At 38.9% G+C, this 288,358-nt stretch overlaps 1 protein-coding gene, 1 long non-coding RNA gene and 1 pseudogene across 12 annotated transcripts; 1 reads left to right on the top strand and 2 right to left on the bottom strand.

Annotated features, from left to right (window-relative positions):
- The first annotated feature begins 54,305 nt into the window (after positions 1-54,305).
- LOC134479688 (uncharacterized) lies at positions 54,306-57,637 on the top strand. The gene is made up of 3 exons (XR_010053303.1): positions 54,306-54,701; positions 55,852-56,135; positions 57,492-57,637. It is a non-coding gene; the product is annotated as an uncharacterized LOC134479688 (long non-coding RNA).
- A 15,568-nt stretch (positions 57,638-73,205) lies between these two features.
- Kcnc2 (potassium voltage-gated channel subfamily C member 2) lies at positions 73,206-257,144 on the bottom strand. Of its 11 annotated transcripts, none has more exons than XM_039078413.2 (6): positions 256,870-257,144; positions 255,039-255,744; positions 82,910-83,837; positions 82,416-82,519; positions 80,771-80,935; positions 73,206-75,489 (listed from the first exon to the last, which is right to left on the bottom strand). In XM_039078413.2, exons 2-5 carry the CDS (start codon positions 255,723-255,725, stop codon positions 80,816-80,818), a joined length of 1,839 nt encoding a protein of 612 aa, XP_038934341.1. In that variant the 5' UTR covers positions 255,726-255,744; positions 256,870-257,144; the 3' UTR covers positions 73,206-75,489; positions 80,771-80,815.
- Positions 257,145-282,052: 24,908 nt separating this feature from the next.
- The window catches only part of Rpl27a-ps2 (ribosomal protein L27a, pseudogene 2), a 32,278-nt pseudogene continuing 25,972 nt past the window's right edge, over positions 282,053-288,358 (bottom strand).

Genomic DNA, 288,358 nt, shown 5'->3' with positions numbered 1-288,358 from the left:
GTATTCAAAAACTATTTTTAACTTTAAGACACAGTGGTATAAAGTAAAATAACTATAGCTATAGCTTTGAGCACTGCCACCTTAACAAAAATGTACTGTGTAAACCTGATATAAGAGAAGCTAGGTTTGCTGAAGAGAAGAGAAGCAGGTAAGAAAAGTGGCAAGGCTTGCAAAGATAATAAGGCTCTCAGAATCAAGCTGGCTCACAACTCTAGTTCAACGCTCCTAACAACAAGTGCAGTCATCTCTCCCTTCAATCCTTCATTTTCTATCCCAAGCATGCTTTTTCTCAGTATTAGGAGATTAAACACAAAACCAATACTAGGTAAAGACAAAGACATTCAGTAAAAATCCTAGACAGCTAGTTTTATTGCATCATCCCTTAATCTATTATAATAACGTAAGTCCATCTTGCTTTTTTTTTTACAGTTCCTCAAAGATGTCCCTTTCTACTCCCCATCATTGAGATTTATTGGTATCATTTCATTTACCAACTGCCATTTTCATTTTACATTAGAGCAGATGTTCAGTCTGGCATCATCCCCAGATGAAATCAATGTGCATAGTGTTATTGCTTCTTGATTCATTTCAAAACATTTTCCTGTCTACAAGTAGAAAGACAGTTTAAGGTTCTGATGGCACAATTCAATGAGGCTGTTTGCATCACGTGCAGTTCATTGGTTGCTTCATGCTAATCTTTAAAAGTCGGCTTCCTGAAGTTCAAAACTGAGAAGTGATCATTAAGAACCCAAGAATTTAATGAAAATAAAGGTACAACATACCCAAACTTATGGGACACAAGGAAAGCTGTGCTAAGAGGAAAACTCATAGCGCTGAGGGCCTGCAGAAAGAAACAGGAAAGAGCATATGTCAGCAGCTTGACAGCACACCTAAAAGCTCTAGAACAAAAAGAAGCAAATACACCCAGGAGGAGTAGAAGGCAGGAAATAATCAAACTCAGAGCTGAAATCAACCAAGTAGAAACAAAAACCATAGAAAGAATCAACAGAACCAAAAGTTGGTTCTTTGAGAAAATCAACAAGATAGATAAACCCTTAGCCAGACTAACGAGAGGACACAGAGAGTGCGTCCAAATTAACAAAATCAGAAATGAAAAGGGAGACATAACAACAGATTCAGAGGAAATTCAAAAAACCATCAGATCTTACTATAAAAACCTATATTCAACAAAACTTGAAAATCTTCAGGAAATGTACAATTTCCTAGACAGATACCAGGTACCGAAGTTAAATCAGGAACAGATAAACCAGTTAAACAACCCCATAACTCCTAAGGAAATAGAAGCAGTCATTAAAGGTCTCCCAACCAAAAAGAGCCCAGGTCCAGACGGGTTTAGTGCAGAATTCTATCAAACCTTCATAGAAGACCTCATACCAATATTATCCAAACTATTCCACAAAATTGAAACAGATGGATCACTACCGAATACCTTGTACGAAGCCACAATTACTCTTATACCTAAACCACACAAAGACACAACAAAGAAAGAGAACTTCAGACCAATTTCCCTTATGAATATCGACGCAAAAATACTCAACAAAATTCTGGCAAACCGAATCCAAGAGCACATCAAAATAATCATCCACCATGACCAAGTAGGCTTCATCCCAGGCATGCAGGGATGGTTTAATATATGGAAAACCATCAACGTGATCCATTATATAAACAAACTGAAAGAACAAAACCACATGATCATTTCATTAGACGCTGAGAAAGCATTTGACAAAATTCAACACCCCTTCATGATAAAAGTCCTGGAAAGAATAGGAATTCAAGGCCCATACCTGAACATAGTAAAAGCCATATACAGCAAACCAGTTGCTAACATTAAACTAAATGGAGAGAAACTTGAAGCAATCCCACTAAAATCAGGGACTAGACAAGGCTGCCCACTCTCTCCCTACTTATTCAATATAGTTCTTGAAGTTCTAGCCAGAGCAATCAGACAACAAAAGGAGGTCAAGGGGATACAGATCGGAAAAGAAGAAGTCAAAGTATCACATTTGCAGATGACATGATAGTATATTTAAGTGATCCCAAAAGTTCCACCAGAGAACTACTAAAGCTGATAAACAACTTCAGCAAAGTGGCTGGGTATAAAATTAACTCAAATAAATCAGTTGCCTTCCTCTATACAAAAGAGAAACAAGCCGAGAAAGAAATTAGGGAAACGACACCCTTCATAATAGACCCAAATAATATAAAGTACCTCGGTGTGACTTTAACAAAGCAAGTAAAATATCTGTACAATAAGAACTCCAAGACACTGAAGAAGGAAATTGAAGAAGACCTCAGAAGATGGAAAGATCTCCCATGCTCATGGATTGGCAGGATTAATATAGTAAAAATGGCCATTTTACCAAAAGCAATCTACAGATTCAATGCAATCCCCATCAAAATACCAATCCAATTCTTCAAAGAGTTAGACAGAACAACTTGCAAATTCATCTGGAATAACAAAAAACCCAGGATAGCTAAAGCTATCATCAACAATGAAAGGACTTCAGGGGGAATCACTATCCCTGAACTCAAGCAGTATTACAGAGCAATAGTGATAAAAACTGCATGGTATTGGTACAGAGACAGACAGATAGACCAATGGAATAGAATTGAAGACCCAGAAATGAACCCACACACCTATGGTCACTTGATTTTTGACAAAGGAGCCAAAACCATCCAATGGAAAAAAGATAGCATTTTCAGCAAATGGTGCTGGTTCAACTGGAGGTCAACATGTAGAAGAATGCAGATCGACCCATGCTTATCACCCTGTACAAAGCTTAAGTCCAAGTAGGTCAAGGACCTCCACATCAAACCAGACACACTCAAACTAATAGAAGAAAAACTAGGGAAGCATCTGGAACACATGGGCACTGGAAAAAATTTCCTAAACAAAACACCAATGGCTTACGCTCTAAGATCAAGAATCGACAAATGGGATCTCATAAAACTGCAAAGCTTCTGTAAGGCAAAGGACACTGTGGTTAGGACAAAACGGCAACCAACAGATTGGGAAAAGATCTTTACCAATCCTACCACAGATAGAGGCCTTATATCCAAAATATACAAAGAACTCAAGAAGTTAGACCGCAGGGAAACAAATAACCCTATTAAAAAATGGGGTTCAGAGCTAAACAAAGAATTCACAGCTGAGGAATGCCAAATGGCTGAGAAACACCTAAAGAAATGTTCAACATCTTTAGTCACAAGGGAAATGCAAATCAAAACAACCCTGAGATTTCACCTCACACCAGTGAGAATGGCTATGATCAAAAACTCAGGGGACAACAGATGCTGGCGAGGATGTGGAGAAAGAGGAACACTCCTCCATTGTTGGTGGGATTGCAAACTGGTACAACCATTCTGGAAATCAGTCTGGAGGATCCTCAGAAAATTGGACATTGAACTGCCTGAGGATCCAGCTATACCTCTCTTGGGCATATACCCAAAAGATGCCCCAACATATAAAAAAGACACGTGCTCCACTATGTTCATTGCAGCCTTATTTATAATAGCCAGAAGCTGGAAAGAACCCAGATGCCCTTCAACAGAGGAATGGATACAGAATATGTGGTACATCTACACAATGGAATATTACTCAGCTATCAAAAACAACGACTTTATGAAATTCGTAGGCAAATGGTTGGAACTGGAAAACATCATCCTGAGTGAGCTAACCCAATCACAGAAAGACATACATGGTATGCACTCATTGATAAGTGGCTATTAGCCCAAATGCTTGAATTACCCTAGATGCCTAGAACAAATGAAACTCAGGACGGATGATCAAAATGTGAATGCTTCACTCCTTCTTTAAAAGGGGAACAAGAATACCCTTGGCAGGGAAGAGAGAGGCAAAGATTAAAACAGAGACTGAAGGAACACCCATTCAGAGCCTACCCCACATGTGGCCCATACATATACAGCCACCCAATTAGACAAGATGGATGAAGCAAAGAAGTGCAGACCGACAGGAGCCGGATGTAGATCGCTCCTGAGAGACACAGCCAGAATACAGCAAATACAGAGGCCAATGCCAGCAGCAAACCACTGAACTGAGAATAGGACCCCCGTTGAAGGAATCAGAGAAAGAACTGGAAGATCTTGAAGGGGCTCGAGACCCCATATGTACAACAATGCTAAGGAACCAGAGTTTCCAGGGACTAAGCCACTACCTAAAGACTATACATGGACTGACTCTGGACTCTGACCTCATAGGTAGCAATGAATATCCTAGTAAGAGCACCAGTGGAAGGGGAAGCCCTGGGTCCTGCTAAGACTGAACCCCCAGTGAACTAGACTGTTGGGGGGAGGGCGGCAATGGGGGGAGGGTTGGGAGGAGAACACCCATAAGGAAGGGGAGGGGGGAGGGGGATGTTTGCCCAGATGCCGGGAAAGGGAATAACACTCGAAATGCATATAAGAAATACTCAAGTTAATAAAAAAAAAAAAAGAACCCAAGACTTAAACCATAGTTGGTACTCAATGTTGGCCAGAAGTAGGAAAGCCACAGGGAAATGACAAAATAGTTCACTATGACTCCTCCTGACTATCTGTTCTGTTACTTTGCACCACTCTCAGGTAGGAAATGGGAATTTTCTTAGCAACACCTTCAAATGATTTCCATCACTCTTGGAAAAATTATTTTAAAGCTATTGAAGATGAGTAATTTCCAAATAGTTCCACATTATGTTTTTACATAAGAAATTTTTACAATTGCTCCAAGTAAACTTAGTGTAATACATATTATTTGTTTAATACTTTTATCAAGCATGATACAGAACTTGCTATGGAAGTTTGAGGTCCTAAATTCCTCCCCGCAGTACCTATGTAAAAGAATAGGAATAGATGCACACGTCTGTAATCCGTGCACTGCAGGGTTGAGATATGACAGATCTCCAGATCTGCCTGGCCATCCAGCCTTGGTAAAACAGTGAGTGAGCTTCTTTCCAGTGTAGTGAGAAACCTTACACAAGGCAGTGAGGCAGAGAACAATAGAGGAGACCACCTGTCCTCTTCCTCTGAATTCGACAGGCACACACTTATGTGGTTGCAACAGACATGTATCTCTCTCTCTCTCTCTCTCTCTCTCTCTCTCTCTCTCTCTCTCTCTCTCAAGAGAGAGAGAGAGGAAGAGAGACAGAGACAGAGACAGACAAATAGACACAGAGACAAACAGATATCAAATAAATGAAGTTTTAATTTATAATGAAATATGCAATGTATGGTTTCTAGCTGGCACCGAACCATAATATGTATAGGAGAGAGTGAAGATTCCCAACGCAAAGGACCAGTAAATATCTTCAACAAAATCATAGAAGAAGGGGTTGGGAATTTAGCTCAGTGGTAGAGCACTTGCCTAGCAACCGCAAGGCCCTGGGTTCAGTCCCTAGCTCCAAAGAAAAAGAAAAAAAGGAAAAAAATCATAGAAGAAAACTAACCTAACTTAAAGAAAGAGATGCCCATAAACATACAAGAAGACTACAGTACTCCACATAGATTGTAGCAGAAAAGAAACTCCTCCAACCACATAATAGTCACAATACCAAATGCACAAAACAAAGAAAGATTATTAAAAGAAGTACGGGAAAAAGGTCAAGTAACATATAAAGGCAGACCTATCAGAATCACACCAGACTTTTCGCCAGAAAATATGAAGGCCAGAAGATCCTGGACTGATGTCATACAGACCCTAAGAGAACACAAATGCCAGCCCAGGTTACTGTATCTAGCAAAACTCTTAATTAACATAGATGGAAAAATCAAGATATTCCATGACAAAACCAAATTTACACAATATATCCCTACAAATCCAGCCCTACAGAGGATAATAAATGGTAAATCCCAACACAAGGAGGCAAGCTACACCCTAGAAAAAGCAAGAAACTAAAGGTTTTGCTACAAAACAAAGAGAAGACAAGCACACAAACATAATCTCACCTCCAAATATGAAGATAACAGAAAGCAATGATCACTATTCCTTAATATCTCTCAGCATCAATGGACTCAATTCCCCAATAAAAAGACACAGATTAACAAACTGGATATATAATGAGGACCCAGCATTATGCTGCCTACAGGAAACACACCTCAGAGACAAAGGCATACACTACCTCAGAGTAAAAGGCTGGAAAACAATTTTCCAAGCAAATGGTCTGAAGAAGCAAGCTGGATTAGACATTCTAATATCAAATAAAATCGATTTTTCAACCAAAAGTCATCAAAAAAGATAAGGAAGGACACTTCATATTCATCAAAGGAAAAATCGACCAAGATGAACTCTCAATCCTAAATATCTATGCTCCAAATACAAGGGCACCTGTATACATAAAAGAAACCTTACTAAAGCTCAAAGCACACATTGCACCTCACACAATAAAAATAGGAGTTTTCAACACCCCACTCTCATCAATGGACAGGTCATGGAAAATGAAATTAAACAGAGACATAGACAGACTAACAGAAGTTATGAACCAAATGGACTTAACAGATATTTATAGAACATTCTATCCTTAAAAAAAAAAAGGATATACCTTCTTCTCACCAACTCATGGTACTTTCTCCAAAATTGACCATATAATCAGGCACAAAACAAGCTTCAACAGATACAGAAAGATAGAAATAATCCCATGTGTCCTATCAGATCACCATGGGCTAAAGCTGTTCTTCAATAACAAAAAGGGAAGAAAGCCCACATATACGTGGAAATTGAACAATGCTCTACTCAATGATAACTTGGTCAAGGAAGAAATAAAGAAAGAAATTAAAGACTTTTCAGAATTTAATGAAAATGAAGGTACAACACACCTAAACTTATGGGACACAATGAAAACTGTGCTAAGAGGAAAACTCTTAGCTCTGAGTGCCTGCAGAAAGAAACAGGAGAAAGCATATATCAGCAGCTTGACAGCACACCTAAAAGCTCTAGAACAAAAAGAAGCAAATACACCCAGGAGGAGTAGAAGGCAGGAAATAATCAAACTCAGAATGGAAATCAACCAAGTAGAAACAAAAAGGACTATACAAAGGATCAACAGAACCAAAAGCTGGTTCTTTGAGAAAATCAACAAGATAGATAAACCCTTAGACAGACTAACCAGAGGACACAGAGAATGTGTCCAAATTAACAAAATCAGAAATGAAAAGGGAAACACAATCAGAGAAAATTCAAACAAACATCAGATCCTACTACAAAAGCCTATATTCAATAAAATTTGAAGATCTGGAGGACATGGACAATTTCCAAGACAGATATAAGGTACCAAAGTTAAATGAGGAACAAATAAACCATGTAAACAATCCCATAACTCCTAAAGAAATAGAAGCAGTCATTAAAGGTCTCCCAACCAAAAAGAGCCCAGGTCCAGATGGGTTCAGTGCAGAATTCTATCAGAACTTCATAGAAGACCTCATACCAATACTATCCAAAATCTTCCACAAAATTGATACAAATGGAGCACTACCGAATTCCTTCTATGAAGCCACAATTACTCTTATACCTAAACCACACAAAGACCCAACAAAGAAAGAGAACTTCAGACCAATTTCCCTTATGAATATCGATGCAAAAATACTCAATAAAATTCTGGCAAACCGAATCCAAGAGCACATCAAAACAACATCCATCATCATTAAGTAGGTTTCATCCCAGGTATGCAGGAATGGTTTAATATAGGGAAAACCAACAAAGTAATCCACTATATAAAAAAACTGAAAGATAAAAACCACATGATCATTTCATTGGATGCTGAGAAAGCATTTGACAAAATTCAACACCCCTTCATGATAAAAGTCCTGGAAAGATCAGGAATTCAAGGCCCATAACCTAAACATAATAAAAGCCATACACAGCAAGCTGGTAGCTAATATTAAACTAAATAGACAGAAACTTGAAGCAACCCCACTAAAATCAGGAACTAGACAAGGCTGCCCACTCTCTCCCTACTTATTCAATATAGTTCTCAAAGTCCTAGTCAGAGCAATCAGACAACAAAAGGAGATCAAAGGGATTCAGATTGGAAAGGCAGAAGTCAAAATATCACTCTTTGCAGATGATATGATAGTATATTTAAATGATCCCAAAAGTTCCACCAGAAAACTACTAAACCTGATAAACACCTTCAGCAAAGTGGCTGGGTATAAAATTAACTCAAATAAATCAGTAGCCTTCCTCTCCACAAAAGAGAAACAAACCGAGCAAGAAATTAGGGAAACAGCACCCTTCATAATAGTCCCACATAATATAAAATACCTTGGTGTGACTTTAACCAAGCAAGTGAAAGATCTGTATAAGAACTTCAAGCCTCTGAAGAAAGAAATTGAAGATCTCAGAAGATGAAAAGGTGTCCCATGCTCATGAATTGGCAGGATTAATATAGTAAAAATGACCACTTTACCGAAAGCAATCGACAAATTAGATGCAATCCCCATCAAAATTCCAATCCAATTCTTCAAAGAGTTAGACAGAACAATTTGCAAATTCATCTGGAATAACAAAAAACCCAGGATAGCTAAAGCTATCCTCAACAATAAAAGGACTTCAGGGGGAATCACTATCCCTGAACTCAAGCAGTATTACAGAGTGATTGTTACAAAGACAGACAGATAGACCAGTGGAATAGAATTGAAGACCCAGAAATGAACCCACACACCTATGGTCACTTGATTTTTGACAAAGGAGCCAAAACCATCCAATGGAAAAAAGATAGCATTTTCAGCAAATGGTGCTGGTTCAACTGGAGGTCAACATGTAGAAGAATGCAGATCAATCCACGCTTATCACCCTGTACAAAGCTAAAGTCCAAGTGGATCAAGGACCTCCACATCAAACCAGATACACTCAAACTAATGGAAGAAAAAGTTGGGAAGAATCTTGAACACATGGGCACTGGAGAAAATTTCCTGAACAAAACACCAATGGCTTATTCTCTAAGATGAAGAATTGAAATATGGGATCTCATAAAATTGCAAAGCTACTGTAAGGCAAAGGACACTGTTGTTAGGACAAAACGGCAACCAACAGATTGGGAAAAGATCTTTACCAATCCTACAACTGATAGAGGGCTTATATCCAAAATATACAAATAACTCACAAAGTTAGACAGCAGGGAGAAAAAATAACCCTATCAAAAATGGGGTTCAGAGCCAAACAAAGAATTCACAGCTGAGGAATGCCAAAGGGCTGAGAAGCACCTAAAGAAATGTTCAACATCTTTAATCATAAGGGAAATGCAAATCAAAACAACCCTGAGATTTCACCTCACACCAGTCACAATGGCTAAGATCAAAAACTCAGGTGACAACAAATGCTGGCGAGGATGTAGAGAAAGAGGAACACTCCTCCATTGTTGGTGGGATTGCAGACTGGTACAACCATTCTGGAAATCAGTCTAGAGGTTCCTCAGAAAATTGGACATTGAACTACCTGAATTGAATATACCTCTCTTGCGCATATACCCAAAAGATGTGCCCAACGTATAACAAAGACACATGCCCCACTATGTTCATAGCAGCCTTATTTATAATAGCCAGAAGCTGGAAAGAACCCAGATGCCCTTCAACAGAGGAATGGATACAGAAAATGTGGTACATCTACACAATGGAATATTACTCAGCTATCAGAAACAATGACTTTATGAAATTCGTAGGCAAATGGTTGGAACTGGAAAATATCATCCTGAGTGAGCTAACCCAATCACAGAAAAACACACATGGTATGCACTCATTGATAAGTGGCTATTAGCCCAAATGCTTGAATTACCCTAGATGCCTAGAACAAATGAAACTCAAGACGGATGATCAAAATGTGAATGCTTCACTCCTTCTTTAAAAGGGGAACAAGAATACCCTTGGCAGGGAAGAGAGAGGCAAAGATTAAAACAGAAACTGAAGGAACACCCATTCAGAGCCTGCCCCACATGTGGCCCATACATATACAGCCATCCAATTAGACAAGATGGATGAAGCAAATAAGTGCAGACAGACAGGAACCACATGTAGATCTCTCCTGAGAGACACAGCCAGAATAAGGCAAATACATAGGTGAATGCCAGCACAAACCACTGAATTGAGAATGGGGCCCTCATTGAAGGAATCAGAGAAAGGACTGAAAGGGACTTGAGACTCCATATGAACAACAATATCAACCAACCAGAGCTTCCAGGGACTAAGCCACTACCCAAAGACTATACATGGACTGACCCTGGGCTCCAACTGCATAAGTAGCAGTGTATAACCTAGTAAGGGCACCAGTGGAAGGGGAAGCCCTTGGTCCTGCCAAGGCTGGAACCCCCAGTGAACAGGATTCTTGGGGGAAGGGTGGTAATGGGAGGAGGATTGGAAGGGGAACACCCATATAGAAGGGGATGGAAAGGGGTTAGGGAGATGTTGGCCTGGAAACCTTGAAAGGGAGTAATGTTTGAAATGTAAATACGAAATACCCAATTTAATAAAGATGGAAAAAATATGCAATATATATATGTTGGCTTAAATTTATCTCATGAGTATTTTATTTTAACTTTACCATTTATTTAGAATCTATTGACCAAATAATTTGATTCTGCCACAAAGTCTCTGGCTGTCTTAGCTTCTATAGCAAAATCGCATAAAAATTCTAATTTTAGGTGGCAAGTAAATCCTCAAAGTGAGTGACTTTCCTAAACACATAAAAGAAAAAGCATGTGAAGCATGTCCACATATACCAGTCATCCCCATACTTGGTCAGCTGAGGCAGGAGGATTGCTGTGAGTTTGAGGCCAATCTACCCAGCATGGTGAGTTTCAGGCTGTTGAGACAACTTTTAAAAATGTGCCTGGGGATATGGTTCAGCAGTTTACACACTTTACACACTTGTGGAATAAATATGAGGGCTAGAGATAATATCTTCAGTATCTGCCTTATAGCCAGGTGGGCATAGCAGCCATTCTGCAATCTCAGCATCCTATAGGCAGACACAGTGCATCCCAGTAACTAGCTTGCTAGCTAGACAGGCTGAATTCCTGAGCTCTGAGGTGCCAGCAGGTGACATTTCCTCAGTGTAAGCACAGAGCATGATCAAGGAAGACAATAGTGTCAACACTAGTCCTCTATGTGTATATACAAACACATATGTGCACTCAAACACAAGAACAAGTATACACATACACATAGAGAAAAATAAAATGGAGAAAGAGAACAGTTATGCTTCCAGTCACAGAAAAATCCCTTTATATTCTAATGAGGTGTTTCTTACTTTGCTCCTTCTGTTTGCATGTAGATTGAACTGTTAGAAAATTCCGTGGATGGACTTTTACACATTTTGTGAATATATTATAACATACCTAAAATAAATTTGAGCAGTCCTTGTGCCAAATAATATGTGATGTCAGAAGGGAATGAGGGAGCTGCTTCTGAAGGGACAGATGCAAGTGACTAAGACAGGAGAGGAGGTGATTCACTTGTTCATCATATTGATTTGAATTCTTGGAGGACAAAGATCTTAAGTCTGAAGGAGAAATGCAAAGGGTTTCCGCAGATGGATACTTCTAAATCTCTAAAGCAACTCTAGATGATGGTGAGAGTACAAAGGAGGTTGCCCTATCTGAAAACAACCTCAGCTTCTGTCTTGGAGATTTCCAAGTTCCTGAGACATCTTGACTCTTCTCATAGAGCAGAGTGTTTGTAAAGGCAAGGAAGTAGTCAAGTAGAATCAGGTGAGTCTAATTTGAACATGAGCCCTTGTTTTGATGGCTTATTGACTCTGAAGAAGTCATTGAAATTCTCCAAGCTTGGATTACCTACATAAGGTAGTGTTTATTGAGAACTATACACAGGTATCAGAGGTATGCGTTGGAGGTTCAAGCCCCAAGCACTGTAATTTCCTCAGATTCTTGTTCCATGGCTTACTAAACATATACCTGTGAAGCATGTAGTCATTCCAGAAGGTTCTGGTGATATGTAGTACATTATGTTTCTGTGTAGTAAACCACTAAACATATGTCTTAGAATACACTAAAATAATTTATGTACATAAATTATGTAATTTATGTATTGGCAAGCACTTTCGTAGGAACATAAATTTCATCTTGAAAAAAATAGTATTTTGTCTTAGCCAAATAACCTTGGGCATCCCATTTAACTTCTCTGAACTTTGCTTTTCTTTATTTTTTGTGAGCTATGAATGGAAATCCTATCTCAATTATTTCATGGAATTATAAAATAGAAATAAAATAAGGAAAGCAATATCTATTTTACTATCTAGGGATAAACTGTTCATAGGCAGAAGTTAAATGTGTTTCATAAGCAATAGATTGCTTTCCTAACATAAAATGGGAATTGTTAGGTGGGAATTCATTAATTTATTTATATACCCACATAAATTTGCTTCATATGTGCACTCTAGTATAGGCAACTGAGATACAAAATACTCAGTCTTCTAATTTCAAGATATATATGGTCCAGCAAAAGTTATAAACTTGACTCCTTGTGGTCCACAGATGTATTTTGTTTACCAATATGGTTTGAATTTTAAGACATTAATATACTCTTATTACTCACATGATTACCTTCTTTCTATTATTCTATTTCTTAAAAAGTGTTCGGTTAGCATATAAAGTAATAGATTTCATCATCGTGTCTTTATATTCACTGTGGTGACTTGAATGAGAATTGTTCTCATAAGTTCATATGCTTCAATCCTTGATTACCAGTTGGTAGAATTGTTTGGGGAGATTAACAGGAGTGGAGGAAGTGTGTCATTGGGGATAGGATCTGAGGTTTCGAAAACTCATACCATTACCAGGTAGCTCCCTCTGCTGCATGCTTGTGAATCATACCTAAACTCTCAGTTCTGCTCCAGTTCCATGTCTATGGGTTTGCTACCATGATCTCTGCCATGATAGTCATGGACTCTCTCTGAGACTTAAAGCTCCAAATAAACCATTTCTTTCATAAGTTGCCTTGGCCATGCTATCTCATCACAGCAATAGACAAATACCTAAGACACATGTGTGTCATTATTCTTTGTTCTCATTCCCTCCCTTACTGCCCTCTGTCCACTCTCTCCTCACCATGGCTGGATCCTTTCCCCCTCCTATATTTCCCCTTTATAGTTTCCCCTTTTTAAAAATTATCTTTAATCTTGTTTTACAGTGTAGTCTTTATCCCCCTCCTGGTCTGCCCTCCAACTGTTCCACATTCCATTCCATTCTTCCTGCCCCGCCCCCAATCTCCAAGAGGATGTCCCCACACTCCACCCACCCCACACTCACCCCACACCCACACCCACCACACCAAAACTCCCCACTCTCTGGAACTTTCAGTCTCTTGAGGGTTGGGTACTTCTCTCATTGAGGCCAGACCAGGCAGTCCTCTGCTGTATATGTGTTGGGGGTCTCATATCAGCTAGTGTATGATGCCTGGTTGGTGGCTCAATGTCTGAGAGACCTTAGCAGTCCAGGTTGTTGAGACTGCTGGTCTTCCTTTGGGGTCATCCTCCTCCTCAGCTTCTTCCAGCCTTTCCCTAATTGAACAACAGGGATCCTCAGCTTCTGTTCATTGGTTGGGTATAAGTATCTGCCACTGTCTCTGTCAGCTTCTTGTTGGGCCTCTCAGAAGGAAGCCATGCTAGGCTCCGTCTGTGAGCATACCATAGCATTAGTAATAGTGTCAGGCCTTGGAGCCTCCCCTTGAGCTGGATCCTAATTTGGGGCAGCCACTGGACCTCCTTTCCCTCAGTCTCTTCTCCATTTTGTTCCTGCAGTTCTTTCAGACAGGAACAATTCTGGGTCAGAGTTTTTGACAACCCCATCTCTCCACTTGATACCCTGTCTTTCTACTGGAGGTGGACTTTACAAGTTCCCTCTCCTGACTGTCGGACATTTCATCCAAGGTCCCTCCCTCTGAGTCCTAGTATCCCTCATCTCCCAGGTCTCTGGTACATTCTAGAGGGTTCCTCCACCCCCTACCTCCCAAGGTTCTTACATATATATTAACCTGTTTACTCAAACATAGTATGTGAACCTGCTTCAAAAGGTTGCACACATAGGTATACCTCCCCTTAGCCAAATTAATTTTCTATTATCCAGAAGCACTTTTTGCTGCAGCTTGACTCCAAGACTGCATTCAAGAGCCCCTTAAACCTGCAGGAACAACAGTCAAGCATGAAATTATTTGAATATTTTTTCCATGTTGGTTGTTTATTTTTTTTGTCCAGAACAAACCAAGGTTGTTCAGCATTTGACATTGAATTGTCACATAAATACAAATGTATTGGGCAGCACTCAAAGCTGTTCTGGGACACGCATGTGGTCATTTGTGCCCGTCAAACTTTCTTTGTTAGATTCTAAGTCTGGTGAAGCCATTCAAGATGGCACACTTTTCTCAGATCCTTCCAGGCCCTGAGCTTTCCCCAGACTTAACAGTGTGCCTGAAGTCTCCAGCAGGTTACACTTGTACTTGTTGGTTTCTCCTTTTTAACATTATCCTAACACTCCTCATGTCTATACCACTTACTAGGGAAAGGAACCATGTACAGGTCAGCCTCTTTCTAAAACCATATTGCTTATTTTGGTTTAACATCAGAAATTAGGTCTCAAATTTCCCTGCTTCCAGACCTTCTCCCAATGAAATCTTAGTGCAATAAGCTGATAAATAAGTGATGTATGACTGACAAAGCTTAGTCAGATAGATAAGTATTTGTATGTGTGATAGTTAAGTATAATATATATTTATGTAAATATAAACATACATAAAAATTAAAGGTCCTTGTAATCTTCAGAATCAAGTAAAGAAAGACTGCTATCTCCCCTTCACCTTGAAAAGTCAACACACCAAAAGAGTAAGAAACAAGTAATCAGAAAACCCTATGTGCTAAAATTCTTTGCTAGGAATCGATTTATTCTCAACAGCTAGAAAAAGAGCACTGTCTACAGAGACATACGGTGCATATCATCTTCTGCTGTCCTTGATTTTCAATGTAAGTGAACATTTTGGGGGCTATGTCTCTACTTTGTAGAATTATATTTTAAGTGTCTCTGCAAATAACATCTCTGGTACAAAACTAAAGAAGGAGAAAGATCACTATCTTTGTGGCCACAAATAGCACTTATCTAGGCAGCTCCTACAACATTGCAGAGTACTACACTGATGCACAAACATTTAGGATGACATCCATGAGCTCTCCGCTACTGCACCTTACTTACCTCCTCCTGTCACAATAATGGTCATAGATGCTAAACCTCTGAAATTGTAAATCCCAACAGTTAAATCTTCTATGCATTGTCTTGGTTATGGTGCCTGATCACAACAATAGAAAAGCATTTTCTTTTATCTTCATATTTTATGCCGTGACGATTTGCCTGTTTATCTACATTCATTTTTCTTTCATTGCCTTTAATGTAACACTACATGCTAGCCAGGCATTCCCAAATGACTTATAAATAAAAAGTAAATATTCTGGTTGTTTGTAAACAAATGTTCTATAGTGATATTCTATATGTAAATGAAAGAGTAACAAACAAACAATGAGTAGAAATGAAAAAAGATGAGACTTTAAATATTAAAATCAATGTTCATTATTTCTCTGCCAGTAATATCTACATGCCTTTGGTTATATGTGTGAATGCTTTTGTGTTTATTTTTGTGGCTCAAATACTGAGATGATGGTAACAATCCACCACCTTTTAACTTTAAATGAAAGGATGGAACATTTTAAGGAAAGTTGTTTTTCAAACAGTTAAGTATTACAAAAATGCTCACAGGCATCTGGGGATGTAGCTCATTGCCAAGGACTTTTCCTCTATGCAGGAGACACGAGGCTTAATCTTCAGCACTACAGATCATGACCATAGTATAAACACCAAGTATGAGTAGCAATCATAAATCACTTATATTTATCACTATTTACTCTTTGCTATCTATAAAATAAGAAGCATAGAATTAAGTCAAGAACCTACCTAGGCCCCATGTTAGTAAAAACATAGGAATACTAGAGAATTTAAAAAGTGAACATTAAAAAAAATTGAACCTAAGTCCACAACCAAAAGAATATTTCCTTGCGGTGAAAGCAGCAGATGAGATGAAATGATACAATTGTTACTGTTTTAATTATGACATGAATATTCAATCAGGGTCCAAATTTCAGACAGTTTATCCAAACATAAATAGAGCAATGACAAAAGAGCTAAGCATTTGGCAGCATTCAAATCAAGTAGATAGGAAGCCAACATTCATTTGAGCTCCCAGGCTTTGATGGGCTACTCATTAGAACACTTGGTTAATCAAAAAGAAAGAAAACACACAAAGGAAATACTTCTAAAGATTCGTTTCTACTTTTACTTAAGTGTGTATGTGTGTCTCTGCGTATGTATTCCGTGTGTGTGCAGGTACCTGTGGAGAACAGAAGGGGCATCTGACTCACTGGAGATGGATGACAAATGTTTGAGAGTGATTCAATGTGGGTGGCTGGAACTCCACCCAGGTCATTTGGACAAGCACGAAGTGTTCCAACCACTGGGTAATCTCTGAAACCCCAGGAGTATCTTCGTGTTTGTTAAGGAAATACAATGCAGAAATGAAAAGTACCAGTAATTAAAATATAGATATAGCTATAGATAAAGGTATAGATATGGATATGGATATAGATATAGATATCGATATATAAAATCTCTGCAGGACAAACCAAATGCAAATTCAGTATTTGGCTATGCAATCATGCAATCACGGTCTCAAGAATCTTTTAACCTTTATTAACCACCCTCTTGCCATTTAGGCTAGGACTTATGGACTTTAAAGTCAGATCAAAGATGGCAATGTAGGCCATGTTGGAAATAAGAATTTCATTTATTTTTATTGTGTCCTTGTCACTAGTAAGATTACTGTTTACTAGGTGAGAAATGAGGATGAGACATATTCAAGGCTACATAATTAAAGCTGTCACAGTCACATACCAAAAAATTGTTGACATTTGTCTACTAAATTGGGTGTTTAGTTATCTGTTTCTACTGGAGAAAATTTCCTGAAAAAGTACTAAGTTGAAGTATGATTCAAGTTAGAAGCTAGGTGGTGGGGAAGATGAAATCAGGGAACAATCAAGCATAAGCAAGCACAGACCCCCTGGATGGCCAGTAAGCCTAGATGCAGAGATCAAGAAGATGGGAGGAAAATAAAGATGCAAAGATAAGTTTCAAAGGACTTACTTGTAGACTTTATCAAATAGTTTGTTCCTATGAGAAGATACTTTTGAATTTTTTAAGGTAAGAAGTAGCGTCTTTCCTTACATTTTGTAAACACTGGGCTACAGTAGGGAGACGAGATTTAATACTGTAATTTAGGCACGAGGAGAATTAGTTGCATAGGACTTCATCAGGGAAGAGAATAAAAGTAAGACTAACTCAATGATAATGGAAATGGAGAGACTGAGTGGGGAACTATTTACAAAGTACAGTTAATTAAAAGTGTGAAACTGTAGGGGGAAATAGAAGTGTGGCGTCATAAGTGGTCTGTGGATGTGTTTGTGGGAAATACATTTGTAATGGTGTGTGTGTGTGTGTGTGTGTGTGTGTGTGTGTGTGTGTGTGTGTGAATGCATATTCCTGTGCATGCACTAATGAAGCCAAAGGAATGGAAGTCACAGGAGGAAATTAGATGACCTCACCTACCACACTGTGTACTGTGTTTCATGAGGAACAACATTTCTCACTGGACCTAGTGCTGCTACTCCAAACTTTCATGCTCATATTTGCTCCTAAGCAGTTTGATCCACCATGATAGTGGCTGTAGTACCCAGTGTGATAAACACTGGAAAAGAATTAGTTTAGAGTCGTAATGATGAACTCAGGGATGTTGACTCATGAGTATTCTGACATTACCCAAATATAGGTATCAAGGCTATAGGTGAGACAATGTTCTGGATTTCAGAAATTTCAAGACTATAGATACAAATTTTTATGTGTGTGATTTGAATACATTCAGTAACAGAATTGTGTTGCACATCCATACATAACTTGGTAATTCTTGGCCATATTTTAAAAATTTTCTCAAAAGTGCTTTTTTGTATGTGTATGAATGCATTCATGAAGAAAGCAAGAATTGTTAATAACTGGAGTTACACTGGATTAATATGACACCCTAACAAACAGACTTGGTAACTCTGGTGGCTTGAATGACAATTGCCCCCATAGGCTTACACATTTTAATAATGAGTCATCAAGAAATGCATCTGGTTGAAAAGGATTAGAAAGATTAGGCAGTTAGAGTACATGTGGTCTTGTTTGACGAAGTGTGCCACTGGAGGTGGGCTCTGAAGTTTCAGAAACCCAGTGTCTCTCTTTCTTTGTGCCTGCTACCTGCAGATCAGGATGTAACATTCTCATCCTGAGCATTTTACCAGTGCCAAATTATATGCTTTCCACCATGATCACAGACTAATCCTGTAAAACTAGATGCAAGTCTTCAAAGAAATGCTTTCTTTTATAAGGATTACCTTGGTCATGGCAATGCAAAAGAATAGTAGCTAAGATAGTAACAGTAATGTTATTAAAAGAGTGTTGAAATATGAACAGTGCACACTAGCTAAACGTGAGTATTCAAAATCAAAGAAGAGATGGCCAAGTGATTTATGGTCCCAATGAGGTCTGTTATAAAAGCAGCTGCAGTAGAATATAAGTTGAGGGGGGCAGGGATGTGCCTTCATGACTGATCAAAGCTAGGATAAAAACCAATGGCAGCAGGGTGGGGGGGTGGAAAGGAAGTTCATTGGCTATGAGGTGAAGGAGACGAGCTTGCCTGATGAAGAATGGGATCTCAAATTAGTAATGAAGAGGAAAACAAAGAGCAGCAGAAATAAGAAGAGAAGACATTCATGTACTACTTCCTTAAGCAAAAAAATAAAGCAATGAATCATGAGATATGTTGTTCCAAGAGATAGAAAGAGATGATCACAATATGCCCCATTCAATTCCTTAGGTTCTGGATATCAACTGATTATTCTTCAGATCCCAGCATCTTTGAATATGTCCCATTCCAGCTAATTTTACTTCATTTCTCCAGTTAACACAGACACATGCATGCATGCGTGCACATGCACACACACACACACACACACACACACACACACACACTCACACACACACACCCCTAAAACAGAACAGAGAAAAATTCTTATTTTGACACTTTTAATCATGAAGAAGCAAAGAAGTCAGTCACAGGATGCTTTCTAGTAGGCTCTTGGACAGAGAAAGGAAGTGTAATTAAGATGTTGAATAATTTAGTGACGTATATTCTCCAGAGCATATCTACTTTTACTGCTGTTGCTATTTCCAGAACCTATTTTCCAGCCAGTGATTTTTTCATGAGTTGCGATATTCATTTGAAACCTGAATCATTCTCTGAGATTCAACTCTCAAATGGAAAGTAGGGCTTTTCCCTCCACCTGGCACTCACTTGAAAGAACTAGAGCTGCTGTGTCAACTGCTTTTAAGAATTATGGAGGCCAAGGCAAAGGACACACTTAAGAATGATGTAATCGTTTTATAAAAAGGCACTAGTTACCTGACTTACCCTGTAAAAGTCTCAATGCTAATGTATAAGTCCCAGAGGAAAGCACTGTTTGATACACAAAATAACCTTGCTAACAATTTCTAATAAGCACCATGTGATGGTAAAATGACTCATTTGGTAGAATCTAAAATAATGTAACTGCACATTGAATGTGAAGCAAAATATTTACAAACAAAATTCTAATTTGGAAAATTCTGCTAATTAACTTATAATTTGCTTTTAATGTTGTTTTAATGTATTTGAAATCCAGTTCCTATTCATTCCTAATAGTATACTGTCTACTGGCTCTACAATTGCCGTTAGTTTTAAAACACTTTTACTCGCTCCCTGTGTGTCTGCAGGCTCAACATCATCTTCATTGCTTACTTAGAATTATCATTTTCTGCACTGTCTTCTCTCAGTTAGATTTTACATTACTGGGACAAAACACCTGACAAAATCAACGTAACACAAAGCCTTAAGGTTGACAGTACAGTCCTTGTGGTAGGGAGGTCTTGGTGGCCAAAGCATGATGTAACTCCTTACATGGCCTCTGCAGGAAGCACACAGGATTGAACAATGCTACTCTGCTCTTTCTGTCCCTTTTATTCGAGGCAGGACCATTGCCCATGTAATGGTGTCCATTATATTCTGGGAAGAGTGAACCTCTTAGTTAAGCCTTTCTGGAAACGACGCCATGGACATAGCCAGAGATGCCATTCCACGGTGATTCTAAATACAGTCAGATCTACAGTGAAAATTAACCACCACACTCTTGTATTCACAAAATTAAGTAAAAAAAAATGTTTATTTTCATCTCATCCTTGAGTTCCAGTCTGTGATAAGCAGAGTAACTGCCTTCTCCATACAAAACTGTATGACACCCGCGGATCCCGGCCCGCAGCAGCTCTCTGCTCCCAGACCCTGTGGGAGAGAGACCTCACCGCCTGGTCAGGTGGGCACTCCTGAGGCTGCAGAGCGGAAGAGACCACCAACACTGCCCACCCCTGCCCACATCCCTGGCCCAAGAGGAAACTGTATAAGCCCTCTGGGTTCCCATGGGGGAGGGCCCAGGAGTGGCAGGACCCCTGCGCCTGAGACACCGCCAGAACCTGAAGGAACAGACTGGATAAACAGTTCTCTGCACCCAAATCCCATGGGAGGGAGAGCTAAACCTTCAGAGAGGCAGACAAGCCTGGGAAACCAGAAGAGACTGCACTCTGCACACATTACTGATTCCAAAGAAACACCAAACGCCATCTGGAACCCTGGTGCACTGAAGCTCCCAGAAACGGCGGCACAGATATTCCTGGTTGCTGCCGCCGCAAAGAGCTCGTGGGCAGCACCCCGCGAGCAAACTTGAGCCTCGGGACCACAGATAGGACCAACTTTTCTGCTGCAAGTGACCTGCTGGTGAACTCAAGACACAGGCCCACAGGAACAGCTGAAGACCTGTAGAGAGGAAAAACTACACGCCCGAAAGCAGAACACTCTGTCCCCATAACAGGCTGAAAGAAAACAGGAAAACAGGTCTACAGCACTCCTGACACACAGGCTTATAGGACAGTCTAGCCACTGTCAGAAATAGCAGAACAAAGTAACACTAGAGATAATCTGATGGCGAGAGGCAAGCGCAGGAACCCAAGCAACAGAAACCAAGACTACATGGCATCATCGGAGCCCAATTCTCCCATCAAAACAAACATGGAATATCCAAACACACCAGAAAAGCAAGATCAAAATCATATTTGATCATAATGCTGGAGGACTTCAAGAAAGACGTGAAGAACTCCCTTAGAGAAACACAGGAAAACATTAATAAACAAGTAGAAGCATACAGAGAGGAACGGCAAAAATGCCTGAAAGAATTGCAGGAAAACATAAATAAACAAGTAGAAGCCCATAGAGAGGAGATACAAAAATCCCTGAAAGAATTCCAGGAAAACACAATCAAACAGGTGAAGGAATTAAAAATGGAAATAGAAGCAATAAAGAAAGCACAAAGGGAGAAAACCCTGGATATAGAAAACCAAAAGAAGAGACAAGGAGCTGTAGATACAAGCTTCACCAACAGAATACAAGAGATGGAAGAGAGAATCTCAGGAGCAGAAGATTCCATAGAAATCATTGACTCAACGGTCAAAGATAATGTAAAGCGGAAAAAGCTACTGGTCCAAAACATACAGGAAATCCAGGACTCAATGAGAAGATCAAACCTAAGGATAATAGGTATAGAAGAGAGTGAAAACTCCCAGCTCAAAGGACCAGTAAATATCTTCAAGAAAATCATAGAAGAAAACTTCCCTAACCTAAAAAAAGAGATACCCATAGGCATATAAGAAGCCTACAGAACTCCAAATAGATTGGACCAGAAAAGAAACACCTCCCATCACATAATAGTCAAAACACCAAACGCACAAAATAAAGAAAGAATATTAAAAGCAGTAAGGAAAAACGTTCAAGTAACATATAAAGGCAGACCTATCAGAATCACACCAGACTTTTCGCCAGAAACTATGAAGGCCAGAAGATCTTGGACTGATGTCATACAGACCCTAAGAGAACACAAATGCCAGCCCAGGTTACTGTATCCTGCAAAACTCTCAATTAACATAGATGGAGAAACCAAGATATTCCATGACAAAACCAAATTTACACAATATCTTTCTACAAATCCAGCATTACAAAGGATAATAAATGGTAAAGCCCAACATAAGGAGGCAAGCTATACCCTAGAAGAAGCATGAAACTAATCGTCTTGGCAACAAAACAAAGAGAAGAAAAGCACACAAACATAACCTCACATCCAAATATGAATATAACAGGAAGCAATAATCACTTTTCCTTAATATCTCTCAACATCAATGGCCTCAACTCCCCAATAAAAAGACATAGATTAACAAACTGGATACGCAATGAGGACCCTGCATTCTGCTGCCAACAGGAAACACACCTCAGAGACAAAGACAGACACTACGTCAGAGTGAAAGGCTGGAAAACAACTTTCCAAGCAAATGGTCGGAAGAAGCAAGCTGGAGTAGCCATTCTAATATCAGATAAAATCAATTTTCAACTAAAAGTCATCAAAAACGATAAGGAAGGACACTTCATATTCATCCAAGGAAAAATCCACCAAGATGAACTCTCAACCCTAAATATCTATGCCCCAAGTACAAGGGCACCTACATACGTAAAAGAAACCTTACTAAAGCTCAAAACACACATTGCACCTCACACAATAATAGTAGGAGATTTCAACACCCCACTCTCATCAATGGACAGATCATGGAAACAGAATTTAAACAGAGCTGTAGACAGACTAAGAGAAGTCATGAACCAAATGGACTTAACGGATATTTATAGAATATTCTATCCTAAAGCAAAAGGATATAGCTTCTTCTCACCTCCTCTTGGTACTTTCTCCAAAATTGACCATATAATTGGTCAAAAAACGGGCCTCAACAGGTACAGAAACATAGAAATAATCCCATGCGTGCTATCGGACCACCACGGCCTAAAACTGGTCTTCAATAACAATAAGGGAAGAATGCCCACATATACGTGGAAACTGAACAATGCTCTACTCAATGATAACCTGGTCAGGAATAAATAAAGAAAGAAATTAAAGACTTTTTAGAATTTAATGAAAATGAAGGTACAACATACCCAAACTTATGGGACACAATGAAAACTGTGCTAAGAGGAAAACTCATACCGCTGAGTGCCTGCAGAAAGAAACAGGAAAGAGCATATGTCAGCAGCTTGACAGCACACCTAAAAGCTATAGAACAAAAAGAAGTAAATACACCCAGGAGGAGTAGAAGGCAGGAAATAATCAAACTCAGAGCTGAAATCAACCAAGTAGAAACAAAAAGGACCATAGAAAGAATCAACAGAACCAAAAGTTGGTTCTTTGAGAAAATCAACAAGATAGATAAATCCTTAGCCAGACTAAGGAGAGGACGCAGAGAGTGTGTCCAAATTAACAAAATCAGAAATGAAAAGGGAGACATAACTACAGATTCAGAGGAAATTCAAAAAATCATCAGATCTTACTATAAAAACCTATATTCAACAAAACTTGAAAATCTACAGGAAATGGACAATTTCCTAGACAGATACCAGGTACCGAAGTTAAATCAGGAACAGATAAACCAGTTAAACAACCCCATAACTCCTAAGGAAATAGAAGCAGTCATTAAAGGTCTCACAACCAAAAAGAGCCCAGGTCCAGACGGGTTTAGTGCAGAATTCTATCAAACCTTCATAGAAGACCTCATACCAATATTATCCAAACTATTCCACAAAATTGAAACAGATGGATAACTACCGAACTCCTTCTATGAAGCCACACTTACTCTTATACCTAAACCACACAAAGACCCAACAAAGAAAGAGAACTTCAGACCAATTTCCCTTATGAATATCGATGCAAAAATACTCAATAAAATTCTGGCAAACCGAATCCAAGAGCACATCAAAACAATCATCCACCATGATCAAGTAGGTTCATCCCAGGCATGCAGGGATGGTTTAATATACGGAAAACCATCATCATGATCCATTATATAAACAAACTCAAAGAACAAAACCACATGATCATTTCATTAGATGCTGAGAAAGCATTTGACAAAATTCAACACCCCTTCATGATAAAAGTCCTGGAAAGAATAGGAATTCAAGGCCCATACCTAAACATAGTAAAAGCCATATACAGCAAACCAGTTGCTAATATTAAACTAAATGGAGAGAAACTTGAAGCAATCCCACTAAAATCAGGGACTAGACAAGGCTTCCCACTCTCTCCCTACTTATTCAATATAGTTCTTGAAGTTCTAGCCAGAGCAATCAGACAACAAAAGGAGGTCAAGGGGATACAGATCAGAAAAGAAGTCAAAATATCACTATTTGCAGATGATATGATAGTATATTTAAGTGATCCCAAAAGTTCCACCAGAGAACTACTAAAGCTGATAGACAACTTCAGCAAAGTGGCTGGGTATAAAATTAACTCAAATAAATCAGTAGCCTTCCTCTACACAAAAGAGAAACAAGCCGAGAAAGAAATTAGGGAAACGACACCCTTCATAATAGACCCAAATAATATAAAGTACCTCAGTGTGACTTTAACCAAGCAAGTAAAAGATTTGTACAATAAGAACTTCAAGACTCTGAAGAAAGAAATTGAAGAAGACCTCAGAAGATGGAAAGATCTCCCATGCTCATGGATTGGCAGGATTAATATAGTAAAAATGGCCATTTTACCAAAAGCAATCTACAGATTCAATGCAATCCCCATCAAAATACCAATCCAATTCTTCAAAGAGTTAGACAGAACAATTTGCAAATTCATCTGGAATAACAAAAAAACCAAGGATAGCTAAAACTATCCTCAACAATAAAAGGACTTCAGGGGGAATCACTATCCCTGAACTCAAGCAGTATTACAGAGCAATAGTGATAAAAACTGCATGGTATTGGTACAGAGACAGACAGATAGACCAATGGAATAGAATTGAAGATCCAGAAATGAACCCACACACCTATGGGCACTTGATTTTTGACAAAGGAGCCAAAACCATCCAATGGAAAAAAGATAGCATTTTCAGTAAATGGTACTGGTCAACTGGAGGTCAACAAGTAGAAGAATGCAGATCGATCCATGCTTATCACCCTGTACAAAGCTTAAGTCCAAGTAGATCAAGGACCTCCACATCAAACCAGACACACTCAAACTAATAGAAGAAAAACTAGGGAAGCATCTGGAACACATGGGCACTGGAAAAAATTTCCTGAACAAAACACCAATGGCTTATGCTCTAAGATCAAGAATCGACAAATGGGATCTCATAAAGCTGCAAAGCTTCTGTAAGGCAAAGGACACTGTGGTTAGGACAAATCGGCAACCAACAGATTGGGAAAAGATCTTCACCAATCCTACAACAGATAGAGGCCTTATATTCAAAATATACAAAGAACTCAAGAAGTTAGACCGCAGGGAGACAAATAACCCTATTAAAAAATGGGGTTCAGAGCTAAACAAAGAATTCACAGCTGAGGAATGCCGAATGGCTGAGAAACACCTAAAGAAATGTTCAACATCTTTAGTCATAAGGGAAATGCAAATCAAAACAACCCTGAGATTTCACCTCACACCAGTGAGAATGGCTAAGATCAAAAACTCAGGTGACAGCAGATGCTGGCGAGGATGCAGAGAAAGAGGAACACTCCTCCATTGTTGGTGGGGTTGCAGACTGGTACAACCATTCTGGAAATCAGTCTGGAGGATCCTCAGAAAATTGGACATTGAACTGCCTGAGGATCCAGCTATACCTCTCTTGGGCATATATCCAAAAGATGCCCCAACATATAAAATGACACGTGCTCCACTATGTTCATCGCAGCCTTATTTATAATAGCCAGAAGCTGCAAAGAATCCAGATGCCCTTCAACAGAGGAATGGATACAGAAAATATGGTACATCTACACAATGGAATATTACTCAGCTATCAAAAACAATGACTTTATGAAATTCGTAGGCAAATGTTTGGAACTGGAAAATATCATCCTGAGTGAGCTAACCCAATCACAGAAAAACACACATGGTATGCACTCATTGATAAGTGGCTATTAGCCCAAATGCTTCAATTACCATAGAGGCCTAGAACAAATGAAACTCAAGACGGATGATCAAAATGTGAATGCTTCACTCCTTCTTTAAAAGGGGAACAAGAATATGCTTGGCAGGGAAGAGAGAGGCAAAGATTAAAACAGAGACTGAAGGAACACCCATTCAGCTCCTGCCCCACATGTGGCCCATACATATACAGCCACCCAATTAGACAAGATGGATGAAGCAAAGAAGTGCAGGCTGACAGTTACCGGATGTAGATCTCTCCTGAGAGACACAGCCAGAATACAGCAAATACAGAGGCGAATGCCAGCAGCAAACCACTGAACTGAGAATAGGACCCCTGTTGAAGGAATCAGAGAAAGAACTGGAAGAGCTTGAAGGGGCTCGAGACCCCATATGTACAACAATGCCAAACAACCAGAGCTTCCAGGGACTAAGCCACTACCTAAAGACTATACATGGACTGACCCTGGACTCTGACCTCATAGGTAGCAATGAATATCCTAGTAAGAGCACCAGTGGAAGGGGAAGCCCTGGGTCCTGCTAAGACTGAACCCCCAGTGAAGTAGACTGTTGGGGGGAGGGCGGCAACGTGGAGAGGGTGGGGAGGGGAACACCCATAAGGAAGGGGAAGGGGGAGGGTGATGTTTGCCCGGAAACCGGGAAAGGGAATAACACTCGAAATGTATATAAGAAATACTCAAGTTAATAAAAAAAATAAGAATGAGCTCACTTCTACCTTGTGAGCCCTGGGGATCAACCACCTCAGGCACTTGGGCACGTAGCAAGTGCCTTCACCTTCTTGCTGGCCCACCATTGCACTTACAAGAGATGTACAGATGTTATAATACACATCTGTATACTTTTGTACCTCTATCTTTTTTAATTCCTTTGCTTTTATGTAAAATAGTCTATCAAGAGTGGAATTGGTTAATCGGGGGCTCACTTGCATCTTTATAATATATAGTTTGAGATGACTTCCTTAAAAAGTTTGTCTTGGGTTGGGGATTTAGCTCAGTGGTAGAGCGCTTGCTTAGGAAGCGCAAGGCCCTGGGTTCGGTCCCCAGCTCCGAAAAAAAAGAACCAAAAAAAAAAAAAAGTTTGTCTTAATGTCTCCCTTGACTAGTCAAATATGAAAAGATAGCTTTTGCTTTTGTTTTTATTTTTATTCTTTTGCCTCCACTGACGATTATGGTACTTAAAAGGTAAACATTTGTTACCTGTCATGAAAATTTATTTCTCAGGATGAGTTCTATTGGTTTGATAAATTAAAGTGTTAATCATTTACTTTAAAAAAAACTGTATGACAATCCTAATATAGAGAGTTGCTACAATTGGCAAAGGAGAATTAAGTAGGAAAATGATTAACATCTCATGATCTGAGCATAAAGATTGTCCCAGATATATTATTGGGTCCAATATAATCAAAAGAGTAAAAGAAGCAAATGAGGGTATAGCTGTTAAATATTTATAATGTTCTGAGTATAGAGGAAGATCTTCAAGCTAAATACTGTAAGTGGCTTCTAGAAGATGAACAACACTAGAATAGTTTCTCTTTTGGACTCCTTAGAAGAATAACAGTTTGTAATATCTTGAACTTAAATTATCAATGCACACTCAGAGACTTTGAGATTCAGAATGGTAATACCATTTATGAGTATTAGCAGAAGCCAATACAATTGTTGGAATTAATCACACCAGTCATAGAATGTCAGTGGGCATGCTTTGAAATTGTGTCCACTGACAATTTGTGTTTCAGGATCCTCATCTTCAGCATCCGCATGCTCCAGTGGTCTACCCATGACAGTGAGTAACTTTGTTAGTGAAACCCACAGCGCTTAATTTTCTGTGTAATGATTATATTTTCACATTGCTTTGTGGCAACATCATAACTTTAAAGATGTAAAACTTCTTTGGAAATTATAGCGGTCTTCTGAGAGACTTACCAGAAGAATCAGTTTCCTCCACTTCTACCCATAACGTCACTATGCTCTGTGATCTGTGTGCTGCTGCCTTCCCCTCCACCCAGATTTCCTTCTCTCATGGTTTGCCAGGTACCTTTGTACTTTTATTAGTGGCCCACTTCTATTTCTAGGATGCATGCCAGGGCTGTAATATGCCTTATTTTTGCTGCTGCATATTAAAACAATTCATGAAGTATCTTTTTTCCATTGTGTACCCTGAATAATTACAAATAAATGAGCAAAATTCTCATGTACACATGACCAATATCAAACAATACTATCTGAATTTTTTTATTAAGCCTTCTTAACTAGTAGTTCATCTGGCGAAACAAAATGTTATACAAGCTAGAGGAAGTAAACATTTGATTTATAATATACTTCTACAACACAAAGTTGACTTGTGAATCACTCAAATTAATATAGCTTGCCGTTGTCACATATGAAAGTATTTTTTCTAAAAGTGATGGGAAAGACACAAATAGACTATTGCTCTTTACACTTTGTTACAGGTTTAAAATGGGAGAAAATGGTGAAATATTTCAGTATCCTTCAAGAATGTTGATTGCTTGGATTTCTTACCATTTATTTCTGAGAAAATAGAAAGATTTTGTGCTCAGAGATGGTTACTCAGGAATAAATGAATACCAACTGGGTTGTATAATAACTTAAGAAACACAGACATAGTGAATTTTTTATATCTTTTTGCAAAGCTGTAGGCTTTACTATAGCAAAACCTTGTGATATCTTCAAACAGAATCCTCGAGTATGAAAAATGTCTAGGGTTTGATGGGTCAGCTGTAGTAAGGTAGAGATGGACCCCAGCATTGCCCACAGGGCCCTTGGTGTTTTCCTTATCCTTTACAGGTCTATACTCAGGTAAAACTGGAATGGTTTTACTGTAGAAAAGAATTTCAAGGAGAGTCAATGTGAAACATAATTTAGTAAAGGAGATTTGAAAACAAAATTATGTGTGTATGTTTGTGCACATAAGTGTAGGTGCTCAAAGAGTCAAGAAGAGTGTGTTAGATCCATGGTGCTAGAACTACAGGAGTTTGTAAGCTACCTGATATGGGACCTCTAGGAGAACAGTAAGCGCTCTTAACCAGTGAACCATCTCTCCATCTCCTAAACAGAGAATGTTAATGTAGTTTTAAGTGCAGGGTTTAAAAATAAAGAGAAAGTAAGATCACACTTGGAGCATAAGCATAGCCTTCTCAAGGAACTGTCACATTAATTGCCCTAGCAACGGTCATGTTGGTGACTTTCAAGTCATCCTGGAGGTGTCATGCATGGGATTGTAATCTGATAAAAATAAAACTGTGGTCTTGGGGGCTGCAAAAGGAGGTTAATTAGGTCATGTTATTTATTGTAAATATTATTTCTCAGGTGATTACAAGAAAACTGCTGACTGAAAGCTCGAAAGGAGAACAGACATAGATGCTAAGCTTTAAGCATGATTCTTCATTATATTAAAGTTCTTATTTGAAAATGTTCTTTATATGAAGTAGATGTCTCTGTGTAGATAAACTTCATAGAAAATATTAACTATGCTAAAATTCTTTAGTCTCAGTTGGCTAAATGCCTCAACCACATATAAGAGTTCAGGGTGTCTTTCTATCCCATATCCACCATTTTGAAACAGAATTCTCACACTATTATTGAAAAAGGCAAACTAAAAATAGTAATCACAAAATGACAATTATTCATTAATTGCCAACAATTAATAAATTGCTCCTTATATTAATGGTGAATCAGAAAGGGGACAGGATAGGAAAAAGTCCCTCTCAGAAAACTATGATATTTAAGAAAATAAATGCAGATTAAATTGAAAAACAAAGCTTAGGGAAAAAGGAAAAGATTAAAAAATCTCAATGTTTTCTTCTCATGTTTTTTTTTCTTTCTGGATATTCAAGAAAATTGTGTCAGCTTTCTTTTATTTAAGGAAAACAGCTACCACTTCCAAAAGTTAGATAGGACTGTTTTAAAATAAGGTCACCAGCTTTTAATTCCATTGAGTAAACAAGGCACTACTTTATTTCCAGTAGTCTCTTTACCATAGCTAAGCATGAGAGGGAATAAATAGAGAAAGGAAAGCAAAAGCACAAAGAAACACATCTAAATATTACAGCAGAATACAAGTAGATTGTAGCAGAACACGAAGGTCTGGCATCATTACACATGGAGAGATAACTCCATTGTGCCCAGATAAATGCTTGAACAGGAATATGCAATGGCCAGTTTTCTCAACTGAACTTCCTTGTAAAACAAAATCTTTTCTACCTGGCTTATAAAAAACGCACACACAAATAAGCCTCACATTGTTTCTGGACAATGTTTTTGTGTCATTAAGTGATGCATGACACTTTAAATGAAGAACTTTGTGGAAATAAACACTTTATCTCGATAGCATAGCATCTTGGTAGTCAGTTCCTAAGTGTTTTCATGAAGCCTGCGTACATCATGCAAACTAGTCCAACCTGTATAGTCATCAAAAAGTTCTTAGTGCAGCATGAGCTGTGAATAAAACTCTATGGACCTCTTGTAAGAAAATCCAGCTTCCCAAATTTTTATTCACATGACAGAATGGCCACTAAATCTGCAAAGTTAGAATCACCTTATTTTAGAGTTTAAGCGGTCTGTGTAGGGTGTGCATGTTGGCATCTGAAAACAAGCTTGGGTATTAGTGTTCTCCTTCCAAGTCGTTTGAGATGGTGTCCGTCTTCAGTTGTCCACTGCTTTGAGCACTAGACTAGCTGGCTAGTAGGCTTCGTGGATTCCCTTCTTTTTCTTCCATGTCACCTTGGGAGCACATCTGGCCTGGTTACTGAAGAGGGTTCTGGAATTCAAGCTCAGATTCCAATGCTTACATGACATGTGCGTTACGCACAGAGCAATCTTCCCACCCTAGAAATTTAAATAATCTTCATCACTAGAATATTAGGTTATGTTTAAAAGGTCATGTACTTGAAAAAATGCAACGCTTAATATATTGTACACGATATGAAATGGATTTGACCGGGTACTTGTTTAACTATAAGGTTATGATAATTTGCATTCTGGCACATCTATACATTTTCCATGGTCTTTAAGCCAGAAAATATTAAAGGAGTGATAAGACAATGAAGAATAGTGTTCACCTAAATTCCTGTCACTAAGTGATAAATAAGAAAACTGCTACTTCAGTTAATGTTGCTCCAACAACGTAAACCAGAAAGGAGCCTTGAATACCTCCTTTAAATATTTTATATCTTCCCTATGCTCCAGCCTACTCTTTGCCTGAACAAAAATTTGGGATGCTATTTAGTCTGTTGATTGTGATACTAAAGTCATCAATATGGGAGATCAAGTCCTTGATGATTTCCCAAATAAGCCAACTAGAAAATTGCTTTCATTGTCTTTTTAAAATTACAAAAGAGTTAAGTAATCTAAAGTATCAATCTTGTAAACAGAGAAAAGCAGCTCTCTAATCTACATTGTTTGCTGATATCTCCTGGGCACTGTTTGAAAGGAGCATCTGTGAAAGAGTGAGCAAAAGATAAACACTCTGCCTCACTATTCTTAGATCTTTGGACACCCATATCCCAATGTAGATTCATGCTATTTTATGTCAATGATATGTGTAACTGACTTAAAACTACATTTATAAAATAATGGGGGTTTAGGTAACTAGATGTAATGCACATGCCTGTATCTCTCAGTGCTTAGAACTTTGAGGCAGGAGAAATGCACCGGAGGTCAGCCTGGGTTGCAGTAAAATATTAACTAGCTAAAAAGTGCAACTGATTTTCAGTATAGTGCACACCTTTCACGTTCACACTTAGGAGACAGAGGGAGGTGGTGGATCTCTGTGAGTTTGAAACCAGCTTGGTCTCCATAGGGAATTCTGGGCAAGCCAGAGCTCCATAGTTAGAACTGTTGCAAAGACAAAGCCAAAGAAAATACACACATACACAAATATACACATATGGTGTACGTGTAATCATTTCTAATTTTTTTAAAAAATTCTCCCTTTCAACATGTGTCAGGTTTGAATTGTAATGTGCATAGTAACTAAATTACTAAGTCATATTTAACTGTTTCTGTATTTTACCTTTAAGGCATTTTTTATTTCAAAAGTAGTACCTTTAAATTTTCTTTAGCGTACTGTGAATACAAAATAAAATTTACATTTATACCTGCCATTCTCTCTATACAGCAATTGTTCCATGACAGAAAAGCAGAAGAGCCAATTCTTTAGTGGCTACTGCTTTTCTAAACAAAGTGACGTTGCGCAAAGCATCGACTTCACAATGTGTTCTGTCTCAGAATAAAGATAAAAGAACGTGAGAAAAATCCCAACTTGAAAACTGATCCTTTGAAAAATATGGGACTAGAAATAAGTATTTTTATTATTGAATTTAATGCACAAAGTATAGCACTGTGCAAAACCACCTCATTCGGGGCTGGGGATTTAGCTCAGTGGTAGAGCCCTTACCTAGGAAGCGCAAGGCCCTGGGTTCGGTCCCCAGCTCCGGAAAAAAAAAAAAAGAACCAAAAAAAAAAAACCACCTCATTCATATTTTAGTATTTATAACATAATTGGCCACCGCACATAGATAACACAGAGAGAGCTTGGACTGCTTCATTCATTGTTTCAAAACTTGAGTTCATTTATCGTTCTCTCTCTCTCTCTCTCTCTCTCTCTCTCTCTCTCTCTCTCTCTCTTGCTATGTCACAAGGGTAGAAGTCAGGAGTTCACCATATTGGTCCTACGGATGGAACTGACATCAGCAGACTTGGCAGCCAGGTCCTCACACCCCTGCACCATCCATTCCTCCTCTTCTACCATGGATATCAGCCAGCCTTGGCATATCAAGTTACAGTAAGACTACGTGCATCTTCTCCTATTGAGACTAGAAGGGACAGCCCAGTAGATGGAAAGGGTCCCAAAGGTAGGCAACAGAGTCAGAGACATCCCCTGCTCTCACTGGTAGGAGTCCCACATGAAGACCAAGCTGAACAAGTGTTCCATATAGGCAGAGGGCCTATAGCAGCCCCATGCATGCTCCCTGGTTGGCAGTTCAGTGTCTTGGAACCTCTATGGGGCCAGGATGGATGCTTTTGTAGGTTTTCCTGTGATATCTCTGACCTTTCAATCCTTCTTATACCCATCTTTCACAGAATTCCCCAAACTTTGTCTATGATCGGCTGTGAGTGTCTCCATGTGTTTCTATCAGTTGCTAGATGAAGTCTGTCTGATGATAGTCATAGTAGGCTCCTGTCCATAAGTGTAGTAGAATATCTCTAACACTGTTGGGGTTGGGAGGCTTGCTCTCACAGCATGGGTCTCAAGGTGGACCAGTCCTGGCTTAGCTATTCCCTCAATTCCTAGTCCATCTTTGCCCCTCATATCTTATGAACAGGAAAAGTTGTAGGTTGAAGGTTTTGTGGCGCATTTGTATCCCAAACCCTCTATGTAAAGTCTCACCTGATTACAAGAGATGGCCAATTCAGGCTCCATATCCCACATTGCTAAGATTCTTAGCTAGGGTGTCTGTTATAGATTCCTGGGAGTTTCTAATGCCCTAGGTTTCTCCATCATTCTTTGCATTCAAGAAACACACTTCAACATTAAAGATAAACATTAAATCAGAGTAAATAGTTGGCAAAAGATTTTCCAGTAAATTGGACTCAAAAATCAGGTTGGTATAATCATTCTAATATCTAACAAAATAGACTTTCAGCAAAATTAATCAAAAGAAATGCAGAAAGGACACTTCATACTCACTGAAGGAAAATAAATCATACTAGGGACTTAACAACACACCTAAGAGCTCTAGAACAGAAAGAAGCAAACACACCCGAAAGGAGTAGACAGGAGAAATAATCAAACTCAGGCTGAAAGAGACAAAGAGAACAATACAAAGAATCAACGAAACCATGAGTTTGTTCTTTGAGAAATCAACAAGATAGACAAACCCATAAGCAAATAAACTAAGCAGCAGAGAGAGAATATCCAAATTAACAAAATCAGAAATGAAAAGTGGAACATAATAACAAACACAAAGGAAATCCAAATCATTAGGTCCTACGTCAAAAACCTACATACCACAAAATTGGAAAATCTAAATAAAATGAATAATTTTCTTAATAAATACACCTTACCAAAGCTAAATCAAGATCAGAACAACAATCTAAATCAGCCTATAACCTCTAAGGAAATAGAAGTAGTCATTAAAAGTGTCTTAAACAATGAAAGCCAAGGGCCAGATGGTTTTAGCACAAAATTTTGCCAGACATTCAAAGAAGATCTAATACCAATACTCCTTAGACAAAATAGAAATAGAAGGAACATTGACAAATTCATTTTATGAGGTTACAGTCACCCTGATACCTAAAGCACAAAGATTCAACTATGAAAGAAAATTTTAGACCAATTTTCCTGATTAACATTGATTAAAAACATTTAATAAAATATTCACAAACTGAATCCAAGAACATATCAAAACAATCATCTACCATGATCAAGTAGACTTTATCACAGAGATGCAGGAATAGTTCATCATACAAAAACTCATCAATGTAATCTATCAAATAAACAAACTGAAAGGAAAAAACACATGATCATCATCTCATTATATGCTGGAAAGACTGAAAAAAATTCAACATACATTGAACGTAAAAGCCTTGAAGAGATCAGTGTTACAAGACACATACTTAAATGCAATAAAGACAAATCAGAAATCTGATAGCTAATTAAATTAAATGGAGAAAGGCCTAAAGCAAATCCACTAGAATCAGGGACAAGACAAGGCTCTCCACTCTCTCCCTATCTATTCAATATAGTACTGAAGTTTTGGCTAGAGCAATAAGACAATGAAAGGAGATCAAGAGGGTATAAATTAGAAATGAGGAAGTAAAAATAAACTTTATTTGAAGATGCTATGATAGTATACTTAAGTGACCCCAAAACTCTACCAGAGAATTACTGCAGCTGATAAACATCTTCAGTGAAGTGACTGAATACAAAATGAACTTTAAAAAAATCAGTAGCCCTCTTATATACAAATGATAAACAGGCTAAGAAAGAGATTAGAAAAACAACACCCTTTAAAAAGAGCTACGAATAATATCTTGACATAACTCTAAGCAAGCAAATTTAAGTCATATGTGACAAGAATTTCAAGTTTTTGAAGAAATTGAAGAGGATACCAGATGAAAAGATATTCCATGCTCATGGATCAGGAGGATTAGTGTAGTAAAAATGATCATCATATCAAAAGCAATTCACAGCAATTTTCATCAAAAGTCAAACACAATTCTTTACAGACATTGAAGGAATAATACTCAACTTTACATGGAAAAAAATGACCCAGGATAGCTAAAACATTCTGTACAGTAAAAGAACTTCTGGAGGTATCCATTCCTGACCTCAAGCTGTGCTACAGTACAATAATGATAAAATTCACATGGTACGGACATTAAAACATACAAATTGATCAGTGGAATTGAATTCAAGACTCAGAAGTAAATCTGCACACCTATGGACATTTGATTTTTAACAAAGAAGCCAAAATTATACAATGGAAAAACAGAATCTCCAACAAACGGCACTGTTCTAACTGGATGTCAACATATAGAAGATATAGGGTCTAGATCTATATCCATCACTCTGCCCGAAATGCAAGTCCAAGCTGATCAAAAACCTGACTATAAAACCAAACACCCTAAATCTAATAGAAGAAAAAGTGGGAATAGCCTTGAATGCATTGGCACAGGAGACCATTTTTTGAACAGAACATCAATACCTCAGGTTCTAAAATCAACAATTAATAATTGCAACCTCATTAAATTGAAAAGCTTCTGTAAGGCAAAGAACACCATTAAAAGGGTAAGACAGCAGCCTGCAGAGTGATAAAAGATTTTCATCAACCCCACATCTAACAGAAGGCTGATATCCAAAATATGTAAAGAATTCAAGAAACTGGATATCAATAATGCAAACCATACAGTAAAAATGAGGTACAGACACTAGCAAAGAATTCTCAACAGGGAAATCTCTACTAGTCAAGAAACTCTTAAAGAAAAATTCACCTTCCGTAGCCATCAGTGAAATGTAAATCAAAATGTCTCCGATTCCACCTTATTCACACCATTATGACTAAGAGCAAAAGCACAAGCAACAGCTCCTGCTGTGAAGGCTGTGGAGCAAGGGGAAAGAACGCTCCACCACTGCTGCTGGGAGAGCAAGCTTGTAGCGTCCTTTTGGAAATCAGCTTAGTGAATCCTCAGAAAACTGGGAACAGATCTACCTCAAGACCCAGCTACACCACTCTTGGGCATATACCTAAAGGATGCTCCAACACCCCACAAGGAGACTTGCTTCACTATGTTCATAGCAGCATTATTCATAATAGCCAGACATTGAAAATAACCTAGAGGCTCCTAAACTGAAGAATGGAGGAAGAAAACATGGTACATTTACACAGTGGAGTCTTACTCAGCTGTTAAAAATGACGACATCGTGAAATTGGCAGGCAAATGCATGGAAATAGAAACAATCGTCCCAAGTGAGGTGTCCCAGACTGAGAAAGGCAAATACAGTATGTACTCACTTATAAGCCAGTGTTAGCCATAATGTAATGATAACCAAGCTGTATACAATCCGTACACTCCCCATTAAAGGTAAGGATAAGGAGAGCTTGGGGGAGCAGGGAATGTGTGAATCTCACTGAAAAGGGGAAGTAGAGTAATCATCCTGGGGTAAACAGGGGGAAGGGAGTGGATGGAGGTAGAGGTGGGGATGGGGACAGAGAGTCAGGTGGGAGGATAGAGGAAGAGAGTACTGGGAGAGATAAGCTGGAACTGGAGGAGGCGCTGTCAACTCTGGAATGACCTGGAAGTCTAAGTCTTAAATGGACTCTTTGATTTGCTTTTCAGTGTAGTTCATTCATATTTTAAAAATTATTAAATATGAATACAAAAGCTTCAAAATTAAATAATTTCATTCTTTACAATATCAGAGTGCTTTAAATTAGTATTTATAATTTTTAAAAGTAAATAATTATAATTTACAATTATAACTATAATTAAAATATCATATTTATAGTATTCTGGAAAGGTGCTTTAAATCTGTTTTATACAGATTTATTCATTCACAACTCTGAAATCTGAAATGTCCTGTTCAGGAGAGCTTTGCACAATAGAATATAGTCTCAGTGCACATTTTGTACTTATGCCAATGATGTCCAGAACTGAAGTATATATATAGTAATTGGGCCAGGTAAGCGGTATTTTTAAAGCTGGCTGAATATTATTTTTAAGTCAGTTATTTTGATATGCTATTTTGTTGTTTTTCCCTGCTGAAGTTATTACTCAATTCTGAGATAATTGTCAGGGAGTTATTTTGATCTGGTTTGTGATGATTGGTTTAAGGGCATAGAAAAAGAAGAAAACTTCACCCCTAATACTTACCTTATCTAAAGCTATCACTCTTTTTCTAATACTAGTGAGACTTTCTCAGGTAGGTATAGTGTAAGAGACTAGAAGAAACAGGTAGCTCTCATTAGAGAAGGGAATTAGAATAGATGTTTACAGATGTGTGGGAGGCATTTGGGATGGGAAGATTTAATGGGTAACGAAAAAGGAGAGCAGAAGTGAGAGGGTTTGGGAAGAGACAGCAAAAATTAGTGGGCATTTAAGAGGGTAGAATGGAGAATTGAGACATAATATAGTAGAATATATATAGAATACATAGAATATATATATTCTACTGTATATATGAAGGAAATGTAATTAAATCACCAAATCATGGGGGAGACAGACCTAACTGGTCATTTCTTGTCATCTTGTCACCAAGCAAAACTTCCAGTACTGAGTTTGGGTTACATCTAAACGACTTATTGGCCAGAGAACCCCAAACAACCCAAGTTGTTGCCAAGACAGTAGGTTGCTCTCTATAAACTGACATTGTAGAAGACCGCCCCTACATAGTTCATTGAAAATGGGGATGTCAAACTGGTACCTATATAGTGCTTCTGCCCTAATTTCTAGTATCTTTGTTACAGATGTCACTCTCCATAATGTCTGGCTGTGGGTCTCTATATTTGTGTGTATCTGCTGGAGGAGAAAACTTCTCTTATGGGATGTCTCTATCAAAGTCCTCCACTTGGAGCTCAGCAAACCTTATGCAAGTGGAGGTTGAAAGAAGGTAAAAGCCAAAGGGGATGATGGACACCAAGAACATGAGACCCTCTAAATCAACCTGATTAAAGCTCATATGAACTCTAAGAAAATGAAGCAGTATTCACAGGTACTCACCATGTCCTCAGTGTATATATTATAGGTCTCAGTTTACTTTTTATGGGGTTTCTGAATGAGTGAATGAGTAGGTTTCTGACTCTTGTGCCTTTTCTTCAGCATTTCTCCTTCTGTTTGTTCATCCTGTTCAACTCGGATGTGTTAGTTTTTGTTGAGTTTTGTTTTATTATATCAGATTTATTTTATTATTATCTCTTAGAAGCCTGCTTATTTTCTAATAAGAGACAAAAAAGGGATGGATCCAGATAGGAGGAGACATGAGGAGGAGCTAGGAGGAGTAAAGAGAGGAAAAGCTATACCTAGGATATATTATTTGAGGGGGAAAGTCTTATTTTCAATGAAAAGAAAAATAAATAAACAAAATGCACACACACACGTGTGTGTGTGTGTGTGTGTGTGTGTGTGTGTGTGTGTGTGTGTGTGTCCAGATATTGCCTTGTTTAATTTTCTATTGCTCTGGTAAAACACCATAACCAAGGTAAGAAACAGAAGGAATTTAGGAATTATAACTCTGGAAAGATAGGAGTCCATTACCACCATGTCAGGGGCATAGCTAAGCAGACATGACACTGGAGCTGCAGCTGAAAGTTCACATTTTAATCCAAAAACAGTAAGCTGAGAGCATATCAGAAATGGTAGGAGTATTTTGAAATCTCATGAAGGCTTCTAGCGACACGCCTTCTCCACCAAGGACATACTTTCTAATCCTTCCAAACCAGTTCCACCAACTGGGAATCAAGTATTGAAATATATGAACATGGGATGATTCGCATTCAAACTACTATTTTTCATTCCTGTCCCCCATATACTTGTGGCCATATCATTATGCAAAATAAGGTTAGTCTAAATTTGAACCCCCCCTAGATGGGAACTAATGCAAAGAAGTATTTGTTCTCATAGCCAGATATTACTCAAAGATTGAAAGACCTTGAAAACCTCAGTCCTAAATTGAATGTCTTCATCAAATCACTCCCCACCCCCTTCATTACTTAGAGAACCCAATGGAAGTAGAGTTCAGAGGAGTGTAAGAGCCAAAGGGGACGGAGAACACAAGGAAGGAAATCCTTCTAAATCAACCTGATCAAAGTCAAGACTTCTATAAACTTACAGAGAATGTAGCAGAAAGCACGGGGACTGCACACTTCACCAGAGGTCCTTTGCACTCACATTATGGCTTTCAACTTACTAATTTATGGGATTCCTGAGTGTGCTAACCAGTGAGTCTCACTGTTCTGTGTTCTGTTGGGCTCATTACCTTTTATTGTACTGTCTTGTTCAACTTCAATGTGCTAGTTTTGTTTTATCTCACATTTCTTTTGTTTTTTTTTTTAAATCCTTTTAAACTTTTCCTCACCAAAAATATCTTCAGAAAATATTAATTTATGCATGTCTATACCTGTCAATATATAAAAGCCATCTTCCTTGTGGCCCTGTGTACTAAAGGCTTTCCATGGAGATCTCTGACCCAGCCAGTCCAGGTGCCAGGGTTCAGGTGAAGGGGAGAGAACGCAAGCAGGAGAAGGAATTTATTCCTTCTGGAAAGGATCCTTATAAAAGTCATGGGGTGGGTCAGGGTCTGACAGTAGATACTTCCTATTGGCTTGGTCTGAGAGCTTGGGGATACCTTATCGACATATGGTAGAGCTTGGGGTGCTGCTCTTATGTGACTGATAACTACAAACCTCTCTACAGGGAGGTTGCTATGGGGGGGGTAAGCTACATGAGAGGGACCTGGTGCCCAGGAACAGATGAAACACCAATGGTCCCTTGAGGGTCACTAGGGTTTGTTACCTTAGCTCAACCAGGAACCAGACTGCCTTTCACAGTCCACCGCCCTATACTTCCTAATTTTACAACCTAAATTTTCTTTGAAAATCTATATATGTGTGGAATATAATTATTCACTACCAACTTGCCCCTTTTCATTTTTATTGGATATTTCTTTATTAACATTTCAAATGTTATTCCCTTTCCCAGTTTCCTGTCCATAAGCCCCCTATTCCCCCCCTCCCCTTCTTCTATAAAGGTGTTCCACACCCAACCACCCCACTTCCCGCCCCCTGACATTCCCTTACACTGGAGGTCAAACATTAGCAGGACAAAGGGCTTCTCCTTCCTTTGGTGACCAACAAGGCCATCCTTTGCTACATGTGCAACTGGAGCCATGGGTCCGACCATGTATAATCTTTGGGTAGTGGTTTAGTCCCTGGGAGCTCTGATTGGTTAGCATTGTTGTTCTTATGGGGTTGTAAGTCCTTTCAGATCTTTCAATCCTTTCTCTAATTCCTACAACTGGGATCCCATTCTCAGTTCAATGGTTTGCTGCTAGAATTTGCCTCTGTATTTGACATGCTCCGAATGCATCTCTCAGGAGACATCTATATCCGGTTCCTGTCAGCATGCATTTCTTAGCTTCATCAATCTTATCTAGTTTTGGTGGCTATGTATATATTGGCCACATGGGGGGCAGGATCTGAATGACCATTCCTTCAGTCTCTGCTCCAAACTTTTAATATTTTTGTTCTACCTTTTACCAAAGAGTGAAGCGTCTGCACTTTGGTCAACTTTGAACTTCATGTGGTCTGTGGATTGTATCTTGAGTAATTCGAGCTTTTGAGCTAATATCCAATTATAAGGGAGTGCATACCATGTGTCTTTTTCTGTGATTGGGAACCTCACTCAGGATGATATTTTCTAGTTCAGTCTATTTGCCTTTGAATTTCATAAAGTCATTGTTTTTTATTGCTAAGTAGTACTCCATTGTGTAGATGCGCCACATTTTTTTAATCCATTCCTCTGTTGAAAGGCATCTGGGTTCTTTCCAGCTTCTGGCTATTATAAATAAGGCTGCTATGAACATAGTGGAGCATGTGTCTTGGTTATATGTTGGGGCATCTTTTGGGTGTATGCCCAGGAGTGGTATAGCTGGGTCCTCAGGTAGTGGAATGTCCAATTTTCCGAGGAACATCTAGACTAATTTCCAGAGTAGTTGTACCAGTTTGCAATCCCACCAACAATGGAGGAGTGTTCCTTCTTCTCCACATCCTCTCCAGTATCTGTTGTCACATGAGTTTATGATCTTAGCCATTTTGACTGGTGTGAGATGGATTTGCATTTCCCTGATGACTAACGATGTTGAACATTTCTTTAGGTGCTTCTCAGTCTTTCGCTATTCCTCAGCTGAGAATTCCTTGCTTAGCTATGTACCCCATTTTTAATAGGGTTATTTGGCTCTCTGGAGTCTAACTTCTTGAGTTCTTTGTATATTTTGTGTATTAACCTCTATCAGATGTAGGACTGGTAAAGATCTTTTCCCAATCTGTTAGTTGACGATTTGTCCTAATAACAGTGTCCTTTGTCTTACAGTAGTTTTGCAATTTTATGAGGTCCTATTTCTCTATTCTTGATCTTAGAGAACAAGCCATTGGGGTTTTGTTCAGGAAATTTTCCCCAGTGCTCATGTGATCGAGACTCTTCCCCACTTTTTATTTTATTGGTTTGAGTGTACCTGAAGATCCTTGATCCACTTGGACTCAAGCTTTGTACAGGGCAATACGAATTTGTCAATTTGCATTCTTCTACATGCTGAACTCCAGTCGAATCAGCACCATTTGTTGAAAATGCTCCTTTTTTCATTGGATGGTTTAGCTCCATTGTCAAAGATCAAGTGACCATAGGTATGTAGGATCATTTCTGGATCTTCAATTCTATTCCACTGATTTACTTGCCTGTCTCTGTACCAATACTGTTTTTTCACTATTGCCTTGTAATACTGCCTGATGACAGGGATGGTGATTCCCACAGAAGTTCTTTTGTTGTTGAGTATACTTTTCACTATCTTGGGTTTTTTGTTATCCCAAATCAATTTGCAAATTGTTCTTTCTATCTCTATAAAGAATTGAGTAGGAATTTTGATGGGGATTGCATTGAATCTGTAGGTTGCTTTTGGCAAAATGGTCATCTTTACTATATTAATTCTGACAATCCATGAACATGGAAGATCCTCCCATCTTCTGAGATCTTCCTCAATTTCTTTCTTCAGAGACTTGACGTTCTTGTCATACAGATCGTTCACTTGCTTAGTTAAAGTCACACCAAGATATTCTATATTATTTGGGAGTATTGTGAAGGTTGTCATTTCCCTAATTTCTTTCTCAGCCTGTTTATCCTTTGAGTAGAAGAAGGCTACTCATTTGTTTGTGTTAATTTTATACCCAGCCACTTTGCTGAAGTTGTATATCAGGCTTAGTAGTTCTATGGTGGAACTTTTGGAATCACTTAAGTATACTATCATATCATCTGCAAATAATGATATTTTGACTTCTTCCTTTCCAATATTTATCCCTCTGACCTCCTTTTGTTGTCTGATTGTTCTGGGTAGGACTTTGAGAACTATATTGAATAAGTAGGGAGAAAGTAGGCAGCCTTGTCTAGTCCCTGATTTTAGTGAGATTGCTTCAAGTTTCTCTACATTACTTTAATGTTAGCTGCTGGTTTGCTGTATATGGCTTTTACTGTGTATAGATATGGGGCTTGAATTCCTGATCTTTCCAGGACTTTTATCATGAAGGGGTGTTGCATTTTTTTCAAATGCTTTCTCAGCATTTAATGAAATGATCATGTGGTTTTTCTTTTTTTTTTTTTGAGTTTGTTTATATAATCAATTACATTGATGGATTTCCATATATTAAACCATCCCTGCATCCCTGGGATAAAGCCTACTTGCTCATAAAGGATGATTGTTTTAATGTGTACTTGGATTCAGTTTGAAAGAATTTTATTGAGTATTTTTGTTTTGATATTTATAAAGGAAATTTGTCTGAAGTTCTCTTTCTCTGTTGGGTCATTGTGTAGTTTAGGAATAAGCGTAATTGTGGCTTCATAGAAAGAATTGGGTAGTGCTCTGTCTGTTTCTATTTTGTAGAATAGTTTGGACAGTATTGGTATGAGGTCTTTTATGAAGGTCTGATAGAATTCTGTACTGTACCCATCTGGTCCTGGGTTCTTTTTGGTTGAGAGAATTTTAACAACTGCTTCAATTTCTTAAGGACTTCTGGGATTGGTTAGGATCAGGATCTGATCTTGATTTAACTTCGGTACCTGGTATTTGTCCATTTCCTCCAGATTTTCCAGATTTATTGAACATAGGCTTTTGTAGGAAGATCTGATGATTTTTTTAATTTCCACAGATTCTGTTGTAGTGTCTCCCTTTTCATATCTGATTTTGTTAATTTGGACACACTCTCTGTGCCCTCTGGTTAGTCTGGCTAAATGTTTATCTATCTTGTTGATTTTCTCAAAGGACCAGCTCCTGGTTTTGTTGGTTTTTTGTATATTCCTTTTTGTTTCTACTTGGTTGATATCAGTGCTGAGTCTGATTATTTCCTGCCTTATACTCCTCTTGGGTGTGTTTGTTTCTTTTTGTTCTTTTAGGTGTGCTGTCATACTGCTAATGTATGCTCTCTCTTGTTTCTTTTTGGAGGTACTCAGAACTATGATTTTTTTTCCTCTTAGCACTGCTTCATTGTGTCCCATAAATTTGGGAATGTTGTGCCTTCATTTTCATTAAATTCTAAAAAATCTTTAATTTCTTTCTTTATTCCTTTCTTGACCAAGTTATCATTGTGTAGAGTATTGTTCAACTTCCATGTATAAGTGGACTTTCTGTCATTTTTGCTGTTATTGAAGACCAGCCTTAGTCCATGGTGATCTGATAGGATGCGTGGAATTTTTTTAATCTTCTTGTATCTGTTGAGGTCTGTTTTGTGATTGATTATATGGTTAATTTTGGAGACGGTACTGTGAGGTGCTGAGAAGAAAGTATATTCTTTTGTTTTAGGATGAAATACTCTATAAATATCTCTTTAGTACATTGGGTTCATAACTTCTGTTAGTTTCGCTATGTCTCTGTTTAATTTCTGTTTCTATGATCTGTCCATTAATGAGAGTGGGGCTTTGAATTCTCCTACTATTATTGTGTGAAGTGCAATGCATGCTTTGAGTTTTAGTAAGGTTTCTTTTATGAATTTAGGTGCCCTTGTACTAGGAGCATAGATCTGTAGGATCTACAATTACTAACTGTACTCAGTGTAGCAAAGGTTTAGAACTATTCTTTGTAGTTTAGAGAAAAAAACATTAAATATACAACTGAAAACATTAGCTATCTCTTACCTAGTATCCACTAGTAACCAATTGTTCAATAAAAAAGAATAGGGCTTCACTGGCCTCTCCTTAGTCTATACAATTGGCTGATGACAGACAGCATTCTGCAGACCCAGCACAACAAAAATTGTTGTGAGATCATGAGTGTATTATATGCTAAAATAGAATTTCATAGCCCTTCTTTGTATCTTCCTGCTTTTTCTTTCAATCCCTTCATCTTAAACTACATTTTCCTATCTTTACCTACAACCTTTTCCTCCCAATTTCATATGCCCTTGCTTTAAACTCACCAAGTCTATCCAGTGCTGTGTTTGTGGGTGTAAAATAGTCTAACTGATCATGAATAGTCTCTTAGCAGATACTGAAGTAAACTCTACCTTTTAAGACCCATCAATTGCCAATAACTTATCAGCTAGGGGTATGATTTCATGAACTCCCACCCCTTATTTGCTGGAATTTTGTCAGGCTAGATCTTGTAAAAGTCTTGATATATATTTACAGCCACTATGAATTCATGTGACCAATGGCCCTGTCATAAACAGCAAATACTCTTCCCCAATGATCGCTGAGTGTTAAGATAAAGAGTATGATGTATGATGTGTGTGTATACATATATATATATATGTATATATATATATATATATATATATATATATATGCTATTTAAAGTGGAACACCTCACAATCTCTTCTTCCATACACATTGCCCAGTTGTGGAAATCTCTATTGATCAACATCTATATAGAAAAGATGTTAGATTTGACTCTTTAGATGGATGTATGTATTTCAAAATTGAGTCATAGAAATCAGAAAAACAGTAAAGAATCTCAGAAAGGGACAGTGGCTAGAGAACAGCAGTCCTAGAAATCAGTTTATCAGACAGAAATCTCAGGCACTTCCTTTTGAGTCTATGGCAAGGCAACTAGAGAGGCTCCCAAAATAATACAAATTATTGTCATTCCTCTTGTGTGCCAACCAGAACTCTGATGAGATCCTTCCTATTGCTTAATGCAACAAACACCATTGTTATATAATTTAGAGAAAACACGCTGGATCTGAGCTGGAAAGTTCCTCAGCACTGGTTAGCTTTCATAATGCCAGTTGGTGCTTTGTAGCTTTGTGGGCAAGACACGGCATCAATGCTCTTGTGTCGAGATAAGCTCTACCAGCTACTATGCAATTCTAACCAAGATATGTCTGTGACTGCAATAGTGGCATGACTATATGGTAGCAACCAACCATTCTTAGCTTAGATTCAAGACTGACTCCATAAGAGAGAATACAAGGACATGCTATAAATCTAGTCAAAATCCCATACCTTGGAGGTCATAGGCCATATGAGAGAAACCTAACCGCTGTTGTTTAGCTAACTGTATTATAAATATTTGTTTTACCTCCATTGTTGTATTTAGTTTTTCTGTAAGAAGCATTTTAATGACTATTTTATTACAGATATTTATTTTCTTGTATGGCTTTTCATTATAGAACGATGACTTAGTCATCATGAAGTGTTCAACAGCTCATTTTTGTATTTTTTACTTTATTTTTCTAGGTTTTTAGTTTCTGAGCCCTTAGATTTGTCTAACATAAATAATTTGTAACCTATATTATGTTATATGGATAAAAAATTCATATACATGTATGTTGTGTAAAAGAAAACACACACACATACACACACACGTGCACACACACACACACACACACACACACACACACCGCTATCTTGCATTTTTCCCTTAACACTTAAGTTCTATTCGTGCTCTGCTGTTTTGCAGTATTCCACAATTACTTTTCCATTGACTTAGAAATGAAAAGTTAGATTGCATCCATCACTGACACCAACATAAGTATCGAAGTGAAATCCTTGATACCCTTCCACCATGGTATACCTGAGTTTTTCTTACCATTCTCTAATGGACATGATCACGCAATTTCCATCCACTAAGTGCGATAAGCCCGAGCTTTGAAACCGCTCTGTTCATGCGCTTTTCTACATTATGCTGAGAACTGCCATCAAATCCATCAATGAATCAAAATAAATGAAATTGTCCTTTGACTTTAACTTTCCAATGAAGTTGTGAGAGTCCCTTCATTTACTTTACCATTCTTATTTGCCTTTCTGTAAATTCACTTTCCTGACTAATATCCAGTAGAGGTTCCTAAATGTGTATTGTCATATTTCCTAGAAAACTGAGTTTCAGAATTTAAAAGTGACCCTTTGTAGCCTTCAGGGAAGGAGTCTTTTGTTAAACCCGACTCTCATTTTAAATCATATCCTCATATATTTTCACACTGCTAGTTGACAGTTTCTTTTGCCTGTTGAAAAATTTCACTTTGAAATTATGTAAAAATTTTGTCTGTGTTGAATACAGTTTGAATTGGATTATAACCATGACATCTTCTTTATAAGTTGAGCTAATTTTCCCAATTCAGTGCCCTCTTAACATTTTTCTATGTAAATTTGAATCTATTTCTGAATTTCCAATTCATGCCTTTGGTCTATGTGTGTGTGTGTGTGTGTGTGTGTGTGTGTGTGTGTGTGTGTGTATATACATACATATATGATATATGTGTGTGTATGTATGCACATATATGTATATGGGTATGTATTTGTATATATGATGTATATGTTTATGTATATATGTATATACATATATATACATACATGCATAATACATTTTACATCTAGATCATATATATACTATACATGTACATATACATGTACACACACATATACATATATACATTCATATCCACACATACATACATAATATGTTGTATATTCAGAGTGTATCCTACTCTTGGTAGTCTCTGTTTTGCTCCTTCTCTTCAAAACTGGCATGTTATCAACGCTAAATGGAAACTGACCTTACTGCCATGGTCCTTGTAGGTAGAGTCTTTTGTAGGTTATTAGAACATAAGAGTCAGGCTTTTAACTACTGAAATTCATAGTTTAAAAAGGCTACACTTCTAGCATGTGAGAACTGAGCATGACTAAATGGGACCCAGCAAATGGGTCTTCACCAGATACAGATTCTTACCACTTTGATCTTGAAATTCTGAACATCCAAATCTGCAAAACAAAAATCTACTATTTTGGTCCATTCATTGCAAGGTATTCTGTCTTAGAAGTCCAAAAGCACTAAGATATATTTAAAGATAAGTACTGTTTTATACCAGTTTTAACATAGACCTAAAGTATTAAAAACTTTTCTTGTGGTCTCTTGAGATCAGGCTATGCCATACTCATAATTACTAAATATTGTATTAAATAATGTAGGCATTTATTTATTCATTCATTTGTTTATTTATTGGTTTGGTTTTGTTAAATTTGTTTTTGGTTATCAGCCTTCCTTTCCCTGGGAGACTTCGTTTTACAAGCACCTTTTAACTAGATTTCTCTGAATGAAACCAGAAACTACAGCATTTTTCAGGGACCAATCATTCATTCCTGGGCACAGAATGGGATTCAGTCACCCTATAGGTTTATTGGACGGATTGTAACTGTGTATGTGTCCTCTGTGAACATATTAAAATCACATCATGGAAAAGAGGATCAAGAACTTATCAGACATAACAGATAAGGAAAGGGTATAACTCTTTTACCTGGACTCCAAGAGTGACACTTCACAATGAGATAGTATGGTCTCACACCAACCTATCATCTGAAACCCTGTTTGTGGGACAAGGTCTAAGAACATGCCACATGTGTCTGGGACATCAGTCTGACTCAAGCCCCTACTGTGGACACAACCTATTCAACTGCCTTCTAGACCACGTGTTCTTTCACTTCAACCTAACTCACTTCCTGCCTCGGGTCCATCTCCAGTTCTCTGCCCAATTCAGCTTCAAACCTCTCACCTAAGCTTTTACAGCATCTCTCCCTCAAACTTGAATCCAGCAGCTCCAGCAGAAGATCCTCCTGGCCTGGTTCCTTACCTTATATAGACGTCCTCTCAGCTGACTTCTGAAGTCCCTTGAACTCTGTTGCAGCCATTTTTTATTAGATATTTTATTTATTTACATTTCGAATGTTCTCCCCTTTCCCGGTTTTCCCTCTGCAAACCCCCGTCCCATCCCCCCTCCCCTTGCTGCTATGTGGGTGCCCACCCACCCACCTACCCACTTCCGCCTTCCCGCCTTTTAAACTTGTATTCGTCTGTAAACTGTATGTGTGCGTGTAGGTATATTTATTGTGTACTGTGTGTCACAAGAGTTAACATTACTATTTATGAGGCAATAAACAAGCTGTCTTTTGCCCTGGCAAAGCAACCAAGATAGGATTATATGACAAGTCAGTCTCACTGAAAGGACTGGATTCTGAATGTCTATTTTTATTCAGTAGGTTATAATGTTGTAAAAGGATTCAAATGTGTTTCACTATGTTCCTGTACTGTTGAACTCATGACAGTCAGATATGAGTTTGGAACTAATTTGTGTAGCATTATACACATGTTTATAATAAGTCCATTTCACCATGGTTAGATTTGCATTCTGAGAATGAAGGAATTTGTATTTATTGATGTGTTTGATAGAATTTAAAATTTCCCGTAATTTCACTACATCGTTTTGGATTAATTAATTCCTAACTCATACTAAAACTTTTATTACTTCTACCCAGTTTATCATTAGGTTGAAGACTTGCAGTGTATTCTGTTGTTGTTATTTGACTTTTGATAGTATTTTAGGGGATTTGGGGGGGGGATTTATCAGAGCAAGCAAAAAACATTTTTCTTCTATTTGTTACATTCTCATTTCTCCTTCTCTTCTTTTAAAACTGGCTAGGGCAGAATATTCAGAACTGCAGTGTCAAGGCACATACATACCTAGTGACATCAATCATGGAACGTGTTCTATTTATTTCTGGATATCCTGCCTTTGTTACTGTAGCTTTTAGGACCTACAGAACTTTCCCACTATAGCTTCCTATATTTAAAAGCAAATCATAACAAGGTATTAATTTTATCACAACTTTTTCATATAATAGTAAGGTTACAGATTTTATATCAATCTAGAGAATGATCAGCTTTCTGATACCGGACAATAATCATATCCTTGTAGTCAGCTTCCATTGATCATGGTGAAACATTTTTAAAAGTTTTTCTTTTTTCCACATTTGCACGCCACAGTCTAAACAAGCATATGATTCTTTTATTTATTAATTTTGCTTGTGCTTTCTTTTCTTCCATTTCAAATCAAAGTCGCATTAATTTCAGAGAAAATGATTGGAAAACTTCCATTCTATCTCTCTATTCTGTACCAGTTCCTTGACAGTTTGCACGGACTTATCAATCAAAGCCATTTGGTCGGGCCTTTTCTTTGCAGAGCTAGAGCGCACGCTAATCACCGCCGAGCTTCCTTAGCAGGTTAGAGCCTCTTCACCTTTCTATTTTATACTGCATGAGTTTTGATATTCTACACATAAATTTTCTGACATTCTACGCACTTCTACTAGATTTTTAAGTTTTGTTCTCACATACCTACTAATGTTATGCCTTTTATAGATTAGAATCATAGAATCATGATAGTATCAGAAGTCCTTTATTTTCCTTCTGGATTTTCTGTATCTCAGAACTGTATGAGTTTCTGTGAACAGTTACCTGAAAATTGTCTATTAGTCATTTCAACAGACTAGATGTTCTTTGATTCATTAGCTCTTATTTTGTTGTTTTGGTTGATTCTGTCCTAGTTGATTTCTTCCTTATTTTGACTGGATTTCCCTTGCATTCTCTCCGTCTCTCCATCACCTAGCTTTTTGGAATGTGTGCTTGCCTTGATGGTTTTCTTTTTACTCTTTCTTCTGTGGTTAATGTACTCAATGGTATCGGTAGCCGTGCAGAGTTTGTATTCATACACGTTTTGGTACACAGTGCTTTCACTGCTATACAGTTTTAAATATTTTGTTTGTCTTATGTTCTTATATTATTATATCCTTATGTCCAGATATATGGGACTTAGATGATTTCATTTCATTGTGAGCATCTTTTCATCTTAGAAGTCAGTTTCGGATATTGTTGGTCTATTTGTTGAAAACAGGCTACTCCCTGCTCTAAGTTACTTCCTGATGTATAAAACAGTAGTTGTTCAGGCTGCGCTTAGCCCTGTAAGGTTCCCATTTTCACACAGTTTCTGATTTCATTTTGAGATAGAAGGAAGCCTGCGCCCCCGGGTAGAGTTACAATATCCCTCATCTGATCATCACTGCCCATACTGCGCTGAGGTAGATGACATATTTTGGGAACTAGAAAAGGTGCCACCCTGTAAGTTCATCAGGATGAGTTGACAATGAGAGACACATGACAGTTTTAAAATGTCAGGGAAAACTCAAAAACTTCCTGATGCACTAAAACAAGAGAAGGGTGTAACTCCCTCGGTTTGACTCCATAAACTGATGAACACACGGCACCAGGATGGCCAAGACCCAGTGATCTGACACCCGGTGTGTTTCCCAAACAGAGAAGTCTCACCTGCTCTCTGGGTCTCCTGTGAGCTTGGTCCCTGCTGTGGAGGCCTGAACAACTGCCCACCTACACACCTAGACACCTAGACACCTGGCCATTTAACCTCTTCGTTACTTAGCCTCCTCATCACCTAGCCACCTAACCACCTAACCACCTAACCACCTAACCACCTAGCCACCTAACCACCTAACCACCTAGCCACCTAACCACCTAACCACCTAACCACCTAGCCACCTAGCCACCTAACCACCTAACCACCTAACCACCTAACCACCTAACCACCTAGCCACTTAGCCACTTCGCTACTTGTCAGTACTGAACAGGACATCCTTCTTAGGACGGAGTTCTGTGTCTTGCTTTCTATTGTGACTCTCCTAGCTAGAGAGCAACAGCCTCTTCCCCGAGGCTGGTTTGACTTCCTATCAATCAATAGAGACCCCATTAACAGTTCGATCAGGATACTTGTGAAACTCTAATGTATTCTATTTTGAGGTAATGCCTGCAGGTGTCAGACAAGGACATGAACCAGTCAAACAGATAAGAATGAAGACCCGATTAGATTGACTTCATCAACCTGGATCAGACTCTGGGAAGTCTAATAACAGGTGGTTTATTCCCAGTGCTTAAGCCCAGTATAATTTGGGGGGAAAAGCTCTCTAGTGTAATACAATCCCTGTTGTATAAGAGTAATTACATCAAAACGCAGGGTAGTGTCATTTCTTCCAAGAAGATGACTTCTAGAGATAGGCTGTCTATGGTAGCTTAAGGGCCTGGCTTTGCTCTCACAGATAGCAGGTGTTTCAGCTATTAACCACCTCTAGTCCTTAAGGGAGCATCGAGGAGCCTCTGGCTATAAAGTCATTTACATTACTAACTACTTCTGGTCCTCTTCTGGAAGCTTGGGGGAATCCCGTTGGATATAAGGAGCATTTACAAATATCTGACCTTGCTTGTTGGAATTTGGCATGGCCTGGTCTAACAGATAACACAGAATTTCAGACTGTTAATTCTTTCCAATTCCCAGCTTTCTGGATTAAAGAACAGGTTTTTATTGGAAAGACAATCCTGCATGCTTCACATTCCTGGTTTCCCTGGAGATCTGTGGGTGAAAGGATCTTCATGAACAGTTCCCAACCCTTTTAAATTTAAATCTATTCTGTAAACCATGTGCATGTGTGTAGGAATATATTTACTGTGTGCTATATGATATGGGAGTTAATATTAGTAATTAAGATTGGAATGACACACATTGGTTCATGTTTTAAGCTTTTCATCTTAGCACTGGGGAGGCAGAGGCAGCTGGATCTCTGAGAGCTCCAGGCCAGCCAGGGCTCTATAATCTCAGAAGGGAAAGAGGAGGGGAGCAATAAAAACAAATACATTCACCTTGGCCAGATTGCAAAATAGGCAGGATTTATCTGGCAGCATTCTGGCTGGCATTGACTCCACTGAGCCTTGTGGGTTTATTTTCATTCAATAAACTCTGACACCGGTGAGAGACACACATAAGCTTGTCTACGTTCATGACACTGTTAACTCGTAAAGCATCCTTTGCATTCCAAGCTGTGTTGGTTTCTGTGCCTGGATTTGAACAGTGTCTATAAATCAGAGCTCATCCTCTCTCAGGTGTTCTTCATTGATCATTTCTCTAAGCCAAGTTTACCATTTGTCTCACAAATGCTAAAACCATCTTTAAGTGAGTTTTCCTGTCGTTAAAATTGCTAACCCTGCTTCCTTTTGATTCACGCCGTCCTGAAATGGCTTTATTTCTATTTTCTTCTATTGCGGCTCCCCGTACCTCATTCATTAGTGCAAGTTCAGACTTTTCTTTTAGAGTTTTATTTTGTACTGACAATCATTATGTAAGGATCTATTTTTTATTATACATTTCTGTCATCACTTTAATTTTCCTCCATTTATATTGTTCGCTGAACATATCTCTTTCTGTTGTGAATGTAACACATGCTAAATTTATTTTTACCTACAGGTTATTCTCAGTTTCTGCTATGAGTCAGAAACGCATGCACATGTTATTTGCTTCTGTAAGTTTCTTCATCTGACAGCACCCATCTCGTCTTCTAGAACTGAGGGATGTATTCATTTATTTTGAAACTCTCTCTAAACTCTCATGAACTTCTATTAGTTCATGGGCTCATTATTTGAATGTATGTCTACTTTTGAATTCTTTCATAAAGAAAAGTAAACAAGTAGGGGGCATATAAATTGATAATTGTACATCTATATAGCATGTCGGTTTGTAGAGAGACTTAATTTGTACATTTGTTTTACTTAGACACTGTGACTTTCAGTTTCATATGCAGCAGTCCCCTGTGACTCATTTTCTGGCATTTGTCAGCAAGTACATCCTCCAAGAATTCGTGGGGGGAAAGGCTTGCATGTGCACAGGGGAGGTGAGTGGGGGGAGCATCTTTGGAGGATTAAGTCTTGAGGCACTACCCTAACAATATTTAAAATCCCACTCCTGTATTTAAGTGGCAGATAATCTGGAGAACTAATACTAATCTTCCTTCAAAATTTTACCAAGATACTTCACAGTTTCCCTGTATTGCAACTCTGTAGTTTTCCAGCATTGCTAACTTCATAGTTTTCCTGCATAGCTACTCCAGGTCAAACTCACCATTAGTCTGGTACTCTGTTGATAGAGGAATACTCTCCCTCTCTGGAAGGGCAACTCTTTGTTTTTGTTTGAAACTCTGGGCTATTTCAGTCCAATCTGTTTATTTCTGTTTGTGAGCAAGAATAGTCATCACTCAGATATATATTTCTGTCCCTTAAGATTCTTAGAAAATCTCATTAACGTTGAAAATTCTATTTCACTGTTGCAATCTCTTATCTCTTCCTCTTTCCTTCTCCATTTCTTTTCTGTTTGTTTGGGTATTTTGTGGGTGTTTGTGATGTTGGGAATGGAATTGAGAGCCTTGAACAGGCTAGTCAAAAGCTGTTCCCAGGAACTGCATCTACAGCCTTCCTTTTCATTGTGATACAATGGAAGAAAACCATTGACCTCATCTTTCAAATTATTGAATTTCAGTTCTACTCACTGTGCTGCACAAAGTTTCCATTTTCTCCTTCCCACCCCATTTTCACATACTGTTTTTGAACAAGGGTTCGGGAGCAGGCTAAACAAGCATTCCCTAGCTCCCTCTTGTGCTCTCTCTCTCTCTCTCTCTCTCTCTCTCTCTCTCTCTCTCTCTCTCTCTCCCTCCCTCCCTCCTTCCCTCCCTCCCTCTTCCCTTCCTCCCTTCCCCTCTCTCCCTCTCTCTGTCTTTGTTCTGTTTTGTTTTTGTTTTTTTGTTGTGATCTTGAGATAAAGTCTATCAACAAGTTGCTCAGATTTTACTTAAGCTTTCTCTGTAGCTAAGCTGACCTTGCAATTCTCTTGCCTCAGCCTCCTAAATAGCTGGGATCACAGGCATGGGCTGCTAAACTGGTCATTCCTGCCCAACAGAGCACCCCTCCCTGCCTCCTTCCTCTCTTTGCCTCCTCTCCTCTCCTGCTTTCACTTTCCCTTCCCTCTCTTCTCTTCCTCTACCCTTTCCCCCGTCAGGTCTCAGTGGATATGTTCCTGGCTCTGCCCCATCAAGAGGAGGGTCTGAAGGTGAAAGGAAAATAGCAAACAGAGATGGTAATGTTTTGAGGCTACCTGTGTTCTGCTTTATAGTGTTTCTATTCAGCAAGACCTGTGTCCTTTTGTCATGGGATGATGACGATTGATGCGGCTGGTTTTGTTTCTCTTTTGTAAGGATCTTCAAGGGGAAGGGGAAAGCTTCTAAGTAGACCCTTTCTTGCCTCCATTAGACATTCCATCCATGACCTCTCTCGTTAGTTTACCCTGGCAGCATAACAAGAAAGATCTATTTTCTGGTGTGTCTCTTAGAAAACCCCAGAATCCTCTCTGTTTCTGCTGCCTCCTAAGCCATGAGAGTCTTTGAAAAGGAAATAACAATTCTGATAAACACATAAACAGGTCCAAAATTCCAGCAGAGAAGAGGGGTTTTGAGTTTGTATGACTCTCGGTTTTGCTTTTGAATTTTTATGATAGGGAGTTAATGTGAAAACAACTTTAAAATGTTATAAAAATAAATATATAAAAGACAGCATAAAGAAATTGCCCTGTCATTAAATATTTTCATTAATGCAATGCTTTGTTTTTAAAAAATCATTGAATGCTAACTAAATGAATTGTAGTAAGCATAAGGAAGAATAAGAAGGAGGAGGAGAAGGAGAAGGAGAAGGAGAAGGAGAAGGAGAAGGAGAAGGAACACGCTATGACAGACTTTCCACTAGGATTTTAGAGCACAGAACAGACTCAACTTGAGACTTAAATTTATTTTTACCTCTTCTCCCCCACCCCCCACAGCAGATGCTAAAGGGACTCTCAGACTCACTTTTCCACTTCACAGTTGTTGGTATTTCCTCAAACTTCACAGAGAAACAGCACTGCTGCCGGGGCCGGATGGACCTAAGCATGTGTTAAGGTCCATGCGTCACTTCCTGCCTGTTCAGTACTCTGGTGGTGATGCACACAGTGATGATCACAAAGATAATGACGAGGATGGATCTCAGAAGAGCTTTTCAGGGATGACAATGACATTTCCGTAGTCCTGCTTTCATGAGACTAAACTGCTTGCTACCCTGAAATGATCTGACTCCCAGATGAGTGATATGTACTGATGTGTCTTGTTGCTTAGTGTAACGAGAATGAAAGCCACAACAGCCTGTTGTTCACCACCTAGGGGTGCATTTCACATTTGTTTTCCTTTCTCCTTCTCCAGCGTTGTACATGGGGCATGACTTACCCAAGAACCCAGATCATCTGCTTCCAGGAGCTCAGCCTTTACCTAAGACCGGTGCAGTCACTTTCTGAGCAGAGTCAAGCCTTAGATAACAAAGGAATGTGTCAATTACACTCCATCCTCTATTTTCAGTCCCCTCCTTCTGCTTCCCGGCCTCTCAGGGGATGCCTTCAGAGGACAACTTCCTTTGAAAGGTTGAGTTCCTGATTTTACCATTCACAATCTCAGCAAACCTGACCCGTGTTCTGCTTTCACAGTGCGTGGTAGGTGACTTCCTGGCTAATTGGATTTGAGAGGAGTTTTAATGGATAATGAGTTATTTTGCCTGTCCTCTTGAAGGGTATTCAAATAATTATCAGCAACCTACAAGGCTTAACTCAAGGGAATGAAATATGTGGTAATTTCCAGTCTCGTGGCAAGGGTAGGGGAGAAATGTCTTTGAATCACAGTGTGTGGGAGTGGCATGATTCTGGTTTAAGATGAGCTGAATCACAGGGTGTGGGCAGCCCTGCCTACACTGCCCACTGACAGGTTACAAAGCTCTGTGAGTGGCAACCTCAAGATACAGGTATTTAGAGGCTTAAGACTCAATCACCAAAGAACCACTGCAAACATGCCCCCCCCACACACACAAATTCTGCCTATATTCCTTATACATCAGAGTTAAGAAGTTCAGTTTTATTGGGAATGTTTTAAAGAGATTTTTAGCAATTTTATTTGTTTTTTGCTACGTATTTCATATTACATGAAAATAATGAGGTCAACTAATTGGATAACTAGTTACAGTTTCAAAGATTTGTTTTGTTTTGTTTTGTTTTGTTTTGTTTTTCTTACAATAGCCTACAAAGCCTCACCTGGTCTAGACCCGAGATCATCCCTCTTCATCTCCTTTAGTTCCCAACCCCCAGTCAAGCTGTGTTATCTTCATCCCCTTCCCCTTGACCTAAAGCCTTCCTCCAGATCTGTTTCACAGTAAACCATTTCCCAAATGCTCCATAAAGCATAGTGCTCGCACATCAATCCCTTGTTCCTGTCTGTCTGTCTCTGTTTATTTTTGAATCAAGGTTTCACACAGCCCAGGCTGACATTAAGTCGCTATGCAGTGACTTAGCAGTCCTGAATTTTTTATCATGATCTTCTACTTCCAGAGAGCTCCCATTACAGATGTGAGCCACCTCAGCTGCTTTATCTAGTGCTAGGTATGGACTAGGTAGGGACACGCATAGGAGACAAAGCACTGTACCACCGAATTCACATCCACAGCCCTTCTTTATTTACCGTTTACCCAAAATCATCTAAATATATTTTATATCTTTCTCCAGTACAGCATAAATTTCAGTCAGAAAAAAAAATTATTACGCTCACTGAAGCTGTGTGGTTCTTAAAATTAGTAAAGTTTAGCAATTATTTGCTAGTGAATGAATCGACAAACCTTATGTATATTATGCAAGAAACCTTATAATTATGAAACAGTGTTAAACAAGTGGGAACAACAAACTTTGAAATGTCTTAAAGCACATAATGTGTTGTATAAACGAAAGGTAGTGTCTCCCAGTGATTGCTGGGATTAGTGACTACAGTGTTGTAAACTGTCCTGTAGAGCTGGGATGTTTTTGCAGGTATCAAAGCCAGCGCATGACCCAGGATAACTCTGTTCCTCAGCTATAACTTCACTTCTGGAGCTTGACCTTTTCATCATTACAATAATGCCTATCTGAGAATATTTATATGTAAAAGAATGCCAATAAAATCAATACACAAATAAGCAACCATGTGAAAGAATTTCTTTCATTCCTTACTATCCATCAGGAACTATCAGTTGATTATTCTTTATGGCTAAAATTGTAGGTTATAAATGCTATTTTTAGAATGGCTTATACAGTTGGATGGCAAATGCAATTTGGGTTTCAGCACCATGAGTCAAATATATCAAATTTACTGTCCTGTTCTGTTTTACATATCATTGTCATTGAGGCGAGAGAACCGGCTATAGTTGTTATTTGAACAAATTGTTCTGTTTTACCCCTAAATTCTAGGATGTTACCAGGGTCTCATCAAGGTGAGAAAGAGAAAGTTCTTTGGCCTTTTATTCTCACCGATGGCTAAAGTTTGCTGTTATTTTGATTTAATATTTTTTTACCTGGGGGGGAGGACAGTGAGAAGAATTACAGAAGGTCCACTTTTAACCCTATTGTGGTTGGTTTTCTTCCAACCTAAGAGGTTGTGGACACTGGGCTTTCAGTGTACCTGCTTCTTCTGTAGGTGCTTGAATTAACATGTGGTTCAGTCTAGGTGATGAGTTGTAGAACATTGCTTTTCACCATGGTCATTTAGTCATTCTGATTCATGGACTAACTATTACAGGCTGGAACTATAAATGCCATAATGAAAACAAAGAATTAATCCAACAGGGGCAGCTTATGTCGTTAATAGCTGAAGCAATGCTGAACACCTACTTCTTCCACTGACTGGAGCCAGAAAAATGAAGAAGAGTGACTGGGTTGGCCAGTTCTACTAGCCAATAGGAACGTAATGGGGAAAGCACCTTAAGAGAGGAAAGGCTTATTTTGGCTCATGGTTTCAGAAGTTTCAGGCCATAATCACTTGGCGCTATTGTTTCTGGATTGTGGTAAGGTATAGAAAAGCTTCTCACCTCGTTACTTAGTAGAAGAGAGAGGAAAGAGACAGAGAGATATAGAGACAGAAGCAGAAAAACAGAAAGAGACAGAGACAGAAAGAAACTGTCCATGGACAAAATACAGCCTTTGAAATCAAGTTACCCGAATGTGCTTGTTCCAAGCAGTTTACACCAACTCCTGCTAGACTGTGAGGTTGTGAGTCCACTTATGATTAGGTCATTGATAATATAAAACTCATCATCATCCAATGGCCACCAAGTTGCCATGTCTTTTAACACTACACGCCTTCAATACAAAGAGTTCTCAGGAGACACATTAGATTAAAAGCAGAGCAAGTGTTTTAGAGTTCTGTCTTCTATTGGAACACCTCTCTAACTGAAACACCAACCTGGTAATGTGACCTTCTGGTGTGGTCGCCTTCCTGCTTAAAACTGTACACCACGCAGCTACTTCCTTTAGTAGCCTCCTTCCTTTGGTAATGCTGTTTCCTGAGTGTCATGATCAAGTGGATGTGGCTGGATGTGGTATTAGTTCAGTTTGATTGCTATAAAGAAACACCTCAGTTATGTTGGTAGTGCCTATACAAAGGACATATGCTTGTCATAGTTCTGAATGCATTGGTGTCCAGAATCAAAATGCTAACTTTTGTAGTTGATGCTTTGAGGCGATATCCCCACACGACAGAACAGAGAAGGCAATTCTCTTTACCCTTTTATGAAGGGTCGTTTGTAAGTTACTTGTACTTTTGATTTCATCCCTTTGAAAACTATTCCTTACCAAAAGTCTCATGTTACTGGAAATTTTCAACATACAAATTTAATGGTGGACAAACATTCATAACACAGGATGTGATTCCTGTAATTATCATCATCCCTTAAATATCTTTCTCCTTCTCAGTCCTAGAAAGGTTTCCCCATCCCTAAAGAAGGTAAATCCAGTCTTTCTTCTTCAAGCATTTTATTTACCCTTAATTCCTTTAGAAAGAGCCAATAAATTTACTTAAAATGGCTTTCAAATCCTAAATCGAGATCTTCCTTAAGGTAATATATAGAAAATGAAGTCCTGGAGAGAGTAGATGGCGATATCTGAAACATTTCCATAGTAACTAGCCAAGTTCGCCTATTTCTCTAGAAATATGTATTTCACTGTCAGTCGAAAATAAAATTTTAATTCTGGTGTCTGTGTCAGGTACTATCAGCCAATCAAATGAAAAAAAGAAACGATGCATTTATGATTGTGATAGGAATAAACAAAATCCCACATTTCAATGTTAAGATGTACTTCAAAGGATAACCATAGGCAAAACTGAAATTTAGTTTGGGAACAGATTTTACCAGAGAATGGAAAGCAAAGTCTCATTTGAATTCTATGTGAGCCACTTGAAGCTTCTCTCAGTCCAGAGACTGTGCACTATTTGCATGTAAAGTACAAATGTTCTAAAGAAACCTTTTCCTTTGTCCAGAAACACGTGAGACATATTTGTAAAGAAAAAAAATTATAAATGCTGGCTTGTTTACTCCTTGCAAAGTAACATCACTAAGTCCGACTGCCAGAACTCAAAGCGTATTATGACCTCCATTTATTCTACATTCTCAAGCTTCTGGACACTCCCTGCTTCATTTCTAAACTTGTGTTCTTAATTCCCTTGCTGCTTTCAACTAGCTCTCCTTCCTTGTCAGTGTGGAAGTAACCCACACAGCAATCCTGTGTCCCTTCTGCTTCATACCCATACTCTGCCTTCTTTGGCAACGTCACTCAACCAGATGACTTTAAAGCTGTGCACTATGCTAACAGTATCGAAGTGCGTGTTTCCAACAGAGATATCCCAGCTAGTCCGCTGGCTCGTGTGTCTCCCATCTGGGTATTTAAAGGGGATGTTTGTATATGCTTCAGAAATACAGCAATATTATCAACTTTTTAAATAACTAAACATATTCGGTCAATTTCTATTCAGTTTTAGAATATATATTTATCCCTGCCCTTAGGACTTAGTCAGCCAACAACAAAGGATATGTGAAAATATGCTCATGTTGATAAGAGAATGAGTTTAAAAGAAAGTGGATTATTTTTAAACACATTTGTAAATGTTTGCAGAAACTCATTCTAAAATGTTGCTCCGTGGCATACACTACAAATAAAATAAATTAAAAGGAAAAATTACCAGTGGCTAAGCTATAAGAAGTGGGTGTTAAAAAAATCTATGGTAACATAACAATTATTACAGAAGTTCACATTTGCTGAGCAGAATCGCTGAGCAGATTACTAAATTTATTATTTACATCATCTTATCTAGAACACATGCCAAATTATAAGGTACAAGTTTTACCATCATACCAATTTTTGTAAAATCTATAGTTCAAACTGCTTTCCTAAAATCACCTCACTACTAAAGAACAGGAGCAAAATCTCAACTTAAATTTACTTTGACTCTAAAACCCAATTTCTGTGCCGTGGTTAAGGCTACAAGACATAGCAATTACCTGAGTTATCTAGAGGAGGAGGCACTAGTGGGAACCAGGAATGTGATTTCTGGCCTTAGGAACTAACTCTGTCATTAGTATAGATAATTGTTAAAGAAATATATGCGATGTCTTTAAAATAGTAGCCATGCAATCAGTGGCAAAATGAATTACATTGCACTATTAATGGATGAAAGAGACCAATCAAATATAAGAGTGGATCAAGAGATCAAAAGACGACAGAAAATCTGTTTATTACATTCAAGACATTTCATTAGGTCCTGGAGATGAGGAGAAAAAAAGGAAAGAATGAAATAAAAATTGAGTTCATATTTGATCCTAAATAGGTAAAGAGATAAGTCATCAAATGCTTTGGATAGGTAAAAAGTTTGTGGACTTTTTTTTCCTTCTGAGGTTTATAAATGAACAACCAGGGGACAACACAGCAAGATATAAATTTCAGAAAAATCAAGCTGAGTAACTAACCACTCAGCTTGACAATTCTTATTAAACAACTTCTGTGACCCTGGAAGAATGCCAGCCAGGGCGGTGTGGTAAGAAATGCCTTCTGAGGGAAGGGAGAGGGCAGCAGAAATATTACAAAACAGAAAGCAACTTATTTTGAGTGATTTTTTTTTCACACGAAGTTTATATTGTTGAAGGTTCCTAAGGATCTACTTCAGACTAAAGTGGCTTTTCAATTGGTTCGAATTCCTCCCCATCCCTGTTCAGTCTCTGAACATCCTGAAAGCTGATCATTCAAGATTTTCCACAACTCATGTCTGTCAGTGAACTGTCAAAAACGTTGCATCCAATCAGCTAATCCGACAGGGAAGATTTTTGTCAAGATAATTGCAATAAAATCCAAAATACAGCACAAGTCAGGCCCAGTGTCACTCTCTCTTTGTGTTGTCTGATGATCAATACATAAAAACTTTTAGCTACCTCCTCAGCACCATGTCTGTCAGCCTGCATGCTTCCCACCATAAGGGTGATGGCTTAAAACTCTACCCACAAGCTAATGTCATCCTTATAAGTGTGGCTGCGGTCACGGTGTCTCTTTGCAGCAATAGAAACCTTAACTAAGACACTGACCAGTCTCCAAAGATTCTCTAATGTTTCCTCACCACCTCATCCCAGGACTTACATCTCTCCCACTTCTCCTTCTAATAGTCTACATCCCCAGTAATGTCACTCCCTGTAGGGGTCGTTTTCATTCCAACCACCACAGTCAATTTCAGTAACTTGTTTGTTTTGTTTTGGTTTTTGTTGTTGTTGTTGTTGTTGTTGTTGTTGTTTTATTATTGACGCTCTGCAGTTGACTCCTGTCTTTGCAAAGAAATGGGAAGAATAGAGCTCTAAACTTCTAAATACCAACATTTAACGATTACTCTCAGTCTGTTCAGGAAAAAGAAACCTGAGTGGGAAAGCTAGAAACACACTGGACAAAGATGTCTTTCCTAAAATGCAGTAAAAAGAATGATCTAATACTCACAGCCAACCTCTGGACTGAGCCTGGGGACCCCAGTGGAAGAGTTAGAGGAAGGACTGAAGGAACTGAAGAGGATTGAAACCCTATAGGAAGAACAATATCAACTAACTGGACCACATAGAGCTCCCAGGGACTGAACCACCAACCAAAGAGTATACATGGAGGGATCCATGGCTCCGGATATGTAGCAGAGGATAGCCTTATCTAGTATCAGTGGCATCAGCCCTTGGCTCTGTGGAAGCTAGATTATAGGGCACAGGGCTGTGAAAAGTACCCTGATTCCTGGTCGAGATAGGTCGAATCCTCAGGGAACCCTAAAAGGGTCGGCAGGAGCATTCCCAGCCTCCAAGTAGATTAGGCCCTTCATAGCTACAGCCCCCCCATAACCCCTGTAGAGAGGTTTAAGACAGATCAGTCATGTAAGGCAACACCCCAAGCCCCTCCTCCACAGGTGAGGACATGATCACTGGTCACATAGACTCAAGACAGATCATACATAGAAGCAAGACCACACCCCCAAATATGTAGATGAGGTCTCCCCAAGCTCTCAGGCCAAACCAATAAGAAGTAACTGCTAGCAGACACTGACCCATCCAAAAACTGTATTTAAAGAATCATGTTCAGAAGGATAAAAGGTGTGCAGGAACTATTCCATAGTCTGAGAGCTTCTGTCATAAGAGCTGTAACACTGCTGCCTGGGGAAGAGACCTGCTCTTCTGAAATTGCCCCCAGAAGCCCACTGCACTCCTCCCTGGCTATTCAGTCTCCTGCTGGCTCAGCCTGGCTGGAGCAACCAAAGTAGCACTGGCAGAAAGGAGCAGCACCCCCAGCAGAGGCAGCAGAAGCAGTCCCCCCTCCCTGCCTGAGTTCGCTTCCCTTTGCCCGAACCTAGCTGTACCAGAGATCACTGTGGAGAGCCCCAGGCATGCAGCCCCACACTGGATGACCCAGGAAGGGGATGATAGACGTGTATGGAGGGAGTTGGTTGGGTGGGTTGGGGAACACCCTTCCTCTTAGAGGCAAAGGGCAGGGGATTTATGGAGAGGAGACCTGGAAGGGGGACAACATTTGAAATGTATATAAATAAAATAATTAATTTTTTTAAAAAGGAAGAAAAGAAAAAGATGTCAAAAGCCTATAGTTGGTAGAAGTCCATGATTCTCTCAAGGTGAGAAGAAGAGTGTGGCCATCTTTATGACACCTAGCATTTAGTAACCCAGTGTTCTTGCTAACATTTGTCCTCGTGTAACAGTGTCATAGTTGATCTGGTTGAGATGAAGGATATTGTGAAGGGTTGAGTGCCCTGTGTCTTTAGGGAAGGAAGGATATATCTAGGGATGCCTTCTAAGTGTTAAGTCTGTCTTCTCTTCCCACATGTACAAAAACTCTGACTCAGTCTTTAACTGTGTACCTCAGTAATGCTTAGACATTCGTTTGGTACCCAGGGGAGCTTTCATCAAAGGGAATTAGTCTTTCCCCAGCCTTATTATGTGACCACTCAGTGATATGCATAGGATCATTGGTTCTAAATCATAAGCAAATAGATATAAAAATAAGGACACACAATTTTGGGAAATTAATAGTATTCACATGGGTGTGATAAAGAGTATTAAAAATTAACTCAGACAAATGAACCTTTTAAAAGTTGATGCACACAATTTATCACCAACACAGTGCCAAAAGGAATGCTTTCGGGTTCAGAAAGAGGCTATCAGAGAAGCATCTCTATAGTGCTAAGGGAAACAAAACGAATCATTTGATTGGTTAAATGGAAATGCCAAGCTTTCAGATCATTAAAGTCCACTTAGAGATTAGTGGTCCTGACTAAACTTTGGTTTTTTTGTTTGTTTTGTTTTTTGTTTTTTTGTCTGTTTGTTTGTTTTCCTGTAATAATATAATTCACACCCGGTTCAGCTTTGGTTTGCCCACATAAGAAACCAAGTCTGTGACAATGTCTTGTTCTTCTATTAAATGAGGTACAATCTATGTAAACATATTTTATGTAGAAATAGCAGTTATATTTTAAATGTTTAGAGTTGATCTTGAAAGCATTCAGAATGTAAATGTAAAAAAAATTACATGCAAAGAGTAAGTTTCTTTGTTAAAACCAATGAGAGTAGTAAAGTGTTTAGGAGAAATTTATCTACATTTGCAATGTTAGGAATGTAAAATAAGCAAACAAATACATGTATAATACATAAATTATAAATAAATAAAATGCTGCTCTTTTCTCCTGTCTCTCTGTTATGTATTAAACCATTTCCCATGGGGGAAAAACCATCCCTAGTCTTTCAATACTGAATTTATTCTGAGGTGGCTTACTAGAGAGAACTGTAGAATTATTGTTTTATTTTCTCACTAGCGTTGTTTACCTCCCACTAAATGATGTAGCTTCAGGCCATGTTGTGTCTGCTGCTTAAGTCTGCCGTTTTTCTCCCTTTCTGTATACTCCCATATCCCAACTCTCACTCAAGCATAGACTTCCAAACTCTAACTGCTGGATTACATTTTTAGACTTTTAAATCTAGACCTCATTGGTCAATCACTGCGCATACATATACAGTACGCAGCCTGTGATGTGACACTTGACCATACACATAAAAGTGCTCAAAGCAAAAGAATTTTTTTAATTCTAATCGAGCTAAGAAAGTACCTGTGATAAAATTAATTATAGGAATTGCTAACAAAATACATTGATATTACTAAATCTCTTAAGTATAATTTTAATTTTTTTCATATTCTTTTAAATTAGTTCTGTTCTTAGAGTAGTTTTCAGAGGTAACAAAGAGAGCTGAACTTAAAAAACAGAAGGGAAACATGGTTTTTGAATGGAAAATAATGAAGTTATGGTTTTTCTTATTAATTTCTATTATCATTTTATTATGTATTGATTTTAAAGAGACTATTTTGAAAGAGAAAGCATCTGATTGCAGCTAATAAGCTAATATATTTACAGCTTCAACTCAAAGTGTCATGGTTTAAGAAGTTGGCCCACATTCATTGTCCCACAGAAGACAATGAATTAGAGGGAGCTCTAGTTGTGCAGTTCTGGTAAGGGACTAGTTTTTAAAATAGCTTTGCTGTCTGGAGATGTAGGTCAGTGGTAGAATAGACAGTGGCAGAATAGTGGTTTCATATACAGAAAGCCTTAAGTTCATTCTTGGGCATCACACATGCACCCATAAGGGTATTACACGAACACCCTCAAGGCATTTGGTCAAGAGATATATATGCACATAAAACGGCACATAAAAGTAAGTACACCCTTATTCATAATTTCTAACACTTGGAATCAACCTATTCCAGGAGATACCAAATGACAGTATTCACCAGTCAAAGTAGGAGTTTATGGGAGTCGGGCAATTGACATTTTTGGCACAGGTCTGCCTTCCAATGGTCCCTGGGGGATTCTCATCATTCAGATAGATATAATCAGCAGTTAACAGAATCCCTGCGTTTATTTCATGACACATAGAGTGGGAACTATTGTGGTGAGAAAAATCAAGCAGAAGCCATTGAACTGTTAATAAAACAAGCGGCTAGGCTCAGTGTCTGAATAAAATATTATATTAAAATAATATCATAAATAGTATATATTTCATATGTGTATACATGTATGTACATACATGTATATGTGAAACAACAATAAGAAGATGCCATCGATTTGAAAATTAACAAGGGAATGTACATGGGAGAGTTTGGAGGAAGAAAAAGAGGGAACTATGTAATTGTATTATAACTTCAAATTTTTAAAACATAAAAGTATATGGAATATTCTTACAATATTTCCATTCAATTAGCCTATTTTATTCTATGCAAAAATGGGTTTTGGAAAATGACAATTAAAGTCTTATAAATGTAATCAGGTTGGAATTATTATAATTGAAGCTACTCTTTCAGATTTGTTTTTCTTTGTGTTTGAACGAACATTTCTGGAATTTAACTGTTTTCTGACAAATGTCCACCCATGGTCCCACTAACATCAGTTCTCTTTTACCTGGCAAGGCCAGCAATGTGCCTTCACCTCAGATGAGTCACAGACTCCAAAATTTTTACCATAACTTTGTCATAAACTTAATTCGTTTTCTTTTCTTTAAGATATCACTTCTGTTCTTAAAGTCAATAGTATTATTCAGATTTGACCTAGTAAGCAAGTAGCTACTACCTTGGAGTTATTGCTAAAACAATTCTTAGTAGCAAATAGGAAAATTATCCAACAAAACTTAAGTCAATTCTAGAGGTTTGTGGTAAGGATATTTCTTCCAAGGTGAAGTAGATCTTATTATATTTTCTCCCCTCCCCTACAAAGAAAAATGAGTTATGGCACCAAATAAATCTCTCTGGATTTTAGAGGCAACATAAAACTTATGTGGGCATCTAATTCTTCTCCATTTGCTGCATGATCCATAACCTGGCTAGCTTTATTTGAGACCTAGTGAAAAGGATGTCATGCCAGAGCAGGTCCAGATTATTGTGCAAGCTATGAGGACAGATAGGTTATATAACAGAATGGACATGATTGAGCTTGTTAGTGACCTTTAAGGATGCTTTTTGGAAACTAGCAGTAACCATAGACAAATCATAACAAGAACTTCTGGTGTTAGGGAGTAAAATGTGCCAGGGTATACAGATAAGTATGTGTTTTCCTTTAAATAAATCAATCTTAGCCTGTTTTGCAGTATACAGAAACTAAGCACTCACCACATACCATATTTTGATAGTTAATTTCTAATGTCAACTTGATTAGATTTGAAATAATCTCAGAGACACACCTCTGGATATGTCTTGAGATTTCTCTCAGACACATTTTCAGAAAAAAATTTCAATGAAGAAGGAAGACCTACCCTGGATGTAATAAGGGTATGTGTGTCTTGTCAAACACAAATATATCTATGGCAAAATGTAAATCTGTCACAGTGAATTAGGACACAAACCTATATACTCCAAACTAAATAAAAGACAGAGGAGCGCCAGCAGTCACCTCTCTGTTTCCTGACTGTTGATGCAATCGACTTTACATGTCCTCCCCATGCCCTCTCTACCATAAGAAACTATCTTCTCAAACAATGTGCTGAAATAAACCCATTATTCCCTGAATTAGTTTTGATGGGCATTCTGTAAGAGGAATAAATGAAGTAGCTAATATAGCCACCTTATTATTATATAACATTGCCTGCCTCCAAACATTGCTGACACACCATGCTATTAATTAGGGAATGCGTTGGACTTCACTAATAAATGAAGTTGGTGTATAAAATGTTGGATCAACAGTCACTGAAAGCCAAGTAGCAGATGCAGTAGCACACATGTTAATGAGCTGCCATGACGCATTTGTCCCCTAACGATATGTATGATAAGGTCTCTACTGTTAGTTTGTAAAGAACAATTTGGCATGGTTTATTGAAGGTTCAGCATCATGGATTGGCACAGCCTGAGAGTGGACAGTTGTGGCACTGAGCCACCTTTTCTAGGACTTCTCTTAAATGCAACAATGAATGAACATCATCTTCTCCATGGGCACACAATGCACAGTGAGTGATATTGCCTTTTTCCTTTCTTCGAAACAACTGCAGGCAATCAGGTAATGGTATGGTGATATAGGGTGTGTAATAAACAACTTCACAAGACTGTAACAGACTTTGGACTAACGTGTTTGGAAAACTTGTGGCAAGGAAATTGGTAGACATCTTTAAGAGTACATTATACATTTTGGACAAGGAGAACTGCAGATAATTGTTCCCGGTATAAATGCTCAGTAACCATAGAAGGAAAATAGTTTTGTTATCAGTTCTCAGAATGACCCATTATGTCAATAGTGGTCTTTTTGCCCAGCTACTAATGCCATAGACCAAAGGGACTAAGAACAAAATTTCTATGCTGGTATTTGGCTATAAGTCAGCAAGTTCAACAAGGCAAAGTTCTACTCATCAAGACTGACCTAGGAACAGCCATGGTTGCAGGCTCAATCTTCCAGGAGCAGAGACCAAAACTTAGTTGCTAATGTAGTAACATTTCTCCAGGGAGGATGCTCAGACAGCTACCTGGTGGTGAGTAGACTGGACAAATCTCATCATCGTTACTGCAGTATTTTTTTACTGAAAACATACAGGCAATCTCACTATGGATTTACCATTTTTGAATACAGTGCTCTTACTTAAACCACCTCTGTGAACTGACAGAAAGTCTGCCTATGGGCTTGTGCCACAGAACTCACTGGTCTCGCCATGACTACAAACATCAGAAGCAACTGTGATATGATGGTTATGAATGACATTTTGGGTGTTCATTCATAGCATCATTGGAGTACAGGTCTTGCAGAGGGCTCTATATCCTCTGAAACTACACAGATAAAGCAGGTCCTGTTTTATCTCGGGACCATGATTCATAGATGCAAGAGTCAAGGAGAAGAAAGGTGGGTAGCATCACTCATTCACAGTACTAGTGCCCCAAGAGAAAATTCTGTATTTTCTTGTCTCCTTTTATGTTCTGCTTGAGGAAACATCATATGTCTATGGAAGCCCCCAGATTCCTGGACTATTGTTCAATCCCTTTGAGTTCTTTCCTCTGAATCAAATGGCAACAAAGAGTGTTAGTATATTAGCAAGGGTGACTGACGTGTTCAGATTATCAAGGGAAGATTTTTGGGACACCTCACAGGGCATCTCATTACTATTGTGTTGACTAACTTGAATGGCAAATACAATCCCTCAGTCCTAGAGGATTGCAAATGTGCTAACTCTTTAAGGAATGAAGATCTGTGTCATCCTACAAGATAAACCATAACTAGCTGGATGAAGGAATGCAGACTGAGGGCAGGTATAATCCCAATACTAACTATGTAGGTAGTCGTGAGTCTTTCTTCACGTTTACACATGCGAATATGACATAATTGACTTCTAATTGTATTTCCTTATTATTATTCATACTATGTAACGACTTTAAACCATAGTATTTAAGTATTATTAATTTCATAGCACAGCATTTAAGTACTATTAATTTTAGAGCACAATATTTGAATTGTTGGATAGTACAGAGAATAATAATCACTACTTAAGGATTTTATCACCTTTTCTGGAGAATGATTTAGTACATTTTTCAAATGAAAGTCGAATATTTTAGTCAGTCACACAGGAATTCACAAGGTATCTGTGAGGGATTAGGTCCAGAAAATCAGCACCCAGAGACAAAACCCACACATGCTCCAATTTCTTATATCAAAAGACATAGAATCTGCATTCTCTAAATATACATTCCCCTATGTATTAAATAATCTAAAGATTGCTTATGGAATGGATATCATGTAGATGCTACGTAAATAGTCAGTAAATAGGCTGTTAGTAAATCATTGCAAGTAAAGGTGTGTGAATATTTAGCAATGAAGCAAGTATTTTTCTTAAATAACTTCTATCCATAATTGGTTGAGTTTTCAGATGTGGAACAGGAGAGAATTCAAGGACCAATCATATAATGTTAGTCAGAATCCTGATCATATTATTATCAGTCTTAGTTGAAGGATAGATGTCAACTCAAGATCGCCTTCTGGGTTAAAAGTGGTAAGTTGAACGTTCGGGGGTTTGTTGTTGCTGTTTGGTTTGCTTTGGTTTATAAGTGTTGAGGATCAAATCCAAGGCCTTGTGCATTCTGGGTAAATGTTCTATAAAACTGTTAGATCCCATGCCCAAGGGCCAGACTTCTAGCTCTAAATTTCATGTGTCATTGCACTGGACTAGTATTCTGACTAAACAATATTTCTGGATGTGTCTCTGATGATATTTATGGAAAAGATTAACATTTAAATCAGTAGGCTGAGTAGAGCAGATTGCCCTTCCCAATGTGGGTGGGCATGAGCCAATCTGTTGAGTGCCTGAATGAAATAAAACAGTGGTGAAAGGGTAACTTGATCTTCTGACTGGATGTTTGAGCTGCCATATGAGTCTCCTCATGCCCCTGGTCTTGTACTTATATAACCTGCACTTGTGACTAGCTCTGAGGCCTCAGACTGGACTGAAACTACACTTCCATTCTTCAGAGGTTAGGCCTCCAGAGGTAGAGAACTTAGACTGAGTTTTCAGGCCTGCTGACTCACAGTGGAAATATACCACCCCACCTCCAGCATGCAAATACCAGACTGAGAATTCTGAGCCTCCATAGTTCCATGAGCCAATGTCCTAAAATAAATCTCTCTGTGTATGTGTGTGTGTCTGTCTGTCTGTCTGTGTGTATGTGTGTGAGTGTGCATGTGTGTGTGTGTGTGTGTTTGTGTGTGTGCTTGTGTTCTGTTTTCAGTGTTTCCCTGGCAGTGTTTGACTATTGCAGCCTCCTCTAACAAGTGAAGAAGCTGTGGTACATACAAAGAATGGCGTACTAAAAAGAATAAGTTATCAAGTGTCTGCTTTGCTTCTCTGCTGCTGTGAGAAAATACTCACCAAAACCAATGTAGAAGAGGAAAGGGTTTCATCATAATGCTTCCAAGTCACAGTCCAGATGGAAAGAAGATGCAGCAGGGACTTTAGACAGGAACTGAAGCAGAGGCCATGGACGGTGCGGTTCACTGGGTTGCTCAACCTGCTTTCTTAGAGAATCCAGGACCACCTTTCCCGTGGTGGTTCCTCCTACAGTCATATGGTCTATTCTACACCAAACATTAATCAAGATACTGTCCTCACAGATGTGCCTACAGCTATCCTGGGCCATTTGAAGCCAGTGATGAAAGCATTTCCTGAGTCGAGGTTCTCTCTTTCCAGGTGACTCCAGTTTGTGTCACAGTGACAAGAAGCTAGGCAGTATATCAAGTCATGAAAAGACAGAAAGTGACTTTCAGCATACATTAGCAAATGAAAGAAGCTTCCTGGAGAAAGTGAACTGACAGATCAAAAGATCTTCAGGCTGTGAAGTAGTTCTGTGTGGTACCATGAAGGAACATATTGAGCCCACCATATTTACATATGATGCATACATATGAATATAGAATGCACAGCATCTAGGATGAACTCCAGGGTGAATCATGGATATTATGTGACAATGTCACTATGTGGACCCAGACTCCCAAAGTAAGGCACACGGACTGTCTAATGCTGAGAGACATCTGTGCATGCGCAAAAGGAAGTAGAGGAACTCTGTGCCTTCTGCTGTGGAATAACATACATTATATGTTTTTATAATGCATGCTAGGTCTTCTGGAATTCTGAGTGGAGGTGCCCGTATACTTTGAAAATGCTAATGTAACGTCCAAATCACATATTCTGCCATTGGTCACTTTCACTAGATGGTGTAATGACAAAATAAATGTGATAATGCTGAGTCAACCATTTTTCTGTAGAAGACAATGAAAACATATATCTAAGCACAAGTAGTTTAAGAAAGAGTGATATCGAACTTTATATCAGTATTAAGCTCACTGAACCCACAAGAGAGAATATTAATATAAATCTATCATTTAATAATATTTAAATGTTAAAACTTTCATTTTGGCAGTGAAAACTGGAAAATTTTAAGTGACATATTGTAATCAAATTTAATTCCTAAGGATTTCAATATTTAAATTGATTTGTAAGTAAAAACGTTCTCAAGCAGATTGTACATTCTTGAGAGTCTTTATGAGTTCATCGGAAGCCATCCTTCAGATCATTTATTTATTGTTCTACTTTATACTTTGTTTACCCGTGTGTGTGCCACAGTGTATGTATGAAAGTCACTAAGCAAATAGAGGGTCAGTTCCCCTTCCACTGCGTGGGTCCTCGGGCTTAAACTCAGATTTCCAGTCGTGATGACAAGGACCTTTACCCTCTGGGGCCTCTCCCTAGCCCCCACTTGTGATTCATTGTAAAAATAAGATAAATATCATTACTCTTTACTCATGATGTCTTATTCCTGCTTTTTAAAAATAAGAACTGGTGGTAAATGCTATTGATAGAAGTGTGTGCTTTCTCTTTATTCACAGTGTTCCTTCCCATAGCAAATCTTTCCTCTGAATATTATTGTTAATAATAACACTTGCAGGTAATTCTACCTGCAAAACCCCCTTTGCTAGGCTCAGCATCTTAGTATTCTCTTCATCACTGGCACTGAACAGCTTGGAGACAGACACTCACATGCTGATACATTATTTTAAGGGGGGGTTGAATGTGCCCACATTCTTTTCTGCCTCAATACTTTTTTTTCTCTCCTTTTCTCTCCTACCATTGGATGCTGTGATAGAACTGTGGATGGTAAATTTATGCATACCCCTGCAGTATGGCTGGAATGCGAGCTATGTGAGTCTTGTGTAGGAAACAGAGATCCAAAGGCAGAAGGCATGTTTTAAAATAGAATTTACACCAAGAGGTTGAGTAAATATTTAAAATGTAGAAAGGATAATTGTGAAAAAAAATGTAAATGAAAGAAGTGTCACTCAGGTCCTTAACTGCACTGCTAATGAAATTAAAACATTTCCCCCCACTACTAGGGCAAATCAGAAATATTAGTGAAATCTTAGTATTCATCATAAAACTGCCTGTAAATGCTGAGTGTCATAGCAGCAGGTAATTCTCTAGTCAGTCACGGGAGAAAGGAAGCAAGAAAACATAATGGAATGGAAACCTTCAGCTAGGTTTCTAAAATTGAGTGAAAATGAGAACTTTGGTATTTTTAAAAGACTTTCATTTCCCAATTTCTTGGGAATGTATAAATGTGTGTGGTGGATCTATGGAGCATGACAATAACAAAGGCATTGAAAGAGTAACACACAAAGAAAGGAAGCCAGAGAAGGGTAGGAATCATTTAATCAGATAGGATTCAAGTTTATCCCCAGATCGTTTGACTTTTATTCTTCATTTCAGTTAGTAACATGTCCATTGGCTTATCACAACGATTAGGCATGCACCTTGAGATGGTCACAAAAGGTACACGATACAGGGGTTTATAATTAGGCTATAGAGTATATTCAGAATCCCAGGGGAACTAATAGATTCTGGAAATATTGATTAAGCAAGATGAAAAACTCTTACACAGTTTCAACTACAGCAGTGATGAAGACAAACACACGCTTCATTAGCCACAAAGCTCACGAAAAAAAGGAATCGATTGAAGAATATCTCTTTTATGCAAAATAGACATTTTAGGATATAATTTGATAATATTCTACTATATACTGACATTTTCCTTGATCATTTAATAAAAAAATATTCTCATTGCCAGAATTTATATTTTTAATATTTATAATTGAGGTAACAATGACAAAAGACTTAAACTATGAATACTGGTGATGACTGTCTTCTAGATAGTAACAGCGTTCCAGAACTAAATGAATACATGACTAAGAAATGGTTAGATTTCTATGTAGACACTAAAAGTTTACAACATAGTTCACAAGCGGATATATAAGTGGTTTGCAAGAAAATGAGGCAATCGGTGTTTGTAGATACAACACGTAATGTACAAATAAAAGAAATGAAAACAGACCTATACTACATTGGATTCACTGCCCTCTGTAATTTGCAGCAAAACCACCATGAGCCCGAGAGGAGCCATTCAGAGCCTTGTGGGCATTTCTTGAAGCTTCACAGATGCTGACAATGAATGTGGCTCCCTGTGCTATGAGACTGTGAGAAGGGTGGACCCATGCACACGTTGGTATTTACAGTTGTTTTGTGGACTCTGGTCTGTCGACAAGCAGAATATTTCCTTGGCAAACACCATTTCAGTTCCAGCCACCATTTCTTTACAAGCTTTAAATGCCTCAGAGAATGCGGGAACTCTTCTGAACACAAACCGGTCACATCCGGTCACATTCAGTAGCAGAAGTTTCCAGTACAATCCTTGGAATGGCTAAATCTCAATGTCCCATTTTCAGCAGGCAAAAATCCATGATAAATTCTGTACAACACTGCAGTCAATAACAGCAGCACCAGACAGCATATTAATTCCTTACCGTAAATCTCTGGGTATTTACAGCATTCTATAAATGGTGTTATCAAAAGATTCACGGTATCTCTAAATTTCAAATATTTACGTCTGGGTAAATGCATTGCTGTACAAATTTCTGACATGCAGCTCATGCTCTAGGGCTTGGGAATGGAGATTAACACATGTCTTTTTCCAATAACAAAAGTAGCAACTGCCTTTCTATCAAAAATAAACATGGGAATTAGGAATTCGTCAACACTCTTAAGCATCAGTCTATTCTACTTGAAAGTAATAGTCTATTCTGCAACTGTATTATGGCATTTTCCTTCCCTCTCATATCCAAAATATCAGATATACTATTGCTATGGCATTTGGTAGGGATGTGTAAACAGACTATCTTCCCTTCAGATTAAAAAAAAAAAAACGGATTCCCTAGAGATGTTTCCTGAAAGAATGCTGATTCCTAGAATAGAAACCAGCAATGCATTAGGCAACAGAGAACTATGGTGAAATCGCTGCTTCGGTCCTGCTCATGAAAAAAAAAATTCACAGTGCCTATTAATTTAGGTAGTCTACAGAGCATCATTAGTTTTATACACAAAGCAGAGAGGCTGCTCCAAGTAGCAAAGAAGACATGGGCAGGAGGTAGGGAGATCGGTACTAAGTTTAAAGAGACGATCAGGGCACATCTACCCTCTATGGAGACAGATAGCTTATACAATTAAGACAGGGAACTAAGACAGACAGATGGTGACAACACACGGGACGAAGCACCTGATTCAACACAGCCTGAAGAATCTGGTTAGTCCTTTGAGGCAAATTTTAAGGCTAGTCAAAAAAGCCTCCAGTGAACACCAATAACTTTTAATGTTCACACAAAATAATAAATAAAAAACAAAGAGGCAAAAAAAATAGACAAAAGCTTTGGGTAATATTTGGCACTTTACGTCTAAAAGTAATGACAAATTCTAGGACTTATAAGGGGGGAAATGGCTCTAGTACCAAGCAGCAATTCTTGGCTAAGCAATGCAAGCCTGGTTAGCCGTTACCTTTCTTTCATGTTTTGTGCCTTTCCCAAGTCATTAAGTAAGAGATCTGGCCTCGGCTTGCGTGTAACCAGTAATGACAACATCTTTGCAGTTATCTGTGTATACAAACAACCAAAAACATTCAGAACACCAATACAACATTTGTTTTTGTTTTTGTTTTTGTTTTTTAAGAAAAATAAATCAATCGAGAAATTAAGGTATTTAAAGTAAATACTTCTATCAAAGAATGGGTGGGGGATAGCAAGGAGAAGGGCACCCCTCCCTGCCCCACAATTCCACATGCAGAACAGGCTCCCAGCGCGTTCACATTTGCAGGATGGTTTGAAGTGAGTATATGTGTCCCCGAGCCATCCGGTACCAGGACGCTACACACTGTATTCAGGTGATACAGGCAAGATGGTCCATGCAAACGAGCTGACCAAAGTCATGGTTTATACGATCTAGATAGGATCCCAGACATCTTCAGAATGGGTTGGAGTCAGTCACAAGAAAGGAAGGTCCAGTGAAGTGGTTGGCATTTAGAAGCACACTATTAAAGAATATCTCCCTGAAGATTTGCTTATGCATTCGTGCACTGGCCAATATCTGACGCTATTGGTCACCGTATAGCGAAAGGAAATTGGGCAACTCTTACTGAGTAGCAGCACTACTTTAGGCCATCTTTAAAGCCAGGAAAAGATGTTCTAGCTACTCGAGTAGCATTTCTGACTTCGAATAGTAATGTCATGCAGGATCTACACTGTTCTTAATGGAGCCTGGAGAAACTCTATAGTTAATTGTTTCCAGTACAGGGTGGACAGGAGTTGTAGTGATAGAATTTAGCCGATTGGTGCAGTTTGGTTTACAAGATAGATGGGATGGGAGACCGAGAGCGCCTCAGAGGACACGGAGAGTTGTAGGGGGATGTTACTGGAGAGAGTCTCAGAGCATTGCCTGCCAAGCCCGCTATGTTGTTTAAGCTTCGGGATTTTTCATATCCTTTCATGAAAAAATGCATAGACATCAGTTGAGTTCAACCAGTATAGACAGAGACAAACAATACTGTGCAGGGTAACCCAACGTGCTAATTTTTTTAGCTAAAACCATTTGTAAAGAATTCAATATTGACACAATTCACACATTCTGAAAAAAATTAAACCAGCTATAACAAATTATAGCTACAGTCTTTCAAAACATATTTATGCTCGATCATAATTAGTACTGACATGATTTTGGCATAGAGACTACAAGAACTTTTGAAAATTAGGCCAAAAAAAAAAAAAACCCTTAAGTAAGTTTACAGACTAAACACTTTTAAATTTTCAGGACATGTTTCTAAAAAATTAAAAATATAGGAGATACATTCTTTTAAATTTTAGTATGATTAATTAATGAAGCATGCTTAACCTACAGTGTGCACTTGTTTCCAACATGTATTTTTAAGGTTTACTAGTTAGTTTAAAAGAGTGATTCATAGAATAATGGCATTGGGTGCCATTATCCACGTGATTCAGGATGGAAAGCACATTACCAATCCCTTAGGTAATAAAATTAAATTAAATAAAAAGGAAGCCAATGGAATGTAAACCGAGTCATAATTTTAGCGAAATAGATCTGAATTTGATGTATGCAGATGACTTCCTCTCTTTCCCTCTCCCTCCACGAACTAAGGTCAATTTTGTTTTAACCAATAATTCTCAACCTAATCTATTGTTGGTGGTAGCCGTGTACTTAGATAATCAAACAGCTTCTCAGGAACACGAGCTTGGTGGATTTCCCTAACCACTCCAACCAGGACCCCATCCTGTGACCTTTGAAGGCAGTCATACGCATTTTCAGTAGACTATTAGAGGCAGCTGGATGAGCTGGGGGCGCGTCTCATACAAAGCGTGACGTAACGTGGAGAGCAAGACACGGGAATGAAAATGGAGTCCTATCACCACACAGCTTTGGAAATAAACGTTTGGCAGTTCCACCGAACACTTAGAGGGTGGGAAATGAACTTCCCGTAGGACAGCCAAAATTGAGTAAATGCGCACAATTCCAGTGAGCTTCTGGTCTCGTGTCTCCTTTAGTCTGTGAAGTACTCTCCATGGGCTCTAGTGTGCTTGCTGATTGTAGGACGAAGAGAAAAGAAAGTCCTTTGTAACCGCCTCTACTTTTTATTGGGATCAAAGTAATTTTTATATTTATCTGACAGAGGAGAGGCCAAGACAGTTATACATCAAGACAGACTCCATAACAACTTTAGAACAGGCTAAAACTGGGTGAAACAGGACAGAAGAGTAAGGAAGACTCCCTGCCCACATGCACACACGTTAACTTCCAGTAGACTTAGTGTCTTCTAAATCCTTTGTAAATAGACATTTCACCATCTATTAATTATAATAGTGGTCTTGGGAAAGGACTTTATGTTGAATACACATTTACCTGCCTCTTTTCAGTCAGTATCCTTTATTATAAAACATGGGGGATGGTATGCTTTCATTCCATTCTGACAGATGATGTGATGGTTAATGGGAGGAGGCCTTCATTTTTTTTAATTGTTAGTGATTTGTCCTGACATAAAAACCATGTACATGGTAAGTTCACTCTTACTGTTCTTCCTGCAAATTAGCTGAAAATATAACTTTGAAAATTACAGAGAAAATGCTTTTCCCATGCAGTTGAAGTTGACTATGTGACCTAAAAATGTAAATTAGATAACAAAAGTTGACAGATGCTAATTTCTGCTATGGGTGTCTTAAAAAGGTAGTTTACACCCCGAATTCCTTACACAACTCTGAGACTTGTAATGATCTGTTAGATAATTTTATTTTAATCACCCAGTGATTGATGAATCCTGATTGCTATTCTAAATGGTAATTGTTCTTGTAAATTTTAGATTTTAAAGCAGGTATTTTTTATTTTGTTTACAGATCTTTTTAATTTTAACATCAGTAATTTAATATCATTTGAAGAAGCACTCCTCATTTAGCAATAACTATTTAATTAGTAAAATTATGTGTTCTTTACATATCTTCAGTTTTACCTATTCCAAATATTTCTAATTAGAAATTTTGATACTTTCTTTCTTTTTTTTTTTTTTTTGCTTAATCAAGCATTTCTGGTAGTGACTGAAAATATCAGTGAAGATTTAAATATAAAATGTAACTTATGCATGAAAATAAATATATTATAGTAAACCTATTTAGAATGAATGTCCAAATAAAGAACATGCACTTTATTCAGCATCTGGGAGCATGGGTTTATTTAGGACAAAATCAACACAGCTACACATGTAGTGTGCATGTGCTTTATTTTGATCACATGCTTCTCAAAAGGAGTTGCAAGGAAATACAAAGGTAATCTTGGGTCATTACTCTTTAAATGAATCCTTGCATTCTCTTAATGCATGATGGGATAGTTTCATAATTATAAGTAAATCAACAAAATAAGAATCCAATAATATTTTAAAAAATTATACAGAGAGAATTCTTTTTGAACATATAAATAGAATTAGTAGAAACCAACTTGGAAACCGAATAGATCCTCTAGGAAGTAAATGTTCGAGTAAATAAAAGAACTCTGTAAGTTATATAAAGGAAAGGGGGACAACAATGGATAGTTTCTGGTATATGTAACAATGGGAGACAAAAACAAAACAGAATCCAGAAATGATACCCACATAGAAAGAGCATGTAGCTATGGAAGAAATAATCAAGGATGTGGAAGAATTGGTGTGGTAAAAAGTGATGAAAAAATTCTGTGGGAGATTATGTTTTCAAAAAGTCCTCCTTAAAAAGTATAATTTGCATTTATGAAATAAGGCTACATTTTTACAGGCAGAATAAGTACCTTATGAATTGTTTTGTCCATAAAGCTTTGTAATTTTAAAGTAAAAATTTTTTTATTGACACACTATCTTACAGTGTCCAAAGCTTTTCTCAGACATTTTTAGCAGTATTATTTGACATGGAGAAAAATTTGTATTAAGATCTCTAAACTCATTACCTTTGTATAAGCACTGCATATAATACTTTAATGGAGGATGCATTAAAACAAATGTCTATTTAATCACATATACTAATAAATGCGTGTATACACATATTTATATCTATACAGATAAAACCTGTTAAGATATTTATGCACTTAGAAAAGGGTTTTAAACACAATTTTTCTCTGCCTAATATGTGTACATATATTTTGCCAAAATACTATATGATTTTAGCTATTCTCACAAAACATTTAAACTTTCCAGCACATATACAGATTTTAAAAATTGTAAACAAAGCCTTTCAGGGGACTGAAATACATTTCAGCTCAAGGAACACAGGTATATTATGAAACTGACTGGAATAAAGATTCATTTGAGCTAATGCTCAGCAAAAAATAAAAATAAATATAAAACAAAATAGAGGCCACTGTCTGCTACTGTGTCTCAAAGACACCGAGGCAGAGAACATGTAAATATGTTCAGAAGAGATGAAGGAGAGCTAAGAATGAGTTGTAAGATAGTTTTTAAGGAGGACATCATAAAGTAAACATTTTAAGATTAAAACGTTAAAGATACATAACAAATACAGACATTCTTATAGAATAGAGTGAAACAAAATGAAGCCAAAGTTTCTGTTCAGAGTAGCCAATTATAGTAAGAAATCACTATAGGTCTTCACCTGTTGACACATCCTTTAACAAAGACCCTTCCCTGGCCATTTTTTTTTAATTTCATCACCAAATATTTATTATCTCCTACATGTTAGATACTATTTACTGTCTGCTAAAAATGCTAATGGATTTTAAATTATCCCACTGGGCCTTTCACATATGTGACCTTTCGAGTGATTTTTTTTTTTTTTAAAAAATGCACGTGGCAGAGCAAAGGGTCTTGCTCATTGTGAAAATCAGAGAAGCTGTTGGTACCAACTGCCACAGCCTTGGAAAGTGATTTAAAGGCTATTTAGTTCTTTCATTTGGAAGAGAAAAATGACTTATTAATTATTTAATAACCATCAATTACTTAACAAATACAATCATAGAGCCATGTAGTAAGTATTGTTTTCATAAAAGCAGATAACTTTTAGAGACTGCTAAAAGCATCATGCTAAAATAACTAAGGGCTGACTTAATGTCGATGGACTTGATGACGTTTGCCTGCTCCGTTAAAATTCTGCCCACAGACAGAAGATAAATGAAAGGATGAGAGTAAGTATACAGAATAAAGGGTAATGGTTTTTATATATAACAATAGCGTAGGCTATTGTGGTGAGTATTGGGAAGCGCCTATAATGGGAAGACAGAATGGAGAGAATGCATGGGCGCCACATGCTGCGCTCCCTGGAAAATGACTGAGCATTTTGCATCACTCTTACTTAACAGCTAAGTCACCTACTAGGGTTTGATTAAATGCATGCCTACCTTTCCTGATTCCTCCATCAGAAGCGCACGTGTAATCACCTGTCGTCAACAGGAAACATGTTTCCCCTCTTCTGTTTTTGTCTCTGGTACTAGAGCGTCTGATGGGGAGCCTTTCCGGAGGTGATAATGGCGGCTCACTTCCTGTACTGTCGTCACCTGATAACACTGGTCACAGGACCACGCCCATTGACAGACAGTGATGGATGAGGAAATGAGACAGGACAGAGAGTTTACAACACATGCCTGTAACCCAGTCACTCAATATACAGAACATGGTCATCACATCACAGTATTCGCCACAATAAAGAAAAAAATTACATGGAGTAAGACGGAGGTGTATTCTAAAAGGAAGAGATGTTCCTTACGAAATTCTGATTTGTTTTTGGAATCAACCTAATGGGTAGTTAGTTTTCACACAGGTGGTGTGAACTCAGAAGAAATGTGGTAATTAATTAGACGAAATTCACTATGTATTTTGTTATGTGTTATTCAGTTACTACAAGTGAAAAACGTTAAAAACAGAGTACCCTTAATAAAAATCTCTCAAGTAGCACTGGCTTTGCAATTCTTAAAAAACTCAGTTTTCCACCAAAAAAATCTTAATCAAAATAATCCCAAACCACAAGATGAACCATTCTACTTTAAAGACTCAAAATTATTTGGAGCATTGCAGGAAGATGCTAATGTCCTTAACGGCAATATTTACTTTCTGTCTGCTCCTCAAGGGCTCTGTTTACCTTCACCAGCCTACACACTAGCTTGACCAGAAATGAGTGTGTCCCTTTTGTCCATGCCTTTCTTAAAGACTCTGCGTAAGAACACTGAGAACCATGTAATGAGGTTACAACCCTAGCTAAAACCCTCCTTTTAGACAGGTATTCTTAACAGCTGTCAGATACGTGTTGATGGAATTTGCAGATGAATTCCCAAAGGCGTGTAAGGACTGTGGATGAAATTTTTGAAGAATAGTTCATCTCCAGTCATCCTTCTTTGAGTTTTCTGATTGCTTCATAAAATTTTCAGAAGAAAAATGGAGGCCCTTTTTTCTAAATGAGACATGAGATCATTAGCAGTCGCTTTTTTCATATATTGGGATGTGAAGTGAATAAATAAATTTAAAAGTAAAAAAAGAAATAGATGAGTAGATCATATATATATACTTCAAATTTCAAAATAAGCTAGTTAAATAAATATTTTGTTCATCTAAAAATATTATATCTGACTCGGGTATAATAAACAAGCAAGAACTCCCTCTGCCTTAGCTTGGAAACACTGACCCTAGAGTTGCAATCAATCAACTATGGGTTACATCTAGCATACAGGAAAACAGGAATTCAGCAAATGGTCAGGCATTAAAATGTTCAATACTCAGTTCTAGAATGAAGAAAAGGCCAAGGCATGGTGAGATCAAAAGAAAAACGATTTCAGGAAAGAAATGTAGTTTTGTCATTGGTTATCCATGGAAGATTACCTGTACCCTTAACATTGGTGGGTATTTATTTTTTGTATTACGGGTAATTTTGTATCATGAAAAGTGTTAGGTTGTAATACCCTACCTAATTTTAAAACAATGAAAACTTAGTCAATTCACTAGAATAACCCTGATCATGAGCTTTCTTATTGAAAGATGTGTCTTGCACATCACCTCTTTAGTGCCTAGGCCTTTGAGGTGCAAGCATCCATTCTCCTTCAATAACTGCTTCTCGTGAACGAGGTTGAGATGCAGCGTGCCGTGCGGCAGAGGTGAAACTGAGACAAACGCACCAAGCCAAATGATATGGAGGTGAACATTTGGAGAACGAAGAATGAAACATGGTCAAGGTCATACCATCACGTCATGCCAAGAAACGAAGAAACATTGGCACAGATGCAACAAATGGGCAAAAGAGAAATATTTGCATCATCAGCAAAGGTCATTCCCACTGGTGTCAGAAAACCTCCCCAGACCTGTCTGCAGATCCAGACGTAGAAGTGCTACAGTCTTGTTACAGACAAGCCTCACACAAGCACACATTTTATAAGAAGATAAAACTGCAAATGAATGGCTATTTACAGAAAAGTGAGGGAAGCTACCATTTGCCTAGAAGATGCAGTAGTCTATAAAGGATTTAGTGGTACTCATTTGAAATCGTGCCTTACCTGATCTGTTATGTTCCAGAAGCCGGTTTTCTTTGCCCAGACATGTGTCACTCTGGGTACTGTTACAAGCCATGTTTAATTCTGTCTTGCAAAATGTAGGTGAGCTTGCCAGAGGGGCAGGAGGAATGTGCTTCTTTCTTTTTCTTGGAAGTTTCTGCTTCGCCATTGCCAAGGAGTAGTACATCCCAAAATTGTTGACAATGACGGGCACAGGCATAGCTATGGTCAGCACTCCAGCCAGAGCACACAAGGCCCCCACCAACATCCCTGACCATGTTTGGGGGTACATATCCCCATAGCCTAAGGTAGTCATGGTCACCACAGCCCACCAGAAACCAATGGGGATGTTTTTGAACTGTGTGTGCTCACTCGCTGAGGGATCATTAGGTTGAGCCCCTACTCGCTCAGCGTAGTAGATCATCGTAGCGAATATCAAAACTCCCAGAGCCAGAAAGATGATCAGCAACAAAAATTCATTGGTGCTCGCACGAAGAGTGTGTCCGAGCACTCTCAGACCTACGAAATGGCGGGTAAGCTTGAAGATTCTCAGGATCCTCACAAACCTAACCACCCTGAGAAAGCCGAGCACATCTTTAGCCGCTTTGGAAGACAGCCCGCTGAGTCCCACCTCTAAGTAGAAGGGGAGGATGGCCACAAAGTCAATGATGTTCAATAGATTTTTGATGAACTCAAGTTTATTGGGCGAGAAAACAATACGGACTAAAAATTCAAAAGTAAACCACACCACACACACTCCTTCCACATATGTCAAGGCAGGATCCGTTTCGATTTCATACTGGAGAACAGCGCTGGTGCCGTTGATGACTGGCTCTGTCTTGTTTTTAACAATATTGAAAGCTTCGTGTGTCTCCAGGCAAAAGGTTGTGATGGAAACCAAAATGAAGAACAGAGAAGCAAAAGCAATAAACTGTGAGGAAAAAAAGAAACAAGAGATACAGAGTGACCTCAACTGTCACGTACTTATATCTTAATCTGAAAGACACTGTTCCCTGTCAAACAAAGTTGACAACAGAATATCTGGGGATTTCACTTCTGACGATTCTCAAATGCCAGGATAGACATGCACACCAAGCTAACCAGGCTGGACCTATAAGGTTCTCCAAACTCCGGTCTTTGCTTACATGGACACAAAACTTTGCTGTGCGGTGTGAAAAGGGGAAAACTGTGAAGAAAGCGTAAAAATTATTTAAGAACAATTTTTAATGGCAACTGTCTGAAAAGGGAAAACAACATTTTTGACAATAGCTCCAATTTTGACAATTGCTTATGCCCTGGAAACTAAACAATGGTTATAACTGCACATATAAGGTGGATTACACTGCTGGAAATTTGGGAAGCACACAAATATAACTGTCAGTTTCTACTTGTTAATAAAATGTCTGGGGGGGGTATCATGAGATATGAACACAAAAGAAAAACTTGGAGTGTTCAGTGGCATCTGAAGACAGAGACTGCCCAATATAGCAAATCTGGGGTGGGCACAAACTCAAGCAGCACAAATTAAAGGAGAAAAATTAAGTTAAGAGAAGAATTCAAATACTGTTATCTTCTCATGTTTAAGAAAAAGAACCTGAAGATGCTGAATAAATTATAAAGCTACTTTTTTTTCAAAATTAGGTATCACGTTTATTTAGTCAATGATATTTGAAAACACCTACAGATATAGATAAATCCTAAGATTCCCGGTTATACAGTTCTGGCTAGAAACACCCACTATTGAACTGATTTCACATCAGTCCGTATAACACTAATGTTATCCCCATCTTACCCTTCCGGAGTAGCTGGCCAGGAGCGTTTGCATCCCTTCTTTTTTAAGGCAGTTGACATAAAGCGATAGGCTCAGACAATAACCTGACCAAATTCAATCACAGCTTCCATGCCCTAAAGTTATCAAATCCCAGAGTGGAGAATACAGATGGTGGGAGCCCCTTCCCTTAGACTGGGGTCACACACTCACACATGTCTTAATACTACAGCTCTAAATATTTGTGTTCAGCTGTTCCAATGAAGGGCGCCTGTTGTTCACAGGAGACACTGCAGAGTGGAGGGGGTCTCTAGTGTTCTCTTATAAATGTCTCAGAAGCCACACTTGCTCAGTGAGCAGGCTGTTTCTTTCACAAGTAAACAATGGAATCACCAGGAGAAAGAAACTGTATCAAGCAGGAGAAGTCTCAAAGTTGGAAACAGTGGAACTATTTCCAATGTCCAAATGGAACTATGTCTAATAAACAACCTGTCCCTGGCTGCCCCTGAGGCCTGAGCCATATCTCGTCTCAAGAACACAGGTGCCTCTTTTCAGTTCAATGAGCCTATGAGGACATCACAAAAGGACTAATTACTCTTGTGGCTGTCTTCCTTAGACAACCACCCCAAATGAAGGACTTATCTAATTAGCGTGAGAGCACAGTCAGCATTCAGCATTCAACAAGTGTCACCTCTACAGCTTTGACCAGTTTCCCACGCACATCTGCCAAACACTCCTGGTTTTGCCATTTATACTCCAACTGTTAGTTTTTCCAGGAGCATTTGAAACACTGTCTTAGTTAGGGTCTTACTGCTGTGAACAGACACCATGACCAAGGCAAGTCTTATAAAGGACAACATTTAACTGGGGCTGGCTTACAGGTTCAGAGGTTCAGTCCATTATCGTCAAGGTGGGAACATGGCAGAGTCCAGGCAGCCATGGTGCAGGCAGAGCTGAGAGCTCTACATCTTCGTCTGATGGCTGTCAGCGGAATCCTGGCTTCCAGGCAGCTAGGGTGAGGGTCTTAAGCCCACCCTCACACTGACACACCTACTCCAACAAGGCCACACCCCCTAATAGTGCCACTCCCTGGGTCAAGCATATACAAACCACCACACTAACTTTCTCTCCTTTGCTTTTTCTTACAATGTGCAAATGCTCTGTGTAGTCAGTTAGGGTAAGACTCAGCATCACTATAACTTTGCAGACACTAAGAGATGGTGTATTGTAGCTGCCTGTGGTCGGTTATTGACTCAGAACTGCGACCTCATTCTACCTCTAGATTTGAAAATTGTATCTGCCCTCTGCTTAAATGTGAAACCTTTTCTCATTAGAGCTTTGCACACATGGCCTCACCCATCTTCCTACCCGCAGTCCCCACAAGGCCACTCTGCCTCCAGCATTTCAGATTAGGCATAATATTTTAGCATGGAAAGCCAATGGTCAGCAGTTAATCGGTAGTTTGGTGTTCTGTTTATAAGGATTCTCAGTAATCACTTCCTTCGGTTGACTCTGCAGTCTGAAATGTCACCGTTACATGACACGTCTCAACAGCTTCATCTTTCAGATAATCCCAGTGTGCCTGTGACATCTAAAGAACAAAAACAATTCTGTGATATGCACTCACATTTGTCAAAAAAAAATACAAAAGCAGAGACAAATCTTGGACCTTTTATGACTGCACATTTCTCTATTACACAGCGTTCATGCACACACTGCATTAGATGCATCTCTTTGCCAGGCCTCAGGTCAAGCTTTCAATTTAATAGCAGTTAATGAAACATAATCCACCAAGGAATTACAGTATATGGAGGAGGCAGACATAAAATTCATTAGTCGCACAAAAGGTCTATAATTATAGCTGTCACAACTCCGGTAAAGAATATAAATGTGACATTTTGAAAGGAAGGATTGTGGACTATGTTTGGGATGAAGGGTCATTGAGGCCTTTGCCCACAGACATAAATGAGGGATGAGCAGAAGTCAACTGCATCAAAAGGGGAGAGGTTTAAAATCATATAGTAACAAGCTTTGCAAGAATCCTTCTGGGGCTCTTTGTTTTGAGAAAGGGTATCATAACATAGCTCAGGTAAGCCTGGAATTCTCTTTGTAGGGGAAGATAACTGGGAGTCCCAGGTTCTCCGGCCTCCATTCCTGAATGGCTGGGATTAGGGGCCTATACCGCCAAGCCTGGTGTAGTTTTTCCGGATCTGCCTCTAGTGCACAGACTCCTGTTTATAAATCCCACTGAGGATACAGACTCTGCCTTCGGAAGGATTAATCTATTTCTCTAAGGAAATGCGATTAAGCAGAAATATGACGTGGGTTTTGAAACAAGGCCTCAAAGTGACTCTTGACCAGTGATTCCCAGTCTTCCCAATGCTGTGATCCTTTAGCAGAGTTCCTCCTGTTGCGATGACCCACAACCATATATTGATCATCATTGCTACACTATAACTGTAGTGCTGATGTTATGAATCATAATGTAAATAGCTGTGCTTTCCTATGGTCTTTGGAGACCCCTGTGAAAGGGTTGACTGACTCCCTCCCCGCCAAGAGGGTCGTGACCCACAGGTTGAGAACCCTAGCTTTAGCGTCATGTAATTACTAATCTTGCTACTTTGAGTTTGTTGTTCCATATAGTTCACTTTTGTGAAGCCGCCATACTGACTTGAGACAATATGGAAATAGACACTAAAGTGATTTCTTAAGTTTAAAGGATCATACAAGTGTTGAAATTCACCAAATAGGCATACTTAGTGAACTTCCTAAAATAAACTTATTGCCTCAAAATGTTCCTTTAAAATCCTGTGTTTATGCACACTGACGCACTTATATTTGAAAACAATTTAAGTTGGTCACCCTATTCCTAGAAAAGGATGGAACAAAGATTTATTCAACAAAATATACCTGGAGAATGTACAAAAGTATGAATTCCTTACTCCCTACCAGCACGAGAGATCAGATTTTCTTAGGCAAGGTAAGAGAAGAAAAATATGTACTTAACAAGCTCCCTAGATAATTAATGTGCATACTAAAATTGAAAACCATTTTCTTGTGTATTATTCTGAAAATGGATAAAACAAATTATTTAATGAGTTGGAGGAGTTTTCAAATTATAAACATTCATTCATAGTCTTAAATGAACCTTCCTAAAGGCTTACTTAATAAGCATTTACCCGATCTACAGAAGCATACCTAGTTGTTGATATCTACTTTGTTATAATTCTGGTTCCTTCAGAAATAGTTGTGAGCAAATAAACCATCTGAACAATCTATAAACGCAGACATGTTTAAACCATAAAGCTTTGAACACCAACAGCTATTTCTGCAAAGCATTTGCTGCACGTACCTTCCCATATTTTTGTCACCACTATTTTAAGGACTGTAACAAGGTGGGTGGAGTGATATCCCAGCAGTTAAGAACGCTGGGTGCTCTTCTAGAAGACCTTGGTTCGATTCCCAGCATCTACACTGCAGTTCACAATCTCTTACGGGATCTGTCGCCTTCTACAGGCTTCTGTGGACACTGCATGCGAGAGGTGCACAAACACATGTTTCCAAAACACGCCTACACATGAAATAAATATAAAGGTTTTAAAAAGTTAGAGAACTATAATAAGAACCTAGAAGCTGCTTCTGCCAAAAGCATGGAATTGTCATTTGGGCATCTGCAAATGCCCAATGACTAACGAAAAAGAAAATGAAAGTTTAGCGTCACTGCCTTCATACTGCAACTGTCTGTTTCCATGTGAGTCATTCTTCTTTGCAGTCACCTTGGATCCCAGGAACAACAGGTTTGGCCTATAAAAATCTTGCAGTGAGTTGAAATCCCCTTTTCAGGCTGAATCAACTTTCTTTCTCCTATTAAGATTCATGAATGAAACCCTTAGACAATAGTGATCAGCCGGGTCACAGGTGGACCAAAACTTCTTGACCCCTTACGTTTGTTCCTTTTGATATATACACTTAAAACTCATTAACGTCATGCAGGACATGTCCTGCTGTTTAGAGAGCCTTTCCTGATTTTCACAAATTCTTTTACCACTTCGTTTTTGTGAGAGTGCTTCTATTGGGGTCCTCAGAATTGTGTCTTTGCTCTAGTACTCCACAGCTGGACCACAGTATAATTTTGTATTGTTTTTTAATTGCTGTATCATAGCTATGTGTAGCTTTCAACTTTAAGTCCTTTATAAATCTACATTATGGAGTGTGGTATTACTAACATTGTAAAACAATGACTCCTAATGCTATTTGGCAATACTTATAAGTTAAGTGCCTTTCCCAGTTCTCCTCAATGCAGAGACCCACAGCCAAACATGGAGGGAGGGAGGGCGGGAGGGAGGGAGGAAGAAGGAGGAGAAGGAGGAGGGAGGGAGGGAGAGAGGGAGGGAAACACATCAGGTCCCTTCCCCTCAGAAATTGGAAAACCCCTAAAGATGTGAGGAAAGCAGAGACTGTAGACGTCAGAGTGGATGATGGAGGACACCAGGTGAACAGGACCCACCAAATCAACTAAGCTGGGATCACACGAGCTCAGAGACTAAACAGCAAGCCTGGGGCTTTTGTGGGTCTGAATCATGTCCTCTACATATATGTTATGATTGTTAGCTTGGTGTTTCTGTGGAACTCCTAACAGTGGGAGTAGGTGTTTCTCTGACTCTCGCTTGTTCCTGAGACTCCTTTCCTCTATTGGGTTGCCTTGTCAAGCCTCAATATGAGGGTCTTTGCCTTTCTTATTCTATCTTGTTTTGTCCTGTTTGGCTGTTATCTCTTGGAGGACTGCTCTTTTCTGAAGAGGAAGTAGAGGAGGAGTGGATCTGGGATAGAGAAGAGGGCAGAGCTAGAAAGAGTGAAGGCAGAGGAAACTAGCTGACATTAATTATGTGAAAGAACCCATCTCCAATAAAAGATAAAGTAAAAATAAATAAAGCAAACTTTAGCCTTTTAAGAAAGAGATATCCATTTCAAAAGCAGATCATTGTTACCTGTATATAAAATCAGACAGATTAAACAAGTTTTAATTGTTTAAAAATTAAAGAGTTTGTGCATCAAAGAGAAGTATGCTGTATGCCATGGGAGGAGTTAGAGATTGTCTTCTGCTGGCTTGAGGGCGGGGAACTGTGGTAGAGGTTGAAGTTTGAGAAGAGGGAATAGCAGCATTTCTAAAGAGGAACAAGAGCTGATAATGTGAGTCGAGCAAAGGCCTGCACAGGCTCACCAGCAGAACTGTGGACCGGCAATGCCAGCATCAATGATTAAGGTAACACTTTGTCTGCTTACCACTAGCCAAACCCATCAATGCTGCTTTAAATCACAAAGGCACTGGGCCAAGTGAAGGCAAAAGGGAAGAGGGGATATAACTGAGAAAGGACACACAGAGAGGTTCAAACACAGGAAAGAGTGGAAAGTCGTAAGAAGTTTGACATCAGTGAGAATCTCTGGAGATTTCGAACGAGTGTACTGTCTCCGGTCGGATGAAGAGAAGCTTGGTTTATTAGGAATTCGTTTACATATCAAACGAATGGGGGATACAAGACGCTTTGAAGGTTGGAATAACCCAGAGGCAAACATTGAATGCATTAGTAACAACTTGAAGTGATTTATCTGAAGTTCGCTCTGAGCTCCTCGGGTACAGAAAATATCTTTTCTGCCTCACTGAATAGAGCTGGAATGGTCAAAAGTGAAGTTAGAATGAATATTAGGAAAAATAAATTAAAAGGGAAGAAATGTGGGAGGAGATAATTTGTTTTTCTTCTTCATTGGCCAGGGTAGTCATTATGAGCTGGAATTATGTCATATTCATTTTTTAATCTCCTCCTCCTGGAACAGTCATTGGTAAATGGTCAGTAGAGATAAAAATAAGGATGGGAGGCTTAGGGAAATCATAAATAAATGTGAAAAATAAGGTATAATCATATTTCTTTGGGGATTGAAATGTTAATCAAAAAGAACTTACAGAAAATAAACAATAAAATAATTGAAGGAAACTGTCAAACTTATAATGGAATCCAATCAAACAGGTCATTTTTTCCAGTTGTTGCCAACGGCAGCTTCCACCCATCCTGTCAATAGAGCGTGTCTGAGGGAGGAATCGGAAAGTATCGCATGGCCATGTTCTTGCTTTTCCATTATGATAACTCCACAGACTCCCAAGGCACTAAATGAAAATGAAATTAAGCAGATTAAATAATTAAAATGTTAGAAAGCTTTCAGACAAGGTGGGTCGTGCAGACTGAATTCAGAGAACTGGTTCAGAATTCCAGGAAGTTTCAGAACGGAAATCTTCCTTTTAAAACTTGAGTGGTGAAGTCTAATGGATACAGACTTTTCTTCTTCAAGTCTAGTGTCCTCGGTGAGACACAGAAAGCGGACAGTACTTTTTCCTGTTGTATTAGCCCCATGGTGAGCGAGTCCTCATCAGGGCACTGCATGGACTATATCAACATACAGATAGGCAGAGATAAATATCTATATTTACATGTAGATCTATACATTTAGAATGAGATTGTAGAAAAAGAAAGTCTATTCTTGTTTTCATCATTTTCTATTTCCCATTAGTATCAAGAAATTGAGTTCTATAGCTTCCTCACAATAGCAAGTTCTCAAAGCTTTCAAACTGACTGATTCTTTTCTGTGCTCTTGTAACTTTAGATAAGTGATGTTATTTCTTCACATTTTAAAATTTTCACTTAAGGACAACTTGCTCCAAGTAATGGGATTCACATACTCTGACCTCATCTGGCCAAAAGCATGGAGTAGGTGTTCAGTTCCTAGTATTGCTTCAACAAAAGAATAGACTTTTAAATATGCCAGAGTAGAATACCAGGCTCTCAATAGCCCCAGAGCAGAATCTACCATTTTATTCTCCCAATAATTAATGATCAGAAAACTTGACCAATACTATAAACCTTCAAGGAGGGACTTCTTATGAAGAAAATAAGGTCAACCTTATTAAGTCAACGGGGCAGGATAATGTTTGAAAGTAAACATCACAGGCGAGGTTGTGATGTGACTTTAATACGTAATGCAAAATTTCCCATTGGCAAACTTGGAGTGAAATGAATCCAATTTTAATTTACAATCTAAAGGGTGTTTGAATGTTTTCAAATTTAGAATGCCCCATTGCTACTAGGTTCTCGTTGCTTTCTTTCTTAAACAAATGAGACAGAAACAGACAAACAGCGATAGCATCCGGTGCCAAGAGATCTGGTGCTAATGAAGCCCAGATACAATATTTTCATTTCCAGAAAGCTGCTTTGCTAAATGCTCACATTAAAGTACAGGAACAATGAATTATAATGGTATGTGCTTAGATAACATTTGTATTCTGTAAGATGACCGGGTTCACTGTATGTCCATATCATAACATTGAATAATGACATAAGCTAGTCTATATTGGAATGAAATAGCCCCAAGTAATCATGTTAAAACAAAAATAAATTGCACAATAATGTACAATCTAATTCTATTTCTTCTCTGTACACACCTGAGGAAGTAAATGAACAGCAATACCACACTGCAGTAGCAGTTACTTAAGTATAAGGCAGTAAGAACCACCGAGTCAGGTAGTGCTAGTGGAGACTCCAGTCTGAATGTTAGATCTTCATACAAAAACTTTAATCATGTCTTATACGTTTAACTTTAGAGTGAAATTCAAATAAAGCAATAAACTAAGAACATTGAATAGTTTTTAAAAACAGAGTATTATCAAAATTATGTTGGTTTTATCCATCAAAAGTTATATAAAAGAACTTTTTTTCTTCGCCCTTTCAGCATCTTAGACTTAGCAGATGTTCTTTGTTGGGGACATATTCAAGTCCTACAGACTCGCTTGGCCATAAGTAACGAGAGTGTAGTGCTGTCCACAGTACTATGCTTTCAAGGAAGACAGAGCAAATCTCATTCATTAGTGAGTCTGCCCTTAAGAGTCATCCAGACAGGAGTAACTAGGACACACGTCTCCTGTTCCCATGGAGAACTGAGAATAGCTTGAACTTCTTCTCAGGCTGGAGACATCAAGTTTGAGTCACCAGTTTTCCCTTTTAAAAACAGAGCCTCAGGTTTTTGTGAATTCATAGTATTGTATTGGAGAGATTCATTAGAGTAATACATAGCACTGGATTAAATTGAGGAAAGCTAATGACACATCAGTAGAATCTCTGTACATGATAATCAAGTTCAGATATCAGTGGAGATAATTTTCATGGAAAATATATTTATAAGCACAGATATGACCTGTGACATATATATATATATATATATATATATATATATATATATATATATATATATATATATATACATGTGTGTGTGTGTGTGTGTGTGTGTGTGTGTGTATTTCTTCAAAAATATTATCAGGTATTAACATGACCATCAACCTTCATGCATGCCCTGGTGATATGTCTTTTACTCTTTTTTAAAATATTTTTGTCCAATGTGAACATAAACCATTTCCTTAATATTTTTATTTTCAGACTAATTTTATGGGAATTAAAATTGTTTAAAGTCTGTTCACATCTCAGTATAATTTAGGGAGACACAGGAACGAAGGTCTCTGTGATTTATTAGTGTCGTTGCAATGGATTCTGGCATATGATTCTGTAACCAGGATTCAGAGGCATCAGTGGTGATACACAGCACGATTTTAGTTTTGTAAGTTTCATGATAGGGCTTAAAGTGTTCTGCTTTCCACGAATTTCATAAAATCTCACTTATAAAATGTGATTTAAAAGCTATATATTGTACGTTCATGACATAAGCTAGACTTTCATGTTCTAATTTCAATTATTGAAAATGCCCCTCCAAATTTTCACTTTTTAATCTTTGTACGAATTTATGTTTTAAATGATTCATTTTTGTCTTGGGTTTAAATGACCTACTCCACCACGGTTTAGGTCTGAAGCCAGACTGTGTATATTTGTCGCAGACACCTGCTCTTCTGGCTAGTCAGCACAGGTAAGGACCGCGGTCCGTGAAGGCACATTCCAGCAGGCATCCAGGTTTGGGTATGGGCTTAGTCTCACTCTGTCCTGTGCACGTTTTTACATATTGGTAAATCCTCCCCAGAAGACCCGGGCAAGTTTGCCCTATGCCTCCAAAGGGGTGATGAGGTAGGCTATGGAAATTACAATCTGGTTACAAAAGACGTATTATTTAAGATCCGGAAGTGATCAGTTGGCAATGGAATGAGAAGCATCAGGGACGGGCCTGCGCGTTACATGCCTCCATGGTTTAACCAGAGTAACAGATTGGGAACTATAGTCTGTGGACTGTAAATGATCCTAAGACCTTTTCTGGGGTCCAAAACGATAGTATTGGAGTGATACTAAGAAATTACATTTTTTGTTGTTGCCTTACTAGTTTACAATGGAAATTATTTTAGAGCTTCAGGATGTGGTATCTGAACAGATTGACTGCAAAATCAGGCTAAAGATTCTTAAAATACTTGTCTTCTATCGAGTCAAACAAGAAATATATTGGAAGAAAAATAGAAGACAATGCTATTCTGTTCATTTAATTTTTATTCTTTCAGAATCAGTTTTATTTTAAGATCTTCATTTTTTCATTGGACATGTTTACTTACATCCCTGGGCAATTTCTCATCAAGGAAAACCCCTGTCTTCCAGACCTCTCATAAGTCAGTAAGAGGACTGACTGCACTGGCCCACAGTCTCCGGGTTATGTGTAACAACAACGTTGCCCATATTAGATCATGTGCAATATGGACTTAGTATGCCAAGAACACTTCACAGGCATGAACGATTTGGGCTCTCATCGAAGGAATTCAAAGACTCCCAAGAATTTTGAATAAACAACAGATAGGTTCACTGCCCAAATACTGAAGTTTATTGAAATAAATTGATGTCACTTATTTCTTTGAGTCCAGCAGCAATCAATGTACCAACAGTAGCTAAAATGTCAATCCCCAGCTGATACATTTCACCATTCGCAGTCTTTATTTTCAAATCATGAACACTCTTTTTACTTTTAGTTAGGTCACTGGCAATGTGACGACAATCAAAACAGGCACGTACACATTTTTCATATTGAAATTCTGATAGACACCAATGAATACTTGAAGTATATGTCTCAAGTCTGCTTTTCAACAGATGGGTTTTCTTTTTTGGTTTCTGTTTTGAATAATCTTTTTCCAGTTAGCCAAAAAGGCACAAGGAGAGAACTGATTTCGTTTCCCCAATGCCTCCGTCCATTGAACCCCTGAATCCTGAAAAGTTTCTCAATACCAGAGCATCATGATCCCCCTTTCTCCAATCCTGGAACCAAGGGTCTAGCTTTGACTTTTCTTTATTACTCAGAATAATCACTCCTTTAAAGAGACAATGTGATGCTGTCCATCTATTCAAAAATAGTTTAACAGCCCCTAATTACTTACTAACACAATATTCTTACCTCATTATTCAAAATACATTCTTACATGGACCTTCTTAATCTATCCTCCCCATTGTTGATATCACCATCTCTATGATGTGCCCGCCATGCACATACCTTCCTTTTCACTTGAAATACAGTGGTTTGCTTTGTATAGACAGCAAAAAACTGCATAGTGCTTAAGAGTCAACTCAGTAATAAATCGTGAGGTCATTAAAAATATCCCCGAGCAAAGACGCAAGCCAGCTCTTTATAGTCAGGCCTCCAGTCAGCTCTCTACTGCAACACCCACATCTGTCAGATTCTTATTTTCCTTAGTAGCATAGAATAACTTTAATCCACATTTTATGCTGATTTCCATTGAGTCCAGTAAGTAGTGAGAAATGTTGCTAAAGGCTGTATTCCTGTCATGCATAAGACTACATTCATTCGTGCTTCCTTTTTTTCCACACCTAGCCACTTGCTCCTGGTAGATTTTTCTTTTAAGAAAGCTCATAGAAAAAAAATGGCACAGGAAGAAAAGTCAGAGCTGAGAAGAGAAGCCTCGAACAAAGCAAGTAAGAAGGGCAGGTTGGTGTTCCCAAGGCAATGCCAGGGACGTGAAGGGGAGTGGACATGTACCCAAGGGAAGAAGCAAAAATCGCAGCTTGCAGAGTGCAGAGATTTAAAGAGGCTCACTGAATGAGGTAACCCATTGGTGATTTCTATCAAAACGTTTTTTGTAAATTAAAATAAATTACAAATTTCAAGAGCTTAGTACCTACTTGGTACTAGGAAGTGTAAGTGGTAGGGGCGTGAATACACACACTCATTACTGTGCACACAGCCATATATAGAAATCACCATACACAGGCATTGCTATGCACACAACTGTACCTAGAGGTCATCATAAGTCATTGTAGCATTTCATTTTTTGTTCTTCCCTAAAATTAGACGTGTTAATGCTAGCCCAAAAACAACATAGATGATGTCAGTGTCTGATCACAGGTCCTCGGGTTTAAATGTTAGAGATTGTTAGGGAATCATCTGATGTTTCTGAATGCCAAATACTTCTAAATGCTGGTTGGAATTGTCTAAACAGTGATCTTTGTAATATAAGCACAGCCATAGTATCTACGTATAGTTTGTTAGTGCTATTGACCAATTTCCTAAAAAATCCTGCCCGTTTTTGAAGTAAGGGCATGGGGAAAGTAAGAAATTCAGGCAAAGGCAACTGGGAAAGGAGACTGCAAAAGTGAAAAAGAAGCTGGCAGGTGACTTCAAGATGTCAGTAGGAGTGCTAACCTGAAGAGTAATACTAAAAACAAAGATGCATTTTAAATTCTAAAAATAATACTAATAACAATACAAACATGCAAAACTCTGATGAGTACATCTATCTTAAGAATAAATTTTATTTTCATCAAATTTTAAGGACAACTCGCATACCGAATTGCACTAATTTCATTTTACAGACAACCAAGCTGAGGCTTGGAGAGTAGAATAAAGCTGCCTTCCTCATAACCTATATTTTTAATCTCTGAATGTGCCTTTTTAAGCAATAATTTTCAGCTCTTATGAATAGAAAGCCTTAGAACACATATGGATAGACTATTCCTGTAAATAGTGTTTTATTCAAAGACACAGGTATTAAACTTTGGCTACTGATAACAACGATGATAAAACCAAAAGGAGGAAAACCTCAAGCTTTTCTTTCTCATTGTCTGTGGATTCCACAAACATATAATTCTTATGAAGGTATAACTAGAGACTTTTTCCTCTACGTGGTGCAAACCAAGGAAGTAAGCATGAGAGAACACAAAGTACAGACTCGGGTACTAAAGGACAAAAGTGTTACAACCTCCGAAGAAACAACTGAGAGCTGGCTCATTCCGTTCGCTGCCTTTGTATTTCCTTTCTAACCTCTGTGCCCTGTCTGGTGGGAAAGGGATGTTTTCATAGATTATTCAGCTTCATTCAGAGCTTTTGGAACAAGGTTTACAGGACTTGCCCTTGATACAGAGATAACAGAAGGAAAATTATTGAATATTTAATAAAGCTAGAAAATACTACATTTAATATTCTCTCGAGCTTGCACAGAGCTGACTCTGAAGGAGAACCAGAGTGTCTCTTTCCACATGTAGCCTCTCAAAAATAGAGTTAGCAAAGCTTCTCTAAAATGACACCCACAATGTGAACGGCTACAGTCTTAAAACCGAAGAGTTTCTTTTAAAAATAGGTGTTGAGTGTCCCTGGCTGACCAGGGGCAAACAAACTGTATACTGTTTATCCTTAGGATTCCTGGACATATTTTTTCAACAACAACAATAAAAATAAAACAAGCATTCATCGCTTTCCTTTTCAAATTTCAGCTTTTTTTTTTTACAACAGCCAGAATCTTACATAGGCTTGGTGTTGATGTTATATGATTTTGCTCTGGTCACTTCTGTTTGCCTCTGCTTGATTAAAGGTAAGTTTTAGGAGTAGTAAGCCAGCCAGTCACGCAAGATATTCAATAATTTACTCCATATCTGACATGCCTTTCTTTAGTTTTGTTTTACAAATGTAAATATCTATTTAAAAACAGTAAACTCTTGAAAAGATTAGGATTCAATAAATAATCCTCATTCCTAAAGATGAGAGAAGGTTATAGTCATTCATGAGATTGTTAAAAAGTATTTCATGTAACTGTGTTTCTTTTCTATTCAGAAAACTTCTGGCTTTCTTTTTAACTTTGGGGGGAAAATGTTTTGAGACAGGATTTTGCCAAGAAGTCTAGACTGCCCTCAAGCATAAGCTTTGTCCTTGTGTCTCCCTCCCAAGTCAGGACATCACAACATCTGCCACCACTGAATTGTAAATATCACCATAGGTCATGCAGAAGTCTGTGAGTCAATAAATATTCATTGTTCAGCGAGTAAGGAAAGGTCCTCAACTGTGAGGTTCTAGAAAGAGCAAGATGAATCCCCAAGTGCAAGAAGCAGGTGATCTATTTCCGGGGTGGGGTGGGGGTGGGGAGTAGAGAATGAAATGCCTTTAAATGTGTTGGTAAAATAAAGCCAATAAAGACCAAAGATGCCATCAGAGTGTCCCAGTCTGCACTCACATTTCCACTTACAAGCACCTAGCATTTGTTCTGCTTATCTACTGCAGTATTTCTGCCAGAGGGTAAATGGAAGTCTTTTACGTTCATACTCTCCAGATCAGGAAGTGGGTAGAGGTTTCACCATTTTTAAGAGTATCTCTGATTGATTTCCCAGAGACCTTGTTTGAACATTTTTTTTCTCATTGAATTTTTTGTTTTTGTTTTGTGGTGGTCTGAATGAAAATGGTCTCCACAGCCTCAGTGGGAGTGGCACTGTGAGAAAGTGTGGACCTTGTTGGAGTAGGTATGGCCTTGTTGGAGGGAGTGTTGTCAGTGGATGTGGGCTTTGAGGTTTCTAATGTTCAAGCCAGGCCCGGTGTTACTCTCTCCTCTTTTTATCTGAGTATGGAAATGTAGAATTCTCAGCTACATTTCCAGCACCATGTCTGTCTGCCTGCTTGCTGACATGCTTTTCTCATGATGATAATGGACTTCTGAATTGTAAGCCAGCCCCAGTTCAAAGCTTTCCTTTATAAGAGCTTCTGAGGTCATGGCAAACACCTCTTCACAACGGAAACCCGAAATAATTCAGTTTTGTTTTCTTTGTGGATTATTTTGGTTTGGTTTGGTTTTATGAAATTCTGATTATGGTTTCCCCTCCCCCCAACTTGACCAACCCAGGAGGTGGGGAAAAAACCAGGAAGAGTTGGCAGAGGAGAAATCATAATCAGAATATTGTAAGAAAAAAATCTATTTTCAATAAAATGGAAAAAGGGAAAGAAGGACATGTCTAATGAATAATATAAAATAAACCCTAAACATATAAACTTGAATAGAAAAAAATAAAACAAACAGAAAAAGAGCCAAAGAAAAAATATAAAAAAACACATATAGACACATAGATACACACATTCCTAACACATAGGGGTGTCATAAATGATCTGTGCTAGAAGTGGTATTCTGACATTTTTATGTTATTTTTAAATACATTTTTATTTTTTGAGATTACAATATATATCTTTCCTCCCTCCAAGCCTCCCATGTGTTGTGTAAATGTTTAAATATATAAATATAACCTGCTCACTCTATATAATCTTGCACACAAAAATCATACATCCTTGTGTAGAGTTGAGAACTGTTAAAGAACCCCACTACCTTCCACATTAGCATACCTATTGGCAATACTTTTTTTGTATAGCCTCCGATGTTCCTAGGAAATATAGAACTCCCCCTTGCTTTGACTTTTACATTTTGTCAGCTCCCCTCCCACTGTGATCACCTTCGGTGCCGATGTTGTCCTCATGAACTCATGGATCTTGGAGGATAACCTATAACCACCACTTTACTAACCAGAATCACAATTCCTAACTATAGTCTAAAAGACAGAATAACAGAAATTACTAAACAATGTTATTCTCTGACCTCCTAATACACTATGACAAGGACACACACCCATACATATATTAATTAACAACATTTTAAAGATGTATCAACTTGACCATATGTGAAACAATTTTAAAGCTTTGAGAGTATAAGAAAAAAATCTAACTTAATACTTTGTTACCAACAAAATACATATTTAGGGAAAAAGCTAATTTAAAACTTCAGGTTCCTAGGTAATATATAGTTTAACAGGCACTTAAGATCTTTCCCTCAAAATCTTGGTTCACTTCTTATTCCAGAATGTCGTACTTGTTCCAGTTGAGTGATGGGAGGGCTGTAGGCTGACATGACTCAGCCCTGATCAGCTGATAACTCTCATCTAGTAGGGGCCTCCAGGTTGAGACTCGTGATTCACAGACATCTATCTCTAATAGTAAATGCAGCTACCTCAGTGCAGATGCTGATGTGGCTGCTGACTTTGAGGAGGTATCCTTACCTTTTCATGACTATTCTCTAGGGTACCTTTAAAGCAAAGGGCTCCTGTGGACTAGTGGCTTAAAATCATGCTACCTGTTCTGTCTCATTGACTCACTTGTTCATGTACCCTATCCTAATGTTTACCCAGCGGACTGGAAGTCTGTGGTCCAAAGCCATAGAATCTCACCATAGAGTCAAGTAGAAGAAAACAGAATCTGAAAGAAGCCTAAATTCAAAAGGCCTACTATTAACAAAATAAACAAACAAAACAAAACAAAACAAGGAAGAAGACTGAGAGATTCTTGAATAATATCAATAAAATGAAGAAACTTTAATTCATAGTCTGACCATAGGGACAAAAGAAATATTAACTCAAATGAGGACGTTTCAAAATGCTGACATGAATGTAACAGCAGCCATGAAGTGAAAAATGGGCTCTTTTCCGGGAATGATGACATAGGTAGGGTTGATCAAATATAATCTCAAGAAAAAAGTCATTTCATTTAGGCAAGAAGGTAAAAAAAAGATGACAAAATAAGCTATATCTGAAGTATTAATGTGCTTATGATGCCGTTATAGAATATCAGTTTAAACAAAACCACTTGGCTGCCAGAAGGAATGGTGATTTGCAGATAGCTGCTTTCTCGTTGTTTCCTAATTTAAGTGGGTGGGTGCCCCATAGCCTCTGCCCCCTGGTATGGACACTAGCCTTACTGGATAAAGAGTCTCTTCCTTGTGCCCTCATTAGTTTTAGTTCTACCAGTAGAGGTCCTATCTTCAAATACAGCAGCAACGGTTTAGGACTTCGACATCTACATTTTGTAGTAACATAAAACTTAGTCTACAAGACTGAGTTAGTTATTAGTAATGGAAACAGACTTTTGGTACCATGAATCTGAGAAAGAATAGAAGAATGCCATGCCTCCGGTTGTTCTAGGAAACAGGAAAGGTATCCAAGGGTAAAGGGATGGGAACAGAGAGCAGAGGAGGAGATCTGAAAGAGTGGACAAGGAGTTAGTATCAGAAGTGGGGTCCTAGAGCTAGTAGAGTGTTGACATGCAAGTAGTAACAAATAACAGTCAATACAGTGGAATTCCAAATCTCAGTTGAATTGAGCATTATGAGTTAGGAAATAGAATAACTAAAAATTCATCTTAGGTATTATGCCTTGGCTATACTTGGAGCCAATTAAAATGCCTTCTCATTCTCACAGCCTATTTTGTCTTCCTCTACAAGGACAATGACTCCACATATAATAATGACCATTAGTACAGAAAGTGAGGGCTGCGGGCTTGTGGTAGTAATGGACTGGAGGTGATGGTGGGCCGTGCTGAACAGTCAAAAGAGAAGACAGACAGTGGACTGTCAATTGTGGTCTGAAGACATCAGAAACTCCATTGAACAAGCAGTCATTGGAGCAGCCAATAGGAAGTGTTGGAGATCTTTAGAATTCTTATACATTGGGCTGCTTAGCAAGCCAATGGGCCAAATCTAAAATAATTTATAATAGACATGTCTAGGCAGATGAGAATGAACAGAGAAAATGAGGCTGTGGGGCAAGACTGGTCATGTATGCGTACATTTCCTCAGCTTGCCAACGAGTTCATTTTCACTTCTGATTACTGTTTCTTGCCCTCACAAATTGCTTCTATTGGTTTGGATGAATTTTAAAACATCCAAAACAATTAAACATTAAAACAAAAGCTAGGTGATTGCAAAATTCCTCTATATTATAAAACCATTTTTTATCAATATGTGGCCAAAATGAAAATAGAATGCAAAACTTTCCATCTGCTTTAAAAAATGTTACCTGATTTCAAAGATGAGAGAAAAACAAAGCCTGAGAGCGGAGGATGATGCACATGGGTAGTGTCTCTACTGAGTTTGATTTTGAAATATTTTATTAGAGCCTCTCTCCAGCCATTCCTTTGCTCCATGATTCTGAGACACTGTCTCTCTCACAAAGGCTTTTTGCTCATTGGTTTTTATCAACTTGACACATACCTGGATGTGAGGAGCTGTCCAAGGAGCTGTCCTCACAGATGTGAGGAGCTGTCCGAGGAGCTGTCCTCACATATGTGAGGAGCTGTCCTCACAAACTCCATTACAAGATGGCACCGGCATCCGGCAGAACGCACCTAGTAAAAAAGGCAATACGCAGGCGCCTGGTAACTTCCCTACTCAAAGGGACACGTACGTTTTGGTACGTCATCTGGCATAATTGGCAGCGACCAGTCAGAGAGTGACACGTCCTAGGCGAGGATAGTTTCCTATATAAGGGACGGTTATTCCTCACTCTCCGTCTCCGCATTGTAAGCTTATGCTCTCCCTCTCAAGACGCATTAAAGCTTTTCTGCAGTAGGATCCTGTGTGTGCCGCGTCGTTCCTGCTGGCGAGACGTAGCGCGGGACATCTGGTGCCAAAAACCCGGGAAAGACCTCACCATCGTCAGCACCTTCGGAGATCCCTTGGCGACAAGGAGGATTCAGAACTGCAGGTAGATACATTCGGAGAGACAGCCCTCTCTTGGACTTTGGTCTGGGGTTGTCACCGCCTTGGGAAGGATTTGTTGAGTATTTGTCCTGGGAGCCACCCTACTCTTTATGTTCTGTTTTCACCGTTTTCACTGTTAAAAGGACGATCACAGCAGCTGAAGGCGCGTCTCAGTCTCTCGTATATAAGTGAGCTTCGCGCAGCTCCCTTTTACCTTCGATTTTGACTGTTGAGGAACAAGGACGCGCTAAGGCCGACGTAGATAAGCGGCACCGTCCGGGGAGGCGCGTGTAAGACTCCCGTACATAAGAGAGCAGCGTGTCCGTCTCTACCCTTTCACCTCACGCCTTGTCAGACGGACGTAGATAAGCCGCCGGCGTTCCTGGCCCATCATGGGATCCTCACAGTCTGTGGTCACGGCCTTGGAAACAGTGTTAAAGCAGAGGGACATCAAAATTGGAGGAGGAACACTTAAAAACTTTGTGAAGGAGGTGGAGAGGGTGGCACCTTGGTTTGCCTGTTCAGGCTCGTTTACGATTGCCTCATGGAACAAACTTGGAAAAGACCTTGACAGAAAATTGGCGGAAGAGGATCTGCGCCTAGGGACCAAAGCTATATGGAAGCTGGTTAAGAATTGTTTAAAGGATGAAACGTGTAAGGCAGCAGTAGTAGAAGGACAGGCCACTCTCGAGGTAGTCCGGGAAAGTCTGTCAGAAACCGAACGTAGTGAGAGGTTGGGCGCGCACAAGAAAAAAGGCGTCCTAAGAAAGAAAAAGTGCCCTCCCGGTAAGTCCGCAGACAAGGGAGCGTTGAAATTTTCAGATTCCAGCACTTCCTCCTCTACACATAAACCAGGAGGGGGAGCCAGCCTATACCCTGTGAAAGAGCTAGAAGCGCTGAACCTCGACAGTTCTGAAAGCTCTGAAAATAAAACCTTAGACTCAGAGGAGGAGGCCGAGCTAGTGCTGTTAGTATTCTTGAAACCGCCGGTATAATTAAAACCACTAGTAAGGTGGCAGATATTTTCCGAAAAATCCAAATTATCCTATTAAATAGAAGATTCCCTGTATACATTACTCATATACGGGCCCATTCTGGATTCCCTGGCCCAATGAGTTCAGAGTATGATTTGGCTGACAAAGCCACAAAAATGATAGCTGTGGCCCTGGCCTCTCCTTTAGAGGCCGCTAAAGCCTTTCATGACAATTTCCATGTCACCTCAGAAACTTTACGCCGCCGCTTCTCTATAACTAGAAAAGAGGCACGTGATATAGTCACCCAATGCCAACAGTGCTGCCAGTTCCTCCCAGTTCCTCACATCGGGGTCAACCCGAGAGGAATACAGCCATTGCAAATCTGGCAAATGGATGTTACTCATAATTCTACTTTTGGAAAATTACAGTATGTGCATGTATCTATAGACACATGTTCTGGCATTCTACATGCCACCCCACTTACAGGAAAAAAAACAACACATGTCATTCAGCACTGCCTTGAAGCATGGAGTGCTTGGGGAAAGCCAAAATGTGTAAAAACTGACAATGGCTCCGCCTACACATCTCAAAAATTCCGTCAGTTTTGTGCTCAGATGCAGGTTACCCACCTGACGGGCCTGCCCTACAACCCTCAAGGACAGGGAATCATAGAGCGTGCTCATCGGACGCTCAAATCATATTTAATAAAACAAAGAGGGGGAATTATGATAGAACTCCCCCCAACACCCCGAGTGGCCACTGCTCTGGCCCTTTTTACCTTAAATTTTTTAAATCTTGATGAAGCTGGACAAACAGCGGCTGAGCGACATTGCTCAGAGCCCAAGAGGACAAAAGAATTAGTCAAATGGAAGGATGTATTAACAAATGAATGGAAAGGCCTGGATCCTGTTTTAATAAGATCCAGGGGAGCTGTCTGTGTTTTTCCACAGGACAATGAAAATCCCATATGGATCCCAGGACGACTTACTCGGAGCATCACAGCAAGTGATCAAGAAGGGACTGGGACTCCTGCACCTCCTCACTCTTCTTCCATGGATGCCAGCAACGGTGCAGGGCGAGCTACGATGGGGAATAATGTCAACCTTTCCACTCCCGATGCTGGTGATGTACCACTAACAGGGATTTAGGGTTGGCCTATTTACCTAAGGATCCACAGGTTGAACGACTAAAAGAAAATAGGACTATTCCCCTTAAGGGCAGCCTTTGGCATATTCAACAAAACATCTTTTGATCTCCCTTGCATTATGTTATGTAATCAATCTTCTGCTTGGTTAAGGGAGGCCACATGGGGAACTGGTGAGGAGGATATTGTGGCTAACGCCACAGTTCTCTATGGTGGTGGCCTTACATTGCGTTAATGGTAGCTGCACTGATCTTACGCCCATGGCGATGCTACTTGGAGGAAAGGGCGAAAAGGGACAGTTGTCATTTTCCTGGACGGGGAACATCAAACCTGCTGCCTCTGTCTGGACAGCTACTCATATAAAATATCGCAGTAGTTACCCGCGTGCCTCGCTTTATCCCGATCCCTGTTGATACCCCGGGGACCATGACCTTATTTAGAGGAAAAAGAGATTTTGGTACTTCTGCAATTATTGCTGGTATTATTGCTACGACAGCAGTCGCTGCCTCGTTTACTGCCTCGGCATTGGCCTTGTCAAATTCAGTACAGACAACCCAAACTATCAATGATTTATCAGCCACCGTCTCTGTGGCTCGGGACAGACAGGCCTCGGCCAATACTCAGACATAGGGAGGCCTTATGCTTGTCAACCAACGTATAGATCTGGTCCGAGAGCAATTAGACATTCTATGGCAACTGGCCCAGCTTGGCTGTGAGCAAAAACTCCCAGGCCTTTGTGTCACCTCCATATAATATGACAAATTTACCCGAACTGCTAATCTGTCTAAGAGTCTTTCACAGCATCTGTTACAGAATTGGACCTCGGAGTTTGAACAAACACTTCGGGAGCTGAGAGCGACCATCATTCAAGTAAATTCTACCCGACTGGACCTGTCTTTGACGGAGGGATTGTCGTCCTGGATCACCTCAGCAGTCTCTTATTTCAAGGAATGGGTGGGAGTGGGACTTTTTGGAGTGATCCTCTGCTGTGGATTAGTGTTACTCCTCTGGTTGCTTTGCAAATTGAGATCTCAAATAAGAAAGGACAAAGTAGTGATCGCCCAGGCGCTTGTAGCCCTTGAACAAGGAGCGTCAGCTGATATCTGGTTGACCATGCTCAAGCAACAGGTCGCCGGCTGGACAGCTCTTGCACTCCTAGAACCTCGGTTCATTGCACAGGATTAGAGTGTCCGGCTTGAGCAGCCCATGAGGGGTGACGAGCTTAGCATCGCACAGGGAAGTTCTACCAAATACGCTCCCTGGAAGGCATGTCATATTACATGAGGGTTTCTGCCCCAGTTTTCCCTCCCTCGAAAAATGGCAGTGCGACGGGTCGGGAGTGCCCTGGGTCCCAACAACAGCCTAAGGGTATCTCTCTTGTACAGGTTCGCCAACTTTGTACGAGGATATGACCTCTGTCTTCGCCCTCCTATATCTGGGTGTCCTGTTTGCTTAAAAAAAACAGAAAAGGGGGAGATGTGAGGAGCTGTCCAAGGAGCTGTCCTCACAGATGTGAGGAGCTGTCCGAGGAGCTGTCCTCACAGATGTGAGGAGCTGTCCTCACAAACTCCATTACAAGATGGCACCGGCATCCGGCAGAACGCACCTAGTAAAAAAGGCAATACGCAGGCGCCTGGTAACTTCCCTACTCAAAGGGACACATACGTTTTGGTATGTCATCTGGCATAATTGGCAGCGACCAGTCAGAGAGTGACACGTCCTAGGCGAGGATAGTTTCCTATATAAGGGACGGTTATTCCTCACTCTCCGTCTCCACATTGTAAGCTTATGCTCTCCCTCTCAAGACGCATTAAAGCTTTTCTGCAGTAGAATCCTGTGTGTGCCGCGTCGTTCCTGCTGTCGAGACGTAGCGCGGGACACCTGGAGGATTATAGGAAGAGGGAATCTCAAAAAATGCTCTCCATCAGATTGGTCTGTAGGCAAGTCTGTGGGAGCATTTTCTTGATTAATGATTGCTATAGGAAAGTGTAATTTACTATATGGCAGTGTCACCCCTGGACATCTGGTCCTGGGTTATGTAAATTTGGCTGAGCAAGCCAAGGGGACCAAGTAAGTAAGTGTCATTCCTTTCTGGCCTCAGCTTCAATTCCTGATTCCAGGTTCCTACCTTGAGTCCTTGTGTTGGCTTTTCCTAGTGGGTTGTGACTTGGAATATTTATGCCAAATAAGCCCTTTCCTCCCCAAGTTTCTTTTGTTCAGGATCTTTATTACAGTAATAGAAACCAAACTAAGGCACCCTCTGTCAAATGTTTTCAGATTCTAATGTCATTTTGACATATTAACATAGATAAGAACTGTCTGAACACCAACAACACTTGGAATAACCCCAAGAATTGACAAATAGAAGTGTAAAGAATTAGAAAGCATAAAAAACCATCACCAGAATGAACACACAGACCATAGATAGGAGAAAAATCTCAGCAGCTCTAGCGAAGACAGGGGTTAATACTGAGAAACTCTACAGGGCTGTAAGAACCAAGAACAAATACAGTCAATACTGGATCAATAAAACAAAGAGAGCTTTCAAAATAATAAACACTAATGGTCAATAAACACTTTAAAAGCTTTCAATTTTAAAGTTTTATATTTGAATTTTATGAATTTATGTCTGTTAAGGTATATTAATTACTACTTTTAATCTAGCAAAAAGGTTTTTATGCATTATAGGCAATTTATAATGTGAATATGAACATTGTATGACACATACAAGCACATGGTACAGCACCAACACATATAGATTGCTCTAGGAAACTGATAAAACTTACACCATTGTACGTATTTCTACAACACACAAAACCAAGTGTTTAAAGAGGTGTAAACACCAGTAAGTCGTTTTCTTACCTGAATATCTAATGCCTTCCATTTGCTACGTTTAGTTTCCATAAGTTAACATTGAAGCCTCAAAAATCAAAATATGACATATTGTTGTCACACTTGGAAGTAATTAATTTCAGTAGTAAGATAAGACTGCATCACAATGACTCTACTGGTCTTCAGTGAGGAATCAAATAATCCAGAGATTTGTAATTACTGTGGTGATTATCCACTGATTTAAATTTATTTAAGTTTTTTTTAAAGTGGGATCTTGTGTGTTTTTAATGAAGTTTTGTCTCCATTTTTTCTTAACATTTTAAATTTTTAATTAAAATCAAATTCCCCCTTTGCCTTACCTCCTCCCTCAGAACCCTCTCATGTCCCTCCCCTGCTCTTTCTTAAGTCCATAGCCTCTTCTCATTGGGTATTATTGTTGTTATATGTTTATGAGAAAATACATAAACACAACATGCCGAATCTGTTCTGTGAAAGTAAATTCCCAGTTTTATCTGATTTTAAAGTAGTTTAAATTTAATGTCACTTTTTTACTTAGGATTAATTTCGTATAAACATATTAAAATTTTTTCACATACCCAGGAGGTTTTTATACTTCCCTAAAATTATAATTTTATAATGCTCAAAAGATAACACATAATACCAAGCTTTCTCTCAAACTTATTAAGTAAAATTACATTCATGTCTTTAATTGCTACATCCTCAGTTGCACAGATTTAAAAAAAAGAAAAACTAGGCTATGAAAACCTTACGTTGACAAGTTCCCTCTTTTATGATGTTACCTTCCCCTTCCCAGAGTTTGATGCAGATTTGCTATTCAGGGTTGAGCACTCCACAACACATAGTCTCTGCCTTTTAATCAGTCAATGAGTCTCTGCGCTAACTGCTGCCTATCAAAAAAAAAAAAAGCTTCTCTACCTAGTTGGGTAGTACAACACTAATCTATGGGCATATACATAAATACTTAGAAAACAGTATCACATGACTACTTAGGAAAACAATACAGTAGGCTCTCCCCAGCAATGGGCTTTTGACCAGATTTACAACATCCAGGATGAATTCCTTCTTGTTAGCAGGATTCAAAAGGTTGGTGATAACCACGACACTATCATTGAATCATCATTGCACAAATGGGCACATCTTGTCTAATGGATCGGAGCCCTAACATATGAAGATCATTGGTACTTTGTTGTCAATGCCTACCCCTGCAACAGCCTACACAGCACCTTCCAGCACTAAGAAAGCTTACCAGATGGAAGCTTACCCCATCAGGTCTAGACTAATTTCTCTATGTGCTCCTGTCAAAGTGGGTGGTGTCTTTAGTAAAAGAGTTTTGCCATGTAGCTACAATACATTGAAAATCATTTGTGTTTTTTTTTTTGAAGAGTAGATGACTGATGGAATTCTTTGGTCATAACTCATAGGACCAAAATGCACTCAGGAATGCATGGCAGATATGATTATCTATGTAAGACCTGCACAAAATTGATTCAGTAGGTATTCTATCATGGATAAGGAAAATTCATGAACTCCCACCACTACCTGCGGACCTACTGACAGTTGATGATTTCTAAGGTAGTGGTCTATTGCAGTGACAATTGTCATGACTCAAAGAAACCTAGAGAAGGGTTCATTTCACTTACACTTAAAACAGAAACCATGGTGGAACACTACTTCCTAGCTCAAGCTTAGCTAGTTTTAGACTAAAAGTCTTGATTTCTAGAATATCAATGGACATAAGAGACTTGAAAACTGAAGTCCATTGACAGTTATTAACACCAGGAAGACAGTAAAAAGAACTCAGAATGAGTCTTCAAAGGACTTGGGAATGGGAAGTCATCATTGACTATTCTTTCATTATGTTGATTTTTTTCTCTGTGAGAGGGGTAAGTACATCTGTAGCCAATTTGCAAGAGTGTCAGAATGTCTAGAATGTTCATTGTCATAGAATGCTCATTGTTCATCCCCAGATTCAGCTGTGTGAAGGACAAAGTCACAGCAAAATCGTAAAGGAGTGGCACAAGGGAAGGAAGGAGGATTTTTTGTTGTTGTTGAATTGCTCTTTTGTCCAAAGAAAGAATCAACAGAAAGGAAGAGCTTGGGTATACAGAAGAAAGGACTGATCTCTGAAAATAGTTCAAAAAATGTAAATTAACCTAAATAAAAAAGCTATATAAATTTGTCAAATAACTAAAACATGGCTTTGTTTTCCTGGAATTAAATTTATTTTTATTCCAGGCTTTGCATATGCAGATGGGTAAACACTATAATATATAATATAATGGCTTTGGAATCATTTATGTGGGCAAATTTTAGAAGTTTAAAGAAATCTTTTTTTTTTCTGTTATTTATATCCAAACACAATTGGGCTCAATTAACCATTTTATTACAAAATATTCAGTCATAAGAAAAAAATCATTCACTGGTTAGATCAGGATAAAGAAGACATGAGTTTCCATACATTTGCACTCTAAGTACAAGCTTCTGGTAGAGTCCATAAACTGTTGAGCTTGATGAACCTTTGAATAGGTAAGCATGAAGTCATCTCCTCCATGCTTCAGGTGAACAATCCGTGTTCTACAGAGTCTTGGAAGACCCAATGGAAAAATTCTGGCTTTAATGGACTGTTTATAAAACAGTAAAATCACCTTCGCAACCTCCATCATTAAGATTAATAATAGCAACAATAATAAATAGAGCTGATGAGATGCCATAGGGCTTAAAGTGTTTGCTGTTAAAGCATCAGAAACTGAGTTTGATTCCCATAAGTCACATTAATAGTTGGACATGGAATTACATACCTATAACACCTGAGCTTCAAGGGCAAAACAGGAGAATCCTTAGGGAACTTTGGCCAGTCAATCTAGCCATCTGGTCAACTCCAGATTCAGTTAGTTTGTCTCAAAAACTAAAGTGACAGAGAAAGGCACCTGACGTTGGCTTCTGACTTCTATATTTATATGCCCTGTGTGCACAAGCATAGAGTCCTGCCCAATGCATGCATATCAGAGATGCATTATTAATAATTATTATTATAATAAATGATAAGAACATGGTTGTCCCTTGTGAAATACATTTTATGGGAAGTAGGGAATTTTATTTGCTCATCAAAATGTGGAAAAAAAACATTAGCTATGCTATGCATCAAATAAACCTGCATAGTTGATGTTAAAATAACAATATGCTAGATAGCTAGATTTTGCCAGAAAAAGATCCATTTTGATTTTGTACTTCGAGTGATGGCATAGTCACTCTAAACTCTAAGCAAGATCCTAAAATCTATAAAGGCATATCCTTTCAAGAGTTAAAGTGTTAGAAAGAGTATTACTATCCTGACATATGCACTCAATTCATTTTGATTGTGAAGGTGAGATGTGAACAACAGAATTCACATTTACTTTTTGAATGTATATGGAGTTTATTACAAAAAGGTTTTAATATATACTTAAACAGAGGTGTTAAGAGACCCATACATATAAGAAGAAGAGAGGTAGTTCTGGGTACACACCTCTCAAGAGACAAACACCTCATATGTAGTCTCAAATGTCAGTATTAAAAACAATAATATGCATGTCTACATGCATAGAATACAGAATTTATATACAAACTTTATAATGTTGATATGCTTTAATTGAGTATAAAGAAAATTTTATAAATTACCAATATAATTAAGGCAGCACTTATGGAAAGTAAGTCGAGTACAACTACTTTTTAAATCCCCGCTTTTTTTTCGCGTAAGACACTAAAAGTATACTCATGGGGCATTTGAATGCATCAACTCAAATGCTTACCTGTGGTATAATTAGCAGTTAAGTTCCTAAGCTATAGAAGCTTTTTACAGCAGCTCTTATGTTGCTCAGAACTTTATTTCATATCTGTAGGATTTTTGTGTATGTAACTCATTTTCAAGGTATAGAAGAAAGCAAACTTTTCCAGGATTGGGTCTGAGTCATGTCTTTAATATCGTCCATTTGTCTAACTGTGGACGATTTGCTTTGGGTTCTTGTGTCCCACTTTAAATATACAAAGAATGGAACTCTTTAGATAGCTGCTGCTCGACCCTGAAAATGACAGGTGGATGTAAAGGCATTGCATAATGCCAGGCAGGGTCTCTGCTAGCATAAAAGAGGACTTGATTGCACTTAAAAGGTGGGGGGTAAAGAAAAAGTGAACATCAGAGCCTTGTGCACTTACTGAAGTGGTGTTCAATAAACAGTTTCATCTCTCCTTAGGCTCGGGTACTTTATGAACAAAGTCTGGCCTAGAAAACATTATGTTACTTTTATTGCAGTTTTTTTTAAAATAAACAAATCCAGGAAATGACTTACTTTCTTTTGTCACCTTAAATGGTTACCTACATAATTTCAAGTGGTTACATACAAAGTTTATTCCCATTCAAAAATTATCCCATGCACTGATGCATAATGTGTCCATTTACAAAGAATAAGGTACCAAGAAGCTATGCTTTCTCCTTAAACTGTATGCAGCTAAGCTTCATCACATCCTTTAAGATGAATAACAGCCGAACACCAATGGAAGCAAAGGCTGGCTAATAGAACGGCAGTTGCGAAGTGCTAGATTGGTGTTGATATATAACTTTGTTGGTACAGAACACCTATGGGAGGTTGTAGCTGTGAAGCCAGGCCAACTACTCTTGGTTTTTCTGCTGCTCAGCCGCTGTCCATGGTAATTATATCTACAGATGACAAAACATCATTTGATTAAAGTAAAGAACTCATGGTCTTGACAGGGCCGAGCACTGTAGATAACTGCGCTAATTCCATTCAGCTACTATGTTGATTCAGTTAAGGGCATTTTAAAAGATATTAACTTCTATTGATTAATCCAAAATAAGTGGTATAAACTAACCTTTAAAGAAATAGGATGTAATAGTGAAAAAAAGAAATGGATTTTTTTTCTCTAACTACAAATAAAGGACAGATAAAAGATATCCCTGAAGCCCTTGACAAGTGTTGATGTTTAATTACAGGTGTTTTATATGCCCTAGTCTGTATGTTGCTGAAGTCTTGAACATAGAGAATGTTTGGAAATCTAAAAGATCTGAGATAGTTAAAAAGGAAAACAGGAACCAAAATCAAGTAAATCCTATATAAAGAAGATTAGTTATTTTAGCCTTTCAGGAACATGTCTGTAGAACTTGAAGTTTTCCCGACAACTCACTAAGTGCCTGGAAACAGCCCTAACTTGGAATTTTCTTTCTTTTCTCAGACGGAATCAGAACTTCAAATCTATTGCAGTGAAGATTTTTGAACTACAGATCTTGCAATGGCTTTGATATGGCATGGTATTAAGTCACAAATCTTTTGAAATTGCCAAATACATGTAACTTGCAGACTTTTGCGGGATTTGGGATTTATTGATCAGAGTTCCTCCTGCAGTAGGAAAAATAATGGTGAGAGCATCTGTCCCCACTGGGGAGATGCTGCTGAGTCCTTCATTATCCTCTCTGGGCATCTATGTCTGTAAGGTATGTTTAAAAATGTTTAAATGCATGTCTGCACACTTTTCTATGCTGCCCTCAAACAAATGTCACTACATGGATGAAAAATATGCCACCAGTGACTTCAGTAAGAGTTTGTAAAAGTAAATTTATTTATCAAAAATAATCCTTGATTGTCTCCGTTATTCTGAAAAGAAGTTTTAGTCATCATTGAGAGCTGTATGCTTTAAAAGTAAAAGAAGAAGGCAACATGAACCCAGATCTTTGTAATTGTGTATCATTTCTCATGTTTATAGCTGGGTGAGATTTGAATTCAGTTCACCTAAATGTCTCAATAGAAAAATGTCTCAACATGTTTAATAGATATTTCCTCTCAGTTACAAGGCTACAGGAGTTTCAGATAGAGACAGCCTTATTTGGGGTGTTTTGTGCTTTTATTTTTCTTCAAGTATTCTGCACATTTAGAAAGATCCCACCTAAATTTAGGAAGCTGTGAATTATTCATTCAAATGATGCACAATTAAAGTCTCTGTTTAGAGAGGAAGACTATCAAATCCTAAAACAAATACAGATAGAAGATTGTTAATGATGTCGTTACTGAATAAGCCATGGACAGATTTAATATTCCACAGAGCATATTAATTTTGTTCTGTCTAGAGTCTAGATAATAATTTCCCTTAAAATATTACTATGTCTCACAATTTATAGTCTTAACTCAATTGATCTAAATAAAACTAAATATATTCATCCTCATAAAAATGTTTGCTTTGTAATGAAGTAGTCCTTAAATCTGAGTTAATTTGGCACAGTGCAGACATTGACCATTAATTAATCATTCTCTTTGATAACTATGCATATTGCCTGCCTTTTGAAATTCCAACTACTATGAGAAAGACTGGGTCATAAAGGAGCCAAAGAAGAGAATTGGACTGACTGCTAGTTAAGATGGCAGTTTGGTTTTATGATTGTTTTATGGAAGAACTGTGTTCATTAAAAACACATATATTGTGCTATAATACTAGTTGAAGGAAAGATAAATAGGAAATCAACTAGAGCTATTTACAGACTCTTGATAGATAACCCCCAAGAAATAAGAGATTGAGCTTACCTGCTAAGAGGAGGCTGTGATGGGATACTTTAATCAGAAATACAAATAGCATTTGTAGTTTTACCGTGATGATTCAAAACCTGTAAAGAAAACCTACAGTGTCCTTTTTTTTTAAATTAGATATTTTATTTATTTACATTTCAAATATTATCCCCTTTTCTTGTTTCCCCTCCAGAAAACTCTTATCCCATCTCCCCTCCCCCTGCTTCTATGACGGTGCTCCCCTACCCACTCACATACTCCCTCCCGCCGCCCCACCCTGACATTCCCCTACACTGGGGCATGGAACCTTCACAAGACCAAGGGTCTCTCCTCCCATTGATGCCTGAAAACACCATCCTTTGCTACATATGCGACTTGAGCCATGGGTCCATCCCTGTCTACTCTTTGGATGGTGGTTTAGTCCCTGGGAGCTCGGGGGATCTGGTTGGTTGATATTGTTGTTCTTCTTATGGGGTTGCAAACCCCTTCAACTCCTTCAGTACTTTAAGGTGTTCCAATTATTATGGGAGCTACTGAAGTTACATAGTTTTATGTAAAACATCTTTTGTCCTCACAAACTCTGTAACTAGTTGGAGAAGGACAGGACTCAGGACCACAGTAAGTGCTAAGTGTTATGCTGAGGAACACATTTTACCTGAGAAAACACAGTGAGACTCAAATGAGAAAACAAGTACCACCCAATAGGGTTAAGGTTTGGATTATGGAAAGGGGAACTCGTTCCCAAATAAAGAAAGAGGAAAAGGAATGAAAAATACAAACAAGCAAACGAACAAAAAAAAAACCAGAAAGATGTATTGTTGACTCTAAGTTTCATTAAAAAATAAAAAGTATAAGAAGAAACCACTGACAATTCTACGTGTCGATGCATCAGCAGAGTGGGTAAAGACCAAACCCAACAAGCTGTGCTTGATCGTCAGACTCTTATGGGACAAGGAGAAAACCAATCTCCAAATGATTCTCCCTGACATACACATCTTTAAGTACACATGTACACACATGTACTTACACATATAAAATAAATGAACAGATCAAAATAAATTAATAAAATATTTTCGAGGTTAATCTAAAGAACTCCCAACCTTTTTTCTCTCTCTCTAAAGGATGATGAGCAGCATACTGCAAGAGGCTAATAGCATCAATCCCAGACCTTGGAACCCCAAGAAAACTTGTAATAACTATAAATTTCTGTTCTAGTTTCACCCACCTTTCTCCACATATACCCACGAAAGCCAAGCATGCAATTACATGTTTGTTTACCAGAGAAATGCTATAATTCTTCCCAGAATCACTTCAGAGAAAATACCCCTTTGGCATTTGAACAGTATCCTAAATTCCCTGGGGTGGGGAGGAGAGAAATCTGCCACTATAACAACCAAGTCTATTGTTTAAAAAAAGCCTCCAGCTTTAAGATTGGAAATTAGCAGGAGATGCTTTAGAAGAAAGTGACTGTTGTGCTATTTATACTCATCACGGTAGATATCTTGACCTGAATAGTGACCCTCCAGAGTTAAAATCTGAAGCAACCTTAGCTGAACGCCTCTCTGAGTGAGGCCCGAGGCACCATACATGGGATAGTTCTTAAAAAGCACGCCTGGGATCTTTCAGCATCCTTCCACGATGTCTTCCTCATGGTGGATGGCAATAAATGCATTAGCTCCTATCTAAAATTGGCTTAATAATCTCTCCTCCACCTTTGAAGAGGACCAATTCTAACTACAAAAACATGAGTAAATAATGCGTGACTCAGATTGTTTGTCCCAGGAGGTTTTCCTGAACTTTTCATTTTATATTTCTCATTTCATAACCCTCACGCTCTTATTTATGGTATTTTTAATCGTAAATTTACACACACACACACACACACACACACACACACACACACACACACACACAATCACCAATCCAAGAATAATCTTACAAAAGCCACACATATACAGGGCCTGGAATATATGTAAACACTTTTCCTTTTACCCTCTTGAGAGAGAATTGAAAACACTAAAAGACTCAAGCCATGTGAAGTGGGGAGACCCTGTAATCCTACTACTTCAGAGGAAAGATAGGAAATTGGTATAATGTCAAGGATAGATTGGGTTCCATAGTGAATCACAGGTTGCCCTGGACTATAAAGTGAAAGCATGCTTTAAAAAAAGAAAACACCTCATAAGAATATTAGAATGTGTAGTCAATTCCAGGGGTTATTCTTGAAGAGTGGCAGAGTTCCTTATATAGAGAGAGTTTTCAATCAATTTATCAACCTGCAGAATAAAAGTAGCATTGCGGGGTTAGGGATTTAGCTCAGTGGTAGAATGCTTGCCTAGCAAGTGCAAAGCCCTGGGTTTGGTTCTCAGTTCCAGAGGTTAGGGGGGATGGGGGAAGTAGCATTGTTGCTGTTGTTCTCATTATTATTAGCTACTACTAATATTTTAATTATGATCAACATCTCCAAAGTACACAATTCTTAACAATTAGGCTTTTCAATTATTCTAACACCTATTTCTGCTTTTAGCTTGCTAATTGTCAGTTTTCAATTATTATTTTCCAGTTGAATGTAACATATCACTCTCTATATATATACCATTTTGTAAACATCAATTATTTTCTCTTACTAAAATTTGGGTGTCAAAGACATGGACTGACCCTGTGTTCCAACTGCATAGGAAGCAGAGGATGGCCTTGTAGGGGCACCGGTGGAAGGGAAAGCCCTTGGTCCTACCAAGGTTGGACCCCCAGTGTATGGGATTGTTGGTTGAGCAGTAGTGGGGGATGGATAGGGAGGAGAACACCCATATAGAAGGGAGGTGGAGGGGTTAGGGGGCTGATGGCCTGGAAACCAGGAAAAGGAATAACATTCAAAATGCAAATAAGAAACCCAATTTAATAAAAAAATGGAAGAAAACAAAGTTTGGGTGTGTTTCACTTCTGGTTGAAAACAGCATTAAAACCAATCAATGAGTATAAATTCATATATTTAAAACATTCTGTCTGACAAACTCAGTAAAAGATTTTTAATATAAGAATATATCTGTCTCGCTCCTGAGAGACACAGCCAGAATACAGCAAATACAGAGGCGAATGCCAGCAGCAAACCACTGAACTGAGAATAGGACCCCCGTTGAAGGAATCAGAGAAAGAACTGGAAGAGCTTGAAGGGGCTCAAGACCCGATATGAACAACAATGCCAAACAACCAGAGCTTCCAGGGATTAAGCCACTACCTAAAGACTATACATGGACTGACCCTGGACTCTGACCCCATAGGTAGCAGTGAATATCCTAGTAAGAGCACCAGTGGAAGGGGAAGCCCTGGGTCCTGGTAAGACTGAACCCCCAGTGAACTAGATTGTTGGGGGGAGGGCGGCAATGGGGGGAGGATGGGGAGGGGAACACCCATAAAGGAGGGGAGGGGGAGGGACTAGGGGGATGTTTGCCCGGAAACCGGGAAAGGGAGTAACACTCGAAATGTAAATAAGAAATACTCAAGTTAATAAAAAAAAAAGAAGATGCCATATAGGCTTGCCTACAGACCAATCTTATAGAGACATTTTCTTAACTGTGACTTCCTCTTCTCAAATGATTTTAACTTATGTCAAGTTGACACACACACCAAAGAACTGTTGTCATACATAACATCTTTTTCATGAAATCTTATTTTCTCTTTAATTCTTGTATTAGTTCAGTGGCTTTAAAATGCTAGGTTGATACTAGATAGATTTCATTTCATTTGTAATAATCTTAATCTTCTAGTCTCATTCTTTGTTAATCTTTTTAAACTTTTTTATAACCGTGTGTATGTGTGTGTGTATGTGTGTGTATGCACGTGTATATATATATATGAAGATCAAAGGACAATTTATAGGCGTCAGTTCCCTCCTACCATGTGGGTCCTGGGGATTGAATTCATGTTATCAGGCTAAGCCATTTTATGACCCTCGTCCTATGTTCTATAGACTAATCAGATGTCTGACTTTTGAAAGATAATGTTTTTACTGCTTTTAAGATGTTCTTTGATTTTACTCTGATATGTGTATGTGTGGATTGCTTTTTACCTAATATTCTTTGGATTAGTTGACATTTTAAATTTGGATTCATGTCTTTTACCACTTTCAAAAATTGTAATGATTACATCTTATCATTTTATAAATGCCTTTTTTCTATTTTTGCTTCTCCAATTATATATGATCTATTCTTTGACTGTTTCTCTAGTACAACCACTTTATGACTAGCTTACAAAATAAATGAGATTCATACTATAAAAAAAGAATATATCTGTCAATGAGTGCTATCAGCATTATTATTTTCTGGGGGAAAGAACATCCACTTGATCTTCATTATTAAAGAATGCAACCAAGTACGTATGGCGAGCCACACTGAAGTCAATCCATTTCATAAAGATTAGCATCTTTCTTCTTTTACATATTGGGATGACACAGTAATTATTTTCTGTACTTGGTCATTTCAGTACTATCATGTCACAGACTGAGAAAAATCATTTTTCTGATGGGACATTCCATACGTCCCACTAACCATAATTGAGAAACGAGGTAAAGTTTCTGAAGCAGCTCAGTGTCTTGGCATCGCTCACTTGTTCTTTTAGTCTTTTGCCCATAGTGACACTGAGGGACATAAAAGCATCTCTCAAAAAAGATTCCAAAATGTACCTTAATTTATAACAATGGACCTGTCACCGATCTTAAAATAATCATGGTAATCATTAGAATTTTAAGAGGGAGGCTCAGGCAATTTCAGACCTATTCAATGGGTAAGAGTCTTTGTTAGAATATCTAAGTAATGATAGGATAAGCCCTTCACAGTGTAGTACAAAAGATGTGTTTTCAGGGGAAAATTAACTGACTCCCACTTCTCCCATGGTGATGCCATAAGAAAGAAGACGAGCAGAACATTTAGGACAATAGCGTAGAAGAGTCTAAAAGAAGCCTGATGCTGGGGAAAAACAACACATACTCAGTTAAGCTCTGAGCTTCGTGGTGGTCTGGCCATTCTCACCGTGCCTATCACCAACCCACAAGTCACATTCTCTGGCCACATTGCTCCTGCCCCATGTTCTCATGATTCAAGTCCTTATTCGTACACTACTGCTATTATGTACACATCCTGAACAAAATATAATACATTCAGCCTCTTTTCATACCTTGGATATAATATTCATTACAGAGTTTGACCGACACCATCACAACACAAAATATATCTGCGGGAAGAAAGTATTCTAAACAAAGACTTGAGGATTCAGGAAGGTATTTTTGTTTGGTTTTATCTATCTATCTATCTATCTATCTATCTATCTATCTATCTCTATCTATCTATCTATCTATCTATCTATCTATCTATTGGTGGTGGTGGTATTTCCCTGAAGAAAATTGACTCTCCATCCCCTATCAGCCAATAGCTTCTCATCTAGAGGTAAGACTTCATCCAGCCTGCTTCTTTGTTATACAATGAAAAGAACTCAGCAAAAGTCACTGCATGACATTGTAATGATTCCTTTGCAGAGGTTCTAAACCTTGAGTTGTAACTCTTTTGTGGGTCAAATGACCCTTTCTTAGGCGTGGTCTATCAGATAAGCTGAATATCAGATTTTTACATTATGATCCATAACAGAAGGAAAACCAAGTGTGCCGACCTACAGAACCATCTCCCTAGCTCCTAGGTGTTGTTTTTTAATTATTTAATAAATTTTCTCCCAATAATCTCTCATTACCAGGACTATATTGTAAGTACCTTAGAAAAAATTTTATGCAACAGATATGTCAATATATTTCAATAATCAATATATTTGTCACATTCAATTTTCATGCTCTTTAGATAGCCTAATCAATATGTTAAGTTGTTAAATTGGAAGCCCAATCTCCCCAAGCAATAAGTTTGCCTCTCCTTTTAATCATTCATGATGACCTTAGAAGTCCCCTTGGCTGAGGACTGCATTCACAGACAATAAAGCACTGTAATGAGACCGACATCGAAACCTTTGTTCTACAGATTTACAGCTTTTTCTTAAAATAATAATTTCATTGCTGTGGATACTCTGATAAATATTTTATCTACAAACAGCTTGATCCACATCTTATAATAAATTTTTTCAGCTCTCCGGGAAAATGTTGGCAATAAAAATTTTCCATCTCAGTTAACAGTCATGTTTATATGATCGTTTGAAAATATAAGAAAATGATAAGTATGCTTTTGCATTTCAGAAAAGAAAACCATAAATGCTTCAGTGGAAACACACATAAACTGAAAATTGTCATGTGAGTCAGCTACGTTTGGACAACCTATTTCAGCAGGCGTTATTATTGGGTACAATGTTTGATTGATACCTAGAAGTCTGTTCAAGACACAAAACTGATTTTATATGGGCGTTTTTGCTAGGTTCTTATATCAAGTATCTTTAAAACAAGTACTTATAAAACCTAAAAGGAAACTCATGCTCCTAGCTATATATACTCTCAAATAACCCTTAATTTTGTGTACGTTTGAACAAGTGGCCTTGGTGCTGTTTTTGTTTCTGCTATATGAACATGAAAACCGTGCAGACACTGATTTCTTAGTATTATCTCACAGGCACAATGTGGAGATCCATTAAGTTAGGGAAAACACTGAAAAAGGCTGTGTAAATGTAAAATACTGTGATTTTGAGAGACCAGAGTTATTGAAGATTTCCCATCCTGAAAGCATTCCAAGATGCTTCCCTTGTCTCTAAACACAGAGGAATAAACTATAATAAGGGCAATAACTGCGACTTCATATTAAGTCATAAAACCCCAGTGACAAAGATTCTACACCGGATCTTGCAACTGCTCCCACCTCCAATATTTTGAACTAAAAGAACAAATCTAAAAAAAAAATTAGAAAATGTAATCAACAGTATCCTCCTTGACAAGTGTACCAAGGAATTACAGACTGCATTGTGTATCAAACACTATTATATGGCAAATGTTTGACTAGTTGGTTTTATATAATGCTATCATTCTAGTTTGACAATCCTTGAGTTGAGCTCAAGTTTAATTAGCTCCTGGGGTGGAAACGTACCATCCCAGGTTTGTTCAAGAGTGCACTCAAAAAAGCAATTCTCACTTTCTAGAAATTCTATCCAAGTTTTGGTTCTTGTACATCAACGTGTCGTGAATATGTATTTTCACATTGACATAAATATAACTAAAGTTACCCTATTTAATGAGAGTTGGAACCTCTGACTAGGAACAAATTGCTAGTCTTCCATGAGGAAAGGTACATCCATACATGAGAAAAGATACCACCCACATATGGAAAGGCAGTATCAGAGGAGAAGGGAGATAACTAAAGTCCACCATGGCCTTTGCCAATCAGTAGGACAAATAAGACTTTTAATAAACGAATAAGGTAAAAATAAACTAAGTACCCTCAAGAAATCTGGGAACCCAGCTCAGTGGTAGAGCATTTGCCTGGCAGGTGTTTAATTCCCATCATTGCAAATAATGATTAGTTGTACCATTGGGAACAATAATGTTTGCAACATTTGTAAAGAGGATGAGTGTCACTGATATATAAAGAATGCTGCTTAAAATAAATGAATGCCTTTTAAAATGTACGGTGTGAGTCATACAAAGTAAGAAGTTAATCTGTAAGGACTGACGTATCTTCACTGTGTATGTTTCAATGCTGTGAGGGACTGCGATGGCTCAAGTCTGATGACTTGTCTTCAATCCAGAGACAAGCAACATAGCAAAAGGAGAAAATAGAATCCTCTAATTTGTCTTCAGGCCTCCACACATGTTATAGTATGGACACAGACACACACACACACAAAGAGAGAGAGAGAAAATAAATAAATAAATAAATAAATAAATAAATAAATAAATAAATAAATAAATAAATGTATGTAAAGTAAATATAATTTATAAAATATTTTCATCAATCAAGTGCACATATAAATCAGTGATGATTTAAAAATTCAGGGATTTTATTCTTGCTTTAGTAGTAAACGGTTACTAAGTTGTAGTAGATTAATTCAATTTGAAAATGTTGAAGATACAAATTCTATTTCATGCCAAAATCTTTTAAAGATAAACTTATCTAATCACAGATATGTAAAACAGAGTGATCTATAGACTGTTCGTTATGATGCTCCTATCAAAGGCATGGAGACTAGCTATGCCCATGTGAAGAGGGAGAGCAGGTAAAACCTGTTCACAGTATGGCTCGACTTGCAACACAGTAAGATGATATTTGGAAAAAAAAATAGTGACATGACAACTCAAGTTGCAGAATATTGAGGATGAGTCTATTTGAGTTTAAGAACTTCATGTTTCATTGTTAGGTCTAAGAATATCTATAGATAGAGAAATGATTATGTGTACAGAAGAAATAAAAATAGACTAAGAGAGATAGAGACAGGGGGAAGCAGAGGTAGAATTGGAGATAAGACAGAGGTAGAGAGCAACAAACTCCATCTGCAAAGAAACGACACAATCATGCTTATCAAACTTTAGAGATGGTTGCATATTGGTAGTGAAGATTAGAAATGCTTTATCTGTTACTCCAAAGTTGTCCCCCAAATGCAATATTTTCAAAGAATAAAAAAGTAAACAAAAATCACAATTTTACCAAAGCGATTGCCGCTCCTTTTTTCTCTAAGCTCTTTTCACTTATAGAAAGAAGAAAACTAAGACCGCTGAGCTATCTGTAGGTGCAATCTATTAATTGTAATAATAGTTTGGTAGTCTTAAAAATAACCTTTGGGAGTACAACTGCAAATCCAGTGAAGAATCACAGGCTGTGACTGCAGCTAAGAAGAACAATTCAGACGTCACAAAGACAGAGCCCAGCACAGCCTCTTCCATGGGCTGGAAAAGTAGCCTGATGTGTTTCCTAAAAGGCTCGGTCACTGATTCTTCATCTGTAAAATGCACTAAAATGATCTTGCTTCTCTTAATAAAATATTTGTGGACTTGCTTTGACATACACAAAATCTATGGTTTTCATAAGCTTTGTGGTGTATTAAACAATACAAAAATGAGAAACTGGTAACTCGTTCCTTGAATTTATGAACCAGATTAAGTCATTTAAATGCAAATGAGTCAAATCTTTCTATTGTTTTCTTACCTTACATTTCATAATTTTGGTTCACCTTCAAATGAGAATGGAGTCTCTTCTGAAGCAAATTCATATATAATATATATATTATATATATATAAGTGTGTGTGGATATGTGTGTGTGTGTGTGTGTGTACATGTGTGTGTACACAAAGATAGATAATACAGGCACCAACCAAGAAGTTCAAAATATAAAAAATCTCCATTTCCCATATTAAGCAGGATATTAATGAATCACTATATTCTTAGCTAGACAGTAACTAAATATCTTTACAATATTTACTATGCTCAAAGGAATTTTTGACTAATTGTACTACATTCTTGTAGTCATTCTACAAAAACAACAAAAAATAATCAAAGTATGTTCACCTGGCAAGATCTCTGCTAAATCCTGATCATCCAAAAACATCGTTCTGGGAGGCCTTGCCATTGCAGAGCATGGAGTGTGAAAAGGAGCCCATGAAACCAAGAGCTAGAAGTCCACGGGAGAAGTGAATGCATAATGAAAGAATATTTAAAAATGTCAAACCATTTTCTCCTTCACAACGACCTTCTCAGCAAACCAGGTCTACTTATATGGCTGAATTGAAGCTAGCATTAGTGTAAGGTGTGTAGAATGGCTTCTCGGAGGCCTCAGAGCTAACTGAAAAGAAGCTTTAAAATACTAGTGTGTGTGTGCGTGTGTGTGTGTGAGAGAGAGAGAGAGAGAGAGAGAGAGAGAGAGACAGAGAGAGACAGAGAGAGACAGACACAGAGACAGAGACAGAGAAGGAGGGAGGGAGGAAGGGAGGGGGACGAAGGGGGTAGAGGAGGAGAGGGTGGCAGTGGGAGAGAGAGAGAGAGAGAGAGAGAGACAGAGAGACAGAGAGAGACAGAGAGACAGAGAGAACATACACACATACACTCATACATCGAGAAAAATAATACAGGCAACAATCAAATTACACATATGAGAATTGGATGTTTCCCATATTAAGCAGCACGTTCATGAATTTTTTTAGGTGGTCAGAGTCAGGTGAGTTGATGTTCCTCTGCTCCATGGTTTCAGCAATACTGAAATCTCCAATGGTCTTGCGGAAGACATGATACATTTTCAGGTAAATATCTTGACTCCTTTCATTATTCTGGGAAATTAACATGGTTTTTATTTCTACTTTCATGGCCAAGTGGAACATGGCCTCAGTTCTATTAATCTCATGCAACCAGGTCCTGGAGACTCTCAGGCCAGCACTATTAGCTAATTGGCAGGTCTTCCTGGGAGTGTGCAGTGCTCTGGAAAGCCAGGAAGCGAAGGCTTGAGGTAAACAAGGCCAGCCATGGGAGCAAGAATGTGAGCTGGAGGGCAGTGGCTTCCTTGCACTGACAGTGTAGACCTAGATCTAAAATCCTTTGCAAACATCATCTATATGGTATCATTAGTTCATACTCACATGCTGCCATCAAAACTCTTGGCCAACAGTTCTGATCACTTCTTCCTCCTTAAACTGACCTTTGCCCCGATGTTAGAATCCTGAATTTTATGACGACAGACATCGTTCTGGGGGTGAATATGCCCAGTAATTTAAAAGTAACCACTACTCTGGCAGACTTCAACTCACATCTGGCTAATGGCTCTCACCAACCGTGTGCCACAAACAACATATTTACAGTCACCTTCAAGTGGGGATTTTAAAAGTTATCGCCCTAATATGTTCATTGTGAGGATTAAATGAGAAAACATACATGTTTAGCATGCGGTTGGGACAATTGCAAAATAAAATTTACTGAATTATATGAGGATTAAGTCCTTTATTAAGGGCTTAATGAAGATTAAATTTTTCATCCATTAAATAGGGAGGAAATTAACCTACCTCATAAACTTGTGGGGATTTAATGAGGTCCTGTATAATATGTACTTGTCTTGGTGTCTCCTTAAAATACGAGCTTAATAAGTGTGAACTCAATATACTGTGTAGACTTCAAGTTACACAGGAGGCTCTCCCAAAACCCAAGTGACTAACATCATTCGCCCAAGTTTCCATTGTAAAATACCGTATGAACAGTATGAGAAGCTTAGAGGTCCTGAACATCATGGCTGGTAAGACACAGAGTCTGAGTGACCAAAAGTCTGTCTGCCCAGGGATGTAATAGTTATGGCCCCATTGCTGGTTCGACTGGAGGTCAACATGTAGAAGAATGCAGATCGATCCATGCTTATCACCCTGTACAAAGCTTAAGTCCAAGTGGATCAAGGACCTCCACATCAAACCAGACACACTCAAACTAATAGAAGAAAAACTAGGGAAGCATCTGGAACACATGGGCACTGGAAAAAATTTCCTGAACAAAACACCAATGGCTTATGCTCTAAGATCAAGAATCGACAAATGGGATCTCATAAAACTGCAAAGCTTCTGTAAGGCAAAGGACACTGTGGTTAGGACAAAATGGCAACCAACAGATTGGGAAAAGATCTTTACCAATCCTACAACAGATAGAGGCCTTATATCCAAAATATACAAAGAACTCAAGAAGTTAGACCGCAGGGAAACAAATAACCCTATTAAAAATGGGGTTCAGAGGTAAACAAACAATTCACAGCTGAGGAATGCCGAATGGCTGAGAAACACCTAAAGAAATGTTCAACATCTTTAGTCATAAGGGAAATGCAAATCAAAACAACCCTGAGATTTCACCTCACACCAGTGAGAATGGCTAAGATCAAAAACTCAGGTGACAGCAAATGCTGGCGAGGATGCGGAGAAAGAGGAGCACTCCTCCATTGTTGGTGGGATTGCAGACTGGTACAACCATTCTGGAAATCAGTCTGGAGGTTCCTCAGAAAATTGGACATTGAACTGCCTGAGGATCCAGCTATACCTCTCTTGGGCATATACCCAAAAGATGCCCCAACATATAAAAAAGACACGTGCTCCACTATGTTCATCGCAGCCTTATTTATAATAGCCAGAAGCTGGAAAGAACCCAGATGCCCTTCAACAGAGGAATGGATACAGAAAATGTGGTACATCTACACAATGGAATATTACTCAGCTATCAAAAACGACTTTATGAAATTCGTGGGCAAATGTTTGGAACTGGAAAATATCATCCCGAGTGAGCTAACCCAATCACAGAAAGACATACATGGTATGCACTCATTGATAAGTGGCTATTAGCCCAAATGCTTGAATTACCCTAGATGCCTAGAACAAATGAAACTCAAGACGGATGATCAAAATGTGAATGCTTCACTCCTTCTTTAAAAGGGGAACAAGAATACCCTTGGCAGGGAAGAGAGAGGCAAAGATTAAAACAGAGACTGAAGGAACACCCATTCAGAGCCTGCCCCACATGTGGCCCATACATATACAGCCACCCAGTTAGACAAGATGGATGAAGCAAAGAAGTGCAGACCGACAGGAGCCGGATGTAGATCGCTCCTGAGAGACACAGCCAGAATACAGCAAATACAGAGGCGAATGCCAGCAGCAAACCACTGAACTGAGAATAGGACCCCCATTGAAGGAATCAGAGAAAGAACTGGAAGAGCTTGAAGGGGCTCGAGACCCCATATGTACAACAATGCCAAGCAACCAGAGCTTCCAGGGACTAAGCCACTACCTAAAGACTATACATGGACTGACCCTGGACTCTGACCTCATAGGTAGCAATGAATATCCTAGTAAGAGCACCAGTGGAAGGGGAAGCCCTGGGTCCTGCTAAGACTGAACCCCCAGTGAACTAGACTGTTGGGGGGAGGGCGGCAATGGGGGGAGGGTTGGGAGGGGAACACCCATAAGGAAGGGGAGGGGGGAGGGGGATGTTTGCCCGGAAATCGGGAAAGGGAATAACACTCGAAATGTATATAAGAAATACTCAAGTTAATAAAAAAAATAATAATAATAAAATTAACTCTCAAAAGTATCTAAATTGAATGCAAATTCTAATCATCGTTCTACAAATACACAAGAAGGGTCTTTGTCACTACCCGAACTTCTGTTTATCAACCTTTCTCATATCACTTCCTACTGGTATATTTTCCCTCAGATTTATCCCATTATTGACAATTCAGGATTCTACTAATATTTGAGTAATTTTTAAAGAGTTTTGGTATTACACATACTTTGATTAAAAATTATACAATCTATGACTATTTCATTAGTATCATTAGTTCATACACACATGCATCAAACATAACTCTTGGCCAACAGTTCTGATCACTTCTTCCTCCTTAAACTGCCTTTGTCCTAGTGTCAGAATCCTGAATTTCATAACAACAGGCATTGATCTATTGGATGTGACAAAATAGTATAAAATTCAGGGTGTGGTATTAAAGGGATTTTGAGATGCAGATGTTTCTTCAGTCAGATTACATCCTAAGTTAAATTCTGGGTTAGTGACTCAGAGAAACTCAAAGTAAAACTTTCAAAGGATGTAAAATAAACAAACAAACAAAAGAACACACAGAATTTGAAGGCAGATGTAAGATCACAGAGTTTAGAACTCCAAATAAGCTTGTAATTTTGCCTGGGTTCATGAGTATGAGTAACTGGGCTGAATCACAAGCCTGAGTGTGATTTCGGCAGAAGACCATTAGTAGCTGGTTAATATTGTCCATCCCCTCATAATGAAGAAACAATACAGAAGCCACAGTTTAAAGAGAAAATCCAATAACTACTTCAGATATTAAGTCCAAAAGACTGGGAAGTCACCCCAGAAGATTGAGTGAGATTTTAATCACAAACCACTTCAAATCAAGGATAAGTCATTAAGCTCATATATCAGGATTCCAGTGAAATACACCTTTGTGGGTTTTTAATTACTAAGGAAAAAATAGAATGGCAGTACATACTGTGATTATTTCTCCATTTCTAGTCCACTAAACATTATGTGACTGTATAATCCTGCCGTAGCTCACTAGTAGAACAGATTAACACTGTAGTCAACCAATGCATAAAACTTGATGTCAAGAAAGAAACTGGAATTGCAGACTCAATATTCACCATTTAATCCACTGAAACAAACATCTTCTCTTAACACACTGTATGTGTAATGTTACCATAAAATAGATTTATTGTCTATCAATAATTGAACTGACTGCTCTTTGAGTGATGTTCTTAATTGCAGTAAAGTCAAGCAAAGATAAAACCTAGTATGAATGAATTTGGTGGAATTATTTCAAACAGACCCTTCTGGCTATAAATGTTATCCATCCTAAAATAATTGAAATTGAATAAAATTTAAAAATTCATCTCCTTGGCTGCACATTTGTCACAGTTGAAGTATTTATTAAACATATATGGGTAGTGGTCACTTATTAAGCTAGGTAGGTTTGAAACACTAAAACTTCTAGCAGATGGCCTTGTACTAACTTTACTGGGGAAATGTTCAACTTTGATCTTGTTTTTAATAAGTGTAATACTACGTTCATGGCTTCTTGTAAATCTGGAACCATATGCTTTAAAAATAATAAAAATAACAGCACCATACTGTCATCAACAAGATAGTCTTTTCATATGCTTGCCTTACAGGAAGTTCCAACCTCAACTCAGCAGCCTTGATGCTGCCTCTGTTGGACATTCCTGCAGCGTCTCCAGCACTGTGCTCTAAGAAACTGCTCATTCTCCAACTTCCTGTTCTAACTAGCTCAACTCACAGGACACACACACACACACACACACACACACACACACAATTTTTCTTTATCGATGCCCTCACAGTGTCTAATTTATTAGTCATTCTGTTAATGTCCTCTTCAAACAAAAGCAAAAACAGCCTTTCTTGAGGACAGATAAGGCAGGCTGTCTAAACTCTATCTGTCTAACTCATATCTGAGATAGTAGATGTTTGTACAGAATGACATGTCGACTACATAGCATAAGATCAAGAGTCTAATCATTTTTTTCATCTACCATCAGGTGTTCTTCATGGTTCCTTTAAATACTGTGGTACTCAATTAACCCTTTTCAAAATACCCAAGCATAATTTCAAGATCTTTAGTCTTTAGGATTGTTGACTTCTCCATATATAAAAAAAGATTTTCTTTCAAATATAACTCAAAAGGCCCAAAGTATATAAAGAATTGTTACATCATCATCGTCATCAACATCATCATTGTCCTCATCACTGTGGTCTTTGGTTGAATTGTATTCTCCATGGCTCTGATTGTAGTCTCAAAGTTGCCCACATAGGCAAACAGGTCAAGACCACTGTTTGCTTGCATTGTTAAAGAAAATGGATCAGACTGTGCATAATCCCCTGGCCATGACCAGCATATGGAGAAGAGTATCTTGGCATGAAGAAATCCTCCCCCATGATAGAACATCACCGTTGAGACTTCTTTCCTTTACATGTACCACACATGCCCTGCTGCTCAGAATGATTGCAATACAAATACTACCCAGATGATTGTACCATTCCTAAACACTAAAAAAAAATTACTGGACTTTCATTTGAATTTTCTTCTTAAGATTCATGTTCTTTAGGTGTTTGCTCAGATCTGTTAAAGCAACAGTGCAGGAATAGTCTTGCATAAAAGCAGTTCTCCATGTCAACTTAGCATTAGTAAAAATATAAAATTTTGCCTTGTGGACAAAAAAATAAACCTTTTTAAAGGCTTCCTAACAAGTTTTTTTTCTTTTGAATTTCAGTTTCTCTCTAAGAAATAACAAAATATGCTTTAAAAAAAACTTTGTCACATAGGAAGTACTTTTATCCTCATGGAATCTAGACATGAATCAGATATGTCACTACGACATAAAGTTCTCTAGTTTCCATGATGCATACTGTTTTCTTGTTGTTATTTTGTCTTTGAATGATGTTTAGAAATTGACCATGGTGAGAAGTCTTTATAACTCTTCTAAAAGTATTTATGAGGCTTAAAAATAATGATCTAATGGCACAGTGGGGCAGTAGAGACTGCAGGAGGGAGGGATAAATAAGTTTTAAAAAGCTACATGGGAGCCTACTATTTTATAATCTCACTGTAATACATAATAAAAAATGTTTAAATGGCACTATCTACAGGGAGTGATAACAGTCTCCTGAAAACCAAAATTATTGAACCAAAATCTTAGGTAACAGATCATTGGGATCAGAGCCTCAAGACTATAGGCTACTGTCCTAGCTTTTGGATGTCCATTGGACCCTAATGGCAAGACCCTAGAAAAGAAGATACTATGCTTGGTCATGTGATGTGATCATATATGATATGGCCATGTGATATGGTCATGTGGTGTGGTCATGTGATATGGAGAATGAGTTGCACAGGACAGGACACTTTCTCCCAGTGGAGTGGCATCTGTAATGCAGGTATCATAGTTTACATGCAGGCTATTGGTGGAAAGCAGTGATCCGGAGGGTTACCAGGTATAAAGCATACCTGCTACAGTAGTCACTGGGATAAGCACCACAGTAATAATTGAATACCTGTTCTAAAGGACGGAGCTTATGCCTGGTAGTGTAAACTCAGCCACGAGTTTATGACTGGGGAAAATAAAGAAAATAATAATAACAGCCTAAAAATGTTATGTAAAAATATGTACGAAGAAAGCAAAATACATAAAGACTAAGCAAATATAAAATCATGTTCTTTAATATATACATTCAAATGTTTTATATTCTAAGCCAGATGTTATCTATTTATTACCTCTAAATTATGATAAATGTCTAAAACACCAATTATAACAAATAGTGGATTTAATTAAAATATCCATGTTGCATTTCTTCATGGCTTTCTTTAAATATGAGTGTCATTTTGTTATAGTACTCAAAAATGCATTTTCTGGTCTTTTGAAACCTTACAAAAACCTACCCCCCAGTGACATACATCCTCCAACAGAGTCATGCCTACTTGAACGAGGGCACACCCCCTAATCCTTCCCAAAAAGTTCTCCTAACTAGAGACTAAGCAGTCAAACACATAAGACTATAGGGGCCACTCTTATTCAAACAAACACAACATCCAACAGTTTATTTGTAAAAATATCTTAACTGGTGGAGCTCTGCCCTGAAAGAAGGAAAAAACGAACTTACTTTTCATTCTCTTAGAAAAGTATCCAAGTATATTTTCATTCAAGTTTTCATTGAAATTCACTGATGACAACTTATATAAATATCTTCAGGGCAAGTTGGATAAATTCATCACAGCAACCTCCAAAGAATGAATTCTTCCTTCTGTGACAATTCTAGTAATGGAAAAGAATTCTAAAGGATATCCAGATATGGAAGTATTATAATTAATAAGTGAATAATCACCTATTATTTCCCCTTCCCAGTAGCTCCAAAAATCTGGAATGAAAAAGTTAATATATTTCAGCCCCAAAGACATCATTTGAATAAAATGAGCATGTTAATTGCATTGCTAAAAAATTAACCCTCATATGTATACAAGCTTATAATATTCCAGAAGTTTTTCCTTGTATTTATTGTTCCATAAATTTATCAACAAAATTTAATCATAAGTATTGACGTGACATGAAAAGATAGTGAAATCTAGTGCCTGATTGTAATTTGATCTTTTTAATTTTTAAAACTGGTTGAATATATATGTGTTCTTTTCTCTTTAAAACCTCTCAAAAGGAAATTATTAACATAGAAAAAGAAAATTATCAATCAGCTGACAAATGACCCTTTTACAGGATCATTTCATGAATTGATAGAACTAAAATCCCCCTGCAGCCCTGTGTGTGTGTGTGTGTGTGTGTGTGTGTGTGTGTGTGTGTGTGTGTGTGTTCTAATGAAGGGCCACCGACTTATAGACTAATTAAACTCAGCAGTCTTCTTTCAGAATATTTTCCTCATTTTGTCAATGACTGAATTAGTGTCAGCTCTAAATATATTTCAAGACTACTTTGATTTAACGAGAGAGAAAGAGAGGGAGAGAGAGAGAGAGAGAGAGAGAGAAAGAGAGAGAGAGAGGGAGAGAGAGAGAGAGAGAGAGAGAGAGAGAGAGAGAGAGAGAGAGAGAAAGAGAGAGAGAGTCCCAATAATGTGTGCTCTTAACTTCACACCCGTGCAGGAAATCAGTCACTGTAAATAGCAAGCGTCACACAAATCTGGATTCCCCAGAGGCCATATTTACCTCTGGTAAGAAGCGGACATATTGACATTTCCTGGACACTCCTAAGTGGGCTATTAAACGTCTCCAAGCTTTCTTCCAGTTTACTAAGGAATCAAAATAGCCGCGCTTCCAGAGTATGATGAAACAGGTTAAAGATGCAAGGAAAGCTGTCCACAACACGTAAGGGTCAGTGACACAGTGTTTAAATTTGGAGGTCATGACACAAGGGTACACTTACTAAAGCCTATTGCAATTTTCATGCCCAATGGCGACTGTAACTAATGGTTACCCAACAAGAGATTCAAGATTTTCAGACAAAGAAATGTGGAATTCTTCTTACTTAGGGTTCAAAACATATATGTACCCGCAAGAAGAAGAAGAGCTTTTTAGTAATTCTGGTATTGTTGTGCAGCCAAGTTCCAGACTGCATTTACATGCTGATTCATCATCTATGTGGGTACAGCTTAGCCACGTGTTAAGCATAAAATTATATAATTTATTTTAAGTAATTTTTAGTTTTTTTTCAATCACTTAAAAAATCGAAAGATATACAAATCATATATAAAAAGCCAAACACTACCTCTTCTTTTTACACTACGTTCACACCTATCTTTACATCTGATCTTTCTCATTTCCCACTACTTTTCCATGTGCTAATACTATATATAATTAAATCACCCTAATGCATTTCTCTACCTGGATAATACATAGTAAATGAGTTGTCAGTCTCAAGAAGACAGTATAATAGCCTGATTTTTTTTGCTAATTATAAAACATACAGCAAAATTATTTTAGTTCTGTATACTTATACATGTTTACATCTATTATTTTTATTGATTTATAAATTAATTTTTCCTTTTTTCTTTTTTATTAATCATCTTATTCATTTACATTTCAAATGATATCTCCCTTCCCGGTTATCCCTCCATTATCCCCCCCCTCCATAATTTTGACGCTGGGGCATCAAACCTCCACAGGACCCTAACCCTAACCCTAACCCTAACCCTAACCCTAACCCTAACCCTAACCCTAACCCTAACCCCTAACCCCAACCCCAACCCCAACCCCAACCCCAACCCCAACCCTAACCCCAACCCTAACCCTAACCCTAACCCTAACCCTAACCCTAACCCTAACTCCCATGGATGTCAGATAAGGCCATCCTCTGCTATATATGTATCTGGAGTCCTGGCTCTCTTCATGTATACTTTTTGGTTGGTGGTTTGGTTTCTGGGAGCTCTGGGTGGTCCGGTTAGTTGACATTGTTCTTCATATGGGGTTGCAATCCCCTTCAGATCCTTCAGCCCTTCCCCTAACGCTTCCATTGGGGTGCGCATGCTCAGTCCAATGGTTGACTGTGGGTATCTGCTTCTATCAGGTGCTGGTAGAATCTCTCGAGGAACAGCCATACCAGGCTCCTGTCGCAATGGCTTCTTGGTATGGGCATCTATTCTATTATTATATTCTCCTAGCTTAAAACACAAACTCCGAAATCAAAATTCGTCACTATTCTTTCAAATTTTTATTTACCAATAATTTGTCTTCTTACTTAAAGCTACTAACAACTATCATCCCTCTCACTCAGGAAATTGTCTCAGCTGTAAAGTCCTTGTTGTTTTTCAAGAAGGTTTTAGCCTTTCTACAAAAAAAAAAAAAAAAATCAAGGTTTCCAGAGGACAATCCAAGCAGACATTGAAAAGTTTCCAGGAATTTTTTTTAACTGAATCAGAAGTGATAAGGATTAATTAGCTACATCTGTCCTCATGACAGGGCTGATGTATGAACAAAAATAGAATGAAAGGTCCATCCACAGAAACTGGCAGAGGGGACAACTTCTCTGCCTCTCTAACCTGAACTCTCACTGCAAAGACATCACAGAAAAAGCTCTAATAAAAATATGAAGAAAATATAACCCACTGGGCTTGGAAACAGACCAGATAACTCTAGGAACAACATTCTGAATGGTTTTAGTTTAACAAGAAGGGAAATAATCAGAAACCAACAGTGAGTGTTCCCTTGGTATAAAAAAGAATGAACTTTATATTGTCCATTCCAAGGGCAAAATATCTGCTTATTGGTTTCTGATTTATATAACTGAATGATCACAAGGATAGGGGAGTGTAAGGATAGAGAATAACTTATGATAATGATTAATATAAAAATTAAACAGCAAGCATGACTTGCAATTCATCATTTTAATCCACAGTACTGGCTACTCTCCTGCATTCTGTTGGTTAGATCAGGATGCATGGTCTATGTGAGCAGTGCCGTACTTAAAAAGGCTTGGATTTGACTTAACACTCGCCTGACAGTCCCTTGACATTTGTAGCATTTTTTACAAGAGCCCACATTTTGACATTTTCTTGAGTTCTCTGTACTCTTGGCAACTCATTCCTACTCTCCTATTCTCCTTCATGACTGTTTTATATCTTGGTTCCTTTCATGCCCAAGAATACTTTGCTACTTTTTTTCATTTTATTGATTTGGGGTTGGTATTATTATACTACAGAGGAAATAAATTAAAACGATCAAAAGGGAGTTTCTTTCCTACATCTGATATCCAATTATTTATCCACATATACTTGAGTATACTTAAAGTCTGGCCTCCTGTTAATAAATTGGATGGATAGCTCTTTCTTTCCTTTTCTTTTCTTCCTTCCTTCCTTCCTTCTTTCCTGTTTTCAATTAGCCTACAAATCTTTGGACTATTCAGTCTTATAAGAGGTTGAACAATCTGTATAATCCACGTACTTCAGTCTAGCATCCCAAGCTCCATTTTGCCTTTAACCCTGATCACGTTTTCCATGGACTATTAACATTATTATACTTTCATTTTATTATATTTTTTAGAGGGAAACTAAGATGATACCATGGGTTTCCCTCTAAGGCTTGCAAAGTCATCATCCCTTTTGGAAGAGATAGCATCTTTGAGACTTGATGAAATAGATGCTGGCATCTTGTTCAGTGCTTAAATGACCTTGCTTTATTTGCTAAATGACATTAAATTGCTCAGATTTCTTATCTTGACTCCTCTCACATAGTACTGGTAATTCCTCTTGTGTGAGAACGTTAGTGTAAACAGGCTTTGTGATTCCACCATCCAGAGAAATCTACTTCAAGTGAGAATATGGTGACTCAAAATGAAACCTCATTTGAGAATCAAGTTTAGATCGGATTTGGCAAAATGGTGAAATTATAGAGGAACATATAGACTATGTCTCACTCTTCTCTAAAACACAAGCAATCTGCATCGGGATTGGCTTCCTCGATTTTCTGCTGACACAACGGACAAATCCCATTTACATTGGCATATTGCAAGAGACAACAAGACTCCTGAATGCAACTCTTGTCGAGCTAACTTTTATTTACAAATAAATACACAATTCAATCTCTCACATCTATAGGGTATTCAGTTCATGTGAATATAATAAGGAGTATAAAAGGAATATTTTCAAGTTGTGTTTTTGAAATTATTTTGGGACAGCTTTAGGGAAGTGGGGAAATTGGGAAAGACTGTCAAAGTGTATATGATTGTCTTCCCCACAAACCATGTCAGCAGCTCTCTTCCTCACTTAGTAAGTTTTCTTATACAACTTCCTCTAACGTTCTGGACTACTAAAAATGATCTAAGGTCATTAAAGTTCTAATGCCTAAAGAAAGCTTTATTCTAAAAAAAGCCATATGGTCAATTTGTTACCCAATAAACCTGTTTAAAGGGAAAGGGTATGTTTATTCGTAATGCTCTAGGGAACATAAATTGTAACATATGAAGAAAAGGTTTGGACAGTGGACAACAGAGAAATAGGCAATAAATCATAAAACCTCGTTTATCTGTCCTTATGTTAGCCCTCTGCCTTCTATCCTCACACACTTAACAAGTGAGTTTACCCAGACTTAATGAATTGAAAGAGCAAACCTGAAGTTTATATATTAAGAAAAAATCAAAATCTGGTATTAGCCATAATATTTAGTGCATATATGACACTGTCACTTGTTTTAGGCCTGAAAAAAAATTCTATTTTGAGGCATAATTAATTTCCTTTCACTATTTTTCTCCTTAGGGCTAAAAATTAAAGCCAGGGATTTGTAAATAGTAAGCATATACACTTTCACCTTTAGCCTACAAGAAATATATACATATATATATTTTCAATGTTAATAGCGACTTCATTGAAAATGGTCAAAGCCTGGAAGCAATCAAACCCTCTATGATGGAAAGGTTAGCAGGCTGGGAAGCACCCGTCTACGTCACAGCCTCAAAAGTCACTTCTCAAAACACAAAAAGATGTAGAAAAACTTAAATACATATTGCTAAGTACTGGGTGCCTTCTCTTCTCCCAACCCCTACTAATCTGCTTCTTTCCCTATCTCCAGAGTTTTGTCTTTAAAAATCCCACAAAATAATAAGAAAAAAATGCATCCTATCTTATTTAGAAAGTGATCCTACTTAATAAAAATATTTAGAAACAATAGTTTGGTTCTGATGGCAAAAATTCAGGACATGTGAACAATCGCAGTATAATAAACTTTATTGCCTGACATCTATGTTACACTTAACCAAAAAAAATTAATTTAGACCTCTCAACAGCTAAGTTTAAATATTTACAAAATAGAGGTAACACTTATAGCCATTTCCTGTATTTGTTTTTCTTGATATGAAGTGTTTAGAAACCTAATCATCTTTTCTTTCTTCTTGTGGAAATAAGAACAGTATCAAGTTATGAGATGGCTCTGTTTGGACCAGTAGGATGAATTTACTGCTTTCTACCATTGAGAATTCTGTAATAAGCAAGCAGGCTGTTTACGTTGATATGAATGTGCTTAATTAAAAAGCCTTGCTCATTTCCAAACCTTAAGGAGAGGGTCAATTGACAGTGTACAGTATCCAGTCTCAGCCTCTTGTAGTAAGTACGCGCTGATCTTACTTAGATAATGACTGATTTAAAAACATGCTTATAAGCGTGAACAGTTTATGTGACTAAGCATTAGCCGCGTTTTCTAGATACTGGCTCCTATTTTTCCTAGTCAGAAACATCGGCAGCCCTTTGCATGCTCACGTGGCTTGCCAGGCTCTCGTGTTGCTATGCAATCTGTTGCTATTTGTAAAATATTTATTCGCATTACTTTGGTTGGCTGATTTGGGTTTCATTTCCGCAGGGAGCTGCAGTGAAGCTTCTCCAACATTCTGAATCTATCCCAAATCCCTTTTCTCTGTAGACTTCTTAGATTTTCATGGTCTGCTAACAGGAGTATTTTTTTTCCCAGCTATCATACTGGAAGAATTTCAAGGATGAATAAAATCACAAGCAAAGTGTTGTCTGAAAAAAAAATGTCACACAGGAGACCTGCTGACACACGGAGTAGGACTTTGCATTGGGAGCTTGGAAATGTGATCCTGGTGTCCTGCTGACTCATCGTTTGACCTTGTTCAAGGACTCTCTTCACTATATGTGGGGAACGAACAAAAAGTGTCAATATCTCCCACATCATTTGATGGTAGCTTCTGGAATAATAACCTCTTTTAATGACAAATCTCACAAGGGGTGCTGCTAAAAAATGCAAAACACCAGTATTACTTATGCAAAATAATATAATAAAATGCAAATAGAAAGCCAGAGTGTATTAGTTTGAAAAAAATACGAACAGGTTTTTGAGAACTGGCAGATGCGTGAGGGGCTATTTGTTCTGACGTCAAATACTTTTGGAATTCTAAGATTCCAATGAAAGAAGAAAGTGATTATGTTCATGCAAGCCCTGAATTGTACAACACTTCCAGGGGTCTTGGAGTTTCATTTCATTCACATTCAGATTCAGATACAGTTCCCTTTGCTCACACTTTGGTTTTGTCCATGAAAAGCCCAGCTGGTTACCCAGCTGTGTATCAGCCATTCTTGACTACAGCCTTCTTAGTGGGTTCGTCCCCCTGCTATTCCCCTCGATGCTAAAAAATGACAGAGCCTCTATCTCCTCCACATGGAGGTCATACAGAAGAGTTTCTGATTCTGCCAACGCAAGGATTATAAAATGAGATACCATTCAGACACTTTCATATAAACATATGGTGTTTATCAGAACTCAATCCTGACTTGTTAGAGCTTCATCACAAAGCTGTCAAATGATCAATTATCTGAAGATAAAGAGCTCAGCTTTTGAAAAAAAAAAACCTAAATTCCTACTACTCCCGTTCCAATTTCAAGTAACTGCATACCAAACATATTTGGAGAAAGGCTGTCACATTTCTATCCCTTACGACATTTGTCAGAAGGGCGGAGCTATCTGTGGAACAGCAGAACGAGTGTCAGCTTTTGATGAGAGCGAACAGTGCTATGACCTTGGGATAGCACTCAGCCCTCCATGTTGGCCTCCATTTACACACAAAACTGGGGGCTTTGAAACTGGTTCATAGAACTGTATTCTCTGACCATGTTTTAGGAAATGTTAAAGTGGCAGGAAAGAAACTTAACTGGATGGAATTTGGGGTTCCTAGTCATTAGTCTAACTGTATTAGTCTTCCTGGTGTTGTAGTGAGATTTGGTTTAACACAAAAGTTTCCTCTTCTAAATACATTCAATATAATAAGCTGATTTCTACAGCCTTTAGGTGGGGATTGAAGAGCTAATGAGGAAACAGTTGATAAAACTAAGATGAATTCTCTTCCATCTGTTCCTTAAGCAGGACTATATCAGAGGTTTGTTCCTGCTTTGATTAATCTGATATTACAGCATTATGCACTGAAATATGTTCCTGCAAGTTTTCTGAGGAAACATGGTCTGTCAATTCATATGGCCACCAGAAAAATGTATAAGAGAATAAATAAATATATTTTATAGTGTCATATAATTTGGATAAACATTTAAGTTTACATATTGGTTACCCTTTAACTGCATGCATAAATAATGATATTATAAAACATACAAGCAGATATGTTTGGATGCTGGTAAGCAATCTTTTATATTTTTTGCTCAATAATTTTGCCAGTACTCCTCCGGGATTTTCCATTTTCAATAGCGGTCATGAGTTTAAAGAGTCTTGATAAAGTATGTAAATAATTACTCAAAATCTGGAATTATACCATGGAATTTTGATTGCATAGTTTTCAATACAATTTTTTCTCAAGCACAAGCATGACAAAGTACATCACAATCATGATATTCTTTAATCTTTTTGCACTATAAATGGTGGCCTATCTCTGAGGACACAGATTCTGATGAAGGCGAAATTTACACAAAACTCAATGAGACTAAAAAGCAGTCAAGGAGTTTTAAAAATAAGGTATCACATATAAAAGCGTCACCTTAATTTGAGTCATAAGACTAAAAGAAAACACTAAAATTATTCAACTGCCAGGAGAAAACAGTGGAAAAATAAGATTGTAAAAATGGGTTAACCCAGTAGTCATAAACCGCAAACTTTGGTAAGCTGGAGATCACAAAAAAATTAAGTCTTCTGTTTATATTTTAATGACAAAGGAAAACAGGCAAATATTCAAAAGCCATTTGCAAGGTGCATGTCTGGGGAAGGACCTGTGTGTACAATACATAGAGAACTCAGAACTCAGCATGAAGAGAGTCAAAAAAGACAAACGTCAGACAAAGCACTTAAGATATCTCCTGAAAGGAAAGAGCAGACGCTGAACGTTGTACATAAAAATGAGTTTAGTTATCATTAGTCGACGGAGAAACAAGAATAAAGTCAAAGTCAAGTATTGCTACAAAACTACTAGGAAGGCTCAAAATGGAAAGCAGTGGTGCACAGTCACAAAAGTGCTGTGATGAAAGGAACATGGAGTTTCGTTTACACTGGCACACATGATCCTTGTGCAATTATTTGGGGCTGGGACATTTGGACAATTGGATAATATGCATGAAAATATGGACATTTGGATAATTGGATAATATGCATGAAAATATGGACAATTGGATAATATGCATGAAAATATGGACATTTGGACAATTGGATAATATGCATGAAAACATTCCTGCTAAATGACTTACACCAAGGACTTCCTCACAATACAAGAATGAAAGTAACTGAAGCTACACGTTCATCATTCTAGTGTTCAACCTGGGGGTGGGGCAATCAACAGTTACATGGCAATTATCAAAGCTTAAATAAAATTGTATTTAGCTTGTGTACCAAGGCATCTACACTTCCAATGAGAACAGTAGACGGCTCAGACATTGTTGGAGCTGGTCCCGATCCTTCTCCACTTTACAGATTTTTTTCCAACCTTGCATTTAGTCACAATTGGAAAATGATAATAATAGAAAACACTATGGAAAAAATTCTAAATAGGTGTCAGGAAATCTAAATCTTTATCCTCTCTGAATTTGACCCTATTTAACCATAATGTTAAAATATCTAGTTCTGTTGGATGACAAATTAGAATAAAAGTAGCTCCCTGAGCCACTCTGTTACAATAGTGAATTTAAAGTATTTCACTAATAAGATGCTGAAAAATTTAAAACCTTTAAATCTTTCAAATTCTCTGAATATGTTTTATTTATAGCCATAGTTATTATTTTATGTATTTCCAATTGTATTAAATATTATACTTAAGTAAATACACATTTGTTGTGTACTTACACTGTAAAATAACTGGAATCATGATAGCCGGAGTGATTGGAGCTTTCTTTTCAGTGTCTTGTCAATAGGCTATGACTTATTTTAAAAAGGTTTATCACGTACATAGTGTTCTACCTCATTGCCAGAAGAGGGCGCCAGATCTCATTATAGATGTTTGTGAGCCACCCTATGGTGGCTGGGAATTGAACTCCAGACCCCTGGAAGCACAGTCAATGCTCTCAACCACTGAACAATCTCTGCAGCACGACTTGACATTCTTAATATTTCTGGATGACACTGGTATCAAAGCCTTAGAGTAGAAGGTCTCAACCTTCCTGTGCTGTGATCCTTTAATATGTTTCATGCTGTAATGACCCCCACCATAAACTTACTTTTGTTGCCATCTCATATGCTTTTGCTACTGTAAGTATCTGTGTTTTCTGATGGTTCCAGGTGACCCCTGTGAAAGGGTCATGTGGTCCCCAAAGGGGTCATGATCCACAGTCTTGCCTTAGAAGACTATTTTAAGCATATTCATACTGTGGGTTTGAATGAACTGCCTTTTAAACAGGAGATAGTAGAAAGTTATATTTCAGCACTGAAGTATAAGTATTGTCCTGGACCCTAGGAAGCTCTCAGAGACTGAACCACCAACCAAAGAGCATAAATGGACTGGACTTAGGCCTCCCTGCACAAAAGCACAGCTGAGTCTTCATGTGGGTCCTCCAACAACTGGAACAAGGACTGTGTCCCTAAAGCTGTTGCCTGTCTGTGGATCCTGTTTCCCTAACTACGCTGCCCCGTGTGGCCTCAGTGAGAGAGGATGTACCTACTCCTGCAGAGAATCGATGTACCAGGGTAGGGGGATACCCAAGGGGGACCCTCTCAGAGGAGAAGGGCAGAAGGGATGAGGGGAGGGACCAGGAGGAAGGGATAGAAATCAGGATGTAAAGTGAATGGATGAATGGATGGAGAGAGAGAGAGAGAGAGAGAGAGAGAGAGAGAGAGAGAGAAGATGGCTACATGAAGAAACATTGTAATTATATGATTGCAAAAGACTCTAAACTGGTTTTATTAAAATTTACCCTGAAGGTAAGCATTACATAAGAAGTACTGCAGTTCCTTCACACTCTCTGTAATCCCAACAGTCGGGCTGTAGATTAAGGGCAGGGGCAAAGATAACATTGAGATCTTAAGAGGAAAACAGTATACTTATCTTTGTAATCAGCCCATGCAAAATTATTTTGTTCTTAATTGTAATAATTAAATAAGTTTATTAAAACTGCGAAAAGACTATGCTTAAGAAAATCCTTCTCAAAATAGAAAGTAGTTGAAAGATACATTGTAACACTGAATTTAATATATTATATATATTTGTTAATATATGTATATATAATATATATAAAGAAAATTGCTTTTAAGGAAACTACTCATACTTAAGTGGTAAGATACTTGCACATGTCTATCGTAAAGATACTGGTAGTTTTAAGTCAATGACACTCAATAAGGACATGTTATTTTAAGGCAGACTTGCTTATTCTTTTGATGAATCATCTCATATACCTATAGTTATGGTGACTGCCAGGCTTCACTTACAATCTGAAAAGCTGATAAGACAGGGTTTCCTAATTAAGGTGATTTCTGATCCATTCACCTACACACACACACACACACACACACACACACACAAACATATATACACAAAAACAAGCAAACAAACAAAAAGTTATACAGTACATATATAGCACATGAGCAGCTTAGTCTTCATGCAGATTTCCCCAACGACTAGAGCAGGGGCTGTCCCTGAGACTATTACCTGCCTGTGGATCCTGTTCCCCTACATGGCCTGCCTTCTCTGGACTCAGTGGGAGAGATTGGCCTCAGTTCTGCAGCAACTTGATGTGCTGGTGGGGGTTGAGGGGGAGTGCTAACATCCAGTGGGGGGCTTCTCCCTCTGCAAAGGAAAAGGGGAGGGTGGAATCCAGGGAGAATTCCTGAGGAGGTACTGGGAGGGGAAGGGAGCTGATATTAGTATGTAAACTGAATATATAAATAAATTTAATATAAAAAAGTAGAGGAAGACAGCTAATATTTTGAATGAGTATTTTAGCTACATTTTTCCCCACATTGGGGAAAATGATTAAATTTCAGGTCATACAAGCTCAGAGACATGCTGTATCATTCAGATGCAATCTCATATTGTGGCCTATTCTGGGAATCCCTGCAGGAACTTTTGAAGTGGCTTACCAAGAAACCACATCTTGTTTCAGAGTTAGCTGCTTGGCCTGTCGCGCACAATGGAGCAGCTTCGTGCTGAACTTGGCAAACAGGAAGGCAGAATTCGTTGATTCCATGTAAGAGTATAAGTGACACCATTTCCTTTAAATAAACATCTCTGAGAAAGAACAAATATGGCCACCATTTAGCTAGCATCCCTTGCTCCAAAGAGCTACCTAGCATACAAGTACTTCTTCATCAGAAATGGGCCAAGAACCATTGTTTTAGACTCTGTGCTTCAACAGATTGTCCAGATGCTTCAGGTACAGCTACACTGATGCTATGGTGTTTTTCTCGAGCTCAGCACCAGGGGAAACGGGGAAAGTAGCAAGAGAAAAGTGAGACAAAGACTGAATTCATATTCCTCTGTGACCAAATTTAACAAGCCTTGAAATTGCTAGAAAATGAAATCTCATTTAAGAGGAAAGAATGCATTTACATTACCCAATCACCAAGTTCAAACCTCTTCTCTGAGCAATGCAAACTGACAGCACATGCCCATGTACAATCAAATGGGAAACGGTGATGGAACGTCTCAATGGAGTGCCTAGCACGGAAAGTCCACAGCCCAAGGGATCTGTCAAGAATGATTTCATTCTGTGCACTGGCCTCATGCTGAGTTTTGTCACAGGGCAATTTCATCAATGGAGAGTGCAGGAAATACACAGGCAACAACAGGATCTTTCTTCCCAGCAAGTTTCTTCTCTAGGGGAAAAGAAATCAGGTTTTCCCCTAGCAGAAGTGTTTGCTAAGTAGTCATATTTTTCTGTTTGTGGAATTACACGGGAAATGAGCTGTTTTCTATATGCGAGGGCAAAAAGAGATTAAGGAGGCAGGAATGTAGCAGATTTCTCTTTTCTTTTTTTTTTTTTTTTGACTCTTCTAAGGAATATGCAATCATTTGGAATGGCTTTCAAATTATAATCATTATGTGTTAGCTCAATGAGAGAAGACATCTGCATTGGTTACCTATGTTTAATTTTGGAGAAGGCTAGCAGCAGTAGTCTCAGATCGAAAGCTTACTGGGGGACAAATAGATTTCCATAAGGATCTCTAACTGTAAATATCTAGACATGTGTTCTCAAGAATACTTTCATATCTCCCACCATACATTGGTATTATATATGTATACCTGCACGCACAGATTTCTAATATACACATATCGCTAATTAAGTATATGTTTCCATTTACATATACACATACACATCTATTTTGTATTTTAAAAGAAAAAAGAGTTGAACCTTAATTGAGCAAATTAAAGGCTTGTCAGGAAAAAAAATTCATTTTCTCTAACCTACTGAGGCTTCAGAAGGTCTAGAGAGTGGTACTGCCCTATAATTCCCCTCATGAGTTTCTTGATAGGAAACTTTCTTAAACAGTGAACAATGCATTCGATATTGCAGTCATATCGTCTGTTTTATATTAGAATATATAGCATGGAATCTTTGTATATCTCTGTTATTTAAAATGGTTGTAGTAAACGGTACTCAAGGCAAGTATACCAAGGAGGAGAAGTGGTGTTTGACAATCTGCATGGGCACACACATGAAAGAACAGGATGCCAAGGCAGATATTGGGAATGATGAGAGCAATTTTCAATTTTCCCTAAGAGAGTACTAGGTTGCTTATAAAATCTTCTCCAAGGAACAATCATAGGATCTACAAATGCATATGATTAAAAGGGCAAAATCCAGCTCAAATGAAAAGCAAACAAATCGGTAAATTTAATTGAAAATGTCCCACTGTGACGTTTTGGCACACAGAAACATTGTAAATATGTTTCTCAGATGTTCATGGGTTTCTCCGCCCACTTTTCACTTCTTTTTTACCAAATAGAATTCACTGGTAAGGAGATTCCGACATGGATTCTTGTCCATCATCTTAGAATCTGAAGGATAAACCATGCATAAAATTTCACCAGTAAACTTGAATAAGACATAGAAGCAAGATCAACTGTTACATGAAGAAAAATAAAAAGATATGCCCTAGGGAATTGGTTCTTATTATCACTGCCATGATTATTGATGTCATTTTCTTATTTAGTATCAATGACTCTTTTGGATATTCTGTCCTTACCTGGTTTTGTTACTTTCTAGCTCCAGATGATGCATAATGGTGTATAAATATCTCATTATAAGGAGAAGTGAATATATTTTAGCATTATCGATTTACAGGTATCCATCAAACAGAGTTGATAGTACAAATTCACTACAAACCTTCCCTGTTCACCGAGAAACTGATGATAATATATAAGGATCAACACAGCACATTACTTCCAGAAACAATAGGGGAAAGAAACAATATTAACTATTATTCATTTTGTATTTTAGTAGCTTCCAATGAATTGCACATTGATTCTGCACTCTAACTAGTTCATACAATAATTTAATCATCACCATAAACTTTTACTTAGAACTAATACGTGTTGGTTCTTCTTTGAAGTGATTTCCAAATGTCAATTTATCTTTGCAATATTCTTTTGAAGTAGATTCACATAAGAAAAAATAACACAGAGAGGTTAAGAAGTTGACCAAATAGTAGAATCAGGATTCAAGCTCAGAAATCTGCTTGAGACCCCAACACACTACCACTGAGCACTAATCCTGTATAAACCACAAAAATCATTTTCCCCCTTTTTAATAACTTTAAGTCTATTCTGTTAACAAATACCTTTTGTACATCTACCATATTTCCGACACTAATCCATGTTCTCAAGACAGGAAAGTGTCAAACAGTATGAAATTTCTTGACTGGAAGTTATGTTGCTGTTAAAGTCAGAAATAAGCAAAGGATGTTAATATTTATGATATACAAAATATCAGTCATTCCAAGGGAAGAAGAAGGAAATGAGTAAGATGGAAATGGCCTTACACAGGGAGTGACAATTTACTGTTTTGAATACCTTTGTGGCAGCACAGAAAGCATTTAAGAAGAGGGTGGAGGGAGACTGAACTGTAAACAGACAAATATCAAAGGGCATTAATAGCAAAAGTGCATCAAGTACAAGTGCCCAGAGGCTAAAAAAATGCTTAGCATATACTACTAATACCAAAAAGGTCAACATACCAGCAGTAGCAAGAACAAAGCAGCAGAGAGACACAAGTGTTTGGACAGACACAGGCACTCACAGGCGCACACAGGCACACATAGGCATACTCACACACACAATGGAAGTACTTCAGCTCCTACTTGGAAAATAATGGAAAACAATTTCTGGGTTTGTAGCAGGGGACTGTTTTCATAAGAATAGACTAAAGGGGGATGCAGATGTTATTACTAAAGGCAATAAATTACTTCAAGCAAGTGGTAGAGTCAGAAGGCAAAGTCAGCAGATTGACTTCAGCTGTGAGAGCTTTCCCCTCGAAACAACTGTGAGGCAGTTAGTCGGCCTATCACCTCTCTGACCGTAAGATACAACTAGCCTCAGGGCTAGAATGTGGCACGCTGACAAACCTCTTGCTTAGCATGCTTGCTGCCCTAGATTTAGTCCCCAGAGCCACATGAACTGGCCATTCACACCAGAAGAGTTCAAGGTCATGCTGAGCTAGAGTGAGTTCCTGTGCAGTCTTGGATACATGGTATTCTATCTCAAAAAGAATAACAAAAGGACTAAAGGGGGAAAGTGAAGTCTCTGAGCGCCATTAGAAGGCTGCCATTGACAGAGAAAGAGATGAGCACAGGTCCTCATTTGACAGTAAGGCAGAAAGACAGAAAAGGCATCATTTCCCGGGTCCTGACAAAGAACTGGAGAAAAAGAAATGCAATGAGCTTGATTTGAAAGTTTGCTCCTGTCTTCCTGGTTGCTGCCGCTGCAGAGAGCCCCTGGGCAGCACCCCACGAGCGAACCTGAGCCTCGGGACCACAGGTAAGACCAAATTTTCTGCTGCAAGAAAGCTGCCTGGTGAGCTTGGGACAAACGGAAGCAGAATTTCTCTAGGACCAGGCACGTTCTGTGTTTACCGGAAGTCCCACACCCGAGGATCCCGGCCCGCAGCAGCTCTCTACTCCCAGACCCGGTGAGAGAGAGACCCAACCGCCTGGTCAGGTGGGCACTCCTGAGGCTGCAGAGCGGAAGAGACCACCAACACTGCTCACCCCTGCCCACATCCCTGGCCCAAGAGGAAACTGGATAAGGCCTCTGGGCTCCCGTGGGGGAGGGCCCAGGAGCAGCAGGACACCTGCCAGAGACACCACCGGACCCTGAAGGAAACAGACCGGATAAACAGTTCTCTGCACCCAAATCCCGTGGGAGGGAGAGCTAAACCTTCAGAGAGGCAGACAAGCCTGGGAAACCAGAAGAGACTGCTCCCTGCACACACATCTCGGAACAGAGGAAAAAGCCAAAGACCATCTGGAACCCTGGTGCACTGAAGCTCCCGGAAGGGGCGGCACAGGTCTTCCTGGTTGCTGCCGCTGCAGAGAGCCCCTGGGCAGCACCCCACGAGCGAACCTGAGCCTCAGGACCACAGGTAAGACCAAATTTTCTGCTGCAAGAAAGCTGCCTGGTGAACTCAAGACACAGGCCCACAGGAACAGCTGAAGACCTGTAGAGAGGAAAAACTACACGCCCGAAAGCAGAACACTCTGTCCCCATAACTGACTGAAAGAGAGGAAAACAGGTCTACAGCACTCCTGACACACAGGCTTATAGGACAGTCTAGCCACTGTCAGAAATAGCAGAACAAAGTAACACTAGAGATAATCTGATGGCGAGAGGCAAGCGCAGGAACCCAAGCAACAGAAACCAAGACTACATGCCATCATCGGAGCCCAATTCTCCCACCAAAACAAACATGGAATATCCAAACACACCAGAAAAGCAAGATCTAGTTTCAAAATCATATTTGATCATGATGCTGGAGGACTTCAAGAAAGACATGAACACACTTAGGGAAGCACAGGAAAACATTAATAAACAAGTAAAAGCCTACAGAGAGGAATCGCAAAAATCCCTGAAAGAATTCCAGGAAAACACAATCAAACAGTTGAAGGAATTAAAAATGGAAATAGAAGCAATCAAGAAAGAACACATGGAAACAACCCTGGATATAGAAAACCAAAAGAAGAGACAAGGAGCTGTAGATACAAGCTTCACCAACAGAATACAAGAGATGGAAGAGAGAATCTCAGGAGCAGAATATTCCATAGAAATCATTGACTCAACTGTCAAAGATAATGTAAAGCAGAAAAAGTTACTGGTCCAAAACATACAGGAAATCCAGGACTAAATGAGAAGATCAAACCTAAGGATAATAGGTATAGAAGAGAGTGAAGACTACCAGCTCAAAGGACCAGTAAATATCTTCAACAAAATCATAGAAGAAAACTTCCCTAACCTAAAAAAAGACATACAAGAAGCCTACAGAACTCCTAACAGATTGGACCAGAAAAGAAACACCTCCCGTCACATAATTGTCAAAACACCAAACGCACAAAATAAAGAAAGAATATTAAAAGCAGTAAGGGAAAAAGGTCAAGTAACATATAAAGGGAGACCTATCAGAATCACACCAGACTTCTCGCCAGAAACTATGAAGGCCAGAAGATCCTGGACTGATGTTATACAGACCCTAAGAGAACACAAATGCCAGCCCAGGTTACTGTATCCAGCAAAACTCTCAATTAACATTGATGGAGAAACCAAGATATTCCATGACAAAACCAAATTTACACAATATCTTTCTACAAATCCAGCACTACAAAGGATAATAAATGGTAAAGCCCAACATAAGGAGGCAAGCTATACCCTAGAAGAAGCAAGAAACTAATCGTCTTGGCAACAAAACAAAGAGAATGAAAGCACACAAACATAACCTCACATCCAAATATGAATATAACGGGAAGCAATAATCACTATTCCTTAATATCTCTCAATATCAATGGCCTCAACTCCCCAATAAAAAGACATAGATTAACAAACTGGATACGCAACGAGGACCCTGCATTCTGCTGCCTACAGGAAACACACCTCAGAGACAAAGACAGACACTACCTCAGAGTGAAAGGCTGGAAAACAACTTTCCAAGCAAATGGTCAGAAGAAGCAAGCTGGAGTAGCCATTCTAATATCAAATAAAATCAATTTCCAACTAAAAGTCATCAAAAAAGATAAGGAAGGACACTTCATATTCATCAAAGGAAAAATCAACCAAGATGAACTCTCAATCCTAAATATCTATGCCCCAAATACAAGGGCACCTACATACGTAAAAGAAACCTTACTAAAGCTCAAAACACACATTGCACCTCACACAATAATAGTGGGAGATTTCAACACCCCACTCTCACCAATGGACAGATCATGGAAACAGAAGTTAAACAGTGATGTCGACAGACTAAGAGAAGTCATGAGCCAAATGGACTTAACGGATATTTATAGAACATTCTATCCTAAAGCAAAAGGATATACCTTCTTCTCAGCTCCTCATGGTACTTTCTCCAAAATTGACCATATAATTGGTCAAAAAACGGGCCTCAACAGGTACAGAAAGATAGAAATAATCCCATGCGTGCTATCGGACCACCACGGCCTAAAACTGGTCTTCAATAACAATAAGGGAAGAATGCCCACATATACGTGGAAATTGAACAATGCTCTACTCAATGATAACCTGGTCAAGGAAGAAATAAAGAAAGAAATTAAAAACTTTTTAGAATTTAATGAAAATGAAGATACAACATACCCAAACTTATGGGACACAACGAAAGCTGTGCTAAGAGGAAAACTCATAGCGCTGAGTGCCTGCAGAAAGAAACAGGAAAGAGCATATGTCAGCAGCTTGACAGCACACCTAAAAGCTCTAGAACAAAAAGAAGCAAATACACCCAGGAGGAGTAGAAGGAAGGAAATAATCAAACTCAGAGCTGAAATCAACCAAGTAGAAACAAAAAGGACCATAGAAAGAATCAACAGAACCAAAAGTTGGTTCTTTGAGAAAATCAACAAGATAGATAAACCCTTAGCCAGACTAACGAGAGGACACAGAGAGTGTGTCCAAATTAACAAAATCAGAAATGAAAAGGGAGACATAACTACAGATTCGGAGGAAATTCAAAAAATCATCAGATCTTACTATAAAAACCTATATTCAACAAAATTTGAAAATCTTCAGGAAATGGACAATTTCCTAGACAGATACCAGGTATCGAGGTTAAATCAGGAACAGATAAACCAGTTAAACAACCCCATAACTCCTAAGGAAATAGAAGCAGTCATTAAAGGTCTCCCAACCAAAAAGAGACCAGGTCCAGACGGGTTTAGTGCAGAATTCTATCAAACCTTCATAGAAGACCTCATACCAATATTATCCAAACTATTCCACAAAATTGAAACAGATGGAGCCCTACCGAATTCCTTCTACGAAGCCACAATTACTCTTATACCTAAACCACACAAAGACACAACAAAGAAAGAGAACTTCAGACCAATTTCCCTTATGAATATCGACGCAAAAATACTCAATAAAATTCTGGCAAACCGAATTCAAGAGCACATCAAAACAATCATCCACCATGATCAAGTAGGCTTCATCCCAGGCATGCAGGGATGGTTTAATATACGGAAAACCATCAACGTGATCCATCATATAAACAAACTGAAAGAACAGAACCACATGATCATTTCATTAGATGCTGAGAAAGCATTTGACAAAATTCAACACCCCTTCATGATAAAAGTCCTGGAAAGAATAGGAATTCAAGGCCCATACCTAAACATAGTAAAAGCCATATACAGCAAACCAGTTGCTAACATTAAACTAAATGGAGAGAAACTTGAAGCAATCCCACTAAAATCAGGTACTAGACAAGGCTGCCCACTCTCTCCCTACTTATTCAATATAGTTCTTGAAGTTCTAGCCAGAGCAATCAGACAACAAAAGGAGATCAAAGGGATACAGATCAGAAAAGAAGAGGTCAAAATATCACTATTTGCAGATGACATGATAGTATATTTAAGTGATCCCAAAAGTTCCACCAGAGAACTACTAAAGCTGATAAACAACTTCAGCAAAGTGGCTGGGTATAAAATTAACTCAAATAAATCAGTTGCCTTCCTCTATACAAAAGAGAAACAAGCCGAGAAAGAAATTAGGGAAACGACACCCTTCATAATAGACCCAAATAATATAAAGTACCTCGGTGTGACTTTAACCAAGCAAGTAAAAGATCTGTACAATAAGAACTTCAAGACACTGAGGAAAGAAATTGAAGAAGACCTCAGAAGATGGAAAGATCTCCCATGCTCATGGATTGGCAGGATTAATATAGTAAAAATGGCCATTTTACCAAAAGCAATCTACAGATTCAATGCAATCCCCATCAAAATACCAATCCAATTCTTCAAAGAGTTAGACAGAACAATTTGCAAATTCATCTGGAATAACAAAAAACCCAGGATAGCTAAAGCTATCCTCAACAATAAAAGAACTTCAGGGGGAATCACTATCCCTGAACTCAAGCAGTATTACAGAGCAATAGTGATAAAAACTGCATGGTATTGGTACAGAGACAGACAGATAGACCAATGGAATAGAATTGAAGACCCAGAAATGAACCCACACACCTATGGTCACTTGATTTTTGACAAAGGAGCCAAAACCATCCAATGGAAAAAAGATAGCATTTTCAGCAAATGGTGCTGGTTCAACTGGAGGGCAACATGTAGAAGAATGCAGATCGATCCATGCTTATCACCCTGTACAAAGCTTAAGTCCAAGTGGATCAAGGACCTCCACATCAAACCAGACACACTCAAACTAATAGAAGAAAAACTAGGGAAGCATCTGGAACACATGGGCACTGGAAAAAATTTCCTGAACAAAACACCAATGGCTCATGCTCTAAGATCAAGAATCGACAAATGGGATCTCATAAAACTGCAAAGCTTCTGTAAGACAAAGGACACTGTGGTTAGGACAAAACGGCAACCAACAGATTGGGAAAAGATCTTTACCAATCCTACAACAGATAGAGGCCTTATATCCAAAATATACAAAGAACTCAAGAAGTTAGACCGCAGGGAAACAAATAACCCTATTAAAAAATGGGGTTCAGAGCTAAACAAAGAATTCACAGCTGAGGAATGCCGAATGGCTGAGAAACACCTAAAGAAATGTTCAACATCTTTAGTCATAAGGGAAATGCAAATCAAAACAACCCTGAGATTTCACCTCACACCAGTGAGAATGGCTAAGATCAAAAACTCAGGTGACAGCAGATGCTGGCGAGGATGTGGAGAAAGAGGAACACTCCTCCATTGTTGGTGGGATTGCAGACTGGTAAAACCATTCTGGAAATCAGTCTGGAGGTTCCTCAGAAAATTGGACATTGAACTGCCTGAGGATCCAGCTATACCACTCTTGGGCATATACCCAAAAGATGCCTCAACATATAAAAGAGACACGTGCTCCACTATGTTCATCGCAGCCTTATTTATAATAGCCAGAAAATGGAAAGAACCCAGATGCCCTTCAACAGAGGAATGGATACAGAAAATGTGGTACATCTACACAATGGAATATTACTCAGCTATCAAAAACAACGAGTTTATGAAATTCGTAGGCAAATGGTTGGAACTGGAAAATATCATCCTGAGTGAGCTAACCCAATCACAGAAAGACATACATGGTATGCACTCATTGATAAGTGGCTATTAGCCCAAATGCTTGAATTACCCTAGATCCCTAGAACAAACGAAACTCAAGACGGATGATCAAAATGTGAATGCTTCACTCCTTCTTTAAATGAGGAAAAAGAATACCCTTGGCAGGGAAGGGAGAGGCAAAGATTAAAACAGAGACTGAAGGAACACCCATTCAGAGCCTGCCCCACATGTGGCCCATACATATACAGCCACCCAATTAGACAAGATGGATGAAGCAAAGAAGTGCAGACCGACAGGAGCCGGATGTAGATCGCTCCTGAGAGACACAGCCAGAATACAGCAAATATAGAGGCGAATGCCAGCAGCAAACCACTGAACTGAGAATAGGTCCCCTATTGAAGGAATCAGAGAAAGAACTGGAAGAGCTTGAAGGGGCTCGAGACCCCAAAAGTACAACAATGCCAAGCAACCAGAGCTTCCAGGGACTAAGCCACTACCTAAAGACTATACATGGACTGACCCTGGACTCTGACCCCATAGGTAGCAATGAATATCCTAGTAAGAGCACCAGTGGAAGGGGAAGCCCTGGGTCCTGCTAAGACTGAACCCCCAGTGAACTAGTCTATGGGGGGAGGGCGGCAATGGGGGGAGGGTTGGGAGGGGAACACCCATAAGGAAGGGGAGGGGGGAGGGGGATGTTTGCCCGGAAACCGGGAAAGGGAATAACACTCGAAATGTATATAAGAAATACTCAAGTTAATAAAAAAAATAAAAAAATAAAAAAAAAAGAAAGTTTGCTCCTCCTAAAACAGGATGGAGTTGCCATATATTGAGGTAATGAAGACTTTTGGAGACTAACAAGAGATCATTAGAAAACATTCTTAGTCTGTGATTGTGCCTATAAGTAGACTGGGCAGAAAAACGTCTAAGACAAATAGACGAATCCTGAATTGAGGGAAGAAGGATGTAAAGTGTCTAGAGATGGAACTCTGGATAGAATGGAGAGCTCGTTTGGGTTGGGTCAGAGACAGTTTGATGAGTAGAGGAAGAAGTGGTGTTGAGAAAAAGGCGTTGAGAGCCCAGATCCTGAACTCATCACCGGGATACTGAAGAGGAAAGAGCAGCAGGTGAAATGGGCAGGAAGCAGACAGAAGGAAAAGCAGACGCTGGATGGAAAAATATTTCAGGCAGAATGCAATCTCCAGCTACATCACAGGCCATTGATAGAGGTGAGTACTGGGAATGCATGATGGTGTGGTCTCAGCTTCAGCAAGTGTTGGTGACCAAAGCATGAAAAGAGCCCTCCCTCAGTAAAACTGGGAGCCAAAAGCCTGAAAGTGGCCAGGCAAGCAAGACCTAACTAACAAAACTAAAACAGACAGGAACTAACACAAGGGGAAAGGGAGTGGAAAATGTGTGGGGGATAGATTTTCAAAAAAAAAAAGAGAACAGAGAAATAAGGAAGTCGAGAGAAGGAAATACAGTATGTTGTTCCTGGGCTCGTGAGAATTATTCATGAGGTGAGAAAGGACCAGCTACAGGAGAGACAGAAATTGCTAGAGAGGTGTCCTGCTGCTGTGGAATAAAGAGGTATAGGCTTTTTGATAGGAACCGTAAGGTAATAATACATTTATAATAAATTTATAATTAATTATAAAGTCAAATATCATTGAAGTAATGGCAGCAAATATTAGTAACTAAGTATTATATTCTGTTCAGTGATTGAAATTTCTAGTTTATTTTGCTAACTTCTGCTTGAAAGAGAAAGTGGTCTCTAAGATTCACCTCTGATTAGTGACAAGAGCTGTCAGTCTCAAACCATTGTGATAGATCCCGTTTCGGTTGCAGCCCAGAAGGAAAGGATGACATCTATCTATTGATTTGAATATATTTCTTGCAAATACTTTCAAGCGATATAGCTACAACTTTTTGGTTTAAAACTCAGAAGGGTAAGAGAAATTTGGTAATGACAAGCCCCAAATATGTGATGTTTTGAGCAGTCTGAAAGAGCAAACACAGATAACTAGCCTCTGAGTCATCGACCTTACCCTTTCTGAAATATTCAGAAAGAGCTGCACAACAATTACTTCTACCTGATGCATATTAAAATGAAGAGCTCTCCAGACTCTCTTATTTTCTGAAAGTGGCGAGTAGAATCTTGAGTGCTTTTCGCTTCACTACTCACATCCCAAAAGATAAGGTAAAATCGAAATCCAAGGAAACAATCATTAAGACTTAAAGGTAAACGTCACCGGATTCATCCTTGGGCTCCTCCCCTTCAGGAGTCAGGCACATCACTTCAGTGGATATTTACAAAGAAGATGGGTTGAATCTATAAATGCTTTTTGAGGAAATGGAACAAAGTATGATGTCGTTTTCTACTCCTCCAAAATGACTCTCTGAGGATAAATATGTATTAAATATGTTAACTACCACTGCGGATTTTTTGGACTGGGAGGGAAAGGTTTAAGTAAGAAAGATGTAATCACTACTACCATGACCTTCAGAAAAATACTTACCCTCTCTGACCTTCCATTTCTACATCCACAGCTTTTAGCAATAACATCTGATTTGAAGTGCTAGTACTTTTCTGATCTGGCTGTAGGACAGCATCCATAATGTATTTAACTGGCATTAAATAAAACAAGGCAGAACCGCACAGCCGCTGTTACACCTATTCCCACTGTCATTGTGATGATGAATTTTTCCACTGCCTCGGTTCTTAATGGGTTCCAAAATATCTCAGACCATTGTTTAGCCATTCTACATTTCCATATGCGTAAATTCTTAGTATGTTACCTATGGTGAGGACTTTGAGAGAAAATTGTAGTTAGAAAATAGAGGGAGAGGGAAAGTGATGATTGTGATTTTGTTCTAATCATAGCAATTCATTCATTAATATAACTGTGGAAGCTTATCTTTTATCAAAACTCTATTCATTAATATAGCTTCATTAATGTATATTCATTAATATATTACTTCATTGATATAATGAACAAAATATAAACTCATCAATATAACTACGGAAGGTTACTGTTTATCACATAATAAAGGTAACATATCTCTCATATACCACTGATCATCATCTAATAGAAAACCTTGGCCGTTTCTAGGGGGACCATATGCCTGGTCCTTAGACCTAATGTCTCCACCACCATCTTTCATGATCACCTCTTCAAGATACTCTGGAAGGACACAACAGGTACCCATCTTCTTGTTGGGTATCAAGAAACCATGATTATGGTATTATTTGGACCCTGGTGCTCTAGTAGATAACTTTCTTCTTTGAGGCCTTGAGCTATCTTGGGGATCTCAGATTTAGTAGTGTCCACAAATATATGAAAGAGCTTAATAGGGGCTAGATTATCACTAGATCTAAAACTATGCCTGCACAGGGTTACACTGCGTCCAAATAGACATGATAAGTTATTCTATGATGCCTTCTAAGTCTTACTCAGGCTGAAAAAGAAAGAAAGAAAGAAAGAAAGAAAGAAAGAAAGAAAGAAAGAAAGAAAGAAAGAAAGAAAGAAAAGAAGAAAGGAAGGAAGGAAGGAAGGAAGGAAGGGGGAGGGAGGGAGGGAGGGAGGGGGAGAGAGAAAGAGAGAGAGAGAGAGAGAGAGAGAGAGAGAGAGAGAGAGAGAGAGAGAAGCTATTGAGCTTTTCCCCTCTCTGATCAGCTAGCTCTTATGAGATCCTAACACCTCGGCACAATGCCTACAAACATACATGGAAATTCAGCAACATATAGATGAAGATGACAGATTTTGTTTCAAATGGTTCATTTTAAAAAAATGTTTGACAATAACATGAACTAATTAAGAGCAAGAAAAACATGTAACAACTTTCTGCAGACGTTTTGACTAGAATTTTTTAAACACACTAGGGAGAAAATGAAATATGGCATGAAAACTTTTAAGAGTTTAGCAAAGATCTACGGGAAGGAATCCCTCAGAATACAGGAAAGAATAAATAAGACTCAAAAGACTGCAAGAGAAAAGTTTATTCTAAAGGAAAATACAGGAGGTTTGATATGCAAATAATGAGAATTTCAGATGAAAGAAAATGAACAGATGGAAAAGAGTGAATAATCAAGCCAACAATAGACAAAACGTTTTCTGAACTGAGAAAACCCTTGAGTTGCAGATTGAAAGAGTTCATCCTGTCCTAGGAAAGACAAATGGGAGAGAAAACACACCCTGAAAAACACTATTCTGCATTTCCAAGATGAGGTGAATTCTTTAAAAGAATAAAGAAGCATTCAAAAATATCTGAAATACCCAAGGCCCCTGAGGGATGACCGTGATTAAGAACTTGCACCCAGGGCTAAGGATGTGGACATTAAGCAGAGAATTTGCTAGTATGCATGAACTCCTAGAACCACACAAAATGGGCCTGGTGGTACATGCCCATAACCCCAGCATTAGGACGGTAGAATATGGAGTATCAGAACTCAGAGTCATTCTCCTGTATTTATTGTGAGTCCATCCTGGCTACATGAAACCTTATTTCAATATATATTATATATTAATATATACATAGATTTGGTTATATATAAATTATATCCAGGTATCACTTACTACATAGGAAAATAAGAGGTAGACACCTCTAGATGTGCAAAGATTCTGATAGTTAATCTAGAAGTTCCTGTCTAAAGAAAATCTGTGAGAAGCTTCTATGCTCCTGTTGAGAAAGACGGAGGATACTCTTAGAGAAGTCACAGTAAGAGAGCATCATCCACGGACTCTGTAAGGAACACAGACATATGAATGAAAAAAATGTATGAATGAAAGGGTTACCAACTGTGATGCTCTAATAGTGAATTAATTCTCCTTACGTACAAACTGTGCTACATATATAAAATCCATAAAGCAATGAAAGAAAAAGACTGCCTAGGAGCCACGTGTGACCTTGTCTCTCCAACATCCCTCAGCCTTGCAGCAGCAGCAGTGGCCATTAGCTATTTCTTACTTTCTAAAAGTTTGCACAGAAATAATGTCTTACTCTCTCTGGATGAGTGTTTTGCTTGGGTATTATGTCTGTGTACTGCTTCTGTATCTGGTACACTCAGAGGCCAGAGAAAACAGTGTCCCCTAGAACTGGAATTACAGACAAAAGACTTTGTATAGGTGCTGGGAGTCCAACCCAGGTCCTCTGAAAGAAGAGACAGGGCTCTTAACCTCGGAGCCCTCTCTTAAAACCCTTAAACTTCCATTTTAACATCATATGCGCATGCCTCTGTACACGGTTTTCTTTGTTTCATATTTTAAGGTATTTATAAAATTGACACTAGCACCTAAACAGTTCTCTGAAAATTATTTTTATCCAATAATTTTGCATGCCCCTTACATACTTTTCTAAAGTGATTTGCCTTAACAGTAATGATACACTGTTTGACTGCCCACTGACTCCTGTACAGTGCATCCATTTTCCTATTGGAGAGTGTGGTGGTTACCAATTACAAAGAATATTGCTGTGTAATGGCTAATCTTGACATATATACACATATATATCTACACACATATATATTTCTAAAAGTTTACATGTAAATATTGTCTTATTCAATATATATGCATACACACACACACACACACATATCCACTTGATCAGCAAACTGACTAATACATGCTGCATTTTCTTTATTATACAGTTCTTGGTAGTAAAGTTTCTAAAGGAATAAAATTAAATACATCAATGTATTCATACCAAGAAATCCATTCTACAAACCAATTCTATTTCATTCTTTTGAATATGAGTTAATACTACTACATAGTCACTACTACCTATAACGTATGCATTTCCATTGAAAGATACAAACATTTGACATTATCATTCATAAAACTTCAAAAAGGCTTTTGAAACATTACAAGAGAAGCTCTGGGATTAAGAATAATAACAGAATAGATACTTACGAATGGATAAGGAACCGGAACAGGAGGATACGTGGGAAGGGGAAAGGAAGAAAGGAGGTAGATGAGGGAAGGAATATGGGAAAAGACAGCTAAAATTAGGGGCCATTTGAAGGGTAGTAAAAAACAAATATAGTAGAAGCTTCTGAAATATATACATATATGAAAGTAATCTAAATAAAATTGCCAAATAATGAAGAAAACAGAGTCCCAACTGAGCATCTCTTGTCATCGAATGAAACTTCCGGTACCAGAACTGAGTTGTTGGCCAAAGGGGTCCCATGGAAATCTCCAAAGCCGCCAAGCCAGTGCCAGCATTGTAGATCCACCAAGCCAGTGCCAGCATTGTAGATCCGCCAAGCCAGTGCCAGCATTGTAGATCCGCCAAGCCAGTGCCAGCATTATAGATTACACCTCATGAACTGATCGCAAGGCGCCATTGCCTAAGACAGCCTCCACACACTCACTGAACACAGAGAGGTAGAGATGGTGCCTACACAGAGCCTTTACTTCTACACACTGATGTCTTTGATACATGAAGGTTCTCTGCTTGCTACAAAAGGAGAAATGAAAGCACCAAGCCATCCCCAAACCCTTTGTTCCACAATTTTGCCCTAACAGCAAGATATACTAATGCAACCTTAGCACAAAGATTGTCAAAATAACTACACATCTTATTTGATTGAAGGCCCACTCCATGAGATGGAACCAATATGTTTCCCTCTGCATGACCAAGAACCAGAGTCTAGATAGCCCAAGAACCTATGTGAAAAACCAAATACTCTGTTCTAAAAAAGAACAAGGAGGAAGAGGAAAAGGAAGAAGAGGAGGCAGAGGAAAAGGAATGAGGAAAGCTGCAAAAGAATTGAGCAGAGATAACTTTCCATTCTACTTAAAGAGCACGGCCTTGCTCAGCCATCATTTGATAAACTTCCTTTTATAACAAATACAGAGACCCACAGCAGGTCATTAAGCAGAGAGTTAGAGATCTTGGGACATGCAGTCCTAAACAAGATGTCTCCATTAAGCATCTCCCTTTGTGGCTCAGCGAACCACTCTGAAGAGGCAAAAAGAGTATAAGTCAGGGAGGATGAAGGATACCAAGAGAGTAAGGCTCTTTAGATGAGCATGATCAAAGTTAAAACTCCCAAGAATTCACAGTGACTGAGGCAGCATGAACAGGGCACACATGGGTCTCCACCACGTCCTCTGAACACATACTATGGCTTCCAGTTTGTGTGTTTATGGAATTCCTGATGAATGGGCGTCTGATTCTTGTACCTTTTCTTGGGCTCTTTTCCTTCTGTCTGTCTTCTACAACTCTGAAGTATTAATTTTAGTTTTCTTTTATCTTATTACATTTTATTTCACTATTACACCTTAGGATGAAGGTTTTAAAATAATTTTTAAAGAAGGAAAAAACCTGGTGTTTGGGAAAAGACATTTCACAACGTCTTAACATCTGGAGTGTTCAATGTGAACATACATACGAGAAGGTATCTAACATTTGACAAATTTAAACAATTTATAAATAGTGAACTGACATTAGTCAAAATATTCCTATCAACACATTTGGGCCTGAATACTTAACATACACAGCCACTATACCAGCTGTTCAAAATGCCATCCAGCTTTGCTTAAAATGAGTTGATAGTTACTAAGGATATCGCCTGACCAAAATGAATGGGAAGCTCTCGCTAAACCTCAGACACCTGCCTTTGCAAATTTACAACATAGTACTACAGGGATGACGGAAAGTCTGCCTTCCTGCTCTCTTTGTGCTCAAGTTTAGTCTCAGGCATTTCTCTAATTCAGTGCTAGTCCTGTCTCTGGTCTGCTGCATCATGACCGTGTGAAAATGGGAAGGCAACGATTTCTAGCCATTTAAAATCATTCTAAAATAAGAGACCTTTAAAAGCATTGTTCCATCTTACCTAATAAGGCATATTTACTTTAAAAGCCTATTATTTTAAAGGTTTTTGTTTTTATTTTTGAGTGTGTGTGTGTGTGTGTGTGTGTGTGTGTGTGTGTGTGATGTATATAGAGAAGAGACAACCACAAGTGTCATTCCTCAAGAATTTCCCATGTTGTTTTGTGAGTAAAAGTACCTCACTAGCCAGGACCACACTGAATAGTCTGTGCTGGCTGGTCAGGGCTTTGCCCACAGCACTGGGACTACAAATCCCATCATACCTAGCTACATCATACCTAGCTTTTCACATGGGTGCTGGGGAATCAAACTCATGTTCTCGTGCTTGTGCAAGTACTTGAAATCTGACTTATCCCCTATTTGCCATCCATTTACAAACGGACGCTTCTATACACGAAGAACGGCATCTGCTCTATGTGTTTCATGCAAAATTGAGAATTCTTCCTGGAATTCTATTCTATCTCTCCTTTATGTACAAAACCCTTCAAGCTGCCACAATTTGTCCTGACTAACTTGGGGTCACAATGACACTTCTCCTCTGAACACATTGTCCTCTTACATCAGAATTATATAGATTAGTACCTGGTCACTTCTCTGCTTTTGTTCAGTTCTCATCACTTCTAAGCAAAATTATTTAAAAATCTAATGACAGTTCTGACTATCTACCACAGATACATAATAAATGCGAGTATAATATTTTGCAGACTCAAAGAAGTGCACGCCGACAGGAACAGGATGTAGATCACTCCTGAGAGACACAGCCAGAATACAGCAAATACAGAGGCGAATGCCAGCAGCAAACCACTGAACTGAGAACAGGACCCCTGTTGAAGGAATCAGAGAAAGGACTGGAAGAGCTTGAAGGGGCTCGAGACCCCATATGAACAACAATGCCAACCAACCAGAGCTTCCAGGGACTAAGCCACTACCCAAAGACTATACATGGACTGACCCTGGACTCTGACCCCATAGGTAGCAATGAATATCCTAGTAAGAGCACCAGTGGAAGGGGAAGCCCTGGGTCCTGCCAAGACTGAACCCCCAGTGAATGTGATTGTTGGGGGGAGGGCGGCAATGGGGGGAGAATGGGGAGGGGAACACCCATAGAGAAGGAGAGTGGGAGGGGTTAGGGGGATGTTGGCCCGGAAACCGGGAAAGGGAATAACAATCAAAATGTAAATAAGAAATACTCAACTTAATAAAGAAAAAACATATTTTGCAGACCCCAAACTATTCTTGGACTCTCTGCTTTGAATCATTTCTTTAAGCTTTGCATGGAAATTATTGATATGTTCCTTGAGAGCAGCAGCTCCAATGTACTGTGTTTTGTGTCTGGCATGGTGCAGAGACCCACTGTGTCAAAGAACCCCAGTATGTTAGGTAATGAGAAGCAATAGGATTCTAGGAGGAACCCTTCGAACTCCATCTGTCCACATAAAAATATTGTGTGCGTGGTGTGGAAGCCAAAGTGTAAGACACTGTAACTTCGCAAAGGCATCCAGTGCAGTTCAGAATCACTGTGTCAGGGTCACTGAGAAACAAACTCCAAAGCTGATGTCAGAATCTCCATGTCCTTGTCAACTGAAGACAACTGAAGGACAGCTGTCACACTCCTGCCTCCTGCATTCTCAAAGGAGACTCTCCTCCTCGGGATGTGACTGGAATCACTTTGTATAAAGATGGTAATAGAATAACCAAAAGAAACAGTACATTCCAAAATTAAAGCAGCCTTCTAGAAACCAATGTTATTTCTTCCCTAAATCACATACTTTCCTTTGTCGGATTCAAATGAAGTAAGCACTCAGCAGTAACTAGTGATGTGTGTGTGTGAGATTGTGTGTATGTTATAAATACATACACACACACACACACACACACACACACACACACACACACATATATATGTACACACACACACGCACGCACGCACACACTGAATAGAGAGGATCGCTATCAAGATAAAGATAGCAGCATTTTAAATGGCAAAAGCAGTGGGAATAAACAATAAATGATGATATTCTAGATTGAAATTCAGATTTTATATAACAGAAAAGCACTTGAAAATGGAACAAAATAGTAGTGCAAGAACAGTGAGCCTCTCGAAAGACCCTGTCCCTAATCCTCAAGCCCTGGCCCTCTCAGTCCACACTCTTGAACCCTTTGTCCTTAGAAGATAATGTGTGTGGACTCACCAGGCAGTGATTGGTACAATATACTGTCTACTTTATACCTAGACTAGATGGCACCCACCCTTTCAAAGCTTCCCTTGTGTAGCTTTGAAGGAGTGGAGAACCATCTACCGTAGCTATACTTTCCAGGGGAAATTTGAAAAACACTTCCTTTTCCGACTGTTCTCTGATCCCACACATCACACAAGCAACACTTTTTTTTCTTTTGCTTTTGGGCATAGCTACTCCCTGACTCTCATTAAACCAGTAATTGCCAGTAATTGGGTTGTTTTTTTGTTTTGTTTTGTTTTTTTTTTCAATTTTACAGAAGAGAAAACAAAAAAGAAAGGAAGAACTTCCAGATTTAATTACACATTTGTCTTCATACACTGAGAAGTTTCTAGGTTTTAAAGCTTTGCATTTTTCGAGATCTGTGGTGCTCAAAGAAGGTTTTCTTTTGAATGCATTTGTCGATTCATTTCAGAATATACAAAGGAGAAAAACAGAAGCAGCTCTGTCGACAGGCTGTCTCTGTATTGCCTTTATGATCTGGATCACAACCACCCAATGACAATGAATGTAACAACTTGTCCTCTGAAAGGACTGGAACAGTGATTTTTCTGTAGCCATTGTTAGGTCCATTGGGTAACCTGGCAGAATACGAATGATTTCTGAAGTCAGATGCTCTTTTCCTGCATCCAAATGACTTTCGTCATTATTCCTTAACAAAGGTAATGCCACAAATATTTAGGATATTGATTTTTAAAACAGAAATTACTAATCCATGGGAACCAGCTAAATAATGAGGGTTGCCAGTCCCTGGAGAGACAAACCCGAAAGGACAATGAAGTCACATAATGGATATTAATGTCTTCTGTACGTCCTTGACACAGAGTGATCTATAAACACTGGGAATTAGAAGGTGCTCTCTGCCAATTTTTTTAATGGAGATGATGAGTTGTACAGTAAAGTGTTTATAACAGTGCATGCTACAATTTAGAGATATAAAGCTTCAGCATCCAAGGAATGGCACTTCGACTCTGTAACGAAAAGACCTTGCACAGTGACGAACGTAGTCAAAGGCTTTTTGTCTGTGAGGTGGCTATCTCGATACATAGGAGTAGCGAACGCAGCACTCTTCAAAACAAGACCTGTCCGTCGTCACTCTGCCTCAGAGTCAGTGTTCAGTCCTTAAAAGTCAAATGGACTTTTAGAAAGCTTCAATGAGACCCCTAGGATTTTTAACAAGCAGAAGTTAGACACACAAAACAAGTTTCCAGAGGGCAAGTGATTTAATCAAAACCTTTCTATTACATGAGGATTGGTCATTTACTGAGTACCATTACTGAATAACCTACAATGTGCCAAATATCCAAAGACAGCATCTACTTGTTACTATGGAATTTCTAACTTCAGGTGGGAACAGGTGCATAATGAGAACAAAAGCAAACAAACAGAGTAAAACAACTCTATCTGATGGAGCTGGTTAACAAAATAGACAAGCCTGTGGCCAGGTAATATGAGGGGTTCGGAGAAAGCTCTATAGAGAGGTTACCCTGAAGGACCCCCTGAATGTCAGATGGTGACTGTGAAAGTCAAGAGGAAAAACAAAACTAAACAAAGTCGTTTAAGTAGGAAGATGGGGGAGACCTGAAACAGATGGTCAAGGAGCAAAGGAAGAGTAGCTTGGATACACTGGAGAAAATAGAGTGTGGGAATAAGTCTGGGAAGGTTGTGTGTTAGACAGTGTCTTCAAAAAGAAGGGCTCCATTCTGCCCCACCTCAAGTTCAGGAAGATTTTAGAAGGAAGTCAAGGACCGAAAAATGAACCAGGAGATAACGCACTTGCTGCTTCCAGGGCGTGGAAACCGGAACTGGACCTGGAATTCACAGGAACTGGAAAAAGAATCAGCTCCACAAAGTTGTCCTCGGACATTCACATGCTCCCGAGAGCACAAGAACACACACACACACACACACACACACACACGCACACGCACGCACGCACGCACGCACGCGCGCGCGCGCGCGCGCACTCATGATTTAATTTTTATTAACGAGTCATTTTGACAGAACCTGGTCACCACTAGAAAAAACCCACATATTTTCTATCTCTGGTGGACAGAGTTCAGCGAAACATGAATACCATTATATTCTACTGTTTATTGTATAGTGTCTTCCCACGTACTGTCTCACATGTTCATCAACAGAACACTATGTGTAATATTATCAAAATAATTATCCTCCAACAGGTAAACAGGTTCAGGGAAGTTGGCAATTTAACAAAAAACAAGAACCAAGGAGCAAAACAAAACAAAACAAAACAAAACAAAACACCCAGCAAATACCTGGAATAACAGACCAGGCCTTGAAGTCATTTTTCTGGCTCCCTTTTGGTTTGTCCAACCCCATGATTCTTACACTTGTAAAGTCACCATTTCCCCCAGGCAGCTGCCTAAAGCCAAAGCCATGAGACTTTGAGATAGGCTACTCTGCTACTTCAGAGTTTCTGTATCCCAAAATTCGCAGTGTGCTTGTGTGCATGTAAAACTTTTCCGAAGATTTTGCTATTGATCGGCAAAGCAACGTACGAAAGTCTGTGAGACATTAAAAGCAGTGGCACCTCATTAAATTTTAGTTAAAAAAGAATCCATAGAAATACATGAAGAATGTGCTCTGGTTGTCTTTGTGGTACAACTGGAAGACAAATTGGGCAAGAGATGAATCAAATGGTTACCATACTCTAAATAAAGCTTTCAGAGACTCACGGGCCATCTCCTCTGTCTCCCTTAGAATTAACTGAAGACAGAATGTAAGTGTAATAAGAATGGAATGAAGAAAAGAGAAGGCTAAGTCTCTCAAAAGCTTTGGCTTAAGAATTCTAGTCCACTGCCCTCAAGGGGTATGCAGAACAACTCACTCCCGTTCTCTGCAAACACTCTATCACTTTAATAGTCGTTGGGACGATACAACATGGCAGCAGTCTGCTGTCAACACTCACAATTGATTCATGCTGCATCATAGACCTCAGTTTCCTGGGTGCACTGGTGGATGAGACTTGGCAGACAGCCTCCTGCCTGGCTTTCTACCAGAAGGTGTAACCTCCTGCTTCTGCTGTGCCGTAACAAGATCCTCTCAATCAAGCCAGATTTACAGCCAGGAGTACATGGAAAAGCTCTTCTTTATAATGCATTTTCCTTGGCCCTGCCAGTTGTTTATGGAGTTGGAACAAATCCATATGATTCCTTTTAAGTCCTAGGGACCGATCACTCTTGGGAGCATCTGAAGCTGCATGTGTTAAGGCCACAAACACAGCCAACACCCTTAAAAGGATGTCTCGCTCCTGACACAGAAGTGCTCGAGTTAATGAAAGACTGGCAGAAATCAGAGACTCTTGCAGAACAGCCCTGGACATCTGGCTACTAATTACTCTGCCGAACAAGACAGTGGTTTATCCACAGGATTGGAGTGTAGGGATTCTTCATATATCTCTTCAGATCTATTCAGTAGGCTTTGGGGTTATTCTCACAATTCTCAGCAGTTCACAATATTTCACTTCCTTTATTGGCCAAATATTTTCTCCTTAAACACTAGCTTGAACCAGTAATCTGAAAAACACATTTTAAAACACTAATGGGTACTCATTGCATCAGTGCCTCTCTGCATTTGTGTATTATGTGGGGAGTTCACTCAAAGCTGTCCTCTCTATAGTCTCTGCCTTTGACTTCTTCCAGCCTTCTCTAGACCTCCCTCTTGTCCGCATGGCCTGAGATGAGAAGAGTAATTTAATGACCTATTTTCCCTCTTTTCAATCAATAATGTTTCCAGGTGTTAATCCACCTCCCAGTAATTTCTAATGCTACAGGTCTCTATCACCAATCCTAATGACTTCCTGACTTGGATATTAAGGTATTCCAATGGATCTCTCATTAATTATACCTGATTTGTTTTCCAAACCTTTTCCTTTTGAGTCTCAAGCAAGCATGTCAGCTGTTTTGTTTTGTTTTTTTGTTTTTTGAGGTTTTTTTTGTTTTTTTTTTGTTTGTTTGTTTGTTTTGTTTTGTTTTGTTTTTTTGGAAGCTGGGGATCGAACCCAGGGCCTTGCGCTTGCTAGGCAAGCACTCTACCACTGAGCTAAATCCCCAGCCCCCTGTTTTTTTTTTAAATAATGAACAAATCCTCTTTTTCATTCTTGAATTAGGAAAGACAGGGCTATGAATAACACAAGGGGCTAAGGACGTCGCAATGAACACTAGGCAGCCTCTGCCCTCTGGAGGGAACAGATGCTAAGCAACTAGACACACATGAAACTGGAAAAGATTAGTTGTCATGTGTGATAGGAAAAAAATATCAAGGGGTGGGAAGGAGTCTGCAATGGCCCCCTGAGGAACTGATTGCATTCCTCACAGGGCCACAATCAGTCTTCTTTGTTTAATTATGCCTTTTGATTAGCTATTGAGGTTAGAATGTTATATTAGTTTGGTTAGTATTCAGCATGTGATTCAAACGCTCTCTGCAGCTGTGCAGGGTCCTGTGTCTTTTGGAATTCCCTATAGAACAGAGCAGTGCTCCCCATGGGCATGTGCAGTGAATTAAGGAGAGTGTTTGTCCCTTCCCAGCTCAGCTGTAATACCAGAGCAAACTCTCCATCCTCATTCTGGCGTTCAACATGATTGTTGACTGCCTTTACTTCAACCAGAGATGAGGTCCTTTTGTTAAGTTCATCCAACATGGGAAGAAAAAGCTAGAATGCAAAGCTCCATATTGTCAGCTTCCTGATCAACTGGGTGGAGAGTGTTCTGAGAATCCACACGTAGAGATCACTGCAGACAAAACAAGCGCTAGCAAGCACGGCAACCCAACCAAAATACTTAGGAGTGGGGTGCAAGAAGAGTGAAAGGGGTCCCTAGAAGGACTGAGATATTTTTGCCCTTTGGTAATTGTCCCAATGGACAATGAGACTCTTGTGTTAGAATGGAGAGAGCAGGAAAATTAGGCCTGTGTCCTACTAGTCATAACAGCAGACAGCCTATCAAAATGACATACAAATCTCACGATAAGGTTGGTGCTGACCTTTCTGTTTCACAGACGCTCATAGAGACTCATAGAAGCTGAGTCTCAGGGCCCAGTAGGTGGTACAAAGACCCCACTCTCTAACTGGAAATAGAGTGGAGCTTAAGAATGCCCTATAATAACAGGACCACATGTTAGAGGTCAAAATGCCAATCATGTACTAACTCTTCTCATTTGTGGATAAATGATCTGAGGTACTTATCTACAGATAAGCACTCCTGGATGCAAGATGAGACAATCATCCTCCCCTCTCTCAGGTTTCGGTACCAAAGGTATCATGGCAAGGCATACCCAAAGCTACAAAGCCCCGTTTTAGGAGGTGACAAAATCTAAGGACAGAATTTTCTTAGAGATATTACACAAATCAAAACTAATACAACTAACTAAAAGATATCAGAGCAAGTGAGAAAATCTAAGCTTTCCATTATCGTTGCTCATCTATGGACTAACCACACCCTCTAGTATTTCTGAAGGTCACATAATAAAACAATAAACCTGAGTCAATATCAGAAATCAAAAACAATAATAATAAATAAATAAAAAACAGACATTATTGTGGCTCACAGTTATCACAAAAATTTATCCTTTGGAGCATATTTATTTTAAACACAAGACATTTAAATGTGATCACTAGGTCATTCTTTGGTAATTTGCAAGCATTTCACTGAGCATGGATATTTTTATTTTGAGGCTTTCAAATTCTAGATATAAAATCTCATGGAGAAAGGGTTACATAGTCTTAAGTACGGTATGTTAAAAAGCCAGTGAAAATTTGCCAAGAAAAAAAAGTAAAGGTTGCCATATAAGATTTGCTCATTGTCAAATGGTAACTGTTAAGAAAGTTACTAACCTATGGGTATATGAGTTCGCCCCTAGTTTCTTTAGTACGACATCTTTTTAGCAGCATAACTGTAATAGGTTCTCCACCAGGGTTTATGACCTATTTAGTTACTGTTTCTTGGCTCCCAAAGTAGTGCCAAGTATGGCTGCCATCTTGTGGACTACGTCTTAAATCCAATTAGACAGTATTTGGTTAATCTCAAAACACATGCATCACTTTACCCCATAGTCATGCTATTGACATCGTTCTTGGCTACACTCTGGAACTTGACAGTAATACCCTATTGGTGAGTCCACCACATATTTGACTCAAAGAATGTGGAGAATGAAGTTGAAACTGACCTGGAAATGTCGTCCCTGCCAGCTAGCTTTCATAATGTGTGAAGGTGTTATGCATGCGGGCAGAGGAGAAGTCCCCATTCTTTTTTTTTTTTTTCATCTTTATTAACTTGGGTATTTATTTACATTTCGACTGTTATTCCCTTTCCCGGTTTCTGGGCCAACATCCCCCTAGCCCCTCCCACTCCCCTTCTATATGGGTGTTCCCCTCCCCATCCTCCCCCCATTAACGCCCTCCCCCCAACAATCACGTTCACTGGCAGGACCAAGGGCTTCCCCTTCCACTGGTGCTCTTACTAGGCTATTCATTGCTACCTATGAGGTTGGAGCCCAGGGTCAGTCCATGTGTAGTCTTTGGGTAGTGGCTTAGTCCCTGGAAGCTCTGGTTGCTTGGCATTGTTGTTCATATGGGGTCTCAAGTCCCTTTAATCTCTTTCAGTTCTTTCTAAGATTCCTTCAACAGGGGTCCCGTTCTCAGTTCAGTGGTTTGCTGCTGGCATTCGCTGATGTATTTGCTGTATTCTGGCTGTGTCTCTCAGGACAGATCTATATCCGGTTCCTGTCGGCCTGCACTGTGACCTCTGTGAACTATAATGACTGGCCTGGCAGGGCATGCCTACTGGTGTTATGTAATCTCATGATCTCTTGGATGTTATATCTAGAATTTGATAGACTCAATTTAACAATATCCATACTCAGGAATGTGTTTGCAAATTACCAAGGGTATTAACATGAAGATACATAACTGGTCAGCCTGCAGAGAATACGAGACTATATTTTATTCTGTCCCAAATGGATTATTGATACAACAACCCTTCCTGCAGAGCTCAGGGTTCATCCCAGAAAATGGGGTAGAAAGACTGTAAGAGCCAGGGAAGGAAGGAAACAGTTGTACCTATGAACTCATAGTTGCTATGACAGACCCATGTGCACAAGATTCATGCAAGCTCAAGGCAGACAAAATTGCAGCATGGGACAAGAAGGTATTCATGATGCCCCATCCTTAATTGGAAAGCTTTTGCAGTCGCTAGCTTCTGGGAATATAACCCCTGATAGATCTACCATTTTCTAGGAATTGTCCTCCAACCCAAAAATATTCTGCAACATAAATTGGATACATTGAGCGTCAATAAAAGAAGACATGAATTCAGGTGTGTGGAGAGATAGGGACAGATCTCAGAGGAGCCGGGAGAGGTATTGTGTGCATGATCAGCATACATTACATAAAATTCTCAAAACATAATAAGGATATTATTTCTAAAACGTGTCTTCCTAATATCATTATCTGATATTAAGGTGGGGCTTTAATGTAAAATCCTAGCAGTTTTATAAGAATATAGACTCACATACTCATTCAAAGGAAACATGCACGCCAAAGCCCTCTGCGTTTGCCTTATTTCACTTTTCATAGTACGTATATGTATATATTATGTGTATATAATTTGTTTTGCTTTGTTTGGCTTAAAGTCAATGCAAGCTAGGGTACTGCTTGAAACCAATTCTATTCTTAATAGTATAAAAATAGATATCACGAAATACTTCTCTTCTAATTAAATGTGTTTTAAGAATATACTCTGAGAGAAGAGTAAAACAAACAGCTTGGCAACCTCCCACCGCCATGAGCACCTACCTTTCCCAAAGGCCTCTTTTAGGAATGAACGGGCCGTTTGTAACCCTGAGCTCTGCTAAAGGCTCCTTGTGCTAATCATTCATTCTCATTCTGCCAAGAAAACAAATATAGAAGCATTCTCTTTTTTCCTCTTAGGGGAACATCCTAAATGTGTCTGAAAACAAGCTTGGAGACCTTGATTCTAGGCCAATAGAATTTAAGCCAGCACAGTCTAAGGATAGTTGTGCCTTGGGGATTTGCACCAACCTCCTCTGTCCTCTAATTCTTCCACCTCAAAGCAGAACCTCAGGAAGCCCAAGAGTCAGTAAGCATCATTTCTCAGAATCAGAAAACAAGCACACCTTCAAAATCAGCTAGGACTCAGAAAACTGACTATGGAGAAAGCTATCATGAGTAAATTTCAAAGGTTATTTGTACCAAACTAAAATGCAATACCATTTTCCTAACACAGTGGAATCATTTTCCAAGGAACACTACAATTTCTAATCCCTTATATGACCTCGGTTCACCTAATCAAGCAAATGCAATTTCAGCCAAGATGAGAGGAAGATTGTGTATAATTCCACAAAAAATACCTCAAAGCTATCAAATTTTGCTCCATGAAAGTTCATCTTCTGAGTTCATGGATTGGTTCAAATACACTTAAGTAATAGCACGTATCCCAAATCCATTTTTTACATCATATATAACTCCAGGGTAAAAAGAGACCTGTCTCCCACTGATCAATTTTTATGCTTTAGGAAAGAACAGAGATGTACTTATTCCCATATCACAAACCATATCCAGGGGATTTATACACCCCTCAAAACATCTTCTCTTTATTGATTGCCTCGGCCAAAATCCTGCAGGTTTATTTCAACATAACTAAGTGCTATGAAGGCTTGTTACGTAGCAGGTAGTCAACTATTTTATATCTCCACTAACAACCAAATAAGAGATTTAATTGCAAAGAAAAGGAGATGATATATAAATGCAAATTGTTTGCAGAAGAGTGTTTTAGGATGTTTTGTACATTATTAAGGGTTAACCTTCTAAGATGAATTAAATATTCAGTCACATAAAAAGATAACGAGTTTGAACAGTGCCATTATTCAACAGAAGCAAACCATGACACAGGTGAGTCTTTGATGAAAACCATGCTTTCTAAGTATTAAAAAAGGATTAAGATGTAGAATTCCCATGTATTAGGGTCATTATCTCCTGCTCAAAATAAAATGTTTTGCCTTTTAATAGTGATTACAACATTCTATAAAAAAATATAATCCCCCCCGAAATTTTTCATACTTGACTTCATTTTAAAAACTATTCCTACTGAGTAGAGCTTACTCATACTGTATCAATTATGGGCAAAAGCTTATAACCAAGAAGACAGGAAACATGAAAAAGATCCAGGTGACTAGTGCATGTTCTGCCCAATGGGGAATAACTGTGCCAAGTGGTAGATTTGTACAGATGGCCTCCTCCTTTAATAATTGGCTTGCGAGTGTGGGTGTTCAATGGCTCAAGAAAAGAATACCACTCTATGCTGAGTAGTTTGGAAGATAAATTCTAAATCTTGAATTTATCCAAAATTAGTTGGAGCAAGTTTGACCAAGATTCAGGTATGCTAGATTTAATTGTTATTCTGCTTAACTGAGTTTTCTCTTTAAAAAAGTTAAGGGCATGCATGTGTACCTGCATATGTGCATGGGTGCATATGTTCATGGGTGTATGCATGTGTGTGTGCACGCATACATGCATCTCATATTTTTAGAAGAGGACTGACAGGCAGTGGTGAGCTGCCTGGTGTACATGCTGGAATCTGGACTCAGATCCTCTGACAAAATAATAAACATGATTTTTCTATCTCGTTTTGCCCCACTCTCCTTCTTCCAACTTGCCCTGCATCCCTTCCACTTCCTTTCAGAGTTAGGGTTTCTTACTCATCAATTAATAGCATCATATGTGTTTATAAATGTAACTTTATGAGATCATCATCGTTCATATGTATTAATGCTCATCCCTTGGGATTGGCCAACCTATTAGAAATAAAACAGATTACCCGTCTACTAGCAAGCATCAGTTGCCTGTAGTTCTTATACCAGGGCGAGTCATGTGAGAATTCCCCTATCCATGTTGGCATGTAAACTGGTGTCATGCTTGAGGTCTAGTTTAGGCAACTGTGTTTTGAAATATCTTGGGTACAGCTTTCCTGCTGGAAAGTACTCTAAAGCACTGAGTCATCTCTTAAAGAGTTGATACTTTTTAATTTCTTAAGATATGTAATATCAACTATTCAATAGATTCCAATAAGATTGAGTCAAGCAGAGAAATGGAGTATTGGGTGGATCTCTAATCCAGCTGTTCTCAACCTTCCTCATGCTGTGGTGACCCCTAACCATAAAATGAATTTTATTGCTACTACTTAACTGTAATTTTGCTACTGTTATGATTCTCATTGTAAATATCTGTGTTTTCCGATGGTCTGAGGTATCTCTAATGAAAGCCACTGACCAAATGTTGTGAGCCACAGGTTGAAAACCACTGCTTTAACTGCATTTCTTAACATTTATGGATTGCAGAATATTATACCAACTCTAAGCCTGAGCCATTAGAACTTCACCTCAGCTTCAATATAATTGTTATAAGATTTATCTTGGTCTAGACATATAGTCTACTATAAAAAAAGTGGGGAGTAAATTTTTCGTTCGTGTCATTTCATCAACAAAATTTTATCTGTAGACACTTCTTTTCTTTTAATGTACACCACAACAAAAACCATATTCTCTGGCTATAAGTCATGACCTTCCAATGAAATTAATCTCTCTCCTTTATTCTTCATCTGAATTCTGGGCTTTTCCCATTCTGGACTCATCCACTGAGAAATCGAACATTCAAATATAAAATTCGTTTTCGAGTATTACCATTTTGTATTTATAAAGTAATTTAATATATATGATACTGCTCTACTACTCATAAAAAATCAATAGCAATGATTTAAACAACGAGAAAATTAATGTTCTGTGATAGCTTTCTAGTGAGCCACAAAACCAGTACTAAAAGCTCAGTATGACTTTTTTCAATCTTGTCACCTTACTACTAATAAAATGTAAAGAGATATATGTTTTGTTTTGTTTTGCATGAGGCAGGGTCTCACTATGAAACCTTAGATGGTCTAGAAGTTCTTATATAGATCAGGCTGGGCTCAAACTCAGAGATCCACCTGCAGTTGCCTCCTGAGGTTAAATTAAAGACCTGTACCACCCCTCCAGACAAGAAATATATCTTTATATTTATATATAGCCTATCCTAGTGCCAGGTAACTAGTTTTAATTGAACGTGTGCTAAATTGAGGAGCTGAAAGTGAATTAACTCACTAAGAGTGAGTTAGTTCATTATCCCACACTGCTTCTTTGTTTAGAAAGATTCATTTGAAAGACTGAAGACCTAAGTCAGTGGTGGAAGTCTTAACTTGCATACATAAGGCCGCCATGGGTCTGATCCCCAGTGCAACAAGACACCTCCTTGAAATAAATCAGAATGATAAGCAAGAATATAGAAATGATTTCTCCTGAATGAGACAGTAATTTCGAATACTGAAATAGCTTTGTCTAATCATGCATTTCCCCAATAAACATTTACAGAATACCTGCTGTGTGCTAAGCACTGAATGGGGCGCTGAGAATAAAGCTTGAAAAAGACGTTGCCATATCCCTGAGTACTTTATGAGCATCGCTTATTAGATTGCAAAAAACATATTAATGATGCTGTAGATACTAAGAGTTTAGGAGTAGCCCTGTCTTCAAAAGACTCATGTGTGATGTGACCAAAGTACACTGTGTTTGTTAGGTGAGGACACTGTCAGAAGAGGTACATGATATCCCAAGGCTGCACAGGAAGTAGCATGAGATATATCAGGAACCTGACATCACTAAAAAGAGCTCTGGACAATGTTCAGAACACCAAAATAGACTGAAAACAAAGGACCTCTCGATGTCTTGATTACTTAAGGAGTCGTTAAATGGTTACAAGCAAGAAAGATCTGAACAACATTTTGTTGTAAAAAAAAAATACTTTAGCCATAAGGCAAACTAGAAATATTTCTTTGGTGATGCATTCAAACCAGGAATTAAGGCAGAAGGACTCCAAAAGCATCTTCAAATAGTACTCAGTATATTAAGGCTGATCACAGGACTTTATTATAAAAATTCTTTTTACTCAATGTTTCCTTCAAATAATCTAAGCTACTGGGGCCATGTTGACTGGGTCACTGATGAACAGCTCTCAGAGCATTCTCTTGTACCGTTGCTTTGAGCCTTGAATAGTGTTTTTGAGAACAGCGCTACAACTAGATAGCTTTGACCATTTCACAAACACTTTGAGGAAACTTTACCCCTTTCCTGTGGAGACCACCACCATGGCTACTGCTGAAACCACAAACTTTGGCTTGAGGAAACCTCCAGTTACCTTTATCACAGCCCACTCTGGTATCACAAAACCTCAGCTATGACCTGAAGCTGCTCCAGAGGCCTCCATCCCTGGAGCTGAGCCTCTTCAAGGTCTAGGATGAAATGCTTCTCACCCAGATATACCACAAAAAAAAAAAAAGTTTACCTGTGCCGTTTGTGAGGCTTGTAATGGATCTTTATGCAAAACTTACAGCTGGTTTCAGTGTGAGGCCTGTGAGGTCTTGGCAGAACTAGAAACCCAGCATAAACTGAAGATGTGATTTGGTTGAATTATAATTGGATCATGAGCCTGAAGCAGCTTGGTCCTGGTGATGTAAACACAAGAGTTACCACTGTCTGAGGTTAGCCTAGAAGTTCTTCCTTTTGGTACTGCTCCCAGAGTTATAGCAGAATGTCCCAGTGACAGTTCTGAGAAATGATCTATCTACTTGTTCATTACAGGTAGAGTAGGCTCAGGTGGTTTTCTCAGAACCAAACAGCAGCATCAAAGGAAAACGTGACGCTTTGAACCACAGCACAAACCTCAGGCAGAAGGATGCTGAACTCTTGAGACAAGCCAGGAGCAGCTAAAGAATCCCAGAGACCCCAGGAACCAAAGACCAGGTACTCAGCTCCAGTCTGTAACAAAGTCAGCAGCTATGTAACAGTCTCAGAGAGGCGTGGTGCCCACACTTAGAATCATAAAGATAAAAAGTGGAAGAGAGAGCTAAAGAGTTCCAAGGAGCAATGAAGGCTGAATCCGATGACGCCGAGAAGTACTTTGAAGCAAGCAGTGCGGAAACAACAAGCTCACAAAAGATAAGAGGCTATGAAAAGTGGAGGTAGCGTGGTCGAGCGGTCTAAGGCGCTGGATTAAGGCTCTAGTCTCTCTGGGGACATGGGTTTGAATCCAAGAGGCTATGAAAATATCTTCAGGTGGGCCCTGAGGCTGTGAGGACGTGGGTCCTTTACGAGATTCAATGGAGAAGGCCACAAGGCTTAAGGAACCAGCTCAATGGAGAAAGCCACAAAGCTTAAGGAACCAGCGTCTCACTACCTAAAGCTCAACTCTAACTCTAGCCATCACATATTAGCGCCCTTACCCGAGAGCAGAAAGCCATTGTGATGAGCATGAAGAAAATTCATTTTTGAGTTTCAACACTGAGTTTCTAATTCATTGGGTGATAAGTAAAATACCTCTGGGTGCAGAAACCCAGCCTATGAGCCTCTGGAACTTACAACCTTAAATATTAAAGGAACTGCCCCTTTGCCAATCTGTAATTTCGATTTAGCAAGACCAAAAGAGACCTAGCCAGGCTTTAGGAACTGAAAGGTTCCTTTATATTCTTAAATCCCTTGGTAAAAAGCTAACATCTCCCCCTATAATTTTCACAGAATGACCCTGACAGCTAAAGAGAAAAAAATATTCGCATATAATAAACATTCCAAGACCCGTTTTTCATATTTCTCATTAATGCAATGGTGCGTTAAAATGTCCTACATTAGTTAACGTACTGTATGGTGTTTTCTTCCTTGTTTGTCTCAGTTAGTGTTTGGGGTTTGGAACTTGTCACAGAGATTTATGAATGGAACCTCAATGGTGGAAATTACAGAATGCAGGTAGTAACAACCTTTGTGTTCTGGCAAAAGCCCCGCTTTAACAAAGTGCGAATTAGTAGCTACATGACAGCGTTAGTTGGAAACATAGCCCAAATTAAATTCGAACAATATTGGAAATTACAGGATCTGTCTCTTGCTTTAAGAAGAAAAGGCCAGTTCTCCAGCTGTTCACAAGAGAAAAGGGAGCTTGATATTTAAGGAACGCTGCCTAAGGGCTCAATGGAAGAGAAACTAGCAGTTTTGTGGTCTGTTTTATTTAGTCCTAGCAGTCATTCAGGATTAATAATGGAACATTTCCATTCCAAAACATCAAGGAAAACCATGAGACAGAGACTGCAGGTCTTCAATAGATCACCAAATCCTGTGGGGTATCTCTCCCCAGCTAGAAATCTTTAAGGAGAAACTATTCTGTAAGGGTGAGAACTGTAGGGTGAATATGGGGCAGGAGAGAATGACGCTCTAAAGGCGTGGTTCTCAGTATTCCTCATGCTGCGGTGACCCCCAATGATAAAACTGTTTTCACTGTTACTTCCTAACTACAATTTTGCTACTGCTATGATCATAATATACATATCTCATAATCAGGGTATCTGATATGGCACCCCTGTGATAGAGTAGCCAACCCCCGCAGGGGTTGAGAGACACGGCTCTAAAACAAGCGAGCAGATGAACATGACAAAAACCACGTACACCTTAAAAAAAATGATGCATATGACCGTTTGGAAGACAAATTCAATAGGAAAAGTAGAGTCCGTCTTACAACCTTGTGATGGGAATATTTTTAATCACTAGCTCAACGTAAATTTTTGAATAAGTTATTACTTATGGAATTGCTCGTGAAATTCCCTTTTCTTCTTTAAGTAAAAAAAAACCAACAAAGATTCTTCCACGGCTAGCTCAGATAGACAACCAAACTCTGTAGCCATCTGAAAATATATGACTAGTATTTTCATCTGAGCTAGTACTGCCATGTAAGCTAAAGGTAAAGTAAATCAAAAAATATAAATTTTGTCAAAATATTGATATGTGTCATAATGATAACTATATTTTAATGTGAAATGAAACTGTCATAGCAGAAAAAAGTCTATTCTTATCACTAATGAAATCCACTCTTACGACAATATTGAACATGAAAACATCTACATTCCACCTATTTTTAAAGACAAAAGGATGATAGAGAAAAACCTTCTGTACAATAATTACAAAAATTGAGAAGAAAAGTAACTCAGATTTTATTTAGTTTTCCATGCCCTACAATACAAATCTACTCATTCGATTATCCCAGCAACAGAGATACATTCTGTATCAAATTGTATGCATATATTTGCTTAATGTATATTACAAAAAAAGGCCATAAGGAAATGAAAATACATAAATGCTTGCCATCCAGTTCTGTAGCTTTAAAACCACACCCTAAAAGAGCAGACAGTTGCTGGATTTGAACCCCTAAACATCTTCAGAATTTTTTCAATACAAAATTAAAAATAAGACAAGCGAATTTTCAGAGCACTAAAATTCCTTTTAGTTTAAAATATAAGCAAGCACCTGGTAGAGAAAAAGGTTCAAAGAAAATATTATGCGTCACCAAATAGAAACCCAGAAATGCTAGACTCTTGCATTCCTAAAAGTGAAACTCAACCTCCTTTTTGTTAACTAAAAGGAAAAGGGGAAAAAAAGCTTATCAAGAATTCTGTCCTTCAAACCTTACATGAAGGAAAAATAAATACTCATGCCTCAGAAGGATTCTAAGTGCCCGGGTATGTTATTAAAAATGAGACTAAACTTTTGAAGCTCATTAATTTTGTCTCTGAGGCAAGAGGAAATGCATATAATCAGATAACCAAGAGTGGAGAGCCCATTATACTTTATTTATTTCCGTGTTTTCTCTGGGGAAGATGCAATTAGGCACTCACCTGCTAATCAGACGCATGGCTTCACGCCTCTCAGCATTTCAATTGCTGTTGATTCATAAAACTAAGGTCAGGTTGTCACAAAATAGGAAAACCTGCATCCACTGTAACGGGTCAAATTGATTACGGGTTGGAGAAGTAGATTGGAGAAACAGCCACTTCTGACACATTTTGTATTGAGCTTACCAAGATGACACCTTACAACTTTTCTTAACCACTTTCTTATTTCTCGTGATTATGCACCACAACACTCACCAAATGACTGTCTTATCCACACAGGTCACAAGACTCAAGGGCAAATGAAGAGACACTGGAAAAATCAGTAACAAGCAAATACACAGCATTTTTGTAGACGACTTCTGAAGCATTCTAGGGAATGAGAAATAAGAGGCAGGAAACTGTTGGTCTTCCTGTGGAGTCCCCATCCTCTTTGGGTCCCTCAGTCCTTCCCCCAACTCCTCCACAAAACTCTCCAAGCTGAATCTAATATTTGGCTTGCCTCTCCACATGTTTCCATTGGCTACTGGGTGGAGCCTCCCAGAGGACAATGATGCTAGGCTCCTGTCTGCAAGAATAACGAATCAGGGATTGGTGCTTGCCCATGAGATGGGTCTCAATTCAGACCAGCGATCAGTTGCCCATCCCCTCAGACTCTACTCTCTTTGTCCCTGCACATCATGTAGGCAGGACATGTTTTATGTCTAAAGTCCTATGTGTCATTTGGTGTCCTTATCTCTTCTTTGGGAGTCCTGCCTGGCTATAGGAGGTGGCTACCTTGGCCTCCAAATCAGCTAGAGTCATCCCTGTAAGTACCCTGGGGCCTCAAGCCCCAGACCCAAGTCTTTGGTAAGTCCTAGAGATGTTCCCTCTCTCTCCCCTGCCCTACACTTGATTTTCCCTCTGCTGTGCTCTCTTCCCCATCCCCTCTCCTACACAGTTCACTCCCACCATCCACTTTCAATATCTATTTTATTTGCTCTTCTGGGAAAGATTCAGCTGTGCACCCTTGGGCCTTTCTTGTTATTTCGCTTCTTTGGGTCTGTGGATTGTTGAGTGGGTATCCTGTATTTTATGGCTGCTATCCACTTATAAGTGAGTGCATACCATGTATGTCCTTTTGAGTCTGGGTTACTCACTCAGGATGATACTTTCTAGTTCCATCCATTTTCCTGAAACGTTCATGATGTCCTTATTTTTAATAGTTGTGGAGTGTTCCATTGTGTAAATGAACATCATTCCTTGGGAGCTCTCAGAGGCTGAACCACCAACCAAAGAGCAAGCATGGGCTGGCCCTAGTCTCTCCCCCTACCCTGCCATATTCACAGGGTATACTGCAGATATGTAGCTCGGTCTTCACATAGGTCCCCCAACAATTGGAGCACAGCTATCACTGTATCTGTGGCACACCTGTCAATATTGCTCCCCTAACTGGGTTGCTTTGTCTGGACTCAGTGGGAAAGGATGTACCTGCCTAGTCCTGCAGTGACTTGATGTGTGAGAGAGGGAGGCATGGGATACCTAGGGGGCATTCTCTCTTCTCAGAGGAGAAGGGAAGGGAAGATGGGGAGAAGATCTGTGTGAAGGGGTACTGGGAGGAGATGGGAGGCTGATATTGAGAAGTAAAGTGGATAGATAGATAGATAGATAGATAGATAGATAGATAGATAGATAGATAGATAGATAGACAGACAGACAGACAGGTAGAGAGGTAGACAGGTAGGTAGGTAAATAAAATACATAACAATGAAGAAAGTGTTGTAAAAAATTAAAAGTGGCAGGAAATTAATATGCTTTGAAGGATTTGTACACCCACAAGCAGATCAATGATCATCCTTAAAAAATGAAAATGAAAAATACAAACTAACTTATATTGAACTTGCCCTTCCTGACTCTCCAGTTTACCAAGCACTAAGTATTAAAAATGTGTACATTCAGAACTGTGTATCTTTGTCCATCTGAATCGAGTTAATTGTACTGTGCCTGTCCAACCAAAATTATCTATGACTAAGATTTGGAATAGAAGGCAGTGAGAGAAGGAATTCAGAAAAATTGGCTAGAGGGTGACAGAAAATTACTCTTAAAAACTCTCTGCCACTACGTGAGACTCATGCAGGAAGATAAGGATGAACAAAATGTCTGTTAGAGATGAAAAGTTTGAGTGGCCATAATAATCACATACCAGTAAAATCGTTATAAAGTTAGAATATTGTAAAATGCTAACCTTCGTATCTCACTGTGCTGCAACATCTGAGAAGATATACGCAAGTCAGATTAATTACTTAGAAACTGGTTGGGCTAGATAAATATAAAAGAAAACAGGCAGAAGTATATCTCGAACACATTTGCTTAAATCAGCAGGTCTATACCACAATACACAATTTTTTGTGGTACCAAAAAACAACTTGCCAACAATTATTTTTGGTACAATCTACAAGATACATGTTTGTCTGTTTACTCCTTAAGGCCACATGTCGTGTCTTACATGTATGAAACTGGTCTAATTGGGTTTGAAGCATCATAACAAAATAGGTCCTAAACCCCATATCTATTTATATATGACATCACTAATTTTGATACGTAATATTTATCATAATTATGTGATAACATGCCTGTATTCTTTTCTATTTCAAAACCTTACTTAGGTCATGTTCCTTTAATACTTTTAATGATAGCAATTAAAACTCTGTATCAATAGCTCATGTACACATTGTTCGTTTTAACTAGGTCTTAAACATCTTTAGAAATCTTCATCTGTACACATGAAACTCAAGACGGATGATCAAAATGCGAATGCTTCACTCCTTCTTTAAAAGGGGAACAAGAATACCCTTGGCAGGGAATAGGGAGGCAAAGATTAAAACAGAGGCAGAAGGAACACCCATTCAGAGCCTGCCCCACATGTGGCCCATACATATACAGCCACCCAATTAGACAAGATGGATGAAGCAAAGAAGTGCAGGCTGACAGTTACCGGATGTAGATCTCTCCTGAGAGACACAGCCAGAATACAGCAAATACATAGGAGACTGCCAGCAGCAAACCACTGAACTGAGAACGGGAAGGAATCAGAGAAAGGACTGGAAGAGCTTGAAGGGGCTCGAGACCCCATATGAACAACAATGCCAACCAACCAGAGCTTCCAGGGACTAAGCCACTACCCAAAGACTATACATGGACTGACCCTGGGCTCCAACCTCATAGGTAGCAATGAATAGCCTAGTAAGAGCACCAGTGGAAGGGGAAGCCCTTGGTCCTGCTAAGACTGAACCCCCAGTGAATGTGATTGTTGGGGGGAGGGCGTTAATGGGGGGAGGATGGGGAGGGGAACACCCATATAAAAGGGGAGTGGGAGGGGTTAGGGGGATGTTGGCCCGGAAACCGGGAAAGGGAATAATAATCGAAATGTAAATAAGAAATACTCAAGTTAATAAAGAAAAAAAAAGAGTTAGAAAAGCAACAAATAAACATTGGAAATGAATCGATAACAATATCTATGAGTACATGGGCCAATCAATAAATCCAAAAGCTATATTTTATAATAAATTTACTTAACACCACACTGAAAGAATTTTTAGAAGGCCTGAAAATAATTAAGGAAGTTAACTTAATTTGCCCAACTCAATAAAAATATTTGGATGGGAAAAAAAAAAGAAATCTTCATCTGTTTTGTCCCAGGCACTGACCTTGATGAGCACAAGATAGACCTGAAATAGCTCTTTGTAAGAAAATGAATGGATGATAGAATTCGTTAAATAACCAAAACATTGAATGTTCCCTTTGTGCCGGTACCAGATCTGGGACTTGAGAAGGCTTTGAAGATGACACGCGTCTAAGCTATGGTTTAATGAGTATGCAGAAATCACTACAGCATAGAAGGTATTGAAAATAACCAGAATGTGCTAACTCACTCTCACAGTGTGTGTGTCAAAAGCCCTCATTACTTAGGGGAGTACACTGATGATTGCATTGAGCTTGAGTGTCTTTTCAAACTCTACAACAGCAGCAGTATCTCATAAAGGATTTCTCTTAATAATCAAAAGTATCCGTGTCCTGAGCAAGGCCAGAATCAAATAAAATGAAGCAGAAATTCAAGAAAGCGAAGCTCTAATTCAGTCCCCCCTCTAACGCAGATCAGTTCACTGACAATCGTGAATGAGTCTCCGGCATCTGTCATTGAGAGACAAATCCATGCCATCTGTTCTAGCTCCTCAGTGAGTGCTGTTGGGATGCACCGATGCACTGTGTGCACATGCCTTTCAGGATATTACTGGAATAAGCATATGTTGAGAAAGGGCCTAAGGCTTGGAGGCAACTAAGGTACTTAAATACTATCCACCTAAGTAAGCAAATTTATATTATTACAAACTTTCATAACTAGACAGGTAACGTTGGCTATGGTGCCTCAAATAAAGACACAGTGGTTCACTACGTAAATAAGGGAATATTCCACATGGAAGAGAACTGTAATTTTCTTTTCCATAATAAAATAAAATAAAATAAGAAGATAAAACAAAAAATCACATTGAAGGGCTGGAGAGATGGCTCAGCCGTTAAGAGCACTGTCTGCTCTTCCAGAGGTTCTGAGTTCAATTCCCAGCAACCACATGGTGGCTTACAACCATCTATAATCAGGTCTAGTGCCCTCTTCTGGCCTGCAGGCACATACACGCAGGCAGAAAGCTGTATGATGGATATATACATAATAAATAAATAAATGAAAAAAATGTTAGTTTAAAAAAAATCACATTGAAGTTGGGCAAGACAAATTCACAGACGGTAAAGAAGCCCCAAGAGAAGGCATGAAAATCAGAGACCCACTCATTCATACATTCAGGAGTCCTATTAAAATACTAACCTGAAAGCTATAATATTTCACAGAGGACCAGCACAGACACGTGTTAGCCCTGTGCTTGCTGCCTTATTCTCTGTGAATTCATATGAGCTTGTCTCAGTTGATGTAGAGGCCCTTGAAGAACCATCATTTTAACATCTCAATACAATAGCCCTCAATAGCAATGCAGATGTCAAAGAGTAAGTGTGAATTTTACTATATTTTCTTCCATAGAGTTCCTCAAAGTTATATGTATAAGTTTTAACATGCATTCAAAAATCATTAGAGGAATTGTTAAAATAAACAAATACTGAAAGCAATGACATATAATTAATTATAACTATGATACACATAATTGTTCATTCATGTCTTCAAAGTTGTCATGTTACATGACAAAGGGAATTTTCAAAATGTAATTAATATCCTCATGTGGAAACTATCATGCATTCACAAACACAATTTGATCAATATCTCAGTGGATTTGGAGGTGGACTTCTCCTAGACACAGAACCCAGTCAAGAGGACACTTTGATCACAGGTCTGGAAGTCTCAGAGCAAAGGATGCAATTTTGTCACACTCAGCTAGACTTCTGGCATGTAAAAGTGTAAGAAAGTAAGTGGGTGTCACTTCCAATCACCAAGGTTGTGGTAATGTGTATTGTTGTACAAACGACAACTATAAAAGCTGGGACTCTGGAATCTGACTTCACAGGTTCAAATCTCAGCTCTACTTCAGAGACAAAAACCTCAGGAACAATGCTAACACTAAGTAGTTGGTTGGGCACTGTGAGAATAACTTTGGGAAAGTCATGGTCCTGCTTGGTCTATTTATACTTTCAAAATTGAATTCATACAAGCAATGTCTTCCTTGCAGATATATACTTGAGGTATCAGTAAGATACCACAAGTGCAGGCTTGGCAAAGGCCTTTCCATGAGGCTTAGACAGAATATAAATACTAGCTGCTTCTATTTAGTATTGAACACATTTTTCTTTTTTAATTTATTTTTTATTGGATATTTTTTGTTTACATTTCAAATGTTATTCTCTTTCCCAGTTTCCCTTCCATAAGCCCCCTACTCCCTCCCCCTCACCTTCTTCTCTAAGGATGTTTCCCCTCTCAATCCACCCACCCTTTCCCACCTCCCCACCCTGACATTCCCTTACACTGGGGGGTCCAGGCAGGCAGGACGAAGGGCTTCTCCTCCCATTGGTGCCCAACAAGGCCATCCTCTGCTACATATCAAACTCATCGTTCAGCGCCTTTAACTAGACATATGTTTGTAACTGTAATTTACTTTGAAATTTTCCAAACATAAATGAATGCATGGATAGGAAGAAGGTTGAGGAATTAAGTGGTCAAGTGTCAAAATAGATGTCATTGAGGCTGCACAGTAGACCAGGTGATGGGCATAGGGACACGGTAGGTAAGATAGTTTCAAGGTCTGATATACTTTACACAAAGTCCTTGACTTTTCGGAGGCTTTGAGGAAGGAACAAAAACTATATTGAAGTAAATTAGATAGTACCAGCAAAATCACAAGCCTTGGTACTTAAGTTCATTATGATCAAAGTGAATATTGTAGAAGCAGAATTTCCTCAACATTTAGATGAAATAAAATCCTCAAATGTCAAGAGGCTTTGGGGAAAGAACAAAAACCACATTGAAGTAAATTAGTTTTTATATTATTCACATATTATGAATATTACTAATAGCATATTATTAGTACATTAGCATAATAATACTAATTACTTATTCATGGCAAAACCACAAGCCTTGAGAGCAAACCTTGGTTATAACTCAAGCTCCTTCTGAACTGAAATGCCCTGTGTTCCTCTGAGATGTTAGGAGGCTCAAATTACGCATGGGACTAAATCATCTGAGTGAAATTACCTGCACAAGATCAAAGAAAATGCTATGTGTTATAGTTTTCAATACAGAAAAAGGTCTCATAATAAACCGGGTGCATGTTTTAAATAGTTTCATTAAACTAAATGGACCACACAAGACTTATGAATCCATGCAACACAAATTTAACGATAGCATCCTACTAATCCGCATCTCCTACTCTTCTTTACCTGCATTGCTGTCCATCACTCCCTGCACGTACAGCTCATTAACTCTCACATTTAAACCCGCATCTTCTAGCTGACTGAAGTTGCCTTGAATATTTAATCATGTAAATGAGGAAACAATTATTGCCAAAAATTGCTAAAGATTTTATTAAATGTGTTAATGCACCTCTGTTTTCTTTGTAATCACAGGACTTAATAGTTATCTACTTATGACCCAGAATCTTGATTGAAGTTTACTATGGGTACCTGGTATAAGGATTCTGATATTGTCAGTAACTTACAGCAGTTGTATTTTCTATGAATGAGTGCTATCCTGTGGATAAAATGCAAGTTTAAATTAAGACTTGACTAAATCCAACGAAAAATTTAAAATTTAGTATGTAAAAAAATGTGGACAGTACACCATACCCACATCATAATGAATGCTAATAATGGATCTCAGAAAGTGCTCACATGTCTAACAATTATATCCTAACTCCAACGTATGTGATGGTTGTGTTGTATACTGCAATAAACAATGAATAAGTGAGAGTACTAAGACTGTAAAATCAAATACTGTGAACATGCATGAACACTGAGTTTAATGTACATCAGAATTCTACCAACAGCCCCAGAATAGCACTGAGAAGACCTAGTTCTAATGTTAATCAGGAAAACGTGTGTACTCCGTGAGAGGTACAAGGAGAAAATTAAATTAACATTTTAATAAGGCATCTATGCTAGAACTCCAGCTCTCCCAGATGATAGAGAAAATGATATTAGAGTGGTTATGGCTGCTGTTCATTAGATATTTTCCAACATATGCATTCTCAAAGCTAAAATACAAAGGTAAGTTGGAATCCAAAGAATTCCAGCTCTTACAATTTAATGTTGAGGAAACTTTTAAGTCTGCGTCATTTACCTTGATCTTAGTGGTCTTAGGTACCAAGAACTTCTGGGATGCTAATGCTTTAGAAAGGTTAATTTACTCCTGAAATCAGAAAAAAATAAAAATAAAAAAGAAAACCACCTTGTCCATATTCAGGAACTGTTAAAGAACAAGTCAGTAGCCATTCTGTATATAGCAAGAAAAAACAAATAATACAAACTTATTGAGCAAAATCACCTTGTTTTAATATCACTATTGAAAAACAGTAAGTACATAAAGAGAGAGGGTGTGAACTGTGGACACCCCTTTAGCTAATTAATTGGGGGGGAAGGCCAAGGGAACTCACAAGCAACTGTGAAGAACTACGGGTGCTTGGTCTTCTGCCAGCAAGGACCATAGAGGAACAAACAGATGCCTGGGGGTGGGTTCTGATCCCTGTCCGCTCCTCCAATTGGCTGAATCTTGGGAAAGAGAAAGCAAAGGGTGCGGCTGACAGAAGACAGGCGGAACTAAAGCAGGGGAGAAGGGAGAGTAAAGAGGCCTGGAGAGGCTAAGAAGGAAGTCTGACACTTTTCATCACCCAAGAGGATGCTTGACTTAAAACAATAAAAATAAAGCAGATGGGTTAAAAGTTGGTAAACCGTTAATGAAACCACCACGGCACTGTGAGGACTCTTCCCAGCTACCCCAACAGGCTCAGCAGGGACTCGATACTGCTACCCTTGTTAAATGAGTGAAGCCTGTGTTCCTCCAACGTGGATCAGAGATAAAATGTTACAGTGATGAAAGAAAGGCATTGTCTGTTCGAGTGGAGAGCATTCAGACTTTGACTAGTATGCGTGAGGTTAGCTTCAGGGTTTATTTTAACAAGTGGTAACTGACTAAGCATACTTTTATTTCATTCCTAGCTTGTTGGGAAATTTTATTATAAAAAGCCATTGCTTAATATCTTATTGTGTGCTGAGAACGGTCCATTGTTTACCTTAATTGGTTTATTAATATTGCAGAAAGGTGGATTATATTGATTTATTTCTGTCGATTGATGTCTGTTGATACCTACATATTACTAGATTTGACTTGATATTTGAAGTGATTTCTGAGTACATGTTAGTAGGCAATGTTAATCTGTAGGTCTCATAACTTGTATCTTGTCTCTGTGCTGTATTTTCATAAGAGACATGAAAATTACACAAAACCACAAAAGAAGTTGGAAAACATCTCACTCCTTTCACTTTCTGAAAGGCCAGGACTTTTCTTTGTGGGAACACTTTAAATTATAAGTTCAATTGCTTTATTAAGTTTTGGTCGTTAGAGTCACCAGTATATTTTTATATTAGCATCACCAAGGGAATGTACATGCCATTAGAAGTCACCACTGTAAAGCCTACACCAATTTGTTTGTAATTCATAGAAGAGTATATAACTTTACCTACCATTCTGATTTTATGACTGTTCTTAATCACCCAAAAGGAAATTCCATAGCTATTGACATTGACTTCTGACCCAAACCTCTCCACAGTTCATAGCAACCACCCGCCTACTCTGTATCATTTGTGGCTATTCAGAATATTTCATATAAACAAAACCATACAATGCCTTTTATAAAGGTCTTATGTTGCATAACTGAATATTTTTTACAGTTCACTAATACTTTAATATATAACACTACTTGGTTTTATAGCTCTGTTATGGTTTCTTGTATGGATTTACTGCATTGCATTAATTTACACTCAGGTTGTTTGACACTCCTGTTGTTCTTACTTTCTGGCTATTGTGACGATGCCGCTTATGAAAGTCCATTTGTGACCAAGTGTTTTCAACTCTATTATGAAACTGAAAGTACGATCGGTGTGTCAAGGGTTCATTCTATATTTAAGCTATTCTGGGACAGTCAAAATCTTTTCTAATTCAGTTATAAAATTTCACAGCTTTACCAAAATTCCTGAGTTCAAAGTTACATCCTCATCCCCACCTTTTCATTGTCTTCTCTTTTTACTGAGGTCACTGTACTGGAAGTGATGTCTCTCAGTGTGGCTTCGGCTTGTGTGCCTTCAATGGCTATGACGTTGAGCATTTTTTCACATGGTTGTTGGTTATGTCTTAGCTTTCATAGATGATGTTGAGTTACGTTCTTTGAATATTTTTAAAGTTACTACTGTTTAGTTATGAGTAATTTATATGTCGTTAATACCTTCTCCATTTCAGACATAGAATTTTAGATATTTCAACCCCACAATGCAAGATGTCTTCTCAGATTTTCTTTACTGAGATGATTTAGTTGGCACTGTATACACTTTGTGGTTCATTTATTGTTTTTCATTCTGCTTGTTGTGTTTATTTTCTTGCTTCTTTGCCGTGACTAACAGATTTTGAGGATTATCAAAACCATTGTACAGGATAAGGGATCCGGACTCACCCTGTTTGGAGTATCGGAAATTTCAGACCCATGAACCTTCAGACACTTCCGCTTCATTTGTCTTCACAGGAAAATGGGCAGTCACCCCCAAAGCAAGCCGGGCTCCCCCAAGCCTAACTTGCTGCTCATTTCCCTCTTCTCCTTATTTTCTTGTGAAAATTCTTTCAACTGCACTCTCCCCATAAAACCTCTGTCAACTCCAGTGAAGGAAACCACTGAATATCCTCTGGAATCTTTCTCCCTGCTTTGTGGTCTGGACAGCCTCACATATTTAGTGTGGGCAGTGGCAAAGCTCGTCTCAGTTGTTTCCCATCTCACTATTCTATGGGCAGGATATGGGGAAGATAGGAGAAATCAGGGACATTTGTACAAAACTAAGAATATAATTGAAAAATAAGATTAGAAATTCAGAAACACAAATAACATAGTAAAATATTTTCATTCTCTGTCTCTCTGTCTCTCTCTCTGTCTGTCTCTCTCTCTCTCCCTCCTCCCTCTCCCTCTCTCCCTACCCCTAACCCCCTCTCTTTCTCTGAGGCAGACTGAGCGTGATCAGGACAGCAAACACAATATCACATAGGCAGGGAGATGGAGAGAACTTAGGAGGAGTGGGGGAGGGGAAGGCATATAGTCAAAATATATTGCGTGCATAAAATTAGATGAAAAAACAGTTATTTGGTAAGTAATTATTTACTATGTAAATAATTCTAGCTTTTCTGAAAACAGAGAAATGTATGTTTATTCTCTTTGCTTTAGCTTTGTTTTTTTTTTTAAAGAGGTGGTGGTGTCTAGTCAGTTCTGTGATTAGAAAAATCACTACATAGCCGTGTACAAAATAAGAACAGCAGAGGAGAAGAGAGGCTGGGAGTACGGAGCTATGTAAAGACTGTTGGAATGATGAGCATGTACACTTTAAATAGTTGGCAATAAATTCCTGGAAAGACGTACCACTTGTTTTGAAAAATGTCAGAAAGGAGGCAGTTGATACTGACATTATTTGACGATGGTAATTATTTCATACTAGGAAATGAAAAGAGAAGATGAATATTTTATGAAGTAAGAAACTACATAATTAAAATTAGGACAAGTTAGGAAGCACCCTCCTAGAGGCAAAGGGGAGAGGGAGAACGGGGTTGGGATAGTGGTGGGGGGAGTCTGTAGAGAGGTTACCCGGAAGGGGGATATTGAATAAAATGACTAATAAAGAGAATTCTAGATGGCACCACCTAAATGCACTTTGACCTAGCACTGGTTCTCTGTGATATGTGCACATAACATATTTACTAGGCAGCTGCACAGTTACACATTGGAAAGAATTCTGGATTTGGAAAACTAATGACGTCATTTTTCCTTCTAAGTTTATCAAGCAATCGCTCACCAGTCAAATCCCTGTCATTGGCCCTCCTGTACAATCTGCATCAAAACTCAATTCTGAAGCCATCAGAACAACCACAGATCTACCTCCCTTCATCCCTTCAGTGCATCTGAGAGGTTTCAGCCAAAGAGTTAGGATGCTTGCAAAGACTATTAACACCTTTGCACAAAATGATAGTGATTTATACTGAAACACACACTTAGAGCTAAATTAACATGAAATTTTAGAAATTATACTTCCGTTTTTGTTGCTAATAGAAAAAAATCAAGGTGATTCTAGTTAAAAATAAAATATGGAAATAAAGACTGGGTGCTGGGGTTTGGGGCACGGGGGATGGTGAAGAACCAGTCCTATGTTTTGTGTCCTGATGAGAGCAGCACTTGCTGAACAAGTTTCTGTCTCACATAAAGACTATAACCCAAATTCTCTTTCCATTTATGTTGTGTCCTTTGTCAGGGGAAATGAGCTCAACTTCCATTTAGATTAGATCATGTGGACCAGTGTAATGAAATCTTTTCCTGCTTAATTGGTTGTACCCTTCTGGTTGTGAGAGTCCTTTAGAGAGGTTTTGACTTATCTAAGGCCCATGGAGACAGCCATTTACAAACCACGACCTTTAAAACACCGGCTGAGAATTTCAACAGTACTTAGTTATGAATATCCACCAGGAAATGTATTTTTTTCTGGTTGACAAGAAGAAACATGGAACACTTCTTCAGATTACAAATAATATGATCTCATTCACTCGTGAATCAGATTTGTAGCAATGATAAAAAAAAACTGTAGTCAGTGTTTTATATGCAAAGGATGTATAATGCCCTGTGATTTTAAATCCACGTTGTATAGACAAGGAAAAGGGGGTTTCCAGTAGTAACACTTCTCATTTAAATTTATCTACAAAATCTGCTGACCAAATATAGTACAAATCACAAAATGTGCTGCTCACGGACATTACTCAGATCCTTGACGATGATGAAGACATGCTTGTGTGTGAATCTGTTAGGCTGTAGAAGCTAAGTGGAAATTCTTTCCCATCATTTACAATATATATGCTTTTGCTGGATATAAGCTGATTTTTACAAAATGAAGCTTAGAAGAATCCTCTTAAACTCTTTCTGTTGTTTATTTACTTTACTTCCAGAAGATTCTTCCTCCCTTTGCTTTCTATTTCCAATGCAAGAACTGACCCAGTTCCTTAGTTCTCCTCAGCTGAGATGAATAACATATTTTTATTTTCTGCATAAGAAGCCATTCACCACCAAAGCTCCATGTGGAAGTTGAGTTCTGCTTTGAGCCAGTGTCTCAAAAAGCTGAGCAATGTCAAGTGGCCCAGAAAGGAGTCAGATGTATAAAAAAAAAAGTGTATTTGGTCAGCTTGTAGAGAAACATAAAAAAAAAGTAACATTATTATTTTATTTACTGGTGTTTATTTTATCTATTTATTTATCATTATTTATTTATTCATTGACAAGAGTATAAACGTATTCATCCAGTGAGGGCTATAAATCACATACTATATACCCCAAACTGGACTCTAAAGCACCAGCAGTCATGGGACAGTGCCACTTGATTATTCCTTTAAACAACATAATTATAATTATCAAAAATAGCAGGTGGCAGGAGAGCTGATGTTAACAGTGTGGAGCAGGAGTATTCTTGAATATTTATTCTGAATTTTTAAAGACATTGTCACACATGTGTGAAACTCTGACATTAGACTTGTCACACACAAAGGAAAAGACGATGTCATCTTTACCTTGATGCAAAGGGACTTAGACACTTGTCAATCCTCTGACAGGTGAGTCTCTGGCCACTTCAAACTTCTTTGGTAAAATTAGAACATAATTAAGCAGCTATGACAAATACTTAGTGAATCCTTGTTGAGTAAAGCGTCTTAATGTTCAAAGGTCTTTTGTTGTGAATCTCTTCGCCCAGGGAAGTATATGAGTAACAGATGCATGATTCTATCCAAATATTAGGCAATGCTGTGCTCTCTGAGACAAGACTAAACAGAGCAACATAGCAAATGTGAGGTTGGAATTGGAGAAAACTAGGAATGGCCAGTTTATGGTTGACTTAGAAATAAATAAATGTATAAATTCAGGACAGCAAGAAGGATTGTGCATGATTACACACATTTCTAATAACATTAGCAGTCGCAGTGTGTCTGCAGAGTTGGCAAGGAAAAGAATGTGCTGCTATTCTCGCTTCCCAAAGTGATCAAATGTCAGAATAGCAAGTAATAATGTTAGAAAATCTTTAAGCAACTACTGGCCTTGTTGGAAGCATCTATCCACAGGTAATTAACTGATAATATTTTTCATACATTCATTTTTCCTAAGGCATACTCTTACAAAGACAAGAACATGATACAATCCCATTTGTTTTAAATACTCCAAAATTCTGACTCAAGCTGAAGTTTTCCCTGGTTTGATTAGCCAGGTTATAAAGTAGTATAATTGCTCTCACAAAAAAAAGGAATGACTTTCAGCAAATCGATTCATAATCATAATTAGATAATGTTGTTATAAATAGTCTTTTAGTTGTGCTCTCAAGCAGCATGTCACTCAAGCCACCAAGGTAACATTGATTATTAGGTCCTAAGGATTGAAAATTCTGGTTCTTTTGAACATCCCTGTCCACAGTTATATAGCAAGATAGGAGGAAGTTCAGGGCAAAGCAGATGGAAAATAGCTGAATTCATTAGGCAACATTCCAGGTGTTTGTTTCTGGCAAAAATGTAAGGGGAAAAAAATGTTCTTTAATCCCTAACCATAATGCACTCACAGCTGTGTGTGGATGTTATAATGGTGGTAGTTATGTTAATGCGTCCCTCTTTAGTACAACAGGGTTGGTCCCCATTATTTTAATCACACATTTTAACATGTCCTACAGGAAGACCCAATGTACTACTTTCTTAATATTAATGATCTTCTTAAGTTCTTTCTAGAAAAATAAGGGCTCAATAAATATGTGCTAATATCCAGAGTTCATGGATAAAATGGACTGAGTTTGGGTGGATTCAAGCAGCTAAAATTAATAACACAAACCAATTAATAGCAAGAATAGTTGTTGCATTTACAGGCATCTTCGTGATGAAATGTCCCTGTACAAGTCTTTCATATTGTTGTATGAAAGCAGCTTTATAGTCAATGCAATCTTAAGGACAATTGGGAAAGGTTAGGAATCATACAAACAGTCAGCTGACATTTCTTTCTCGTCTGTTCACATTCTGAAAACCACTGTTTAAAACTAGGAAACAGGGGTTGGGGATTTAGCTCAGTGGTAGAGCATTTGCCTAGCAAGCACAAGGCCCTGGGTTCGGTCCCCAGCTCCGAAAAAAAAAAACTAGGAAACAGCGTAGACCTCTTCAGCCTGGGTGTGAACAAAAAGCACAATAACCTCTGCCTCGGTCTTTATATACACAAAACATAAAACTAGAATGGGATGGTCATGAGGCGGATGGACAGACAGACAGATGGATGGACATACATACATACATACATACATACATAGACAGTGGAAGGAAGAAACAGGTTCATAAACGACAATTGTATTCTTCTTGGAAACATTCGTTATAATCTATTCCTGATAAGAGTGTAAAAAAATCTGATTACATGCAATAAATTTGTGATAATCCGCCCCCCCACCCCACAAAAGGCACATGATGAGAAAATGAAATGGAGAATGGTGGTGTTTGAATGAGAATATGTCCCTATAGAGTCACGCGTTTGAATGCCAAGTCCCCCAGTTGGTGGAACTGTTCACTAAGGATTAGGAAGGGTGACCTTGGTGTGTCACTAGGGAGCCATTTCAAGGTTTCAAGAGCCCACGTCATTTCCAGTTCGGTTTCTCTGAACTGTGGTGATGTCTCAAGATGCTGTTGCTCACCCTGGGAAGCTGTAAGCTCCAACAAACTTTCCTATAGAAGTTCCCTTGGTTTGGGTGACTTGTCATGGTGATAGAAAAGTGACTAAGCAGAGATGCAGAAAAAAGAAAGAGGCAGGCCTGGGGAAAAAGAAGGACATAAACCAAAACATAGCATTATGGAAAAACGTCCTGAAATCCACTACTTTGTATGGTAGTTTTTAACGCGTTCCTAGTAGCATACACATTTATTATTATAGCCAACAGTAATTTTTTTAAATCCCACTGCGTTTATTTCCCAGAGAGAAAGTCTAATTAATCAAGATTATCAGCATTACTGAGAGCCCACTCAGGAATGCAATGCTTACTTGCGATGGGCTTCCATTAATCAGCTGTGTTCATGCTGGGTCCTCCTGTTGACTGACTCGCTGATATTGATGTAAACAGTGTCCTGTTAATTTTTTTCCTTTTGTTTTCAAAGGTTTGTTTTAGAGGACTATGCATCGGAAGCATTTATTTTCTCAATTAGAAAACATGTTGCTGTGTCCCATGCTGTCACATGACCTCAAAGGCAGAGCAACCAGCAGTTTCGTCTTTATGACTGGTCTAAAAATATGTTTAGACAAATCTATGCACTACTGGTACGATTTGGAAGAAGAGAAAAACAACATAAGACTGCCCTATAAAGTAAATTTTAGGGGACCAGCTTAGAATCACCTGAAGGTTTATTTTTAAAAAATTACAAAGTCAAACAACGAAACAAAAACAGTGTATTTCTTGGGAATAAAATGAAATCCATTGTAAATGATGGAATATAATATGAATTAAGATTTTTTTCTGTGTATATGTGTGTGTTTGTGTGAATGTATGCTATGTATGTGTGAATACCCAAGAAGGCCTGAAGACAGTGTTGGTTTCCTTGATGCTGTATTGCAAGTGGTGTGAGTCACTCAACGTGAGAAATAAGAATTGAACTTAGGTCCCCTAGAAAAACAGTCAGAGCTCTACACTATTGAGCGATCTCTGCAGCCTTGAGAGTTTATATTTCAATAAATTTCTAACGTAATCTTCAGGCACACCAATTTTGATGAAAACTACGCTATTGCTTCTAGGGAAAGGAAAGGGTTGAAATAGAAGATGCCACCAAAAAAAATGCTTCCTTTTAAGAAATTTGGCAATTTTCAATTTCATATGGAAACACCCTCACCAAAAATAAATAAATAAATAAATAAATAAGAAAACTGCTTAAGGTATCATAATCTCTGACCTCAAATTGAACTACTGAACTATAATAACTTTTTTGGTTTTTTTTTTTACCATTTTTTTTTTTATTAACTTGAGTATTTCTTATATACATTTCGAGTGTTATTCCCTTTCCCGGTTTCCGGGCAAACATCCCCCTCCCCTTCTTTATGGGTGTTCCCCTCCCTATCCTCCCCCCATTGCCGCCCTCCCCCCAACAGTCTAGTTCACTGGGGGTTCAGTCTTAGCAGGACCCAGGGCTTCCCCTTCCACTGGTGCTCTTACTAGGATATTCATTGCTACCTATGAGGTCAGAGTCCAGGGTCAGTCCATGTATAGTTTTTAGGTAGTGGCTTAGTCCCTGGAAGCTCTGGTTGCTTGGCATTGTTGTACATATGGGGTCTCGAGCCCCTTCAAGCTCTTCCAGTTCTTTCTCTGATTCCTTCAACGGGGGTCCTATAACTTTTAAAAAGCATGGGACCAGCTCAAAAACAGACACACCAATCACTGGAATTGAGCTGAGGACCCAGATATAAATTCATACACCTATGGACACCTGATTTTTAGATAAACAGGCTAGAAATACAAACTGGGAGGGGGGACAACATCTAACAAATGGTGTAGATCATACTGGATGGCTACAGCTAATTGAGTTGTTGACCAAAGGGGTCCCATGGGAAACCCCAAACAACCCATGCAGTTTCCAAGAACATACGTTGCTTCTTCTCAACTGAAGGCAAGGTCCCATTGCTGAAGACAACACCTACACTCTAGCAGGAATGGCAGGACCACCTCTATGCAAATGCTGGGGTCCTTGCAGCTACAAAAGCATCTCCTGCAGGAGGACCTAATTGAGGACTGTCTGAGAGAGCAGGGATTGCTGGTGCAAACAGTGCCAGCCAATGAGGAACTGCTGTTTAGAAGCGATAACTTTCTTGGGACCAATGGGGCGCAGGTGGAGGGGATTAAAGGAGTTTGCAGCGGTGCTCAGATGAGCTTGCTGCAGTGTTTCTCACCTGCTCCTGGAGTCTGCGTCCTTGACTCTGTGCTAACTCACCTCCAACCCCAAAGACAGATAGGGTCAGGCAAAGAGCTGTCCAGGGCATAGGCAATACAACAGGACTCATGGAACATAGAGAAGTCAAGCTGGTGCCTACATATCCAGCCTTCACGCCTACATTCTAGTGTTCCGGAGACAAAAAGGTACTCTTTAATTCCCAGTAGAGAGATTTAAACACCAACCCAGTCACAAACCCTTTAATCTTCAGTTGTGCCCTGCTTGCATCATATGCTAGTGCAGTGGGGGCACAAAGCTATGGGAGTAACCAACCAATAACTGATCCGACCTAAGGCCCATTCCAGGAAATGGAAACCATACCTGACACTGCTCTGGTAACCAACAACCTGAGACTAAATAACCCAGGGCAGTAAGGTGAAGTCTAGAAACAAAGGTGGCAATCAAATGCCTTACTCACAGATCACTGCCTTCCTCAGCCATCATCAGAGAAGCTTCATTCTGCAACAGCTGGGGAAAAAAATACAGAGACTCCCAGCCAGGCATTATGCAGAGAGTAAGAGACCTTGAAACGCTCAGCTCTACATGGGATGGCTCCATCAAATTCTTCCCCTCAAGGCTATGGAACCCAGTGGAAAGGAAGGCAGAAAAAGTGTAAGAGTCAGAAGGAATGGAGGACACCAGAAATCAAGGTCCTCTGAACCAGTAGGATTAATGCACATAAACTCACAGAGGCTGAGGCAGCACATGTCTGCACAGGATGTGGTCCCAGAGCTCAAAGGAGATGTGGATATACAACCCTAGACCTACCCAAGAAGCGATTTCCAGTAGGTAACCACTTGAAAATGAATATTTAATTTTCTCCAAGGGACTCTCATTGAATCTCTCTTAAGAAATTATTCTTAAGGGTCAGCTGCATGGCCAGTGGTAGACAAATATCAGAAAATGAACTCAGTAAGGTCATTGGGAATTTCATATCTTATGATGGCATGGCCTGGCACTTCTAAAATTTTTATCTTTTCACTTTATTTATATACATATTTATCCCTATCCTTTGCCCTACAGGTACTTTGTGTGTATATGCTATGGCTTCCAGTGTAGTGTTTCAATGGGAGTCCTGAGTTTGTAAATAAGTGTGTACCTCTATCTTTTCTTGTGCCCTTTCTTGGACTCTTGTTTGTTTTGCCCTATTTTGCTGTAATATTTTATACTACATTTTATTTTATGATTATCCCTTAGAGAACTATTTATTTTCTAATGAGGAACAGAACGGTGGTGATTCCAAACAGGAGATGTTGGGAGGAACTTGGAGGAGTAGAAGAAGGCAAAAACAACAGTCAGGATCTATTAAGTGAGAAGAAAGCTATTTTCAATAAAATGAAAAACATATGAATTAGATAAGAGTCAGAAAAGGTTCAGGATACCTGCCAGGGTGACTCACCTAGGAAAAGTTGAGACAATGAAGGTATACTAGGATAAAACCCTGGAGACCTCTGCGACCTAATAAATCCTATTACTTACTGTCTACACTTTTAAGATCAGCGTGACTGCCGCTGCTCCTTCAGAATTAAAATAACCAGCTCACTTCGTTTCACGGTGCTGCACAATAAAGCACTCTTTTCAAGCATCTAAGCTGGCCCACATAGAATAATAAGGCCATGCCTTGGAAAAATAATGAAAAAGAATAAAACATGAGCCAAAATTTTTACCTCATCCTCAACAGCAGCTGGGATTTAGGGTTAGAAATAAGCCAGCAGACTCAGGTGACGTTCTGTTTGAAAACAACCAGGCAACCAGGAGAAAGACTGCGACATTTTCTTTAAAAGGAAGATTGTGTCTGAAGGCAAAATTTTGTAATGCACACAATATTTGCTTAAATTCAGGTAAGGTTTAATTGGCTTTCCACATCACAATATTATTTTCAGGCTCAACCTCCCTTTCTCAAAACACATTTTAAAGTGGTGGCTATTATAACTTTGCCTGCATTTATCTTTACAGAAATATCTTTACAGTAAAAGCCTCTCTTCAGTTGTAAAATGGAGCAATAATTGACTTTGGATATGATTGATATTTAACATTAAAATGCTCTGAAATTCTTCAAATATTTTTTGTGACAATTTTGAGAATCTGATTCTCTTCTAACCCATCTGAAGGAACCTTTAAAATACTTCAGTGAAAAAAAAAACTAAGAATAATACCATACTTGGGCCCACAATAAGGAGACAATATTTTCTTACTAAAATAATTTACATGGTAGCTAGTTGGGTCAATGGTAATATGCATGAATACCCATGTCAACTACCTATTGCTTGAAAGAAACCATTCTGATGTGTAGAAATCTCATTAGAAATCATATATTAACTCAGAAATCTGTAATTTAGACTGCATTTGCTTGGATGTTCTCTTGTTGATCTCCATCATGGGGAGATCTCCACTCACAGGGTCGGGCAGGGGGAATCTCATGTTCTTTCATGCTTCAGAAAGGCCTCAATGAGGTTTCGACAAGCTAGCATGTGGGTCATTAGTTTTTTTCTCTGCATAGCTTCTTCAGCATGTTTTAAGAAAGCAAGCCACAGTAGGTTTCAGTGTGTAGAAAACATCCATGTTTCTCTGAAGCCTCTCTTCGTATCACATTGTAGACACCACTTGAAAACGTTCAGTCACACAGAGGCTCAGTGACATACCTAGTTGATGCCTGAGCTCAGATTCTAAGTTGGGCTCTAGCTGAGTGCCAATGTGTGAACAAATACCCTTGAATATCCTCGGGGGAGAGGGGATAAAAGATCTTGCAGCAGAAAAAAAAGTTGTAAAGACTTGTTTAAGATCACACAATGAGTGGTAAATCTGAGAGTTCAACTCATAAGTTGAAAATTAGTTTTAAATAGATGACATTACAACAAAACCTACAGGCTAAGCAGTTTCTTCCGTGTATGACCTCCCTGGGAACTACTACTCAAATAAATAATAATTCTGTCTGAGCTATGACAACTTACCTCCTAAATGTAGCATCGTGAACTATCAGTCTTTATTTTGGGTCACAAATCAAAGTTAAAGGAGACAAAAGTCACGGTTGGATGTTTGACAGGGAGCTCCAGGCTCCACCTTATAGGTATTTCCCTTGTGTTAGTAAAAGGTCAGATTGTCATGTGGGGGTCCATTTGGGGTGAGCTAGGACCTTTTGTTTCTTTTCTTGGAAGCAACTGCAGAGATTACATAGGCAAAGAACTGTGCTAATAAGCTCCACGTAAGAAGCGGGCATCCTAAGAAAACCATTACAGGACCTGTCTTATCTGTGACAACCTAGTAGCGAGAGTCACATATTGACAGTTCACAGAAGTACTCACAGTTGGATTGACCACACTCAAAGGAAGGGAACCTAAACGTTTTCTTCAAGAGAAAAGAGGCAAAATGATTACATAATCACACCCTATTTTCTTTTTTTTTTAAATTTAACTTTTTGTGTGGTATGGGAAATCAAACTTTTAGCAACACTAGGCCCATTTTTAATTCTTGAATGAATCTGAGGGATGCACAAAGCTCTGAGGAACCAGATCAGTGGCTCCGTGAGTCAGTATTTTGCAGCCTATGGATATGGTGTTGCTATTAAAAGACTATCCCTCTGGAGGTAGACAAATTTAAGGTCTAATTCCAAGTGATTGGACCAACTTTGTGTGCAATTAAAGCTTTTTGTACTCCAGCTCACTCATCTGCAAAGCGAAAGAATGGTCTTCCAGGGCTTCACCTCTTCTCCTGAACATTTTTCACAGACTACTGTCCCTCTCTAGCCTCCAAACACATGTACCAGCTGCTGTGCTCCTAGAAGACAGCCTAGCTTCCTAGATTTTCACCAACTGTGTCTCTTCCTTCAACTGCAGCAGCTGACGAGAAACGTAGGTGTTGAATTGGCCACCAATCTGGATATGATCCTAGCTACTTGCCCTTGCAAAGGTTGACATAACACTGGCTCGACACTCAGTTGACATCTTTCTACAATAACAGTTCACCTCTCCCTGATCCTGAGCTCTCCTGAATTTACCTGAGCATTAGATTCCAACAGAGCAACTGAAGAGAACGCTCTGTCAAAGTACTTGTAATGCAGGCAGTGGGATCAGAGACCAGCTCCCCAGCATCTACTTTTGTAAAACGGCAAGAATGGTATCACCTGGGGAGGTAGAGATGGACAGATCCCCAGAGCTTCTCGGCCACCCAGCTTTGTCTAATCCGAAAACTGTAGAACAAAGGTGAGCCCCCCAAGATGACAGTTCCTGAGAAGTGATACCTGAGGTTGACCTCCATCTCCACAGACATTTATGTGCGTTCGCACATGCACGCACATGCGTGTGTGTGTGTGTGTGTGTGTGTGTGTGTGTGTGTGTGTGTGTGTGTGTGTGTCTGATGTTCTCTGGCCTCAAGGTCCCTACTGTCCTCTGGTCCTCCACTCCCAAATTGTCTCTCCACACCTTTCCCTTTCTTTTTTTTTTTTTTTTTTTTTTGAAGCTGGGGACCGAACCCAGGGCCTTGCGCTTCCTAGGCAAGCGCTCTACCACTGAGCTAAATCCCCAACCCCCACCTTTCCCTTTCAAAGCCACCTCTTACAAAAGCAACCACTAACTCTCTGGAATTTTCACATTGATTTCTTTTGCTTTGTATGCAAAATAACATTAAAGCCTTTCTGCAAAATCTTCTGCAAGTCACCGTGAAAACGCCTAGTGTGTGTGATATGTTTTGATGGAAGTTTTAATTAGACATTTAGAACTAATTTAAGTGTCAGTGGTGTTCTTACAGTCGTGTAGGCATACTCTCCAATCGATAATAAAGATGACATATGGATGGCAGAGAATTATCACATGGGAGTAAAGACTGTCTAAGAAAACATTGGAATATGCACAGTGAAAATCCATTTTTAAATAACTGATATCATATAAGCAATTATAATGGTTTCACTTGTCACTGTAGGCATACAAAAGTAGAATACAATTTCTACTATACAAAGATAAATGCAATGAATATATTGTCTGATACTTGTAACAAATCCATTTTAAGTTTTCATCTGCTTTTTGTTAAATCACTACGTCAAAAGTATCCACAGGGAATTAAATAGTCTGAAGTACAAGTTAGTAAAATAAATGGATGGTGGGTGGGGGAGCACCCTGTCAAAGGCAAAGGGGAGGGGGGACATGAGGGGGGTTGCAGAAAGGAGACTGGGAAGGGGGGCACACATTTGAAATGTGAATAAATGAAATAGTCAACCAAAATGGATATTACAGAAATATCTTTCAAATGTAGTGTAGCGAGGCCATCATGTGTTAGTATCATATGAGACAGCAAAGCAAATCACTGACTGAGTGGAGCACTGTCAGCCACATCATCAACATCTTACCATTAATTTACTCAACGGTTGGCTAAATTAGACCCACCAAACGATCAGGTATCTTTTCATAACCCACCAACAACATATTCCACAGTTCTCCACCATTTTAACACCTATAACACACACACACACACACACACACATATGAATATATATATGCATATATATATATATATATATATATATATATATATATATATACACCATCGACATATCTGGGTTACCAAGATGCCACGTGGTATACAAATTGTGAATCGTCTCTGGAGATGGTCTCCTTTTTGACACATATTTTGTGTCCATCATCCAAACAGCCCTAAGAGATCATCATCAAGTCAGTTCATATAACCTTAAACTGATGGGAAAGTCAGGGGAAGTGCGTCTCCACAGGAGCCAGCTACAAAATGCTCGCACGAAACAAAAAGACTTTGGACTTTCCAGACTAGGGGTGTTTTTCTTTTCTTTTTTAATTCTTTTATTTATTTACATTTCAAATATTGTCTGCCTTCCTGGTCCTTTCTCTTTGAGCCTTATCCTTCCTCCCCTTTGCCTCTAAGAGGGTGCTCCCCCACCCACCCACTTCTACCCCAACCCTCTAGCATCCCCTTCTCTGAAGCATAAGCCTCCATAGGACCAAGCACATCCCCTCCCAATGAGGCCAGATTGGGGTGTTTTTAATGGAAGGAAACATACTGAACCAGAAAGCTAAAGCCCTGAGACTAATGTGTTAATTATACATAGAGAGGGGGAAGTTCCATGTCTGCCCACTTATCTACAAATTGCAGGCCTCACCTACGTCTGCATTTAAGAAGACCTCCACACTCTTTCCACAGAAGTGCATACCTGAAACTACCTATGGATCTAATTTCAGGAGTATGTTTCCTAAAACCTCCCCATGCTGTGTAGAGCATTTCTACAATTCACAATCTGAAATACATAGACCAAATGACTTCTAACATTATGAACAGAGCAAATGTTTGATCTTATAGGTTTTTGTGTTAGCTCTTGATTCTTTACACAGTGGATATGAGCCTGATACACCGAGCTTGTGGTCATTTTTTTTCTGTAGAAAAAACCAACATGGAAAATCCAATAGCCTATTGGAGTAGTCTGAGATATTGATGATCTTAGAGGTTCCCTTAGTCACTGGTTCATTTAGTGTAGTTAGTATACAGTGTGTTCCTTCCTAGGTCAGTATCTATAGTGAGAATGGTATTCCATACCATTTCATATTTTCATATGTATTTCTGAAATGGAGACCAAAGATGAAGCCAAAAAATTTTTAAAATTTGAATCACTGTCAAGAATAGGAGAAACCCTTCAGGATTTTGTTTATTTTACATCATGATAAAAGGTATAACAGATGCAAATGGTGTGGCGGGCAGTGGTGCTTAACTATGAAATATGTCAAAATATAGCAAATATTCAGTGTATTATAAATAACATGCAAAATTAATGAACAGTGATCTTGTATTTATTCAAAGTCTTTGCTGTTGTTTTAAATTATTTAGTAAACTAAATGTTACTTCTACAGATAAATCCTATAATAGCACTAATTTTTTTCTGTCTTCATGAATAAGTGACCATCACCCTCCTGTGATTGGGGGATTTTATTTCTGTGCAAGGATGTCTTATATAAAGTTATATGCAAATAAAAGACTATATATATATGAATTTAATTATTTTAGTATATAATTTTTCCCTAAAAGTCACTTTTTTCTGATTGTATGTACAACTGTATTGAGTTCTAAGCAAAAGAAGATGGTAATAGAAATATAAACAAATAAATAAAAGTCTGAAGAAAAAGGAAAAATATAATCTTAAAGTTTGCAAATGTACCTTTATGGTTAGGAAGCACAAACAAACCCACAAAGTTAGAAATTTGATTAGATAGAGGGCTAATATCCAATATATACAAGGAACTCAGGAAGTTAGACCTAACAGAGCCAAATAACTCTATTAAAAATTGGGGTACAGAACTAAACAAAAATTCTCAACTGAGAAATACCGAATTTCTGAGAAGCAAAACAACCCTGAGATTTCACCTCACACCAGTGAGAAAGGCTAACATCAAAGCTCAGTAACACCAGATGCTGCTGAGAATGTGGAGAAAGAGGAACACTCCTCCATTGTTGGTGGGATTGCAGACTGGTACAACCACTCTGGAAATCAGTCTGGAGGTTCCTCAGAAAATTGGACATTAAACTACCTGAGGACCCAGCTATACCACTCCTGGGCATACAACCAAAAGATGCTCCAATGTATATCAAGGACACATGTTCCACTATGTTCACAGCAGCCTTATTTATAATAGCCAGAAGCTGGAAAGGACCCAGATGTCCTTTAGTGGAGGAATGTATACAAAAAATGTGGTATATTTACCCAATGGAGTACTACTCAACTATTAAAAAAACACTAAATGAACTTCTTAGGCAAATGGATGGCTAGAAAATATCATCCTGAGTGAGGTAACCCAGTCACAAAAGAACACACATGGTATGCACTCACTGATAAGTGGATATTAGCCCAAAAGCTCAGATTACCCAAGATGCACAGAACACATGAAGCTCAAGAAGGAAGACCAAAGTTGTGGATGCTTCAGTCCTTCTTCATAGGGACAACAAAATACTCAACAGAGGAGATACAGAGACATAGTGTGGAGCAGAGACTGAAGGAAAGGCCATCTAGAGACTGCCCCACCTGGGGATCCATGCCATATACAGAAACCAAACCCAGACACTTTTGTGGACGCCAAGAAGTGCATGCTAACAGGAGCCTCTTATAGGTGTTTCCTGAGAGGTTCTGCCTGAGCCTGACAGAGACAGATGTTCTCAACCATTGGACTGAGCATAGGGTCCCCAGTGGAGTAGTTAGAGAAAGGACTAGAGGAGCTCAAGGGGTTTACAACCCCATAGGAAGAACACAATATCAACCAACCAGAGCTCCCAGGGACTAAATCATCAACCAAAGAGCATACATGGAGGGACCCATAGCTACATATGTAGCAGAGGATGGCCTTTTCAGGCATCAATGGGAGGAGAGGCCCATAGTCCTGGGAAGGCTGGATGCCCCAGTAAAGGGGAATGCCAGGGAGGGGAGGCAGAAGTGGGTGCGTGGGTGGGGGATTGTCCTCATAGAGGCAGGGGAGGGGGAATGGGTTAGGGGTTTTCTGGAGGGGAAATGGAGAAGGGGATAACATTTGAAATGTAAATAAATAAAATATCCAACTTTTTTTAAAAGAAATGTGATTAGAAAGCTGAGTGAGTTTTATCACTATTACAAGCGCTCAAAAGTTCTTAGCAAATCTATCAAAGTTAACTACTTTCTCCATTAATCTTTTGAAATAAATATTGTAAATTTGTGGACAACAATATCAATGCCACCTCCTGCCTAAAGATAAACAAAATGTATGCAGGAGACTCATGAAGAAATACATAAAAACTCATGCAAGTTGTACAAATGACCAAGTAAATAGGACCGTAAACATCTTGAATAAGAAAGATGATAACCAGTGGGTGGAGTGGACTATGGCGAGGAAGAAACTGCTGGCACCTCTCGCAGTTTACAACTTAAACAATAAGGATGAAAATACAGATACTATACTGAAAACGATTCAGATCTTTAAATTCCAGAGTTAAGAATTCGAACTTCCAGCCCACCTGGACCAGCAGAGCAGCCCTGTGAGAGGCTCTCTACTCAGCTGCTGTCCAAGACAGATGCAATGTCCGCAGACAAACGTTGGACTGAGGTCAGGATCCCTGTGGAAGAGTTAGGGGACGGACTGAAGGCCCTCAAGGACATGGCAACCCCATAGGAAGACCAACAGTGTCAACCTGGACCCCTGGGAGTTCCCAGAGGCTGAGCCACCAACCGAAGAGTATACATTGGTTACTATTTTTTTTTTCTGAAAACACAAACGTGATATTCACTGACAGTGCTGGAGCTTTCTCAAGTCTCAAGATTTAGCCCAGTTTTCTTCAAAGAGCATCCAAGTTTCTGAATTTTCTTTCTGAATTAATATTCCCCAGCATGAAACATGTATCTAGGTCAGCATTCCCAGCGTCTGTCTTTCCCGCTCCCTCCCTCCGTTTTGGACTAACTTTCAATTCAAATTTTGAATTGCCATCACGTACAGACTTCTAAGGGGGCATCATTTCTCATTTGTCTTGTGCCCTGTCATAATTGCTAATATACAGGAGGAAGAACTCTTTTGATGACTTATACAAAAAAAGAAAGAAAGAATGAATGAAAGAGAGGGAGGGAGGGAGGGAGGAAGGAAGGAAGGAAGGAAGGAAGGAAGGAAGGAAGGAAGGAAGGAAGGAAGGAAGGAAGTCCTTGTGGAAAGGTAGGGTTCCTATCATCTTATCAACATCTACCAGAAACTTAAAATGTGAAGACAAACTGCCAAATAGCCACTTTCCAGTCACTGAGTGAGTCGAGCACGCATTTCAAGAAAGCTCATAGCCCCTCACTTACAAGGATATTAATGTGTAGAGAATGTGAACAATTCTCTGTGTGTATCAGTGTGTGCTGCGAGCATACCACTTATTTTGGAGTTCCTCACCTCCTCTGCTTCTTATACTGGAAATCCTAAACCGCAATGCGCAGCCTCCTCTGCCCGCAGCTTCCGTTCACAGATTGACACCGCCCATTCGTCTGATTGTATTTGCCATCCCTCTAAAGCACCTCCAGTAATGTGACAAAAGTCAGGGAAACATGGAAGGCTCTCTCTGTGGATAATTCCAGCTTTCCCCCGGAAATTTCGTCGGTGGAGCCTAGTTCTCCTTGCCAGGTTTCTAATTAAAGAACAATGGGTAAGGATACTGGATGTCTTCCCACGCGTATTCTAGTTCAATCCTCCTGGTAGGTTATTTCAATCATTACTGCTCCCGCACTCATAAACTAACTGGCCAGTGTTTACTCCATATATATTTGTATAGCATCCCAGAATTTACAGTACAATGAAAGGGCGCTTTAAATCCCTTTTTAGAAAAATTACTCATGTAATTATCTGGTAATATGAAGGTGGGCAAATCTGACTAAACATGCACATGCATGGTTATTACATTTAGACATAAAATACTCAATACCTTCTTTTTCAGTCGCTTTTTACCCAAGTCAATTTTCCTAAAGTCTGCAGTAGAAAATTAATGAGGCAAACTCGGGGAAAAGAATTCAGTCGTGTTCAGCCAGCAGAGTCCGTGAGTGCCTTCAAAAAACCCTTTTGTTTTAACATTCTTGGTTTTATAATAGAGTTTTTAATCTTCCAAAGTTCTCAAAGCACCCTGGTGTCTTATCACTTTTGTCCTCGTTCTTCTTGGACTTCACGGCATTGCCTTGCACAGAATCTAAGATGCTGGTATTCTGCACCTCCATCCAGGGGCTACTAGGCCCAGCTCCCAAGGGAACTGCTGTATAACCTTTACTCAGAAAGCACAAAACAGTGGTATTTATCACTAAAAATCCATTTAAGCCCCGAGACTTTAAAATGACCTAGAAATACTGAAGGAATTATCGACCTTCGCTTAACAGTTCATTCCACTTTGCACTGTTTTTCCTCACAGTCAACACTAATACACTTCACTTCTGTAAATATAACTCGTTACTGAGCCTTTACTGTCCCTATCCTTCAAGTAAGAAACATTGTCTCCACCACACACACACACACACACACACACACACACACACACACACACACACACACACACGTTTACACACCCGGCACCTAACTATGAGGCCCTTGATCGCATTGGCTGACTGAATTGATCTTTCCTCTCAATTGCCAATAGTTCTTTGAGATTATATCAAAGTTATTCAATTAAAAAGTTATCCCTTTACTAAGTAGACTGTGAGATCTCTTATAGATGTCATCTAAATGTCTAAATGCATATTTGCATATCTTATAATAGCCTTTAAATAAAATATTGTATCATCATATTTAATACAAATATAAAATATGTATTAATATTTTTCTTTTGAAAACAACTTTATTGTAATGAATCATCACACAGCTAGGTTACGGCAGCCACTCAAACACACGCTTACAGTCTGGAACTCTATGTCTCTCTGTGAGTTTCTGTAGTTAGAATGGCCATTCTGTAGCCACAGAACTTCATTTAGAGTTTTACACATTCACACATTTTTCCAGGTTTATCCATCAGAAACAAAAAGAGAAAGAAAAAAGAAACTGTGACAGATTTGGAACTAGAAAACCAGTAAGTATTTTTTGTACCTTCTCATCTTACGTGATTCAGCCCTTGCTGATCGCCTGACAGTGTCTGTTCTTTCTCTCTTCTCTCAGTGTTATGTTATACCCACACTCTACCCAGCTCTCTGCTCCCAGAAATATACTAGAGAACGCCATTAAGTACCATAGAGACTTTGTGTGTATTGCCTTTCTGCATAGATTGTAAGGAAGCAACCTCAATATCAAAGTATGAGTGGACGATGAAATATAGTATACATACCAAATGAAGTTTAATAAATCTGTAAAGAAATGCAAATGTAAGAAAATGAATGAATTTAGAATGTAATAATGTTGGAGTCACCCAAACTCAGAAAGAAATGATCCCAGAAGGCCTGGGATGTTCTCTAGCATGCCCAAACATGGCAACAGTCCACGGGGAACAGACGACTGTGCAGGTTCCTTCCTGTCACTGGGATTTAAGGATTCGGGACGAGTACCTTCTGCTCGTGTTGATTCAGGAGAAATGATGGTAAAACATGTAAGAGTGTATCACAAACAAATGAACTTGGAAGTGGCTTTTGCAGAATGGCGAGCGCAGATCTGGGACTCCTTGTGGACTCTTTCAATCGTCACACATGCCTTAGCAGTGTCTAATTTGAGGCTCCCTGCCTGATGCCCTCATGGATTCAGCAGATCCCATTCTCTTGCTGCCTTTCCATCTGGGCATCTATGACTCCTCATATCTGGCATTTGCGATATGCGGACACTCGGCTACAGTAAATCAGGCTGACTAAATCAACCAATACCATCTGGTGTGTCTGGAGGTGTAGTTAGAAGCCATCATATTTTTTTTTAAGCTGTGCTTTTAGTCATGGAATGTGTGAGCCACTCACCCAAACAAGTAAAAGAGGAAAAATCACAAGTCTTCATGACTTTTCTTTTCACTTTATGTCATTTCATAAATCATTTGACCCTTATGCTATGAAAACTAAATATATAGACTATAAAGGAATCTTCTGGGTTTTTTTTTTCCAACATAGTGATGGTCACATAGAATCTCATTCACATTTTAAGCATTTCGAAAAACTGAAACTTGTTTCTCATAAAGCTTTTGCCTTTATAGTTAGATTTTTTTAAAGGATCTTTCAAGTTTTAACACGCTTTATCACTTATACATGTTACCAACTGCACATCAAAGAAGTTCTAAAACTATCTCTAAACAGTTTGGTGCTTACACAAACCCCGGGTGAATGAGAACTGATAAATTCTTTCCTTTCTCCCAATAAAAACTGACGTAGGCACCAGACTGGCTCTTCTGTGTTCAGTGAGCTCTGTAGGTGTTGTCCTCAACAATGGAGCTGTGATGTCCGTTGGCTGAGAGCACCTCATAGTCCTGACAATGGCTTGGGTGGTTTAAGGATTCCCATGGGACTCTTGTCCAACAACCCAATTACATGCAATCCGATCCAAATACTTGAAGCCTCATTTGATGAGGAGAGATGACCATTAAGAGCTGTCTCCACCACCCCCACTTTATGGTGATTACATTTAGATCACCTTCATATATGTATATGTACATCTTAGGAATCCTCTATTACCTTAGGTTTCCACACCACCCCTAAAATCTCCTTAATTTTAGCTGTCTCCATATTCCCTCAGTAATTCATCTCTCCATTCATTTTCTCCCACTTGATCCTGCCACTCCATCGCCCCTCATTCAACCATAAATATCCATTCTACTTTCCTTTCCTGGGAATGGCTAGCTGTCCACAGATACCCACTAGTCTGTACCTAACCTCTTTCATTTTATGGACTGTACCATGGTTACCATTGACTTACCAGCTAATATCCACATATAAGCAAATGCACACTATATCTGTCTTTCTGGGTCTAAGTTACCTTACTCAAGGCGATTTTACAAGTTCCACCGTGTTGCCTGCAAAGTCTGTGACTTTGTTTTTATAACGGCTGAGTAATACTCCATCGCGCAAATGTACCACATTTTCTTTACCTGCCCTTCTGCTGGAGGAAATCTAGCTTACTTCAAATTTCTGGCTATTCATAGTGATGAATATGGTCGAGCAAGTGTTTCTTCAGTACAGGATAAAACATCATTTGGGATAGACTTAAAGCGGGACAGCTGGCTCTTGGAGTAGATCTATTCCCATCTTCCTCATGAAGTGCCAGACTCGTTTACACGGTGGCTGTACAGTTTGCACTCCCATGCAGTGTTCTGCTTACTCCACATCCGCACCAGCAGAAGCTGTCTCTACTGAATTTAGCTCTTCTGATAGGGGTAAGTTGATCTCAAAGTAGTTTTGATCTGCATTTCCCTGATAGCTAAAAATAATGAACACTTCTTTAAGTATTTCTCAGTCATTTGAGTTTTCTCTATAGAGAATTCTAACTTAGATCTGTGCCCCATTTTTAATTGAGTTGTTTTACTGTTACCCTGGTTAGCTTAGTTTTGTTTGTTTTATCTTCTTTTTGGCTTTTTATAAATTTTGGATATTCTCCCTGTATCAAATGATGAGTTGGTGAAAACATTTGTCCATCCTGTAGGCTTCCATTTTGCCATGCAGAAGCTTCTCAGTTTCATGAGGTCCCATTATTAGTTATTGAATTTTTGTGCCTGCACTATTGGTGATCCGTTCAGAAAGTCTTGTTTTATGCCAATGAATTCAAGGCTCTTCCCTACTTTCTCTTCTATCAGGTTCAATGTATCTGGGTTTATGTTGAGATCTTTGATCCACTTGGACTTAAGTTTTGTGCAGGATGATAAGTATGGATCTACTTGATTTTTTACATGCAGACATCCAGTGTGATTAGCACTGGTTTTTAAAGATACCATCAATTTCCCAGTATGTACTTCTGGATTCTTTATAAAAACTCAGATACCCATATGTGTGTGGATTTATGTGTGGGTCTTCAATTTTATTCCAATGATCCATGTATCCGCTTTTGTGTCAATCTTATGTTGTTCTTATAACCATAGATCTGTAGTGCCACTAGAAAATTGGAGATGGTATTATGTCTGTCCCAGTTATTTTAGTATTGAGAATTGTTTTAGCTATCCTGGGTTCTTTGTTTTTCCATGTGAAGCAGTTATCCTTTCAAGATCTGTGAAGAATTGGGTTGGAATTATGATTGGGATTGCATTGAATCTGTACATACTGTTTGTAGTATGGTTATTTTCACTGTTAATCCTACCAATCCACAAATATGAAAGATTGGTCCATATTCTCATATCTTTTTCAATTTCTTTCTTCAGTTTCTTAAAAGTTTTATTGCATAAGTCTCTCCCTTGTTTGGCTAAAGTTACCCCAATATTTTTATTTTTAATATTATATGAGGTTATCATGTTGTTTCTCTGATTTCTTTCTCAGTCTGTCATTTATATATTTTATATATACTGATTTTTTGAGATAGTTTTGTATCCAGCTACTTTGGATATGTGTGTGTGTGTGTGTGTGTGTGTGTGTGTGTGTGTGTGTGTGTATTCTGCAAATAATAATACTTTGATTCCTTCCTTTCCATTTTGTATCCCTTTGATCTCCTTCAGTTGTCTTACTCTAACTAATACTTCAATTATTATAGTAAAAATATATGGAAAGAGTAGATAGCCTTGCCTTGTTCCTGATTTTAGTGGAATTGCATTGAATTTCTCCCCAGTTAAGTAAATGTTGAGTATCACCTTGCTATAAACTGTCTTTACTAAGTTGAAATATAACCCTTGTTTCCTTATCTTTCCAGGACTTTTATCATGAAGAGATATTGGATTTTGTCAAAGCCATTTTATGCACCTAATCAGATGGACATGTAGTTTTTTACTTTCAGTTTGTTTATATGGTAGATTACATTTGTTGATTTTTGTATACTGAAACATCACTACATCTCTGAGAGAAAGCCTACTAGATCATGATGAGTGATTTTTTGATGTGCTCTTGGATTTAGTGTTTTATTGAGAATTTTTACATCCATACTTATAAAAAAATTGGTTTGTGTATTTCTTTATTTGTTGGGTTTTTATGGCATTTGGAGATAAAGTTAACTGTGACCTCATGAAATAAATCTGGTAGTGTTCCTTCTGCTTGCATTTTGTGGAATAATTTAAGTAATATTGGTATTAATTTTTCTTTGAAATTCTGGTAGAATACTGCACTAGAACCATCTGGCTCTGAGCTTCTTTTGGTAGGGAGTCTTTAATGACTGCTTCTGTTTAGTTAAATGTTATAGGTCTGTTTAAATTGCTTACTTGATCCTGATTTAATTTTGGCACGTTTAATGTATTTAAAGAATTTTATGTTTATTTTGGATTTTTCAAATTTGGTGGAGTACAAGTTTTAAATGTATGTCTTTAAGATATTTTAGATTTCCTCTGTATCTGTTGTATTTCCATTTTTATTTCTAATTTTGTTATTTTGGATCTTCTCTCTCCACATTTTACTAAATTTTGATGAAAGTTGATCAATCTTATTGATTTTTCTCAAAGAATGAAGTATTTGTTTCATCGATTGTTTTGCTTTGAGTTTTGTTGTTTTGTTTTGTATTTCATTTGTGTTTATTTATTGACATCTATTCCTTTGAGGTGTGAGTTCTGTTTTTGTTCTAGAGGTTTTAGGTGTGCTCCTAAGTTACAAATATGAGAGCTCCACAATTTTTATGTAGGCACTTACTGCTATGAAGTTGTCTCTTAGAATTAGCCTTCATGTGTCCTATAAGTTTAACGTATATTGTGCGTTCATTTTCATTGAATTCTAGTCATTAATTTGTTTCTTAGTTTCTGTCTTGATCCAGTTTTCACTCAGTAGGAAGATGCTCCATTTCCATATGTTTGTAAGTTTTCTATTGTTTTGTTGTTATTGATATCCAATTATAGTTCATAATGAACATACGGTGCAGATTATTATTTCAATTTTCTGGTATTTGTTGAGACTTGCTTTATGTTAGACTATATTTGGTCAATTTTAGAGAAAGTTCCATGAGGTGTTGAAAAGAAGGTATATTCTTTTGCATTTTGGTGAAATGTTCTATAAATATCTGATAGGTACATTTGGTTTATAATGTCAGTTAGACTGAGCATTTCTCTTTTAATTTTTGTCTGGAAAAACTGTCTAAGGCAAGATTGGTTATTGAAGTCTCCCACTGCCAATGTGTGAGTGTCAAAGCAAGGTCTTTAAAGCATTTTAATATCTGACAAAATAAATTTCAACCAGAACTAATTAGAAGAGAAAGAAAAGGACATTGCATACTCATCAAAGGAAAAATCCATTGAGAGGGGACTGCAATTCTTAACATCTGTGCACCAAACACAAAGGTATCCAAGTTCATAAAAGAAACTCTTCTACGACTTTAATCATGACTGTTTTTTAAAATAAATATCACAACAGAATAATAGCCTAAGCTATTAACAACCTGGAATGTTATAGAAACATTTGTTAAGCCTATTATATATAATCTTACTGGTCACTGAAGTAAAATCCTGATATTTTCTTAGCTCTGTGACTTTAAGAAAGAGCCACAAAATGAATTGGTATATTTAGATGGTCCTTTCACTGAAGACTAGGTGGAAACAGGGTGATAGACTGTCAGAAACACTTAATCTAGCTTTGCACATCACGAAAAGTAAGTTACAGCTAAAGTAAGTACGTAATTATCCACCAAGATAATGGATGCTCGCTCATTCACTTGACAGCTAACCACTTCTGTGTGTTTTCAAACCTCTACAATCATTTAGAACTTTCAATATCGTTACCCATAAGTTCATCCTGTTAGACTGTTTCTATATAATTAGTGAACGGGATGGTAGCTAGCAGTCACTGAGCAATCTCAGGGAAGCCATATGACATTACCTGTGGATAATTCCAACTGGCCTAATTTGCCAAACTTAGCCTGATGCTTGCCTACTGAGAATGATCCATTCTCTCTCACTCTTGAAGATTCACATCTGTCAGGGACAACAATGTGCTTAGATAAAATATAATAAAATATAACATTCCCCTTCTCGCCTAAAAGCAAAAGACAACAATAAATTGATTATAATTGCAAAGAAGTAGTATTGGTGGGATGATGTGGGTGGAGGTTGGCTGGACTGTTGCAAGAGTTTGTAGTCCTTAGTCTCACATCATGGCTGAAGGTGGTTTCAGGAGAAAAGATTAAAAAAAATCACAGAAACCTGGCCTTTGACTTTCTTAAACTACTAAATCAGGAACCATCGCCCTCCAACACATCCCGAATAATTCTAAACAAAGATGCCACACCTGGTCTTTTAATTTCTGTGTCCTCCAGCCAAATCTCTGACTCAAGCATCTATCCTCAATGTAGTTTCCGACTCATTTCCACAGCCTCTTAACCGCAACAGCAGGCCAATTGTATGTTAGCAATTTCAACATTCATAACCAACAGCTTTTCTTGTAAGATAAAGCGATAGACAGCATTCATAAGTTGGGTAGAGGTGGAGAAACAGACTTACGTCTTGTAGAGAAATGAGTTTGAGATGTCAGGTTTTAAGTCTGTCCTTCTACTCTGCTGATGCTGGCTACGGTGATCTTATTCGACATCTCTGGTACAGAAGTGTAAGCCGTGGGCTGCAAGTGTGAAGTGCGATTAAATGATCACCCAAAGACATTTAAAGTGGAAAATTAAAACCTAGTGAGCCTTTGGCTCTCACACTCTCCAGTAAGCATTTCCCCTAGATTTATTTAAACCACAGATGGCCTCATTCATGTCAAGTGTATTTCAACTGGCCCTCACTCAAGTAGGTCATGGATTCAAGTTGCATTCTGTATTTGACAAATCTGTCACTATTTTCATGCTATGTTATTTACACAATTGACATTTGAAGTTAATAGAGGTCAACAGTAGATATTTATGCTTTTCCTGTTTTGTTATAGGTGCATTAATTTTATCAGCCTTTTGTTATATTAATTTATCTAAGTAGGGTTGCTGCCCAACCAAGACAAGCTATGAAACAGATCAGAAATAAAATCAACATCGTTGCTACTCAAAAAAAAAAAAAAAAACGTAAAGTACTCTTACCACTGTTAAGGCCAGTGGACTCAAACCTCTAACTGGGACAGACAGAAGCTATCCTCGATACACTGAAGACAAATTGTACACTGAAAACCTCTCAATGTCATGACTGAAGATCATATTTTTAAACACTTCAAGGAGAAGAGAGGCAGCCACACATTTTAGTTAGTTGGAAAATCAGGCAGCGGCCTCCTGTCTCTGAACAGGGTGTCACTTTGCTTCTCCCTCTGGAGAATGGCTGGAACTTTGAAATCCAAAGCTGGGACTTTTCACAGTTATGACATTTCCCATGACATTTACTCAAAAAAAAATCAATCTGGCTTTTAAAGCACTGGAAACAGAGGCTTGTGAACTGAACGGAGCATTACAAGGTTCCAACAAACAAAGTTACTTTTTGATATTTTTTTTCTTCTGAAAACATCCGGAAAAGCTTTACCTGAAAATGGAAGTTGGTAGCTATACTTCAAGACATAAGGCCATCTCAGATCCATGTATAATATATGCATTAGACAGATGACAGACAGACAGACAGATAGCAGAGTTATCTCCTTTTACCAATTATCACTTTTTATTTTATCTCTTCAAGACTTTGAATATAATCAGGTCACAGAGTCAACACAGCACAAAAAAATATTTTTGGCACTATCTTAATCAGACTCTGAGCAAGCAGTGAGAATGACACACCCCTGCGTAAAAGCCTTTCAGACACACTGAAAATACAGCCTTAACAAGAAAAGAGAGAAGCTAAAGATTTGTGCAACACACAAACTGGCGACAAGAAACTTGGCCTGACACTGAACTTTGATTTATCATTAACAGTTCATTCTTGGCACTGTTTTGTTGCTGGGATAAATACCTCAGAAAGTCAACAGATTGATTTGGGCTCATGGCTTCTGAGGTTTCATAGTTGGATGGCACCATTGTTTCTGCAGCCTTAGTGAGATGGGACATCAGGGTGGAAAGGCACAGTAGGAAGAACTGCTCATCTTATGGTGATGACAAGTCAGAGAGAGCTAACTGGCCAGAGACAAGATAAGTCCTCCAAAGGAATGGAACTATATTCAAACTCCTGTGTCCATCCCCTCCCAGAAATGTCACCAATTTGTAGGTCAGAGATCTCATAGTCTAGTCACTCCCTACTCTTTTCAACACTATGGTAGCACTCAAGCTTTTGAAACAGGGTCCTTCCATTCAGGGAAGTATATGACTTCTGGCTTTGGGAATAATGGTTGGACTTGTTGCTACATTCAGAGACCTATTCACATCACTTAAACAATGTTAGGTTATCTGACTATATGACTGAAAATGTAATGGTGTGCAAAAAAAAAAAAAAGAAAATGCATTCCATGACTCAAGTCAACTGTGCTCATGGTGGACAATGTACTTGAGACTCTAAGTTTACAGTCTAACATCTCTTAGATAGATGAGTTAGTGAATAGAAAAGTTCTTGAATATCTGAAAAAAGAACTTACATATTGTCTGTTTCATGGGCAGACTACCCCATCATCCACTGATGTTTCTGTAACTACATATTCCAACTCTAACCTATAGGAGCTGTGTATAATCAGGAGTCTATACACATTGAAGTCCTTCAGTCATTCTGTAGCTCAGTCGAATACAGAATGTATATACCATGACTCAATTAGAGTATTTGGGTAGAGATAATTTGGGTAATAGAGTAGAGAGAGTATTTGGCATCTTTGAATCTCCTGTATCTAGCAAGTGCTTCTCAGAGAGTAAGTTCTATGTGAGTAGATGCAAGCTAGAAAATGTACAAACTTATGCAAAGACTACAGGGTATGTGTGCTCTTCAGACTGACTATCTCTAAGCCCTATTTACTAGTGTCTCAGAATGTGACTGTGTTATTGGCGAGGGCCTTCAAAGAGATAATAAACTAAGTGAGGCCTTAAAAGAATGACCCTTTACTAACTCAGAAATAAAACATAGGAGCCCTCAGCCAGAAAGTGTTCGTGGAAAGGAACCTCAGGAGAAGCCAACAGAGAAGCCTAATCATAGAACCATAATTACAACTATCCTCTAAGATATGATGCAACCTATAAACTACTAGAGGCAATGTTCTAAAACTTTCTTTAAAATTAATTGATGCCTCTAAACTGGATCCTACTTTCTTAAATCTAAGTATACTCCAGGTTCAATTAAAAGCTGGGAGAAACATATGCATTTAAACTCAATGGGCTATTATAATAAGAAATAGTTCTAAATGCATATAATACAATTTTCAATTATGTTATTGATCTAAAATTTCCATATCTCTCCTAAAGATAAAAAAGAAACAAAAAATCAATCAGAATAGATTCTTAAATAGAAACTAATTTTAAAATAAAAAGAAGAGGCTAGAGATGTAGAGTGGTGACTAAGACAGCATTTTGTTCTTTCAGAGGACCCGAATGGGATTTGTACACCACAGATGGCAGCTCGCAAACGTATCTGACTCCAGGGAGTCTGAGAATCTCTTCTGGACCCCATGGGTATCTGTACTCTTATATGCGCATACAAATACACAGACACATATAGGTAAAACAAAATAAACCTACAAAAATGAATTTGAATATTTTATTCCCGCCTACTACTATGATATGTGATTTGGCAAAATTATGTGTGTACACATTTAAATTATATTTTCATGTTGTAAAAAAATTAATGGAATGGAGATGTCATAAATTACCCATTTATGAATTCCATTTCTTTAAGAATCATAAAAGCCTCGATGATAAATAGGTAAGAGGTAAACGAAATTACTGAAGTCAAAATTATGTTGCAAATATTCTAGATTTATTTCCAAAGGCATGCTTGTAAAAAGAACTGGCTTTCTCCAAAAACTCACACGGAAAGCTATTTCAGGTTTCGACTCAAGAACAGGTCTGAGGACAGATGAACATGATCAGGTATCTTCTGGATGAGGAAATACCCCAATTTCAGGGTCTTTTGAAGAATACTGTTCTATCAAGTGTTGTAAAAAATGAAACTGGAGCACCCAAAATTTCTACTTGGCAGAGACTTTTACTGCCATTTGTCCCCTCCCCAGCAATGTAAAGGAAGAGAAATGACTGCTGTAACCATGTTGGTAAATTTTCTGCATCAGCAGGTTTTACAACCAGAGTTGCCACGCACACTCACGCTGCTTAGCAACTGCCCAACTCTTGGGAGAGACATTCACATAGACTGGAACAAGAAGTGAATCCTCTGGGCTCATCCTGCACTGCTTGTAACTAGGAAATGTGTTCTGCTTTAAATTTTCCTACGAATGCAAAAACATTTTCTAATTTTTTTTAAAACATCTTTCTCCCATCCTTGGTTATCTATGGGCCCTCATTGTGGGAAAAATACACCAACCTGTAAAGAATTAATATGCATGCAGAAATGCTGAAAATCACTGAAGAGATAGTATTATTAATGAGACAAGAATTCCATCAAGGCTTAGTTCTAGTGCTATAGTCCCAGAGAGCAAAAGTATCACCCATCCAATCAACCAAATGCAATGTGTTGCCCTAAAACATAAAATTGACTGAATTTCTATTTTTAATATTTAGTTTTACTTTTTATGTGTATAAATTATAGGTCAATATATATAATAAAATCTGGGCTATAGGAATTCTAAATCCTGCTTCTTGATGTTTCTAAATGGCCAGATGGTGGGTTTCAGGCTAAATGAAGACTGGGTTCTTTGGCATTCTGAGATTATCAGCTCTCACGTAGCCACCACACAAATGACACCGGTAAGATATGCCTCTGGGCCTGATGGATAACTTCAAATACTCGCTGCCTCGTCTGTCTTTCAAGAATACTGGCCAAGGACAAGTCTCACTGGTTTAAACACTGGACAATCCTTTGACAGACATTATGCTTTAAGTCATATGCAGATTTCTTATCAGACAGATAAGCCGGCAAAAACCATATGCAAGAAGTTTACACAGTGAGGCCTTGGCCTTTTTGTTAGGAGAAAAAGCAGACCTAACAACATCTGTGCATCCTAGTCACCCTCAGAGAAGCCTTTTCTCCATCTTGGTTTCAGTTTTTGAATAAGTCTATCTTCTTCCCGTTGTACTTGCAGGTCAAAGAGAGGGAATCCTCTCATCTCCTTTGGGCAGCATCTATCTGGGGCATTTTTCATGGTTGGTGATTTTTACCAGTTGTGAGAGTCCAAAGTCACGACCTACTTCCTCTGATTTCCCATATTTAAGAGTGAGATGATCTTTCCTCTTAGAAGCTGGTCTCATTAGGAAAACCTTCTTGGATGCCAATCACACAAGTGCATCTGCAGGTCCAGCCTTGACCCTTCAGCAGACCTGAGCCAGGAGTCAGAGTTTGGACTCAGGCAAGATGACGGTATCTGTTTGTTCTAGAGACTAAGGCCTTATGTGAGGCAGAAACCTTATGTGAAAATATGGGAAAGAAAGGGGACAGCTTTTGGATAACTTAGGCTATTTCATCTCCTGATTATCTGCCATTTCTTGTATACGTAGCCCCTTTCGATGAGGAATTCCCTTGAGGTAAAAGGATTTGATTAGGTTTACCCTAGATAAAAGTTATAGAAACTAAACAGAGAAGTTGATAGGAACCAATTATTTAAATAGGGTTGCTAAATGGGCAGCCGACCAGATGGTAGAAAAGAACACTTCTCAAACAGAGTAAACGAATTTGAATTTCTGCGCATTAATAATGTTTTAATGCTAATCATTTATAGATAATGAGTTCTACGTGGTAAAAATGAACATTAAATACATACATATTCTTGTGTGGTATGATAATTTAAAAACATGAACTAGATTTATAACCTATATTTTCTGTATAGCATAAAGCATTTCTATCTTCAAAAACGCCTTTCTGGATCCTATACCTTTGCATAGTTAAAATAAAAGTTTCTTTCAATAAAAGAAAGCAGAGGTTGAAGTAAGATGGAGCTGATTAAATGGGAAACTAAGCTGTTTTTAGAGTTGCTTTATGCTTGATGGAATCCCGTGCACCTCTGCATTTTATCTAAAAAGTATCGAAAAGTGTTCGTTTCAGGCCAAGGAGTCCATGTTGCATCAGCAGCCAAACAAATGCTTGAGATTTCATTCTGCCTTTTCAGCCTCCAGCTAATTATCCAAATGTTATGACACTTTGCATTCACTCTTTAAACTCTAGCTCCGCCGAGATGATCGTTCCAACTTCTCTTTCTACCGACAAGGAAAACAAACATCAGAATGATTAAGACACTTATCCAAGCATGCTCATCTATCACTGGCAGACCTGACACACCAGCCTAGGAGTCCTGCTGTGGTAGCCATGTTCCTAACAGTTGTTCGCCCACTGCTGCCATTCACAGACTCCGGAGATGCTCAAAAGCAGGCAATGATTCAGTAACTTCATCTCTTATGAAATACTGTAACTAGAAATGTTGCAATATGAGCCTGTAAGTGTCAATTTCTGTCTGTGTTCTTAAGTAAAACTGAAAGGAATGTGTTCTGGTGTGACGTGAGTTTTTCTTTGAAAATAGGAATCAGTGTACGTCAAACAAGGATGTCTGCAGGGAGTGAATTATGGCTGGTTCTTTGCTTTGTGGTTTCCTGTATTTTTGTTTTCTTCTTTTGATTATATTTAACACAAAACATAGTTATATATACAGTATTTTTATCTGTCGAATTAAAATATGTAAAGTATTTTATCTGCCAGATTAAAACACTGTTGCTAATTAATTGAAAAAGAGGCCATGAATTTGTAAAAGATCAAAGAGGCATACATGGTACCTTTTGGAGGAGAAAAGATAAGGAGAAATTATTGAATTATATTGAAATCTCAAAAACTAAAAAATATTTTTGTAATCCCCATTTATTAGTTTTTTCTTTTACTAAAAATAGCTTTCTTTTTCATACACTATACATTAATTATGGCTTCCCCTCTCCCCAACTCCTCTAGATGGGAGGGGAGGTGTGAAGGATCTCAAGAAATATTTACCATTGGTAAATAAAATACAATATTATATGGGTATTAAAATTTTACCATTTTCCTGAGGCATCAAAATTAGACTACCCACTTTCCTCTTCATAATTTATTATAATTGGGGCCAAGAATGAAGCTACGTGGTAGAACGTTCTGGTATGCAGGTGTTTAAGCCATGGAGTCACAGTGTTGGGGGTGGTAGTGGACAAAAAGGTAAACACAAGAGTAACAGAGAAGAAAACTGAACAAAGTAACTCAGAAGCTAATGTATAACCAGGTCCAGGACTCCGCAATGAGAGGATAAAGGCTGATGCTTGTGGCTGCCTTCACGGTGTAATCTTAATTGTGATCCACACACAGTAGTTTAACAGCTGATGCCTTTTGTCTGTGTCTTTCCAAAAGTTCAGTCGAGAATGACCAGATTATCAAATTGTGCATTCTGCCCAATAAATTATTTACTCTTTTCATTTAACAATCCTTTTCCTTTCCACATGACCTCTACTTCATAATGGGTTTAAAACCTGGCTGTATTTATGACAATCTCAAGGTTTTCTGACTCCTTGCTACCCTTAAAAAGTCAGCTTATCAAGACATGGGGGCACAGGTCTTCGATCCCAGCACTCATGAGGCAGAGACAAGAAGTCTCTGGCTGGCCCCCTGCCTGGTCTAGAAACCAAGTTCCAGGTGAGCCAGGGCTATACAAAGAAATCCAGTCTCAGAGGAAAAAATATCCTAAATCGTTGATCATTATTTCCAAGTTTATGTTAAATCTCTGCATTTTGATCTTCCATGTTGGATTGACATTTCTTTGTCATTAATGCATGATATGAGATTTCTAGAGACCAAAATGAGCAATTTAGAATTGCTATCTGGAAATCCAATTTCCCCCATAACTGTTCACCCTTCTGCAACTGATAAAATGGAAACTGATATTTTTTTAAATGGGTGATTTGAGAAAAACTGAAAGCCATATCTACATTGAGCAAAGCAATCAAGACGCAGAGGAAAATATTTCTAGATAATCTATTCAGCCTAGTGGTACGCATAGTTGTATATAAAATATGGTAAGGAGGACTAAGCACAGATTTTTCAGGTGGGTTTAGTCCTTTACCAAATATATCCCAGACTTGTTTTGTAAAACAGAGAAATGAGTCAAAGAAGCTGATCAATGACCATCCTAAGAGGCTGGATATTGCTACTGGAAGGCTGCAGGCCGTGCCAGTTCCTGTGCTGAGCTCTTAGCTACGAAGTCGCAATTATTCACCATCACGTTTCCACACACCAAGAGATTTCCCATAACTTTCTGCAGAAGACACATGAGCGAAAAATTAAACAATATCCAATTGTTCAGAAGCTGGCAAAAGATCCATAACATCTTTTTCTTTTGCTTATTTGTGATTTTTTCTTTTATCTTTGAGATTATAATTAGATGATTTCTCCCTTCCCTTCCCTTATTTCCCTCCAGATACACTAATATATTTTCCCCCTTGCTCTTTTTTCAAAGTTATGGCTTCTTTTTTTTCCATTATCATTGTTACGTGTGTGTGTGTGTGTGTGTGTGTGTGTGTGTGCGCGCATGCATGCGCACACATGCTTAACAATAGCCTCTCAGTCTGTATAATGTTATTCATATGTGTGTTTTAAGGACTGACCACGGTACTGGAGAACCAGTTGGTGTGCTGTTCCCTGGAAAATACTTTTCCCAGTCTCCACTATAGGAAACCAGAGCCTATCAAATGCATTTTCTCTTACTTTGCCAACTGCATTCTCTATTTCACACTCAAATGTCATTGGCCAGTGGAGGGTTACTCAAAGGCAAAAATGATTTCTTCATGAAATGTAGTTTCAAATCACTTTTGTGATCAGGAGTGATAGTAAATAACACATCATTCTGTGAAAGGCAACTAGACATGAGAATATATCACAAGCTGTCTGATTGGGCCAAAATGAATATTGACAATCTGTCTCACAGTTTATACTGTCTTTCATCACAAGATCCTCTCCCCTGGCTCTGAGCATGACTAATTATGCTTGTGTGGGTCTCCCTGCAAAATGGACTCAAATAGGAACATGATAATTAAGAGAAAGATCTACCTCAGAGAAGCTCAGGTAAACAATGTTTTTTAGTCATGAAAATTCACCAAAGGCAGGTGCAGAACAGGGAGGAGGGAGAGAGAGAGAGAGTGTGTGTGTGTGTTGGTCAAAATCACTTTTCTAATAAACAACTCATATTCTGCATGTGGCCTTTCTTTCTGAAACCTAGAGATTAATAGAAATAAAGTAAATTGAGAGAGCTAAATCATTTTTTAAAACCTAAAACTATTTGAAATTGACTTTGTCTGAGATCCATATATTCAAAAAAATCATGATCCCCACCCCCAAAAATCATGATTACACATAGACAAAAGTCCACAATAAACACTAAAGAAAAAATATTCATTAATGAATGAATGAATCATTCATTGACCATCATAAAATAAGGCTGAAACAGCTTGGTTTCTAGTTGAATCAATAACCAATGAGACTGCACACATGATTAAAGCTAATAAGACACCAATCATGGTCCATGTGAGTCAGAGGACAGTTTGCTGTACAAAAGTGACCCATTTAAAATTTCTTAAATCAAAAGTATTGATGGATAACAAAGCTATCATACTCTAGGGAAACTTTTCATTCAATTCCTATGGAAGTCAAACCTAATGTGATTTATACATTTATTCTGTGGCAACATAAAATGTTAACCTTCTGTACCTTTAAAACTAAAAAGAACACTTAAAAAACTATTTCAGTGTATAATTTTCATAGGTATGTTCTGGTCTCCTATGATCATCAGTGGTTCCTGATGCCTGTGGACAGAAGTCTGAGTATTAAGAATAAAATGTAGGGAGAGAACACTCTTCAAACATTTCATCTTTGTGTTCCAGTAAAACAAATAAACAATCAAAAAAATTTTTTTAATGAATTTGATTTTTAAAACCCACAACTGCTTTCTTCTTTCTCCAAACTGACATCTCTAGAACTCTAAGCACACAGTAAGGCAAAGATACGCAAGATGACTTAGAAATAACCTGATGTCACAGAGCTACCTCCCAGCCGCTGGTCTCCTGGGATTTGGGCAGTCCTGTAAAAGAGCTGAAGCAAGCATGAGCACCTTTCATTTTACAGAATGGAGCATGTGCGAAGGACGGGCTGAGAGACTCGTGCAAAAGGCCAAACAGGACACAGAAGATCAGCCCAGGCAGAAACCCCACTCCCCAGATGCTCACAGCTGGGCAGAATGCAACAAGGAAGACTGAACTGTGCACACTCATTCTAAACTTCCAAACCCAGGCTTCCTGAGTGAAGAGTCTTTAAACTCCAATGCGCATGCAAACAGGTCACACAGTTCAAACCACACTGTTGAAGGGCAAAAAGCTATAATGTCTTCAACAAACCAAATAGCCTTAAGTTAATATTTCTTTTTAAGGAAAACAATGTCTATTACAAAATTCTATTAAATGGCTCTCTTCCAGTATCAACATAACCTGATGTGTATGGACCAACGAGACGTGTATGCCTCGATAAAACAAATTCTTTTTCAAGACTGTTTTGATGATAACGTTTGTCAACAGATGTCCCATATGATCATGTCAAGTTTGAGGACAACACATACCTATTACCCCAGACTTTCTGAGATTAGAAGTCTTGCCACAGAATAGCCACTCTTCACCTCACAGGTACACGCATGATGCCTGTTCTTTGGGCTGCATTCCTGTTTAGGCTGTGGAATGTCCTTTTAAGTTCCTTAACTCTTGCGAGGCTTCTGTTGCTCAAGGATCCAGAAGTAAAGTGGCTCGTTTTCTGTCCAGCTGTGAGCTTAGGGATGTTCCAGCTCCTAAAGGCCATTCCTTCATGGCACCCACCTACATGAAGCATATTACTTCAACACCAGCAGGAGACTCTCTGTATTTAGAATTCCCTGTCCTTGTCTGTGTCTGACCTCTAGACAGTTTTAGAGGATCCACCTAATTAATTCCCAGCCACCCTCCATAGTCTCCCTTTGATTAATATAAGGTCCACTGATTAGGATTCTTAATTGCTTCTGCAAAATTTCTTCACTTTTACCAAATAATATTTCCCGGTCACAGAACTGCCATTAATTCCTATTAAGCCACCACAGCTAGGCTGACAAGGAAGGGACTGTTAAGGCTGCTACGGACACAGTTCCTGGAGATGGACCGTCATTTAATAATTGTGTACTTATCATTGATTACTATCAATCCATGTTGCCTTGATTTTACAACTGAGACAAATAATAAGAAAATACAATACCTTTATTGCCTATTGCTTGTTGTTTTTTAAATAAAATTAAATTTCAGGCTGTTGAGGTGAGTCGGTGGGTAGAAACACTTGCCACCAAGCCTGATGGCCTGAAGTCAATATACCACACCCACACAACAGAAGGAAAGAACATGCTCTCACAAGTAGGCCTCGAACATCTGCACATATTTGTCACACACACACACACACACACACACACACACACACACACACACACAGAGAGAGAGAGAGAGAGAGAGAGAGAAAGCAAAGAAAATAAAGATGAATGTCATATTCCTCAATAAGAAGGATAAGCTTCAAATCACATAACTCATTCATAATTTTTGAGTATTCAGTTTTTGATTCTGTAGCAAAGATAAGCTAAAACCAAAAGCACATCAGTATTTACTCAGTACCTTTATCTCCCAGCTACTGAGAAGGAACAACCAGGTCATCCGCTCATTGGCTTTCTTCCCTATGAAATTTCAGGTGCGTCACCTCCTCAGTGCTGAGACCTCATGAATTTAAAGTGCTCAAAGCATTTCCTGGTGGATGCAGGAAACTAGGAGCTTCGAATGTGCTGGACTTTCACACTCCTCGGTTAGAACATAAGGCAATATTCCTCAGCTGAGACAAACCTTCGTTTCTGACAGGCTGCAATTGAGAGGACACAATTCTACAACATCCCAAGTCAGCCCACCCCTGTGTGCCTGCTGTCCCCCTTCATGTCTGCAAACCGTCAGTCTAGGGGTTCCCACCCCCGCAGGGTGGGAGCTGACTTTGACAAGGTACCATTATTACAGCCAAAGATGCAGAGATAGCTGGAGAAAGTGAAGCTGGTCATTACAAACCCTTTGAGATGCCAGCCCTAAGAGACTATTTAATGATCAGGTTCAATATCATCTATATCTAGATATCTAGATATCTATCTATAGATGATATAGATATAGATATAGATAGATAGATAGATATAGATTAGATATAGATATAGATATAGATATAGATATAGATATAGATATAGATATAGATATAGATATAGATATAGATATAGATATATGTATGACCTAATTCTATTCTGAACCATTATAAACCAATCACATATTCTTTATCAGCTAACATTTCTTTCAACATCATCACCATGTTTTCATGCTTACCTCTATGAATTATTTGCAAATTTTACTTTACAATCTGTATTTGTCCTCTCATCAAACAAAATCGAAGCGCTTTTTATCCATATACCTTGCTATTTAAATTAGAGTCTATTCTAACGCTAACATTTTTTGACCCTACTTTTTTTTGTTTACCTCCATGGCCCTCTGTCTGGAATAAGATGTCACTAAAGCTTGACGAATGATGAAAAGGATTCCATCAAGTTCACTGCCTCTGACATCTACCTCACAGACACAGTTGAAATTAGTTTGTAACTTGTACACGGGAAATAATGAGATCTACAAACGAACCACTTTTCCCTCACATTTGAAGCTGTCCACCACCATTTCCACATCCCTATTCCCTCCCTCCCTTACGGGCTGACAGGGAAAAGACGGACCAAGCGTGTATGGCATTTCTCATGGGCACACTCCTTTCCATTTTATTCCAGACCTATTTCTCTTCCCACAGGGACTCCATGTGTGTCACCGTCTCCCTCGTTAACACACTACATAATTATATACTCTGTAAACATAAACATTTTAAAGTAGAACTTAGGGAACGGGAGTTAAAAGGAATTTTCAAAAGAGTTCATCATAATAAAAGAGTTTCATAAGATGCAAAAAATAGATTTGAATTGAGTATGCAAAAACTCACATAAAGGCCGTTATTGCTCTATTCATCATGTTATTTGAATATTTAATTATTTCTGAGGCTTTGAAACTCAGATATGTTTTAAAGTATGTCCTTTGTCTCAGTGCCATAATAGTATGCTCATATATAAATTTCTTAACCAGCCAAATTGTCTTGGTACTTTCTTGTCACTAAGCATGAAGGGAAGGCTTAGAGGGATGACTGCAATCTATTTCAGAGCATTCTCGTCTCCCTATCTTCTGAGTTTCATGGGTTAAATTCAGAATGGGCTATTATTCCTATCAATAAAAAGTCATTTAGGAGAATATTAATTTCTTTAACATGTATTTTTTTTACTACGGTTAAGTTTCGTGCAACATTTTCAAACTGGCTTTATAATTTAGACAAGGAATGGAAACTGGTAGCAAGCTGGGATATCCTAGGTCATTTCTCAGACCTGAACAGCATCCTTGAATACCAAAGTGGCTAAGATGTTATGAAGTGGGTGCCGACTTGTAACCACCATTTTAAATAGTACTTTCAGTCTCCACAATAGATGTCTCGGTAGCTACGAACTTTAAGATGCAGTTACATGCTCAGAGAGCTAGGGTTAGAATGAGGTGTGGCTTGGGTCTCCTGCACAAACAAGTAAAATCAGTATCTATTCCATTTCGGAGTGTCTACTCATATATAATTATGACACAAGCAACTAAAACACATTATTATCCCAAAGAGATAAACCAGTAGGAAATGGTTAAAATTCTGTAGTGGTTTGAATACCCATGGCCCAGGGAGTGGCGCTATTAGGAGGTGTGGCCTTGTTGGAGTAGGAGTGGTCTTGTTGGAGGAAGTGTGTCACTGTGGGGATGAGCTTTGAGACCCTCCTCCAAGCTGCCTGAAGACAGTCTGCTCCTGGCTTCCTTTAGATGAAGATGTAGACCTCTCAGCTCCTCCCACACTACGCCTGCCTGGATGCTGCTGCGCTTCCTGCCTTGATGATAATTGACTTAAACTCAGAACCTGTAAGGCAGTCCCAATTAAATGTTGTCCTTTATAAGAGCTGCCTTTCCCTTACTAAGACGAATTCTAAGTTAGCGTAAGATAAACAGCGTTAGAGGACTGAAGGCTGTTCTCACCAAAATGTAAATCTAGACCTGACCTCATTAAAGCTCTTCCCAATTTGGGTCAAGGAACCCTCCTTCATAGAAAGTAGCAAGATGGCATACCTGGTGGCTCATAGTTGACAGGTGTGAAGTAATCACTTGTGTTACAGGCAACAGTGTCCCTTGTCATTTCAAGCCAGAGCTAAAGTAAGACTTCCAGAAGTTTGTTTTACCTCTGTCATTTAATAAACATGTATTAAATAATCAAAAGTTTGGGTGTTAATTCGTGTGCATGTGCACCTTAACTTTTTAAACAATAATTGTTTCAGTAGTATCACACTCATTTTTTTTACTCTAATTCTACAAGTTCCAGGGGGCAGACCACATCGGCTTTGTTAATTCTGTGTAATTAAATTCTGACACTTACTAGAACTTCAAAATGGTCCATGAGTAGTTGCTGTTAAGCTCTTTATGAAGCCTCTCTTACGTAGGGTTTGTGTACAAGTAAGGTCATCTCATGTCATTCGTGACTCACTGTTAAACTAAACAGGTTTGGTTCTCACAGTAACATTTTGGGAAACTTTCTTCTGGGAGGAGGCTAATAAGGTGTAAGGGTAAAAGCTGTGGGTTCGATGATTCCCCAAAGATACAGATCTAAGCCCTTCTCCACGGTTACCAGATATACAAGTGTGGACATTACAGGGTCACAGGAATGAATAATTCACATGGGAAGCACAGTGCTAAACGTAGCACAGGCCATGAGTCCTTTAATTACTAACTACTGCTATCACATTTGGGGTGTATTTGTTTGTTGTTTGCTTGTTTGTTTCTCAGATGAGAAAACTGCCTGCCTCTTGTGGAGTACTGAACAGCTTTTCTAGGGTCTTCGGTGCCTTTTTCAAAACCTTTGGGGCCAGATGTGTTTCCAATTTTTCAACACTTTAGATCACAGAAAGGTAGCATGGAATGCTTAGTATGTGTTACGTAATGCCTCCAGCAGGGTGGGGGAAGCACCCCATAATCAAGCACATTAATATTTCTGCAGCAATGAAAGCATTCACCCTAAGAGGGATACATAAAGACTATAAATAGCTTCACCTCATTCCAAGACAAGACTTGCTTCAAATCAGTTACCCCCCAGAAAAATGCTATTTCCAGATCTTTTCGGATTTTGGAGTTAAAGACAAGAGTCCGCAAGGTCATCTGTTATTTAAACCGTAGTGGATGCTGAGGACAGGAACTGAATGAAGAAAGATGAGCTGAACCATTAAGCACTTGAAACAATGCCTTCATCATCATCCCAACCTCTGTCCTTCAAAGGACCAGTCTCTCTACTTTCTCCTTAACACTGCCCCTTATTAGAGGGACTTGTAATCTGATCACTAATCTGTCATAGTGTTTATACTTGAGAAGAACCTAACAGTGACCCCACTAAGGAAACATTTGCATAACAGATACACAGAAACCAGAGTATACTAACTGAGAAAGGGATTCCAGAATTTTCTGTCATCGTATCACTGTAATATGGTGCAAATTTATTAGTGCAAAACAAAATTTGAAATTTTTTTGCTAAACAAATATGCAACTCTACAGCCTAATTTTTTTAAAAAATTAATGATTTATCATAAAAGAAAACTATCATAATAAAGTTGAGTTTTCATTTCAAAATCTAATCCAAAAAAAAACAAAAAAACCTGCTCCTCATTCATGCAATCATCTGTTAGATTCAGGTGTGAATTAGACAACTTATAAATAGGATTGAGTTCCATAGATAAAACAAATATTATCTTTGGAATGTTCACAGAATTTCACAAAATTTTGAATTACTACCAGGATCCTTTAACAATCTTAGTACTATGATTGTGACTCTTTTCAAACCCACCCAAATGCTATTTTTTCCTTGTCTCCACAAAAAATGACTGAAATATTGATTCTCTATGATTATGTCTTACAAGATTACAATGGAAATCTCTTTGCCCTAAAATATAAAGTCTAAGCAAATAATATTCTCATTTGAGAATATTTCCTTGACCAGTGGAAATTGAAAGCTTAATACATTTTTGTAAATTAATAAATAAAAGCTAATTTTAAATTGTCTAGTTAGTAACAGTTGCTTTGCTTATAAGTACTGGAACTTGCTTGAGCTTGCTGATCACAGTGCACACTTCTATAGAAGCCAAATTTGTACAGTACTTAGGCCTGCAGGGAAGTGTGCTACTACAGTCAAATGGCAGCATTTAAATTCCTACGATGCCTATTTAACTCATTGCTCCACTTTGCTCTTTTGCTTCCTTTCTCTCCTCTGTAAAGTCAAGCCAATGGTACGTCTACACCTTACTGTCTCTCTGTCACTCATTGTATGTAGCAATCCCTTCACTAACTTCTCATTGCTCTTAGGATAAGCCCAGATGCCTGAGCATGGCTTACCACATGATCCCCATTTATCTACAATCTCATCTCTCCTTTACATTCTCTGCCTCAGATTCACGGAGCGCTGTGTTTATTCAACATGAGCGGCTTCCTGAAGAACTGCATACTCATTGCTGCTCCAATCTCCCACATTTTATCTTGCCATTCACAAGATTTCCAACATCATTCACATTTCCAGTCCAAGCCACACTCGTCCCATTCAAGAATCAGGGAAAGCTTCCATTGCTGTGGGTTCTTTGATAATCATGACTTGTTTTCACTCCTTCCATAAATATCCATATGTGTGTGTGTGTGTGTGTGTGTGTGTGTGTGTGTGTGTGTGTAATATATATATACATGTAGTAAATATCCTTATATATAATGTATATATATGTATAATACAATATATTATATATATTCTCCATCACTTACTACAGCTCCTTTTCCAGCAATGAAAGTTGAAACTTCTTTGGAGTCATACACTTAATTGATAAAGCTGCCATGAGAAATCAGGTCTAAATTTCCCCAGACTTTAAACATTCCAATTCTTGATAAAAAGATACTGTCATACAGTCCTTCTCTCTTGAAGGAAAGGAAGATAAGGGATACAGAGTACAATGGTCCCTCTCTCTCTTAATTATCGTACAGTACCTGACAAAAGTATAAACAAGGGGGTTGGGGATTTAGCTCAGTGGTAGAGCGCTTGCCTAGCAAGCACAAGGCCCTGGGTTCGGTCCCCAGCTCCGAAAAAAAGAAAAAAAAAGTATAAACAAAATATGCATCCAGGGCTGTAATGATGTATTGACTGAGGAGAATCTATATGTCCCCATAAATGTCTGTGGCTTTGCAGCAACAGAGAGTAAATAACTGTGGTCACAGATCTCACCTCATAACTCAAAGTGAAGGTTGAGCATGACTGTACCCAGTGATAACTTTATTGGAAATTTTTAGTATGTAAGCAACCTTTAATGGACCTGTGAATACAGACAGTGTATCAAAGGATTTAGAGTTTAGAGTAGAAGGGTAGATGTATCAAAGTAAGAATGGAAGGCAGAAAAAGAATGGAAAGAGTAAATTCTACCTGGGAAATGCCTTAAAACAGTTGTTCGCAACCTGTGGCTCACAACCCCTTTGGGGAATCAACATATCAGATACTCTGCATAACAGATATTTTCACTACAACTCATAACACTAATAAAATTACAGTTATAAAATAAAAACTAAATGATTTTATGGTTGGGCATCACCACCACTCAAAGAACTGAACTGTATTAAAGGGTAACACATTAAGAAGGCTGATAACCACTGATTCAAAATCTGCTATATTGTCTCAGAGGAGAAAAAGTGTAATCATGGGTTGAAATGGGATTGAAGTTGCAACTCTTTATAGGAATAATGACAAATGGTATATTTAATAAAGTAACAGACAATGGAATTAGACATCTCCAAACCGTGTCGATAATAGTATTGTTACTGTTATGTGATTATTCCTCTGCATAGTTAATCAATTTCTATATGTTAAGATAAACGCTATTGTAATGTTATGGCTTGAATATTGTTCTCAATGTTCATATTTTGTAAACATGATCTCTAATGCTGAGGTGTTGAGAGGTGATGACAAGAGAGGAGTAATTTGGGTCATGGGGACAACACTCTGATGGATTAATGGCCTCTCTTAAGAATGTATTAACCACAGCAGGAATGAAGTTTTATAAACAATCTTCCGTGTCTTGTATTCTCCCCCCCCCCTTTTTTTTTCTTCTCTTTTCTAGTAGGCCATGGAAGAAACACAAGAAAGCTGTTACTAGATGCTGGTTGGTTCCTTGACCTTGCACTTTCTAACACCAGGAACCACAGGCTAATAAATGGCTGTTCTTTATAAATTATCCACTTTTTAGTATTCTGTTATAGAGGTGCAAAACAACCTTAGTCCTATAAGTTTTTGCTCCTGCTAAATGAATGCACCATCACTCTTCCTGTGTTACTGTGGCTATTCTACCCATTAAAATTCCAGTAAGAACCATCTGAGGTATACCTGCAGTGGAGTTATGTAACATAATGTTCTAAAAACTCTATACTTTGGGAAGTTTTCCTTAGGCTTCTTTGAGAGCTCGTTCTGGAATTCTTGAAATAGCTGGTGTCTAGAGCATTTTAAGAAAATCACTGTCTGCAAGTATAGCAGAATAGCATTAACCGTGTCAGGGGTGAGCTCCCTCTCATGGCATGGGTCTTGAGCTAAATCAGTCATTTCTTAGCCATTCTCTCATTTTCTGCTCTATCTGTACCTCTGCACATCTTGTAGGCAGGAAAAATTGTAGGTTGTAGGTTTGGTGGCTGGGTTGGTACCCCAATCCTTTCATTGGTAGTGTTGCCTGGTTAAAGGAGATAGCTCGTTCAGGCTCCTCCATATCTTCTACTGCTAAGAGTCTAACCTAGGGTTAACTTCATAGATTCCCTCTGAAATCTCCCACATGATCCTTCCTGTTCCCATCCCCACCCTTTCTCCCATCCCTATTCAGTCTCCTCCCCCATCCACCCACTTTGACTATTATTTTTCCCCCTTCAGTGAGATCCAGACATCTCCCCTTGGGTCCTTGTTATTTAGCTTCTTTGGGTCTATGAATTGTAGTATGGTTATTCTTTAGTCTATGACTAGTATCTACTTATAAATGAGTACATATATTAGGGTTTTCTTTCTGGTCTAACATCACTCAGGATGATTTTTTTCTAGTTCCATTCAACTGTCTACAAATCTCATGATGTCACTATCTTTAATAGCTGAGTAATACTCCACAGGTATAAATGTGCTACATTTTCTTTATGCATTCTTCAGTGGAGGGATATCTAAGTTATTTCCAGTTTCTGGCCATTATGAATAAAGCTGCTATGAGCCTAGAATAACTCTCATCACACAACAATTGATGGAAACAGATTCAGAAACCGTCAGCCAAATATTAAGCAGAGCTTGGGGAATCCTGCAAAATAGGAGAAGGAAGGATTGTAGGAGCCAGAGAGATCAGGAACACTACAAGACAGCCTACTAACCTTGGCCCATAGGGGCTCACAGAGATTGAACTACCAACCAGAGAACATGCATGGGACTGGCCTGGGCCCTCTGCACATATGTAACAATTGTGTACCAGCAGGCACAAGGGCTGTTTCTGACTCTGTCACCTGGCTTTGAGACTCTTTTCCATTACTGAGCTGCCTCTTCTAGCCTTAATGGGAGATGATATCTTAGTGCAACTTGATAAGCCAAAGCTGGTTGATACCCATGAGAGACCTACACTTTTCTGAAGAGAAAAGGAGGAGAAATGAACGAGAGGAAGATGGGGAGGAGTAGAGATGAGGGAGGAGAAACTGCAGTCAGGATGTAATTTAGTTCATTAATTAGTTAATTAATTTTTAAAAAAAGAAAAACACTAAGCTCTTCACACACCACATACCCTAAGCCTCTACATGCTGCAGCTAAAATTATTGACTTGTGGAGAACTCATAGACACAAGGCATGCCTGATGTCCCCTTTCTTGGGATCATCTTTCCTCTTACTCTGCCCCTCCTTACCCAGAGCATGACTTTTAAGACCCCGCTCAGGTCACCCTCTCAAAGAATCCCTTTTGATTGTTTTTAGTTCAGGGTGAGGGTACTTATTCCATGTGCCCTTACATAATTTATGAATCTCCCTCTTGGACTGATTGAAATATATAATGCTCTGTTCACCCATCTGCTGCAGCCTACTTCCCACCCCCATGCCCAACTGGACTTTGGATTTCTTCAGAGCCAGCATCAATAGTCTCTAGCAACAATAACACTTAATGGACATGGAACTCAATAAATGTCTGGTTCCTGAAAAAAAAAAGTAAAATCGATTTGGGTGCTTAATTTTTCTCTCTGATGCTTTCTCTCTCAATGGCGCACCTTCGAGCTTAGACATCAGAGGTCAGAAACCGGAGGAACTCAGAGCTCCTTTGAAAACAGAAGAGGGCCAATAGATGCCGTGAATTGTTCTGTCTTCGGTGTCATGAGCTTCCACTGCAAAGGCTTCTGCATTTTCATCTTTTAAAGCTATTACCTTAGGGGCTGGAAGGATGATTCAGTTCAGTGGTTAAGAGCACTGGCTACCCTTCCAGAAGACCCAGATCCAAATTCCACCACCTACATTACAACTGACAACTGTCTGTAATTCCATTCTAAGTGAATCCAATGCCCTCCTCTCACTTCTGCCAGCACTGGGAACACATAAAGTGCACAGACAGACAGACAGGCAGGCAAAACACCAATATACATATACATAAAAAATAAAACTAATATAAGCACTTTATAAAGTTAGTATATATTCAGACATACATAACCAATAGGACAAAAGGAAGTGATATCAGATGTTTTGATTCAACTTTACATACTATAACTCATAAAACAAATACCTAGCATTTATTTACCACATATTTCTTTAGGGACATTGACACACAAGAAAAATTGGCCTTGGTAAGACCACATTTTTAGAAAACAGACTTCTGTGTTTCTATATTGTCCTAAAAGTTTTCCCAATAGAACAGGTTCCTTCCTTAACCAGGAGAGATTTGTCCCAGGACACCATGGACATCAAAAGTCATGGAAATTCATGCTTTTTGCATGACAAAGCTGTATTTGCATGTAACCTACACCCACCAACTGCTTACTCTAAGTCATCTATATAGTACTTGAAGTAACTATTACAGTTTACGTGAAGTGTAAATTTCTTTAGTGTTGCAATTTTTAGGAATGAATGACAAGAACATGCTGTCCTCACATATTCACTTACAGATGCAATTATTGTTCTGAATGTTTGCAACCTCCACTCGACTGAATCCACACCATGCAAACAACTGGACTGTTGTAATTTACATAAAACTATTATCTCTTTCTGTTTGAAATTAAAATTATTATTTTAAGATAATTCTGCTACTCATATATTTTCCAAGGAAGACTTAGTAAAAAATTGTTTTCCTCAGATCTAATATATTTCCTATAATTAATTCCTAAGAAAAATGAGAATGCAAGATTTGGATGAAATTTCAGCTTACAACATTTCGCTACTTGAGCTCACTAAGGAAAGAAGGACTGGTATTAGTTCATAGTAGGACATGTGATATTCATGTTGGATTTTTTTCTCAGTTCTTCATCTCTGAGTATATAACGGTTATATAATCAAGGCTTTTAGATATTGTCTCGACTCACCAAACTCAAAGGCATACAGTGAACTACATCATTTCATAAAACTGCAATCTCTCCATTCCTGTCCTGTAGTTGGGAGAAGGAAAATCATAGGTGCCACTTCTATTTCTTAGATATGTTTAAAATGATTTATGGCTTTAGAGCAAAGGCCTTTACAATTCAGAGCTGGTAAGATGGTTCAGTAGGCAGTGCCACTCACTGAACATGAGGATCTGAATGCAGATTCTTCACATCTGTCTAAAACACAGATAGGTAGAGAGGCACAGTGCTAGAAGAGGGAGATGGGGTGGTCTCTGGAGCTCACTGGTCAACCAGTTTAGCTGAACTGGTGAGCTTCAAGTTTAGTGAGTGATTGAAGGAGTCATCGAATGCCAATCTAAAGTCTATACACACATGTACATACAGCACACACACACATACACACACACGCACACACACACACACACACACACACACACACACACACACACACACCCCTAGATAAATAATTGATTTCTCCTTTAAAATATGTCATAAGGCCAGGCCAAATGTGGTGACTCATGGTTGAGATCCCTGAACATAAACATAGAGGCTAAAGCAAGACGCAGAGGCAGAAAGGATCATGAATTCATCCCGCATACATAGGGAGATAGTGAGGAGCCTGAAAAACAGGAAAGGTGCCAAAAGCTTCCCGCTAATCTGCGTGTTCAGAAGAAAGACAATCTCTTCACTTTTTTGTTTTGAAGATTCCTCAGAGGCCTGAACACACAACATGCATTGTGAGGGAGGAGGTGAGCCTCAGAGCTATTGTGTCAAAGAACACTTCAAGGGAATTGCATGCCCTCAACTGGCTATCACCATTTCTTAAAACATTGGAGTATATTCAAAGGCTTATTTACCAAACTAGCCCATTTGTAGCTTAGACTGTACTCTTCGCTCCTGCCTTTGTCTTAAGTCTTAATCTCCTTGGATTCCTTCCATCACTTTCTTGCTGTTTACTGAGTCAAGAGGAACTTGAAATGACACAATCTACTATGGCTACAGAGGACAGTCCCCTTGCAAATAGCCCACTGAGAGCCAGACGGAGGCACAGAGGACCCAAATCAAGCTGGAGGTAAGACATCTTACCCAGAGTGCATGAAGAAAGTGCATGCATAATTTCAAACTAGACAAATTATAATCACATAACAATAACAAAAACAGGTAATATATAGGCTAAAACATATACTATGCACACAAAAACCAAGCCAATATGCTTAAATAGTTGAATAGTATGGGGGGGTTGGATATATGGCTCAACAGTTAAGAACAGTTGCTGCTTTTATAGTGGACCCAAATTCAGTTCATAGTGCCCACATGGCAGCTCACAACTACCCATACTCCTGTCCCAAGTGATCTGGTACTCCCTTCTGGACCCATGGGACCATGCATTCACGGGTACATGCCACTCAGATACACACACACACACACACACACACACACACACACACACACACATATATATATATATATATATATATATATATATATATAACTAAAAAATAATAAAAATGACATTTTTGAAAAGAGCACAGTAAGATTACTATTGACATGGGTAATGTAATAGAATTAGTTGTTTACTTATATAACCCCATGACTAAATAGTCATGCAAGGTACCTTTCAGAGTAATAATTGAACAGAATTATTTAAGAATGTTTACAGTAAACATGAAGAACCTCTGTGTGAAGTCAAGTCTGAAATCCCTTTTGAAACCTAAAACCATATCTGATAAAAATGCAGAGATGTAGTATTCCTAACTACAAAACTGTTAGATTCAAAATTTACCGAGCTGAAGAGATAGCTCACTCAATAAAGTGCACGAAAACAAATGTTTGATTCCCAGCACATAAATGAAAAGCTGGCAGGGGTGACACAGTATAATTCCAGGAAAGGGCAAGTAGAGACAATAGGAAACCTGGGATTGCTTAGCCGGCCAGCCTAGTTTACTTGGTGAGCCCAGGGTCTTGGTGAAATACCCTTCCTCAAATAACCTGGGTAGATCCCGAAGAATGGCTGTTAAAGTCAACTGGTAGCCTACACCCGTGTGTGCATACATAATACTCACAATGCACCGATACATGATCACTCACAAACACATGCACACATACACACTCTACACACCCATACATACAAACACACACACACACACACACACACACACACACACACACACACACACAAGTCTACTGTATGTCTTTAAGGCTACATAATCTCAGGGAAAAATGTGGTAAGTTTCTAAATGTCTTTGAACAGAAAGCTATGTGTCTCCTTTACCTAGCCAACATTATTTCAATGTGTTTTTGTAAGGATCCTACTTTTCTGACTTAATAGCACTTTTGTTGAAGAATATAAACCACAGAACTGTTTAGTTTTAAAACCACATGATCATGATTTTCCTTAAACAGAGTAAGGTCTTAAAACAGACTTTCATCATTCCCACAGTGATCTTTTTGTCTCCTTAGTGCCTTAAACAATCCTGACACTGTCTCAGCTCAGTTGGGATATCTAGGCATAATTGTATATAATTGTATTTTAAATATAATTATTCTTTCCTTCATTGATCTGATAAAATGTATTCCTGATTACATGTGGGGAGGGGGGTCAGCATTGGATCTTCCTAATTTTCCTAATTTACTAAATGAAGCAAAGTAATAAGAATGTGTTAAATGAGAATCATTTCTTGCTTTCTCTCCTTGTCTGATTTCATTGCTAACACAATGTCCATTTTTCAACATCCTTCCTGAGGATACAGTATCCTTCAGCAAAGGTCTTACTTCCTGGACTTAGCAGAACAACCAATGTCATCTGTCACTGTTAGGCAGTTGCATCTCTGCCTAATGAGGACTTGACAGTCACTCCCACTGGCATTGGCTCTCTGGTAAAATTAAAGCGCACTAATATGTAAACATCCCTTCAACTTAAGGGCACGATTTCTGCAGAGACTCACCAGCATCTGCTGAGTGATCAAAGTTCACGGTTCTTACAAATGTATTCTCAGTAGGTAGGTGACAAATTAATGTATTACTTGGTCTAAATGGTAATTTTCAGAAAATGTTTAAATGTTAATCTAACAGGAATTTAAATCATACTCTATACATGGGTTTTGAAACTTCTCATTTGGATTAAGTATTGGAGATAAGAGTAGATCAAAACATGGGGGAAATATGAGCTAAAAAGAGAAAAAGAAATATTGCCTTTATGGGAAAGAATCAGAGAGGAATGTAGCCTCGTAGGCAAGGGAATCACCAAGTTATTCAGACAGTGATAAAATCCTGCTGAGGACAATAAGCTTTAGTGATCCACTGCACAGTATGGTGGTTGCGATAAATAATTCATATTATATTTCAAAAATTGCTAAATGAGTGGATTTTAAATGCTTTCACTCCAAATTAAAAAAAATAGGTACATGATACGCTATTTGTTAATATGCCTGATTTAATCATTCCACATTACAAATATATATCAAAAACATTATATTATGTGCCATAAACATATGTAATTGCTATTTTCAAAAAAACCTACCAGGAAAATTATCACCTACTATTCATAAGTCTGGGGAAAACCAAAACAAAAAGGATTCAAGAGCATCCGCCACACAACTCCATAACTAGTGAGGACAAGAAATCGATGGGTAGATGTCATTGTGTGGCACATATGGAATGTTAATTAATAATAATAATAATAATAAAGAACCTATATACTGTGGTGTGACTATGAGATGAAAGGGAAGATGAAAATTCCCATCACCTACTATTAACATAGCCATCATAACGTGGTGGCATAATGCATTTAGTGCTTGTGGTAACATTAGTTAAGCAAACAATAATATATTCACATAACCATGATGACAATGACAACAGTTGTGTTCCTTAGTCAGGCATGTGCTCTACTATAATTTTTCTCATATTTTAATTGAATGCACGGCTTCTAGGATGAACGTATAGTTAACCATAAAACATCTTCAGAGATAACAGTTCCATGTGTGTGTGGCTCCCTAGGTAGATCTCTCTGTGAAACAAAAGGCATGGGTGGAGAATGGAGATACTTATGATCCAGGGCCTGTGTAGACCTAGGCTCATTAACACGTCTGTGTCTCAGTCACTAACAAAAACATCTACAAAGTAAAAATGCTTAATGGAAATGACCTTAGCTGAAATACCCAACAGTGTGGAGATAGAACCTGAAGAGACCACCTCCGGCAGATAGACCATGGTCCACAGTTGAAGGAATGGGACCATCCACCCATCTCAAATTCTTTAACCCAGAACTGTTCCCATCTAAAAGAAATGCAGGGGCCCAAAATAGGGTAGAGACTGAAGGAAAGGCCATCCAGCGATCACCCCACCTTGGGATCCATCTCATCTGCAGATACAAACCCTGACATTATTGCTGGTACCAAGATGTGCTTGTAGAGAGGAGCCTTGTATAGCTGTCCCCTGAGAGGCTCTGCCAGAACCTGACTAAGACAGATGCTGAGACTCACAGCCAACCTTCAGACCAAGCCTGGGCATCCCAAGGGAAAAGTTAAGGGAAGACTTGAAGGAGCTAAAGGAGATTGCAACCCCATAGGAAGAACAATATCAACTAACTGAGCCTCTCAGAGCTCCCAAGGACTAAACCACCAACCAAAGAGTATACATGAGTCACTCCATGATTCCTAATAGTACATAGTAGACGACTGCCTCAGTAGGAGGGGAAGGGCTTAGTCCTATGGAGGCTTGTTGCCCCAGAGAAGAAGGATGCTAGAGAGATGAGGCAGGACTGGATGGGTGGGTGAGGGAGCACCTTCTTAGGGGCAAATGGGGGATATGCTGGAGGGTTTGCAGAAGGGAGCCTGGGAAAGGGGGGACAACATTTGGAATGTTAATAAATAAAATAATAATAAAAAGAAAGAATAAAAATAGAAACATGCTTACAGAATCAGTTCATAAGAAACAAATGTTGTACAGCTTCAAAGTATATCTGTGTACTAAGCTTCATGTTCATTACAAAGAATTAAAAGCTTAAAAACTAAAGCATTTATAAAGTAAATAAGTTACAGTGAACTAAGGTGAGTCTACAACTAAGGAAAGGAAGCTTTTATGAATATACTATAGCCTAAGAATATCGTGTTTATATAATCTACAGCCATATAAAGCAATGCCCCAGGCCTAACATTCAGTGACCAGCAATTCAGACATTAAGCAATTAGTGACCTACATATGTATACCAATTTTCATCTGTTATACTGCATTTCATAAACACTTAACCCTTAATGGTATGTTACAATTGGAGATAGCATTCAGCACATAATGTTATACAAATCTAGAACTAAGAAACAAAAGGTGCCTAGTAGGCCATCCATCCGAGTTTGTGGAACTGAACACTGCAACAGTCTCACAAAGATGGGTTGCCTTAACTATTTACTCCACAGTACTTCCCTTCTTGGCTACATGATACTCAGATACACAACTACAATCTAATTCTAGTTCAAGTACCTCACTCCTTATCCAAATCTCATTTAAAATGTTGACAAAAACACAAGGATTAAAATCAGAAAAAAAGAAGTTGTTTGTTGGCCAAAAATATTTAGATATGGAGAAATAGGATTTAATTAGTGGAGATAAAATTTGAATAAAGAGTATAGTGTGCGTGTGTGTGTGTGTGTGTGTGTGAGAGAGAGAGAGAGAGAGACAGAGAGACAGAGAGACAGAGAGACAGAGAGACAGAGAGACAGAGAGACAGAGAACACGTAAGAGTCAGAGCAAGCACATGCATGCCTGTAGAAGCCAGAGGAGGACTTTGGGGATCCTGTTCTATCACTCTCCCCTAACTCTCTGGAGACAGCGTCTCTCAGTGAACACAGAGTCAGGCTGATGGAGCAAGTCCACAGCACTTGAGTTACAGATGCCCACAGGGCCACTTCAGTTTTTTCATTTGAGATGTGGAAACAGAACTCTGGTCTTCATGTGTATCTATCAAAAGCTCTTACCCACTGAGCCAATCTCTTCAGCTTTGAGAGTATTTCTTAGGATTAGTCATTTTTCTCCCCAGTGAAATCCAGAGGAAATTGAAATTCAGATGCCACAGATCTAGTAGGGGAGCTGGAGGTAGAGTGATGGTTCAGGATTGCCCCACTACTTTAGTGACTGCCTACAGAAACCAAGTCCTTGAATAAAGGACATCTACCCCTCCATTAATAGGCTGGAGCGACAGAGGAAAGTAGAGAAAACTCACACTACCACAGATTTCCTCCAAGTACATGGAGAAAAGGAAAAGTCAAATTTTGTCCCCAAATAACCCTTACTTTCTTAGACTGTTGCTGGAACCTTAGGCTCATTCACCTGCTTACACACCCCACCTTAAAGGCATGCTTCAGCAGGATCATCTGTTTCCACACAGGCACTGTGCTACCATTATTCCCAGCCCCCTTCAGAGAAAGCGATACTTGAAGAGAATCAATCATTTAAAATACAAGAAGGTTAACAGAAAAATAATGTTCAGAAAGAGGCTAGATTAATGCCAGAGATGAAAGAGAAGTCTTTTTTAATTCCCTAAAAGTACTATCTTCAGAAGATCTCAAAGACATTTCAGCATTAGAATATGACATAATATGGAAGGGGGCAAAAGAAAATAAGAAGGACATTCGTTGCAATGGCTCACATCTGTAACCCAGAGCTACAGAGGACGAGGGAAGAGGACTGCTGCCAGCTCAGGGTTAGCCTGGACTACATAATACACTCTAGACTAGCAATGGCTGCAGAGGGAGATCTCTGGCTCAATTTTTTAAACAGAAGGAAAATAAAAATAAAAGAAAGATTCCTTGGGTGCTATAAGAAATAACAACAACAAAAAAAAAAAAACAGAAAAATGAGAGAACTGTTGAATAATGACCCTCAAGTTCATGTGTACAACAAAGATCATAACGTGACTTTTTCTGAAATGAAGCATTTTTGAATATATAATCAATAAAATTAAACTGGAGATATACTCCACTGATTGCAATATTCACCAGAAAAGAAATGAGACTGGTTCAGAGAGCTCGTGAGCAGAGGGCAAGAAAATACTTGGAGTAATGTATCCATGGCTGGGGGCATAGCCCAGACCTGCTGACCAACCATCAGACACCAGCAGGGATTTGACTGTCCTTCAGACCCTCCAGAAGAAGCTAAAATTGGTGATTTCCAGACTCCAGACACTCTGTCCCAAACTGAAAAAAAAGAGTAAGTCACTATGTCATTGGTTTGATGGTGGTTTGTAACGGCAGTCCTAGGAAATCTGTTCAGTTGGTCAAGTGCTAGAATACAGTGTCTGTAAAGAGAAATGGAAGCTTGGACAAATACACAACAGTGTTGAGCAACGCTTGAGACATGAGGAGGAGTAAGGCTTGCAAGATGTTAAAAGATGAAACCAAGAGGATGGTAGGCTGTTCCAGGCTGTAGGAATGGTGGTGTGCCTGTGGAAAAGGGGAGAACATGTTTCTTGTATTCTAGGATGAAAAAATAAAAATAGCTGTCACTTGAATCAAGCTGTATTTTCATAGTAAAGTCGGAAACAGAATATCTGGGAGTTTGAAAAGTCACGGGATCTGAGGAGTTATGGAATATGAGCTCAGTTTGGAACCAAAGAAAATGGACAGAGGTTTCCTAGACAAGGAAGTAGTGTGCACATGCATTGGGAAGAATTCCTTGACCTGATGTCACCACCTTCTTCCAGCTTTAACCCTATGAGCCATGCTTTTATTTTTTTCCTCATTCTGTTTCCCTGTTCTGAACCTTTCTAAGTAACTTCCGTTTTAATCAACGTCCTAAGGAGCATTGGACCTTTGATTATACACTACTGGTAGTTTCTAGTTCACGTTTGTAACTTTGGAATCCACTTGAATGGACGATGACATTGGATAGCCAGTTCTATGTCATAGCAATGCAAACCTTATGAACATTGTCTTCATGGACTTTAATTTGAAATGGTCACAACAGAAATTCTTTATTTCCTGGAGAAAAGAGTGTCCATTCCCTCCCTGACTTGTTTGGGTGGGAATTTATAGTTATCAAGAATTTTTAAGGGGCATACTTAACACAAAATCTATAATCTCTATAAAATGCTTTTTGAATTTAAGTTGTTAATGCAGAAATGTAAAAAGGAAAAGAATCACAAGAAATAATTCTAAATAGTACAGCATTAAAGCCCATGAAAGAATCATTACCGTGTGCCAATATCCAAACCGTAATCATTCAATCCAGAATTGGAAAAAAAATTAGGCCCCCCTTACTGTGCAAAAGGGAAAAGATTCTTGACAGAAAAGTAACAAGTTCAAGGGCAGGCCAGATGAGGCTTACACAAAGAGACCAAAGCAAGTGGGTAGTGGGGAAACCCCATTACCAACAAAGACTAGACTTCTGGGCTTTTTAAGCCAATCTCAGCTCCACCACTGCCTGTAGCTTCTTGGTTAGTAAGCTAGCTGTATTCATTTACCCAGGGTACACTGCAGAGGCCTCCCTCCTCCTCTCCTTCTGAAACTTTATTTAGGCTCTTCCCAGTATCTAAAAACGAAACAAATCATGACGCGGCAGACCACCATCCCTCTGCCCTCTTTCAGTGCATTACTACAACCCTGTTAAGGGTAGGGAATATGTCTTCACTCTGCCACTTGAAAAAATGTCTAATCCATAATAAAAAATGTATTGGATATTATCATCTAACTGCTTGCTACTTAATCACGAATGACCGATAGCCGTTTTCCAGACCAATGGTCATTCAGTATCCAGATGAAAATTCTCAAGGAGAGGTAACTCATTCCTTCAAGAACATTCCAAATGCCAGAAATTTTCCATAAGATTGACTATGACTACCACATTACCTCCCAAAATGACTAAAGAAAAAAGTTTATCTTTATAGCCACTACTCAGTAAGATATTTTACTTTCTCTCTAGTCCAGAGAGCTAAAGGAAACTCACAGAAATAGTTTATAAAGATTACACTTGAATCTAAGGTGTTATCAGAATGAAAATTTAGCAGACTGAGTCCAACTGTGAACACTTTCATATCAAAACTGACTGGGAAGCAGAGAGCCAGACTTTCAACCCCGTGACCCAAAAGAAGATAAGTCATTTAAAAGCTAGTGCTGCAAGCTAAGGTGTCCTGCCTTATATCCCTTGCCCTCTGACATTATACTGTCCTGCCTTTACCATATCTGCAGCCCTTCTGACCTTCCTATTATTCAGTTACTCTCTACTATGTTTGCGGACTGCCTATTGATCTTCCCTTTGGCTATTTACAAATGCCTACGTATCTCAGGGAGTTAAGAGTCTGTCTACATTACACAACAGCATAGCTACTTTCTTACACTATGCGTCTGCCTTATACCCCTACCTCCCCTAAAGTGTGTAGCATGTATGCTGATACTGTAACTATTAATTTATAGATTTTTTCATCCTACAAATATCTTTCCTGAAGCCAAATGCTGAATCTCAATTTGTTTTGCTTTCTTATTGGGCATCATAGTCCTGGCCAACTGTTGAAGCTTGGTGATTATCAGAGGAAAGACACAAAATTGAAAGCAGTAAGACCTCTGATGCTTGCTGTTTGCTTGGTCTTTGGTTAAATGAGGCTATGCCCATGCTTTACAATATTTATGCTATTTCATCAGCCAATAAATGCACACCAAGGTAGAGAAAAGAAACCCAATGTGGCAGAAGTCTATGAAAATCTCTGTCAACTATGCTTAGATCTAAAAAATCAAATGTCAAAGACAAACCACAAAGGACAGATGAATCAGAGATTAACTAAATCAGTGCTATCCAAAAAAGAAAAAAGATTAAGGAAAAAACCACTATATTTAAAAACTATAAAAATCTGATGTGTACATTCTAAGTAAAATATAAGTAGTACATAAAAATATTAGAAAATTAGTAAAACCCAACCCTGTTTTTACAAAAAGGCTGTTTGGTTTAATGTCTTTAAAGTCTAATGTTAAAAAACATTTTACTACATTGATATTTTTTAATTCTGTGCCTCTGCATAGCATGGTACAATAAATAAATACTATTATGAGACTAGAAGTGAATCATAACTCACCATTATTTATCATTCATATTCTAAGACACAGTAGTTCAACTTTGCTATATTTGTTGGTCCTATGACAGCACCATGACTCTGATCGCACACAATTCTAAGAGCAACAGCAAACCAGAGGCGACAGTTATTTGAGACTTAATTTGATAGGCAATGATCATGTATCCCACCCATTTTCTACTTAATCTACTTGAAAGAGAAGTTACATCACATATATTCTCATAACTCTCATAATTGTGCTGTAATTCCTCACTGCATGATGTCCAAATGGTGGATAACTTAGGGATAACTTAAACCACAATCACTGTATTGCTGTTTTTATTTATTTTATACTAATTTCACTGACCTTACCCAAAATTAATTTAACAACAACAGTAAGAAACAAAGTTTATTACCCAATGATCACTCTTATGACATAAATATAATTACTATAAAATATTCTCTTTTAATAAATACTACCTTATAATAAATCCAAAAATCCAAAGCTACTAACATAAGAAAACTCAGAAAAAATTATATATACTTCCTAAAACAGCACTCAAATACTCAATTATTTGATCAAAGGGTTTTTGCTTGAATTTGATTCATTATCATGTAGTCTTAAATTTCAACATATTGTTTCAGTATGTTGATAATCTTTAAAATGATTTTATTTTATAAGTAATGTATTTTATATTTACTGAGTATTTGAAGATGTTTCAATTGAAATACAATTACATCATTTCTACCCTCCTATGACTCCCTGAGTATTTTTCAATCTAGACAAAATACTGGTATAAAATAAAAAATCATGTGTGGCCAAAATTGTTGGATTTTTGGTTCTAAGTCTTTTTGGGTGGGCAACTTAAAGGGAAGCACTTCCAACTACTAAGACTAAATCAAACGGTATCTACTGAAAAAGATGACTTTGAGCTAGGCATAATGGCACAGGACTCAAATCCTAGTACATGGGAGGTAGAAACAGGATGTTCAGGAATTTCCAATTTATCCATGACTACATAATGAGTTGAAGATCACCATGAGCTACATGAGACCCTGTCTCAGAAAAAGAAAAATCAAAGAACCCTCCCGAATAGACAGTCCTGGCTTTTGATTGAGGGATTGAGGTTTTAAAAGATATCAACAATACAATGGATTGGGTAAACAAACATACTATAACCTTAACTGAGTCCTGTCTTTATAAACAGAATCTAAACATTTAATTAGATACATGAAGAATGGCAGTGTCTTTTGATAGCACCTAAACGTAGATCTTCACACATAAGAACATGAAGAAGACATTAGATACCCTTAAGGAATCTTCGTGGAACTTTCTGGACACATGGAGCTCTAAAGACTATCCTATTATAATAATGTTTTATCAGTATCAAATTTCAGGGAAGAAGTCCAGCGACCTACTGTAACAGTCCTGAAGTATTTTTAACTTAATAAATATCATTTTGCCCAGAGTTTTTCTGTTTTGATTTCTATAGAATGCATTCTGTCAGACGCTGTCAAAATCATAGCATTACTTTACAATCATGCTATATCTTCAACCAACTGACCATTATAAAAAGGTTCAGGAAAGAGTGCGTGTGACTTCCTGATCTCACAGCAATATCCAACTTCATGTGTGAATTTCCACTAGCTTTAAACATTTTAATTCTCCCGACTCACCAGCTATCTCAGTAGAAACTCATAATCCTGGTTGTTTACATCTGAAAAGTCTACGCTCTACACATTACAGTACCTATCACCCACAGGGTGAAGCAGGATCACAGTTTTTAAAAACTCAAAGCCAATACATCCAATAAGAGTAGAACAAGGAAAGATCTATAGACCCAAAGGAGTCCAGCTTTCAGAGTCTCAGGACAAGAAGGGGGTAGCTGTATTTTTGAGGCTTTGGGGAAAGTACAAAGACCGAATGTGAAACTGAAGATGGCGGTGCTAGAAGAATGTATCTGAGTCTAGTGGTCCCTGTGGAAGAGCAGTTCCCTGGTATTTGCTGAACAAACACAGCTAAAGGCAGAGAGTGGCATCACTATTCCTACCCTACTCACTGCATCTCAGTGACGGAATGTGTGCATTTGGTGGGGAATGTGGGATAGACTAAGCGACCATGTTTGAATGGAAAGTGCAATGACCCAGAAGTCGAAGACGGAAGATCTAAATTCTAGCCCTTCAATTCTCACTAACTAGTCACGGTCGGGACTTGCCAGCTGTCTTCTCAGAATGAGGCAGTTGGGTCAGATGACTGAGTGTTCTTCTTCTAAATCTAATCCTCACGAACACTAGACATCTACTTCATATTTCAGTCACAAGTTTTATGGAAATAGTTTACATTTAGATTACATATATGTGTGTGAGTATATGTATATGTGTGTGTATGTGTGTGTGTATGTGTGTGTGCTCATGTACATAGATGTAGAAATAGCTTGCATTTATATATTTGGGCTATATACACATATACCTTATATGTGTATATATAATATATATATCCCATATACATAATACATACTGTATTCTTTAAACTAAAAACCATATTCCTACAAGTTCTCTTCCATCTCCTCTCCACATAAAATTATGAAAACTTCTTCCTTAAAAATATATCTATCATCCCTTTCTATATGTAAATACATATATCCCACAATAGACTATGTTCTTAAAGGGGGAAAACAGAGCCCAATATAATAAACATACATATAATTTCCACTAACGCATTCAATCTTAGCTTTCAAGTGCGCCAGAGAGCAAACAGTTCTCCACACTAATACTGATAGACCAGGTTATGAAGGAGATGAGAGCTGGAGGATTTTTGACACTGTTTTGTAAGCATTTAAATGTGTTAGACACATCTCTAAAACCTCACATGAGTAAGATTCTCCCTGCTGCATAAAATATGGGAAGGGGAAAAAAATGATGGTGTCTTTGACAAGGTACTTTTCAAATAAAAATAAAATTGAGATTATCTAATCAGTTACCCTTGTGGGTGGATGGATCTACACCTGCACTGAATCTTAGGCCTAGGAAATGACAGAGCAGATCATCTTTATGGCGTTCATGACAGAGCCACAGCAAAACGATTTCCTGAGATCAATATGTGGTTAAGAGAAAGCTGTTTTCAATGGAAACAGGAAGCTAGGAGCTAACCTGTTTCTATGGTAACCAGAGCAGCAGCTACCCAACAGCTGTAAGGGGGGAGAAAAAAGGGCAGAAAGTTACAAATGAAAAAAATCAATTCTGGTTTACCTTATTGGTGTGACAGTTCTCGGAGTGCAATCAGAATGGGCAGAGACAGGATGTTCCTACTCAGCATCTTTAGCAATAGTTACCCTATAAACCTCAAAACCTTAGAGATGATATGAAGTCTGGGTACTATCTTAGTCCAATGTGTTGTCTCCATTTTTTATTACTGGTATTATTTACTTTTTGGAATGGGGTAAAGGAAGGTGAACTGAGCTCAACTCAAGTTGTTACAGGGTAAGAGTACAGTTCTCATAGCTCCTAATACAGATTTTATATTTTGCAATTCTGCTTCCACATATTCTCTACCTCGGTTCTTTTCTCCCTTCAGACCCACTTTCTGTAAAAATATGGACTATGTAGAATTAGAATTGCTACCCTTCCACCTTTTAAACAAGCATCGAGTCATGTTATTTTATCATAAAAGTCTGCCTGAGCTGTTCTACAAGGAAAGCCCTTAGAACTTCACGCAGAACTGAATTACCTTTCTGTGATATATTCCTGGTTATTGTTTAGAACATTTGCCACTATATATTTCCTTCTGGGGATCTGTGTTTATCTTTACTGTCCTTGCCATTTCGTGTAGATGTATCTTAAAGGTTGCTATAATAAAAAGAATTTATGACTCATAAGTTCGAAACATATAAAACTTGAAAAATACATTTACTTTACTTGTGGCAGTAAACATAAACAGTGATGATTTAGACAGTCAAGTGAGAATGCTTAATCTGCACATAAACTTGCACATTTTCTTATTTTTATTTGCTTTGCAAATAACCTCTTGACAGGCAGGGAATATTTTCTTGTCTCTCATTCAATTTTGTCAAGTTGAGTCTACATATGGGCTGTTTAAAAATATACATGAATATCATACTTAATCCATCCAACTGCATTCATTTTTGGTATACCTGGTCCACCAATGAAGCAGCTCACTTAGTGTGTGACTGTACACACTACTAAAAGTATAATGTAACCAATAATGGGCCGTGTTCTTTTACTGATGTGTTGAGACTCAGGTACTCTCTGGTCCTGCCCAATCCCCACAATAATTTAACAGGAATTGAATTTATTTGTGAATTATATAGTTAATGTTCTGGAAAAGGTCAAAAGATTCTTAGATTGAAAAGGGAAACAACCAGACATCGCAGCGAAATCTCGTCGAGGACATGAACTTGAATTTGCTTTCTCCTACACTTGGCCATGATTCAAAACTAACAGAGGAAAAAACTGAAGAGACTTAGCCACATTCTAGGAGTTCACTTGTTTGATGCAAGTACCACCTTCGTTATACTGTGAAAAGACTAGATGCACAGAACACATGAAACTCAAGAAGAATGACCAAAATTCGGATGCATCACTCCTTCTTTAAAAGGGGAACAAGAGTACCCTTGGCAGGGAATAGGGAGGCAAAGATTAAAACAGACACAGAAGGAACACCCATTCAGAGCCTGCCCCACATGTGGACCATACATATACAGCCACCAAACTAGATAAGATGGATGAAGCAAAGAAGTGCAGGCTGACAGGAACTGAATGTAGATCTCTCCTGAGAGACACAGTCAGAATACAGCAAATACATAGGCAAATGCCAGCAGCAAACCACTGAACTGAGAATAGGACCCCCGTTGAAGGAATCAGAAAAAGAACTGGAAGAGCTTGAAGGGGCTCGAGACCCCATATGAACAACAATGCCAAGCAACCAGAGCTTCCAGGGACTAAGCCACTACCTAAAGACTATGCATGGACTGACCCTGGGCTCCAACTTCATAGGGAGCAATGAATAGCCTAGTAAGATCACCAGTGGAAGGGGAAGCCCTTGGTCCTGCCAAGACTGAACCCCCAGTGAACATGATTGTGGGGGGGTGGTAATGGGGGAAGGATAGGGAGGGGAACACCAATAGAGAAGGGGAGGGGGAGGGGCTAGGGGGATGTTGGCCTGGAAACTGGGAAAGGGAATAACAATTGAAATGTAAATAAGAAATACTCAATTTAATAAGATGGAGAAAAAAGTGAAACTAAAAAAACAAAACAACAAAAAAGAAAAGACTATACATTATTCTGAAACCAAAAACAAACAATCAAACACCAGAAGATCTTGAAGCTTTAAAAAGGAATAGGGTAGAAGCAGCTAGAGGATTAAAGTCTTCATTGTCATGTTAAGGAGCATGTACTTTATTCTGAAATGTATGGTACCAGTTAAAGATTTTCATTTAAGGAAATCATGGTGACAAAAGTTTGCCCAAGAGGAGTTGAGCATGAAGAGAGTGGTACAGGGCAAAGCCCCAGAGACATGTGCTCTCATAGAAATTTCAATGATCTATGGTCCTCCAGTCTAAACACAAGCAGGTTCTTGGGAGTGAAGAATATGTAGCACTGTTGGTCTGAGAACAACAGCTAGAAAGTAGGTTTTACAATCAGACATTGGAGGAAGGTGAGTCTTGGTTTTGGGGTTTGTTTTGTTTTATTGGTTTTGGGGGGGTTGTTTTTTGTTTGTTTGTTTTTCGGGTTTTTTGGGTTTTTTTTTTTTTGAGAAAAACACTTTACTGTCTTGGAACATTTTCCTGTCTTGTTGGCTTTCCTCGCTTCAATGATGTCTTTAGGAAATATTTTTATTATAAATGAAATAATTAACTTAGTGAAATTAAAGAACTGTATCTTCTGCATGCCATCCTTTTATGTAGATTTTGATGGAGAGTGTTTAAATAATAAATACACACCAGAGAAGCAAGGTTTCTACAAGAAAACCACATTTGGGAACCATCCTTTGTGAGGCAACTATAATGTGTGACCATTAAAACACTTTCAACCTAGCTAGGAAAAGTTAATCAACCTGGTCATCAAAGGCATGCATAAGTCACCAAAAAAGGGTTACACTCTCCAACAGGAGTGAGGTTCTTCACCTAGCTTCATCTACAAAACAAAAAGAGAGGAATGGAGAACAGTTAGTCCCACCTCCTCCAGCCCTTTAGAGCTGGGAACAAATTCTTTGAAATGTTTTTTTTTAAAGCCTGGCAATTTATAATTAGAGGAATAGTAATTCTGAAAAGGATATAGAAGCTCTACCAAGAAATTTATGCCTGTCATGTTCTCTTCTGGTGCTGAATCTCGAATGAACACTCGTACTCCAAACTGTAAATGTTGAGTTAGAAGTAGAGAATACACAGTACTTTCCCAAAGGCGTCCCTACCCCTCACTATTTGCAAAGATTGTCAATAGCATTAATACAGCCTTGTCTCCTCCCTTTCCTGATCTTGGTTTTCTACAACAGATTTCCATGACATGGGAATTTTTAAAAAATTAAGAAAAATAACATATAAGGATGGCATATTAACTGATTGGCCAAATCTCTAGAATATTAAAAATCTCTAAAATATATATTCATGTCATAAATTAAACTCTTCGATAGAGAGGACAGACATGCCAGCCAGAAAAAGGCAAAATTACATAAAAGTCAATTACCATTTCCTATCACGAGTGCTTTAGTGCGATAGTGCAGGTCGTGAGAGAGGAAATAAAACAAGCCTAACTTAAAACTGAAGTGATCTCCTTGATACCCGAAAAATCATAAACAAATAGGTGTAAGAACTGAAAAAGAGAATTCAGCTAAAATTGTTCATCTACATACTTCGGAAAATATAGGACTTAATGTAAAGATAGGACGTTCATAAAATGCTTAACTTTAAGAATGAGATCTGTGAACCAAAATCCCTGATAATGATTTGCAGTTCCTAGAATCAGAATCACATCACTTAAGCACAGTTTCCTCCTGCTGACTCCTCAGTGGTATTGTCTGTGAAAAAAACAGTCTGATACCGTTAGGTGAGGTCAGAATTGGAACTAAAATATTACAATAGTATGTGAAGTAATGATACTATGTGTTCTGATTCAGGTAATCCTTGGTGATCTGGAAAGGTCACCCTGAACTCGAAGTCCGCAAAGGAAAGCAACATACTGGACACTACCAGTCCAATAACAAACAGGAAATTCCAAGGGGGTTCACATAAGAAGTGAAGGTCACACATTTTTCTTCCTTTTGTTGACTGATGCCCTGCGAAATGTATCCCAGACAATGTTCTCCAGTGCATGCATTTTAAAATGTTGCAAACGTCCTTTCTGAGTGGGAACCCTAATTAATGTCTTAGGTAGCCATGCTGAGTCCTCACAATCTAATCAGTTACAATCAGAGGTTTTTGTGGAAAGGGGCCAGGAAGATGTCACAACACCACTAGAATAATCTTGGTTTAGCTAATAATTTGACTCATGACCTTAACCATTTCTTAACCTCTGAGTCTTCATTTTCATCATCTCGATTAGAAAGAGAAGGTCTTTGCCAAGTGACTCCCAGAACAGATTTCAGGCCGGAGATTGATTGTCACCTGATTTTGCTCTCATCTGCTATTGACCTTGTGCTAATCTCTTGCTTCTTCATCTAAAACAGACACGAGGCAAATCCTCCACAGAGTTACAATGAAATCTAAGTATAAAAATTGTTTGTAGGGGTTGGGGATTTAGCTCAGTGGTAGAGCGCTTGCCTAGAAAGGCAAGGTCCTGGGTTCGGTCCCCAGCTCCGAAAAAAAGAACCAAAAAAAAAATTGTTTGTAAAACCCAGTGGCTGTCAAGTGGACTGACCTTTTCCACTAATGATCAACAGAATCAAATTTCATAGTAAGATAAAGGCTGTAGATCCAGGCTTATGATAAAATTCAAACCAAACTGAGGATATCATGCTATGTTATCAGGAGGAAAGATAATAAGGTAACAGTTTTATTGAACACAAGCTAAAGACAGTCATGTAATGAGCCTGAAAATAAAATCAAATTATTTCTATAATCACCAAATGGGAAGAGCACAGTGGCACTCAGCTGAGAGTGAAATAGCACAAGGCCAAGGTCATGAGCCTGTGACTTTCTTTATATCACTAAGCACTTATTTTTGTTTTTTGGTTTTTCAAGACTGGGTTTCTCTGTGTAGTCCTGGATGTCCTGAAACTAGCTGTGTGGACCAGACTGTCCTCGAACTCAAGGATCTACCTGCCTCTGCCTCCCAAATACTGGGATTGGAGGTATGCACTACCATGGCCTAGCTATCAATAATCATACTTTAAACATAAGCTTTTTGCCATATGAAATACTTTTATAAGCAATAATTTAGGATTAACCTTAGTATTTCCACGTTTGAATATAGGAGTGTGGGACGATCCTAAAATTTATGCGTGGGCTCAAAGGTCAGGCCCAGGGGAGCAGCACTATTTTGTGTTGTCTCTCTTGTGTTCCTTTTCTGTCTGGAAACCAAACACATACGGAGAATCACCATCCTGTAGGGGAGAAGGTCTTCTCTAGGCAGCCAAACAGGACATATACAGTTGCAACCATTTACTAAATTCAGTGTCTCACTCTAATACATAACTAAAACCAATTCACATCCTGTATTATTTTTGACTATTTATATTTCTCCTATTCCCTTTAAGCTGAAGACACTGTCATTGGAAATTTTCTCTAGTCCCTTCACGGGATTCTGGGAAGATAAATAGGTAAATATTTACCACTCCCTTAAGTTAGGAACAAAAAAAGAAACATTGAGACTAAGATTATAATATAAAAAGTCAGGTAAAGTTTTCAACAATCTGAGTTACTCAACAGAAGACAGGTCAGTTTGGTGATTAATTCACGATCAACCTGTAAGGAACACAGACACGCAAGCAAGATCATTGGGAACATCCTCTTAGGCCCTGGGAAGAGACAAACTCAGACACATTCTCCTCCCAAAATGATCCTCCCTGCACACTCTACCTCCACCCAGACTCACAGACACAGATGCCATTTCCCCTCTCCCTGCCCTTAGATTAGACCCTCATTGTCGCTACTGCCCTGCTAAGTCAGATCCGAGAGCTAGAGCTCATTGAAACTGTCACATCAGGATGGGCAACAGGCTCCAAAACACATCCTGGCTAAAGGAAAAGGCTGGAACGAAAAGCGTTAAGGCAAAAAACTAAGGTGAATGTAGTAACAGCATTAGAACATATCCCGGGACTCTTACATGGACGGGTCCCATTTGCTAAAGTAAATCTGTGTGAATTGGAGAGCAGCATGATGACTAACAGGAAGGGTGAAGAGATGGGGCGAAAGTCTCTGGGCTTGCCCTACCCCACATGAAACATCTCCAAAACCATGGTCCTTTCTTCCTCTTCATCTCAGAGGCTGTAGGAGGAGAGAATCAAAGTTTGAAGCAAAGTTGAAGGAAAGAGTTTGCAACAACAGGGAACTGGAGATTCAGGTCTTACCCTAGCGGCTCTGGATGAATAGGGGTCCTCAAAGAGAGCCCACATGCGAGGCTGCAGCTTCCTCCAGCGGCCAGACTTGCCATCGGGTCCTCCCAGCCCCGCAGCATCCTCAATGCCCAGTCTCTTGCCCCCTAGGTCCTCATCATCACCAGGGTCGCCTCCGATGAGGTCGGGTGTCTCGAAGATATCCAGGGCCTCCTCCGCGTCCCGGTGCTGCCTGTAGGTCATCCAGCAGCAGGGCTCCACGTCGGTCTCATCGATGCCCCAGAATGCCAGCTCTTCCTCGAAGAGCGGTCCACACACGTCGGCGGGGCAGTGCAGCTTGCCCGTGCGGTAGTAGTTGAGCACATAGGCGAAGACTCCTGGGTGGCGATCGAAGAAGAATTCGCGGCCTCCCCCAGGGTGGTCGCTGCCATTGCCACCGTGCGAACTGCAGTTGCCTGCGCCGCCCTCGAAGCAGCCGCTGGGGACAGGGGACAAGGGAGGCGGTCGCGGCGGTGGAGACAGCGGAGGGGGCAGCGGCTGCAGCTTGTCACCCGCAGCAGTCAGGCAGTCGCCCTGAGGTTCAGAGGAGGCGAGAAGGGCCAGGCGAGTTCCAGGAAGGGTCTTGAGAGTGCTGCGGTAGGTTTCGTGCCTGGTGCCTCCGACATTGAGGATCACCCTCTCGTTGTTCTCGATCTTGCCCATCTCTGTGGCTCAGACATGACTAGGGAAGGCGAACACAGCACCAAGTTAAAGCTCTCGTGGGCCAGATGTTCACCGTGGCCCTCTCTACCTCCACCTCAACCCAAGAGTGCCAAGATGCAGAGCAGGCAAGTGGGAAGGACCCTCCCAGGAGGAGCTTGGTGCCCAAGTCCTGTCCCCGCCTCTTGCATCACGCCTGGCCCAGGTTCCCAGAGAATGAAGAACAGTTGAGTCTTCCTTGACCTTCCAGGAAACCTTTTGTATTGGCACACAGTCCACCCTTGGCTCTGACCTCTCTTTCCTTCTTGCCCTCCACCATGTCTCCCCTCTATCTCTGTCATATCCAACCTTCTTTTAGTCCCCAAACTCCCCTTTCCTATCCCCCCAATCCCCACCGCTCACTCCCCAGCCTTTTTTCTACCCGCCTTTGCTCCACGCTCCTCTCCCTTGATGGACCCCTTCCCCGCTGTCCCATCCTCTCTCTCTCTCTCAACCCCTCCCCTGTTCTTAATGCAATTCCCCTTCAGGGAGTTACGTTCGCTGAGACAACTTAACAGTGTTGAGTGGGAGGGGGCCTCGAGTGCCCCAGCTGCCTGCAAACCCTGGTCTAACCTTGGACAGCTCTCTGCCCCCCAGCACTAGGGAACTGCTCTTTGCCTGCTCCGTCCTCGGTTCACTTCAGTCCCTCACTCACCTACCTGGCTGAAGACTGAATACAGAAGTCAGAACAACAACAACAACAACAACAAATGTCCCCGCTACCGCCTTTCACCAAGGAGACCTCTGACTAATTTCCTCATCCAATTTCCTCTTCACATTACTGTTGCCGTTGTTGCTAATGTTATTATTACTTGGGAAAGGAAACGACTAACTAGGATCCATCTTTGAGGACAAAAGTGAGCAATCTAAGCCACCCCTCCCCCTTCCCAAGAAAAACAAACATCTTGGGGTGGAGAGAGGGGGTTTGCTTTCGAGGAGGGGCGAGGCCCAGGAGAAGCTGCGGGAGGCACACCCCCTGGGTCGCTGAGCTGGAAGACCGGCTGTTTCCAGCTTCTCCCCGGGGTTCCACCTCCACATTCTAACAGCTAGGCAGGGGGATGCCCGGCTGCGCTGCCCCTCCCTGCCTCCCCTCCTCGTCCCCGGATACCTTAAGGAGACCGGGAGAAAAGTGGATCTGCTTGGGTCTCCGTGTGGACGAGGTTCTTCCTGCAGTCGGACGGAGTCACTGTGGCCAGCTGAGCCGCCCTCCTCAAAGGAGAAACTACTTGTTGGCGTTTTCGGGGTTCAGGTGGTTGAGCCGCTTCTCTGGGTGCTGAGGTCGGGGAAACAGCCCCCGCCCGCCGCCCGCCGCGCTCCCCGCCTTCACGCTGCTGCGATCTGCGGGCTCTCCCATAGCCACCCTCCGCGCCCAGAGTCACCATCGCGCGGGGCTGGGCGAACCATGGAGCTCGGGGCGGGTCCAGCTGGCGCAGCCCGACCCTGCTGCAGACCTTCAGCCTGGCTGGCTGTGTCTGGAGCGGAGGCTGACCTGAGTATAGGGAGGCTCACCCAGTTTAAAGTGAAGGCTCTCAGCTTAGATTTGGATCCACAGATTTGGTTCTCCCCCAACCCCCGCCCGAAAGCATCCTCTGCTAGAACTGTTCCTTCATCACCGCTTGCCTGAGCACACAGCTACAGTGGGTGGGTGGGTCTGGGGAATCTGAGACAAGCAGCAGCATCCTCACCCTCTGGAGCTCTACCTGCACTCTTCAGGCACCAATCTCCACACCCTGTCTCCCCGCTGCCCCACCCCTCCCAACAAGTGAGAGAGACTCTAAAGCAGATTGCTTCTTTTCCTTAATGACAGCTGACAGAAGTCTGCTTACAGGTGACAGGGAGCTTGTTTCTTGTGCCTTCTACAAAGCTCTACTTTCTCTCTTCCTTCAAATGTAGGTCTCCAGCCACCACATCACGGTTATGTAAAACAAAACAAGTTTTTAAAAGTTTATCCCAGGAGCTCAATGCTCCAAAAAATAAAACTTCAGCTTCCTTTATCTGAAATATCCAAGTGACAAAACAACACTCTCTCATGAGTCAAGTCCTGCTTAATTCTACTGTCTATTTGGGCCTCGTTTATATCACTAGTGCTAATACAACTATTATAAACCGCAGGGCTGTCCCCAGAAGAAATAGAGTGCCCCACAGTTGCAGGGCTCAGGGTTGGTCCTTCTGTAGGCCCTGGGGATGAGTGTGAGTCAGTCAGCTTCACCAGCTTGAAGGTAGCTTCTTCTCCAGGCATCTCCTCACACTACTCTCTTCCTGTGTGCATGTTATCTGTGTCTCCAGATACTCCCTTCTCCATGAAGACATCAGCCACATTACAGAGACCCATGATAATGGCTTCATTTCAAACTGATTGCCTCTAGAAAGACTCTGTGTCCAAATAAAATCACCCTCTAAGTAGTGAACATTGGGATCCCAACAGCTTATCTTAGGGAGATCTCTCTCTCTCTCTCTCTCTCTCTCTCTCTCTCTCTCTCTGTGTGTGTGTGTGTGTGTGTGTGTGTCTGTCTGTCTGTCTGTCTGTCTGCCTGTCTGTCTCTCTGTCTCTCTCTGCCTCTGTCTGTCTCTCTGTCTCTCTGTGTGTGTCTGTCTGTCTCTCTCTCTGTGTCTGTCTCTCTGTCTCTCTGTCTCTCTCTGCCTCTCTGTCTCTCTGTCTCTCTCTGTGTGTCTGTCTATCTGTCTCTCTCTCTGTGTCTGTCTGTCTCTCTGTCTCTCTCTGTGTGTCTGTCTGTCTCTCTCTGTCTCTCTGTCTGTCTCTCTACCTCTCTTTCTCTCTGTGTCTGTCTCTCTGTCTCTCTGCCTTTCTCTGTCTCTGTTTCTCTGTCTCTCTCTCTGTATCTGTCTGTCTGTCTCTCTGTCTCTCTCTCTGCCTCTCTCTCTCTGTCTCTCTGCCTCTCTCTCTGTGTGTGTGTGTGTGTATGTGTGTGTGTGTGTGTGTGTGTGTGTGTGTGTGTGCATTTCAAGGAGAGACAGAGGGGATGGGTGGAATGGAGGAGGAGCCAGAGCATGAGAAGTGTGCTGTTCCACAACTCCATGAGCAATGATAGGATCAATATCCAACCAGTAGGGAAAGCACCAGAATGTAAGTGGAAGGAGGTAACTCTGAAAAAAACAAAAACAAATTTTGCTGCCAATACTATTGTTTAGTGACAAAGTCAGCTTCAGTTGTCAAATTGACATGACTGGAAAGAGAAACTTAATTAAGGAATCACCTCCATCACATTGACCCATGGGGAAAAACATGGGGCATCTTTTTAGCTAATGATTGATGTGAGAATGCTAAACTCTAATTGCTAGAAAAAAATTACCAAATATATTCAAATATATATATAGCCTTTACTTGACTAGCTACTCCTTTACTTAATGTTGTAAGTTCAACATAGAAATAGAATATGTTATCAGCTTTAAAGTAAGTTTACAATAGTAGTAATGGTGGCCCAAGCATTTGTAGTATTAGATAGCATTTACTGAGAGCATAATAGTTGTGAAATGCTTTGCAGAGATCCCATCCTTTGGTTTTAATAAAAGTAATGTTCACATTATATAATAATTAGGACTATAGAAAGATAATTTGTGTCTTATATATTAGTGACCAGAATCTCTGATTAGAGACCTCTGTTTCATAATAGTAGTTGTATTCTGGGGAAATGTATGAGCAAATCAAAACGGAAAGGAGAGTGGAAAAGGGGCCTCTCGGGGAGGGAAAAGGTGACATAAACTCCAGTGCGTTGACTGGATCTAAGTTTACATGGGCTACTGAGAAGTACTCACACTGATAGGGGATTATCCTTTGGAAGGAGGCAGAATGTTCTTATGACTTAATAGATGCAAAATAGAGAATGTGGCAGGGAAATCTGAAGACAAGATCTGGTAGAATAAAGGATGGACTGCGTCCATCGAGGGAGAACTGGCACACAAGCACTGACTGGAAAGTCGTTTCTGTTTCCTTGTCAATGAGAGCATCCTCACACAAACATCCAGGGTCCGTTACATAAGGTAGCCAAGAACAGAAAACCCCTCCGGCCAGCTAACTCCACAGATCTTGCTGTAAAACTCAGATAAAAGTGAAAAGACAACAAAGCAGGAAGAGATGATGTGCAAAACTGGGGGGAAAAACACAGCAGCTCCAGTTCCCTTTATGACTGGTGGGGAGCGAAGGTTTAAAAGACCGTGTGGACAGTACAGCTCACTGGGAAGCAACGGAAATGTGGGTCCCTTTGTGTTCTGGACTTAGCATCAGAAAAGGCTACAGAAAGGGAGCATTACATCATCATCACAAGAACTCTGGATCTCTGGAATATATGTGCTGAGCCTGGTGTGCTGGCTCATGACTCTGAGGCCAGCACTCGGGAGGCTGGCGACAGAGGAGGACTGTGTTCTAGGCTCCATCCTGACTCCATGGTGGGACCTCCAATGATCCAGGTTAGAGAGTGAGCTTCTGTCCAAAAAGAAAACTCTATGACTCCGAATGACATGCTTGTAAAAGTTTAATATATAAGCAAATTAAATTATTTAAAGTGTAACAACTTTTTTTAAAGTCACTCTTACAATGTAATGTATTCGTAAAGAATTTCTATCAAGTAGACAAGAAATAACCACAATTTCCCATCAGACCCCTCTTATGCAGGGACCCTGAATTAGCTTAGCTACTGAAGTCTGCAGAAACATAAGGAAAGTAAAGCTCTTGAAGCCTGGTAACAAATGTGCACTTTTAAAAAGTAATTTTCTTTCAAAATATATGTTTAATCATCTTTTAATGACCTACTTGTTAACCCAATTGATTCTACGCCATCTTAAGAGTGAATCTGAGACTAATTTCTAATGTATAGAAACTGGCTTTTGTTTTGTTTCATATTGCCTTTTGCAGCTCAGAAGTCTAAGAAGTCCAGAACTGTCTAGACTGTCCTGTGAACCTGTGTTCTCACAAAGAAGAAGAGAAGGAAGGAGAGAGAGCTCACTTCCCATCAGTCACAGCACGACTCCATGATTCTTACCTAAACACATCAAGAAACAGCCTCGCCTTCCAGCACTGCCAAATGCGGGAACAAATTTTCAGAATACTTTCAGAACACACAATCAGACCATAACATTTATGCAACGCATTTCCATCCCTACCCAAACTAATCATTTATGTTGATTATGATGAGGTAGACTTCAATAAGATAAATTCATGATTTTAGAACTTGGCAGTTTCATTTGTATGTAATACAGGCTACGGCTTTTCTCAGGGACCAGGGGATCTGCATAAGTATCTATCACAGCAAGGATATTTAGTCAATTTGAACTTACTGCTTACTTAAAAAATTGATGTGCAAGTGTTCTGAGGAAAGGCATTCAGGTTGAAAGAAGAGAAAAAAATGCCCATGTATTTAGGATGGTACTCACCCATAAGCATTTAAAGAGAGTTGAGAATAGCCTCTTTTGATAGAAAAATCTGTATTACAGTCTTCTGCACCAGCAACGCACTTAAAATAGATAAAAGTGGACTGTGAAGGACACTCAGTCCTTAAAGTGCTTGTCACACAAGCATGAGAATCTGAATTTGGAACCCCAGGGCTAGCAGAAAAAGCCTGATATCACAGGACTGATATAAAATGTCTGGCATCACACAGCATGCCTTGGAATCTTAGCGCTGAGCAGGCAAAGACAAGAGAATCCTTGCTACTCACTGACCATCCAGTATAGCCAAGCAGTGAGCTCCAGGTTCAGGGAAGGAGGCTGCCTCAGAAGAGAAAATGAAGATGATATGTGGCATCAGGTTCTGTGCCCCACAACCCACACTTGAACATGTACGAGCTCACACACACACACACACACACACACACACACACACACTCACACACACACACACACAAATGGATGTAAGCTAGGCAGATCATAATGACGAAGATAAATAGATGATAGAGAAAGATGATGGATGGATGGGATGGATGGGTGGATGGATGGATAGATGGATGGATGCATGGGTGGGTGGATGGATAGATAGATAGATAGATAGATAGATAGATAGATAGATAGATAGATAGATAGATAGATAGATAGATAGATAGTAAATAAACAAAGGACTGCATACACTTTAGTAAATATTCAGTAAATAACTAGTGGAACATACCATTAGTTTGAAGTCATAACTGTTTGAAGTCATAACTTACAAAGAGGATATTATTGAATATCATCCCTAATGTGGTTAGTTGCCCTCTATATAAGGAGTAAATGATCAGCAGATATCAGTAAAATGCATACTCATTATTTTTGCTCCTGATTAAGTCATGGATTCTAGATAAGATATGATTAGAGTATATTTAGTACTTTCTTGTCTTCTATCTTCTACTGTTATCTAATGTATGCCCATATATATATGTATGTGTGTGTATATATGTACATGTAGATTTCATCTGATTATTCATTGTTACTGATTCCCTTTCTACATTTTCTTTAAAATCTCCCAACCACTGCTATACCTTAAAGTCTATTGCAAAGTGTCTAAGTACATCCTTTGAAAAGCTTTTAGTAATGCCAAAGTTTTACCATGAGATTCTGCTGTGACTGGCTTACTCTAAAACCTTATAAATCAGTGGTCTCGGCATCCTACACTCTTAGACCACTTGGATCCTACAGTGGTCTCAACATTCAACATCCAACATCCAACAGGACATTTGATCAAATCTAACATTTATGAAAATATGACAACACATTAATTGTCTGCAGTATATGTTAGGAAAGAGTGCAACCAGAAAAGAAGTAACTTTTATAAAGGGCAAACCAATTGTTCTAAATGTTATCTATTATGTATCTTCGGTCAATCAATGTGCCTGTGTATGTGTGCTATGTGTATACATATGTGTGCACATGAATGTATATGCACATGTGCATATATGCAATATAGTTTTGTTATGAATTATAGCTAAGTCTACCAACTAATGATTTAAGTAACCATTTTTCCTGTTTGACAGATGATTGTCAGGGCAATAAAGGAAACAGTATTATTAATAATTATATCAGTCAAAACTTCCCTAAGTATTTAATTGAAAAATAAAATATCAGACCCTTGGCAGGGAAGGGAGAGGCAAAGATTAAAACAGAGACTTAAGGAACACCCATTCAGAGCCTGCCCCACATGTGGCCCATACATATACAGCCACCCAATTAGACAAGATGGATGAAGCAAAGAAGTGCAGACCGACAGGAGCCGGATGTAGATCGCTCCTGAGAGACACAGCCAGAATACAGCAAATATAGAGGCGAATGCCAGCAGCAAACCACTGAACTGAGAATAGGTCCCCTATTGAAGGAATCAGAGAAAGAACTGGAAGAGCTTGAAGGGGCTCGAGACCCCAAAAGTACAACAATGCCAAGCAACCAGAGCTTCCAGGGACTAAGCCACTACCTAAAGACTATACATGGACTGACCCTGGACTCTGACCCCATAGGTAGCAATGAATATCCTAGTAAGAGCACCAGTGGAAGGGGAAGCCCTGGGTCCTGCTAAGACTGAACCCCCAGTGAACTAGTCTATGGGGGGAGGGCGGCAATGGGGGGAGGGCTGGGAGGGGAACACCCATAAGGAAGGGGAGGGGGGAGGGGGATGTTTGCCCGGAAACCGGGAAAGGGAATAACACTCGAAATGTATATAAGAAATACTCAAGTTAATAAAAAAAAAGAAAAAAAAAGAAAATATCAGTAGCATTTGGTTTAACCAACAATTTGGTTAAATGCATGCTAGAGATGAGGAGGCTAGGGGTGAATTTTTCAAATAATTTGCCAAAATTCACACAGTAAAAAAAAGAAAGAAAAACTGATATTATTCAAACCCACCATTTTTTATTCCGATGTCCATGTCTAGTTAGAGAATAAATAATAGATTCACAGTCTTAATGGATGTATAACCATGAAATGTGTAGGAATTAGCAAAATATATAGAGATGGCAAAAAAACCCACAAATCTAACTTGATACATCCCAGTTGTTCTGTGAATTGAAAACCCATTATCAAAATAAATCAGAGTTCTGTCACTCCCTTACGTTTCATAAACAGCATATGATAAAAGCCGTAATCAGAATAGGTAGGTGAGTGTTTTTCTTGTTTTAAGAAGTCTGCTTGGATTTGCTTTGTACTGAAGAAGAATAGAAGTCCTGAATCGTAAATAGTGTCCTGAAGAGCTTGGGAGTGATCAGACTGGTTTCCTCAGGAAACAAAAATAAGGGCTCCAGGAATAAGGAGCTAGAAGTGTCCTACAATGAGATGAGAGCACGTCTAAGCACAGCGTACCAGCTCAGTTTCAATATTTAGAAAGACTTCTAGGCAGGCGGAGACTCGGGCTTCTGAAAAGACACTTTCTGCAGCTTTCAAATAGAATTGAGGTGAGTAAAAATAACATCAGGGCAAAGAAGCAGTTCTGGGGAGAGGAGCAGTACTCAGAAACCATTATTGAAATTCTTTTCCTTTAGCCTGGCTATGGAAATAGGCTTCTCAGTTTTGTTTCTATTCAACTTGTTTTTCAAATGATACTACAGAATAGCAGAGATGATTGTGCCATTGGGGAAAGGGGGATGAAAAAAATAATATAAAGTGCCAATACAAATTAGTATGGCAAAATAATTCCTCAGAGAAAATGCTAAACCATGCAGGGATAGACGTGGATTATACAGAAATATATGGAATTTTCAGAGTTCTGTCAGACAAAAGAACTCACCAATTCCAATATCATATTTAGATGTATAACCAGAAAGAGTCCAGTATTTTCTGAGTGAACTGAATCCGTTTATTGTGATAATTAAATTTGGACATTCACTTAGATTTAAGAATACACTTCATTGCTTTTACAATTTAACTCTGACTCCTAAGTTCATATCTGTAAGCCTAATTTCTAACGTGAGAGTATTAAGAAGTGGGCGTTTAGGAGACAGTTTAAGCCACGATGAAGGCAGAGCAGAAAACCCTCTAGGTTGGATGTGGGCCATTGTAAAAGGCTTTGAGGAATGGCTGGCCTCCTCCTCCACCTCCTCCAAGGCTTCCTCAAGGCTCTGAGACAAGCTGCACACGGCGTACTCAGCATATGCAGATACACAGAGCAGCTTTCATTTCCTCAGGACAGTTAGAAGTTAGAATTGCAATTGCTTCCTTTGAATTAATCGCAATTGCTTGTCTCTTGTGCTAGCCTGTAAGTACTGGAATTAAGTACATCCCGACCACAATGATAGACCCAATATCCAAGAGTGGCTAGGTTATAACAAAACCACGATGCCGACAATAAAGATGTCACAGCTGAAGAGACAGCTGTTATGGCATCATGACGTAATGCGACCGCAAATGCCATTATCGAGCATATACCATTTTCCAGGTTCTGGATATGAGTGATTTGTATCCGGAGATAAGTAATCCGCACGCCTTCTTCCTCTTAATTGTCTCAATAGCCTGAGGGTATACGAGCTATAATTATTCACATATTATCAGTAAAGATATGTTTATACAAAAAGATTATATCATCAGTTGCCTTAAGTCAACGCCGTGGCCATTTGAAGCAATCGCACTTGAACTTAGACGTTCTGCTTAACGTTACTGTGTTTCCTAGCAGTGTTTATTGCTGTGGAGTGTTCGGAAGTGAAGGGAATGGCGCCTTGAAACTCTTGAGTCTCCGTAACAGAGTCTCCCATATCGGATGCATTTGTTACCCTACTTTCTCATTCACTCATAGTACAATCTTGTTTTCAACTGTGAGTTTCCTTACAGTGCTAAATGCCGTTCCTCCTTGGGAGTTAGGCAGCCATCAATATGCAGTAAGTTGATGAAACTCAAGGGTTCTAGTGAACATTTAGGTCTTTCTGTATCAATGTCTTCTTCACTTTTATGTTAACATTTCGATTATTTGCTATTCATTCTTTTCCCTCCCTCTTTCTGAAGTCATAATGGCATCATCTCTCCCCTCCCCTTCCTCCCCACAAACCCTCCCACATGGCCCTCCTTGTCCTCGTTCTAATTCATGGCCTCTTCTTTGTTAATTTATTGCTATATGCATATGTGTATGTAACATATAATATATATATACACTCTTAAATATTACCTGCTCAGTCTAGATGATGATATATATATACATATATATATATATATATATGTATATGTATATTTTCAGGGCTAACCACTTGGTATTGAATAACTGATTTTTATGTCCTTCCCTGGGAAAGACCATCTCTGCACCCACGTACCCCCAACCCAGCATTCCTTGCCTGCCTATAGTTCTTTATACATGGCTGAGCTCTCGTGGGCTTTTCTGTGTTTACATTGGCATGGCTAATGCCATTAACTTTCTCCAGCTCATGCTTAGGCAGTCAAGTTGGTGAGGCTTTATGGCCTCGCTCGTGACATTACTAGGAATCATACTCTTCGCTTTTCAATTAATGTCCTACTTGACATTAGTCAGATGCATCTAGAAGGGATACTTCTTGCTATATGTGAGAAATCCTTGTCTAGTTTGTACTTGATATAGTTTAGAGACCAAACGCCTTCAAAACGTTTGGCTTTCCCTGTCACGGTAATCCAAGCTGATATAAATCTCTTAAAATCATATCGTATCGAATAATAATCTACTCTAATCTAAACCAAAGTCATAGCCAGACATCTTTCCTCTGGGTACACCTTGGTATCCACAAGTATATTCACAACACCACAGGCCTTGGAGTGACTCTGTCTCAGTAGGAAAGATCTATAGGGCAATATCTTCACATTCATTAGATAGCTGCTGTCTGAGAGTCTTTCCTAGCTTCTAATACAGGCCTTCACAGCCCTAGTTAGATTTCACTTCTCTGATACTCTTTTTCCTAGAAGAGACTAAGAAAAGAAACAGCTTTAATTTTCAATTCATCAAGTTCTGTCTCACATAATTTCTCAAAATTCTGCTGGGGTTTCTTCTCTGATGTTTCTTTTTTTTTTTCTTTTATTTTACCACAACTACACAAAAAGAAGAGCCAGTTGTCACTTTCTACTCTCTCCCCTACCTGGCCCAGGAGTTTATTAGAGTCCCTGCCTGTTCATCTCATCATTATATGCTGCAGGACTGGGAAACCCCGTGCTACTTCATCAATCTTCAATAGCCCTTCCTCTCAAGCCCTCTGCAATGTCTTTGCAACTCCAATGAACCATTTCCATTGTGTTCCCTCAGATTTCCACTACCACTGGGCCCCGTGGCCAACAGCAAATGCCTTGTTTTTCTGCAGTCGCTTCCCACTTGCAGACTCAAATTCTGTTCTGATGACACTTGCATAACAAAATCACTCCAAAGCTGTGTGGTTTAAAATACGAGCCATGGAGTTATCGTTGCTGATGGTTCTCTAGATGAGGAGCATGGGCACACACAGCACTGCAGAAAGAGCTCATCCAGGCCTGGTCATATTTTTGGCATCCTGTTAAACTGAACCCAGCTTTAAGCCGAAAGCCCACTTGCATTATTTCTGGCTTTGAATGTGCTGAATGAGTTCCTACCTTAGAATCATTTCCCATCAGTCCCTCCCCCTCCTCCGGATCTCTAGTCTTTCTGCTCTTTTCCTGGATTGTCATTCAAGTCTCCTCAGAGTTAGTGTCATGCACTGTCCTGACACATAGCTCACAGCACAAGTCACCCAGAATCCAGAGACGGATGTCACCTTGTTTAATGAGACAGAGAATATGAAGTGAAGTCAAAAGGAAGGCAAGCACCCTCTTGGGGAGGTAGTGTTAAACTATAAATGTTGTATGTATACCCTGGACTCTGACCCCATAGGTAGCAATGAATATCCTAGTAAGAGCACCAGTGGAAGGGGAAGCCCTGGGTCCTGCTAAGACTGAACCCCCAGTGAACTAGTCTATGGGGGGAGGGCGGCAATGGGGGGAGGGTTGGGAGGGGAACACCCATAAGGAAGGGGAGGGGGGAGGGGGATGTTTGCCTGGAAACTGGGAAAGGGAATAACACTCGAAATGTATATAAGAAATACTCAAGTTAATAAAAAAAATAAAATAAAATAAAATGTTGTATGTATAATTCCATTCCAGCATATTCTTTCCATTCCTAAATAATTGTGGTCTTGTGAGGAAGACCTATTAACAGTGTAATCATATGCTTCTTTTATCTTCTTATGAACAATGACCCATCCTAAAACTCAACACTCCTTCCATCAAAGGTATCAATCACCCTTAAACTGTTTCCCCATTATGCTTCACCTCCATATCTTGAGAAATAACAGCAGGATAGAGTGAGAAAAATGTCTAGCATAAATCCAATGTGTATACATTAATAGACATTTAAAAATACCTCTTAGATTCTCACCACTCCTCCCTAGACAACAGAAGACAAAATGAAAAGGCAAGCTTAGCAATTTGTATTGCACGTGGGTAGAAGGCTCTACATGAGAGTGATGTGTGCTGTGATGTCGTCACAGATGCTAATAGAACACAACAATTAGATCACCTTAGAGTGACCTCTTCCTCTAAGAGAAAAAAGAAAGAAAAAAATGACTTGATTGTAATTTTTCTCCAAGTCTTAGAAATGTGGGCTCCAAGAGGATATCATTAAACATCAAGGCTCAGCTCTTCATTCCAGAGTTAGAAAAGGCATTTTAATTTTACATGCACTTTTTTCTTAGTAAGGAAAATGTTTCCATAGAATCTAACTCATGGGAATCATACTAGAATCCATTACACAGTGAAAATGATACAGAAATATCTCTGTGCCATTACTAGGCTGAAAAAGCAGAGCAAGGCAGCTAACTTGCACTGCCCATTAAAAGAAAAGAGAGAGCCCAGAAGCCCTATTCTCAGGCTGGTGAAATAAACATCTCAGTCACTTCCTGTGGAGAAGAAAAAAATCACTTTGCTGGAGCAAAACTACTTCAAATGACAGCAAAAGGGAGGGAGTCTGGTTATTAGGGACAAGTGGACCTCTAGTTTGTTGACTGATAGAATACCCTGTGTATGACAACTATGCTGGCCTGCTGTGAAAGATGAAAGCCTACACAGTCAATAGACCTAGTCACTCCAGATTAATGCATGAAAAAGATTAGAATTTCATTGCAGAGTTGGGAAACTGTCCAAATGTTCATAATTTCAAGATAAAGCAACTAAACTTATTTTTCAAAGATTCATTTTTTTCATTGTTTTAAAGAATTCTATGCAGAATGTATTTCACATTGTTTCTGTCTTATTTTTTTATAAAAAAAAAACCCACTTCTTTATTGATCAGCATTGATAGGAGTTACAGAACCTTATGACTGGCTACCTTCACCTGTGAGGGAATCGACAGGACCCACACAGTGTTTCTGCCTTATTGATAGCAATAACACACACACACACACACACACACACACACACACACACAAATATATATATGTGCATAATTTATTTTCTCCACTGATAAGAGAAAAGTTATACTGCTGTTTTATGGTGTTATACTCATTTGACCACTGATAATAAATTACCACAAATATTTCAAACATGTGCCATTTACATATAGAATTATTTTATATGCAAATTTGTACTTACATAAATACATATTTGTACGTTCACCACATCTTTTGGAAGTAAATTGTAGATGACTTAAAATATGCATTTATCAATATTTCACCTTGCATGTCTTATGGCTGAAGACACTCTCCTACATAGCTTTAATAACTAGCAAAAATAATAACTCAGTATTTAAAACATATTATCAATAAAATAAAATAAAAGCTGCACATTAAATTCTGATGTTTCCCTCAGCTATCTTTTAGGACAATGCTTGTTTGCAATTGAGTAAATACAATACTAATTATGTTCATTGTGCATCTGGTATCTTTACATATGCAATCATTTAATCTCCTTTTGTCTCTCATCCCGTGTTCTCATGTTCGTCTCACAGTAGATCCCAAGTTATAGTCTCACATTTTTTAATTCAACCAAACATAAATATAATCTATTTCTATTCTATTCTATTCTATTCTATTCTATTCTATTCTATTCTATTCTATTCTATTCTATGTAAGTTTATTTGGAAGCTGCCCTCCTGCGAGTTCACTAGCCCCAAGGACCAAGACCAGGGAAGTCACCATGGGAAGCATGTAGAGGTCAGAGGGCAGATGCGGAGAAAGAAAAGGGGAAGAAAAATGGAATACTACACAACTGATACAATCCTCTAAGTTGTATCAGATCCATTGCAATACAAGATGCAAATGTTCCACTGTTGACAAGGTGTCCACCAAAACTTACTGTAAGTTGCATCTTAATCATTGTAGTTAATGATTAATCCAAGACATCACTTTTCTATTACAATATTTTATTAATATGTTGAGAATTTCATAAGACGTGTTTTTTTTATTAACTTGAGTATTTCTTATATACATTTCAAGTGTTATTCCCTTTCCCGGTTTCCGGGCAAACATCCCCCTCCCCCCTCCCCTTCCTTATGGGTGTTCCCCTCCCCACCCTCCCCCCATTGCCGCCCTCCCCCCATAGTCTAGTTCACTGGGGGTTCAGTCTTAGCAGGACCCAGGGCTTCCCCTTCCACTGGTGCTATAAGATGTGTTTTGACCCCATTCTTTTTACCCCAGCTCCAGACCTCATGTCATCTTTTCTTCTCTTATTTATTATTTTTTGATGACTCAGCAGGTCTAATCTGTGGATCTCATATATACCTGTGAGCAGGACTATAACCGCTGGAGTATTGTTGCAATGGTACTCTTCAACATCACAACGATTGTTTTCCCCAGTCTGCCATTCGTTTTAGCATCCACTGATGAGCCGATGTGAGCTGATTATTATAGCCACTGTTGTAACATGAGATGTTCTGTAAATAAAAAACAATTACCAAAATTCACTTTGTATTTCCCTGGTCACTGTCAGTCTCAGCTGACAGCCTAATAAATGGCTACATCAGTTTAAGTGTACATCAGACACAAACGATGGAACTATCAATGAAGTGGAAAGTCTGTCAAGCTGTAGGAAATATGGAGTCCAAAGTACACACAGGGAAAAGGAATAAAATGAAGAAAACAATACACGTGATATACGGAATGCCACACAAGGTCTGACTTAATGCTAAGACCCACCCACCCACCCAAGGAAGGGACCAGGGCAATTAAACGGTAGCATAATTTAAAGAGAGTGAGGTTGGCAGTGTTCCAAACCTGACGAGAACATCAAATCACACATTCAGGATCTGCTCCTGCAGCGAAAGCAGGATTTATAAGATGGTAACTACACCTAGGCACGTCCAATTGAAACTGCTAAAAACAGGCAGGTAAAATATTCAAATGTAGCCAAAGCCCACACACTCCTTTCAAGTGAGTCATGGCAAGACCAGCAGCTGGGTTATAAGCAGGAACGGTAGATGCTGTGGAAATAAAAGTGACGTCTTCAAAGTATTAGAAGAAACTAAATGTAAGCCTAAAAGTCTTTGGGCATGCACACACAAACACACACACACACACACACACACTCACCTAAGAAAAAGGTGGGATTGCAAACTGGTACATCCACTCTGGAAATCAGTTGGGAGGTTCCTCAGAAAATTAGACATTACACTACCTGAGGACCCAGCTATACCTCTCTTGGGTATATACCCAAAAGATGCTCCAACATACAACAAAGACACATGCTCCACTATTTTCATAGCAGTCTTACAAATAATACCCAGAAGCTGGAAAGAACCCAGATGCCCTTCAACAGAGAAATGGATTCAAAAAAATGTGGTATATCTACACAATGGAGTACTACTCAGCTATCAAAAACAATGACTTCATGAAATTCATAGGCAAATGGAATGAACTAGAAAATATCATCCTGAGTGAGGTAACCCAATCACAAGAAAAACACACATGATATGCACTCATTGATATTAGCCAAAAAGCTCAAATTACCCAAGATGCAGTCTACAGACTACAGGAAGCTCAAGAAGAAGGATGACCAAAATGCAGTTGCTCCCACTCCTTCTTAAAAGAAGGAAAATATTCATAGGAGGGGATGTGGAAGCAAAGTTTAGAGCAGCGACTCAAGGAATGGCCATTCAGAGCCTGACACACATGTGGCCTATATATATACAGTCACCAAAACTAGAAAAGATTGATGAAGCTAAAAAAAAATGCATGCTGAAAGGGACCGGATGTAGATCTCTCCTGAGAGACACATCCAGAGCATGTCCAATACAGAGGTCAATGCTAGCAGCAAACCACTGAACTGAGAAGAAGACCCCCTTAGGGGAATTAGAGGAAGGATTGAAAGAGTTGGAGGAGCTTGCAACCCCATAAAAACAACAATGCCACCCGCGGATCCCGGCCCGCAGCAGCTCTCTCCTCCCAGACCCGGTGAGAGAGAGACCCAACGGCCTGGTCAGCTGGGCACTCCTGAGGCTGCAGAGCGGAAGAGACCACCAACACTGCTCACCCCTGCCCACATCCCTGGCCCAAGAGGAAACTGTATAAGGCCTCTGGGCTCCCGTGGGGGAGGGCCCAGGAGCGGCAGGACCCCTGTGCCTGAGACACCGCCGGACCCTGAAGGAAACAGACCGGATAAACAGTTCTCTGCACCCAAATCCCGTGGGAGGGAGAGCTAAACCTTCAGAGAGGCAGACAGGCCTGGGAAACCAGAAGAGACTGCTCCCTGCACACACATCTCGGACGCCAGAGGAAAAAGCCAAAGACCATCTGGAACCCTGGTGCACTGAAGCTCCCGGAAGGGGCGGCACAGGTCTTCCTGGTTGCTGCCGCTGCAGAGAGCCCCTGGACAGCACCCCACGAGCAAACCTGAGCCTCGGGACCACAGGTAAGACCAAATTTTCTGCTGCAAGAAAGCTGCCTGGTGAACTCAAGACACAGGCCCACAGGAACAGCTGAAGACCTGTAGAGAGGAAAAACTACACGCCCGAAAGCAGAACACTCTGTCCCCATAACTGACTGAAAGAGAGGAAAACAGGTCTACAGCACTCCTGACACACAGGCTTATAGGACAGTCTAGCCACTGTCAGAAATAGCAGAACAAAGTAACACTAGAGATAATCTGATGGCGAGAGGCAAGCGCAGGAACCCAAGCAACAGAAACCAAGACTACATGCCATCATCGGAGCCCAATTCTCCCACCAAAACAAACATGGAATATCCAAACACACCAGAAAAGCAAGATCTAGTTTCAAAATCATATTTGATCATGATGCTGGAGGACTTCAGGAAACACCTGAACACACTTAGGGAAGCACAGGAAAACATTAATAAACAAGTAAAAGCCTACAGAGAGGAATCGCAAAAATCCCTGAAAGAATTCCAGGAAAACACAATCAAACAGTTGAAGGAATTAAAAATGGAAATAGAAGCAATCAAGAAAGAACACATGGAAACAACCCTGGATATAGAAAACCAAAGGAAGAGACAAGGAGCTGTAGATACAAGCTTCACCAACAGAATACAAGAGATGGAAGAGAGAATCTCAGGAGCAGAAGATTCCATAGAAATCATTGACTCAACTGTCAAAGATAATGTAAAGCGGAAAAACCTACTGGTCCAAAACATACAGTAAATCCAGGACTCAATGAGAAGATCAAACCTAAGGATAATAGGTATAGAAGAGAGTGAAGACTCCCAGCTCAAAGGACCAGTAAATATCTTCAACAAAATCATAGAAGAAAACTTCCCTAACCTAAAAAAAGAGATACCCATAGACATACAGGAAGCCTACAGAACTCCAAATAGATTGGACCAGAAAAGAAACACCTCCCGTCACATAATTGTCAAAACACCAAACGCACAAAATAAAGAAAGAATATTAAAAGCAGTAAGGGAAAAAGGTCAAGTAACATATAAAGGGAGACCTATCAGAATCACACCAGACTTCTCGCCAGAAACTATGAAGGCCAGAAGATCCTGGACTGATGTTATACAGACCCTAAGAGAACACAAATGCCAGCCCAGATTACTGTATCCAGCAAAACTCTCAATTAACATTGATGGAGAAACCAAGATATTCCATGACAAAACCAAATTTACACAATATCTTTCTACAAATCCAGCACTACAAAGGATAATAAATGGTAAAGCCCAACATAAGGAGGCAAGCTATACCCTAGAAGAAGCAAGAAACTAATCGTCTTGGCAACAAAACAAAGAGAATGAAAGCACACAAACATAACCTCACATCAAATATGAATATAACGGGAAGCAATAATCACTATTCCTTAATATCTCTCAATATCAATGGCCTCAACTCCCCAATAAAAAGACATAGATTAACAAACTGGATACGCAACGAGGACCCTGCATTCTGCTGCCTACAGGAAACACACCTCAGAGACAAAGACAGACACTACCTCAGAGTGAAAGGCTGGAAAACAACTTTCCAAGCAAATGGTCAGAAGAAGCAAGCTGGAGTAGCCATTCTAATATCAAATAAAATCAATTTCCAACTAAAAGTCATCAAAAAAGATAAGGAAGGACACTTCATATTCATCAAAGGAAAAATCAACCAAGATGAACTCTCAATCCTAAATATCTATGCCCCAAATACAAGGGCACCTACATATGTAAAAGAAACCTTACTAAAGCTCAAAACACACATTGCACCTCACACAATAATAGTGGGAGATTTCAACACCCCACTCTCATCAATGGACAGATCATGGAAACAGAGATTAAACAGTGATGTAGACAGACTAAGAGAAGTCATGAGCCAAATGGACTTAACGGATATTTATAGAACATTCTATCCTAAAGCAAAAGGATATACCTTCTTCTCAGCTCCTCATGGTACTTTCTCCAAAATTGACCATATAATTGGTCAAAAAACGGGCCTCAACAGGTACAGAAAGATAGAAATAATCCCATGCGTGCTATCGGACCACCACGGCCTAAAACTGGTCTTCAATAACAATAAGGGAAGAATGCCCACATATACGTGGAAATTGAACAATGCTCTACTCAATGATAACCTGGTCAAGGAAGAAATAAAGAAAGAAATTAAAAACTTTTTAGAATTTAATGAAAATGAAGATACAACATACTCAAACTTATGGGACACAATGAAAGCTGTGCTAAGAGGAAAACTCATAGCGCTGAGTGCCTGCAGAAAGAAACAGGAAAGAGCATATGTCAGCAGCTTGACAGCACACCTAAAAGCTCTAGAACAAAAAGAAGCAAATACACCCAGGAGGAGTAGAAGGCAGGAAATAATCAAACTCAGAGCTGAAATCAACCAAGTAGAAACAAAAAGGACCATAGAAAGAATCAACAGAACCAAAAGTTGGTTCTTTGAGAAAATCAACAAGATAGATAAACCCTTAGCCAGACTAACGAGAGGACACAGAGAGTGTGTCCAAATTAACAAAATCAGAAATGAAAAGGGAGACATAACTACAGATTCGGAGGAAATTCAAAAAATCATCAGATCTTACTATAAAAACCTATATTCAACAAAATTTGAAAATCTTCAGGAAATGGACAATTTCCTAGACAGATACCAGGTATCGAAGTTGAATCAGGAACAGATAAACCAGTTAAACAACCCCATAACTCCTAAGGAAATAGAAGCAGTCATTAAAGGTCTCCCAACCAAAAAGAGCCCAGGTCCAGACGGGTTTAGTGCAGAATTCTATCAAACCTTCATAGAAGACCTCATACCAATATTATCCAAACTATTCCACAAAATTGAAACAGATGGAGCCCTACCGAATTCCTTCTATGAAGCCACAATTACTCTTATACCTAAACCACACAAAGACACAACAAAGAAAGAGAACTTCAGACCAATTTCCCTTATGAATATCGACGCAAAAATACTCAATAAAATTCTGGCAAACCGAATTCAAGAGCACATCAAAACAATCATCCACCATGATCAAGTAGGCTTCATCCCAGGCATGCAGGGATGGTTTAATATACGGAAAACCATCAACGTGATCCATTATATAAACAAACTGAAAGAACAGAACCACATGATCATTTCATTAGATGCTGAGAAAGCATTTGACAAAATTCAACACCCCTTCATGATAAAAGCCCTGGAAAGAATAGGAATTCAAGGCCCATACCTAAACATAGTAAAAGCCATATACAGCAAACCAGTTGCTAACATTAAACTAAATGGAGAGAAACTTGAAGCAATCCCACTAAAATCAGGGACTAGACAAGGCTGCCCACTCTCTCCCTACTTATTCAATATAGTTCTTGAAGTTCTAGCCAGAGCAATCAGACAACAAAAGGAGATCAAAGGGATACAGATCGGAAAAGAAGAGGTCAAAATATCACTATTTGCAGATGACATGATAGTATATTTAAGTGATCCCAAAAGTTCCACCAGAGAACTACTAAAGCTGATAAACAACTTCAGCAAAGTGGCTGGGTATAAAATTAACTCAAATAAATCAGTTGCCTTCCTCTATACAAAAGAGAAACAAGCCGAGAAAGAAATTAGGGAAACGACACCCTTCATAATAGACCCAAATAATATAAAGTACCTCGGTGTGACTTTAACCAAGCAAGTAAAAGATCTGTACAATAAGAACTTCAAGACACTGAGGAAAGAAATTGAAGAAGACCGCAGAAGATGGAAAGATCTCCCATGCTCATGGATTGGCAGGATTAATATAGTAAAAATGGCCATTTTACCAAAAGCAATCTACAGATTCAATGCAATCCCCATCAAAATACCAATCCAATTCTTCAAAGAGTTAGACAGAACAATTTGCAAATTCATCTGGAATAACAAAAAACCCAGGATAGCTAAAGCTATCCTCAACAATAAAAGGACTTCAGGGGGAATCACTATCCCTGAACTCAAGCAGTATTACAGAGCAATAGTGATAAAAACTGCATGGTATTGGTACAGAGACAGACAGATAGACCAATGGAATAGAATTGAAGACCCAGAAATGAACCCACACACCTATGGTCACTTGATTTTTGACAAAGGAGCCAAAACCATCCAATGGAAAAAAGATAGTATTTTCAGCAAATGGTGCTGGTTCAACTGGAGGGCAACATGTAGAAGAATGCAGATCGATCCATCCTTATCACCCTGTACAAAGCTTAAGTCCAAGTGGATCAAGGACCTCCACATCAAACCAGACACGCTCAAACTAATAGAAGAAAAACTAGGGAAGCATCTGGAACACATGGGCACTGGAAAAAATTTCCTGAACAAAACACCAATGGCTTATGCTCTAAGATCAAGAATCGACAAATGGGATCTCATAAAACTGCAAAGCTTCTGTAAGGCAAAGGACACTGTGGTTAGGACAAAACGGCAACCAACAGATTGGGAAAAGATCTTTACCAATCCTACAACAGATAGAGGCCTTATTTCCAAAATATACAAAGAACTCAAGAAGTTAGACCGCAGGGAAACAAATAACCCTATTAAAAATGGGGTTCAGAGCTAAACAAAGAATTCACAGCTGAGGAATGCCGAATGGCTGAGAAACACCTAAAGAAATGTTCAACATCTTTAGTCATAAGGGAAATGCAAATCAAAACAACCCTGAGATTTCACCTCACACCAGTGCGATTGGCTAAGATCAAAAACTCAGGTGACAGCAGATGCTGGCGAGGATGTGGAGAAAGAGGAACACTCCTCCATTGTTGGTGGGATTGCAGACTGGTAAAACCATTCTGGAAATCAGTCTGGAGGTTCCTCAGAAAATTGGACATTGAACTGCCTGATGATCCAGCTATACCTCTCTTGGGCATATACCCAAAAGATGCCTCAACATATAAAAGAGACACGTGCTCCACTATGTTCATCGCAGCCTTATTTATAATAGCCAGAAGCTGGAAAGAACCCAGATGCCCTTCAACAGAGGAATGGATACAGAAAATGTGGTACATCTACACAATGGAATATTACTCAGCTATCAAAAACAACGAGTTTATGAAATTCGTAGGCAAATGGTTGGAACTGGAAAATATCATCCTGAGTGAGCTAACCCAATCACAGAAAGACATACATGGTATGCACTCATTGATAAGTGGCTATTAGCCCAAATGCTTGAATTACCCTAGATCCCTAGAACAAACGAAACTCAAGACGGATGATCAAAATGTGAATGCTTCACTCCTTCTTTAAATGAGGAAAAAGAATACCCTTGGCAGGGAAGGGAGAGGCAAAGATTAAAACAGAGACTGAAGGAACACCCATTCAGAGCCTGCCCCACATGTGGCCCATACATATACAGCCACCCAATTAGACAAGATGGATGAAGCAAAGAAGTGCAGACCGACAGGAGCCGGATGTAGATCGCTCCTGAGAGACACAGCCAGAATACAGCAAATATAGAGGCGAATGCCAGCAGCAAACCACTGAACTGAGAATAGGTCCCCTATTGAAGGAATCAGAGAAAGAACTGGAAGAGCTTGAAGGGGCTCGAGACCCCAAAAGTACAACAATGCCAAGCAACCAGAGCTTCCAGGGACTAAGCCACTACCTAAAGACTATACATGGACTGACCCTGGACTCTGACCCCATAGGTAGCAATGAATATCCTAGTAAGAGCACCAGTGGAAGGGGAAGCCCTGGGTCCTGCTAAGACTGAACCCACAGTGAACTAGTCTATGGGGGGAGGGCGGCAATGGGGGGAGGGTTGGGAGGGGAACACCCATAAGGAAGGGGAGGGGGGAGGGGGATGTTTGCCCGGAAACCGGGAAAGGGAATAACACTCGAAATGTATATAAGAAATACTCAAGTTAATAAAAAAAAAAAAAAAAGAAAGAAACAAATCAGAAAAAAAAAAAAAAAAAAAAAACAACAATGCCAACCAACCAGAGCTTCCAGGGACTAAACCACTACCTGAAGACTATACCTGGACTGACCCAGGGCTCCAACTGCATATGTAGCAGAGAATAGCCTTGTTGGGGCACCAGTGGAAGGGAAAGCCCTTGGTCTTGCCGTAGTTGGACCCCCAGTGCAGGGGAATATGGGGGAGGGCAATAAGGGGGACGTATAGGGGGAATACCCGTATGGGGGAGGGGCAGGGGAGGGAATGGGGGTTTATGGACAGGCAACCGGGAAGGGGAATAACCTTTGAAATGTAAGTAAAGAAATGCATAATAAAAAGTTTTTAAAAAAGAAATAAAGCTATTTTAATTCTGTAAGAAAGAAAGAAAGAAAGAAAGAAAGAAAGAAAGAAAGAAAGAAAAGAAAAGAAAAGAAAAACTGTCAACAGATCCACCCGAAAGAAAAAAATTTTAGACATAAGTAAATTGATCCAAGATGAAGAAAAGATAGTGGATGAAGCCATGATAAAAGTAAATATAAGAAGCTAAGCCTAAAGTTTAAAAATTGGCTTTTTAATGACTATGTACTATCTAACACGTACATAGAAATAAAACAAAAATCCTATAAGACAAACACAGAATAATTATAAAATTATTTTAATTTAATTTTTAGTAAAATTTAATTTTAATTTTAATAATTATAAAAGTTAGATAAGTATTTAATGACCTTGTTTGATTTCACATTGAAAGACAAATGTTTGTTTGTTTTCAGTATGTGTGCCCATGTGAGTGCACATGCCACAGCATAGATGTGGAGGTCAGAGGACAACTTTGTGACGTCATTTCTGTCCTTCCGTCTCTGCATACATAGGTTCTGGAGATGGAGTTCAGTTTGTTATATATAGAAATGAGACAAAAATCCTACAAAACAAAGAAACACAGAAGTTTACATGTACTCATACATTTTAATTGTCTTACAAAGGGTAAAATTAATAATTTTATTAGACTTAAGTAAACATGCAAACCCCAAGGATTCATTTATTATACAGTATTAACACCATTTAAATCAAAACCAAAATGAAAAAGACAATCTAAGAGTATTACAGAAACTTAGCCATAATTTCTAAAGGGCATTCTCAATTTCCTCACACTTTCTTTATTCTTATCGCCCTCACCCCTTAGCTGTACACACTTGAAAATGTGACTTGACCTCCCCTATTTTTAAGCGCAATCTCCATAAAGTGGGGAAAACATTAGCATCATCTCAACAATATTTTGTGAGTTGTGGCAAATAAAATACAAAGACACAGTTGCTGCCGACGTACACTACTTACTGAAGTAAGAAGGAAGCCTGTATTCTCAATGCACTTCTTCTCTTTAGCCTAAATTCTCTTAATCAAAATATTATATATAATCATTATATATAATGCTAATATATTATATAATGTTATTATATATTATGCACATAATATATTAAGTCAAAGCACCAATGAAGCACCCACATTCCATATTAATTTGCTAGGCTTTATTTTTAGAAATGAGAACATAGTGTAAAATAAAATAATTGTGTATTACTATAGAGATTAACAGACTGTGGAGAGCCATAATATATTTATGAATGTGCATACATTATTTTCATGTGCAACAAATACAATGAAAGGAAAATATTCTATCAACTTGAGAGGCAGGGACATGGGAAGGGTCTGTGGTAACGAAGGGGGACTGGAGGGAGGAAAAGGAGGGGTAGAGTGATGTAACTCTATTCCAGTGAAAATAATAACAGCAATAATAATGCGTTGACAGTGGGGAAGAGTAAAATATAATAGACTTCTAACAACTTCTTGCTTAAATTAAATTCATTTTAAACTGAGATCAAAATGGTACTTATGAAATACTATATGAATTTCCAATACATGTTTATGTTATATAATATTTAAATCAGTTTATCTTCTCAACTACCTCAAACATTTACCATTTCTTTGTAGTACAGCTTCCAAGATCCTTTATAGCTTTTCGAGTTGTGCAGGAAGTCATTGTCATTCATGATCACCCCACTGTATGTGCATTAGATCCACTGCCCCTACTTAACCATAGCTATCCCCCTCTACTCCCCATCCTCTGGTGACTACTGTTCTACCCTCAACTTCCGAGAGGCCAACATGTTTGGATTCCACATATGACCAAGGTCACAGGTACCTGCTTGTGTGTGTACACGACTTATCTCCCTTAACTTTGTGATCTCCAAGTCAATCCATGATGTTTCAGACGGCAGGATCCTGTGATTTTTTTTTTTATTCAGGGTTCAAATATATTCCAATGGCTCTCTCCAGTGCCATTTTCTTTTCTTTTTTCTTTGGTTTCTGAACTTCTAGGAATCAACCCCTTGGTCTTGTACAGACCAGGCAAATATTCTGCTACTATGCTTTTATATCTAAGCTCATGTTTAGATTGATTGTTTCTGTTGTTGACTACCATGAATAATGCTGAAAAAAATCAGAAAAGTGCATTTATTTTCAGCAACCTGATTTCATTTCCTTTGGATATGTACCCAGCAATAAGACTGAGACACTGTCTTCCACAGTGGTTATATTAATGTACATTCCTCCCAATCATGTCAAAAAAATACCTGTTCTAAGATGTGCACAAAAATTGACTGAAATTAGACAGCTTTAAGTGATTATTGAAGCGCACATTTAAAAATTGTTTTTATGAAATACACATTTCTGAAAAATATTATAGCAACTTCTTAAAATGCAAGCATAGTAATTAGCCGTGATGCTGTAATAGCTACAGTCCTAACACGAAGGAGAATAGCAAAGAACGATGTTGACTTCAAGGTTGGTGTGGCCTACATAGCAAGTTGATGGCCAGATTCACATCACAAGACCCAAATTCAAAAGATAATCATCCCATGGTCCAGATATCCCTTTTCTGATTGAACACTCAAGGAAAAGAAAATCAGTATATCTATGTCTATATCATCATGTTCACACCAGCTATACTTTCAGTTCAATCACATGACAAAACTGCCTGTCATGAGTGAAAAGGGAAAGAACATCAAACACATGCTGTGAAGTATCATTGCACCTTAAAAGGGGACAAATCCTGTGATCTTCCACTACATGATTAATATGGAAAATAATAGTGCTAAATGAAACAAGCTAGACACACACACACACACACACACACACAGAGAGAGAGAGAGAGAGAGAGAGAGAGAGAGAGAGAGAGAGAGAGAGAGATCCTGCGTGTTCCACCACATGATTAATATCGAAGATAGGATGCTAAACGAAACAAGCTAGATGCAGAAAGAGATCGTGTGATCTTTTTGTTCCTAGAGTCTGGAGAGTAGCCAAAAAAAAAAAAAAATCACAGAAGTAGAAAAGAATGGTGGTTTCAGGGTCTGAAAAACGGAAGAATTAGAGGGACATTGCCCAAATGATACAGAGGTTCAATGGTCTACGATAAATGAGTTTTAGAACCTGAATAAGCATCATGATAATTTTAACAATAAGGACCTGTGTATTTGAAGTTTGTGGCAACAGAACACAGAATCAGATCGTCCAATCCTAACTCTTACTTTGTTTAAAATGTCAGCATTTAATTAACCTCCGAAGTGGCACCTCCGTCACCCTTAATCTTCTCTTCAGCTCTTCTCTAAAGACCTTGACCTTCGCGATGACAGGTGTCTTAGGAGCTGGCCCTTTCTCAGAGCTTTGTAGTAGCCTGGTCGCACAGCATCAATGATGGGAGCAGCCCCAGTCTTGTTTTTTGCTGCATTGACCCGTGTCTGCTCGCTGATCAGCGTCCATAATTTATCCCGGTTGACAGTTGGGCAGAAGGGCTGGTTCCTCTTCAAGTGGTAATGCTTCGTACCAACTTTCCCGAAGTAACCTGGATTTTTGTCAACGCTGATCCTGTGGTGATGCTCGCCTCCAGCATTCCCGCTCCCCTCCTGGGTGCTTGTGGTACTTACTGATGCAACTATGGCTGTGGCTAACGTGGTCCCGGAATTTCCGGGTCTTCCTCAGTCTGGATGGCAATGACTCCCATGCATCATTTTTCCAATAGTCTTACAAGTTTACCTAGATTATTCTTCACAAATACCACCCTCTTAAACACCATTTTCAGGGTTAGCAGATTGTTTTTGTTCAAATACTGCCTCAATGTGAGGCTTAATTCTGAGTTTCTCTATTCTTGTGCGTTGGCTTCCTAACTTCTCACTACCTTGTTAAGTGTCCGTGCCTTCAAGCACCTCTGTGTATATACTGTGTATCTCTTTCCAGATGTTCTCGGTGGTCTGCATTTATTGCCTGTTGTTTATACAAGCACAAAGTCTATGACCTTGCTCAAGGTTACTCAAAGACCCATGGATTGGTTGTTTTGATTTAATAATTATCAAAGTTAGACAAGTATTTAATGACCTTGTTTGATTTCACATTGAAAGACAAATGTTTGTTTTCAGTATGTGTGTCCACGTGAGTGCACATGCCACAGCATAGATGTGGAGGTCAGAGGACATCTTTGTGACCTCATTTCTCTCCTTCCGCCTCTGCATACATAGGTTCTAGAGATGGAGTTCAGTTTGTTATGCTTGTAGGTTGGGGAATACAGTCATCTCACTGGCTCTGAAGACCTTTTTGATAATTTTCAGTCACCTATTTATTTATTAAGAACTTATAATACATGAAATAGTCTTTTAATATTAGGAACACAAGAATGAAATATGCCATTCACACATCTTAAGCATTTACTTTCTCCTTGGTGTAGCATAATACATAAATAAATCACGGTGTTTCACGGCTTTATGAAATTCGTAGGCAAATGGTTGGAACTGGAAAATATCATCCTGAGTGAGCTAACCCAATCACAGAAAGACATACATGGTATGCACTCACTGATAAGTGGCTATTAGCCCAAATGCTTGAATTACCCTAGATGCCTAGAACAAATGAAACTCAAGACGGATGATCAAAATGTGAATGCTTCACTCCTTCTCTAAAAGGGGAACAAGAATACCCTTGGCAGGGAAGAGAGAGGCAAAGATTAAAACAGAGACTGAAGGAACACCCATTCAGAGCCTGCCCCACATGTGGCCCATACATATACAGCCACCCAATTAGACAAGATGGATGAAGCAAAGAAGTGCAGACTGACAGGAGCCGGATGTAGATCGCTCCTGAGAGACACAGCCAGAATACAGCAAATACAGAGGCGAATGCCAGCAGCAAACCACTGAACTGAGAATAGGACCCCCGTTGAAGGAATCAGAGAAAGAACTGGAAGAGCTTGAAGGGGCTCGAGACCCCATATGTACAACAATGCCAAGCAACCAGAGCTTCCAGGGACTAAGCCACTACCTAAAGACTATACATGGACTGACCCTGGACTCTGACCTCATAGGTAGCAATGAATATCCTAGAAAGAGCACCAGTGGAAGGGGAAGCCCTGGGTCCTGCTAAGACTGAACCCCCAGTGAACTAGACTGTTGGGGGGAGGGCGGCAATGGGGAAAGGGTTGGGAGGGGAACACCCATAAGGAAGGGGAGGGGGGAGGGGGATGTTTGCCCGGAAACCAAAGAATTATTATTAAGTATTAAATAAATTTAAAAAAGAAAAAATCACGGTGTTTCATTCAATAGTAAGTGCTATAAAGAAATAATAAACAGTGAGATATTTACACATAAGTAAATGGCAAGCTATGACCTCAACATCAAGAAGAACGCAAGGCCAAGCTTGATGAGTGGTGTGTGCCTATGATCCCATCACTCATGGGGATTTAAAAAAAATGCATGAATTTGAGGCAGGTGTAGGGACACAGGAGGATATAAAAGAGAAAAGAAAGTAACAAGAAAGAAAAAAGAAATAAAAAACCTCTCTTCCTGGACTATATACCAAGGTTCTACTTAAAAACAGTAAAGGTAGATGAGGAGGACCTTAAGGTCACAGGGTTGGGGAATGCCATCTAGCCCAAAGCAGGAGTCTAGCTACTGAGGAGACCAAATGGAGAAATCGCCTATAGTGTTAGTATACAATAGCTAAAGTGTGGTATACTTTAACACTTTAAACACTGGAGACAATAAAGCATCAGAATAATGTAAAACAATGGTTTTGTCCTCTGAAATGCTTAGTAAAGCACAAGCATGCTCACTTTGGGCTGGGAAAAATGGCTCAGTGTTAACACCATTTGTTTTGCAATCATGAGGACAGCAACTCCAGAGTTCCACAATGCCTGTAGGTATAATTCTGAGGGATTTAACCTTCTTTTCTTTCACACGCACACACACACACACACACACACACACACACACACACACACAGAAGGTGGGGGTGATAAGAAAAGAGACCACATCATACCTTACGTCTCTGTATCACAGCTCTATGTTAACTGTCATAACACTTTCACTGAAATAAAAATGGAAAGGTCCCCTCAGCCATTTAACTGATAGGAAGTCAATGGGCTGTCAAGAGAAACAGATTTCCTTTCACTGACAGTTTCATCTCTTAATTTCATGGTGGTAGAAGCAACTTAGAAAACTGATGCCCGAACTTACAATGACCAAGAAGGAATAATTGTTTAAAGTAATACTGATGAAAGTGAGAATCTTTTGAACATGAAACAAGGCTGCCATTGTGTGTAAAATTGTTAGACCAGAAAAATCCTTGGCACATGCAGACAGCACTCTGTCCCTGAGGACAGCTGCCCTGTCCTAGTTTGAAAACAAGGTGGAAATGCACTTACACAGTTGGACCCAAGAGAGAAGATATTAAGCATTTCTTAGAATGTCCAGTGAATAAGCAATACAGTACACCACATCCAGGAAGAACATAAAGGCAGAAAACTAGAAGCTGATATTCCACGTGGAAAGCTTAATGGTTTACTCAATTCACTTGGCCGTTCGGAATTATAAAACAGTGGCACCGAAAAGTGTTCTGAGGGATATTATTTATCACAATGTATTTAATTAACATGAGTTTGGCAAAATGTACAATCAAATAAACTCAGTTGTAAAAAGTATGAATGAATCTGAAAAAGAAGGTTATTTTGAATTTGAATTATCCCGATGGATGAATGACTATATTAAAGAATAAAACAGACTAGAAACTGAAAGCCATAATTGTCATGATGGTTGTACAGGTGCCTCAAAATGACACCACTTCCCTTTGACCAGGATATCACACCTGGAGTGTTGAAATAACTCGTATGCTGAAGGATACAAAGTGGACACCAGTCCTCAACAATTCCTCGCGAGTACACGAACCCATGAAAAGCTGAGAAAAATCTAAGGTCCCTCTAATAGTCAAAATGTTAAAGAATGATATGGTGAATCCCAAAGGCTCTCTTACCCCATCAGAGTGGGTTAAAGTTCATGCTCTATATGAGCTTCTGCTAAAAAATATGACAAGTAACACAATTCCTATTGTCCTCCTTCTCTGCTTTCTATGCTCCAGCCTCATAGTCTCTTTACATGAAAATTTGAAGCATAACATGGTATATTTTTGTTGACAGACAGCATCTTTTTATGTGACATGCTCAGACGGATTTTCCCACATAGGACACCTGCATATACCAGGTAGCCCCCTCCCCCAACAATGACCTCACTGTCTTGGTACTACCTCCAACCCTACAGCCTTCACCTGGACACTTGATCTACTTCTTGTCTCAGATCCTGTGCCCTGCTGTGGAATCCTTCAATAACCCTGCCCTCCATAGACAGGCATAAACAAACATAGGTCAGACTCCCTAGATAGGATTACTATTCCTTATGCAAATGCTTGAGTGCTGAGATGTTTATGGTTTTACATTATAGCTTGGAACATTTGAGGAAATGTGAAAAATCTTGGAAATGGGATCCCATAGTAAACACAGTATTCATCTGTTTCGTTTGTACTTATACAGCAGTGTTGGACTTCAAATTCCATGTACTGATGAGTTGTGTGCGTGCATGTGTATATGTACACATGCACACATGTGCATTTGCGTGTGTTATTTTCCTCAATTGCTCTCTACCTTATCCTTTGAAGCAAGGTCTCTCACTGAACGTAGAGCTCGCAGATTCAGCAAGTGTGGCAAAGCAGCAAGCAAGAGTCTGTCTGTCCGTCACTGCCTCTGTCTAACGCTCAGTTATACACACAGTGCCATGCCCTGCTTCTACGGGGATACTAGGAACTGAACTTAGATCCATTCGTGCTTTTACAATAAGTATTTTACAAACTGAGCCTACTGCCTAGACCCTGAATTCGATTCTTTTCAATTCAGAATATTTAAACTATATAGTAACTCTTTTATAAAAGCTGTCACATTTGTTACTACTTAGTTATGTAGGTGATTATTAGTTTAGTATCTCTTTTTCTCACCAGGGTACAACCTCAGACAGGAAAAGCAAGTCTGTCTTATTCATCTCTCTGCTTCAAGTCTCTAGGATAGCCATGAATGCTTTGCTAGTCAGTTGCAGGTGTAGACAAGGTCTTTTATAGAATCTTCTAAGAAAAGATGGAGAAATATGAGCTGGTCATGGTTCAGTTCAGTTGAATAACAGTCTCGGATGAAATGACCATATCCAAGGAATGGAGATTAAAGACGGTCTGGAGACCGTATAGATTGTGCCGCCCCAACCCACATGATGGTACAATGATTTATTGTCTTGGTGGTAAATAAAAGTCACCTTTTCACTCACTTAGAAATGATGAACTTCAAGGCCTCACTCTCATCTATTGGGGTTCATGTTTCTATTAAAAAAAACTCTCCAAAAAAAAAAAAAAACTTGTAGTTTTCTACAAGATTTCACTTCCATATGACATTCGGTTTTCTTTTCTCCCATTGATTTTTTCTCTTGGGATACTGAGTTAATCAACAACATTAATAAGAACACTTCCTGTGGGTTTTCTATTTTAGATATCATGGGGCTGGAAGGGAACTGGGGAGCTGGGCGTTATGTATAATTGAACCCAGGGTCTCTAGCATTGAACTAAATACCTAGCCCAAATAAATGTTTTTACACGTTATCTCAATCCATGGCAGATAACAAGTGGAATATACTACCAGCATCTGTAAAAGACTGATGAGTGCTTTCACATATATATTTTGATTTGATCCGGTGAAGACTGTATTGTAAAGCAAAGTGAACAAGGAGACATTTGAATGATTATTAGTCAATGATTGCTGAATATTGTTATTCCCCTTATCTGTGTACAAATTTCAGATCTGTTAATAATACAAAACAGCAAATGAAATGCAAATTAGTGTCTTGAGGGACTTTCCAATTACAACACAAAGCCAAAGGAAACAAAATTCACAGATTTTACTTCAAAAATACATTCTTCCATGTTTGCTGGTTTGTGCACTCCAATCCCAGTGCTCAGGTAACTAAGGTAAGAAGATTCCTACGACTTCTAGGTCAGTGTGTGGAACATAGTGAGTTCCAGGCAGGATAGTGTGAGATGCTGTCTTACTAAAAATGGTATAAATATGTATAAATATATATAAATATATAATATAATATAATATAATATAATATAATATAATATAATATAATATATATCTGACACACATATACTAAGTTTTTAATGACGATGTTTTTGAAACCCAACAGAAAAAATAGGATATATAGCTGCAATGCAGGCCATTTATAAAGGATAATCACAGTGGGTATATAAATATGTATAATACTCAACCTGTCACATAATAGGGAAAAGGCGAATTAAACTGAATTATATTTCATAAGGCTGACAAGAATTTAAAGGAATGAAGCTATCAAACCTTGGCAGTTATACGAAATACCTATTTTTCTGCATGTTTAGGGGTTATGAAATTGGAGAAACCACTCTGGAAAGCACACTGACAGTCTATCAGAGAAAAACATCTCTGCTGACTCAACAATCTTCTAAGAAACAATTCTAAAGAAAT

The sequence above is a fragment of the Rattus norvegicus genome, chromosome 7, assembly GCF_036323735.1.
Source record: "Rattus norvegicus strain BN/NHsdMcwi chromosome 7, GRCr8, whole genome shotgun sequence".
Classification (NCBI taxonomy): domain Eukaryota; kingdom Metazoa; phylum Chordata; class Mammalia; order Rodentia; family Muridae; genus Rattus; species Rattus norvegicus.
This window is presented reverse-complemented; position numbering and strand designations above follow the sequence as displayed.

What these genes read in the sequence shown, in the direction of transcription:
- Kcnc2 (XM_006241327.5), bottom strand. Translation starts at nt 255,725, where the DNA reads ATGGGCAAGATCGAGAACAACGAGAGGGTGATCCTCAATGTCGGAGGC. An exon ending in TCTGGAACATAACAGATCAG is followed by an intron (nt 80,936 to 82,909) that starts GTAAGGCACGAT and finishes TCCTGTGACCAG; the next exon opens with TGTTATCAGGTGACGACAGT. An exon ending in TGATGGAGGAATCAGGAAAG is followed by an intron (nt 76,373 to 80,770) that starts GTAGGCATGCAT and finishes TTTTCATGAAAG; the next exon opens with GATATGAAAAATCCCGAAGC.